Here is a 272,625-nt window from a genome sequence, read left to right on the forward strand (position 1 = left end):
CAGATAATTTTAAAAGTATTTATGTTCAGCAGGTGCGTGGACATTCAACTCAGTGTTTTAACTTTATCTCTTCCCCTTCATGTGAACCTGCCCTGCTGACAGCAACAGCCATGTTGCCTTAAATGTCTCTGCAAGATAAAGGGCAGACAAGAGACGGACCTGGGGGTACTGGTTGATAGTAGGCTGAACATATGCCAGCAGTGTGCCCAGGTGGCCAAGAAGGCCAATGGCATCCTGGCCTGTATCAGGAATAGTGTGGCCAGCATGCTGCCCTGTACTCAGTGGTTAGGCCACACCTTGAGTCCTATGTCCAGTTCTGGGCCCCTCAGTTTAGGAAAGATGTTGAGTTGCTGGAATGTGCCCAGAGAAGGGCAACAAAGCTGGGGAGGGGTTTGGAGCACAGCCCAGTGAGGAGAGGCTGAGGGAGAGGGGGTTGCTTAGCCTGGAGAAGAGGAGGCTCAGGGCAGACCTTCTTGCTGTCTACAACTCCCTGAAGGGAGGTTGCAGCCAGGTGGGGGTTGGTCTCTTCTCCCAGGCAACCAGCACCAGAACAAGAGTACACAGTCTCAAGACATGCCATAGGAGGTTTAGGCTGGATGTTAGGAAGAAGTTAGTCATAGAAAGAGAGATTGGCCATTGGAATGTGCTACCCAGGGAGGTGGTGGAATCAACATCACTGGAGGTGTTTCAGAAGAGACTGGATGGGGCACTTGTTGCCATGGTTTAGTTGATTAGATGGTATTGGGTGATAGGTTGGACTCAATGATCTCAAAGGTCTTTTCCAACCTGGTTAATTCTGTATCAGTATCTCCCCTGAAAATTATGGATATTTTTTGGTTAGACTTTAATCTGTGCCATTTAAATTCGTGACTCACTCCTTCATATGCGGAGCTGGGATTTAAGGAGCCGCATTTAACTCAAAGGCAGAGAAATTGCAATATTTTGACAGAGCAAAATGGTTAGCTTGCAAAGTTTTCCACTTCAATTACACTGCAGACTTTTAATATATGTTAAAATTAGCCATCAAGTAGTATTAGAAATTATTCAGTGGTTTTAATGCTGTGGTCTTGCCCTCATTAAATAAGAAAAAGAGAGAGAAATTTAAACATGAATTTACATCAAATGGGCAACTCTTTAGAACCCTCACTGTATGTTGAATTTCCATTAAGTTTCTCCTCTAAACTTTCAGCCTGCTGATGATGATTACTGGCCTGGATTGAGCCCTCCCTGGTAGACCTCCTGGCTACTTCCATCTCCATAGCACTATACTATATATAAGAGAGACAGAGATCTGCTGGAGAGAATCCAACGGAGAGCCACAAGGATGATTAGGGGACTTGAGCATGTCCCCTATGAAAAGAGACTGAGAGCCCTGGGGCTGTTTAATCTTGAGGAGAGAAGTCTGAGAGGGGAGCTGATCAATGTCTATCAATATCTGAGGGGTGGGTGTCAAGTGGAGGAGGCCAAGCTCTTTTTGGTAGTGCACAGGAATAAGACAAGAAACAACAGGTTCAAGCTTGAACATAGAAGTTTTCACCTCAACATGAGGAGAAACTTCTTCACAGTGAGGGTGATGAAACACTGGAACAGGCTGCCCAGAGAGGTTGTTTACTCTTTCTCTGGAGACTTTCAAACCCCACCTGGATGCATTCCTGTGCAGACTCCCCTGGGTGATCCTGCTCTGGCAGTGGGGCTGGACAGGGTGATCTCCAGAGGTCCCTTCCAACTTCTAATGTACTGTGATACTGTGATACTCCTCTCCTTCCTACCCAACCTTAGAATTGGCCAGCATTTGGCAATCCCCCCCAAACATAAGCTATATTAGGTGTTTATTCCTATGATTGGATACAGACAATTCTACCTTTTAATTTCTCTCCTCTAATGCTGTGTTCAAGCCAGAGTCAAGGGTATCTTACTAACCCACATGATAGAAACACACAGTCATGGCTTCTTCTCAGCATCTAAACAAACAGTCCACTCCAAGATGGTTTACTCCCACAACAGACAGAAGTGGGGGTGCTAAAGGCAGGTCAGCAAAGCATCTCTTCTGTGAGCAGGATGAGCCTTGTGGAAAATTAGATTTTGCAGACTTCAAGTTTTCCATGCAAGAAAAAGGAATGCTGCATCATACTTTCTGGATTCCAATTAGAATAGAATAGCATAGCATAGCATAGCATAGAATAGAATAGAATAGACCAGGTTGGAAGAGACCTTGGAGATCATCAAGTCCAACCTATCATCCAATACCATCTAATCACCTAAACCATGGCACCAAGCACCCCATCAAGTCTCTTCCTAAACATCTCTAGTGATGGTGAAGAGGCCACAGTGAACAATAAAATACTTCAGTGGTAGCTGATATGATCAGTAAACAGCACTCCAGCAAGTATATTCACTTTTAAGCAAAAAGAAAACCCTCCAGCTTGCATCTGCATCAGTTGGCAGATGGATTGGTTTCTGCATTTAGGCCAGGAAGCAGTGGTGTGCTGGGTTGCTTTTCTCTCATCTCTGTAGCTCTGCAAAAGATCTCCAGATATGCAATATAAAGGTATTGTCTCTGGTTTTGAACCTGCTCTCTACTGTGTGCTCAAAGGTGCTGGAAAATTGATAAGCTCGTAATAAGCTCATGAGAAGTTGCAAAGTCAGGAGATAACAGACGCTGGTCCAGCAGAGAAAGCAGCTGACTCAGCAGGACTGGCCCCCAGTAGCAGTGAGATTAGATGAATCTAGAGCCAGAAGTGGGAAATAGTTCTTTCTCAGCAGCCAACCTACAACAGAAGTTTCTCTTTTATGAGCCCCAAGAGAGAGCTGGACTGACAGCAGCTGCAGGAACTCATTGTCAGGACCATTTGTTCCGGTTCTGAACCTTCCCTTACTGCTTATCATTTACAGTGAAAGCCAAATGATAGAAGTCATAGAATCACAGAATGCATGGGGTTGGAAGGCACCCTCAAAGGACATCTAGTCCAAGCCCCCTGCAGTAAGCAGGGAGGTCCCTGACATGTTGCTCATAGCCCCATCAAGCCTCACTTTGAATGTCTCCAGGAATGAGTCCTCCACTATCTCCCTGGGCAACCTATTCCAGTATCCCACCACTGTAAGAGTAAAAAGCTTCTTCCTAATGTCCAGTCAAAATCTACCCTGATCTAGTTTAAAACTATTGTCTCTTGTCCTATTGCTACAGACCTTTGGCAACAGTCCCTCTCCAGATTTCTTAGAAGTCCTAGGAGAGCCTTTTTGACTCAGGGGATGGCGGGGCTGAAGTGACATCTCGAACTGGTCCCCCAGTGCTCAGGCTCCCAGGAAGCGCTGAGCATGAGGTTGGAAGCTCCTCCTGGGCAGAAGAGCAAGATCTTCATGGCATATTCCTAAGCTCTCCTGGGAGGGGCTGGAGTTAATGGAGGTTGCCACATGTGTCTCTTATCCTGACTATTGCACAGGGAAAAAGGACGCCCCACTGTTCAGTTTGAAGCTTGCATGGTGGCCTCAGCTGTGTTCTGTGGTTGGCTGGAACTGGCTGTGTCCAGTATAGTGGACCCCAGCCTCTCCTCAGAGGCCACTCTGCAGCCCACAAACTACCAACACATTTCCACCAACAGCCAATATATCTGAGCTTGACCAGTTTACAGAATGGCACTAGACACCATCAGAGCTGTGTCACATGGCAAGTCTTTGACAAGATGATGTTCTCTGTGGGCTCAGTACTTACAGCATGGAAAGGGCACAGATCAGTCAATTTGCAGCTTTCACAGACCATTCACAGACTATGTGACAGAACATAATGTCTACTTGTCTACTATGTGACAGAACATAATGACTCGAAGGAAAAAGGTGGTTTGCTTCCACAGCTGGTCTAGGTATGGCTATTGAGAAGTGCAGAGGCAGAGGGTCTTAGAAAACACAGCACATCATAAAGGAATTCTACATGGTAGAGCACGGAAGAGAGATTAAGAGCTTGTAGTGGGCTCTCCAAAAGGATGTCTGCATATCGAATAAGGAGATACCTGTAGCATTGCCTTCACTGAATCATAGAATCATAGAGTTGTTAGGGTTGGAAGGGAACTCAAGGATTATCCAGTTCCAGCCTCCCTGCCATGGGCAGAGACACCTGACAATACAGCAGGTTGCTCACAGCCACATCCAGCCTGGCCTTAAAAACCTCCAGGGATGAGGCTTCCACCACCTCCCTGGGCAACCTGTGCCAGTGTCTCACCACCCTCATGGGGAAGAACTTCTTCCTAACATCCAACCTGAATCTACCAATTTCTAGTTTTGCTCCATTCCCCCCCAGTCCTATCACTCCCTGACATCCTCAAAAATCCCTCCCCAGCTTTCTTGTAGCCCCCTTCAGATACAGAAAGGCCACAATTAGGTTTCTTCATAACCTTCTCTTCTCCAGACTGAGCACCCCCAACTCCCTCAGTCTGTCCTCATAGGAGAGGAGCTCCAGCCTCTCTCTGAATATAGTAAGATGTCTTTCAGACCTCTTGTGCATTCAAGTATCTGCCTGGAGACATCATTCATATCTTTTTTTCTGGTGCCTTCAAGTAGCCCACCCAAGTTTCTCCCAGGTCATTGAGACCACAGAGGGAAATATCTCAAGTTGAAACTGTACTGTAAAGCATTACTTCATAGTCTAGACTTACCACTTCTGGAGCAATTCAAGGGAGGTTACATAAGTTACAGAAAGCTCTTCATTATGAGAAGATAAGCCTTGCCAGACTTTCAGAATAAAGCATAATAGCATGCACTGATGTGTGTGGGGAAAAAAAACAGCCTCGTTTCGTTTCCATAGCAATAGGGAAATTGTGAATACTTTTCAAGGTCTTTGCTTTCTTTCTTTTATTGTCACTGCTGGTCATAAAATATCTGAAGCAGGAACAGCTAATGTGCCTCTACTCTAGAAGGAGATAAAGGAATCTATCATTCAGATTACTTCATCCATCAAGGGTTAGTTTCCAGGAGTCTGGGTTGGTGTGGCTTGAAAAATTACTTTAAGCAATTCACAGGTGGGAGGGGAAGCAAGAACAGCAAGGCAAATGTCAATCTTCCTCCAACTATCAGAACTGAAACAATAACCTTAGATTTCCAGCTGAATATTTTCTCCATACTCGAATGTTCTCAGGACTCACAGAATCATAGAATCAACCAGGTTGGAAAAGACCTCAGAGATAATCAAGTCCAGCCTGTTACCCAATACCTAACACCTCATGACAACTAAACCATGGCTTCAAGTGCCACATCCAATCCTTTTCTGAACGCCTCCAGGGACGGTGACTCCAACCACCTCCCTGGGCAGCACATTCCAACAGCCAATTACTCTTTGTGGGAAGAACTTTCTCCTCACCTCCGGCCTAAACCTACCCTGGTGCAGCTTGAGACTGTGTCCTCTTGTTCTGGTGCTGGGTGCCTGGGAAAAGAGACCAACCCCCCACCTGGCTACAACCTCCTTTTAGGAAGCTGTAGAGAGCAATAAGGGGGGCTGGAACTAGTTGATCCTTGAGGTCCCTTCCAAGCCTAACAATTCTATGATTCTATGCTACACCCTGCCAAGGTCACTCATGAAATGCAAAACATCTGAAGAGCTACAGGAAACTCTGCTGGTTTGACACAGCCTATGTCAGCAACTCATGGAGAAAGATTCAACCCCCCTTGCTCAAGCCTTCCTATGCCCTAAGCTTGCCCCAGTGAGCACACTATGCACAGGGAAGCTGGATACACCCTGAGGTAGACAGAGCTGGTAATAACCATCCATTGTCAGTTGCCTGACAGTTCCCATTAAAAGATTCTCTCCTGGTTGTTTGTGTCTCTGCCTAACTATTTGGACTAAAATTTTCTATGCCAGGTTCTCTGCCTCAGGCAGAGTTTTAGTGCAAGCATTGCAGGGGACAAAAAAAACCCAAACCTACTCTGCTGTGTCAAAGAGCAGAGCTGATGGAGGAGGGGAGTGCACTGCTTTCTCTACATTACTGGAACAACTCAATTAGCTAAACAGCAAGCCATTTGTTTGCCATTGTTTTCCCCATTCCTCACAAGGTGCTGCACCTGATCAAATAGCTGGATCTGTGTGGCGATGGCAAAAAAATCACCTAGACTCTGAAAGCAGCAGTGGATTAGAAGGGCTTGGGTAAAGCAAGGTTCAGATCTCCATTTTGGTTTCAGATAAGACTATTCTCAGCTAGAACATAGGCTGGTCCTAACCATTTTGAGAGAAACTAGTGTCTCAAAGCAGAGAAGGAGAAACAGAGATGAGACAGAAAGAATCTGCACTTGAGGGAGAGGGCAAAGGGGAAGAGTGGCACACAGCCATGGCCTTACACCAGGCAGTGTTCTCTGCTTCAAATGCTGATGGATGTAGAGGTCTACAGATTCCCCACCCTTCCAATGACAGCAGAAGATCATCTTAGAACAAAATAGAATAGAATAGATTAACCAGGTTGGAAAAGACCTCAGAAATCATTGAGTCCAACCTATCACCCAACACCATCTAATCAACTAAACCATGGCAACAAGCACCCCATCCAGTCTCTTCTGAAACACCTCCAGTGATGGTGACTCCACCACCTCCCCAGGCAGCACATTCCAATGGCCAATCTCTCTTTCTGGGAAGAACTTCTTCCTAAGATCCAGCCTAAACCTCCCCTGACAAGGTGGGAGGAGGGTGAGTCCTCTTGTTCGGGTGCTGGTTGCCTGGGAGAAGAGACCAACCTCCACCTGGATACAAACTCCCTTCAGGGAGTTAGAGAGAGCAAGAAGGTCTGCCCTGAGCCTCCTCTTCTCCAGGCTAAGCAACCCCATCTCCCTCAGCCTCTCCTCACTGGGCTGTGCTCAAGACCCCTCCCCAGCTTTGTTGCCCTTCTCTGGGCACATTTCAGCAACTCAACATCTTTCCTAAACTCACATCATGTTGTTGATCATTGAAAAGAGTCTAAAGTGTTCAACAGTGTTGATTGTCCTTGCCATGTTACTATAGTCAGTATGAGTTTTCCATGGCAGCATTGGTTTCCTCAGTTCTCAGAGTGTTTAAGTCTAGGAAATATACAGAGGGGGGTGGGGGGTGGGGTGGGGTGGTGGAAACACATAGAGATAAGATGCAGAGTCAGTGACATCAAAGTTATAGAGAACTAGATGAAAGATGCTGTATTTCCCACCACATCTCACATGGGACACCTGACTACAACCTCCTTTCAGGAAGAGAGAGCAATAAGGTCTCCCCTGGGCCTCCTCTTCTCCAGGCTAAACGACCCCAGCTCCCTCAGCCTCTCCTCACAGGGCTGTGCTCCAGACCCCTCCCCAGCCTCGTTGCCCTTCTCTGGACACGTTCAAGTGTCTCAATGTCCTTCTTAAATTGAGGGGCCCAGAACTGGACACAGTAGCCAAGGTGAGTACTATTATTTATTATTTATTATTGTTGTTGTTGTTGCTGTTGATGTTGTTGGTTTTGTTGATGTTGTTGTTATTGTTATTATTTGCTATTATTATTTATTGTTATTATTGTTTTATTTCCCACCTTCAAACTCGCTCAATGCAGCTGGCAGCCAAGTGCTCTGCAGTCCTATCTTCCTCCCCATCTCACATGGAGGACGTATTTACAAATCACATTTTACAGGAGGTTTCCAGACTCCAAACAGCCGTAAGCAATGCAGTGAATCACGAGCACAGACATAATGCTGCATGCACGGGAAGCAGCTGAAATTATTGCAGATAGTAACCAAAAACAGTGAACACTCTCTGCAGTGGGGTTGGGAGAGGTGGAGGGGCAGGCAATGCTCATTTCTGAATGGTTCTGAGGGATTTCAGATGCTGCATGAAACACAGCCAGCAATGCAACCTGCCACATGAGATATTTTTCATCAAATAAAGGATGCCAGGCAGAGACCTAACTGCTGCTTGAAGGGTGAGGCTCAACGTGCTCTTCCCCAGCTCTCAAGGAAATGTTTTGCAATCATATTGGCTAGAGGAAGGAAGGAAGTAAAAAAAAAAGAAAGAAGAAGAAAACAAAAGGCTTCTTTTTAGTGGTATTCATTTGAATCCTAGCCAAATTTCCAGCAATTCACAGGCCAGCATCCAGCCCTCAGGACTTGTGCAGGTGGGGACTTGGTGTGTCTCCAAGGTGGCAAACCAACTGGGCAAGAGGAAGGAGCCAGCTGGCCCCTGTGCAGCATGATGCTAGGAGAGCAGCCTGAGGAGAAGACCTGTGACTGTTTTAGCTACCGAAGAGGAGGACTGGGGGAGGGGGAAAAAGCACTCCCTGAGCATGGACTAGCCAGTTAGCTCATATTTGAATGCCTGCTGTTCCCTTTTGTTAGACAGATAATCAGATTCAAAGTCAAAAGCAGTTGTCTCGGATATTTTTCTTCCATAATCCACCTCAAATAGAAGGTCTAGTGACAGCCTGAAGAGATGAACTCTAGCAAATCCAACAGGAAAGTCCATTTAGGGAGTATTAATTTCAGCTGTGTACATACCTTTGCATCAGACCCGTCATGTGGGACCTGCTCTACGCACTTCTTCAGCTCCCCATTTGCAGCCAGATTTGCACTACTGAAGTGCAGTGTCCTTAGCTCAGTGCCATCTGTAGGGTGACTCAAACCTAGAGTGCTGAACAAAGATTTAACAACAATGTGAACACATTAATGGGACACAGACTTCAGGCATGTCAATGATTACCTGGAGCACCGTACAATCCTGGACAGAAATGATGCTCATGCACCTGGAAAAGATTGAGAGCTCAAAGTCAGTTAATGGTAAGATGGAAAAATACAAAAGCATGGCATGAATAGAAGCCATCTCTGTTATGGGCATATTTCTCTTTAGTGAAGAGAAGCGAAGATCATTTCCAGAAGCTGCAGGAGGAAACAATTGGGAGAGTCTGCCAGACAATCTGTGACAAAAAAGCCTGGAGTGGAATGACAACCAGAGAAAGGCACTTTATTCCCTTTATGAGATGTATTTGTTTAGCCACCAGAAACCACAGAGCCATGATAAGCTGCTGGTAGGATTCTGCAGATCTTTCCTTATGATGGAGAGTGAGTGAATGCAATATAGCTATTTTTAAAACTTCTGTCTTACTTCACAATTTAGAATCATAGAATCAGCAAGGTGGGAAAAGACCTAAAAGATCATCAAGTCCAACCTGTCACCCAACACCTCATGCCTACTAGACCATAGCACCAAGTGCTATGTCCAGTCCCCTCTTGAACACCTCCAGGGATGGTGACTCCACCACCTCCCTGGGCAGCACATTCCAACAGCAGTGCAAGTCAAGAAAACAAAGTATGCAGTTCTTTGTTGTTCTCATAAAATCATAGAACCAACCAGGTTGGAAAAGACCTCAGAGATCATCAAATCCAACCTATTACCTAATATCTAACACCTCATGACTACTAAACCATGGCTCCAAGTGCCACATCCAATCCTTTCTTGAACACCTCCAGGGATGGGGACTTCACCACCTCCCTGGGCAGCACATTCCAATGGCCAATCACTCTATCTATGAAGAACTTTCTCCTCACCTCCAGCCTAAACTTCTGCTGACACAGCTTGAGACTGTGTCCTCTTGTTCTGGTGCTGGTTGCCTGGGAGAAGAGACTAACCCCCAGGTAGTTGTAGACAGCAATAAGGTCTCCCCTGTGTCTCCTCTTCTCCAGGCTAAACAACCCCAGCTCCCTCAGCCTCTCCTCACAGGGCTGTGCTCCAGACCCCTCCCCAGCCTCGTTGCCCTTCTCTGAACATGTTCAAAGTGTCTCGATGTCCTTCTTAAACTGAGGGGCCCAGAACCGGACACAGGACTCAAGGTGTGGCCTAACCAGTGCTGAGTACAGGGGCACAATAACTTCCCTGCTCCTGCTGGCCACACTATTCTTGATGCAGGCATCTATTCTTGAAGCTTATCCATCCCTGTGTCCCCAGTCAAGGCAGGGCTCTTTTTAACCACACAGCACCTCCTGGGTGCAGGACAGCACAAGGCATACTCAGGTCGTGCTGTAAACTGGTGGAGGAAGGCAAGCAACTCTGCTAAGCAAGAAAGGGCTTCCTGGAGCTTATTGCTATTCTGGGACTGCAGTTGTTTGTAGTTTTACAGAAAGATTCTTCCCTCAGTGCAATTTCCAGCAGGTACCCTGCAAACAGCTCATTTCCTTGAGCCATGGGTGAGAGAGGGATTTCACTTTTAAATAGCAATACCTGTCCTCAGAACATCTCTGAGAGGAATGGGAAAGTGAGATGGGGAAGGTTATTTTTGTAGAAAGCCATGTAATACTTTTTCTTTCCATGGTCATTAGCGGTGTCCCCCAGGGGTAGGTTCTGGACCCCATTCTGTTTGATATCTTTATGGATGATCTGGATGAGGGGATTGAGTCCATCATCAGCCGATTTACAGATGACACCAAGCTGGCAGGTGTTGATCTGTTACAGGGTAGAAGGTCTCTCCAGAGGGACCTTGACAGGCTGGACAGATGGGCAGAGTCCAACATGATAGCATTCAACAAGTCCAAGTGCCAGGTGCTGCACTTTGACCACAACAACCCCATGCAGTGCTACAGGCTGGGGTCAGAGTGGCTGGAGAACTGCCAAACAGAAAGGGACTTGGGGGTATTGGTTCACAGGAGCTGAACATGAGCCAGCAGTGTGCCCAGGTGGTCAAGAAGGCCAATAGCATCCTGGCCTGCATCAGAAATAGTGTGGCCAGCAGGAGCAGGGAAGTCATTCTGCCCCTGTACTCAGCACTGGTTAGACCACACCTTGAGTACTGTGTCAGTTCTGGGCCCCTCAATTTAAGAAGGACATTGAGACTCTTGAATATGTCCAGAGAAGGGCAATGAGGCTGGGGAGAGGCACTTGGCACGATGGTTTAGTAGTCATTAGGTCTTGGGTGACAGGTTGGATGCACTTGATGATCTTTGAGGTCTTTTCCAGCCTTATTGATTCTATGACTCTATGGTGTGCATGAGTGGTTTTGGGACACTAAAACCCCACAGGGAAAGTGATACGCAGCAGGAGCAAGGTGCTGCTCTAATATGTGTTACTGTGAGCTTAGCAGGAGGAGAGAGGGGTTTTATCATGTAAAAGCAACACATAAAGCCCCCTACTAGAATTAGCCATGGAAATGACAAATATGGTTAGTGGCCTAAATGAACTCACTGAAATTTAAGTGAGTAGGATGCAATCAATGACTTAAATCAACAACAAAACTACTTATGTGAATCTCTCTAAAAACAGTAATCAAATATTTCCTAAGCACAGTCAGGACCTTGATCAACAGGCAAAGTCAAAGGATTTGTTTTCTTCATGAAGTTCCTTACAGCAGAGATTTCCAAGCCGTAGAGAGCTGGTCAGTGAGGTATTCATTCCTTTTTCTCTTAGCCCTTCAGCATAAGGGGATAAAGCAGAGGAAAGGAGAGAGGGGAATTAAGTAAGGATGTGTGTGCAGAACTACACAGAACAATTTTTCTTTTCCCCCAAGATAAGGTTTCCAAACCCCCCACATGCATTCTTTTCTAATCTCATTACACCTAATCACATCTTGAGATTATCAAGGGGATGTTCTCAATTGCAAAGCAGGAAGAAAACCATTCACCTGAGACTGGAAATGGAAGAAGTTGTGCAGCTGTTCGGAATGCAGCCCATGCTCTGAAAAGGTGAAATTTCTTTCTATGTAATGCATTGAATAATTTTTTGGCTGTACTGAATCGGCTGTATCCATATTAATAAGGCCTACACTGTAAAGTCTCTTTGAAAGTCAGTGACCAGTTTGCTGGGGTTTTTTTCCTGTGCATCTACTGAAAATGAATAGCCTCATGAATCACAGCATTTTGTTGCCTTTCTTCATTGCATATTAAAAAAAAAAGGTCAGAGAGGAAATAAAAGCTCCTTCAACACTTACCCCATCTCCAAAGTAAAGGCTCTGTTTAGAGTCATAGAGTGCATGGGTTGAAGGGGCTCTTGTCCAGCTCCTCTGCAGTGACCAGGGACATCTGGATGATGCCTCCTCTTCTCCAGGCTAAGCAACCCCAGCTCCCTCAGCCTCTCCTCACAAGGCTGTGCTCCAAACCCCTCCCCAGCCTCGTTGTCCTTCTCTGGACATGTTCAAGAGTCGCAATGTCCTTCTTAAATTGAGGAGCCCAGAACTGGACACAGTTCTCAAGGTTCTTCAAAGCTTTACTGAAAGTGAAGAGGGATAAAGCTTTCCATAAGCTACCTGACAGAGCCTGTTTCTGACCACCTACAAAGCAAAAGGACAGCAACTATGATAAACAAGTATAGCTGGAAATAAATATGTATACTTAAGCAATTACAAAGCCAGTTTAATCAGATTTTTAAGACTTACCTAAACCCATACTTCTTATTTTGTACCGCCATTTGCTCAATGAAGCTCTAAACTACCTCTCAATAGAACAACAGGAGGAGGATGGGGTCCTTGGTTGCATAGTTTAGTTGATTAGGTGGTGTTGGATGATAGGTTGGTGATGATCTTGAAGGTCTCTTCCAACCTGGTTTATTCCATTCTGTTCTATTCTATTCTATAGCTATTTAAATTATAACCTATTGCCTTTTCAAAATTCAAGCAGTGCAAATCATCTGCACTTTAAAGAACAGGAGTGCAAAAAAGAAGTTCTTTTTTAAATGTGAGGGGAGGAAAAAAAATCTCAGATTTGGTTTCTGACATCTATATCCATAACTATTTATGGTAGGTGTTCAAAGGTTTTGAAATCCTAAGACAAGATAAAGAGAGGAAAATTGGGGTTGGGGGTGGCAGAGTCATAGAATCATAGAGTTGTTAGGGTTGGAAGGGAACTCAAGGATCATCCAGTTCCAACCCCCCTGCCATGGGCAGGGACACCTCACACTACAGCAGGCTGCTCACAGCCACATCCAGCCTGGCCTTAAAAACCTCCAGGGATGAGGCTTCCACCACCTCCCTGGGCAACCTGTGCCAGTGTCTCACCACCCTCATGGGGAAGAGCTTCTTCCTAACATCCAATCTGAATCTACCCATATCTAGTTTTGTTCCATTTCCCCCAGTCCTATCACCACCTTACACCCTCAAAAGTCCCTCCCCGGCTTTCTTGTAGCCCCCTTCAGATACAGGAAGGCCACAATAGTCTCCTCGGAGCCTTCTCTTCTCCAAACTGAACAACCCCAGCTCCCTCAGTCTGTCCTCATAGCAGAGTAGCTCCAGCCCTCTGATCATCCTTGTTGCTCTTCTCTGGATACATTCCAGCACCTCAAGATCCTTCCTGTAATAGGGGCTCCAGAACTGGATGTAGTACTTCAGGTGGGGTCTCACCAGAGCAGAGTAGAGGGGAAGAATCACCTCCCTTGACCTGCTGGCTAGTCATAGGAAAACAGCAAATATTTTGAACTGTAGCTGCTGAGGGCAGAGGTTAGTCAGTTCAACTTGATGTAATCAGATTCCCAGTCCTTCCTGGATATTGCTTTTCTGAGGTCACCTAGCTTAAAAACCCTCAGAGGTTTGAAGTACAACCTAATTTAAGTGTTATGGCTATCACTATTACGTTGAGAAACTAATGTTATCTTGTTACCTTAGCTTCTCAGATCATAAAAGAGCAGTGCAGGCAAAGCCAGGACACAAGGCAAAATTCCTATGCTCAGTGTTCAGAGGGATCCTGAATTTCTAGTCTGAGGCTTTCATTGGCCTCAAATTGCACCAGGGGAGGTTTAGATTGGATATGAAGAAAAATTTCTTTCCTGCAAGAGTGGTCAGGCATTGGAACAGGCTGCCCAGGGAGGTGGTGGAGACACCATCACTGGAGGTGCACAGGAAAAGTGTGGCCATGGCACTTTGGGCCACGGTTTAATGGCTATGGTGGTGCTGGGTTGATGGTTGGACTTGATGATCTTAGAGGTCTTTTCCAACCAAAGCAATTGCATAAATCTTTGTAAGCTTACATAAAAAGCAAAGTTTGCTGAATGATGACTGATTGATAGAGGAATGAAGTGTTTTGGTGACAGAAATGTGTTCATCATTGGCTCCTCTGCAGTGCTGAAGCTCTGCACATGGCACTTAGGTCAACTTGATGATCTTAGAGGTATTTTCCAACTGAAACATGTCTGTTATTCTGTGATATTGTTCTTCACTTACCACTGCCTCTTAATTATATTCTTTCTTTCTCGTTTGGTATAGTGTGTGACTGTATTTCAAGAAGACATTGAGAAAAAGGAAAATATTTTTCAGAGCAAAGAAAAGTTCCCATGTAAAATGGTTCCAGAAAATGAGATCATACAACAGTATGTGAACTTCAAATGTGTCCTTCCACATCAGAGGAGAATCAATAGGTCAAGGAAAACAACTGACTCATTTGACCAGGTTATCTTCAGTGTTCTGGGCCATGCAGATGTGAAGGGGTGAAAACAAAAATAAACTGTATTCAAAAAAAAAGAAAAAAAAAAAGGATAGAATTTTACAGAAATACAGAATTAACCAGGTTGGAAAAGACCTCAGAGATCATCAAGTCCAACCTATCATCCAACACCATATAAGCAACTACACCATGGCACTAAGTGCCTCATCCAGTCTTCCTAAACACCACCAGTGAAGGCAACTCCACCACCTCCCTGGGCAGTACATTCCAATGGCCAATCTTTCTTCCTGTGAAGAATTCATTCCTAACATCCAGCCTAAACCTCCCCTGGTGCAGCTTGAGACTGTGTCCTCTTGTTCTGTCACAGGTTACCTGGGAGAAGAGACCAACCCCCTCCTGGCTACAACCTCCTTCCAGGTAGTTGTAGAGAGCAATAAGGTCTCCCCTGAGCCTCCTCTTCTCCAGGCTAAGCAACCCCAGCTCCCTCAGCCTCTCCTCACAGGGCTGTGCTCAAGGCCTCTCCCCAGCTTTGTTGCCCTTCTCTGGACACCTTCCAGCAACTCACCATCTTTCCTGACTCAGAGTTTTCCCAGCCAGGTTCAACACTGATCACCTGCATGTTTCACAGTAGAGAGTTGTTAGGCTAAACAAAATAAAACATTAGGCAAATATTAGGACTCTTATGGTTCCTTTATTATTATTTTTTCCTAGCTTCTGTCTCACTTTATAAAAATAACAAACACAGACAAGTAAAGTAATCAGGAGGAAAATAACTCCACTGCCAAATAAACTTGATAGTGTCGTAAAATCAAAGCATGCAAGGAAGATTCAGGTCAAGTGGAATCATAATGATGTAAAACCCAGGAGGAGAATTCAAGGCTTAGTTGTAACCAAGAGGGGAATAACCACTGATGTATTAAAACATCCATCATTCCCTTCCTCCTCTCCACAGAAACAAGAATTTCCATGGAACACATAACTGTCTTTTGCCTCTAATGATTAACACATCTGGGACCTGAGTATCTGGAGGCACCCAAAACTATTTCCTTCTTTGCTTTCATAAAGAAATGGAGGTGAATGTCTCATGTGTGTGTGTGTCCATATGCACAGACACAAAAGCCATTTTATACCTTACTTTGAGCACTCAGACTTTGCTCTTTCTCTCATACTGAAACAGAAAAAGCTTTCATGAAGATGCCAGTCTGGAAGTAGGGCCAGGAAGGTCTGGAAGGGAAGGGACTAGTCTGGTGTATGTGAAACCCACATTGGGGATGGCATCTAAGGTCTCAGTTCAGGTGCCCCAACAACAAGGACTGTGGAGAAACTAACCCAGTAGTCACCTGTGATCCTTAAAACTGATGCTTGTGGTCTCCTTCTCCTTCTCCTTCTCCTTCTCCTTCTCCTTCTCCTTCTCCTTCTCCTTCTCCTTCTCCTTCTCCTTCTCCTTCTCCTTCTCCTTCTCCTTCTCCTTCTCCTTCTCCTTCTCCTTCTCCTTCTCCTTCTCCTTCTCCTTCTCCTTCTCCTTCTCCTTCTCCTTCTCCTTCTCCTTCTTCTTCTCCTTCTCCTTCTTTCTCTCCCTCTCCTTTCTCTCCCTCTCCCATTCTATTTTTCCACTTATTTTTATTCTCAGGTGGATTGTCAGTTAGATCCTGAATACTCTTCTATGGTTAAATCTGTGACAGAATTATCAAGCTCTAACATAACATACATGCTCTACCAGGTATTTTCAGACTAATGGGGTGCAGTCACATTGTGGTGCAATGGGATAAATGCTTTTGACAGCCTGGAGAAGAGAAGGCTCGGGAGAGACCTTATTGCTCTCTACAACTACCTGAAGGGAGGTTGTAGCCAGGTGGGGGTTGGTCTCTTCTCCCAGGCAACCAGCACCAGAACAAGAGGACGCAGTCTCAAGCTGTGCCAGGGAAAGTTTAGGCTGGATGTTAGGAAGAAGTTCTTTATAAAAGGAGAGATTGGCCATTGGAATGTGCTACCCAGGGAGGTGGTGGAGTCACCATCACTGGAGGTGTTTCAGAAGAGACTGGATGGGGCATTTGGTGCCATGGTTTAGTTGATTAGATGGTGCTGGGTGATAGGTTGGACTTGATGATCTCAAAGGTCTTTTCTCATCTGGTTAATTCTGTATTCTTTTATCCAGCTCACCTTGCTGCTTGTGTGAGGTCCAACAATCCTCAGATCTTCTTAGGAGAGTACAATGACAGATTAAGCACACAGTGAGAATGAGAGGTATTTCTTGGGGGGCTGGGGGGGGAAAGAGGGGAGAGAAATGGCCAGCTTTCTTCCTAGAAAGCAAGTGCTCAGGAAAAGTACTGATGTTTTTGTCAGTGTGCTAGCTCGTGATCCCGGCATGCAGCTGACACAAGCATTTCTTCAGCCCTCTGCGACTGCACAAGGGCAGTGTGCTTGCCATGCTGCAGCCAAACTGGGAAGTTCCCCGCAGAGTAAAGCTGCTCTTCTGCCACTCATCAGCTGCAGGGATAGACTAAAGGACTGCAAAAGGCAAATTTGCATCAATAAAGGGCACATCCCATTTCACCAGCTAATACAAGCACTGCATCTCTTTTGTTCCAACTGTAATCAAGTCAGAATTTTAGCAAGAGAGGCACTCACCAGAGCAATCACATCCTCACTTTAACCATATAAACAGTGGGTTTGGACCAACGTACAAAGTGCTTGATGGTAAATAAGAACCAAAATAGGTCATCTATAAAATACATTGACCAATTTAAGCATAATGCCAAATGAATCCGAAATCGAGCCTTGAGGACTGCACCCTGGAGACAAAGGACAAGGCAGCAGTGACCTGTGCCACCAGGGACTGCATGACAGTCCAGCAAGCATTTCAAAATCAGCCAAATTTTGTTCACCCAAATGGATAATGAGGACTCATCCTTCATCAGGAGGGATGGAGAGTCACTGTTTACAAGGGCCTTCAGTGACATGACAATGGGCAGTGGCTTCAAAGTAGAGAAGGGCAGATTTAGGTTGGATATCAGGAAGAAGTTCTTCACTATGAGAACAGGTTGCCCAGGGAGGGGGCCAAAGTTCCTTCCCTGGAGATATTCAAGGTGAGGCTTGACAGGGCTCTGGGCCACCTGATCTAGTTGAAGATGTCCCTGCTGACTGCAGGCAGGTTGGACTAGGTGACCTTTGGAGGTCCCTTCTGGCCTGGACCATTCTATGATTCTATGATTTTGCCAGGCTGTTCATCAAATGAATTGATGGTTGGTTTTTTTTATCAGCTCATAAGCACGTTTTAGTTTGTATTTCATATCACTATGGAAGTAAAACTGAGATTACAAACAAAGTTTAAAACCTGATGCAAGTGTTACAAGGCAGGAAAAGGGTCCAGGGAAGCTGTGTTTATTTGGTGGCTGACAGATAATGTCTACAATAGATTTTTAAAACATCAAATTCATATTTTTTTCTCTTTTTCTAATTGATTCATTTCAGAAATCTTGTCAAGTAGAAACACAGATGTGGGTGGTTCTTGTAAATTCAGTGACAAGCAGGAAAACACAGGAGCTAAAATTGTAATCTTTGGTATTCTGGAAAAGCAGAATACCAAATACCAAATACCAAGCAGAATTGTTGAGCAGCCCAACATCAAAGTAAATTAGTAAATACCATAAGTAAATACCATCCACCAGTAAAGACTGTAGCATGTGCCCCTAAAGCATGTGCCCCTATAGCATGCAATTTTTACCTCCCTAGACAGGGTTAACTGAATAATTCATAAGTGCTGAGCAATGGGGAATGAATGAGTTTCCTGTAGTAATTCTTGTGAAAGTGATTACCAGCATCTCATGGGGTTCCCAGTATTCCCTTTATGCTGTGAATGAATGCCCTACATTAGGAAGAAGTTCTTTACAATGAGGGCAGTGAAATATTGGAACAGGTTGCCCAGTGGTGTTGGAGGCCCCACCCCGATGACATTCAAGATCTCTGAACCTGGGAGTCCTGGTGGATCACAAGTTATCCGTGGGACAGAAATGTGCCCTGGTGGCCAAGAAGACCAATGGGATCCTGGGGTGTACTAAGAACGTGCTCAGCAGATCAAAGGAGGTTCTCCTTCCCCTCTACTCTGCCCTGGTGAGACCTCATCTTGAGTACTGTATTCAGTTTTGGGCTCCCCAGTTCAAGAGGGACAGGGACCTGCTGGAGAAGGTCCAGCAGAGGGCTATGAGGATGATTAGGGGTGTGGAGCACTGCCTGATGAGGAGAGGCTCAGGGATCTGGGGGTTTTTAGTCTGGAGGAGAGAAGACTGAGAGGGGCTTTAATCAATGTCTATAAATATCTGAGGGATGGGGGTCAGGAGGGAGGGGATAGGCTCTGCTCACTTGCTCCCTGGGATAGGACACGGAGCAATGGATGTAAGCTGCAGCACAGGTGGCTCCACCTCAACACAAGGGGGAACTTCTTTATTGTAAGGATCACAGAGCACTGGAGCAGGCTGCCCAGAGAGGTTGTGAAGTCTCCTTCTCTGGAGACTTTTAAGGCCTGTCTGGATGTGTTCCTCTGTGACCTGAGCTAGATTGTATGGTCCTGCTCTGGCTGGGGGGTTGCACTCAATGATCTCTTTGGGTCCCTTCCAACCCCAACATCCTGTGATCCTGTGATCTGAACAAGCTGATCTAATTAAAGACATCCTTGCTTACTGCAAGGGGGTTGGACAAGATGACCTTTGGGGGTCCCTCCCAACCCAAAGCCTTCTATGACTCTATGAGTCCAGGATTCTTTTTCATGAACAGCCATTCACGATTGCTTTTTCCCTCTGTGTCATCCTTATGTATGGAACACATAGAATAAGGCCCTTGATGGCAGCTAAGATTATTTTTTTCCTATTCTCTTTCACTTCATATTATATTCCAAAATGTGCAGTATGGCAATCAGCCATTTGTCTCCCACAGAAACAAAGGATCTTCATGCACAAGAGTAAAACCAAGCTCTCATTTTACAGATAAAAAAAGATCTTGCTAAGATGTTGTTTGGGTCAGAGATTGTAAGGATAAGCTCACATCTCCTTCATTTACTCTCAGCTGTGTGTGCAAAGGCAGATTTCACTCAATAATATGAATTTTACTATCTGTCAAAAGCAGTTTATGGCAGGTGCTTTCTCAGTCAAACATCCCCAGAATGATTTCATAGAATCATAGAATCAATAAGGTTGGAAAAGACCTCAAAGATCATCAAGTCCAACCTGTCACCCAACACCTCATGACTACTAAACCATGGCACCAAGTGCCACGTCCAATCCCCTCTTGAACACCTCCAGGGATGGTGACTCCACCACCTCCCTGGGCAGCACATTCCAATGCCTAACAACTCTCTCTGTGAAGAACTTTCTCCTCACCTCCAGCCTAAACTTCCCCTGGGGCAGCTTGAGACTGTGTCCTCTCATTCTGTGTTTAATCACAAAGCCAAGTGAAGATAATGTTCCTGTGCAACCAACAAAAATCCAGTTTGTGTGTGTGTGTATGTGTATGAGTGTGTCTCCTTGGTTTCATCTTGCCTCTTCAGGCACTGAAAAAGGGATCCAGCTTTTGCAGCCACTGTCTCAGCCTTGTGCAAGCAAACGTTTCTTGAAGCAGTGGAGTTTTGTACTGACCAACAGACTTGTACCACATGGTGCATTTGCACACCTCTTCAGCATCCTTTCCACACTGGAGCTTTGCACTGACCAAGACTTGTACCACACAGTGCATTACCACACCTCTTCAGCATCCTTTCCACACTGAATCTCTGCTTCCCACAGGTGGCCTTTGATCACACTGCCCCAATGTATTTGGCACCTTAACCTGAGAACTGTAACAGAGGCTTCGGTTTTCAGCTGCCTGAAAGGAGGTTGTAGACAGGTGGGGGTTGGTCCCTTCTCCCAGGCAATCAGTGGCAGAACAAGAGGACACAGTGTCAAGCTGCACCAGGGGAAGTGTAGCCTCGAGGTGAGGAGAAAGTTCTACACAGAGAGAGTGTTAGGCATTGGAATGTGCTGCCCAGGGAGGTGGTGGAGTCCCCATCCCTGGAGGTGTTCAAAAAAGGATTGGATGTGGCACTTGGAGCCATGGTTTAGTTGTCAGGAGGTGTTAGGTATTAGGTGATAGGTTGGACTTGATGATCTCTGAGGTCTTTTCCAACCTGGTTGATTCTGATTCTATGATTCTTTCCAGGTGGCAAGTGGCAGTTTCCCTTAGGCAGAGGAAGGCAGTAAGAGCAAAGCTACTGGCCACACTCACAGAGGCAGCTGAGCAGGGGAGGCAGCTAGCAGGAACCTCAGCAAATTTCTGTTTTGCCCTGCTCCCTGCCCATGGGAGAAAGGAATCCATTTCTTTTCCTTGCCACATTTTCTATGGGAAAGGAAAGTAAGGCAAAGATCATGTGCTGAATGCTGAGTCATTCCTTTGATTTATGAGCCCTTGGCAGCTCCTCTGTGATTACTGCACATTAAATAATGATTCAACATTGACAATCATTAGAGTCAACTCCACAACTAGAATAGTTTTCTGTAAATATACAGGAAATGCATGGAATGACTTCAGAATAATAGAGAACTTTATAGATTCTTAGTTTTAAAACTTGTTTTAGATAGTTTTCCACAATTTCCCCCTTTCCTATGTAAGAGTGAAAAGTGAGCAATATTATTCATTTGTTCTAAACTCAGAACTGTACTTATAAATGTTACCCAAAGCTGTTATTGGCTATATTTTACTGGTAAAGAGACAATTGTGGAAACCACTGCAGGAAATGAGAGGCAATATCTGGAGCTAAATTCATGTCTTCTTTCTAGATTAGTGAGGAAAAACAAGGAAATTACAAGGGGATGCTATCAGTGGGATGCTGCACTATCATGATGGAGGGTGAAGTGCCTTTACTTTTCTCCTTCCCCTTTCCCAGGAAAGCAAAAAAAAAAAAGTAAATATCACTTTCTTACCTTTTTTTTCTCATGTTTGTCTTTGATTCCCTTTAAATCAGCTCTTCATAGAGTTGCATTTGTGTCCTTGTGACCAAGAAAGCCAATGGTACCCTGGGGTGTATTAGAAGGGGTGAGGTTAATAGGTCGAGAGAGATTCTCCTCCTCTTCTAGTCTGCCTTGGTGACACCACATCAGGAATACTGTGCCCAATTCTGGGCCCCTCATTTCAAGGAAGACTTCAGGGAACTGCTTGAGAGAGTCCAGTGCAGAGCCACAAAAATTATAATGGAAGAAGCAGAACAGCTCCCTTATGAGAAAAGGCTGAGGGAGCTGGGGCTCTGGCTTGGAGGAGACTGAGGAGTGACCTCATTCATGTCTATAAATGTGTAAAGGGCAGTATCAGGAGTATGGAGCCAGGCTCTGCTCAGTGATGTCCAATGATATGACAAGGGGCAATAGGTCCAAGCTGGATCGGGGAGGTTCCACATGAACATGAGAAACTTGTTCACTGTGGGGGTTACAGAGCCCTGGAACAGGCTGCCCAGAGAGCTTGTGGAGTCGTCTTCTCTGGAGACATTCAAAACCCACTTGGATGTGTTCCTGTGTTACCTACTCTAAGTGATCCTGCTCTGGCAGAGAGGTTGAACTGAACAATCTTCTGAGGTCCCTTCCAACCCCTAACATTCTGTGATTCTGTGATCAACACCCATTTTCTGGGCCCTAAGAACACAGCCAAGTGTTGCTGAAATATAAATAGAAAAACATCTTACTGGGTTGGAAAGCCATAACTAAGCTTATTAAAATGGAGATATTGTACAAAGCACACATAGTCCTTAGTGATTCTGATCTTCACTTTCAGTAACACCGAATTCAGTTTATTCCAAAGCACTTAATGGAAAAATCATCTCCAATGTGATCTCTCCAGACCTATGTTTACAGCAAGTCTCTGAGTTGGAAGAGTCTTCTTTTCAGTGGGTTAATGTTTGAGAATAAAAATAATGTATAAATAAATATCTTTTGTGGCTTAGAGGAAGATAATCTTTATATAGAATCATAGAATCAATAAGCTTGGAAAAGACCTCAGAGATCAACCTATCACCCAACACCTCATGGCTAACTAAACCATGGCTTCAAGTGCCACATCCGATCCCCTCTAGAACACCTCCAGTGATGGTGACTCCACCACCTCCCTGGGCAGCACATTCCAAGGGCCAATCTCTCTTTCTGGGAAGAACTTTCTCCTCACCTCCAGCCTAAACTTCCCCTGGTGCAGCTTGAGACTGTGTCCTCTTGTTCTGGTGCTGGTTGCCTGGGAGAAGAGACCAACCCCCACCTGGCTACAACCTCCCTTCAGGAAGTTGTAGACAGCAATAAGGTCTCCCGTAAGCCTCCTCTTCTCCAGGCTAAACAACCCCAGCTCCCTCCTAGCATGCACGAAATCAGCTTGGTAAGAGATACAAAATGAAACCTGGTATTGCTGAAACTGATGGAGCTTCTGCAGATGACATGAGATGAACTAGTTAAACTAGAACACTGTTAAACTAGAATACTGTTCTGCATTTCAAAATCTGAATAATCATCTCCTTCAATTTCCAAATGTTTGAGGCAATAGTGATTTCACCTGGTAATCCACATTTTATGATCCTTTTTCTCTCAGATAAACATTAGATTAGTCTCACAGTAGCTAAATGGATGTTGGCATCTCTAGAGTGCTAAAAGAGAAACGGAAATGGAACAGTTAGAGAAATTGTTGTGGGTTTGCTTTGTTTTGTTTTGTTATTTCCTCTTCAATTTTCCTTTTCTGGGATAGCAGTTAGAGCTTTTTTGACTTAGCTGAAATCTTACCAACCTTCCACTCTATTTACATACTGTTACAGATTTATTTATATTTAGCATTTTTTCCTTTGACCAGCAGAATAGGCTATGATGCTGGATTAGAGCTTTGTTCATAGCAGGATTTCAGATGAGTCAGAGATATATCTCTGCAGCAGCTGTTGCAGACCTTGTAATGCCATTAGGCTCTGACTCAGAGAAAGATGTTGCACTGGTGTACTGTGGCTATAGTCTTAGTGACCTCTACAACACAGAAGCTATTCCATGTAGAGGAAGGGAAAGTATCAATGAAATTTTCATGCAGAATGTGTCCTGGAGGCATAAGGCACACCACAGCCACTTGACAAGTTTTATGACCTTTTCACAACTTATATGGGGTGGAAAAAAAAAAACACTTTAGAAGATGAGGAAATCCTACTTGTAATTGCTTCCTGTCAAAACAGAAAAAGACTCATTTCTTAACTCATGGTAAAAAACCCGCAACATTTCCTAGCTCAAGGTGAAAAAATACTTCAAAAGCCAACAACCCCCCCATAGACTTCCTTGCTCATAGTAAAATGAAACAAAACAGGAAAAGAAACACTTCCCTGCTGATGATTTAAAGTAATACAACTTCTTTGCTCATGGCAAAAAGCCTCTGCAGACCCCCTGAGCACCAGCAGGAGCAGGGAGGTCATTCTCCCCCTGTACACTGCACTGGTTAGGCCACACCATGAGTCTTGTGTCCAGTTCTGGGCCCCTCAGTTTAGGAAAGATGTTGAGTTGCTGGAACGTGTCCAAAGAAGGGCAACAAAGCTGTGGAGGGGTTTGGAGCACAAGCCCTATGAAGAGAAGCTGAGGGAGCTGGAGTTGCTTAGCCTGGAGAAGAGGAGGCTCAGGGGAGACCTTCTTGCTCTCTACAACTACCTGAAGGGAGGTTGTAGCCAGGAAGGGGTTGGTCTCTTCTCTCTAGCAACCAGCACCAGAAAAAGAGGACACAGTCTCAAGCTGTGCCAGGGGAGGTTTAGGCTGGATGTTAGGAAGAAGTTCTTCCCAGAAAGAGAGATTGGCCATTGGAAGGTGCTGCCCAGGGAGGTGCTGAAGTAGCCATCACTGGAGGTGTTTAGGGAGAGTTTGGATGGGGTGCTTGGTGCCATAGTTTAGTTGATTAGATGGTGTTGGGTGATAGTTTGGACACGATGATCTCGAAGGTCTCCTCCAACCCCATTTGTTCTGTTCTGTTCTATTCTATTCTATTCTATTCTATCCTAAACGTTCATGAAAATTTTGAGAGGTTCTGCTGGATAGCTACACAGTCAGACCAGGGAAGAAAATAGGTCCCATGTGACACTAGAAATTTGTTCAGGAGTTTGGATGTCTGCAGAGGATTGGAAAGCATCTTACCTATCCCAAACACTATTACAAAAGCTACAGTTCCAGAGTTCTGGGGAATGGTTATCACACACATAGATAATGCTTTGGCATTTTCAGCTTCAATGCCAAGAACTCTGCTAAACCTCCATCCTTGAGTGATGCCATCTGTGCAGAACCATTAAGCCCATCTTTATCTCTCAGTCTGACATGTTGAACTCACACACTCAGCTAAATTCAGATTTAGAGTAGATAACCTTCTGCAGCTGGGAGCAGGTGCATAGAGTACAGCCACCGGTCCCAAATGCTTGGTAAGTAATAGCCACAACCATTTTGTTTCTGCCAAGTCACCCAGTCAGATAGCAGGCATAATTCTGGGCTGATGGAAGATATATACCTGGCTTCTTGCAGATCTTTCTAGGACCACTTGAAAGTCAATGCTCATTTCATTTGATTTCATTTCACTGATTTGATCTAAGTATCTCTGGAACTAATCTGGCCTGTTAAGATATAAGCAAAGTAATAGGAGACATGCACACAGACATTTAAGTGACTAATCATGTAGCCAAGTCCTGGTTCTGGAAACAAAAAACCAAACCAGAAATAGAACAGCACATAATTGCTACAGTGTGAAGAGACATAAATAAAAAGGGAGCAGAAGAGAATGAGCTAAATCATTTGTTATACTGTTGATTGCCCAGACTGACAGAGATTTCTTGGCATGTCAAACATCTCAAAAATAAAACATGAATTCTCACCTCCCTAACACAGAAGAATGGGCATCTGTCATGCTATGTTCATTCCATCTATATTAGAACCTCTCAAAGCTTTTCAGAGACTCCAACCATGCTGCCTGGTTTGATTTTGTAATGAACCCAGCACAAGGACATTATTTTGTTTAAAGGTCATGCCAAGCATTAGCTGAGTGCACTCCTAAAGAAAACTATTTCATAAATGCACATGGTTAGAATATTTCAGGAGGACCCAGTGTTGCAAGGTTTTGAGTACCCAGGCAATGATCTCATTCCTCAGATGTGTCTGTATTTATTGCCTAGGTAAAAGAGAAAATGCAGTGTAAATGCTTACAGTTACATCAACACAAGGGATCAGTCTATCAAAGAGAGAGAGAGAGATGAAAATAATACTGTTCTATAATGGTCAATATTACCCCTGGGCAACTATGCATATACTAGATATGGAGTGTGTGCAAATATGGGTATGGTTAAAGTGGGATGCTTTAGGCTCTCAAATTGGTTTTCAAAGCTCCTGCCTTCCAGGGGGACTTGGGCAGGCTTGAGAAGCAGGTCTGAGCCAATCTCACGAAGTTCAGCAAGGTCAAGTGCAAAGTCCTGCACCTGGTTTGGGGCAATCCTAAGCACAAATATAGGCTGGGTGAGGAGTGGCTCAAAAGCAGTCTGGAGGAGAAGGACTTGGGGGCATCAGCTGATGAAAAACTCAGCATGATCAGGCAATATGCACTTGCAGAAGGCAGCCTTGTGCTGGGCTGCATCAATGGAAGTGTGACCAGCAGGACGAGGAAGGTGATTCTCCCCCTTTACTCTTCTCTTGTGAGACCCCACCTGGAGTACTGCATCCAGTTCTGGTGTCCACAGCATAAGAGGGACATCAAACTGCTGGTTTGATGTCCAGAGAAGGGCCATGAAGGAGATCAGAGGGCTGGAGAACCTCCTCTGTGGGGACAGACTGAGATGGAGCTGTTTCAGATTGAAGAAAAGAACACCATGGAGACCTTACAGCATCTTTCCAGTACCTGAAGGGGGCCTATAAGAAACCCAGGAGGAGACTTTTTACAAGGGCTCATAGTGATAGGATGAGAGGGAATGGATTGAAGCTTGAGCAGGGCAGATTTAGGGTGGGTTTCAGGAAGAAACTCTTTACAGTGTGGGTGGTGAGACACTGGAACAGGTTGCCTAGGAACATGGTGGATGCCCCTTTCCTGGAGGTGTTCAAGCCCAGGTTACATGAGGCCTTGAGCAACCTGATCTAGTGGAAGGTGTCCCTGCCCATGGCGAGGGTTGGAACCAGATGATCTTCAAGGTCCCTTCCAACCCAACCTATTCTATAAATCTATGAAAACACATTTTTGAATGTGTTATGGCTGCCTTTCTATCTGGCTAGTCTGATAGCTCTCTTCAGTGTGATACTGCAGAGCTAAGCAAATGCTGAAGACCGAATTTATTTGATTAGAAAGTAAAATACCATGTCATAAACATCCAACACTGGCAATACATAATTACATTCTTTATTCAGTAATAGCATTATTGTAAAGATTGCATGACAATGCCTTTCTACCCTTTATCTTCAATGCCTGGATGTATTCCAGTATGGCCACCCCTAGGTGATCATAGAATCATAGAATTGTTAGGGTTGGAAGGGAACTCAAGGATCATCCACTTCCAACTCCCCTGCCATGGGCAGGGACACCTCACACTACAGCAGGTTGCTCACAGCCACACCCAGCCTGGCTGCATAAATCTCCAGGGATGAGGCTTCCACCACCTCCTTGGGCAGCCTGTGCCAGTGTCTCACCACCCTCATGGGGAAGAACTTCTTCCTAACATCCAATCTGAATCTACCCATTTCTAGTTTTTTTTCCCCATTCCCCCCAGTCCTATCACTCCCTGACACCCTAAAAACTCCCTCCCCAGCTTTCTTGTAGCCCCCTTCAGATACTGGAAGGCCACAGTTAGGTCTCCTCAGAGCCTTCTCTTCTCCAGACTTAATAGCCCAAACTCCCTCAGTCTGTCTTCATCGGAGAGGTGGGGAGTTGGACTAGGTGTTATCCAGAAGTCCCTCCCAACCCCTACCATTCCATGATTCTATGGTCTTTAAATTGCCTTGCTGTAGAGAGGACATAAAGAAAATGGATAACACAGTAGATCAGATCATTGCAGAATGACACTGATTTATAGCATAACATTATTTGACACTGTGTTTATTAGTCAGAAGAGGTTTGTGGTTTGCTTTTACTGACTAGATAGTAACATGATAGGTTTGAAACTACTGAAACAAATCTGGGAAGTATCCTTGCTCTCCTACTGCCAATAGCAGAAAGGGCTGCTGTGTTCAGCACATCCAAGATTTCTTTCTGAGCTTTTCTTTTTTACTGAAGGATGTAGGAGAGGTTAAAATAAAGTTTTCATAAAAACAGTATTAAAAGGAAACTTCTTCAGGCACTTGGGAAAAGTGATTTATGATCAAAGTATAAACTGGGCAGCTTCATGCATGCATTAAAGCCTCTAAGGTTCAACAGGCAGCCAGAATGCTGACTTCTAACTTGGAACAAACTGTCTCTGTGACCTTGTAGTGAAAATGTCCATACTTGCAAAGGCCAAAGATAAAAAATAAAACACAACACCGTGCAGTTTATTTTCTCTTTTCCTTGAGGTTTGGACTGGATTATCTTTGAGGTCTCTTCCAACCAGATATGTTCTGTGATTCTGTGCTTTAAATCTAATCCATCTGATGTCTTAATTGCAAAGTTCTCCTTCTACATATGGACTAACAGCCTCCTGGAATCACTTGCTGAAGTATGCAGTAAAATCCAAGAGCCTCCTGATAGTTCATACATTTCAAACCTTACCTATTACCTGTTGTAGACAGGTGGGGGTTGGTCCCTTCTCACAGGCAACCAGCACCAGAACAAGAGGACACAGTCTCAAGCTGCACCAGGGGAAGTTTAGGCTCAAGCTGAGGAGAAAGTTCTTCACAGAAAGAGTAATTGGCTATTGGAATGTGCTGCCCAGGGAGGTGGTGGAGTCCCCATCCCGGGAGGTGTTCAAAAAAGGATTGGATGTGGCACTTGGAGCCATGGTTTAGTTGTCAGGAGGTGTTAGGTATTAGGTAATAGGTTGGACTTGATGATCTCTGAGGTCTTTTCCAACCTTGTTGATTCTATGATTCTGTGATATTTGGTTATTACTCAAACAGCCTAAGAGCTGAGACTCTTAACCAATGACTGGGAGAAGCCCCCACTCCAGCGTCAAACATCAGACACTTGGCCATGAGTCTGCAGGCAGCATGAGCTTCCTGATGTCCTAGAGAGGTATACTTTGGTAGTTTCCTTCGATTTGTACAATGTTCTCTTATTCCCATCTGGCCAACTCAAAACTTGATTTCCTAACTCCAGTCCTCAGTGTTACAATTGGCAAAGAATTGTCTCCAGAACTGACACTGAAAAGCATAAGAAGTTTTTTGAGTGTTTGTCTATCAGTTGAATCTTTCTTAGCCTATTAACAGCCCTCCTGATACTGGGAAATACACTGGGAAGAGCTATTGCAGAAGGGAACCCTGTTCTCCCTCTCTCCTTGCAGTCCTGGGGCAGCGAACTCTGTAACCTTCAGAGATTTGGCTGTCAAGTGCTGACTGTGCTGAGAATCTGCAAGCTCAGATGTTCAGAGTCATGACTTGCCCAGCTTCAGGTGACCTCATTTTCAATATCTTCTGAGCAATGTCATAGAGGAATCTCTGATGACCAGGCAGATCACTTGCATCTCTGCAAAGGGCAAAGGCTCTATAGTCCCTCAACTAAATGATCAGTTAATATTTAGCATAGGAGTCTCCTTGTGATATTCAAGTGCAGTAAAATCAGGGAGAGTTCTGTTTCCAAACTCAAATCTGCTACACTGCAGGACCGCAGACAGTGCTCACTGCACTGCCCTGCTACTATAGAGTGACACCTGCTCACTCTCTTCAAAACACACAGCTGACTCCTGCACTAGATCCACTTTGTTTACCAGAATCTGTTCTCCTTTGGGTAGATTTCAGATTGGTGATGCATTTTTGGTTTATCATTTCCTTCTCTTAGCTGATATCTGAATATTCCTGCCACCATAGCTCCTGGTGGTATCTGTATCAATAGATACTTAATTCTAAGTGCTTTTTGTAACTGAACTGCCTGAAGCCCTATGAGGAGAGGCTGAAGGAGCTGGGATTGTTTAGCCTGGAGAAGTGGAGGCTAGGAGGAGACCTTTTTGCTGTCTGCAACTACCTGAAGGGTGGTTGTAGCCAGGAGGGGGTTGGTCTCTTCTCCCAAGCTACCAGCACCAGAACAAGAGGACACAGTCTCAAGCTGCACCAGGGGAGGTTTAGACTCAAGGTGAGGAGAAAGTTCTTCACAGAGATAGTTGTTAGCAGTTGGAATGTGCTGCCCAGGGAGGCAGTGGAGTCACCGTCCCTGGAGGTGTTCAAGAGGGGATTGGATGTGGCACTTGGTGCCATGGTTTAGTAGTCATGAGGAGTTGGGTGACAGGTTGGACTTGATGATCTTTGAGATCTTTTCCAACATTGAAAAAATAAAAGAAAACAAAACAAAACACTAAAAGCAGAGCTTCTCCTGTCCTCCCTCCTTGTTCTCCCAGAAATATGTACCTAAAGTGATAGGAGCATTTTAACAATGTTGTTGGGAACATACTTGCAGTTGTTTGAAGTTAAAACTGCAAGGAGTTTGTTCACCATCTAGTTATTCCATGTTACCACATCCTCACATCTTTAAAATATTGAAACCAGCATAAAATGCAGGAAAGCAGCAGTGAATTATACTACTGGTATCAATGTAAAGCCATGAAACTTAAATTTGCAGCAGTTTCTTAAAGGGAAAGTATTCAGTGACCAGCAGGATTGAATGAAAACCTGTGCAGGCCACTTTCACTTCCCTTTTAGCATTTTCTTGCATGATCATCCCTCACAGAAGAAACCAATCTAATACAAACATCTGCACTGTGTTTCTAGTCTGTGGCTTTAATCTAATATTTGCATAAGCATGTGATTAGCCACAAAGAGGCCATCTGGCTGGACACGCTCTTCCCCATCCATTTTCTTCATGTGCTAACATTTGTTCCTGTGCCACGTTCCCCGTGTGGTAAATCTACTTGCCACACTCCTAGACTGAAGCTACCAGCAGAAGTGTTTCAGTTTCTGCCTGCTGAGCAAAGGGTGATTGTGGGCTGGTCACAGCTACACAAACATCACGGGACGCCTGCAGAATGCTGTGATAGCCTTGAACCTACTAGGAGCCCTAAGAAGCCTGGCAAGAGTCCAAACCTTCGCCTTATTTCCTGGCAGAGGTTTCATTTCAGGCACGATGTTCTCCTCCTCGTATTTTCTACAGCTGTGAGTGACTATCAAGAGCCACACACAGACCCAGGCTTTCATGTTCTCCTTGAGCTGTCTGCTTCTGTACAACTGCACTTCCTCTTTACCTTGCTGCAGCATACAAGGTCCTGTGGGTACAGCAGCTACATACTGCCAATCCCCTAAGAAATTTTCTCTACTGGGGACTCTGTGGAGAGGCTGAGACACCTGGGGCTTTTTAGCTTGGAGAAGAGAAGACTGAGAGGGGATTTAATCAATGTTTATAAATACCTGAGGGCTGGGTGTCAAGAGGGAGGGGACAGGCTCTGCTCACTCGCACCCTGGGACAGGACAAGGAGCAATGGATAGAAACTACAGCACAGGAGGTTCCACCACAACATGAGGAGGAACTTTTTTGCTGTGAGTGTCACAGAGCACTGGAACAGGCTCCCTAGAGGGGCTGTGGAGTCTTTTTCTCTGGAGACTTTCGAGACCCATCTGGATGCATTCCTGTGTGATCTGTGCTAGATTCTATGGTCCTGCTCTGGCAGGGGAATGGACGTGATGATCTTCAGAGGTCCCTTGCAACGCCTAACATCCTGTGATCTTGTGACTCTATCCACTACTTAAGACCATGGAAGCTCAAGGTGACAGTCATTGCAGCCCAGACTTGCATGGCATTTAATAGCTTCTGTAAAAGGCTAGGTACTGTTTTGAGCACTATAACTGAGCTCAGGACTCCACCATAGTGAGGCTCATACTACTCAAATTAATATCAAGAGAGACACTCTCCTGCAAACAGCTCAAATGGCAAAGAAATGTTATTAAAGCAGCCATGAAGTGCTTATCTAGGGTCACACAACAGGTCCATTGGCACAGCCAGGAAGAGAACATAGGTATCTCAATTACATTCCTGTAAAGAGAACAGTACAAATTAATATTCAATCCCCAACCATGCATCTCTTGCTATACCATAAAGTAAACCCAAAAATCTGTTGAAAAGATCAAAGAAAGCTTCCAAAGTAGAGAGTTTGGAAGTCATGTGTAACAATTCCTATAGAAGCAAGCCCCCAAGGATGTTGCGGTGGGTTGAAAATTCCCCCCAACATTAAATTGCCAGACCAGTTCAGGCTGGAAGCAAATGAAGCTGTATTTACAAACAAAACTACAATCTACAATGAAATGCAATGAATATGTACAAAATATACAATGTTTACATATATTTACAGGTGTTGACAATTTATAAACAGCACAAGAACCCCCGTGGCCAAAAAGCTGCTAATAGCTTCCCACTTCCTGGACACAAAGGGACAAGAGAAAGAGCAGAGAATTGTTTGTTAGACTTAGCCAAAACAAAGTAGAATGCAGCCAAGGTCAACAAAGAGCCAGCAGAAGCAAGTTAGTGTCTCCCAGAGTGAGGAAGCCAAAAAGAGAGTGTTAGCCTACACAACCAGCTTATGCATGTAATCTATCCAGTGGATTGTACAGAACTTACCATTATTTTCCTTTTTACATCCAATAGTAATTTATTTACATTCTACCGCTTTCTGTTCAAGATCTGTGGAAAATTTTGAAGGTACAACCTAAAACTACCACAGATGTCTTCTTAAACAACCTGACTATATCCACCCCATCATTCTTATGTGCAAATCAAGCTCTGGGAAAGCCTATTTTTGGGAAAAAATTAAAAAACTTCCCTTCTCTCCACATGTGAAAAAAACAGAAGATACGACACCCATGATGTCTATCTTCTTCACAGAAAAGGATAATGAGATGGCTTTGAAGAAGTATCATAGAATCAGCTAGGCTGGAAAAATCCTCAGAGATCATCAAGTTCAACCTACCACCTAACACATCATGACAACTAAACCATGGCTTCGAGTGCCATATCCAGTCCTTTTTTGAACACCTCCAGTGATGGTGACTCCACCACCTCCATGGGCAGCGTATTCCAATGGCAAATCTCTCCTGTGAAGCACTTCTTCCTAACATCCAGCCTAAACCTCCCCTGGTGCAGCTTGAGACTGTGTCCTCTTGTTCTGGTGCTGGTTGCCTGGGAGAAGAGACCAACTCCCACCTGGCTACAACCTCCCTTCAGGTAATTGTAGAGAGCAGTAAGGTCTCCTCTGAGCCTCCTCTTCTCCAGGCTAAACAACCCCAGCTCCCTCAGCCTCTCCTCACAGGGCTTGTGCACGAGACCTCTCACCAGCCTCACTTTCATTGCCCTGAAGGGATGATGCTGATGGCACATTTAACAGCATCTGTACTGTCTCTCCAAGGTCAAGCTACAAAACAGACCAAGAATTGACCATAACTGCATTGCACCACTGTGGTCATCTGTAGGTTGGCTACTTCCAACCACCACAGCTCCTTTCAGCTGGTGAGATCTTGTCTTTTCAGGAACTAGTGTGCCTGATGTGAGCTGTTTGATGCTACTATGAGGTGCTGCAGGATGCACACCAGAGAACTTGGCCTTGCAGATTTCCATTGCAAGCGACTGTGAGTTTCAGTCCACGCTATGGAATTGTTTCCTTTAGTCTTTTTCCTCCAATTCTCAGAATGTTAAACTAACAGAGTACAACAAAAATTGTGAGCAAATTTAGGCTCAGGTGTAGAGCTGGGTCTGCAAATAATAATAATAATAATAATAAAAGTTGTATAGATGTAGCCTCTATTTGTTACACTCTGAGATCTGCTTTGTTTCTGTTTGGGTTGTTTTGCTTTCCTATGCTTTATAAACTCAGGCCCTGCTACAGCAGCTGAGTAAGAAACTAACTGCAACAACTTCATGGGTTTCTATAAATCAGAGGTTGAATTATCTGGTGTGTTTTGTGGTATGTTCTGTACATCTAAATACCCACTTCAGACGTTTCTGTTATTAACAAGTCTTGCTCCAGGCAAGGAGAAGTTTTGTCTTTCATAATCATAAAGGGTACACATGACATAAATTTACACTGGCTTGTATAGATTAAACACATTCTGTAATGAACACTTCACAGCCTGTCTCCACAGGTGATCTATTTTTAAGCCAGAGGGATGGTGTAGAGAACAGTTAAGGGCAAAGCATCATTACAAAACCAACAGCAAGTAGAAGACAAATAATTCTTCACATCTTAGAGTGAGATATTGATAAGTACATGTGAATACTGGATAGACTTTGATGGGCATAGGCTAGCTGATGTCACATTATGGCAAACCAAAGATTTGTTGCTTTCTGCTAAAGCACAGAGAGAACCATGAGGAATTTCACTGGGAGTACTTTAAGCATCAGCAGAGTCAAATAAATAAGCTTGCTTCACAGATATGTTTGTCTAAAAAGCTTAAACAAACCTAGCATGAGCAATTCAAAATTTAGACTCCAACAAGGAGTTAACAGATCATTTCATAAATAAAACATCTTGTCACCATTATAATGGCTGCAGGTAGCATTTCAAAGCACTTCACCTGATCTGCTTACAGGATAGATAGCAGAAGCTTATGCTTAGACACACGGATAAGGGATTTAAAGATCTCTGCACAAAGCCTCCCAAGTGTTATCCTTTCAGAGGGTCAAAGAAGGTAAAGAAAGCAGGAATGTGCCTTTCTCCTTTGAGCACAGCATTGCTTTAGTCTACAGCAATACCATACAAAGTCTGCTAGCTAATAGACAAACTATTGACTCATCTGAGCTAAACTGGTTGCTTGCCTGTACCTCTTTTAATTTTAGATGTAGCTATTTCTAACATTTCATTAGAAACTTCTCATTTATATATTAAACTACAAAGGTACTGGTTAAAATATTATGGGAACTTTAATTGCACGGTCTCCCCTTGCTGCAACATCTTAGGAAGCAGAAAAAGGCAGCTGTTACTGCAAGGGGTTTTGTCTCTGAAATAACTTGCTTTTCTCTGCCACATTTCTGCATGTGTTAAAAACCCCCACGAGGTTTCTGCCCTCTTTTGTGCCAAAAGGTAGTGTTTGCCAATAAATCAGTGGTAATAAATTGCTATCCACACATTTCAAACTCCACAGCGAAATCAGAGGAAGCTCAGTCTGGAGCGTCACCCAATCTTTAAAGCACAACATAGGTGCCCTGTTCCATTTACACCTTGCTGCAAAGCTGACTGGCTTGCTTCTGTCCTGCAGCCCTGTTGTGCAAACTCCAAACAAGTGACAATCCAGAAACAAACACTGAACTCCTTAAAGCACAGGGTGTAAGCTGAGAATACTCAAGCTTAAGATGCTGCAGATGCCCTTTCTGACCTGTTTGCATCAAAACAAGAATGGTGGTGTGTGGAGTTGGAAACTGCTTGAGTGACACAGGCTATGTTTGCCATGGAAGTGATGGAATGGAGCTTAGGTACTTGTTTTCCCAAGGAAATACTAAATTTAAGGGCCAATTGGTTCTGCTGGCTGATTCTGTGATGGGAAGGAAAAAAGGACAGAGGCTAATGGGCTGCTTCTTCCAAAACAGTAACTGCAAGTGGATGAGGGCTGTTACAAAATATTGCAGTTGCGTTTCCTATATTTGCATGACATCTGGATGAAATGTCTATTGTGTGACTAAATAGTTAAATGTATTTAGCTTTGCAGAATAAAAACTGGGAAAAAAATGGATAATTTCTTAAGTGATGGCAAGATTTAACAGAACCTTGTTCCTTTTTCTTTTCAAATGTTATTCATACTAAACATTTACAAAAGGCTTCTTCTTAATAGATACTAAGCATTCACAATTAACTCAGAGGAATGTATACCAAGAATAAAGCAACTGAATTTGTTGCTCTGCTATTTTGTGGATTGCAGCCTTGTTTGTAAAGTAAAATAAAATAAGCACTTGGCAGCATTGTTGTACTATCTCCTGTACACAAAGGGGTAAATTCTGGCCACAACAACCCCATGCAGCGCTACAGGCTGGGGTCAGAGTGGCTGGAGAATGGTCAGGCAGAAAGGGAGCGGTGGGGTACTGGTGGATAGTAGGCTGAACATAAGCCAGCAGTGTGCCCAGGTGGCTAAGATGGCCAATGGCATCCTGGCCCGGATCAGGAACAGTGTGGCCAGCAGGAGCAGGAACGTCATTCTGCCCCTGTACTCAGCACTGTTTAGGCCACACTTTGAGTCCTGGTCCAGTTCTGGGTCCCTCAGTTTAGGAAAGATGTTGAGTTGCGGGAGCGTGTCCAGAGAAGGGCAACAAAGCTGGGGAGGGGTTTGGAGCACAGCCCTGTGTGGAGAGGCTGAGGGAGCTGGAGTTGTTTAGCCTGGAGGAGGCTCAGGAGACACCTTATTGCTGTCTACAACTACCTGAAGGGAGGCTGTAGCAAAGTGGGGGTGGTCTCTTCTCCCAATCAACCAGCACCAGAACAAGAGGACACAGTCTCAACCTCAGGGGAGGTTTAGGCTGGCTGTTAGGAAGAAATTCTTCACAGAGAGATTCACCATTGGAATATGCTGCCCAGGGAGGTGCCCACCAGGGAGGTGGTGGATTCACCATCATTGGAGGTGTTTAGGAGACTTGATGGGGTGCTTGGTGCCATGGTTTAGTTGATTAGTGTTGGATGATAGGGTGGACATGATGATCTCGAAGGTCTCTTCCAACCTGGTTTATTCTACTCTAGTCTAGTCTATTCTATTTCTAAATTTCCAGTTGCTCAGAGGTATCAGTAATGAGCACCACTTGCCAGGGACCTTAAAGCCAGCAAGAGGTTTAGACATAAAATAGGATTTAAAAGTGGATTTTACATGACAGCCTTATTTGTCACCAGCACTGCAGTGATCTTGGGGGGGAAATACACACTGACTGGCATGTGTATGTATTTTTAGCAAGTTTCACAGCCTTTTAACAACCGTGCAGCTGCTAGAAACTGCAAAAAAGACCCCCACTCCACCCCACTTTTTCCACCAAAGGGCCCTATTTATGCAGGGAGGGATATATATAGATGTTGAGCTCCCTAAATGACTCCTTCAGTCAGGCTTCAGTGGAACCTCAATAGAAAACCAAAAGCTGTTTCTTACAGAAAGTGATTTGCATTGGCTAAGCCTCTGCCCACAGCTGACTGACCTACGCTTAGTACTTCTTAAAAGTAGATGAACATTGCATGTTCTTTCCGGGCATTTTAAGTTTCCAGTAAGAAAGCATGAAGATCTTCCTACAATCTTTGTTTCTGGTTCAGCAAAACAACCCCACAAACCCAGAAACAAAAACCCACACAGACTGCTGCATAGGAAGATAACAGAAGAGCATCCTCTTTTGAAGAGGAGTCTCCAGCAGGTTTCCTGGCCCATGGCTGCTGGGAGGGGAAAAAAAAAGAGCTGCATTTATTTCCCAGTGCAGTCTTCAGTTAAGTAAATATTCCTCTCTCCTGCTATCTGAGCTCAGCATTTAAGAAAAACAAGTTCTTCATTCACTTTTCTCCAGGAATGAAGTGCCACAGATTAAATGTATGCAATTTTAGCAAACAAAAAGAGTGACCCTGTTGCTGCCAAGACACACACACACGTATACATAATTTTCTCAGCATATATCCTTTGTAAAGAAATCAACAGCAGCCCCACGTGAGTAATCTGACTGTTATGTGCTTTCTGGAGGGCACAATGGTGGCCTTTAGCCTCAAATCCTCTCAAGATTCATGGAACAACAGAAGCTTTATTTTATTTCATAACTTCCACTGTCCTCAAGTCAGTCAGGATGCTTTGTGCCCGACTGAAACGGATGCAAAACACAGCAATGGCAAGCAGACCTACCTCCAAATCTTATCATCACCTTTCCTATTTTCTTCTCCATCCTGTGTTTGGGGTGGGGCTTTTTTTTGTTTGTTTTTTGTTTTGTTTTGTTTTTTTTAACAAGACACAGGAATAAAATACCAGAGACACACTGCTCAGCCTGTTGCAGTTACCCAAGTGTCACCTCTAACAGTCTGGAAGTGAAATTGCCACTGCTGCTTCAGCCTGAGGCATGTGCAGCTGGGACCTCCTTTCCACCAGCCCACACACCAGGAGAGCTTGGATTCACACTGACTCAGGGCTGTCAAACTGCGGCACTCTATGACTTACAGATTAAAAATAAAAAGCTGGGCGAGAGCATGAAAGCCGCTTGTCAAACACGGAGCGGCACCAAACCTCTCCCCCCGCCCCTCAGAGGGCTTCAGAGCAGCGCTTCAAATTCCCCCTCCGGCTGAACGCCCACCGCGCCCTTCGCTTCATTTACACCTCGCTTAGCCCCGCCGGAGACCCAAGGGCGGAAGGAGGCCACTCCGCAGGAAAACAATGCTGGGCAGCTGGGCAGCCTGCCCGCTCGGCCTGCTGCCCTCTGTCCCCCCCGCATCTCCTCCACCCTGGTCGCCGAGCTGCACCGGCCGCACAGCCCTTAGCAGCCCGCTTCGCCCCGCCCGCTCCCCACCGCTTCCCGTCCCGCCGAGGCTGAGCTCCGCCGCTTTCCCGGCTGCCGGGGCCGGAGACGTGCTCCGGCCTTAGCCGGGGCTCCCCCCACCCGCCCCTAACGCCGGGCAGCAGCCCAGGGCTCGGCGCGTTCCATTCCCATCGCGTCACGGGGTGTGTGGGGGGCCACATCGGAAACCCCTCTCACTCTTCCAGAAGCGGGACATAAAACCGCTCGTACCCGCGGGTGCCCGATTAGGCGCAGGGGCTCCACAAGCCTACACCCGGGGGAGGCGGGAGATGGCGGCGGGACGCCGCGGGGCGGGGAGGAGGGGTGGAAGGCGGAGTTGGTAGGTTCCGGAGGGGGCAGGCGATCGCCGAGCGCTGCAGCTGTCAGTTAGCCGCGGCGGGGCAAGCCGAGGCAGTCCGCTTCCTCAGGCTGCCGGGCCAGCCGCTGCCGGGACCCACCGGCCCCGGGACCCACCGGCCCCGGGACTCCCCGCGGCTCAGGGACTCCCCGCGGCTCAGGGCGCGCTCCGGCGTGCGGCAGGTGCAGGGCGGAGGCGGCCCCGCCACCACCCCTCCGCTCGGCGGCGATGCCGGCGGTGCAGAAAACGGTGTCCGAGATCCGCTCCCGCGCAGAGGGTGAGTGCCGCCCGGCGCCCTCCTTCCCCGCTCGTAGGGTGGGACGGGGAAGCTCGTCCGGCGTTCCGCGACCCTCAGGCGGGGAGCAGCGGCGGGGCTGCCGCGCCTGGCCGGGAGGGGGCGGCAGGGAGATGTGGCGGCGGGAGCCGGTGTCGCGGCGATGGCAGCTGCAGCGCTGGCCGCTCCTCATCGTGACCTCCGGTCACGCCGTGTGCCTCCGGCGGGGCTACGGCGGCGGGAGCTGGCTGCGGCCGGGCATCGGCTCCAGCCGGGCATCGGCTCCAGCGCTGGGGTGTGAGCCTGGCTGCTGCCGTCGGCGGTGTTCTCGGTGCGGCCTCGTCCTGATGGCTGCCCATTGTCTGCCGGGGCCGGTGAGCCCCGGGGGAAGCTGCCTGACCGCGGTTCAGGGCTGGCGGTTGTTGTCTGTTCCCCGCTGGGTCTCGCTCCACGGCTCGTCGGCCCCGGGCGGGAGAGGCACCGGTGGCTCATGGCCTGGGATATTCGTCCTAGGAATAAGCCGGGATAGCTCTCCCGTGTGTGCTATGTCAGCGTACAGCGATCAGCAGCAATAAACGCTCCCGGTCCAGGGGATGCACCCGAAACCTTCAGCCCCTGCGGATGTTTTATGCCCAACTAAGGGTTAGGATTGCCTAAGTGTCAAGAACCTTGTAAAAAAAGCATCACTGCTGCGAAGTGATCTTAATATGCGTTGCATGCAGAAGTAGAACTTGGAAGTCGCTGGTGCCGAAACAGCAATCTGTTGGGACAGCTTGTGATCCTGAGTTGCTGTAGGTGAGGCGATAGCAGTGTCACTAATGACGCACGCTTCCTGAGGCAGGTATTCATCCCTTTGTCTGAAAGTTTTTGCATGAGGTTGGTTGTTTCTGTGGCTTTGTTTGGCTATATAAGGAGGTAGAAACTTTCTCCCTTTATTGTTATTTTTTTTTTTTCAATCAAATGGTTGTTTTTAAAAAATATTTGTGTGTGTGTGTGTATGCTAGGAAGAGTATGAAGGAAGAGCCAGTTGGGAGCAGGCTGTTATCTTGATGTTCTTTTCTGTTTCTCCTATGTTACATGCCTTCCTCCCCCAAAAGTAGGTTTGTGGGAGGAAATACTAACTGGCCAAGAAATAGAAGAATGTGTCTTTCTAAGAAGAAAGGAAGAAGGCATAGCGTTCCAGGGACGCTCTCAAAATGTGTCTGCAACCAGAGAAGCTGTGCTGTTATACCCCCAGTTATTCATAGATGTGTGTAATGGGACTAGCTAAACATCCAAAATTTCAGTACTTAATTTCAGTTCTTTTCCAGTTACTCTTCTTCCAGACAGTTGGTCAGAAATAAATTGGAAAAAATTGATGCTCTCTTGAAAATGATCTAATTGCTGGACTCTTAACAGTTATTAAGTGGACAAATGTGATGTTCCCTGAGGGTAAATGTCTATCAAAGACGTGCAGATGCAGCAACAGGGAAAAAAACCCCAACGTTCTGGCTAATTTGAATAGTGTTCAAGGTTGGATGACTGTAAAACAGTTGAACTCAGGGTTTAATGGGCTTCTCAAAGATGCCTTCTTTAGGACTGAAAATAGATAATGAAACTTCTTTTAAGAAACTTGTAGCAAATGATGTGGTCGTTTGTCATCATAACAGTGGAGTTACTGACTCACACTATATGTAGTATTACTCAAAACAATGATTTAAAAACTGCTAGTGTTTCCTTAATGTGACACTTGTTAATTTTATATATATTCAGTTCAGTTTATTTGCCCTTGGCTCATTCACAGTGAAACCAATGTCAGTGAATCTCTTGCTTCCTTTTTGCTGAGATAAATGGCTTCCAAGTCTAATTACTCCACACTGGATTGTGTGGCTGGCATTTCTGAACAGTTCTTTGTAAGTAAATATTACTATTTTCTGAAAAAAAAAAAAAAAGAAAAAAGAAAAAAAAAGAGAAGTCTGGAGTTCTGCAGTGTGGGTTTCATCCCTAGCATTTGTGCTGGGAACTGTAAAACCCTAGGTCTGGCCATCACAGGAGTCTCTTAGATAAGCCCTGTGCAAAGTGATGATAAAGGCTGCCTTCTGAGGCCGCCACCAAAGGTAGCTACAGTGCAGAGCTGTTAATGAAACGGTTCCTCTATGTTCTTTGGAAGCCATTGGTGACACTGTAATCACAAACAGCAGCTTCCATAATTGGACCATTTCTTAGAGTAGCCTAAGACTTGAGGAGTTCTGACAGACAAGCTTAGTATTACTTTCCTTATTCTAGAATTTTTGTATTATATCTTGGGGATCCAACCCTTATTTTTCTCTCCTGTCACTGCAGCAACTAATTTCTGCTTCAGAGACCTTTTCCATGGATCATGAGCTACCTTATCAGGCTGGACTGTCTTGACATCATCTCTGAAGTGAGCCCTCTGACATGAAGAGATAGTAATACTGTTATTAGAGAAAATCAGCTGTTGTGCTCAGATGAAATGGACTAAGAACTGTCAGAACGATGTGCACATTTATCATGCCCGAGAACTGGCTGACAGTTGCACAGAGAAATTGACACTGCTCTCTGTAAATCCTTGCAGAATAAAACTTGTAGCTCTTTTTTCATGTCTATGAGGCAACGTGCTACTTGCGTAGAGAAAAGAATTAGGTTAAAAGCAGCTACTACTTTTGTGGCACTCTTCCAAGCCTCCACAGGTTCTTGTGCACTTCATGGCTGATTAAAGAAAACCAGGCACACTTAGAACCCTTTTTAAATAGATTTCTTTTTTTGCCTGTTATCCCTGTTGCAAAGAGCACCTGCAGTTCACCATGAGCCTAGGAAATGCTACATTTCTAAAGTGATACATCTACCAGTAAAGTCTTGTTCAAAGCATGGAGATCTGCCCCTTCTAAACTATTTTAGAAACCACTACATGTGTTTTCACCACCAGTAACCTTAATGCAGAATCATACCTGGGCTCTTAGTGCTGTGGAAAGAATAGAATAGAATAGAATAGAATAGAATAGAATAGAATAGAATAGAATAGAATAGAATAGAATAGAATAGAATAGAATAGAATTAACCAGGTTGGAAAAGACCTTAAAGTTCATCAAGTCCAACCTGTCATCCAACACCATCTAATCAACTAAACCATGGCACTAAGTGCTCCATCCAATCTCTTCCTAAACACTTCCAGTGATGGTGATTCCACCAGTTCCCTGGGCAGCACATTCCAATGGCCAGTCTCTCTTTCTGTGAAGAACTTCTTCCTAACATCCAGCCTAAACCTCCCCTGGCACAGCTTGAGACTGTGTCCTCTTGTTCTGGTGCTGGTAGACTGGGAGAAGAGACCACCCCCCACCTTTCTACAGCCTCCCTTCAGGTAGTTGTAGAGAGCAATAAGGTCTGCCCTGAGCCTCCTCTTCTCCAGGCTAAGCAACCCCAGCTCCCTCAGCCTCTCTTCGTAGGGCTTGTGCTCCAAACCCCTCATCTGCTCCTCCTAAACTATTTCAGAAATCACTGCATGTGTTTTCACCACCAATAACCTTAATGCAGAATTGTACCTGGGCATTTAGTACTGTGGAAATAGCATTGGTGTTGTGTATTCTGCAGTTGCAAAGCACATGGGGATTCTCTGAGTAGCGTAGCCTACATCTAGCGTTATTAAATACAGTGATGAACTAGGGTTATTTTAGCTATATATAGCTGCACAGTTTATATATGCAGCTATTAAATAAGATGAGATGGAATCATTCAAAGCATTTTATTTCTTTGGAGAATGGAATTGCTTTGGCAGTTCTTATTAGGGTTCTCTGAAGCTTGAAGCATTATTTCTTTTCCTCCATGTGTTGGAAGAGTTCAGTGAACTATATTAGGTCATCTGGAAAGGATAGATTATCTTAAGGGGGCTACAAGAAGGCTGGGGAGGGACTTTTTAGGGTGTCAGGGAGTGATAGGACTGGGAGGAATGGAAAAAAAAATAGAAATGGGTAGATTCAGGTTGGATGTTAGGAAGAAGTTCTTCCCCATGAGGGTGGTGAGACACTGGCAAAGGTTGCCCAGGGAGGTGGTGGAAGCCGCATCCCTGGAGGTTTTTGCAGCCAGGCTGGATGTGGCTCTGAGCAACCTGATGTAGTGTAAGGTGTCCCTGGCCATGGCAGGGGGGTTGGAACTAGATGATCCTAGCGTGTCCCTTCCAACCCTAACAATTCTGTAATTCAAAGTGGTGTGGTGCTATCTACCAACAACAGTAGGTAATAACTAATTCTTCATATTAGTGAAGATAAATGCCTGTATGAAAACTAGATGTGCAAGATGAGATGACTTTCACATGAAGAGGGAAAGAGTTTTGAAATTCTCTGGTAGTCATCAGATTGTCTTCAGCAGACCATCTGTTTTTGTAAGGCCTCATATATCCCTAGGTGTCTCTACTCATGGATGATAGAACCCCTTAGCATCTTACCAGATGTAGTGCTCTTTATAGACACTTGTATTTAGTGGGGGTTTTTTTTGTGCCAAGTCTGTTTTGAAGAGTACTGCTGAGATCCCAGTGCTTTATGGCAAAGGCTTGGCCATCTCAGAGGTTCCAGCAGGTTCAATCAGATCAATGCAGTTCCCTTCTGTGCTCTGACTCCTGAGAAGGACAGGCTGAAGGTTCTCATTCCTGTTTTGTCATCAGAGGTGGCATTGAAACAAATTACTCTGAAGGCATTGTCTTATTCATGATGGACTCTTTGAACTGGGCTGCTTTTGAATGATGTACTAGGAGAATAAAAAAGAACTCTTAGTAATTAAGGGAAGGGCATTAAAATACTTCTGATCATTTGAATGTGAGTTTTCCCTCTGCCCCTTTCTACATTGCAGGCTATCTGTATTTCATAGATTCATAGAATGGTTCAGCTTGGAAGGGACTTTGAAGATCATTTAGTTCCAATCCCCTTACTGTGCCAGGGACATGTCCAGGCTGCTCGAGGCCTTGAATGGCTCCAGGGAGGGAGCAGCCACAACTTCCCTGTGCGACCTGTTCCAGTGTATCACTACCCTCACTGTAAAGAATTTCTTCCTAATATCCAGGCTAAATCCACCCTTCTCAAGCTTCAATACATTCCCTCTTGTCATATCACAACACTTGTAAAAAGTCCTTTCCCAGCTTTCTTGTAGGCCCCCTTCAGGTACTGGAAAGCCACTATAAGATCTCCCTGGAGCCTTCTCTTTTTTAGGCTGAAGAGACCCAATTTTGATGTTCTCCAGCCTTTTGATCATCTTCATGGCCCTCCTCTGGACATCAAACCAGCAGTTTGATGTCTCTCTCTTGTGCTGTGGGCACCAGAACTGGATGCAGTACTCCAGCTGGGGTCTCATGAGGTCTCATGGGGTCATACTTCCTTTGATGCAGCCCAGCACAAAGTTGCCTTCTGCAAGTGCATATTGCCTGATCATGTTGAGTTTTTCATCAGCTGACACCCCCAAGTCCTTCTCCTCCAGACTGCTTTTGAGCCACTCCTCACCCAGCCTATATTTGTGCTTAGGATTGCCCCAAACCAGGTGCAGGACCTTGCACTTGACCTTGCTGTAGTATGTGAGGTTGGCTTGGGCCCACCTCTCAAGCCTGTCTTGAATGATATCCCTTCCCTCCAGCACGTCAATTGCACCACAAGCTTTGTCCATTTCTCCTGAGGAAAATCAGACTGTTTAAGGTATGAAAGCTGAAACTGTTACACTCCCCTACTCATGGAAAATATTTACAAACTTTATTGTCAAAACTGTTTCAGGAAGAGTCCCTGCAAATACTGCATGTTGGAACAGTTGCTTCTTCCAAGTTTATTCTTGGAAGCAAAATATTGTCTTCAATGAATCTCTTGAAGGAGAAAGCTCGAGTTGGTTGTTCAGGGGCGGTTTTGTTTCTTCTTACTGCTGTTTATTTGGGCTTTGTTCTTGTTGAAGATACTCTTTTTTGCTGTCAAAACTGAAAATGCATATCCTATGCAAAATACACATTTTTGCTATGAATTTTAATTTGGGTACAGCTCACATCCTGGGAAGTAACTACCTAGCAATTTTTAGCAATTCTATTTTCTTTCCCCCCCCCCTTTTTTTTTCTTTCCCCACTCTTGCATATGATTTCTTCCCTTTCATTAGCTTCAAACAGATTAAAGGAAATCCTGGACCAAAACCTCAGTTGTTTATGGAGTGACTTTGAATGTAATTTGTGGTGTTTTGTGCTTATCCATTGCTGATTTCCATATTCTCACCTCAGCTAGCAAATTAGAATAGAATAGAATGGAATAGAATAGAATAGAATTAACCAGGTTGGAAAAAGACCTTTGAGATTATCAAGTCCAATCCATCACCCAACACCATCTAATCAACTAAACCATGGCGCCAAGCACCCCATCCAGTCTCTTCCTAAACACCTCCAGGGATGGTGACTCCACCACCTCCCTGGGCAGCACATTCCAATGGCCAATTACTCCTTCTAGGAAGAACTTTCTCCTCACCTCCAGCCTAAACCTCCCCTGGCACAGCTTGAGACTGTGTCCTCTTGTTCTGGTGCTGGTTGCCTGGGAGAAGAGATCAACCAAATATTATGTGTAGTCATTCTAGTTTATGCAACAGCTATGTAAATGATTTTTTTGCTTAGGGTAATAGTTGCACTGCTTGGATTCTAAAGCACTTCTGTTAATTGGGTTTGGCCCTGTAGTGGCATAATCCGATCAGAAAGTGTAATTCTGAGTATTAAGAGAAAATTAGTTTTTGAAACTTGCCATTTCTGTGTCATTGTCAGATGCTTGCCTGTCAGTGGGGACATGTAAGAATGTATGTCATGCAATCTGTTTGATAATTAAGCTGTTGTCAAACACCAGCAGGACTCTGGTTAAATATTTGAATTGAGTTGAATTGAATTGAATTGAATTGAATTGACCAGGTTGGAAAAGACCACAGAGATCATCAAGTCCAACGTATCACCCAACACCATCTAATCAATTAAATCATGGCACCAAGCGCCCCTTCCAGTCTCTTCCTAAACACCTCCAGTGATGGTGAAGAGAAGAGCCTCCTCTTCTCCAGGCTAAGCAATGTTGCAAGCCACAGCAGAGGAAGAAAAACCTTTGAATATATCTGTTTGTCTTTCTGTTTGACAGGTCTTAACTAGTACAACATCCTAATTCCTGCCTGAAATGTGATAATTGTTGGTTTACTCTTCAGAGGTATTACTAGAGAAGTACCTCAGAATTTGCTGTGATTTAAAACTGTTGTGGCATTTAGGCCATTAAAAGTGGTGCTACTTTTAATTTTAAGGCCTGGAATAATGTTTTTCTTTTTACCTTAGTGCAGTGAATAAGTGAGGTAGTTGAGTTTAATGTCTGTGCCACAGCAATAACTAGCATTTTTGTTCTCTCATTTTGAGTAAAGGAGAACAAATAAATGTCCCAGTACTGATCTATGAAACTAAGTGTCTACAGTTTGATAATCTTTTTAACAAACAGGTTGTGCATGGTGTTTCATGCCTGCTAACATTTGCTTTAATCCTGTCACTGTCAATACTCAAAGATGATACTGGCATAAAGATTAAAATGAATGCTTTAAAATTAAAGTAGCACATTCCACAAACATGCAAACACTTCCCTTATTTCCTGAAGGTGGTCAGGCTAGGTGGATATTTTGACATGATAATTTCCAGCTTCGCCATCCAAGTGCTCTCACAGGAGCCATATTTCATATTTGCTCCTTCACCGAGCTACTGGAAAGTAAATAAATGTCTTGTACTCAGATTGAAGGTGTCCTCGTGATGTGATGGATTGGGGCTCAGTCAGGTATAAACAAGTGTTCAGATGTGCCCCTGCAGCTTGGCTGAAAACCTAATCATCATGAAGATGTGCCTTTATTCAGTGGTGTTGTAGGGATACATGTTTATGGACTACTTGTGTCCAGCAGATCGAGGGAGGTTCTCCCTTCCCCTCTGCTCTGTCCTGGTGAGACCTCACCTGGAATACTGCATCCAGTTTTGGCCTGCCTGGTTCAAGAGGGACAGGGATCTGCTAGAGAGAGAGTCCAGTAGAGAGTTACCAGGATGATTAAGGGACTGGAGCAATGCCCTATGTGGAGAGGCTGAGACACCTGGGGCTGGTTAGTCTGGAGGGGAGAAGACTGAGAGAGGATTCACTCAAGGTTTATAAATACCTGAGGGCTGGGGGTCAAGAGGGAGGGGACAGGCTCTGCTCACTTGCACACTGGGACAGGACAAGGGGCAGTGGATATAAACTACAACACAGGAGGTTCCACCTCAACATGAGGAGGAACTTCTTCACTGAGGGTCACAGAGCACTAGAACAAGCTCCCCAGAGGGGGTGTGGAGTCTCCTTCTCTGGGGACTTTCAAGACCTATCTGGATGCATTTCTGTGCAACCTGTGCTGGATTCTATGATCCTGCTCTGGCAGGGGGGTTGGACCCAATGATCTTTGGAGGTCCCTTCCAACCCCTAACGTCCAGTGATCCTGTGAGTTGTGTGCTGGAGGTTGTGCATGGCCAGTTGTGTGATGATTGTCCCTCCAAGGAGAGGCAACAAAAGGATTATCAAACTGCATACTTGGTCTGCCAAGTATGCTAAGTATGTGAGCCAGTGTGGTTCCTAGAGTTGAGGAGTACTGTGTGAACACTTGCTGGGGTGGATTCAGTCTATTAGGCCTTCCTCTGACATGTCTTTGTGAGATACATATTGAAATATTAATAGAGGTGTGTTGGATGTTTTCCTTTCCTTGGGGATGTTGAGAGGAAGGAAACAAAGAAATTGCAGTGGATGAATGTAGTAGTGAGGATTTCCTGCACAATAATGGAAACTGCAAATTCCAAATGGGAAATGGCAGGAAACTGCCAAGTTTCTACTGAGTTTTGCACAATGCATGGAGATTTGACCTTGCAAGGTAGTGTCCTAAATACGTGTTCCAGGATATAATAGGTAAGAGGCTATGCAGTCTGCTGTGGACTGCAGGGTGACTTGGATTAAATTCAGAGAATTTTGATGACAAAGAAAGAGGAGAGCTTCTAGTAGATGGAATGGAATGGAATAGAATAGAATTAACCAGGTTGGAGAAGACCTTCAACATCATCAAATCCAACCTATCATCCAACACCATCTAATCAACTAAACCATGGCACCAAGCGCCCCATCCAGTCTCTTCCTGAACACCTCCAGTGATGGTGACTCCACCACCTCCCTGGGCAGCACATTCCAATGGCCAATCTCTCTTTCTGGGAAGAACTTCTTCCTAACATCCAGCCTAAACCTCCCTTGGTTCAGCTTGAGACTGTGTCCTCTTGCTCTGTTGCTGGTTGCCTGGGAGAAGAGACCAACCCCCACCTTTCTACAGCCTCCCTTCAGGTAGTTGTAGACAGCAATAAGGTCTGCCCTGAGCCGCCTCTTCTCCAGGCTAAGCAACCCCAGCTCCCTCAGCCTCTCCTCACAGGGCTGTGCCCCAAACCCCTCCCCAGCATTGTTGCCCTTCTCTGGATATGTTCCAGCAAGTCAACATCTTTCCTAAACTGAGGGGCCCAGAACTGGACACAGGACTCAAGATGTGGTCTAACCAGTGCTGAATACAGGGCAGAATGACCTCTGGGCTCCTGCTGGCCTGTGATGGTTTGAGGCAGACCCCCTCCTCACCACAGGCAGAAATAACGACTCAGACAAACAGATTACAAAAGTGATGGAAAGTTTAAATGGAAAGCAGTGACTGCCCATCCCCCCTGGCCTTGGGCCTAGCCAGGCCCAAGCCTGAGAGACATCTCCCCCAAGTTACGGGGTGGTGGAGAGGGAAGAAAGAGGAAGTGCCAGACCCCGCGCTGGATCTTAACAGCAGTGCAGAGAATTATGGTATGAAATACCTATTTTCCTGTGTCCACCCACTGGGCTGGACTTCTGGACAAAGGAAGCACCCCCTGTAGCAGAGGGCACCCAGCCCAAACTGCTACATGGCCACATTATTTCCAATGCAGGCCAGGGTGCCATTGGCCTTCTTGGCCACCTGGGCACACTGCTGGCTCATGTTCAGCTTACTATTGACCAGTACCGCCATGTCCCTCTCTGCCTGGCAGCTCTCCAGCCACTGTGACCCCAGTAGATGATCTCTAAGTAAGACTGGGGAGCTCCTGACAGAACTCAGATGTAAAAATGAAACATACAAGATCTGAAGTGAAGAGAGGTTACTGGAAGGGGAGTATAAAGGAATAGGGTTAGCAAAGACAAAGTCCACCTAGGGTTTAATCTAGTGGGGGATTGGTGGAAGTCCTTCTTTTTTTCCTTCAGATTTAACAGCAGGAAGAATGTGACTGTGGAAAATGTGGTCCCACTGCTGAATGTGCCAGGGAACTTGGAAACCAAGAACACAGGAAAGGATGCAGTCCTTAGAGCCTGCTGCACTTTGGACTCTTCATAAGAATAGGCTTTGGACACCACAGATTCCTGGCACTAGTGGGAAAGTCTGGAGCAGGAAGGACCTACCTCAGTGGAGGAGGACCAGCTTAGGGAACACTTAAACTGGGAATACATGAGTCCATGGGATCTAATTGGATGCATTCATGAGTGCAGAGACAGCTGGCATGTCTCACTGTAAGGCCATTTTGGTGATCTTTGAAAGGTCATGGCTGTCTGGAGGGGGTTTCAGAGGACTGGAAGAGTATAATTGATCTCCTGTAGGGTTGCTTACATTAATTTTCTTTGATTGCTTACAATAATTTTCTGTGTTTGCTTAGTTTTAATTGTGACAATTAATGTCCTGTGAGCATTTCTCAGAAGAGATGGTTTGTCCAAGCAAATAGAATTAGTCATTTTGATTTAAGGTGGCTATAGCAGACACAGGCTTTTTCAATTATTATTATTTAATTTCATTATTCAGATATCCTTTTGGAAAACTTTTTTTTTTTCTTAGCATTGAGATTAATGGTTAAATTCCCATGAAGGTTTTATAACAAATGTACCTGGTTATGTGTTCTTTTGCAAACTCCTAACTGTTAAAATAATAGTAGTGTTATATATGTTTATTTTTTTTCTCACATAGTATATATAGTCTTTCATACTCTCTCTCTCTCTCTATATATATATATATAAAATATATATTTCATATATAGTATATATAAGAAATGCTCTTGCAGCACAGAAGGCAAATCACATCCTGGGCTGCATTAAGAGGAGCATAGCCAGCAGGGCGAGGGAGGTGATTCTTCCCCCCGCTCTGGTGAGACCCCACCTGGAGTACTGTGTCCAGTTCTGGAGCCCTTATTACAGGAAGGATCTTGAGGTGTTGGAATGTGTCCAGAGAAGGGCCATGAGGATGAGCAGAGGGCTGGAGCTGCTCTCCTATGAGGACAAACTGAGGAGTTGGGGCTGTTCAGTGTGGAGAAGTGAAGGCTCTGAGGAGACCTAATTGTGGCCTTTCAGTATCTGAAGGGGCTACAAGAAAGCTGGGGAGGGACTTTTTAGGGTGTCAGGGAGTGGTAGGACTAGGGGGAATGGAACAAAACTAGAAATGGGTAGATTCAGATTGGATGTTGGGAAGAAGTTCTTCCCCATGAGGGTGGTGAGAGACTGGCACAGGTTGCCCAGGGAGGTGGTGGAAGCCTCATCCTTGGAGGTTTCTGCAGCCAGGCTGGATGTGGCTGTGAGCAACCTGATGTAGTGTGAGGTGTCCCTGCCCATGGCAGGAGGGTTGGAACTAGATGATCCTTGAGGTCCCTTCCAACCCTAACAATTCTGTGATTCTGTGATACAGGTCTTACACAGTACATATAGGTCTAGTATAGTATGTAAAGATCTTATTTAATATATGTAGGTCTTATACAGTTTATATGTACATTATACATATTTTACACACACATATGTATAAAATACGACGTGTGTGTGCCGCACTAGTTTAAAAGAAGCACAAAGGGGAAAATGTGTTACGTGTGTATACTAAGCAGGTATACAGTGCAGGAAAATAGATGAAATAATATGAAATGGATTTTATAAAGTTTGCGTAGTAAATGTCCCTTCCTGTAAATTCAGCAATGACCAATGACAAATTTTACATGCAAAACGTGAAACTGCCCTGTTTGAATGATCTTTGGAGATCTTCTGAGTTTGTGATGTTTAATTGTCAGATAACTACATTTTTCATAGAATGGCTTAGGGTGGAAGGGATCTTAGAGATCATCTGCTCCGACCTCCCCACCATGGGCAGGGCCACCCCTCAACTAGACTCCAGCTGCTCAAGGCCTCATCCAGCCTGGCCTTGAACATCCCCAGGGAGGAGGCAGCCACAGCTTCCCTGGGCAGCCTACTCCAGAATCCCACCACTCTCATACTGAAGAACTTCTTCCTAACATCCGGTCTAAACTTACTCTCCCTCAGCTCAAAACCATTCCCCCTTGTCCTGTCTCTAGAAACTCTTATGAAAAGTCCCTCTGCAGCCTTTCTGTAGGATTCCTTTAGGTATGGAAGGCAACTATAAGGTTTCCTGGAGTCTTCTCCAGGTTGAACAACCCCAACTCCTTCAGCCTATCATCACAGCAGAGTTGTTCCAGCCCTTGGATCATCTTTGTGGCCCTCTTCTGGACTCACTCCAACAGCTGTGTCCTCTTTATTACATGTTGTCCAGAATTAGTGATATTATTGGTATATTCTTGAATGTTTTACGTTTTTCTTATTCTCTTGGTGTCTTTCTTTATGAAGTATTTGTAGTGGCAAAAGCTATTTAACTGGACTCATGAATTCAGCAGAAGTTTACAGTTGTTATTCATTATTACATGTATAAAGCATGTTGACTGTGTAGCTTTTATCTTCATAGCTAACCAAAATTATTTAAAGACTGACAGCTTGGGTTTTTTTTAATCAACACTGCTTGTTATTGTGAGACATACAAACAGTATGAGTTCACATTCACAAGAGATGTCTTTCTTTTATTATGAAGTGTCTTGAATCTTGTGTACAGAAATCTATTTATGTGGAAAATCATGCTGTGTTTTTGTAGGCTATGAGAAGACAGATGATGTTTCAGAGAAAACTTCTCTAGCTGACCAAGAGGAACTGAGAACTATATTCATCAATCAGCCCCAGCTGACCAAATTCTGCAATAACCATGTCAGGTATTAACAATTCAATATGTTGATGCATATTGAATTTCAGAACATTTCATGCTGCATAGCAAAAAATGAAGGGAGAGACTGTTTATTCCATTTCATAGAATCATAGAATCAACCAGGTTGGAAAAGACCTCAGAGATCAAGTCAACCTATTGCCTAATACTTAACACCTCATGACAACTAAACCATGGGTTCAAGTGCCACATCCTATCCTTTTTTTGAACACCTCCAGTGATGGTGACTCCACCACCTCCCTGGGCAGCACATTCCAATGGCCAAGCTCTCTTTCTGGGAAGAACTTTCTCCTCACCTCCAGCCTAAACTTCCCCTGGCACAGCTTGAGACTGTGTCCTCTTGTTCTGGTGCTGGTTGCCTGGGAGAAGAGACCAACCCCCACCTGTCTACAACCTCCTTTCAGGTAGTTGTAGAGAGCAATAGTTGTAGAGAGCAATTTCTGACCACTCATTACAGCAAAGAGAGTGGCAGATCCCTGTCATTTACAAACCTGACCTTCCCGGTTTTTAAGAACAGGGTGAGAAGTGGAGGAAGGGATTGCCTTTACAGGGTTGCCTTTACAGCTGCACCATCAGCATATCCCTGGAGTATGGATTTGTTCTTCAGCTTTCAGTTCATCTGAAGTTCAGTTCATCTTGTCACCTTTGAACAGAGTCCTGGTGGCAGTAGCAATGCACTTTTCTTGAGCATGGTGTTGTTTATGCTTTGGAAACTCTTTTTCAGTCACCCAGCTTAGAAAACTCGCTTTGAATTTCAAGCTTGGGCTTTAGGGCTTTGATGATTTACAGTGTGGCTGAGGGTTTTTTTTTGAGGTATTTCTGAATTTTAGTTAACACATACATTTGATCTGAGGACATCCTCAGCTTGTGTTGTTAAAAGTCCAAGTAAATGAATGGCAAAGATATCCCTGTCCCAGGCAGAGGTGGTTTTTCTGAAGGTACCTCTGATATTTGCAGGAATTGTGAGAAAAATGGGGGGTTGGAATGGGCTACCTTGTGGAGTTGAGATACTTTATAATGCTTTTTTTCTTTGTCTATAAACCTTCTCTTTCTTTCCCTCTGTGTTTTGGGCAGTGTTGACCCTTTTTGCAGGATATATTTATTGCACTGTTAAATGCATTGGTTTATGCAAAGTCAGATATTATTACTGTTAAAAGGGGTTGAAACTACTTTCCTGAGTCTTTGGCATGGTCATTTTCACTGTTAACTCTTTTAGGACCTTAGATGCTAGCAGTCTGTTCTGAAGTGGAATGCTGACAAAGAGCTGGAAGTTCAAAGCTTTTGTGATGATGGCTTAGCAGAGATCATTGCATTAGGATGAATTTTATTCTATTCTTCCAGCCTAGCAAAGCTATACTTAGTATCCAATATTTATGAGTTTAAAAGAAAAAAAAATGAGCTTTCCATTCAGTGAAGGGCATAGGGGTTTTGTTTTTAATCTTTTAATAGACTTTTATAATTTTAATAACTTCCTAAGTGCCCTGTTCAAGAAATTAGCAGTAGAATGAGAGGAAATGGCCTCAAGTGTTGCCAGGGGAGGTTTAGGTGGGATAGTAGGGAAAATATCTTTACTGAAATAGTGGTCAGGCATTGGAGCTGGCTACCCAGGGAGGTGGTGGAGTTCCCATCCCTGAAGGTGTTCAGAAAACATGCAGACCTGGCACTTCAGGACACGGTTTACTGGGCATGGTGGTGCTGGTCTGGTTATTGGACTTGTTCTTAGAGGTCTTGTTCAGCCTGACTGATTCTGTGGTTCTCTACATTCAGTTGATCCTGTTGATGATTTTTAAAAAAATTTTTAAATTTTATTTTTGGTGTTGAGTTGTGCAAGCTCCTACCCAGCACAGAAGCTCTGCAGCTCCCCTATCCTGGCTTAGCGCCTGTTACGCCTCTTCCCCCCAGAATGCTGTCTGAACTGGAGTTAATGTGCAGTTACCTTCCCAGTGTACACCACAGCTTGTAGGGCAGAGTACTCCTCTGGGGCCAACAGCTGTGGGCTTGGGGCTTGCCTTACCTGTTTCCTCAGCAGTGAAGCAATTGCCTGACTACTGCCTTCTCTTTATTTTTCCCCCTCTCCTCATTGCCTCTAAATGAGTGGCGTCAGGGCTTGACTGCTTCCCACAGAGCAGGCAGAGGTGAGAAGGGAACTTCTTGTCTCTACATGGAAACTCCAGGCAGTCTCTGTGTATGGCAGGTTCATGGACACCTGCAGGGTTGTCTCTGTGGAAGTCTTTCTGGTTCAGCCAAAACAAATCTGTTTGCTAGCACAGAAATTACAAAAGGTTCTGTTTTGTTTGAATGGTTGAGTTACTGAGAAGGGAAGAAATAAATATGAATATTTGGGTTTGTACTTTAATAATAGCCTGTGTTTTTGTCTGTTTTCTCTCAGCACTGCAAAGTACAACATAATCACATTCCTGCCAAGGTTCCTTTATTCCCAGTTCAGAAGAGCTGCTAATGCATTTTTTCTTTTTATTGCATTACTTCAGGTAAGATCAACAATAAGATGCTCATATTTGAAACTTGTTGGGAGAGCATTTGTACCACAGTGTTTTGCAGAGGTGCTGAGGTTCTTTCTGAGCCTTGCAGAACAGGAAATGTGTAAACATACCATCAAGAAACACTTGGGCTTGTGGGGGAATATTTACTTCTTGGAGATAACACAATGCAGACACAGATGTTTCTGTAAAGCAGGTTAAATATAGCTGAAGTGCAGGTAAAAAAAACTGTTGTGGCAGGAAAATGCCATTTGAAAAGACCTGCCATACACAGGTAAATGGCCCCTGTGGTTAGCATTTTTCATACTGCCTAAAAAAAAAGATGATGAACTTAAATCCTGTAGTCTGTTTTGAGAGGTAAGAATTGCAGCTGAGGAAAAGAAATTCTTTATGATCTCTTAGTAGTTGAAGTTGATAAAGCAGACTGGGGGGGCGTTTCTAATACTATTCTGTGAATGCAGTATCTGATGATGAATGAAAATTGAGCTCTAGGTAGTTGCAGTGATAATTACCATTGGCTAGTTCTGCATTCTTAATCATATCTGACAAACTCACCCTTTCTGCACTATTTCTAGTCTGTGTTTGAGAATGTGTTGATTTATTGTGTTAGGAATTACCATAAACAAAACTTACTGAAACAATGGCACATATATTACCATGTGCACTTTTTCCCCCCTCACTTCAGATGTTTCATCAAGTGAAAGTTGATTGCTCTGTAGTTACTCAGATTTCTTTGCTTCCACTTTAAGTGTTTTGGAGCAGTTCCTTGGGCTGTATCTGCACAGATAGCTTACACTGTTTTCTAGGGGTAACAAAACTGAAGCTCTGAGAGTTTCATTAAGTTGTCTGCTTGCAAACCTTTGGCTTCTAAATAAACAGCCTTTTGACTCCATCTGGCATCTTGGGCTAATCCAGTGGCCCACCAGCATTTCTTGTGGTGCCACTGTGCACATCAAGCTAGTGACACAGATTATGAGGTTTCAGAACCTGTTTGTGCCTTGGTATGACTGGGTGAGAGGTTGACAGGTAGGTGTTTGGGGTGGAGACAGTGCAATGTTATGCAGAGGAATGTTAGGTAGTGGAATGTTAGGATTTACAAGTCCACCATCTCCTGTCAGGCTATCAGTGTGAGATCACAGTGGTAGGATTAAGAAATACTGGTTAAAGGAACCAGGGTGCAGGCTGGTGCCTCTTCTGCTTTCATATTTTGCCTGCAAAATAATGTTTAACAAGAATGAACACATGTTAGAGGGGAATGAAAGGGTAGTAATAGCTGGAAAAGTGATGGCTTCTTTTCCCTTGTGGCCAACACTGTAATTGCTTGAAAAGTGTGGTCTAGAGTTACCTGGAAAATAAATCTTTGTTGGCCTTACTCCAAGAAACCTAGCATATGTGTGTATAACATCCTGTTTTCTTTCAGATGCACAATGTAGTGGTAGCAAAAAGAAATGTCTATAATACAGAAATAACTTTGGCTGGGTTTTCAAACCCTTTTATGACAAAATGAGGATGTCTCCTAAGCACTTTGAGACATCACCAGGCTTTTCTTGCACAGATCTCATTTTAGTCATATGGGCTGTGGAGGCAGCAATCCTATCAATTACTACTGTTGCCATTAACAACTTAGTACATAAAAGTAATTAGAGATAATCATCCATGGATGTCACATAAGTAGCTGCGTCTTCTCAGCACTTACTTTGAACACACATTCACTTGCCATCTCGCTTGGCATAAAATAGGGTCTGGCAGAAAGTAGCTCCTTGAATTTTGTCCATTAATAACTAGTGTGATACACCAGGAGCACCTCTGCTATGAGGACAGGCTGAGAGAGTTGAGGTGGTTCAGTCTGGAGAAGAGAAGGCTCTGAGGAGACCTTATTGTGGACTTCCAGTATCTGAAGGGGGCTACAAGAAAGCTGGGGAGGGACTTTTTAGGGTGTCAGGGAGTGATAGGACTAGGGGGAAGGGAACAAAACTAGAAATGGGTAGATTAAGATTGAATGTTAGGAAGAAGTTGTTCCCCATGAGGGTGGTGAGAGACTGGCACAGGTTGCCCAGGGAGGTGGTGGAAGCCTCATCCCTGGAGGTTTTTTTAAGCCAGGCAGGATGTGGCTCTGGGCAACCTGATCTATTGGAAAGTGCTCATGGCAGGGGGGTTGGAACTAGATGATCCTTGAGGCCCCCTCCAACCCTGACAATTCTGTGATTCTGTGAAAGTATGTCCTAGAGATTAAAACTGTGAGGAAGTAAAAATACCTTGGACTTGTGTCCATTTTCACCAAAATGTGAACTGAAAAAGCTAATTGTGTTTTATAAATGCATATTTTATTTTACATTGAAATACAGAAAGGGAAGGTAAATATTCTGCAGATAGTAAAACTTCTGAAAGAAACCCCACTCTTCTATTTAAAACAGAAATACTGTTTCATTTTACCACCTTCTTTTGGATTGAAGACAACATCTCTTGGAAACAATCAGCACCATGTTTAAAAAGTGAATTCAGTTGTCTATATGTGCACAAAAAGTACTAAAACTAAGTTTTAACGTTTTTTCTCTCTTTTTTTGTTTTGTTTTTTTTTTAACAGCAAATCCCAGATGTATCCCCAACAGGCCGTTACACCACGTTGGTCCCTCTCTTATTTATTTTAGCTGTAGCTGCAGTGAAGGAGATAATTGAGGACATTGTAAGTATTTCATGGCAAAGTGTTGTGAGTGGCTTTCAAGTTTTTCATAGATTATATAGTACGAGCATTTTGTGGAGTAATTCTGTGTTGAACCGTTCTTGCCTTCTGGATGCTTTTAGAATAGAATAGGGTTTTTACTAACAAGAGTAGAATGGTTTCTATGATTTAGAAATAGAATAGAATAGGATAGAATAGAATAGAATAGACCAGACCAGACCAGACCAGGTTGGAAGAGACCTTCGAGATCATCAAGTCCAACCCATCATCCAACACCACCTAATCAACTAAACCATGCAACCAAGTCCCCCATCAAGTCTCCTCCTAAACGCCTCCAATGATGGCGACTCCACCACCTCCCTGGGCAGCCCAAAGGCATCTAAAGCTGCTTCAGAAGATGAACCTTTAATGGTGTAAGGATTTGAGAGTGTGTTTACTGTACACACAAGTGACAATAACATGGTAAAACAGTGACTTGTGTTTATTGCGTAGATTGTTCCTACTCAAACACTTTCCATTAATGAAGCACAAGCATATTTTTAAAGTGCGTACTTGGAACTAAAGGCTCCACAGCCCTCAGTCAAGTCCTGAATATTGCCAGTTTTCTTAGGTAAGAGCTCAGCTAAAAGAAGACTGGAAGCTACTGAATTCATCTTGCGTGGAATCTATTTTAAAACCAAATAACCTTTAAATATTTGGCTAGAAAATGTTCTTTTCTTTTTTCCTTTCTGCAGGGGCAGAGTCCTTTACTCCCACTAATTATACTTGTGAACTGGATTTTAATTCAATCTGTGAAGGAGATACTAGACTAATATTATACAGAAAAATTGGGAGAACTTCTGGCTTTAGTCCAGTCCATGAAGAGATTAGAATTAAAGAAGAAAAATTATTCCCAAGATCCTTTTAATTGTTACATCTCTATTTGAGGTGCCTTTAAAAAAAGCACAGCACAGAGTTGAAGATCTAAAGAGGGTACATAGTCTCAAGCATCTATCACTCGTCCTTCATACTTGAAACTGTACAGCCTTTTGTTTCATAATTAAATAGTTCCTGGAACTTTCTAAATAGTGCTGCTAGAATTAGAGTGTGACACTTTTAATATGTCTAGAATGGTAATCTCTTTGGTTTAATGCATTTTAGGTGTATGAGTGCAGGTCACTAATGTGCCAATTGAAAAATGGGTTTTCCCCTCAGTTAGAATAGAATAGACCAGGTTGGAAGAGACCTCCAAGATCATCGCGTCCAACCTATCATCCAACACCACCTAATCAACTAAACCGTGAAACCAAGCACCCTATCAAGTCTCCTCCTAAACACCTCCAATGATGGTGACTCCACCAGCTGTCAAATCCAGATCTCGGTCCAGGTCCATGCATCTCTTTAGTTCTGAAGTTAGATGCACAATGTCTTTCGTTTCACTGCTGTGAAACCTGTTGTAAGCATGGGTTTGTAGACAACAAGGGGAATAGACCTTTTGCAGTTTTTCCCAGTGCTCCAGCCCAATTTACTGCACTCCAGTGCAAGTTACTGCTGTCTTCCATATCCTGCTGCCAGGTGTGATCTGCTGATGCCTGATGGCCAGGAGCAAACACAGAACACTTGTCCTTGTTAGGCAGGTGCTCCCACCTACACCAAGCTTTCCTTGTCACTCTCTAGTCAGTGTTTGTGGCAGCGGTCATTTCGCTTTCTTCATGCATTGAAGGAAAGCTTTTAAAAGAGCTGAGAGCTGGGATATTGCCATGATTTATAGAATCAATATGGTTGGAAAAGACCTCAAAGATCATCAAGTCCAACTTGTCACCCAGCACCTCATGACTACTAAACCATGGCACCAAGTGCCATGTCTGATTCCCTCTTGAATACCTCCAGGGACGGTGACTTCATCTCCTTGGGCAGCACATTCCAATGCCTAACAACTCTTTTTGTGAAGAACTTTCTCCTCACCTCCAGCCTAAACCTCCCCTGGCACAGCTTGAGACTGTGTCCTCTTGTTCTGGTGCTGGTTGCCTGGGAGAAGAGACCAACCCCCACCTGGCTACAACCTCCCTTCAGGTAGCTGTAGAGAGCAATAAGGTCTCCCCTGAGCCTCCTCCAGGCTGAGCAACCCCAGCTCCTTTCCTCGTAGGCCTCTCCCCAGCCTCGCTGCCCTTCTCTGGACACCTTCAAGAGTCTCAATGTCCTTAAATTGAGGGGCCCAGAGCCGGACTTTGACTGTGTCCATTCTTGCTTCTTTAATTTATGGAATTCAGAAATTTCAGGCTTTGTTTCACTTCATACAAAAGATGTTGGGATTTCTCAAGTACCTTCCTGCCTGCTCCTCACTGGAAGCATATGGTAGATCCTGTCTCCTTAATTTGCAGAATATAGTTGAGTCTTTTACTTGATGACTTCTGTCTAAGAACTGGTCTTGGTGCTTTACCAGATCACTGCAGATGCTAAAAATTTCTTCATCCTCTCTTGCACTGTTTTAGTTCTGAAAAGAAGTTGTGTGGAGGGCTTGAAGTCAGGTACATCATAACATGGCCCAGTCCACTAAAGAAGCAGTGTTTCCTTTTTTTGCCTTGTGGGCTGCTTTTTTGGGAAAGGATGGCAGGTATAGTATAGTGTTTCCCTGCACACAAATAGTAGGCTTCCTACAAGCATCACATTTATTCTGTTTGAGAATTGCCATGTGCAGAAACATGATGAAAAGGAAGAATGGTGAGCTGCAGAGCTCTGAAACAGACACTCTGGGCACATCATGCCTACCTGTCCTGGTGATAGTCAACTCAATGTTCTCCTAGGTTACCTCTGCATATGGATGGTATGCTGGTTAGGTTGCCCCTCTGGATTATGTGAAGCTCCTGGGTCACTGTGGTAGGTTGAGAGAGGGCTTAGCTCTCCCTGTGAGTTCTGGTTGTGTCAAACGGTCACAGTCACAGAGTTGAGTGGTCCTGCTCAAGACAATGATGTGTCTATTAAATGCTTCTGTTGTATTTTGCATTTCTGGTATTTGGTGCCCAGTATTCAGCTTCTCCTTAAGTGTCTTTGTTGCTTTCCCTTTGCATAAAATTAATTCATGTTCTTTCAGATATTTTTAACCATTCTGCTGTTAATGCTTACAGACTTAGACCATCTGCCAGTGTCTAGGCAAATCAAAAACCGTGGCTGCTGCTGCTGCTGTACAGAGTGTCCTTTTTAAAATGATCACATCCACTCACTTTTCTTTGATGTTAGTTGTTGCTACAGCTTGCTCTTTGCAGCTTTGAAGTGGACAGTTTGGTGTAGTGGGGGGGAAGACAGGGAAAAGGTTTAGGGTTCTTTGTAAATTTAACTAAACCAATTAAGTTCTTAGTGCCAAATGCTACAGAGGAACCTATACGCAAATCAAAACCTTTTCCCTTCCTGTTAAGTTTACATTGCCTCAGCCTGCACTTAACTCCTGCTGTACTCAGTTGAAGCTGAATGAGATGAGGCAGCTGCTAATGTAAAGGCTGTATGTGTGTTTGTAAAGTTCTCTATCTATATATTTACACACAGGTGTTGGTAACTTAGAGGATTTCTCACTTGCACAGCTGAGTTTTAAGGACTGTAGTCTAAACAAAACAATTTAGTTTGGTGTAGTCAAAACAGGTATGAGATAATGTTACCTTCTGGTTGTATTGGGAATAGAATAGAATTAACCAAGTTGGAAGAGACCTTTGAGATCATCGAGTCCAACCTGTCATCCAACACTATATAATCAACTAAACCATAGCACCAAGCACTCTATCCAGTCTCTTCCTAGGAGAACACCTCCAGTGATGGTAACTCCACCACCTCCCTGGGCAGCACATTGCAATGGCCAATCTCTCTTGCTGGGAAGAACTTCTTCCTAACATCCAGCCTAAACCTCCCCTGGCATAGCTTGAGACTGTGTCCTCTTGTTCTGGTGCTGGTTGCCTGGGAGAAGACACCAGCCCCCACCTGGCTACAACCTCCCTTCAGGGAGTTGTAGACAGCAATAAGGTCTGCCCTGAGCCTCCTCTTCTCCAGGCTGAGCAACCCCAGCTCCCTCAGCCTCTCCCCACAGGACTGTGTTTCAAACCCCTCCCCAGCTTTGTTGTCCCTCTGTGGACACATTCCAGCAGCTCAAAATCTTTCCTGAACTGAGGAGCCCAGAACTGGACACAGGACTCAAGGTGTGGCCTAACCAGTGCTGAGTACAGGAGCAGAATGACTTCCTTGCTCCTGCTGGCCACACTGTTCCTGATCCAGGCCAGGATGCCATTGGCCTTCTTAGCCACCTGAGCACACTGCTGGCTCCTGTTCAGCCTACCATCAACCAGTACCCCCAGGTCCCTTTCTGCCTGGCTGCTCTCCAGTCACTCTGACCCCAGCCTGCAGCACTGCATGGGGCCAATGTGTAAAACCTGGCACTTAGATGTATTAAATCTCATGCCCTTGGACTCTGCCCATCTGTCCAGCTTATCAAGACCCCTCTGCAGAGCTCTTCTACCCTGTAACAGATCAACACCTGCCCCCAGCTTGGTGTCTGCAAACTTAGTGATGATGGACTCAATGCCCTCATCCAGATCATCAATAAAGATATTAAAGAGCATGGGGCCCAGCACTGATCCCTGGGGCACACCACTGCTGACTGGCTGCCAGCTGGATGTGGCACCATTCACCACCGCTCTCTGGGCTCGGCCCTCCAGCCAGTTCCTGAATATTTGGCTAACTGCTGGCTTTACTTCTTTTCCAGTGAAAGCTGGCTACTTGATGCACAGTAAAACACTCAGTGTGTTTTCCCTGAACCTTTCATTTTCATTATGTCTTAGCTGCTTTATACATTGGGATATCCCAGATCTCCAGGAACAGTTATTTTCATCTAACATTAAAGCAAGATTCATTTGGCTTTTGGGTGAGAACCTTATATCCAAATACCAAAACCAGACTTACCAAAATAATACTTCCACTCAAGAATCAAATCCTCCCTTTTCTGGAGTGAAATCCCAAGTGGGAGATGATGTTAGCAGCACACATTATGCATGAACAGCACGTGTTTTCCGTATGTGCTTCAGAAGTGATAACAAAATTGGTGTCATGAAATGCTAGATTTTCACCTGTTTCCCACAATTTTCACCCAACACAGCTCAGAAAGCATCTGCCATTAAACTGTTCCTTTTCAAGCTGGAGGACACATTTCCTGTGGGCAAATGAACACCTGCTTCGGTCAAGTTATTACCTATTGATCAAATGTTCTTTACCTATGAAATCACCAAGGAGAATCTGCTGCTAGGATGTGAAAATCCAGTAAAATAATAAGAAGCTACTCTTTGCAAAGTGATAAGGTGGCCTTTTCAGAGCTGCTAGCTCAGAGTCATACCAGCATTTTGTTAGTAATATATTTCTTAAGTAGCTTGTCTTGCTTTCCTTTCAATTTACAACATTGCCTCTGATTGTATTACTCTTTCAGCAGCATGAATTCTGTATCAGTATTGAAAAGAATGATCTAAATCAGTTAATTCTCTGGAAATTCAATATTTTTTTTTCAAATCATTTTTTTCCCAAATCACCTTCATTCTTCATCTTTATTTTTTTCCAAATGACCTTCATCTTTATTTTTTTTCCCAAATCATCTTCTTTCTTCATCTTTATCTTTTTTCCCAATCATCTTCATTCTTCATCTTTTTTTCCCCAAATCATCTTCATTCTTCATCTTTATTTTTTTTCCAATCATCTTCATTCCTCATCTTTATTTTTCCCCAATCCTATTGGTGGAGTCACCATCACTGGAGGTGTTCAGGAGGAGACTTGATAGGGTGCTTGGTTGCATGGTTTAGTTGATTAGGTGGTGTTGGATGATAGGTTGGATGTGATGATCTTGAGGGTCTCTTCCAACCTGGTCTGGTCTATTCTATTCTATTCTATTCATTCTTCATCTTCATTTTTTTCCCCAAATCATCTTCATTCTTCATCTTTTTTTCCAAATCATCTTCATCTTTATTATTTTTCCAAGTCATCTTCATTCTTCAGCATCTTCTTTATTTTTTTTCCAATCATCTTCACTCCTCATCATTATTTTTCCCCAAGTCATCTTCATCTTCATTTTTTTCCCCAATCATCTTCATCCTTCATTTTCATTTTTTCCCCAAATCATCTTCATTCTTCCTCTTCATCTTTTTTATTTTTTTCCAATCATCTTCATTCTTCCTCTTCATCTTCTTTATTTTTTTCCAATCATCTTCATTCTTCCTCTTCATCTTCTTTATTTTTTTCCAATCTTCATTCTTCCTCTTCATCTTCTTTATTTTTTTCCAATCATCTTCATTCTTCCTCTTCATCTTCTTTATTTTTTTCCAATCTTCATTCTTCATCTTTTTTTTTTAAAATGATCTTCATTCTTCATCTTTGTTTCTTTTCAAATCATCTTCATGTTATTGTTTTTTCAAATAATCTTCATTCTTCATCTTCATATTACTGTTTTTTCAAATCATCTTCATTCTTCATCTTCCTACCATATAGATACTCTATAGAGTATTTAAGAGCACCACTCTTAAGTACTGTGTTTAAATAGTAGTTTGCTAAGCTTTTCGTAGCTGAGTTTGATTATGCCTTGAAAACCCCTGGCGATTAATAGCTGCATCAAAAGATATCTACCAAAGGTTTTTTCCCCACAGATGTATTAAAACTGAGAGACATCAGGCCTGTTTCAGGGGGGAGGGGGTTGGTTTGTCACTCTGTGCTTTGTTGTTTACTGTCACTGAAGTCTGCAGGCACTCATGTGGATGTGAAACCAAGTGGTTCCACAGGGGTTGCTTGTCTTCAAGTGTGCACAAAAGACACTTGTATGAAGAACAGTTCCATGACCTCTGCTCTGCTAGAGTCATTCCCAGCTGCAGTAAAGGGCAAAGTTATGGTGGACAGGCTGCTTCCTTCTATAAGGAACTTGTTTAGACAGCAATTGTCCACAGACAGGGTATTTTAGTACACCACAATTAGCTTGGAGCTGGCTGTGACTTTCCTGGTTATCATAGCTATGTGCAAGTAATCCATAGTCTTGTTTAAAATGTTTCTAAATAGGTTTCTTGATCAGAGGAGTGGGAGGAGGTAATACATGTGGGGTTTTCTTATCTGAAGTGTGAAAGTTTTATCATATCAACAGAAGTCTTTAACCACTGTGCATTTTGTTTTTTTCATTTAGAAAAGGCATAAAGCTGATAACGCTGTGAACAAGAAGCAAACTCAAGGTAGGAAAAAAATTATGCCTCTTAATTGGGGGGGGCTGCTGTTTGTTGAATTTTTTTGCATATAGGAATAGAATCTGAGCTGCTGACAAGCAGTTGCCTCTGAGAAGTAATAGAATCTGAACTGCTGACAAGTGGGAAATTGTTTTTGCAAGTTACCTCAAAGTTTGGGATTTAAACAGTAGAAATGACAATTGGCAGCAGTTGCATGAGCCCCACAAAATGGAGCATGTCCTAGATTAACTTTATGAGGTTCCTAAGAAATGTCAAGATTTGCTCATTTAACACAGGTGATGCTGCAGCTGTTGCAAGATTGTAATTGCCACTATGATTAGTGGGCCTCCACGATGATAAAAAGTCTGCATTTCTGAGCCCAGGAATCATAATCATTTTAGTCAAACAGCAAATCTTGAATCATGTGACTTTTGAAACCTGTAGAATTGGAAGGAAGAATCATAAGCCAGAACTTTCATGCTGCTTCAAAACTGGATGAAGGGGAGTGAGGGGGGTGGGGAAGAAGAGGAGGTGTTTATGCAATCAGTGTAATGGTCTTGGTTAGAGATAAATAAAGTATTTGTAACCCAACCCAAAACTTTAGAATGTGATAGAATAGAATAGAATAAACCAGGTTGGAAGAGACCTTCAAGATCATGGCATCCAACTTATTATCAAACCCACCTAATCAACTAAACCCTGCAACCAAGAGCCCTGTCAAGTCTTCTTGTTGTTTGGTTGTTTTTAAAGGATTTTAACAAAGAAAAGAAGAACTATTAAATCAGAAGATCCTTTTAGCTTAGAATGTGAGGGAAGTGTTATCAAATGTCCTAAGCACACTGTGAGGTCAAGGTCCAGCGTTGTTGCTCTGTAGCTTTTCATGTTATCTGTTCCTTCTCTGTCAAAAGCTGATCCTGGTTTGTAAACAGGAGAATGAATGTCATGTGAGTTAGATTGCAGAAAACACAAAGAAAGCCACAAAGAGGAGAATTTTATATGGCATTTTACTTAGATACCAAAGGTAACCTTGGGTGTTTAGAGAGGAATGTAGTCCGTGACTGAAAATAATCAGAATTCTTTAACACTGACTGCTGGAAATTCTTTTAAATGTAACTACCTAAATTGCACATAAACCGTAAAGTGTCCTGTAAAACATATGGGGAATGAAAAGGAGGATAAATTAGGCAACTACTGGGCATGTAGCTAAATAGGGGGTATGGAGAATTTAGGACAGGGAGATGAATGTGTTGACTGTGAAGTGCAGAGAACAGGCCTGAACAACCAGATAAGCTCTTATCTGTACATAACAAAACAAAGGAGATCTTGATGTAGACATCCAAAATGCTTTCATCAAGCATTCATAGCTTCTGAGGTTGCCACCAACAGTTTTAGATGACAGCAGATCTTGAAATACCTCTTCAATTTTTTATTTTCATTTTTGTGGTCCAGAATGTACAAAGTTTTAAATAAATAAAGTCTTCCTTCTACTCTCCCCTGCCTGTCTGCCTTGCTTAACTCTCAATAGGCTCTTTGGTGACTGTTTCTGAAATTCCTGAATGTTCTATGCATGCAAAAAGAGCATCTTGGGAGTTGAAAATGTGATGAGGATACATATAATATTGCTGACCCTAGGAAAGTAGTTTAAGCTAATGCCTGCAGGATTAGCATAAGTACATCATCAATCCTGGTGTACTGTCAAAGCAGTGTTTCACTGTGCTGTTCAATATAATCAATTGTCAAAGCAATAATTAAAAAGTTGATCAGTAAGGGTACTCTTTCTTCATTTTCACAAAACCATAAAATAGCTCAGGTTGGAAGGGATCTCAAGGATCATCCAGTTCCAGCCCCCCTGCCATGGGCAGGGACACCTCCCACTACGGCAAGCTGCCCAGAGCCACATCCAGCCTGGCCTTAAAAACCTCCAGGGATGAGGCTTTGTGGTGGGTTAAAGTTTCCCATTCACATTAACTAAGCATGACCAGCTCAGTTGGAAGCAAATGGAAGCTTTATTTACAAGCAAAAAAACTACACTCTACAATGGAATGCAATGAATATGTACAAAATATACAGGATTTACAATATTATAGAGGAATTAACAGCTACCCTTCTGGTATTGCTACCATGGGCTCTGCCACTCTGTTCACTTAGTCTCCTGAAAAGATCAGAAGTTGGTTGACCATTCCATCTGTTCATGTTCTCACCAAACTGATCATGGAGAGTTATCCACCAACTCCCTGGGCAGTCTGTTGCAGTGTCTCACCACCCTCATGGGGAAGAACTTCTTCCTAACACCCAATCTCAATCTACCCATTTATAGTGGTTTTTTTCCATTCCCCCCAGTCCTATCACTCCCTGACACCCTCAAAAGTCCCTCCCCAGCTTTCTTGTAGCCTCCTTCAGATGCTGGAAGGCCACAATTGGAGCCTTTTCTTCTCCAGACTGAAGAGCCCCAACTTTCTCAGTCTGTCCTCATAGGAGAGCAGCTCCAGCCCTCTGATCATCCTTGTGGCCCTTCTCTGGACACGTTCCATCACGTTTCAGCAGCTCTGTAACCCTGGAGAGGTGCAAATGCATCGTACATTTTATATCCAGCTCTACTTTTGGTTGCTTTTTAGACATGCAGAACTGTTAATGAAGTGACAGGTGCATGTATGGATTCTGAATAGGGGTATCCCTTCATCTGTCTGTACCTTAAAGACCATCTGTATCTCAGTCAGCCTTAAGTAATTAAGGTTAGTTAAGGCAGAAAAACCTTTTCCACAGGATTTTGATTTATTAAGCTGTGTTATGGATGAGTTTTGGTACCTCAGGCTGCATATGCATGCAGCAGTGCGCAGGATACGATGAAGTGAGCACTTGTGCAGCTTGGAGAAGTGAGCGGTCTTCTGTAGGGGAGGAGGAGAATGCTTTTGAAAATTAGTTATTAGAGACAGCTGAAAAATGGGAGGTAGAGATGTGAAGGCCAGGCTACAGAAGGCTCTATGGCACAAGTTCTGTAGCCATTATATAAAAGATGCATAGCAACTCTTGTTTTGTCCTTGTAAGCAAATGGATTTAATTCAACGTCAAGGTATGTTAATTGTGCTTAAAAGCTTATTGGATCAAGCTAGGGTTAGAGTACTCTTAAGGTCTTGTTATGTTGTGTGTTTAAGTCTAAATCATCTATTCATGAGCTCATTTTAACCAGTTAACCCAGTTGGAAACCAATACAGAAAGGCAAGCTGGCAGTTGCCTTCATTTAGTAGGTTAAATTGACTCCTCAGTTGGTCCAGCAAACACCAGAGGCAGCATGCATTGAGTAGTGAGGACATGCACCTTTGCATGGGTTTAGGGCAGAACAGGAGCTGCCCTTTGCAGTGGCAGTAAAGTACTAGGTCAACTTGGCTGCAAGTGAAACAGCCTAAGGATGTATTACAACAGTGCAAGAAGCCCCTGGCCACCTCTGGCAGCTTGTTTACATTTCAGACCTGCAGAACTCCACTGTCATTTTTTCTGCTATGGCTGCCCAGGGAGATCATGGATGCCCCCTCCTTGGAGGTGTTCAAGGCCAGGTTTGATGAAGCCTTGAGCAACATGTTCTAGAATCATAGAATTGTCTGGGTTGGAAGGGACATCAAAAGGTCATCCAGTCCAACCCCTTCTGCAGGAGCATCCTCAACTAGATCAGGATGCCCAGAGCCCTGTCAAGCCTCACCTTGACTATCTCCAGGGATGGGGCCTCAGCCACCTCCTTAGGCAATCTGTTCCAGTGTTCCCCCACCCTAATGGCAAAGAGCCTGTTCCCAACATCCAGTCCAAACGTGCTCCTCTCCAGTTCGAAGCCATCGCCCCCCAACCCATCACCACAGGACCATGTAAACAGTCTCTCCCCATCCTTCTCCTGGGCCCTCTTGAGGTACTGGAAGGCTGCCATTAGGTCTCCCCAGAGGTTTACCTTTTGAATGCAGACAGGCTAAGCTACAAAATGCATTTCTGGTATTAAGAACAAGTGATCTAGCTTAGAGGATGCCTTTCACAAAACACTTGATCCATGGAAGGCTTGCCCTTCCTGTGGCAACTTTCATGATCATAAGTTCCTTCCTGCACCTATTTTGTCACACCTCTTAAACCCAGATCTATCAATACATTATCCTAACAAGCATTGGGTGAAAGTGATTTGATTTTATACAACTCCTTCTAATTTTTATAGGGCAAGTAAATTAAAAAAGAAATCTCAGATACTTTGAATTGGAAGTCCTTTATCCTTAAGCATGTGCTGCTTTGACATAACAATAATACAGAAATCTATTTGAGCCATAATCATACTATTTATTTCTCATAAGGAAATGTCCACAGCAGCTCATGCTTCTCCACCCCCACCAGCCTTCATCTTCCCCAAAGCAGCTCCTGCTCCCACCCCACCATCCTCCACCCTGCCTAAACAGCTCCTGCTCTGCCACCACCATTACTGCACCCATCCCAGAGCCTGGGGCAAGACCCTCAACCAGCCAAGATACCATACAGAGGAACTCAGCCCCAGTAAGGAGGCCCAGCCAGCACCCATAAATGATATTGGAGTAGTCATCAACCCTATCCCTAACAACCGGGGGGCCACCAGGCCCCCCGGCCTTTGTTGTCACCACCACCATCACCCAGTGTGCACCATGGGCACTCACCAGTGATGAGAGGAGGATCCTCCAGCCCAGATGGGCTCAGCTTGGGGCTGCTGCCTCTCCTGGGAGGGGATTAAAAAGGGGAGTGGGTGGGGGAGGGTAAGTGATCACACCTGGGGTGGGAGGAGACCCCAATAGAGCCCAGGTGCTCTGGGATTTGGGGGGGGGGGGGGGGGGGAGGGAAAGGGTCTCCTCACAGCCTTCTCTTCTCCAGACTGAACAGCTTCAATTCCCTCAGTCTGTCCTCATAGGGGAGGAGCTCCAGCCCTCTGCTCATCCTTGTGGCCCTTCTCTGGACATACTGCAGCACCTCCAGATCCTTCCTGTAATAGTGGCTCCATAAGTAAATACTGTCTGAAAAAGAGACTTCTCCATTTCCTATTGCCCTGAGCATATCAGCACTAATAAATTTAGGGGAAGGATGGATAAGAGAATTTATCCCTTTCTTAAAGATTTATTAAGCATGTTAGATAGCAGCTAGTGAAAAGCATTGAGATACACAAGAAGAGGGGTCAGTCTGGGCCAAAGCTCAGGAAAGGCAATGATGTGAAGGCCTAGTGAATTCCCAGATTATTGATCCGGTTTTATGTAATCAATACATGCTTTCATAAGATTTAGATCCTGATCAGGGCTTAGATAAGCATCCTGATAGTGTGGAGGCTGAGAGACACAGTGAAAGAGAACAATGCCTAGGAGTTATTTGAGTATTGATACGTGGCAATATGTTTTCTTTTAATCTTTTTGCATATCAGCCTTCAATAGCTTTGCAACCAGTACCAATCAAAAAGAAAGTCATCTCTATTGTTCTCTGATAGTTCAATCCTGGCCATCAACTGGCAAACAAGGCATGTTTTTTGTATCATAGTAGCAATACTTACAACTAGAATATTGGGATTTGCTTGCAGTATTAATTACCACTGCCAGGGAAAATCTCCACCAAATCTTACACTAAATGGAGTGGCTTGATTTTGAGGATGTTCAGTATATTTGGCTGTAGTGTTCCTGAAGTTCTCTTAACAGGCCAACAGCAGTAACAAATTGAATCCCAAGAAGCCTGCTGGTGCCTTTTGATGAATCTTTTTTTCTTTGAACCTCAGCAATTCCTCAACTAAGAAAAAAAAAATCTTGAATTGATTCTCCTTCCTCTAATAATTTCCTCTAACTTTTTCACTTTGGATCTTCTAATTTCCAATTAGTAACATATTGTAGAAATCACTACATCATCATGCAACCTATAGCAGTTCTAATTGATTCTCAAGCCTTGTAAAATGTTCCAATTGACTCTATAATAAGTATCATAGTATCATAGTATCAGTCAGGGTTGGAAGGGTCCACAAGGATCATCTAGTTCCAACCCCCCTGCCATGGGCAGGGACACCCCACACTAGATCAGGCTGGCCAGAGCCTCACCCAGCCTGCTCTTAAACACCTCCAGGGATGGGGCCTCAACAACCTCCCTGGACAACCCATTCCAGGGCTTCACCACTCTCATGGTGAAGAACTTCCTCCTCACGTCCAGCCTGAATCTCCCCACCTCCAGCTTCATTCCTTTCCCCCTAGTCCTATCACTACCTGATGTCCTGAGAAGTCCTTCCCCGCCTTTTTGTAGGCCCCCTTCAGATAGTAGAAGGCCACAATAAGGTCACCTCAGAGCCTTCTCTTCTCCAGACTGAACAGCCCTAACTCTTTGAGTCTGTCCTCACAGGAGAGGTGCTCCAGCCCTCTGATCATCCCTGTGGCCCTTCTCTGGACACCTTCCAGCACCTCCATATCCCTCTTGTAATAGGAGCTCCAGAACTGGACTCAGTACTCCAGGTGGGGTCTCACCAGAGCTGAGTAGAGGGGGAGAATCACCTCCCTTGACCTGCTGGCCACACTTCTCTTGATGCAGCCCAGGGTCTGATTGGCTTTCCAGGCTGCAAGTGCACGCTGAGAGCTCATGTTGAGCTTCTCGTCCACCAGCACCCCCAAGTCTCTCTCCTCTGGGCTGCTTTCCAGCCAGTCACTGCCCAGCCTGGATTTGTGCCTGGGATTGCCTCGACCCAGATGCAGGACCCTGCACTTGGTCTTGTTGAACCTCCTGAGGTTGGCTTGTGCCCACCTCTCCAGCCTGTCAAGGTCCCTCTGGATGGCATCCCTTCCCTCCAGCGTGTCTGCTGCACCACACAGCTTGGTGTCATCAGCAAACTTGCTGAGGGTGCACTCAATGCCACTGTCCATGGTACCTACAAAGATGTTGAACAAGCCTGCTCCCAGGACTGATCCCTGAGGGACTCCTCTTAAGATTCAGCGGTCCAAAAAACTTTGCAGAGAATGTGTGCTGTATAATTTCATTGCTTGACCTGAATTTGTGGAAACAAGGCATGCTGTAAAATACTGTGTAAATGAGCTGGGTCTGTATGGCTTTTTGAAAGGAATCTAGCATGTACATGTATTATATATATAGAGAGAGTTAAATTGTACAACTGGAAAATTCTCTTCCTTCTTTTGTTGTTTTTTTTCCAGTACTACGAAATGGTGCATGGGAGATTGTCCACTGGGAAAAGGTGTGTGATTATCTTGGTGGCTTCTAGAGCATCATGCAGGTTTCAGATTTGCTTTATTTCTCCAACTAATCATCAGTGATAAGAATTTTACCATGGGGAATGTATAATCTTCTGTATCTTCTGTTATCTTTGTTGATATCTGTCTCTTAAAATGTACTTTTAAGTCAGTTTCGATGGCATGGGTCAGGCAAAACTGCCATTAAAAGCTTTTAAGTTCAGTGAAAAATAACATAGATAATATGAGTGACTCAGAAGTATTTGCATTTGGCAACATGATACAGTTCCTTAGTACTATTTGGCATGCCAAGGCAGAAACTTCTTTCTGGACTCTAGGTACTTTGTATTTGCTGAACTTTTTTGGCTTAAACCATAAGAACTTGGGAAAGCATTACACAGTAGTAAGGAAGGGGCTGTTAAAGGTAACTTTCAAAGACTAAAGGTTATGCTCTCTAGTCCCTTGGATTTGTTGGGTTTTTTTATACCTGAAAGCTTGTGCAAAATTTGACCCACAGTAATTTGGATGCAGGGTTTAGATAAAATTGGTTTATACCTGTTGGAGAAGCAAGGATGAGGTATATGGTGCAACAGAGTTGTGATCTTTAAAGAGATTAATTTCTTCTTTAACTCTTCTTCAGTCACCTAATAAAATATTCAACAATGGCTAACAAAAATAAAGAACTGTATGGAAAAGGTCAGGATTAAGCCTGCTAAAGAATAGTCTTCCAAAGAATTCTGGTGACCTTTGTGTATCTAAGTACCTGCAGGCTTCTCTAAGTATATGAGTTTCTAACAGTCTCTCTAGCAAATTCAGCAGGTAAATATTGATGTGCTTAATACAGAGGGCTAACAGATTTTGTTTGAGACCATTAACCAATTCCCAGTTTTCTTTCAGGTAGATGTTGGAGATATAGTTATAATAAAAGGCAAAGAGTATATACCTGCTGACACTGTACTGCTCTCATCAAGGTAGAGATGCCCACTGATGCTTATAGTGTAGAGGCTGGTTTCTCTACCCTGCATTTATTTACTTCTTTCTTTATTTGTGATTGCTCCAAGGAAATAAGGAATAAACAAAAATGCTGCTGCTCTGAAGTGTAGTCTTTTGTGTTCATTTGGGCATTCGTCATTTCAGGCAGTGTTTCTTTAAACTGTGACAAGTACAGTTTTAAAATCACACTGGCATTCAATTAGCCCTTAAGAAAAACTTAGTGTATTGTTTTAATGTTGGATATAATACAAACAAAGTCTGATATTCTGTCTAAAAATTGGCCCTGAAGTGCCATATTTAACCACGTTGGCTATTTTTTGCTATGTGGCTAACAAATTGCCTTCTATGAGCAAATGAAATTTGGTGTGTTGCAGGGAGCAAAAATGGGGTTTCATGGCTGTAATCACCAGTTTGATAACTAAATTGGGAGGAAAAGGTGCACATGAGATGTGAACCATCAAATTAGCTCTGTCTTTGAGCTGAACATTCACTTCGTTCCCTTATATATATATATATATATAATGAATAATTTCAGCACTGAAAGAGGTACTTAATTTCTAGCATGGAATGCTTGTGACTCTTTACATGGACAATCAGAGGTTGTTTATCATCATTTCCTTGGACAGTTTTATTTAAGAAATCCACATGCAATGTGGAAGATGCACGTTTTTCAACATCTATTTGATCAGGTCAATAACATATTCTAAGGCAATTTTTAATGAAGATTATTTGAATATGAGCAATTGTCTTTTGATTTCTTACTGTGTGTTTACAATGCAATTTCCATTTTTTTTTCCCCATGGCACAAGCAGAAGCATTCTTGTAACATGTATGATTTATGGGTTAAGTATAAACCATCAATGATCCCACTTAGGTTAATGGATCCTCTCCTATGTGCAATTAACAAGGTTAGGATCTCATGTATTTCTGTGGCAGACTGTAGGGTAGACTAGTACATTGTTTGTACCTCAGAATTAAATGCAGCTGTTTCCAAAACTCTTCTGTTAAATGATTATCAAGTCTAAAGTAGTTCCCAGATAATACTGTAAATCTTCTCCAGACTCTGCTTTCAGTACAGTTTGTCATGACTTCATATGTTTTTTGTATTGAGTATCCTCTACAAACATTTTACTTCTGCACTTCCAGAAGCATTTATGTATTTTATTGATACTTCTGCACCAAGGTCTTCATAGGCAATACACTATGCAACAAGAACACTTGTTCTGTTGGCCTGATAATGGCTTCTGTTGTGCTAACCATAGTGTTCTGCAAGCAGATTGCATCCTTTCAGAGCAGCTTCTTTATCCTCTTCCGGAGCAAGCTCCTAAATTGGAGTTTGCCTAGGTATGTTCCCTGTTCTGTCCTTTTGGATTTGGAGGACACTTGCATCACAGTGTGGTCCAGTTGTAATTTACACCCAGAAAAATACCAATTGCCTGCAAGTCCTTGAAGGACTCCTTTATCATATGTTGATAAATTGAAATAATAGCTGCTACTGGATTTGTCAAGACTGCTGCCTGTTTGTTTAACCTCACTTTACAGCCCTTGTCAGAACACTGTCTGTGACCATTACCCATCTTGAATTTCCCTGTCAGGTTTTCTTCTAGGAGCCAGTTTGCAGAAGGGACTCTGAACCATGGTTGCTTTTCTGGGCTCAGTTCAGGCATTTCTTCCAGCTAAAACTTCTTTCTTAGTTATATTACTAGGGTTCTGTTGCAGCCCTTCTTCCAGTAGAAAACCCTGTGCTACTACAATGCTTCCAATTCTGCCAGCACATGGGCATGTGCTCTTCTTCTCCACCTCTCATCTCCACTTGGCCATGTATTCTCCAGGAATACAGTCTCATCAGTTTTGCTTTCCAGGTGTTTATTGGTGCCCAGTTACATTTTAGGTTTCAATAGCAATGTGAGGCTGTGGACCTGGTTTGAATTCAACCTAATAATTTGGTTCTTTTTACCAGCAATAGCACTTCCTGGAGAATGAGTGGATCTTAATTATTTTAAGAAGCCATAATCTCTTAACAGTGAAAGGGTGCAAACCACTGAGACTTAATTCTTTTTGGTTCTTGCTGAGTGTAAATTAAAACTTACCAAGGTGAAACAAAACACAAAAATCTCTTTCAGCATGTCTGCATAGAAAGGTTCTTGTCACCTGATTGTTCAGAAGTGAAATGATCTGTTGTGGCTTTTATTGGGGTTTTTTGTTTCATAATTGGATGGAGTGGCTGGAAGCTTCGTTTCAGCCAAGAAATAAGCATAGCAACTTCTTCTTTTTACTGGACAACATCAGTGTGTTCTGCTGCTTAAGAATGGTGCCTTACAGTGAAGCAATCCACTCAAGGGAAAATTGACACGTTCTATCTCAGTTCTTCCTGACCTGATTAAAATAGATTTTGAAAAAATTGCCATCAGACATTTTAATTAACATGTATTGTTTGTATAATAATTTCAAACTCTTGTCTTTTTGTCTTTTGTCCATTTGTTTGGTTTGGTTTGGTTTGGTTTTTCGGTTTGGTTTCTTTTGTTGTTTTGGTTTGGTTTGTTGTTTTTTTTTTTTCTTTTCCCTGCCACTTATTTTTCTGTTCTAATCATTTTCAAACTGGGATATGTAGGTGGCAGTAGGGGAAGTAGTGAAAGTGACCAATGGGGAACATCTCCCAGCTGATCTCATCAGTCTGTCCTCAAGGTTAGAATAAACTAGCTGCACAGGCTGCGTGTACGTGGGTCCTCACATACCAAATGCAAAGAACACTGCCGTGCTGATAAGCTTTGCTTTGCTGTTCTCCATTCTCTCCCCAAATATTTATGAAATCAGAAAGGGTTTGGTTGATAAAAGTGTAGCTCACTGAAGTGTAAACTCATGCTAACACTCCCAAGAAATGAGAATTTGTTTCAGCCCCCTCTAGCTTTTACATTATCCCCCTGAAATTCTTTCATCAGACAAGTTGTCATCGAATAAGTACACAGTAAAGCACCGGGATGAATCCATGTTTGATTCCTTAGAGCAAATTAAAAAGAACAAACATGTTTATACCAACCCACTATTTCCAGCAAAGAGTATATATAGTCTAATGTTGATAGGCCTGGTAGAGGACCCTCTGCACAAACTGGATGTTGCACAATCTCTGCTGCATGCAATGGCAACAGCAGCGCTGTTCTTGTGTGTTGTGACAAAATGCATGTTCCTTAGACACGTCAGCTTGATGCTATTGTCTGCACTGGTACTGCACTTTTGTTTTTCCCTAACAAATCAATGGGCCTGCCTTGATCTAACTGTAACTTACCTGATTTTGAAGGTCACTGCTATCTGCTACAGTAATGACAATGAAGCATGTGTCTCACTTGAAATGTCTTTGCTGCCTTAGTGTGTTTCTATAAGCGCTTCACAACAGCACTGGTTCGGTTTTTGCTGTTCACTAATAGAAATGTTAGACCCGTAATAGTGTTTTGTGCAGGTGATTCCAACCCAACTGTCCAAAGAGATGTTATTTACATTTGTAGAAGAGTTTGCCAAGAGGAAAATGCTAGCCTGAAAGGAACCTGTGGTAATGACTTACCACATTTTAATGCTTTTGGCGTACAACAATGTTGGAATCGCCTGGAGAATTTTCTTCTGCAAGCACTTTGAAACTGAGTTGCAGATCAGCAGCCACTCTTCAATTAAGAAAGCAAATTTTGAAGATCACTTCATGCTTGAATGTTGTGCTAGAAAGAAGGAAAGTATTAGAAGCTTTAAAGTGGTGTAGAGAGACGACAATTGCTCTTTCTAGTGTTAAAGGATTTTATGATTCCTCTGGTGCTTTACAGGTGTTGTAGGTGTTCTGTTCTCCTGTCTAGAAAATGGGAGCTGAATGAAGTAATTCAGAAGTCCTGACCTGTCAGACCTGTTCTTGTAGGCTTGCACAAAAGTAGTTTTGTCCTTCTGTATCTCTATTATCCTAGTTAACCCCTTCTATAATGGTCACAATATGCTTTAAAACCTCAAAGTACTTCCCAAAGTACTGCTGTGTTACACAACAGAAAATTGTGTTGAAAATTGAAATGCAATAAACCCTTTCATCAGTATGTCAGGTGGATGAACTATTCAAATAGTAATCAATCATAGAATCATAGAATCAACCAGGTTGGAAAAGACCTCAGAGATCAAGTCCAACCTATTACCTAATACCTAACACCTCATGACAAATAAACCATGGCTTTGAGTGCCACATCCAAGCCTTTTCTGAACACCTCCAGGGCAGTGACTCCATCACCTCCCTGGGCAGCACATTCCAATGGCCAATGACTCTTTCTATGAAGAACTTCTTCCTGACATCCAGCCTAAGCCTCCCCTGGCACAGCTTGAGACTGTGTCCTTGTGTACTGGTGCTGGTTGCCTGGGAGAAGAGACCAATCCCCACCTGGCTACAACCTCCTTTCAGGATGCTGTAGAGAGCAATAAGGTCTCCCCTGAGCCTCCTCTTCTCCAGGCTAAGCAACCCCAGCTCCCTCAGTCTCTCCTCACAGGGCTGTGCTCCAGACCTCTCCCCAGCCTCGTTGCCATTCTCCGGACATGTTCAAGTGCCTCAATGTCCTTCTTAAATTGAGGAGCCCAGAACTGGACACAGGACTCAAGGTGTGGCCTAATCAGAGCTGAGTACAGGGCAGAATGACTTCCCTGCTCCTGCTGGCCACACTATTTCTGATGCAGGCCAAGATGCCATTGGCCTTCTTGGCCACCTGGGCACACTGCTGGCTCCTGTTCAGCTGGCTGTGAGCCAGTACCCCCAGTGTCCCTTTCTGCCTGGCTGCTCTCCAACCACACTGACCCCAGCCTGCAGAAACTTAAAACTTCTAATTTCTCAAAAAACTTCTGAAATGGCACAAAGAGGACAGATACCTTGCAAAAACTGGTTTATGTTACCCACAACAGAGACTTATTTTTATCAAAGAACCCTTTACAGGAAAAAACTTCCACGTCTAAAGTTCTGCTGCCTCCAGTAATAGGCACAACAAAGGCACTACATTTGTGCCTGCATCTTAATTTCATGCAAAAGCAGAAAACTCAGTGTGTGCAGCATATTTTTTTTGCAATGTTTCATCTGAGGCAGGAATCTTTTGGCAAACTTTTCTGAAAATGTAAAGGACTGTTGGTTTGCCAGATTTGGCTGTAAATTATTCTGGTTCTTAAGATCTGATAAGAAAAAGGATAAATAGCTATTGAAAGATGACAGAAGGTTCGTGGAGCTTAACAATTGCAATTTAAAATGAAGGAATTGTCTTGTTGTGTTTTTTTTTTCCTCAATAGTGAACCACAAGCTATGTGCTACATCGAAACTTCTAACTTAGATGGTGAGACTAACTTAAAAATTCGACAGGTAGGACTTTCACTTTGCAGAATATTGTTTAGTAGTATTTTAATTGCTTCTCAACCCATGTTTTATGGTGGTAATGGCTGTTGCAGAAGACTGTGGCATTTTAATGGTTTGCATAAGAAGGTGCAGGTTGTTAGCATCACAAAATCAATGAAGCAGAAAGAAGAAATGGTTGCTCCCGAGCCATAGATTGCACTTTGGTTTAGGACTTTTCAGTGGGAATATAGGTTGTCTCAGTCTGGAGAGGGAGAGAGCCTCAGTTCTTTTGAATATTCCCATGTTATGAAATTAGAGGCACAAATGAGGCCAAAATATCAACAGCTAGACTGTTTATTACACAAATAAAGTGGATGGATCAGAAGGAGAGAGAGAGAAAATAGTGAGTGAGAGAGAGAAGAGAGAGAGAGAAGAGGAAAGGAATTATATTACCACACCAGTCACCCCCCAAGACAGTTTGTCTGTGGAGGAAAGGTGCTGCAGATGTTGGGTCTGTAGAGGACGGGTGCTGCAGCTTTGGCTGTAGAAGAGATTTGTCCTCTGGGCAGCCTCTTCAGCTCCATGAGTTGCAGCAGGTGGAATTTAGGACACAGAGAGAGGTTCCTCTTGGTCTGCTTCTTCCAGGCTCCATGGTGATGTCTGTCATTTTTTGTCTCCTGGTATAATCTCTGTTTTTCATCAGAGCAACATTTCCTTCTCTCATGTTTTCCTTCACAGCGGCACTGTCCTTCTCTTTTCCTCCTGTGTTTTTCTTCTGCTGTTTTTCTTCTACGGAGCCGGTGGTTGCTCTAGTCTTTTATACAGTTTTTAGGTCGATTTGCCTCTGCCCATTTCCAGGACAGCTGCAGTCCAGTGAGCAGTCATTATTCTTTGTTGGGGCACATCTCAGTTCATGATACAATCACAAGGTGATTTGCATCCAGGAATGGTCCTGATGGGTGGAGATGATCTTGTATACATATTACCAAAGGCAGAGCCTCGGTCCATTGTTGTTCCCAAGAGTCCTTCTAGTGGCTCTGCCCAATACACATCAGCTATTGTCTGGGCAAGCAGCAAAGGTGATTTTATCTTTGTTGAGTCCCATCAGAAGAAACAAGATTTTAGTCTCTCACATAGGTGGAAAGAGTTGTCCTTGGGGATTGCTTTTCAGAGGATAGGTGAGGGAGAAGCCTTGCAGAAAGAAGCTGATAGTGCCAGTATTGTCCATGAGGGGCAGGTAGGGATAGCAGGTTTTGACTGGGTAGAGTGCTTCTATGAAGGGGTGACCTTGCTGGGTTATATGATGGATTATGACCATATCTTGACCATGATGCCTCAAGATACGACTTTTTTCACTATCTGTAGTGTCCAGCAGTGTGACAGTGAAGTTGTGGCAGTCCCATTTTTGCACTATCAAATTTATTATACTTGGTTTTCTATATTGAAAAGTGATTTTTCAGAGTCATGACAAACTCATTTTGTTCACAGGGTTTGCCACTAACATCAGACATAAAGGACATAGAAAGCTTGATGAGACTTTCAGGCAGAATTGAGTGTGAGAGCCCAAACCGACATCTCTATGACTTTGTTGGAAATATCAGACTGGATGGGCATGGGTATGTAAATATGAAGAAGATCACTTCAGTATATTCAATGTAACAGTAGACAACTGCACGAACTACTCAACTTAAAATATGAACTGTAAAGTCTGTTTTCTGCAAAGACTAAAGGGGTAAAAACATTTTCTGATGTGTTCTTTAATAGCCTTTGTTCTTTGAAAAAGTTCATGGGTTAAAATCATACTTCTGAGGTCTCCAGCTGAAATTTTATTACCAGTTGACCTGCATAAACAAATAGGTATTAATTAATCTGTGGGAGAACTAACCAAAATCTGATCAATCTGGATTATGTACCTAGTAACTCACCTAAGCATCTCATTCCTTGTCTATTAAGTTTAGAATAGAATAGAATAGAATAGAATAGAATAGAATAGAATAGAATAGACCAGGATGGCAAAGACTTTGGAGATCATCAAGTCCAACTTATCACCCAACAACTAAACCATGGCACCAAGTGCCTCATCCAGGCTCCTCCTGAACACCTCCGGTGATGGTGACTCCACCTCCTCCCTGGGCAGCACATTCCAATGGCCAAGCTCTCTTTCTGGGACGAACTTCTTCCTAACATGCAGCCTAAACCTCCCCTGGTGCAGCTTGAGACTGTGTCCTCTTGTTCTGGTGCTGCTTGCCTGGGAGAAGAGACCAACCCCCACCTGGCTACAACCTCCCTTCAGGTAGTTGTAAAGAGCAAGAAGGTCTCCCCTGAGCCTCCTCTTCTCCAGGCTAAACAACCCCAGTTCCCTCAGCCTCTCCTCACAGGGCTGTGCCCCAGACCTCTCCCCAGCCTCGTTGCCCTTCTCTGGACACGTTCAAGAGTCTCAATGTCCTTCTTAAGCTGAGGGGCCCAGAACTGGACACAGGACTCAAGGTGTGGCCTAACCAATGTTGAGTACTGGGCAGAATGACTTCCCTGCTCCTGCTGGCCACACTATTCCTGATGCTGGCCAGGATGCCATTGGCCTTTTTTGGTCACCTGGGCACACTGCTGGCTCATGAGTCCTTCACTCCCAAAGAACTACAGGATTTCTTTATTTTTTTACTTTGGTAGGCATCTATTTCTCCATATACAGCATTACTCATGTTTGTGATTTTAGACTGATACATGTAGTACTAACATTAAATACCTTTTTTTCCCTTTTTTTTCCCTTTCTTTTTCTGCTTTTCTTCTTTTTTCTTTTCTCTTTTCTTTTCTTTTCTTTTCTTTTCTTTTCTTTTCTTTTCTTTTCTTTTCTTTTCTTTTCTTTTCTTTTTTCTTTTCTTTTCTTTTCTTTTCTTTTCTTTTCTTTTCTTTTCTTTTCTTTTCTTTTCTTTTCTTTTCTTTCTTTTCTTTTCTTTTTCTTTTCTTTTCTTTTCTTTTCTTTTCTTTTCTTTTCTTTTCTTTTCTTTTCTTTTCTTTTCTTTTCTTTTTTTTTTTCTTTTCTTTTCTTTTCTTTTCTTTTCTTTTCTTTTCTTTTCTTTTATTTTATTTTATTTTATTTTATTTTATTTTTTCTTTTCCTTTTCTTTCCTTTTCCTTTTCTTTCCTTTTCTTTTCCTTTTCTTTCCTTTTCTTTTCTCCCTTTATATTCCACTCTTTATTTGGTGATTTCTTGCAGATGCATTCCAGGAGTTTTCAGTCGCAAGAGTGTGGATCTATTATAATTCCACTGTACTTGTCCTTAAGAAGAGAAAAACATTTACCTGTAATTCTTCTCTGAAGGTAATAGTTATAATAGATCCACACAATCATCCTGCTTCCCTGGCTAGAGAGAAAAAGCATATTTTTCTTTTTAAAAAAATCTGATTTTTGTACAAAAAAAAAAAAAGACTTGGAGTGTGCTGATGGCTGTGATACCTCAAGAATATGTAGCAGCATGCCATCTGCTGGTCAAGCAATTTGTCCTTTGAGAAAATCGGGTTTGGAATATTTTTTTATTAGAATAGAATAGAATAGAATAGAATAGAATAGACCAGGTTGTAAGAGACCTTTGAGATCATCGAGTCCAACCTATCACCCAACACCATCTAATCAACTAAACCATGGCACCAAGCACCCCATCCAGTCTCTTCCTTAACACCTCCAGTGATGGTGGCTCCACCACCTCCCTGGGCAGCACATTCCAATGGCCAAGCTCTCTTTCTGGGAAGAACTTCTTCCTAACATCCAGCCTAAACCCTAAACCTCCCCTGGTGCAGCTTGAGACTGTGTCCTCTTGTTCTGGTGCTGGTTTCCTGGGAGAAGAGACCAACCCCCACCTGGCTACCACCTCTCTTCAGGGAGTTGTAGACAGCAAGAAGGTCTGCCCTGGGCCTCCACTTCTCCGGGCTAAGCAACCCCAGCTCCCTCAGCCTCTCCTCACAGGGCTGTGCTCCAAACCCTTCCCCAGCTTTGTTGCCCTTCTCTGGACACATTCCAGCAAGTTAACATCTTTCCTAAAGTGAGAGTTTCAGTGCCCTAGGATAGTTCTAAATGTGTGGCTCTAATATAATGCTTACCTTCAGTGAAAAAGAATTGCAGGTAAGTAACTCTTTTTGGATCCTGACCTTATTTTTCAGCCTCAAAAATCAGGGATGAGTTCTTTTTTCTGGCTTGTATTTCAGGTAGCGTAGGTTCATCTAACTGATATTTATTTATGCAGATATTTCCAGACCTTCCTATCGGATACAGATCCAGCAGTTGCAAAACCAGTAGAGGATACTGAAAATGTATCTCTGCCTTCTTTGTTCTTTCCTTTTAGGTAACACTGGAGTGCCATAAGTGTTGTATCTGGTTGACCTTTTCAGTCTTTTCTTTTTCCCATCATAGCAGTGCAAGTCAAGAAAACAAAGTGTGCAGTTCTTTGTTGTTCTCATAGAATCACAGAATCAGCGAGGTTGGAAAAGACATCAGAGATCAAGTCCAACCTATTACCTAATACCAATGCCTCATGACAACTAAACCTTGGCTCCAAGTGCCACATCCAATCCCCTCTTGAACACCTCCAGGGACGGTGACTCCACCACGTCCCTGGGCAGCTCATTCCAATGGCCAATTACTCTTTCTGGGAAGAACTTTTTCCTCACCTCCAGCCTAAAATTCCCCTGGTGCAGCTTGAGACTGTGTCTTCTGTTGGTAGTTGCCTAGGAGAAGAAACCAACCCCCACCTGGCTACAACTTCCTTTCAGGTAGTTGTAGAGAGCAATAAGGTCTGCTCTGAGCCTCCTCTTCTCCAGGCTAAACAACCCCAGCTCCCTCAGCCTCTCCTCATAGGGCTTGTGTTCAAGACCTCTCCCCAGCCTCACTGCCCTTCTCTGGACACGTTCAAGAGTTTCAATGTCCTTCTTAAACTGAGGAGCCCGGAACTGGACACAGGATTCAAGGTGTGGCCTAACCAGTGCTGAGTACAGGGCAGAATGACTTCCCTGCTTCTGCTGGCCACACTATTTCTGATGCAGGCCAGGATGCCATTGGCCTTGGCCACCTGGGCACACTGCTGGCTCATGTTCAGCCTACCATCAACCAGTACCCCCAGGTCCCTTTCTGCCTGGCTGCTCTCCAGCCACTCTGACCCCAGCCTGTAGCACTGAGGAGTTGATTAGTTATGTAGCATACAAGAAGAATCAAATGAGTTAGAATATATACATATGGAGCAGTTTTGAGAAAGCTGATGCCAGGACACAAGAGACCTGACAGATCTGTCAGGTCACTGCATCATCATCTGATTAGAAGGTGAAGTAAGAGCACATTGTAGAGGATCAGCATGACACCTGTCAAATCTGGGCTTTTTATTTCTCTAGGTTTTTTTGCTGTCTGTTTTCATCTCCTTGGTCTGTTCAGCATTTGTGCTGCAGACGAATTTCACTGGCTGCAATCCCAGTTCTCTTCTGTTTCTCTTCCTAATAACAAACCATTGAGAATAAATTTTTGTCCTAGGTTGGAAAAGGGTATCCATTTGTGAGCCGGTTTCCTGATGGGAAAAAAGATAATCAATAGATCCTGCAGTGAAAGGGACTTTACTGAATATCCTTCACAGTTCTTAAGAGGGGTAAACAATGGGTGAGATAAGGAGGTGGCTGGAAGAGTCTTTTAACTCACCTGACTCTCCAAGAAGAGTGGAAGGCTTTGACTTCTGCCTTTCTAGAGACTTCTGTTGTTAGAATGATCAGAAAGTCTTTTGGCATTCCAGAGAAGGTCCATAGTTGAAAGGGTTTCCAATGTTCCTGTGGGGGACTTGGAAATTACTTTCTCTGGTTATGACATAGGATCATAGAATTGTTAGGGTTGGAAGGGATATCAAGGATCATCTAGTTCCAACCCCCGCTGCCATGGGCAGGGACACCACACACTTACAGCAGGTTGCTCAGAGCCACATCCAGCCTGGCCATAAAAACCTCCAGGGATGAGGCTTCTACCACCTCCCTGGGTAACATGCATTTCTTTCTAACACCAGAGCACTGAACTTCTATCTGGTATTTATAGAAAGAAAAATGCAAAAACAGGTTATTGTTTGCCCCAGGAAATGAGTACTAGTTGTCTAAAACTTTTTATGCTTTAAGAAAAAACTGAGCTACAGTATCTGTCCAAAGTCAGCTGTCTGAATTTGAGAGTTTTGTTTCCAGCATCTTACAAGGGTTACTTTACTCACTGAATGAATGCAGTTCTAAAAGAGTGATAGAAGTAAATGTACTTGGGTTTGCAGTTTAAAGAAGGTTCAGAAAATGTTGTTAGAAAGATTTAGGAAAGATTTTGAGTTGCTGGAAGGTGCCCAGAGAAGGGCAACAAAGCTGGGGAGGGGTTTGGAGCACAAGCCCTGTGAGGAGAGGCTGAGGGAGCTGGGTTTGCTAAGCCTGGAGAAAAGGAGGCTCAGAGGAGACCTTCTTGCTCTCTACAGCTACCTGAAGGGAGGTTGTAGCCAGGTGGGGGTTGGTCTTTTCTCCCAGGCAACCAGCACCAGAACAGGAGGACACAGTCTCAAGCTGCACCAGGGGAGGTTTAGGCTGGATGTCAGGAAGAAGTTCTTCATAGAAAGAGTCATTGCCCATTGGAATGTGCTGCCTGGGGAGGTGGTGGAGTCACCATCCCTGGAAGTGTTAAAAAAGAGCCTGGATGAGGCATTTGGTGCCGTGGTTTAGTTGATTAGATGGCGTTGAGTGATAGGTTGGACTTGATCTCAAAGGTCTTTTCCAACCTGGTTAATTCTGTATTCTGAATTTTAAGCAGTTGATCATTTTCATAAAGGATACTTACTTCTTTCACTGGAAGAGTGGATCAAGAGTTCATAAAATTACTTCACTTGAAAATGGCTTTGCTTAAATCAGTTCTGAAAGCGTAGCTGAATTTCAGCATACACTTAATTAAAAGAAACTTTGTACTCATAAGGAAATTAGCCTTGGTTGGTTTCAGTATGCTTCCTAAGCAATACCATATCTTTAGTGTTCATAGACAAACATATTAAGTGGTAAGTAAGAGTTTTGCAGACTTAATTTTTGGACTTGCTTTAAAGTGTGAAGTTGTATTATTTTTCCTCTTGTCAACACTGCCAGAAAGTTAACTCTGAAAATTAGCTTCCTAGCTTATGGACAGCAATCATCTGCCTTTTGAGAAATTAGCAGTGAGGGCAACTGCTGGTTGCCTTCAGTCACTGGCATAGATTCTTTTAATGCTAAATTATAAAACTCCTTTATTTCTAGTACTGTTCCACTGGGATCTGATCAGATTCTTCTACGAGGAGCTCAGTTGAGAAATACTCAGTGGGTTCATGGGATAGTTGTCTACACAGGACATGACACAAAACTTATGCAGGTTGGTCCCTTGGCTTTTCTCTCAGTTATCTGTTTTGTTACCTCATTGTATCCTTACACAGCACAGAAAAGCCTTTCAGAAAGCATAGCCAGATGCAGCATAGTAGTTAAATGTCAATAATAGAGCATCTTTCTTACAAAGTAAACCCAGTAAAGAGAAACATTTCTTTGTTATTTTTAGTCAGTTAGCCAGAGAGTAAGGTTTTTTTCCCCCACAAGTAATCATGTTTGTTGGTTCTATTTTGTAACTTCTGTTTTGCAAAACTCTCTTATTAGCAAGTTGGATCATTATAGTTTGCCTGATCTTGTTTTATTTTTGACTGCTCCTCAAACTGTCCCCTTGTGGAGCTTTCTTTCAAGTGCAGAGGTAAGCATTCTGGTCAGAAAAGAAAGTGAAACTGGATTTGCAAAAAGAGGAAGGAAGAGAACCCCTTGTCAGACACTGAAATTGCTTTTCCTAGTGCTGTTTGAAATAGGAAGTGAGATACATTTGTTGAGGGGGGAAAAGAGTGCTTGCATGTCTCTTACTGCTTTTGTGCTTTGTAAAAGAGTTGTTTGAACCATTTGGATTGGATTGTCTTCTGTAGCACTGATAAGGTATGCACATGCATTCCTTTTTAGTGTTAGCTGTTGCTGTTCTGAGTGTTCTGTGTGATCATTTAAACTGCTTGTCACACAAATCTAAAGCTTTACTTTTTAAGATTTATAAGGTTTGTAAGGTTAAGGTTTAGAAGATGCTTCCTCTTTTTCTTTTGGAGTGATGCCATTTATGGGGATCACCTAGTCAAGGAATACTTAGCAAAGGATGCAGTAAGATACAATTTGAAAAGTGAGAGCTGTTTCTACCACTTCTAGTTTCTCATGGCCAATCTTGGCTTTTGTCTTTTGCAGAATTCAACAAGTCCACCTCTTAAGATGTCTAATGTGGAGAGGATTACAAATATTCAGATTTTGATTCTCTTCTGCATCCTTATTGGCATGTCTTTGATCTGCTCTATTGGTTCAGCTATATGGAATCGAAGGCACACTGGAAGAGACTGGTATCTTGATCTAAATTGTAAGATGTAAAACAATATGTTGATATTTTAGTGTTGAATTGTCTTTCCTGTTTGGAAAGGAGGATGATTACTGTCCATTCCATAGTATGTTTTCAATCAGTCTTCTCCTTACTTGTTGTTGAGTAAAGTAATTTGGTTAGGAATAGCACAGCAAGTATAAAATGTACCTTACTGTGCCATCATTAGCTCTTCTTAGATTCAGAAAGTGTGTCTTTCAGCCTCTACATCTCTGCAGCTCAGCAAGCTCTTTATCAGGTTGTGGAGACTCCTGCTCTGGAGATAATGAAAACCACCTGTATGCATTCCTGTGTGATCTTATCTATGTGATCCTGCTCTGGTACGGAGGTTGGACTGGATGTCTTTCAAGGTCCCTTCCAACCCCTACCATTCTGTGATTCTACTAGGATAAACAGTCAACTTCCAAGACATCAGACTAAAGCAATTTTCAACTACTCCTGATGCATTGCATTTAAAGCTGCAGTCATCTTTCTGAATTTTTAATCTCCCTCATCCCAGGAAGTGATGCTGTGGCTTTAGAATCATAGAATTGTTAGGGTTAGACGGGACATCAAGGATCATCCAGTTCCAACCCCCCTGACATGGGCAGGGACACCTCACACTACATCAGGTTTCTCACAGCCACATCCAGCCTGGCCTTCAAAACCTCCAGGGATGAGGCTTCTCCCACCACCCTGGGCAGCCTGTTCCAGTGTCTCACCACCCTCACAGGGAAGAACTTCTTCCTGATATCCAATCTGAATCTACCCATTTCTAGTTCTGTTCCATTCCCTATAGTCCTACCATTACCTGACACAATTTTTCCTGTACAGCAGGAATATTGGCTGCCAACATCACATCTTAGCAGACTGCTCCTAAAGAAGCTGAAGCAGGCACAAAAGACCTCATCTAAAGCATAGTACTGGGTGATTGGGCTAACAGTGTATGCCAGGCACCATGATGCTATGTCAGTTATGTTATGTGAGACTTCACAACAGTGTGCAACATACTGATATAATTTGACCCTCAGTCAGGGAGCTTGGTTTGAAGGAATTTTTTCCTGAATACACTCTGTGGTCAGTTATTCATATTTCCAGAATTTCTTATGATGAGCCTAGAGCTATCTTTTCTTAGCCAGTGGAACCAGCACTAGGCTTTCTGTTCCTGAAAGAAGTCTTGAATACAAAGAAAGCTGCAGAATGAAGTCATCAAAGTTTGCTTTTTATGAATTGGGGAAGAGGGCAAAGACCTCTAAATTGAACTCCACTCAATGATGCTTAAGTCCTATGAAGGTCACACTTCTAGGCAACTGATACTCTAATTACAGGATCACGGGATGTCAGGGATTGGAATGGACCCAAGAGATGATTGAGCCCAACCCCCCTGCCAGAGCAGGACCATACAATCTAGCTCAGGTCACAGAGGAACACATCCAGAAGGATGTTGAAATTCTCCAGAGAAGGAGACTCCACAGCCCCTCTGGGGAGCCTGTTCCAGTGCTCTGTGACCCTTACAGTAAAGAAGTTCCCCCTTGTGTTGAGGTGGAACCTCCTGTGCTGCAGCTTACATCCATTGCTCCTTGTCCTATCTTAGGGAGCAAGTGAGCAGAGCCTGTCCCCTCCCTCCTGACCCCGAGCCCTCAGATATTGATAAACATTTATTAAATCCCCTCTCAGTCTTCTCTTTTCCAGACTAAAAAGCCCCAGGTCCCTCAGCCTCTCCTCATCAGGCACTGAATTCTCAAGTTTCTCACTCTCAAGTTTCTTCTTAGATATGGAACATTTTGAAAATCAGCTTACACTGCATGTGCAGACTTTGGTCTTAAGTTTGGTTTTAATTTTATTTTTTTTTTTTGGCAGATGGTGGAGCAAGCAACTTTGGATTGAATTTCTTGACTTTTATCATTCTCTTCAATAATCTGATTCCAATCAGTTTGTTGGTTACGCTTGAAGTTGTTAAATTCATCCAGGCATATTTCATCAATTGGGTAAATATTGCTTTTATACTATGTATTGACTTTTAAAATCTAATGATTTGCAAGTGAAATTATTTATTTTTTTCTTAATAAAGCCAGTGTCTGTTGTTAATATCTCTTACAGAATCATAGAATTGTTAGGGTTGGAAGGGACCTCCATGATCATCCAGTTCCAAACCCCCTGCCATGGGCACAGACACCTCACACTACATCAGGTTGCTCACAGCCACATCCAGCCTGGCCTTCAAAACCTCCAGGGATGAGGCTTCTACCACTTCCCTGGGCAACCTGTTCCAGTGTCTCAGCACTCTGATGGAGAAGAAATTCTTCTAACATCCAATCTCAATCTACCCATTTCTAGATCATCAAGTCCAACCTGTGCCAGTGTCTCACCACCCTCATGGGGAAGAACTTCTTCCTAAGATCCAATCTAAATTCTACCTCTTTCTACTCAGTCCATGGAAGAATTTCCTAGGCATCAGCCTAAAACTGCCACAGATGTAAATAGCTGAGACTGGCTTTTGTTGAAGTGTTATAATGTAGTATTCCTGTTTGTTGCCAAATCTATTTTTAGGTACAAGGGCATAATAGTTTTTCTGGATTACTGGGGGGAAAAAAATCAGAATAGATCTCAAAGTATCACAGTGTTCTGCTTTAGTGAAGAAACCAAACTTTCTCTGGGAACTCTTGGAAGTGACCTTGATTCTGGCTTCCAGTGTGGCAATAATTATAAGTAGATAACTTGCATTTGTGTGTTCAGTCTCTTCCTCAGAGTGCACTGTCAGCAAGTTTGCTGATGACACCAAGCTGGGCAGAGTGGCTGACATACCAGAAGATTGTGCTGCCATTCAGCAAGATTTGGACAGGCTGGAGAGTTGGGCAGGGAAAAACTTGAAGTTCAACAAGGGCAAGTGTAGAGTCTTGCACCTGGGAAAGAACAACTCCATGTATAGGTTGGGAACAGACCTGTTGGAGAGCAGTGAAGGGGAAAGGAACCAGGGGATCCCGATGGATGGAAGGATGACCATGAGCCAGCAATGTGCTCTTGTGGCCAGGAAGGCCAATGCCATTCTGGGGTGGTGGATTAGAAAGGGTGTGACCAGTAGGTCAAGAGAGGTTCTCCTCTCTCTCTACTCTGCACTGGTGAGGCTGCATCTGGAATATTATGGCCGGTTCTGGGCCCCTCAGTTCAAGAAAGACAGTGAGCTGCTTGAAATAATCCAGCACAGAGCCATGAGGATGATTAAGGGAGTGGAACATCTTCTGTATGAGGAGAGACTGAGGGAGCTGAGGGCTCTTTAGCTTGCAGGAGGCTGAAAGGTGACCTCATCAGTGTTTATAAGGTTGTAAAGGGTGAGTCCCAAGAGGATGGAGCCAGGCTCTGCTGGGTGATGCCCAGTGACAGCACAAGGGGCAGTGGTGGAAGTTGAGGCATAGGAGGTTTCATGTAAATATGAGGAAAACTTTTTTCACTGTGAGGGTGACAGAGCACTGGAACAGGCTGCCCAGGGGGGTTGTGGAGTCTCCTTTCTCTGGAGATATTCAAAACCTTCCTGGATGTGTTCCTGTGTGATCTGGTGTAGGTGATCCTGCTCTGGCAGGGCGGTTGGACTGGGTGATCTTTCGAGGTCCCTTCCAGCCCCTGAAATTCTGTGATTCTGTGATTCTGTGATTCTATGCTTACCTGATCTATTTATGTACTAGCTTTCTTGTAATAAGTTATGAGAGACTAATTTTAACATATATATATATATATATATATATACACTTTTTTAATCTGTAGGACATAGACATGCACTATGAACCAACAGACACTGCTGCAATGGCTCGTACTTCCAATCTCAACGAAGAACTTGGACAGGTAGGAAAAAACCGTCACCATTTCTAATTCTGTATACTGAAATTATTCATATGGTTTAAAGTATTAAAACAATGTGTTCATTCAGTAAAAAAAATAATATATGTTCTTGCCTTAGTCTTTGCTTATTCCTATTCTCTTCATTTTGTCTGATATTTTTAAAAGCACTTTGCAATATGTGGGAGTTAAGGTTTTGAAACAGTGTTAAATGGACAAATACCCTCAATAAGTTCGCAGGTGACACCACGCTGGGGGCTGTGTCAGCCTCCTGGAGGGTAGGGAACCTTTTACAGTGGTATCTGGGCAAGTTAGACTGATGGGCCAAGGCTAATTGTATGAAGTTTGTCCAGAGAAGGGCCACGAGGATGATCAGAGGGCTGGAGCACCTCTCCTATGAGGACAGACTGAAGGAGTTAGGCCTGTTCAGTCTGGAGAAAAGAAGGCACCAAGGAGACCTAATTGTGGCCTTCCAGTATCTGAATGGGGCATACAAGAAGGCTGGGGAGGGACTTGTCAGGATATCAGGTAGTGATAGTGGAATGAAGCTGGAGATGGGGAGATTCAGGCTGGACGTGAGGAAGTTCTACACCATGAGAGTGGTGAAGCCCTGGAATGGGTTGTCCAGGGAGGTGGTTGAGGCCCTGTACCTGGAGGTGGTTAAGACCAGGCTGGATGAGGCTCTGGCCAGCCTGATCTAGTGTGGGGTGTCCCTGCCCATGGCAGGGGGGTTAGAACTAGATGATCCTTGTGGTCCCTTCCAACCCTGACTGATACTATGATACTATGTTCAACAAGGCCAAGTGCCAGGCACTGCACTTGTGTCACACCAGCCCCATGGTAAGCTACAGGCTTGTGGGTGTGTGGTTGGAAAGCTGCAACTTGGAGAGGGTCCTGGGGATATTGGTTGGTAGTCAGCAGAACACGAGCCATCAGTGTGCCCAGGTGGCCAAGAAAGCCAATGGCATCCTGGCTTGGATTAAAAGCAGGGACAGGGAGGTGATCATCCTTCTGTATTCAGCATGGTGAGGCCACACCTCAAGTGTTGTGTTCAGTTCAAGGCCCCTCACTACAGGAAGGACATTTTGATGCTGGAGCATGTCCAGAGAAGGGCAACGAGGCTCTGGAAGGGCTTGGAGCATCTGGCCTGTGAGGAGCATCTGAGAGAGCTGGGGGTGTTCAGTCTGGAGAAGAGGAGGTTGAGGGGAGATCTCATTGCTCTCTATGACTACCTGAAGGGAGATTGGAGTGAGGAGGGGGCAGCCTCTTCGTCTTGATGACAAGTGACAGGACCAGAGGGTACGGTTTCAAACTGCACCAGAGGAGGTTCAGGTTGGATATTTGGAAGTATTTCTTGACAGAGAGGGTTCTCAAATATTGGGATGGTCTGCCCAGGGCAGTGGTGGAGTCACCATCCCTGGGGGTGTTAAAGCACTATGTGTACCTGGTGCTTAGGGACTTGGTTTAGTGTTAACCCTTCAGTGCTGGGTCGAAGGTTGGACTGGATGAGCTCTTCCAATCAGATATATTCTATTCTGAACACCACTTTATGTATCAGTGTGCGTGTGGTAAGCACAGAAGTTTGAAGTGTATCATTAAAAACACAAAATCAGAGGAATTCTAAGCAGTAAGGCTGTCTGGGGCACAATTTAGTTTCTATGTATACTCTATGATAGGGTGCAGCTTCAGTTAATAAGGTTCATCACAAACTACTTCATGTCTTCATATATTAATTTTTGTTAAGATTAGATTTGAACTAAATTTAGATATGTCACAGGCACATGTTTCAGCTGCAATTTTTAATCAAAATACTTGAAGCAGCAGTTTCTGGAGAGGAAGGATTTATGATGTTAAGTAAATGGAAAACTTGAAGGAAGGAGAAGGGAACAACTTGTTTGTTATTGCTGTGACTTGGTATTTCTGAACTGTTGTTTTTCTACTAATGTACAAGAGGAGTTTACAAAAGCATTCAGATGCTGTCTTTAACCATGTTGCTTTCTGTCAGAAATGGAGTATTTTAATAGCAAATGCCATTGATCTTCCCCAGTTTCTTGCATTTCAACCACATGTAGAATGAATCACAGAATATTAGGGGTTGGAAGGGACCTCCAGAGATCATTGAGTCCAACCCCCCCTGCCAAAGCAGGATCACCTAGGGCAGGCTGCACAGGAACACATCCAGGCAGGTTTTGAAAGTGTCCAGAGAAGACCTCTCTGGGCAGCCTGTTCCAGGGCTCTGTCACACTCACCATAAAGTGTCTCTTCATGCTGAAGTGGAGCCTCTTGTGTTTCAGCTTGTACCTGTTGTTCCTTGTCCTGTCACTGGGCATCACCAAAAAGAGCTTGGCACCTTCATCTTGACACCCTCCCCTCAGATATTTATAGATGTTGATAAGATCCACTCTCAGCCTTCTCCAGACTAAACAGCCCCAGGTCCCTCAGTCTTTCTTCACAGGAGAGATGTTCAAGTCCCTTCATCATCCTCGTAGCACTCCACTGGACTCTCTCCGGCAGATCCCTGTCTCTCTTGAACTGGGGAGCCCAAATCAGGTCACAGTATTCCAGGTGTGGTCTCACTGGGGCAGAAGAGAGGGGGAGGATAGTTAAGTACACTACCATGCACGGAAACTTAAGCTTAAGCTTTTAAGCTTCCTGACATTTCAGTTGATTGCTGTGTTTGGAAATGGGTATCAAGCCTGTACACCAGCCCTGTTTATGTACTGTTCAGAGTGTTTTCCTATATAGATTGCAGAACTGTTAAAAGTATTTAGTGTGTTGATAGTAATGGATTGGTAATAGATATGTAAATAAGTGCCGAATGTTAGTGTGTAATGAATTTTATCATTCATTTAGGTTAAGTACATCTTTTCTGACAAAACTGGTACCCTGACATGCAATGTCATGCAATTCAAGAAGTGTACTGTGGCAGGAGTTGCTTATGGGTAGGTACTTTTTATATACTTCTCTTTATCTATGTGCCTTTCTTTTCCTCTGCCTGTACATATGTGCCCACAGAGCAATACTCAAATAAACTTATGCCTGGCAACATTTGCAACTAGGAGTCACAGAATCAATATACTCAGAATTCACAGAATCACAGAATCACCAAGGTTGGAAGAGACCTCAAAGATCATCAAGTCCAACCTGTCACCACAGACCTCATGACTAAACCATGGCACCAAGTACCACATCCAATCCCCTCTTGAACACCTCCAGGGACAGTGACTCCACCACCTCCCTGGGCAGCACATTCCAATGGCTAACGACTCTCTCAGTGATGAGCTTTTCTCCTCACCTCAAGCCTAAACTTCCCCTGGTGCAGTCCAACCATCCTGAAGTCAGTTTGCTAGCAGCTATGAAATCTCCCTTAGAAGGGGAATCATCACTTCAATCCTCACCTTTCTTTTTCAATAACAAAAATATGGATTTTAGATAGCAGAGGCTTGCTGCTTTAGCAGGACTTCAGCAGGTATGTCTCAGTCTGTTTGCTGTGGTTACTAAAAGACTGCAAAAAAACCTGTGTCACCGTCTGTGCCCCATGATTTATGTGGGCACATGCTCTTGCACTAAATAATGTGCAGGCTGAACAGGAAGTTAAAAGACTGTAGCATGACCTACGCTACTGTAGCTACCATGCAAGTGGCTTTTACAGATACTGTTTTAGCAGCCTAACTCTAAAAATCAATCTTGCTGTGAAGAAATCTCTTCAAAGAAATGCAACAAACCACTTTTATTATTTCTTTGTAAGCAGCTGCAGACCCCTCTTTCAACAGTTTGTAAAACCCTCCAACTTTCAAGACTGTTTACTCAAAAGGAAAGATCATTACAGCAGTAAGTAGAGCAAAACTGTAAATGCCAGAGTGTGAGATGATGCACCTGGGCTGATCTATGAGGAGAGGCTAAGGGAGCTGGGGTTGTTTAGCCTGGAGAAGAGGAGGCTCAGAGCAGACCTTATTGCTGTCTATAACTCCCTGAAGGGAGATTGTAGCCAGGTGGGGGTTGGTCTCTTCTGCCAGGCAACCAGCACCAGAACAAGAGGACACAGTCTCAAGCTGCACCAGGGGAGGTTTAGGCTCAAAAAGAGGAGAAATTCTTCCCAGAGAGATTGGCCATTGGAATGAGGTGCCCAGGGAGGTGGTGGAGTCACCGTCCCTGGAGGTGTTCAAGAGGGGAGTGGACATGGCACTTGGTGCCATGGTTTAGTTGTCATGAGGTGTTGGGTGACAGGTTGGACTTGATGATCTTTGAGGTCTTTTTCAACCTTATTGATTCTATGATTCTGTGATCTCAGAGCATTCATTAGGAGATATTTAGACACCTCTAGACCTAAGCAGGGATCAGGCAGAGGTTATGAAATTAAATTGTAGACTCATCCTAAAGGTGATGATGGGGCTTTTGTGGCTTTCTCACCTGGATACCTTTGAAAAGCCTAATTTCAGGAGTCTAATCTAGGCTTTCCATTTTGATAAAAACTTAAATCCTTAATGCATTAAACCATACTGATGATTTTTATTTTTAATTAACATTTTTAATTAAACACAGTTCTAACCTTGACATTTCAAATATGTGTATCTATATGTGTGTGTGTGTGTGTGTGTGTGTGTGTGTCTGTATATATCTATATACATATCTTCATTTCAACCACCCAAGCTAATTTTATGACTTCAGCAAAAGTGCTCTGAGCTAACCATTTTAAAATTCTTTGTGTACCAGTTTCTAAGTCTGAAAAAATACTTCAGTGGTAATAAAATCATTCTGTATCTTCATCTGAAGCTGGTACAGTCCAAATGCTGAAAATCCTCCTTTATAAAATCAAAGAGTTAATATATTTTTCAGAAAGAATACCTATTGGGTGTTGGTTTTGCTATAATTTCCAGTTCCCATCCACACCATTTTGAATAGACAGAGACAGATTTTTCTGATGAGCATCACTGTTTAGAAAGCAGAGTTACTCTATACAGTGAATAGGCATTGCAGCATCTCTCATTGCTACTCTAGAGTCACTCTGTCTTTCAGGTTTGATGCAAATAAGTTGGGAAGACAGAAAAGGCTCAAAGTGCCTGTTCCATCTTCTATGGTGCTTCTTAGTAAGCATGCTGTAAGTTGTTAAATACTCAGACTTGTGTCATCACAGGGGCAGGGTCCTTCACGTGCTGTGGCTGCCGTTGTTTATCAGCATTTTGTGAGGTCAGCCAGACAAGCTGCATCAGCATGGCTTCAGATAGTTGAAAAGCAGCCTTTTGTTTAATGAGAAGCTGTAACAATGTGTATATATATGTACTGAAATATAAAGTGAGATTTATAAAGAGGGCTAATGCCTTTATATCTGCTAGGACAAGTTAGGAAACAGACAAACTCTCAGCTGATTTAAAAACACCCCAAAAGGTATTAAGAGTTTATGAAGCCTTAAGAGAAACATCATAGATTTGCAATATTTTATTGCTATCTGAGCACTACCAAAATACCAGTGGAGGTTCATTTAAAATTTCCTAACAATTTAACTTCATGAACTAATTTCTCTTTTTAATACATGATCCAGTTTATTTTAGCCTGTGCGATTCTTTTTCCTCTCCTTCTTTCTGTTCTTTCCTTACTTCTTGTGCAGCCATTGCCCTGAGCCTGAGGATTATAGTATTCCTTCAGAAGATTGGTAAGCTTTAATAATCATTTAGTATGTGGTGTTTGGTGAAGATTCAAACTTAAAACCCATAAGTCAGATTTCTGGAAATAGCCAAATGTGAGATATTTTAGAAGGAAAAGAATAGAATAGAATAGAATAGAATTGAATTGAATTGAATTGAATTGAATTGAATTGAATTGAATTGAATTGAATTGAATTGACCAGGTTGGAAGAGACTTTTGAGATCATCGAGTCCAACCTATCACCCAACACCATCTAATCAACTAAACCATGGCACCAAGCACCCCATCCAGTCCCTTCCTAAACACCTCCAGTGATGGTGACTCCACCACCTCCCTGGGCAGCACATTCCAATGGCCAATCTCTCTGGGAAGAACTTCTTCCTAACATCCAGCCTAAACCTCCCCTGGCACAGCTTGAGACTGTGTCCTCTTGTTCTGGTGCTGGTTGCCTGCGAGAAGAGACCAAACCCCACCTGGTTACAACCTCCCTTCAGGTAGTTGTAGAGAGCAATAAGGTCTGCCCTGAGCCTCCTCTTCTCCAGGCTAAACAACCCCAGCTCCCTCAGCTTCTCCTCATACCCTTAGTCTCTTAAATAATCTCATTCTAGAGATCAAAAGAAGCCACAGTCTTACATTGTAGATTTACTTCTGCTTCATCCTGCATTACCTGAAGTTAGCAGATTTAAGTGTATTTATATAAATCAGAGTTTCTTACAATTAGATGTGAAACAGGTACCTTTTCACTTGACTTTCTCACTGTATGTTGACTGCAGCCTTTACTGTTACAGCCACAAACCAAATTTTGTGTTTTGATCTTAGCATTGGGGATGATTTCTCTATGAGTTGTTAAGAATATGCTAATGTGGATCTTTTTTCTGCTTGATTATTTCTAGGCAGGGCTCACAAAATGGAGAAGAAAAAACATTTAGTGACTCTTCATTACTGGAGAATCTGCAAAGCAATCATGTAAGTTCTATAGAAACAATTGCCATTATCTTGTGAAATCAAACCATTGCTTTCAGAAGGTGAAAAGATTATGGAAAAGAAGGAAAAGAAGTAATTTAGGTTTTTACTCAAAATCAGCATGCCTAGATTCTGAACTGACTAAGGAGCACTACCACCATTGCTGCTTTCTGTCTGTCATTTGTACAAGAGATGTTTTTCCATACTCATGACCAAGACTACTTACCTTTAAACAGTGGAACTGTTAGCTCTCTTTTTGAAGAGTGTAAAGAAATGACTCTTTTCTTGCCTTAATTTTTGTCTTCCCAGGAGGATAATTTCAGGGTAACTAGCAGACAGTGAAGCTTTTTGTTCCTACAAATGGGGCAGTCTGGAATGGAATGGAATGGAATGGAATGGAATGGAATGGAATAGAATAGAATAGAATAGAATAGAATAGAATAGAATAGAATAGAATAGAATAGAATAGAATAGAATAGAATAGAATAGAATAGAATAGAATAGAATAGACCAGGTTGGAAAAGATCTTTGAGATCATTGAGGCCAGCCTATCACCCAACACCATCTAATCAACTAAACCATGGCAACAAGCACCCCATCCAGTCTCTTCCTAAACGCCTCCAGTGATGGTGACTCCACCACCTCCCTGGGCAGCACACTCCAAATGCTGGAGTGCAGCTGTCCAATACAGAGGGGGCTCTAAGACTTACCTGATATTTTCAGTGCTAGACTGTTTGGAGGAGATTACTGGTATTGTCTAAAGAATCTTCACTGAGCTGATTCACAGATAGTTGAATCATGAAAGTTTTATGGTAGATATATAGTATTAAGTATAGGTAATATGAGCATCCAAGCTATAAAAATGCATCTGTGTACATCTTAAAATTAAGAATCCAGGCACACATTGAAGCACAGGTTTCACCACTGCATGTTAAATGTATTCTGATGGGCTTTGCAATAGAATCTGTAATTCAGCCTTCTGAATACATCTTGGAGGGTTTGGGGATCCTCAGTGGAAGAGGACAGGAATCTGCTCCCATCAGTGCACTATGGATTTAAGTTATGTTTTCAGATATTATCATATTTTTATAGAGTAATTGTAATGCTGTCTTCATTGTTCACATTGTTAGTCTGCTGCTGATATGAAATACTGTAAATATGCTACAAGAACACTTGGTTGATGTGGCATCTTTGATCTTCTGTAGGGGGAATGGTGGGATTTTTGAGCAACCACTCAGGAGTCAGTGCAGTCATTTTGTACTTTTCTGCTGTACTTACAAGGTTATTAGCTGTATTCTTAAAAACCAATCAGCTGTTATGCTTATCTACACCCTTTCCCCCTCTTTTGGCTAAATCGTTGAAAACTGGATCAGCTTTGCAGATTTTGAAGTGACTGAGTCACTCATCTAAAGATCTTCCTTTAAAAGCTGTTTGCCTGACCTTGGTGCATTTTTGATTTGATCTTCAGGTTCAGTTGCTACATCATAGCATCATAGAATTGTTAAGGATGGAAGGGACCTCAAGGATCATCTAGTTCCAACTCCCCCTTCCATGGGCAGGGACACCTCACACTACAGCAGGTTGCTCAGAGCCACATCCAGCCTGGCCATAAAAACCTCCAGGGATGAAACTTCCACCACCTCCCTGGGCAACCTGTGCCAGTGTCTCACCATCCTCATGGGGAAGAACTTCGTAACATCCAATCTCAATCTACCCATTCCTATTTTTTTTCCATTCCCCCTAGTCCTATCACTCCCTGACACCCTGAGAAGTCCTTCACCAGCTTTCTTTTAGCCCCCTTCAGATACTGGAAAGCCACAATTAGGTCTCCTCAGAGCCTTTTCTTCTCCAGACTAAACAGCGCCAGTCCCTCAGTCTGTCCTCATAAGAGAGCAGCTCCAGCCCTCTGATCATCCTCCTGGCCCTTCTCTGGAGATGTTCCAGCACGTCCAGATCCTTCCTGTAGTAAGGGCTCCAGAACTGGTCACAGTACTCCAGGTGGGGTCTCACCAGAGTGGATTCTTGAAAGGTGTTGTCAGATAAAATATTAGACAAAAAGGAACATTTCTACTGAAAACAACAACAATCAAAGAGACTTCAGTGAATAAAGTGCAACTCATTCAGACTTACCTTCTGTATAAAATACTTATATGAGTTATTCTATGTTTCTGGTTATGTACTTTTGATTGTTATGGTAGCAAATGCCACTTAATTTTTTCTATACATCTGGTGCCAAAGTACAGCAGCAAAAAGCTATTCTGAATGCTGAAAGCATGGCGCAGGTAATGCATCTTTTATTTAGTTGTTGCTAGTTTCTAAAGAAGTGAGGAAAAACCTTCCATTAACTTTTTCTTGACTAACATTTGTCAATATGGTTACTTTTCAGTTAGTTACTGCTCAAATGATTAATCATGCTCTGACTTTTTTCTTTCCTTAGCCAACTGCACCTATAATATGTGAGTTTTTGACAATGATGGCAGTGTGTCATACTGCAGTTCCAGAGAGAGAAGGTGATAAAATTATATATCAGGCAGCATCTCCAGGTGAGAATCAAATACTTCAGTGAGCTTACAGGCTTTTATCAACTCAATAAGCAAATTTTATTCAAAGATTGTTGGTTTTTTGAAGTCTCATGCAAAATTTAAACAAAAAAGCAAACATATCCCTCAAAAAAAGAACCAAATAGAATAGAATAGAATTAACCAGGTTGGAAAAGAACTTGGAGATCATCAAGTCCAACCTATCACCCAACACCATCTAATCAACTAAACCATGGCACCAAGCACCCCATCCAGTCTCTTCCTTAACACCTCCAGGGATGGTGACTCCACCACCTCCAATGGCACATTCCAATGGCCAGTCTCTCTTTCTGTGAAGAATTTCTTCCTAACATCCAGCCTAAGCCTCCCCTGGTGCAGCTTGAGACTGTGTCCTCTTGTTCTGGTGCTGGTTGCCCAAGAGTAGAGACCAACCCCCACCTGGCTACAACCTCCCTTCAGGGAGTTGTAGACAGCAATAAGGTCTCCCCTGAGATGTCAGTTAAAAGCAGTTTTGTCAGGAAAAAAATATTTAGACTTTTCTAATTTGCTTCAGAAAATACATATGGATGTGCTGTGGATTGTAGAAGGGGGAAGGTTGATTAGCCACACAGCATTCCTAAGGTGTTGTCAGATTGCTGGAAGCCTGAAGGAGCTGCTCGAATGCAAATAGAAATCAAACCAGGAGACAGATTGATGTCCTTGCTTGTGAACCTCTTCTGTACTTGGTAACCATGGTAGTGATGCAGAACAAAGGCTGTGCCTGTAATAAAATGTGAAAAAGAAATGCTGTTAATGGGATAAAAGTTGTGATAAGTTCTACTAGAGAGTGAGAAAAGATTAGAGTGCAAAGGGTCTGGTTCAAGCCTGCTGTGGTTCACAGACAATTTTTGAACTCAGGAAATTAAGAAGCAAGGCAAAATGATTAAAATATGCTCAGCAGAGCTGAGCAAATGTATTGTAACAAGTTATGATGGAAGAAGTCACACAGAGCACAGAATCTCCAGTTTTCATCTTCCCTGTCTGCCCCAGCTCCTCAGAGGCTATGTCTATATTCTGTCCTTCAGCAATAAGAATACAAGGGCAAAGGCAGAGCCATAAATAAAGGTAACTGAGCCATGGCAATGTTTTATTGGGCATTGTGAGCAAGTTTCATTCTGACACCCTGAGCCATTTGGAGAGAACTGATGCTTATGGGAGACTGGGTTGCTGCTTGAACTGTTTCCTGAATGTAGGCATTGAAGTTACCTATAATTTACAGGAATGGCTTATCACTCCTCTCTTGTAAAACAGAGCTTGCACGGAAATAAATGTACCTTGTCCAGTGCCCCACTGAGAAAGGTGGCTGTCTAGATGCTTTGAAGAAGATGTTCTTGTTCCTTTGGGGACTTATTTTCTCTGAGTTATAAACTCATTTTATCCGTTTCATCAGGAGAAACAGAGTTCTTTCCAGCCCCACATTCAATCTGAAATATCCTTAAAGGAGAAAGGAAGTCAAAATTAGAAGAGCTTGGACTGTGTCCATTAAATCAATGGGCTAAACTTAACAGTTGCTGTCTGGTACCCCTGCAAAATAACTAATTGACTTATTGCAGATGAAGGAGCATTGGTCAGAGCAGCCAGGCATCTTCGTTTTGTATTCACTGGGAGGACACCTGACTCAGTAATCATAGAGACTGTAAGTACATTGAAATAACACTATCATTTGCTGTATATACTCTTCACAGAATCACAGAAACATTCAGGTTGGAAAAGACCCTCAGGATCACCAAGTCCAACCATTAACCCTACTCTGCAATGTTCACCCCTAAACGATAGCCCCAAGCACCACATCCAAACCACCTTTAAACACATCCAGGCTTGGGGACTCCACCACCTCCCTGGGCAGCACATTCCAATCCCTGACCACACTTTCTGTGAATTTTTTTTTTCTTGCTGTATTGAAGAATTTCTAAGCTTCATGATAAATTTTTAAATGCAATGTTGGAGTTGGGGCATTTTTGCATTATTTTTCACTGATTTTGTTTGTTTGCTTGTTTGAATTCTTCAGCTGGGACAGGAAGAGAGATATGAACTGCTAAATGTCCTGGAATTTACAAGGTAAACAACATGTTGTGCACTTTTTTGTGAAAATAATTCATTCATTTCTCTTCTGGGTAAAAAAGTTTTCATGTTTTATATTTGTACAGGCAAACTATGCAGGTGGCATAGAACCATAGAATTGTTATGGATGGAAGGAACCTCAAGGATCATCCAGATCCAACCCCCCTGCCATGGGCAGGGACACCTCACAATACAGCAGTTTGCTCAGAGCCACATCCAGCCTGGCCTTAAAAACTCCAGGGATGAGGTTTCCACCACCTCCCTGGGCAACCTGTTCCAGAGTCTCACCACCCTCATGGGGAAGAACTTCTTCCTGACATCCAACCTGAATCTACCCAGTTCTATGTTTTTTTTCTATTCCCCCAAGTCCTGTCACTCCCTGACACCCTCAAAACTCCCTCCCCAGCTTTCTTGTAGCCCCCTTCAGATACTGGAAGGCCACAATTAGGTCTCCTGGGAGCCTTCTCTTCTCCAGACTGAACAGCCCCAACTCCCTCAGTCTGTCCTCATAGGAGAGCAGTTCCAGCCCTCTGCTCGTCCTCGTGGCCTTTCTCTGGACACATTGTAGCACCTCCAGATCCTTCCTGTATGTGATCATAGTACAGGCAAAGCAGTTCAGTTGATCAAGATCACACTTCTAATTTTATTGTAAAACATTTTCAGAGGCATTTTTTTTCCTGTTGCCTCATTTTTGGCTAATATCTTTCACTTTTGCACAAAGACTGAAAAAAAGCCTTTGTCTCAAAACTTCAAAAAGTGACATGAGAGGACAGTATAGGAAAGTACTTAACTTACAGAATACAGAATTAACCAGCTTGAAAAAGACCTTTGAGATCATCAAGTCCAGTCTATCACCCAACACCATCTAATCAACTAAACCATGGCACCACATGCCCCATTCAGTCTTTCCCTAAACACCTCCAGTGATGGTGACTCCACCACCTCCCTGGGCAGCACATTCCAATGGCCAAGCTCTCTTTCTGGGAAGAACTCCTTCCTAACATCCAGCCTAAACCTCCCCTGGTGCAGCTTGAGACTGTGTCCTCTTGTTCTGTTGCTGGTTGCGTGGGAGAAGAGACCAACCCCCTCCTGGCTACAACCTCCCTTCAGGTAGTTGTAGAGAGCAAGAAGGTCTCCCCTGAACCTCCTCTTCTCCAGGCTAAGCAACCCCAGCTCCCTCAGCCTCTCCTTGTAGGGCTTATGATGGTACCCATAAGAAAATCTGGATGTAGTTTCACTTATTATGTAAATTTGTTTATATTTTGTCCATGTATGGAGTCTGTGTTCTAGGTGTTCATGTGGGCCCTTTGCTGACTTTGGCACAGGATGGGGAAGGGATTTGCATGTAGAGGAAGCTCTATTTTTTGTCCAGGAGTGATTGTTTCTAATTGTGCCTGCGGAAAGCGATTGTTGTTTTCCTTCCTGTCCTTTTATGTTTCCCTTGAGCTTAGCTAAAGAAGCAAAGAAAGACCAAAAAAATAAGCATCCAAAGCACTACTAGAGAGGCAGGCTGAAGTTGTATATGTAGATGGGGTGAAAAGAAAGTAATAGTTGCTTGTAATTGCAAGAGTAGTGCTCAATAATGTGAAACAGAAAAGGAGAATCACCGCAGGAAAAAACAAATCACATTCAAAACTCTGAACTTCACTTTCTGTTGCATTATTTTTTAATGACTACTTGCAGCTAATGTTGAGTTTGTGTATTGTAGAGGACACACTTGACATTTTTCAGCTGTATGCCACAGTTCAATTTGTCTGTAGGCACTTCTTTCACTTTCTCTTCTGCAAGGTTATAGCAAGTACACAGCACAAAATCTGTTCTTAGTTTGGCACCTGCGGAAGTTTATACTGCATCCATGGAGTAGTAGTGAAGGATTCCTGCATTGGTTTGGCGGTTGGATCCTTGTCTTGATTTCATAGATGTTTTAAAACTTAGGTGACAGTCTGAAATTTTAATTTAGACAGTGATACTTTATGGAGAAAGGAGAATTGCTTTTAAATCTTCACCTCTGGAGGATTAAGTTTTTCTGGTGGACAGCAATCGCCCAACTTTACTAAACATTCCATTTTTATAGCTGGTTTTGTTCTTATTCTGCAACATCCCCGTGTTGCAGTGATACTTTATGGAGAAAGGAGATTTTTTGCTTTAGTTTTGCTTGGAACTGACATGCTGGAAGCACTAGAGGTCACCCTTGATCCACAGCAGGAGAAATTTTGGCACCAGAACATAACACCACTCGTTTGGGTAGGAGCATGTACCTTCAGAGGAGCAATATGTAGAGATTAAACTACAGATTTAAGAGTTTCTAGGTGTTCCAGGTTTTTCCCAGGAAAAAAAAAACAGTGCACTACCACCTTCCACAACAAGCCAGGTAATACTCCTCCTACAAGGAGAGTGCAACAGTGCCAACACATGCTAGAGCAGTCTGTCCGAGAAGTATATTGCAGAAGCAGAAGTTGTAGGAGTGCTTGGTAGAGTTGTCTTGTATGGCATTTTATCTTGACAGTGATTATAGATATAGTGCAATATGTTAATAATAGTTTTTTCATAGCTCTCAGTATAACTGGCAGGTGAGCATACATAAAGCAACTGCTAATCATAGAATCACAGAATCATAGAATCAATAAGGTTGGAAAAGACGTCAAAGATCATCAAGTCCAACCTATCACCCTTGAACACCTCCAGGGATGGTGACTCCACCACCTCCCAGGGCAGCATATTCCAATGGTTAACAACTCTCTCTGGAAGAACTTTTTCCTCACCTTGTCCCTAAACTTCCCCTGGCACAGCTTGAGACTGTGTCCTCTTGTTCTGGTGCTGATTGCCTGGAAGAAGAGACCAACCCCCACCTGGCTACAACCTCCCTTCAGGTAGTTGTAGACAGCAATAAGGTCTCCCCTGAGCCTCCTCTTCTCCAGGCTAAGCAACCCCAGCTCCCTCAGCATCTCCTCATAGGGCTGTGCTCAAGGCCTCTCACCAGCCTCATTGCCCTTCTCTGGACACCTTCAAGAGTCTCAATGTCCTTCTCAAATTGAGGGGCCCAGAACTGGACACAGGACCCTAGGTGTGGCCTAACCAGTGCTGAATACAGGGGCACAATGACTTCCCTGCTCCTTCTGGCCACACTATTCTTGATGCAGGCTGGGCTGCCATTGGCCTTCTTGGCCACCTGGGCACACCGCTGACAGTTTTTCTTAAAAGATCAAATAGTATCTTGATGACTTGTGCTAACACTCAGATGCCACAGCTGCTGTGGTGCCCTAAACTCAAGGAAGTGGAGAGTTGTTCAGACCCTCTGCTGTTCAGGGTTCAGGAATTCTGCCATGTTGTACCCATTCTTGTGTTCTGTCACTGGAACTGCAACAAACAGAATCACAGAATCACAGAAACATTCAGGCTGGAAAAGACCCTCAGGAACACCAAGTCCAACTGATAATCCTAGTCCACAAAGTTCAGCCCTAAACCATATCCCCAAGCACCACATCTAAATGAGCATTAAATACATCAAGGGCTGGAGACTCAATTACCTCCCTGGGCAGCACATTCTGATCCCTGACCACTCTTGCTGGGAATTTTTTTTTCCTAAGATCCAGTCTAAACCTACCCTGCTGCAGCTTGAGGCCATTCCCTCTTGTTCTAGCACTAATTACCCAAGAGAAGAGACCAGCACCAGCCTCTCCACAGCATCCTTTCAGATAGTTCGAGAGAGAAGGAAGTCTCCCCTCAGCCCTCTTTTCCAAACTAACCAGCCCCAGCTCCCTCAGTTGCTCCTCATAAGATTTATTCTCCAGGCCCTTCCCCAGCTTCCTTGCCCTCCTCTGCACTGGCTGCAGCACCTCCACATCTCTCTTGTGTTGAGGTGCCTAAAACTGGACACAATACTCGAGGTGTGGACTGACCAGAGCTGAGTACAAACCACAAAAAAACCACAGCTGTCTCTTGGGACCCAAAACCAACTCCTAGGGTGTGTGCCTATGAGGCAGAGGAAGGCAAGGCACTATATCAGTTAACAATCCAGAAGCAGAACCCTCTTGCTTACTGTCATCCCTGTGCTGACTGTGTGCATTGCCTTTCCACCTGGTCCCAACTGCAAAGATGACCATGAGCTTGAGCATGTGATGGTTTGTTTCACTCAGCATAAGCCATGTCTGCTATCAGTGCACAAATTGCACATCAGTCTTTGCATCAACGTGTCGTTACCAGCAGTGCTGCTGAATGAGGTATTGACTTGTATCTGCTTGTTTTCTGAAAGGAATGAATTGAATTTTTAGCACCAGAATTAATTTCACTGGCAAGTATTGAGTGGTAGCAATAATATCTCAATATCTGGAGTGTGTACCATCTATTGACTTTAATGTCTACTTTTCATCTTTATCCCTGGGGCACACTTCCAACACTCAAGCAGAAACCGTCTGTGACAGTTACAGAGTAAAGCTTCTTGTCTAAAACCTGAACAGTTCTGATTTAGGATGCCAATGTATTTACCTGAAATACAGCACTAGCTTGGCTGTTTCCCTGTCTGAGCAGTTGTATGACTAATTCATGTTGCTTTGGCTCTTGTACTGGGCAAACAGAAGGCCTCTTTCTAGAGCTTCTGAGACCTTATCTCCTCCCCATCATTCAGAAACACTGATTCTGTTTTGCAACTGAAGGCTGATACTTCTAAATGTAGAAGAAGAATGGGCAGCTGACAGAGGAGGCACCAAAACCTCTGTAGCAGTGTTGCTTCCTGTGATGGTGTGAAGAAAATTCTGGCTTTCACCTGAGACAGATTTGAAAGTGATAAGGGCCCCTCAAGCCTGGAAATGGCAAATCTTGTGACTGAGAGAGATATTTTTGTCCCTCTGAGATGTTTCTGCCCATCTGTAATCCCATGGCAACTCCTTGGGAATTGCAGCTATTCTGCCTCCTCATCACAATCCCAAGTACACGCAGCCTGTGGATGTACGGAATCACAGAATGGTCTGGGTTGGGAGGGACCTCCAAAGGTCATCCAGTCCAATATCCTCTGCAATAAGCAGGAGCATCCTCACTTGATCAGGATACTCTGTTGAGCCTCACCTTGCGTATCTCCAAGGATGGGGCCTCAGCTACCTCCCTGGGCAGCCTGTTCCAGTGTTCTACTACCCTGATGGTAAAGAACCTGTTCCTGACATCCAATCTAAATCTGCCCTTCTCCATTTTGAAGCCATTGCCCCTTGTCCTATCATTCCAGGCCTTAGTAAACAGTCTCTTTCCATCCTTCTTGGAGGTCCCCTTCAGGTACTGGCAGGCTGCTATTAGGTCTTCCTGGAGCCTTCTCTTCTCCAGGCAGAACAATCCCAGCTCCCTCAACCTATCCTTGTAGCAGAGGTGCTCCAACCCCCTGATCATTCTGGTGGCCCTCCTCTGGACCTGCTCCATCAGGTCCATGTCCTTCCTATATTGAGTACTCCAGAGCTGGATGCAGTTATACAGATGTGATGGCAATGGCTTTGCACAATTCCTCAGCACACAAGGACACATAGGCTTTACTTTCTTAGTTTATTACAGAGTATTACAAATGACCACTAGTAAAGTGAGTGTACTCGTAACTAATAAAGCACACACATTTTAATAGTAGCAGCAATTGATAGTAGCAGCAAGTACATACTTCCACATACCACACGTTGCTACGAAATTATCACTGGTGGAGAAGTATACCTAAAATCAGTTAGTTACCTGTATGTATGTGCAAAGTTGATAACAGACAAAGTTCTTCATAGAGAGAGTGATTGCCCATTGGGATGGGCTGCCTGGGGAGGTGGTGGAGTCGCCATCATTGGAGGTGTTTAGGAGGAGACTTGATAGGGTGCTTGGTGCCATGGGTTAGTTGATTAGATGGTGTTGGGTGATGGGTTGGACATTTATTCTATTCTATTCTGTTCTATTCTATTCTATTCTATTCTATTCTATTCTAAGCAGACCCCACCTGGACACTGCCTAATGGGTTTTGGTATTCTGCTTATCTGAGGGTTTTTGGATTAGAGATGAACTGGAGAAAGAATTGCAGCAGTTAATGCCTTTTTCTGCTCTCTTGCATAATATTCATAGTAATTACATCATTTAATATTACTCTTCAGATATCTGTACTTGTAGCAAAGAGCACACACAAGTGGAATAGGAAAATATTTTCTTAAACATATTATTCAATCAGTTGTTTTGCCAGTAACTGTAAAATTCTTGCTTCCACCTATCTCCATACATTCCACTTACAGGATGCTTCCTGTGGCACTCAGAACTTCTGGAACTGTTCATACAATAATGATATTTGGATGATGTATAAATGAAATCCAGTTCCAACAGGAACTGAAATTGCTAAAGGGCCGTTTACTTCCATCTCTTTTGTGTATTTTACTGTGAATTCAACCTGCTTTCTTCCCTGAGTAGTTTCTGTGGATTTAATTGAAAAGTTGAAGCTTGAAAGAGTTGTGGTGTAAGTGCATGTTTTGACTGGACATGATCTTAGCTCTGAAGTATGCTTCTCGGAGGACCTCAAAGGGAAGAGAGAAAGTGGCAGAAAGCAGAGTGAGAGTCTTCTTCAGGCTTTCCTCCAATTCCTACCTCAGTCATGAGGACAAAAAGAAAAAAGTGCTTATTTAATGACTGAGAGTCAGAAAGTAGTTCAAGGGAGCCTCTTTCCAGTTCTTAGCATGGATGGTGAATGAAACTCTGGAATGACAGTGAAAGGACTGCAGCACAATACAGTATGCAAGAGACTGCTTGCCTGGGAAGGGAGGAAAAAGCTTTAAGAGTCTATGGTACACTTCATCTTTATGGCTTTGATCACAAATGCTTTGTGCTTTAAGATGCTTTTTCATGATAGAATAGAATAGAATAGAATAGAATAGAATAGAATAGAATAGAATAGAATAGACCAGGTTGGAAGAGACCTTTGAGATCATCAAGTCCAACCTATCACCCAACACTATCTAATCAACTAAACCATGGCACCAAGCACCCCATCCAGTCTCTTCATAAACACCTCCAGTGATGATGAAGGTGAAAATTGTCAGATTTACCTTTATGGGAAAAAAGGCCTACAGAAAACCAGCATGCCCTGGAATTATGTGACAGTAAAACCATTTTCTCCATCCCAGTCACCTGAGAAGATAAATAGAAATAGATAACTCTCCTTTTCCTCTGTTTTATATAAGATACAGGTGTTGTTTTGGTGTTGGCTTTTTTTTTAATAAAGTATTGGTAATTGTACTTCCAAAGCACCTTATTTAGGTTATTTCTTTCTCTTTCAGCACTAGGAAGAGAATGTCAGTGATAGTTCGCACACCATCAGGAAAGTTAAGACTCTACTGCAAAGGAGCTGTGAGTTTTTATTCTGTTTCCTCTGCCTCAGAGAATGTGTGCTACTAATACAAATGTGAAAGCAAAACTTTGTTAGAACTGCAGGCACAGCATTGAAAATATGGGGGGAAGGAATGTTAATGCCCTTTTCAGTTTGCATTGTTTTACTATGCAGCTGTTTAATCACACAATGTTAGGGGTTGGAAGTGACCTCAAAAGATCGAGTCCAACCCCCCTGCCAGAGCAGGATCACCTAGAGCAGGGCACACAGGAATGCATCTAGGCAGATTCTGAAAGTCTCCAGAGAAGGAGATTCCACAGCCTCCCTGAGCAGCCTTCTCCAGGGCTCTGTCACTCTCACAGAGAAAAAGTTTTTCCTTATATTCACATGGAACTTCCTCTGCCCCAGCTTGCACCCATTGCCCCTTGGACATCACTGAGCAGAGCTTGGCTTCATCCTACTGACACTGCCCTTCACATCTTTATAAACATGAGTGAGGTCACCTACAGTCTCCCCCAAGCTCAAGAGCCCCAGCCCCCTCAGTGTTTCCTCATAAGGGAGATGGTCCATTCCCTTCAGCATCCTTGTGGCTCAATGATCATCAGTGTGGCTCAATGGTGCCTTAATGTGATGAAGTAGTTAATATCTCTTTTTACTAACATCCTATGAAGGTGTGGCAGACCTGTTGTTTGTAGTGCACTAATATCTTTAAGCTTCTTATTAACTGCTTCATTCTGTACCTCAAGGAAGTGGATGAATGTATGGTTTCATCTATTAGTTACTAACTGCATGGAGTAGTTCAGCATGAATCACTGGCTAGAATTGGTAATCTACTGTAAGGGACAAGATAGGAATTTTAACCTACCATTAATGTTATGCCAGAAATCAATTTCCCTGAAAACAGGATCTATGGGAAGTTATCTTAATCATACTGTATCCAGAAATGGCAGTGTTGCTCATTATCTCTTGCTCTGTATCTTAAATCACATTTGAGAGGGAGAAAAATGCAAATCCAGTCCCCAAATGGTTTAAAAAACTGAAGTTGATGGAATGTAAATGCCCATTCGGTGTTTTCTCAAGTTGAGAGAGAAGCAGTTGTTAATATTCTATATATCTAGCTGGCTACAAAAGCCTAAGGATGGCACTTGAGAAACACTAGCAGGGTTAATATTGAAGAGGAAGAAATAGATCCAAGGAATGCATAGGGCAAGTCAAAGGAAGATGCAGCACTTTTCAAAATGAAGGGAAATAACAGCAAGAAAATGTAAGGGAGAAACAGACTTTAGAAAGCATAAATTCATAGAACATTAGGGGTTGGATGGGACCTCCAGAGATCATCAAGTCCAACCCCATTGCCAAAGCAAGATCACCCAGGGTAGGCCACACAGGAATACATCCAGGTTGGACTTGAAAGTCTCCAGAGAAGGAGACTGCAGAGAATCTGAGGGTCTGGAATGTTCTTTATTCCTTCTTCTGAAATAAAATTACTTGTGTGCATTTACGATTCAGAAATAAATCATAACAGTGGCATGGGGTTTTTTTGCCATTATCCACATGATTTGTATTGTCTACACACAAAAAACCCCACCACCTCTTTTTTCTTCTTATATATAATTGTTCTGAGTTCATTTTCTTTCTTTTGTAGGATACTGTAATTTATGACCGTCTTGCTGAAACCTCAAAATACAAAGAAATCACCTTAAAACATCTCGAGCAGTTTGCTACAGAAGGTGGGTGAAAATATGAATCAAGTATACAAATATGAATACAAATATGGATAAAAATATGTATAAAGTATAAAAAAATGCATAAAAATATAAATACAGTGGATTTACGAAACTCAGTTACTCCTGAGTGTCTGGAGAATGGCCAGGCAGAAAGGGACCTGGGGGTACTGGTTGATAGTAGGCTGAACATGAGCCTGCAGCGTGCCCAGGTGGCCACGAAGGCCAAGGGCATCCTGGACTGGATCAGGAATAGTGTGGCCAGCAGGAGCAGGAAGGTCATTCTGCCCCTGTGCTCAGCACTGGTTAGGCCACACCTTGAGTCCTGTGTCCAGTTCTGGGCCTCTCAGTTTAGGAAGGATGTTGAGTTGCTGGAATGTGTCCAGAGAAGGGCAACAAAGCTGGGGAGCGGTCTGGAGCACAGCCCTATGAGGAGATGCTGAGGGAGCTGGGGTTGCTTAGCCTGGAGGAGGCTCAAGGGAGACCTTATTGCTCTCTACAACTACCTGAAGGGAGGTTGTAGCCAGGTGGGGGTTGGTCTCTTCTCCCAGGCAACCAGCACCAGAACAAGAGGACAGAGTGTCCAAGCTGTGCCAGAGAGGTTTAAGCTGAATGTTAGGAAGAAGTTCTTCATAGAAAGAGTAGTTGCCCATTGGAATGTGCTGCACTTGGTGCCATGGTTTAGTTGATTAGATGGTGTTTCAGTGTTAAGTTGGACTTGATGATCTTGAAGGTCTTTTCCAACCTGCTTAATTATATTTTATTCTATTCTACTCACCAGATTTGCAGTTTTAATGTTGTTGTAATGTTTTGTTCACCGTGTCTGAAAATTGTTTTGGCAATGCCTCCTAAAAAAAGATCTTCCTCTTGCTGAGAAGTTTCAGAAATAAGTTCACACTTTAAAAAAACCCTGAACACTAATGACAAAAAAAAAAACAAAACCAGCAATAGCAAACCCACCCACAGAGTACACAGTGGAGTCTTTTGGAGGAAGTCTGTCTTTCCGGAGAGCAAACACATTGCACATTGTTTGGTTGTGTGAAGATCTCATTTCCCGTGGTCATTTTGATGTCCCACACACAGTGTAGGGATGGCACACAGGAAGAAGCATCCAGCATAACAGTGGGGATGTTTGGAAATTGACTTTTTAGGGTGACAGGTAATGATAGGACTAGGGGGAATGGATAAAAGATAGAAATGGGTAGATTCAGATTTGAAGAAGTTCTTCCCCATGAAGGTGGTGAGACACTGGAAAAGGTTGCCCAGGGAGGTGGTGGCAGCCTCATCCCTAGAGGTTTTTGCAGCCAGGTTGGATGTGGCTGTGAGCAACCTAATGTAGTGTGATGTGCCCCTGCCCATGGCAACGGGATTGAAACTGGATGATCCTTGAGATCCTTTCCAACCCTAACAATTCTATGGTTTTAAGGTAGCTTTAGGCTACAATATATTTGTCACAATAAAAGGAATTGCCAGCACTAGCTTTCTGCTTTGTGTGTTTTCATACCTCTGCTGTTTTAACAATCACTCCTGCAAAGAAGTTGCTGAAGGTGGGGAATCCCTCCATGAGGATTCATGAAGTAGGAAAAATAAGTAAAAGTTGAAAGGCTCTGAACTCATGCTGGTTGATACAAACAGGTAGTTAGTTGTTTAATAATAGTGGATAACACAGTATAGATGTGGGTAGGAAAGTAGAATAGAATAGAATAGAATTAACCAGGTTGGAAAAGACCTTAGAGATCATCGAGTCCAACCTATCACCCAACACCATCTAATCAACTAAACCATGTCACCAAGTGCCTCATCCAGGCTCTTCCTTAACACCTCCAGTGATGGTGACTACACCACCTCCCTGGGCAGCACATTCCAATGGCCAATCTCTTTTTCTGGGAAGAATTTCTTCCTAACATCCAGCCCAAACCTCCCCTGGTACAGCTTGAGGCTGTGTCCTCTTGTTCTGGTGCTGGTTGCCTGGGAGAAGAGACCAACCCCCACCTGGCTACATCCTCCTTTCAGGTAGTTGTAGACAGCAAGAAGGTCTCCCCTGAGCCTCCCCTTCTCCAGGCTAAGCAACCCCAGCTCCCTCAGCCTCTCCTCACAGGGCTGTGCTCCAGACCCCTCACCAGTTTAGTTGCCCTTCTCTGGACACATTCCATCAACTCAACATCTTTCCTAAAATGGGGGGCCCAGAACTGGACACAGGACTCAAGGTGTGGCCTAACCAGTGCTGAGTACAGGGACAGAATGGTAACCTGTAGAATGTTTTGTGCTTTCATGTAATTTCTTCTAGCATAGTTCCTAGATCTTCCATGCTATGCCCTCTTTCACGTATTAGTAAAGGATTATACACTGGTACTGTGAAGTTCCGTAGTGTTTTAATTTATTGATGAGTAGTTGAAAACAGAATGATAATATTTATGGGAGTCTGAACTGCAATTTATTTACTCCTTCATTATTTTTTAATACACTGCTACTAGAACATTAAAATTATCTTATTAAGAAATAAGGTTACACTGGAAAGCAAATTCATTAAACTGTTTTCCTTCTAAAATAAAGCCCTTAGCTATTGAGAACTGGTATCTAGCTGAATATTCTTATAGAATAGAGTAAACCAGGTTGGAAGAGACCTTCAAGATCATCAAGTCTAACCTATCATCCAGCTCCATCTAATCAACTAAACCATGGCACCAAGCACCCCATCAAGTCTCCTCTTCTCCAGGCTAAGCAACCCCAGCTCCCTCAGCCTCTCCTCACAGGCCTGTGCTCCAAACCCCTCCCCAGCTTTGTTGCCCTTCTCTGGACACATTCCAGCAACTCAACATCTTTCCTAAACTGAGGGGCCCAGAACTGGACACAGGACACAAGGTGTGCCTAACCAGTGCGGTGTTCGAGGGAGAATGACCTCCGTGCTCCTGCTGGTCACACTGTTTCTGATACAGGCCAGGATGCCATTGGCCTTCTTGGCCACCTGGGCACACTGCAGGCTCATGTTCAGCCTACTGTCAACTAGTCATGTATCAGGAAAGATCATTTCTCCTTTTGTTATACATAGAATAGAATAGAATTAACCAGGTTGGAAGAGACCTTCGAGATCATCATGTCCAACCTATCATCCGACACCACCTAATCAACTAAACCATACAACCAAGCATCCTGTCAAGCCTCACCCTGAACACCCCCAGCGACGGCGACCCCACCACCTCCTCAGGCAGCCCATTCCAGTGGGCAATCACTCTCTCTGTGTAAAACTTCCTCCTAACCTCCAGCCTAAACCTCCCCTGACGCAGCTGGCTTCTTCTATCATCTCTTTTGGTTTATAATGGAATTTAACATTTCAGTTAGCGTCATATTCAAGTTCTTCAGCCTCTTGATTCTGTCAGTGACAGCAGAAGCAAGCCACAGATCTGTTTCTTTGGTTAATTTTCTACATCATGATCTCTGTTGGAAACATTGGGTTAGCATTCAGTAGTCTTAGAGTATCAGAGTTACTCTAAGTTACTCTAAATTATACAATAATGCTGGAATCAGAACTAAAACCAAACAAATCTGCTGTAGTACATGAAGCTCCAGGTACACTCTTCGAGCTTACAAATCCAATTGTGTGAGCTGATTGACCATTTGGGGGTTTTATAAAGGCCCAGTTAGGAGCTGTCAAAGAAAAGCTACTTAGATGTGAACTTACTTTGGGTCATAAGGCTATGTATTTGGTTACAGAAAAAGGTAAAAGCAGCTCAGTGTCTGCTATCCTGGGTGAACTGATACCACAGAATGTTAGGGGTTCAAATAGACCTTCAGGGATCATTGAGTCCAACCCTCCTGCCAAAACAGGAACACCTATGGCAGGCCACACAGGAACATGTCCAAGTTGGCTTTGAAAGTCTCCAGAGGAGATTCTACAACATCTCTGGGCAGCCTGTTCCAGTGCTCCAGCAACCTCACAGTAGTTTCTCCTCATGTTGAGCTGGATCTTCCTGTGTTCTAGCTTATAGCCATTATTCCTTGTCCTGTTACCAGATGACACTGAGAAGAGCTTGGCCCCTTCCTCTTGACACCCATCCATTAGATATTTACAGACATGCTTTTATGCAGCACAGGAGGTTCCACCTCAACATGAGGAGAAACTTCTTTGCTGCAAGGGTCACAGAGTACTGGAACAGGCTGCCCAGAGAGGCTGTGGAGTCTCCTTCTCTGGAGACTTTCAAGGCCTGTCTGGATGTGTTCCTCTGTGACCCCAGATAGATTGTATGGTCCTGCTTTGGCAGGGGCGTTTGACTCAATGATCTCTTTGTGTCCCATCCAACCCCTGACATCCTGTGAGCCTGTGACATTAATAAGATCCCCTCTCAGCCTTCTCTTCTCCAGACTAAACAATTCCAGTTCTCTCAGTCTTTCTTCATAGGAGAAATGTTCAAGTCCCTTAATCATCCTCGTAACTTCTTAATTCTTGTTCTCTCTGAACAACTGATATGTTGTTTTTTTCTTAGAAGTCAGATTGCACCACAAGTCAACATAAAAAGTGGAAAACTCCACCACTCTTTAAAACCACTCCACATATGTATTAGTGTTAAGAAGCTTGTTCAAGCACTTTTCCTCCCCTTCTTTTTAACAGATGAAAAGATTTAGTGTTCAGAAGAGAGTGCATTGCTAACCTTTCCAAAGCATAAAATCCAATCTTGAAAAAAAAAAACATAATAAATAATTTTTTTCTTTTAAAAGCAAAACAAAAAACTAAATACTTCTCTCTCTGGAATTGATTAAAGGGATTGGTGTTTATTTTTGCATCAGATTTAAAGTGCAGCTGATGACGTTGCAGAGTGTCTCATGTGTAGCCTTTCATGTGGCAGCACACTATGTCCTTGGCATTTGCTGCATGCTCTTGGTGTGTTGTTCAAAAATGAAGTGGTTAGCGTGGCTGGCATTTAGATTTAAGAGTTTATTAAGCTCAAGTGTTAATGCCTGCTTGGATAAACAGAAAAAGTGTCTTAATTTTCCTGTGGTGGTGTTGTTGTTGCAGTCTTTTAAGAAGGAGGCTTAACTATGTTCTGTTTTCCACTTTCCGTTTGGAAGCTTCTTTTAAATCATAGTGAAATAATCTTTTCTTAACTCAAAAATAGAAAAAATAGATTTAAAAATAAAAAAGAAAAAGCAGCTTTGGAAAATTCTTTTTTATATATATATTTTTTATTTCATCATCTGCATAAAGTACTTTGAAAGAATTGTTGAAATAATATTGCTGCTGATCAGTCATAAGTTCCTTTCTTCCCATTCATCTTATGTTCATTGTGTTGGACATTGCTAGCTTATCCTTATGATTATAGAATCATAGAATTGTTAGGGTTGGAAGGGACCTCAAGGATCATCCAGTTCCAACCCCCCTGCCATGGCCAGGGACACCTCACACTACATCAGGTTGCTCAGAGCCACATCCAGCCTGGCCTTCAAAACCTCCAGGGATGAGGCTTCCACCACTTTCCAGGGCAACCTGTTCCAGTGTCTCACCACTCTAATGGTGAAAAACTTCTCCCTACCATCCAATCTGAATCTACCCATTTCTAATTTTGTTCCATTCCCCCTAGTCCTATCACTCCCTGACACCCTAAAAATCCCTCCCCAGCTTTTTTGTAGCCCCCTTCAGGTACTGGAAGGCCACAACTAGGTCTCCTCAGAGCCTTCTCTTCTCCACACTGAACAACCCCAACTCCCTCAGTTTGTCCTCATAGCAGAGCAGCTCCAGCCCTCTGCTCATCCTCATGGCCCTTCTCTGGACATGTTGCAGCACCTCTGGGTCCTTTCTGTAATAGGGGCTCCAGAACTGGATGCAGTACTCCAGGTGGGGTCTCACCAGATTGGAGCAGATGGGGAGACTCACCTCCCTTGACCTGCTGGCTATGCTTCTCTTGCTGCAGCCCAGGATGTGATTGGCTTTCTGGGCTTCAAGTGCACACTGCTGGCTCATGTTGAGCTCATCCATCAGCATGATGCAAAGGAAAAAAATAACAAAGGTTGATTTTTCAGCCTTAAGTTTACTCTTTAGGTCTAGGTAGTGAGATGCTGTGTTCCTAATGCTGTTCAGTTGTCAGGATAATAGGATTACCTGTGGTTTTTACTGTCTTGCTTCTAAAACATGTATGTATTATTTCATGCCCAACCTCTTGCTCATTTCAGAATTGCTGCTGGTGCTCAGCTGCAGACAGTATGAACCTGTGAAGAGATAAAGATTGCATTTAGCCATCCCTGGTTTTGCTGTTGTTCATCTCCTAAAGCAGAGTGGGCAAATGATCAAAAGAATCACTACATTAGTCCCCCTCCTAAATCTACCTGCCTGCAAATTGTGGCTCCATAAAACATTGGGCTAGGGCAATGCTTTCTCATTATCTTAAAGAGTTATGCCAATTTCATGCTCCAGAAATCTAAGAATCTTATAATGTGTGAAAATGAACTGTCAGGATATTCACACCAGGCTACTTAAATTGAATGTAAGTGTGTGATGTCAAAAGATAGATGCTGCTTCTAATCTTGCAGTCTCAAATTCTCACTGAAGTGCTCAATTCAGGTTTCTACTGAGGGAAAAAGAAATCTGTTAAGTGTAACCAGCTCAAAGACTGTTAACTAAAATCTCCAAATGTTGCCTGCACCAAAAGATTTTGTACTAAAAAAACTAAAAATGAAAGAACCTGTCAGATAGGGAAATGAAATGCAAGTGGGTTTAAAGTTGGCTTCTGGATGATAAATTTCAGGCTTCAGATGAGACTTTCCTAAGGATCGTTAGGAGAGGTGAAGAGGGCAGTTGTAACATGCTGATGTACTTATCATTATTGCTTCCCATCAGAGCAACTTCAAAGTTCTTTTTTTTTTTGCTTAGAGATATAACTCAAACTTGCAGTTTTAATGTTGCTAAAAATCTAATGTAAATTCCTGTTCAGCAAATTTATTTCTTTATTTCATGGTCAAGTCTTGCATAAAACTTCATTTTTTTCTTCTTTCCCCAGAGCTACATCTACCTGTATTACATTCAGCTACCTTGAAATAGTTACTCTGTTGAATAAATTTCTATTTATGTGTTTTTTTTTACTTTATATATGTGTGTATATATATACTTTATACATTTAGATATAAAGTTCTTCAAGGCTTGCAGCAATGAGTTGAAAATCAAGCATAAGTAGGGAGCAGATGTTCATCTGTTAGAGGGTAGAAGGTCTCTCCAGAGGGACCTTGACAGGCTGGACAGATAGGCAGAGTCCAACATGATGACATTCAAAAAGTCCAAGTGCTGGGTGCTGCACTTTGGTCACAACAACCCCATGCAGTACTACAGGCTGGGGTCAGAGTGGCTGGAGAGCAGCCAGGCAGAAAGGGACCTGGGGGTATTGGTTGAAAGCATCTGAACACGAGCCAGCAGTGTGCCCAGGTGGCCAAGAAGGCCAATAGCATCCTGGCCTCTATCAGAAATAGCGTGGCGAGCAGGAGCAGGAGCTCCTGTACTCAGCACTGCTTAGGCCACACCTTGAGCCCTGTGTCCAGTTCTGGGCCCCTCAATTTAAGAAGGACATTGAGACTTGAACATGTCCAGAGAAGGACAACGCGGATGGGGAGGGGTTTGGAGCACAGCCCTATAAGGAGAGGCTGAGGGAGCTGGGATTGTTTAGCCTGGAGAATAGAAGGCTCAGGGGAGACCTTATTACTCTCTTACAGCTACCAGAAGGGAGGTTGTAGCCAGGTTGGGGCTGGTCTCTTCTCCCAGGCAACCAGCACCAGAACAAGAGGACACAGTCTCAAGCTGTGCCAGGGGAGGTTTAGGATGGAGGTGAGGAGAAAGTTCTTCACAGAAAGAGTGATTGGGCCATTGGAATCTGCTACCCAGGGAGGTGGTGGAGTCCCTGTCCCTGGAGGTGTTCATAAAGAGATTGGACGTGGCACTTGGTGCCATGGTTTAGTTAGTCATGAGGTGTTGGGTGACAGGTTGGACTTGATGATCTTTGAGGTCTTTTCCAACCTTATTGATTCTATGATTCTATGAAAATCATATTTTAGAAGTTACTCATTGCAGGCATGTGAAGGAAGGTAGTAACACAGGTAGTAGAACACCTTCTCAGGCTTCGCCAGGGGAAGTTTAGACTCAAGGTGAGGAGAAAGCTCTTCACAGAGATAGTTGTTAGCCATTGGAATGTGCTGCCCAGGGAGGTGGCGGAGTCACTGTCCCTGGAGGTGTTCAAGTGGGGATTGGACATGGCACTTGGTGCCATGGTTTAGTAGTCATGAGGTGCTGGGTGAGAGGTTGGACTTGATGATCTCTGAGATCTTTTCCAACCTTATTGATTCTATGATTCTATGAACACGTTCTGAATTGTACTTACTCTCTGCTTCCTCTTTAGGCCTGAGGACTCTGTGTTTTGCTGTGGCTGAGATTTCAGAAAGTGATTATCAGGAGTGGTTAAATGTCTACCACCGTGCTTCCACAGCTATACAAAACAGAGCACTCAAACTTGAGGAAAGCTATGAGTTAATTGAAAAGGTATGTGTGGCTTTCTGTTTGGGGTTCTTGGGGAGAAGGGGGTGAGAACAGTGTGGTTTTAATTAGTGTCTCTTAATTACTTTGGTTTCTATAATATGAAATCTGAATGAATACTGAGTCCAGAGAAGGACCACAAAGATGGCCCAAGGGCTGGAGCACCTCTGTTGTGAGGATAAGCTGAGGGAGCTGGGGTTGTTCAGCCTAGAGAAGAGAAGATTCATGGGGGACCTTATAGCTGCCTTCCAATACCTGAAGGGAACCACAGGAAGGCTGGAGAGGGACTTTTCATAAGGGTTTCTAGAGCTAGGACAAGGGGGAATGGTTTTAAGATGAGCAGGTATAGACTGTATCTTAGAAAGAAGCTCTTCAGTACAAGAGTGATGAAACTCTGCAATGGGCTGCCTGGGGAAGTTGTGGCTGCCTCCTGCCTGGAGTCATTCAAGGCCAGGTTGGATGAGGTCTTGAGCAGCCAAGTCTAATTGAGAGGTGTCCCTGCCCATGGTGGGGAGGTTGGAGTTGGTGATCTCTGGGGTCCCTTCCAAACTAAGCTATTCTATGATTCTATGAATAATACCTAGACAGAAAAAATATGTAATATACTGACAGCTGTGTCATATTGTCCTTGCAGTTTAGGTGATCCAAAGGAAGGAAGAATTAATTTGGCAAACTTTTTTCAACAAGTGGCCAGAAAGTGCTGCTTTTGAGTTGACTACTGGAAAGCTTTTCTCCCAAGGTTACTCTATTGTGTAAAAACAGGGTAGTAACAGACAAACAACATCTGTTTCATTGTGTAATTATCTTATAACCATTAAGTAGTTAAGGTTGGAAGGGACTTCTGGAGGTCATCCTGCTTAAAGGAGGGATGATTTCGCTTGCACAGCACTTTGATGAGTTCTGAGTATCTGCAAAGAGAGAGTTTTCCCAGCTGCAGTAGGCAGGGGTCTTTTTTAGTGCTCAGCTGTTCTTTCTCCCCTTTTCTGAATTAAAATTTCCATGGCTGAAGTATGTGGCTATTGTCTCTTGCCCTTTCACCATTCACTTCTTAGAGGATAATCAGCTGCTGTACAAGCCCTCTTCAGTTAGCAAAAGGCAGATGTGGAATCCTTCCCTTAGTCTTATTTTTTTCCATATTAAATTGGTCTTGCTTCCTCAGGCACTCTTAATACAATGTGCTCCAAGCCCCAAGCTATTTTTGTCTCCCCTCACTGGACTTGCTCCACTTTGTCAACCTCTCTTGTACTGAAGACCCAGATGCAGCCTCATGAAGGGCAGAGCCATAATCACTTCCCTTGAGTTTCTGGAGTAGCCAAGCATGTGGTTAGACTTCATTGCCTCAGAAAAAAAGGCTCCTGTGGCTCTTAAATGTATAAGCAAAAGAGTTCATGAGACCAATATTGCTTGAAGTTTTGATACTTGACTTTTGGGAGGGGCTTGGTTTGGTTTTACCTTGAAAATGATAAGGAAGGTTACACAGATGGAACTGCTTAAAATTCAGTGTGTTAAAAACCTGAATTGTTTAATTCATTAAACAGAAGAGTGAGGGGATATAGCTTCAGACACCTCTGGGACTTCCATTTTGCATAGATGAGCAAGTTTATCCTGACATGCCCAAGACAGTCTTAAAATTCTCTTAAGTTTAATGCCATGGCAACCTTGATACCATTCCAAAGTTTTATATTGGCTTGCACAAATACTTTCTCAGCGTGTAGTGTACAGGCCATAATGCAACCAGGATGGGAAGCTATTAGTTTTACAATGGTGTCATTAACAAGGGTTTGGCTAGTTTTGAAGGTACAAAAATATGGCTGTATGCACAAAAACCTTTGGGTTTGCTGCATGGGAAGTTAAATCTCAACGTAATCAAGGCTGGAGTTTTAAAGTTAAGATTAATGGAGAGATTTGGGTTTTTTACATGGTGAAAATAAATCATTACAAGTGAGAGGAGACATAATAACAGCACTCCTTAAGTCTTTAAATCAGAGTGATGTCCCTTAGGAACAGGTAGCTATTGCTCCTGAGGTTGTGAATAGTTGGGTGAAGTCTTAGTGGGCATGCTATGCAGTTTCTCAGAGCCATACAGATACTATAAAGTTCATAAGAATAAACTGGAAGATCTTTATTAGTTGATTACAAAGGTGATTAATGAATTTAGAGACCTTTAATCTTGCCCTCAGTGTGGAAGGTTAAACAAAAGGAAGATTTAAACTGAACTTAAACTGAAAATAGCACTCCTTGTGCTGAACATTTTATGTTCACAGAATCTTCAGCTGCTTGGAGCAACAGCAATTGAAGATAAACTACAAGACAAAGTGCCTGAAACCATAGAGACACTCATGAAAGCAGACATCAAAATCTGGATACTTACTGGAGACAAACAAGAGACTGCCATCAACATTGGTATTTTGTTTGCATTTATTTGATGGTTTTGTTCCAGATTTAGAAATTTAAGAGGCGTTGCTGGGGTAAAATTGCTTTCAGAATGCAAAGGTGTCCTGTAAGTAATATGAACAATAATAAAATCCTAATATTTTGCATTCTAGATTTGAAGTATTATCTTATTTTTCCAGTCACTGGTGGGGGAGAGTGGGATAAGGGTGGATTCTTTCACTGCTAAAACACTTAGAGCAAGAAAAAATCATAGAAAGGAGGCAAAAATAGGCATTTGTGCTTTTATTGTAGCATCTAAAATGAACTAAAAAGAGCATGTTGTTTAAGTTTTGACAGTGACAGGAAATTATATTAAGACAGTGCAAATATTCTTCGTTTCCCTTCTGCATTTTTCCTTCTTTCCAAGAAAGCTGTTGGGGACTATATCATAGCTTAAGCAAAACAATGTGGATTATCCACTAAAGTGCTATAAACTTTACCATGCATCAGAGGTTTCCTTTTATTATAAAGTGGGGGTGGAGGAGAATAATGAATCAACTAAATTCAACAGCAACAAATCTTGTGTCTTTAAATAATAATATTACATGAAAGCTGTGTTTAAAATGTAATATTCTTTGCATGTGAGCATACCAGCACTTCTGCAGTAGCCTAGGTATGTGCCCCAAGTAAACCATTGCTTTGGTCAATGGAATCCTTTTTCTTACTATTATTGTTTATAATCTTAAAAGAGCTTTTTGCATGCACATGATACCCCTTGGTCTAAGGTTATTCTCATTAGGGACCTTGGGTTTGAAGCAATACCACATGATCCCCTCCTTTCACTTTACTAAGAGTGATGATAAATATTTGGCTAGGCAGCCTGCATCATTAGCACACAGCATACATTCTGTTTACAGCATCAAAGGAAAGAGTGAGAACTTGTATATATGGAAATTTGGTGTGAAATGCAAGTTGCATTCAAAACACTTGCAAGGCTAAGGGAGATCTGTTTGCAGTAACTCCCTGGCAAGATGTTTCTTGCCCTTCTGGTGAGCACCTCCTGTGAATAAGGCACAACAGCCTTAAGTTGCAGCAGGAAGGATTCTGACTGTTCAGACTAATCTGGCTGATTTTTTACTAGAATTGTGTAGAATGCAGGAATTTTTATACCATTTCTTGCAGCTGAGGGAGGCTTGCTTTTAATTCTTTCTGTCTCATTGGTGGGGTTGGGGGGGAATAGTCTTTGTTATATTGCAATGAATTCTGTGCAACTGGTTTTTGAAACCAAAACTGTTTTTATCAGGTCACTCCTGTAAGCTTCTGCGAAAGAACATGGGACTAATTGTTATAAATGAAGGCTCTCTTGATGTAAGTAAAACCTGCAAAGTTTTTGCTTGGTGAAGTGTTGTTTTGCCACTTCAACTATCCAGTTACCGTGGTGGAGGGTGGCCTGAAGAATAACTTGGAGCAACAGAAAAAAATCCTGCTTAAACCACTGCTTGAGGGGGGTTGTTTCTGGCTGGTTGGTTGGTTTGAGAGGATGATTTTTGCTTGCTTTTATAATCTTCTAGGATTGCATACTTGGAATACCATATGACCTTTGTGACAAAATGTTACTGAGTAACTACAAGCTCAGTCTACTGCTTCCAAACCTGTGGTGTAGCTACAGCACCAATGAACTTCAGAATGATGAGCAAACAATTTCCATCTGGTGAAATCACTTTACCCATGCCAGGAGATTCACGTGGTTCTAGCAGCACCTAGCAGTGCCCAAACAAACTAATCCTAAGTTCATTTCTGATGCTCTTTCTTACAGAATGCTGGGTGTCTGCCAAAAATTAATTGTTACAGTGGAGTTTAACAGCTGAAGTTGCAATCAGATGTTCAAGTAAGGGTTAAAAACTACCCACTTGCAAGTAGACAGTGCTTTGCAGACAAAAGATTCTGTAGATAAGCTAGGAATGCAATATTAAGTGAAAAATCCCATGAGGAGGGAAAAAAAAAGAAAACCATAAATCCTGTTACCACCCCTGTAGGGAGCCTTGAATGAACTTAGGAAGTGGAAGAATTTCAGTGGGAAAGCTCGCTGTCCAGAAGGCTTCAGGAGAAAACCCTGAAATGAATAATAGAATCACAGAATTGTTAGGGTTGGGAGGGACCTCAAGGATCATCCAGTTCCATCCCCCCTGCCATGGGCAGGGACACCTCACACTACAGTAGGTTGCTCACAGCCACATCCAGCCTGGCTGCAAAAACCTCCAGGGACGAGGCTTCCACCACTTCCCTGGGCAACCTGTGCCAGTGTCTCACCACCCTCATGGGGAAGAACTTCTTCCTAACATCCAATCTAAATCTACCCATTTCTAGTTTTGTTCTATTCCCCCTAGCCCTATCCCTGCCTGACACCCTCAAAAGTCCCTACCCAGCTTCTCTTTATTGTAGTCAGGTTGGTCAAGATAGGACTTTGGAAGAGAGAAGGAGAGAAAAATGGAAGTATGAGAATCAGCAGGAGTGTCTTAACTAGAAGATTCCATGGGAGCCTGTAAAAGCAGGCTGTAACATGAATTAAGATAACTTACTACTTTCTTTTTGGCTGTTTTGCTTTTTAATAAGTACTTTTCATAATGCTTTGACTCATTTGGAGTACCACATCTTCAACATTAGTATGAATTTAATCAAAATGACCACATTTCAAGCGTGAATTGATTTAAAGCAATGCACTTTTGCTGATAACATTTAAAGTAAAATTTCAAACAGGGAACAGGCAGAAAGTGTTGATGAATATCTGGAACCAGAGCCTGTTGATACAGTGTGCAACTTCTGACATAAACAGCCTGTGAAGAAGAGAGGCAATTTTCTTTTCTCAGCTTAGTTCATAGGATAAGTTTTACAATGATTACAATCTTTGTTACAAAAACAGGGAAGGCTTTCATAGGATCGCAGGATGTTAGGGATTGGAATGGACCTTCAAAGATCGTCAAGTCCAACCCCCCTGCTAGAGCGGGGCCATAGAATCTAACACAGGTCACACTGGAACACATCCAGATGGGTCTTGAAAGTCTCCAGAGGAGGAGTCTCCACAACCTCTCTGGGCAGCCTGTTTCAATACTCTGGGACCCTCATAGTGAAGAAGTTCCTCCTCATATTGAGGTGGAACCTCCTGTGCTGTAGTTTGTATCCATTGCCCCTTGTCCTACCCTAGGGAGCAAGTGAGCAGAGCCTGTCCCCTCCCTCTTGACCCCCAGCCCTCAGGTATTTATAAACATTGATTAAATCCCCTCTCAGTCTTCTCCCCTCCAGACTAAAAAGCCCCAGCTGTCTCAGCCTCTCCTCATAGGGCAGTGCTCCAGTCCCCCAATCATCCTGGTGTTGGGAAAAAAATTCACTGTTGCAGAACTTTTTTCTGTTTGTTAAAACTTGTTATCTTGATGTGAAAAGCACAGATTTTCCCACCAAGTGAAATGGTAATGATGGAAAGATTTCATTGTAACAGCCACCACTGTGCTTTATTTTATGAAGCATTGGTGGGTTTGCTCTTTCTGCATGGAGGCAAAGCAAACCATGAACTGCAGTTGTACATTATGAAAGATTGATGGACAATAAAGGTATTTTAAGATCCCCTCCTTTCACCACCACCTCCCCCTTCCCACCATATCTGCCCCTTTTCCACCCCACCCACCCCATTTTCCCCTCACATCCCAGAGCACCTGGGCTCTGTTGGAGTCTCCTCCCACCCCAGGTGTGGCCGCTTGGCCCTCCCCACCTACTCCCCTATTTAATCCCCACCAAGAGAGGCAGCAGCCCCAAGCTGAGCCCATCTGGGCTGGAGGATCCTCCTCTCATCACTGGTGAGTGCCCATGGTGCACACTGGGTGATGGTGGTGGTGACAACAAAGGCCGGGGGGCCTGGTGGCCCCCCGGTTGTTAGGGATAGGGTTGACGACTACTCCAATATCATCCATGGGTGCTGGCTGGGCCTCCTTACTGGGGCTGAGCTCTTCTGTGTGGTATCTTGGCTGGTTGAGAGTCTTGCCCCAGATTCTGGGATGGGTGCAGTAATGGTGGTGGTGGAGCAGGAGCTGTTTAGGCAGGGTGGAGGATGGTGTAGAAGGAGCAGGAGCTGCTTTGGGAGGATTAAGTGGGGGAGTGGTGGGGGAGCAGGTTTTGTTGTTGTTCTTCCTTGTTTCTCTGCACACTGGGATAGGGTAGCCCAAGGCAGTGGTGGAGTCCTGCCACTTTTTGATTCAAGCCCTTAACTTTGCTTCTGAGTCTTTCACTCCTCAATCAATCTGAGTAAGAATTAACCAATGCAAGTGAGAATTTCTGGCCTGCATTTAGGCTGTTCACACAGATTGCTGCATTTCAGAGCTGCTGCAATACTTAACAGGTTTGAAGTGCAAAAGATTGGCTGCTTGGTGTACATCTTTCTATGTAATGAACCAAAGTGTGGTAATTCTAAGTAGCTACTAAAAGGAGTAGGTAAATGCTGTCTATTTCAAACTGAAGTGTCTGGATTGTGCAGAGATAGAAATGCCCTTTCCCTAAATGCATAAAATGTGTCAGAGTATATGGGGTCACAGATACCATGTGGCAGCTGAAATGGCTTATGCAGACTGGTTGCTTGCAAATCCATCTGTGGTGATGATGTAAGTCATCCTTTTCCAGGAGATAGGTGTAGTGGTGGAATAGTTTGAGGGAAAAAGAGCTCTAAAAACAATAATGAACTAGGTCTGTGCCAATATTTTCACCAGACAATCCATTAAAAGTTTTCTGCCTAATCTGATGGTTCAATTAAGGTATACCTTGTGTCTTAAACTTTGCATGCTGATGTGATTGGAATCTGATGTCAGTCTCCATTTCTGGTGCTGGTTGCATCTAGAAGGGCCTTGACAGTTCTGATGGAGTAGTGGAGCAGGTCTCAGGAAATGGGAGAGAGGGGTAGACTGCTGTGATTGCAGAAGCTTGAGTCAGTGCAGCTGCAAGGGTGGATGCAATTCCTCTTTCCTTTCTGCATACCAATAACAGCTGGCAAGAGGCATGGATTCTTAGCTGGAGTATTGTCTGTTAAGGAACATGGCAGAAAATTTGCCTTCTAAGCAGCATAAGTCCACCTCTCCTACCAGGACTGTCCCTTACTTCCCTGGGGAGCTGTGCTCCCGTGAGGGTTCCAGGACTAGTTTTCCTCAGCACAGGAGGAACTGAAACCTTGAGGAGAAAAAAAATTCCAGTGCAATGGGAGCTGTGTATTTGGGATCTTGGAGTAGATTTGTACTGTGGGAGTGTGTTCATAGGAGTTAGAAGTCAATCTTCCTCTTGGTCTGCACACCCTGAGCAGCACTAGAAAGAGTGGCAGGATGCTTTTTGCCCTTGCTGTTTAAATAATAGTACAATATCTATTGCATACCAGTGGCTTCTTCTGGAAAGGAGCTGGCTCAACTCTAATCCTTTTAGGAACTGACTCTTCTGTCCCTAAGACATGTAAAACAGATTCAACCAGAGAAATACCTCCTCAGTTTGGTCACTAGCATGACCTTAGCATGCAAGACACAGGAAGTTAAGGGGTGGGGGGGAATATTTGTTCAGACTGTATCCCAGCTCTGTGAACTGAGTTTACAAAGAATACGCTGAAATAAGATCATCTTTTGTATGAACCAAGACCTTTCTTGATGGAATTAAAAGAAAAATGCCTCAGTCCCCCATTGGCAGAGGTAGAACTGGAAAGGCTTTCAAAAAGCATTTGTGTATCTGAGTTTTGCAGGATTATTTGTTTTGAGGCTCCACTCCCATGAAGGTCTGCTTAGCTTCACAAACAAAATGTGGGTTTGTTACTGAATTCTTAGAATTGTATGAAAGAACACTGAGTTTTATTTTGCCTTCATATTAACTTAATGGGCTGCAAAATGTTAGTGTAGTACTGTTAATCATAGACAGGAATCATAGAGAACATAGCTTAATTCTTTCAGTTGTGAATTTAATCAAGAGTAATAGAGAGTAGCTTGATTACCATTTGGTTCCACTGAGGAATATTGAGGGGAAGTGGTTCAGAAGAGATTAAGGGATATTCTGGTACTGCTTTTAATCTAAGGCATTGGATTTCAGCATAGAACTGCATGTAAGCCCACAAAGGAATTTTAAATATGATAGTTTTACAGTTGGGATTAGTGTGTTGTACTGTCTTGGGATTTGGGGTTTGATATGTAGGATGCCTGGAGCTACCTGATGGCATGTCTGTTTGTGGTAAAACAATATGGTCAGTTTGAAGTTGAGAGTTTAAATTCTGCTGCATGTATGAGAAGAAACAACTGATAAGAGAAATGCAAGTTCCAGGGTCTTGTTTTGCTTAAATTTAGTCAGAAGCTAAGTAGTCCATGGACAAAAGAAAAACTGATACTACTTTTACACTGCAATATTCCTTAATCAGGGAAGATACTCTAGTTACAGAAGTCATTGTCATTTTAAAGACTTGCTAATGTGTCATTTTAACAGGGCCAACTCATCTCCCTTGAAGCTTCTGTAGAACAGAATTAACCAGGTTGGAAGAGACCTTTGAGATCACTGAGTCCAACGTACCATCCAAACCATATAATCAACTAAACCATGGCACCAAGTGCCTCATCCAGTCTCTTCCTAAACATCTCCAGTGATGGGGACTCCACCACCGCCCTGGGCAGCACATTCCAATCTCTCTTTCTGGGAAGAATTTCTTCCTAACCTCCAGCCCAAACCTCCCCTGGTGCAGCTTGAGGCTGTGTCCTCTTGTTCTGGTGCTGGTTGCCTGGGAGAAGAGACCAACCCCCTCCTGGCTGCAACCTCCCTTCAGGTAGTTGTAAACAGCAATAAGGTCTCCCCTGAGCCTTCTCTTCTCCAGGCTAAGCAAGCCCAGCTCCCTCAGCCTCTCCTCATAGGGCTTGGACTGCAAACCCCTCCCCAGCTTTGTTGCCCTTCTCTGGACACATTCTAGCAACTCAACATCAAATGTGGGGAGAGACAGGAAACCTGAAGTGCGGAATTCCCCAACAGCCTGATCTCCTTTTACGTAAACCAAGAGCAATTTGCATGTCTTAGGCAAAGCAGTAGCTTTCATTTCAGAGGGTTAGAGATCTGCAATTACTTCTCAGCCTTTTATTTTCAGGTGAGTCCACCAAATTTTATGTCTGTGCCTGGCATCACTGAAGTTTAATGGTTTTAGGGCCTGGTTGGGTGAAGCATTGAGCAGCCAAGTCTAAGTTATGAGGCATCCCTGCCCATGCCAGGGAGGCTAGAGCAGATGATGGATAAGGTTCCTTCCAACCTGAGCCATTCTGTGATGGAAAGTTCCCTCATTCATCACTGAGCCTGGAGCTCCCAGTTTCAATTCCCCTGGTCCTGCTCTCTTGAGTAACATAACTGATGCCAATTCACACAGCAGCCCTGACCCCTAGATCATCACTCTTTCGAATTTAAAGCATTTTAAACTGTATTTATTTTACTACCATTACATAAATTCATGTCTCTGAGACAGTAAGTAGTACTGCTCCTAGAGCATGGACTCAAGAAATTAAACTGAATCCCATTCAGATGAGATGGTGTGGAGATGCAAGGTGGGAAGGAAGGCACAGAACAGGGGTGTTGGATCATGCATTCTTAGCTACACATTTATTATAGGCCTTGAGCAGCTGATTCTAGTGGAGAGGCATCCCTGCCCATTGCAAGAGGCTGGAGTAGATGATGTCTAAGTCTAATCTGTTACTGTTAGGATTGAGTATTCAGCATTAGGACTGTGTATTCAGCATTTTATATGGAATATATTTATGTGTATACATGCATTTTTAAATACATTAATTTGTTATTTGTATAGCATAAATATATTTTATATAAAATTCAGTATTTTATAAGCAAAACCTTTGTTTTCATCTTTCTACTCTTAAACTCTTCTTCCTTCTGGGCTGTGAAGAAGGAAACAATACAAGAAAAGTATACTGTAGTTCTGTGAAGGCCTCTAAAAAAACAGGAATGCAACAAGCAATTGTTGTCATCTTCCTGACAGGCTACAGTAGAGCTGTACTGTAACTATCCAGATTTTAGTGCTCTCTCTCCCCAAAATCAGACTGTAAGTACAGATGAATGTGTTGCCTACTGAATATATTCTCAGTACTGGAGCACAATATGGAGACTTGTGTAGGTGTGATTTAAACTGTTGCGCTCTGATAGGTCAAGGGGTAATGGATAGAAACTGCAGCACAGGAGGTTCCTTCTCAACATGAGGAGGAACTTCTTCACTGTGAGGGTCACAGAGCACTGGAACAGGCTGCCCAGAGAGATTGAGTATCCTCCACTGGAGACTTTCAAGACCCATCTGGATGTGTTTGTGTGATCTGTGCTAGATTCTATGGCTAGACTTGATGGTCTTTGAAGGTCCCTTCCAACCCCTAACATCCTATGAACTGAAAAATCCCAAGTGTGATCCCTCAATATTATAGGTACTTGATGCACTCTTATCTTAAAACACTGATTTAGTATAAAAGCTAGAATTATCAGTTAGAGATCATTCATATTGTAAGTACATGCATTATGTTTCTTTTAATCTTTTTCTAAAGATTTGGGACCATTTTAGATAACAGTGAACAGAAATTATTTCTCCTGTTATACATATGTGAATTTTCTGTTGCATATGTATGTAGAAGACTTGTTTGTTAAGAGCTGTTAAATATTTATGTAGCTATTGTTGCCATTCAAAGTGCATTAAGTTCACCACAACTTAGTTGTTTTGGGTGGGGTTTTTTGGCAGAGTACAACAGAAGTTCTACACACCATCTTGCTGTGGTTGCTTTTAGTACAGCTCTTGAATACCTTTTTTAATTATTGTATATTGTCTGTTTGATGCAATCAAAGGTAATTTCCTCTAGAAAGGAACTGCCAATGTTTCTGATCACACTGAAAAAAATTTTGGACCTAAGATAACTTAAAATAATGGATTCAATATTTTTTTTTTTGTGCCACAGGGAACAAGAGAGACACTTAGCCATCATTGCAGTACCCTTGGTGATGCTTTGAGGAAAGAAAATGATTTTGCTCTCATCATTGATGGCAAATCCCTGAAGTATGCTTTGACATTTGGAGTGAGACAATATTTCCTGGATTTGGCTTTGTCATGTAAAGCTGTTATTTGTTGCAGGTAAGTTTGTTGTTTGTAGGTGTCCCATCCTTTTATCCACCTGCAGGTACAGGCATGGTGTGCACAAATGTGGAAACTGTTTTAAATACACCTTAATAGACTGGTTAATGAGATGAACAAATGGAAGGCTTTTCTGTTCAGGTAGAGAATCACAGAAACAGTCAGGTTGAAAAAGATTCTCAAGTTCACCAAGTCAAATCAATAACCTTACTCTACAAAGTTCACCCATAAACCATATCCCCAAGCACCACATCCAAACCACCTTTACCACATCCAGGCTTGGGGACTCCACCACCTCCCTGGGCAGCACACTCCAATGCCCGACCACTCTCCATGCAAACCTTTTTCCTACTGTCCAGTCTAAACTTACCCAGTGGCAGCTTGAGGCCATTCCCTCTTGTTCTATCACTAATTCCAGCTACACTTCCCCAAGCCTGTAGTGTACTGATCTGTTAAGATGAATGGTTTCAGGTGGACAAGATGCTGGGGCATCACATCTTGACTGTTCTTTTCCCAGGAAAGGTTAGACCAGATGACCCTTGAGACTTCTTCCAACCTGGTGTTGTATCATGAAGCCAATTCATGTGAAAAATCAATGTTTGTAATAGAACTATTTTTCTGCTTTGTAAAAGGAGAGAGGAGAGCCAAACAAGGTTATAGTATCCAAATGAACACCTGCTTTGTAGTCTTTCCATCCTTTTGTCAAGCAATGAGTTATGCCACCAAGGGGTTTTTTATTGTTCTTTTTATGGCTTACTTTTGCAGCCATGTTCCAGTGTGATGCACTCTGAATTTCAAACTTGGATCTTGCCATCTTTTAAACTGAGATCTTAGACTGATTCACAGCTTATACTGTGTATAAACATCAGCAGCCTTTCTGAAAGGCAAGCTGCACCTTTGTTCTTGTTCTTCTACTTCCAGTTTTGCCCAGTATAGTTAAGTAACAAGCAGGAGATACATGTAGAACTGCTCTTTGAAAACTCTTTGTTTCTCCTTTCCTCTACTTGGAAATACATTTGAAAAGACAGCATTTCCATTTCTGTTGAACTGTAAAACCACGGATTTCCATTTGTGCTGAGCTATAGAACCACTGAAGGATATTCTCTGTGTAACTGTCTTTTACTGGTAGCATTTTTGTGATGAAACAACAAAAAAGGGCATAAAATGAAAATTTCTCCTCTGGTAGCTTTCTTTGTCACTCTTACATTTACCTGTGCCACCTGGTTTCAGTACATGTCTAGGTGCATGCTCTGACATATTTTGTGGTTGGTTAAAAGTTGGCTGCAGGTTTCAAACTAAACTATTCGCTTGTAACACTCACTGGTTTAGTATGTGGGAGTTTTAATATCACCCATCTCAGAAGTCAAAATTCTGTCAAAGTACTTCTCTCTCAATGCTTTGGTAATCAGAATCTCATTTCCTTGTTTGTGAATGTTTAAGTAAAAAAACTGCTTTTAAATGGTAATGTTCAATGAGGGTAAATCACTTACATAGTTATTGTCCTGACTAAATGAAAATGCAGGCCTATTCCCCAGACACATAAAGGCACTAAACATTTACAGCAGTCCTTGGTTTGAAATGTAAAAATCATGGAATCAACCAGGTTGGAAAAGACCTCAGATCATCAAATCCAACCTAATGCCACCTGACAACTGAACCACAGCTTTAAATGCCACATTCAGTCCTTTTTTGAACACCGACAGGGACTCCATCACCTCCCTGGGCATCGCATTCCAATGGCCAATAACTCTCTCAGTGAAGAACTTTATCCTCACCTCGAGCCTAAACTTCCCCCTGGTGCAGCTTGAGATTGTGTCGTCTTGTTCTGGTGCTGGTTGCCTGGGAGAGACCAACCCCCACCTGGCTACAACCTCCCTTCAGGTAGTTGTAGAGAGCAATAAGATCCCCCCCTGAGCCTCCTCTTCTCTAGGCTAAGCACGCCCAGCTCCCTCAGCCTCTCTTCACAGGGCTATGCTCCAAACACCTCACCAGCCTTGTTGCCCTTCTCTGGACATGTTAAGTATCTGTGTCCTTAAACTGAGGGGCCCAGAACTGGACACAGTACTCAAGGTGTGGCCTAACCAGTGCTGAGTACAGGGACAGAATCTCATCACTCTCTTTGCAGTTTTCAGAGTGTAATTCACTTGTTCAGAAGCATTTATTACCGATGGATTCTTCCTGAGACTAGCCATAACACAGATGAAGCTGACAAATACTTAGCAGACATTTGACTTCAAAAATCTGAGTGTAGTATTAATTCCTAGCAGATGTTTGGCTTAAAGACATTGACAAACTGAATTCCAACTTTATATTGGCTTTAGAGCAAAGTGTGCCAGAAGAATGTTAAATGAATTATTCTGTAGTAAAAATGCACAGCTAAGAGTAACCACAATGAACAAAAGACATTTTGGATTGGTTTCACTGTAAAATCCTAGAATGGTTTAGGTTGGAAAGGACCTCCAAAGGTCATCTAGTTCAATCCCACTGCAGTAAGCAGAGGTATCCTCAACTAGATCAGGTTGCCCATAGCACCCTTGAGCCTCTCCTTGAATATATTTAAGGATGGAGCCCCAACCACCTCCCTGGGCAACCTGTTCCAGTGTCCCACCACCCTAATGGTAAGGAACTTCTTCCTAATACCTAACCTAAATCTACTTTTCTCTAATTTTAAATTACTGCACCTCATCCTATCACTCCAGGCTTCTGTAAACAATCTCTCTCCAGCCTTCTTGTTGGCCCCCTTCAGGTGCTGGAAGGCTGCTATTGCATCTCCCCAGGGTCTTCTCTCACCATGAACTTGGTGCAGCAGGCAATGAATAACTGCCATCTTCCAACTGTCCCTATAACATCATCCAATAGGGAAAGAAGACTTTCTTCATGGAAAGTTAAAAATATTTTAAAATATGTGTTTTAGGTTAGGAATCTTCTACAGAAGCTGGCCATAGCCAGTCTCAAGTCAATGCTCATCAGTAGACTTCAAATAAAGCATGTACCAAAAAAATCATAGAAATGCTTTTTGATATACTTGGGCCAGCAGGAGCAGGGAAGTCATTCTGTCCCTGTACTCAGCACTGGTTAGGCCACACCTTGAGTCCTGTGTCCAATTCTGGGCCCCTCAGTTTAGGAAAGACGTTGAGTTGCTGGAAGGTGTCCAGAGAAGGGCAACAAAGCTGGGAAGAGGTCTCATGCACAAGCCCTATGGCTGAGGGAGCTGGGGTTGCTTAGCCTTGAGAAGAGGAGGCTCAGGGGAGACCTTATTGCTGTCTACAACTACCTGAAGGGAGGTTGGAGCCAGGTGGGGGTTAGTCTCTTCTCCCAGGCAACCAGCACCAGAACAAGAGGACACAGTCTGAAACTGCACCAGTGCAGGTTTAGGCTGAATGTTAGGAAGAAGTTCCTCACAGAAAGAGAGATTGGCCATTGGAATGTGCTGCCCAGGGAGGTGGTGGAGTCACCATCACTGGAGGTGTTTAGGAAGAGACTGGATAGGGTGCTCGGTGCAATGGTTTAGATGATAGGTTGGACTTGATGATCTCAAAGGTGTTTTCCAACCTGGTTATTCTATTCTATAGGCATTTTTCTTGAATTGGGGATCAAATAGAGGGCAGTGAATTTTGACCTGTAATTTCTGTCAATCTATCCAGTGTCAAGACAGGCAGAAATTGTTCAACCTTGGCTGTAATGGCCATAAATCAGGGGGCAGACACTAACATTTTATTATGCCATATGCTGAAAAGTAGTCTGGCTAATATACATGGTTGAAAATACTTTGTTTCTTTTGTAGGTGGCTTGTTGTTTATTATTGCTCTCTTTAGCAGTACTTTTGTGAGCTTAAAAATCAATCAATATAAATAGGGTAGTATTTCATTTTTTACCACATTTACTTATCAGGTTTGATAGAATTCTTTGAGCTGTAATTCTTCAGTCTAGAAAGGGCTTTCTCCATCAGGAGTCTCATTAATAATATAACATCATAATTTATTCAAGTATCATGAGGCTATACAGTACTCTTACAAGGACAGTATTTGGGGACTTTCCTTCAGCTTCTGTGAGAAACTTTAGGATGGTACAGATGCTGTAATACAGCTGAATTGTTGGTATCTAATGGTAACCTTTCTCTTCATCACTGATAATGTTGGAGCCATACAAGCAGTTGAGAACTGTTCTCATCATGTACCCAGACCATATTATTCCGCAGCACCCCAGTGAGCACAACATACAGAGGATGTTCAGAGGGAAAACTGCCTAGATGTAATTGGTTTTGCACGTGCCATCTGCACATTTTTGTTCCCAAAATTCATGTTCTTCATTTCTTGGATATTTCTTTGGGTTTATCATATTTTTTTATCTCGAAGAGTTAAGTCAAGCTATGAATATCCTTCTGTCGTTCTTCACCCTGAAACTTTGTCACTGCAGAGAGGAATCTTTCACAGCCCGAACTGCAAAGTTCCAGAAGCTTATGGTGTCAGAGGAGTTATCACAGAATCAGTAAGGTTGGAAGACACCTCAAAGATCATCAAGTCCAACCTGTCACCCAACACCCCATGACTACTTATTGCCATGAGTGTGCGCTTAGAAGGAAATTAATTATAAATATATTTTTTTAACCCCATTTTCCATCTCGATATATATCCAGGGGCAAGTCCTTCCTCTAATCCATGCCTAGCTTTTTTTGCCTTGGAGGTATCTAGAATGAGTTTGTGTGGAGGGGTAGATGAGAAGAGTGGTTTTCTATCAGCTGCACATCCCCAGCTCCATAGCAGGAGTCATGCTTTGCTACCAGACGTGCTTCCTTTGTAGGAAGGTGTGAACAGCAGTAGTGGGGGAGACCAACTCACAAGAGGGTTTTTTGTTTCTTGTTTGTTTGTACTATGAAACAGGATTTGTTCCTTGACTCCAATGCCAAGGAGCACAAGTGAATTGTCATGCTGCTTAAGGCTTGCTGCTTCCCTTCTCCACCCTGTGAAACACAGCAGTCTTAGCACATCATTTCTGTGCATTATTGTCACTTATGATGTCTCAAATACTACAGGGGCTGAATGTCAGTATCCAGAGTATAGCCTTTACAATGTGAAATGCAAGGTACACATGTGGCACACACAATGGTGGATGGCACTAAAACTGATACACTTTCCTCAACAAAGCTTGTGAGAGTCATTCCTGGAAGGATTTGTCCCCTCAGTTGTGAGCAGGCAATTTTTTAATGAGAGATGAAAAGAACAAGGGAGAAGTTACAAGCATTTAGAAGTGAAGGATCAAGAGTCAACGTGCAGAGTTGCTTCCTGTAATTTAGCAGCGTAAAGTATGTTGACATAGTGGCAATCCACTCTGTTCCTGTTTGATTTGACATTTGTCTTAAATATCTTCTTGTTTGTTTAGAAAATACACATTTAAGCAAAAGGGGGCAGGGGGGGGAGGGCAGGGCATAAAAACAAAATATGCCAGAATCTGCAATTGTTGTAAGTTTAATACTGGTAGTGGCAGTGTTTGGGATTTCTTCCATTGCTGTTTTAGGGACCTGTGGCTGTTTAACATAACAGGAAATATATCAAGTAAATGTCTTGCCTCAACAAATCTAAGGTTTCTATGAATTTTGCTGGGAAAGTGGTTGTAGCATCTAGCCAAAAAGCTAAGACCATGTCACTGCCCAGGCTATTAGTTAGCCTAACTTTAACATTATGTAAAGTATGTTTCGAAACTGCATTCGCTCGAGATTCCTGTGTTTAACCTTTCTGGTTTTGCTGCCCCTTAGGGTATCACCTCTTCAAAAATCTGAAGTTGTGGAAATGGTTAAAAAACAAGTGAAGGTGGTAACTCTAGCCATTGGTGATGGAGCAAATGATGTGAGTATGATACAAACAGCGCATGTTGGTGTTGGTATCAGTGGGAACGAAGGTCTGCAGGCTGCAAATTCTTCAGACTACTCAATTGCTCAGGTAAGTCATTACACTGTAAAATAAACTAGAATTAAGTAGTTTAATGCATGCATATTCTGATAGAATGTTTGTTCACTTTCTATTTTTTTCCTTGCAGTTCAAGTATTTGAAGAACTTGTTGTTGGTTCATGGAGCCTGGAATTATAACAGAGTCGCTAAGTGCATCCTGTATTGTTTCTACAAGAATATAGTCCTTTATATTATTGAGGTAATTTTGCAGTACAGGAGATGTTACTACTTGAAATCAAAAAAGAAATAATTATTTTGAGCTTTGAGAGCCCACTTGGAGTACTGTGTCCAGTTCTGGAGCCACTATTACAGGAAGGATCTGAATATGTTGGAGCGTGTCCAGAGAAGGGCCACAAGGATGACCAGAGGGCTGGAGCTCCTGTCCTATGAGGATGGACTGAGGGAGTTGGGGCTATTCAGTCTGGAGAGGAGAAGGCTCTGAGGAGACCTAATTGTGGCCTTCCAGTATCTGAAGGGGACCTACGAGAAAGCTGGGGAGGGACTTCTGTGGGTGTCAGGCAGGGATAGGGCTAGGGGGAATAGAACAAAACTAGAAATGGGTAAATTCAGATTGGGTGTTAGGAAGAAGCTCTTCACCATGAGGGTGGTGAGACACTGGAACAGATTGCCCAGGGAGGTGGTGGAAGCCTGATCCCTGGAGGTTTTTAAGGCCAGGCTGGATGTGGCTCTGAGCAACCTGATGTAGTGTAAGGTGTCCCTGCCCATGGCAGGGGGGTTGGAAGTGGATGATCCTTGAGGTCCCTTCCAACCCTGACAATTCTATGATTTTAAAGAAACACTTAAACTATCGTTAGACACTTACTGGTACTGAATCTTGCTTTTTTATAAACTGATTGATATTAGAGTGCTGTGCTTGAGGGGTTTTTTCTTTTTTGCTTTAAAAGACCAGTTGCTTAAAAATACATACTAAGTATTAGTGTTGTCTGTGTTGCATGATTCTGATACTGTATTAAAATTCTGAATAACATCATTCTGGTATGGAAAGCTACTTGTAACTGTATTCCCTAAATTTACTAAGATATATCTTAGGTTGGAAAGGACCTTAGAGATCATTTGCTCTAAGGTAGTTGAGGCCTTGTCCCCAGAGAGATTCAAGGTGAGGTTGGACAGGACTCTGAGCAACCTGATCTAGTGGAAGATGTCCCTGCTTGCTGCAGAGGGGGTTGGACTGGATGGCTTTTGGAGGTCCTTTCCAACCCAGACTATTCCATGATAACAATTATTCTTGAAAATTGCTTAATGTATTGGGTTTTTTAATGAATATCTTAAACTTGCCCAGTATGTATATTTTTTTATACTGACACAGAAATGCCTTATTTCTGCTAGACCTGATGTAAACATTAGGTCAAGAGTTAAAATTTTTATTTTCATCTATTGCAATACTTTAAGATACTTTAAACATCTCTTTATGTACAGGTGTTGTAGCCAAAAGTGTGATATTTTTTTTCCTTAGCATTTTTCTTTACATTTTCTCATTTTTCTGTTCTTTTTTCCTCTTTGTTGTATTATTGCCATAAGCAGATTTCCATTTAAGTAGCAGCAAGTTTGTAGCCTGTTTAGAAAAACATGAAGTAGGAAAGCATAGAAAAAGCATTAAAGATTTCTTCTTTCCCTTTTTTTTTCCTTTAGAAGTGATGGCAAACTTTAGATCCTGCATTTCAAAAGCTGACTATCTGATTAAATGATCAGGCTTGCAGCAGAAGGACTGATTGGCAGTAGTTCTTGAAGTTATTTTGGGGGGGGGGAACCGTATTAGTGTGTCCTTTGTGCTTACAGAAAAGAGTTGGTCTGCAGAACATTCTGCCTTACTTTAATTTGCTTTCTGCCATTGTCACCTGCAAACACATTGTGTGAAGCTGTAACTTAAATCACAGATAACTATCCCACCATTTGTTTTCTTTGTGGAAAAAAGAGTTGAATGCCAAGTGCAGAGATCATAGGCTTAAAGTGCAAAAACCTAGAAGAGGAAGTCTCTGCCTCCTAAGTGGATGGAAGGGCAAAGAAACCAGTTTAACAATGTGTTATGACTCTGTACATATAATACATAAAGGCATTTTACCATATATACCTCCTGTGGAAGAAGACAGGATGACTTCTACTTGAATTCCTGTATGCCCAACCTTTGTCAGCTCCGAAACCTTTCACAGATGTTAATAGCTCATGTCAATACTGAGAGCAAATGGGCAGAAATTCATCATTGAATGTCTCTAGAAAGGACAACTGCCAGTCTCTCTTGAGTCTCCCTTTTCAGTTTTTTGTACAGATCAGGCGTGGGAGCAAAGAGCTCAATGAGTATTTGTAAGCTGCTGCTTAATATGCAGAAATGCTACATCAGGAAAATGTCTGTGAGGCTTTTGTGGCCACACCTCCTCTGTCTTGGAGTTTAGAAAATAATGCTATGAAAGGCCTGTCTGGAAGTTGCTTTAAATCAGTTGCCTTTTATTAGCTGACAATAAGCAAAAATACCTACCTCTGCTTCATAGCTGTATGTTGTACATTTAAATGTCTGCTCAGTACTAACCAAAGGAGGAATGTGGTAGATTTCACTTGATCTAAAGCACAGCCTTTTTCCTGGAGTCATACAAAATAAGTGCCACTGATTTCTTGGTTCAGAAAATGGTGAAGGTCTGTAGTAACACGGTGACTAGCTTTTATCAACATTTAAACTGCTGTGAGAAACTAGAAATGGTCTATAGCAACTTTTTCTACCCTGTCGTGATGTAATAGATAATTTAAACACAGACCTCATCTGTTGTATGGGACTAGCTACAGTAACTTTTGAGGTCATATCCTCAAGTATCATCCTCAATGGCAAGTGAAATAGACTGCTAATGTGGAGCCTCGCATTCACATAGTGTAAGCCTATGCAGAATCTCATTCTGAGGGGCCTGTCATTACCTTATATAAGAGTAGAATTAACCAGGTTGGAAAAGACCCTTGAATTCGAGTCCAACCTATCATCCAACACCATCTAATCAACTAAACCATGGCACCAAGCACCCCATCCAGTCTTTCCCTAAACACCTCCAGTGATGGTAACTCCACCACCTCCCTAGGCAGCACATTCCAATGGCCAATCTCTATTTCTGGGAAGCCCTTCTTCCTCACATCCAGCCTAAACCTCCCCTGGTGCAGCTTGAGACTCTGTCCTTTCTTTTTTGGTGCTGGTTGCTTGGGAGAAGAGACCAACCCCCACCTGGCTGCAGCCTCCCTTCAGGTAGTTGTAGAGAGCAAGAAGGTCTCCCCTGAGCCTCCTCTTCTCCAGGCTAAACAATCCCAGATTCACAGTATCACAGTATAACTAAGGTTGGAAGAGACCCCAAGGATCATCAAGTCCAACCTGTCCCAACAGACCTCACAACTAGACCATGGCACCAAGTGCCATGTCCAATCTCCCCTTGAACACCTCCAGGGACGGTGACTCCACCACCTCCCTGGGCAGCACATTCCAATGACGAATGACTCGCTCAGTGAAGAACTTTTTCCTCACCTCGAGTCTAAACCTCCCCTGGCACAGCTTGAGACTGTGTCCCCTTGTTCTGGTGCTGGTTGCCTGGGAGAAGAGACTAACCCCTTCCTGTCTACAACCACCTTTCAGGTAGTTGTAGAGGGCAATGAGGTCACCCCTCATCCTTCTCTTCTCCAGGCTAAACAATCCCAGCTCTCTCAGCCTCTCCTCACAGGGCTGTGCTCAAGGTCTCTCCCCATCCTTGTTGCCCTTCTCTGGACATGTTCAAGTGTCTCGACGTCCTTCTTAAACTGAGGGGCCCAGAACTGGACACAGTACTCAAGGTGTGGCCTAACCAATGCTGACTACAGGGCACAATGACTTCCCTGCTTCTGCTGGCCACACTATTCCTGATGCAGGCCAGGATGCCATTGGCCTTCTTGGCCGCCTGGGCACACTGCTGCCTCATGTTCAGCCTACTGTCTACCAGCACCCCCAGGTCCCTTTCTGCCTGGTTGCTCTCCAGCCACTCTGACCCCAGCCTGTAGCACTGCATGGGGTTGTTGTGGCCAATGTGTAGAACCTGGCACTTAGATGTGTTCAATCTCATGCCCTTGGACTCTGCCCATCTGTCCAGCCTGTCAAGGTCCCTCTTACGGTTAGGATTGACATTGATCCAGCGGTTGTGAATGCCTACATGGATTGGGTTTGCGTTTATGACTGCCATCACTGCATATATTCTTTGGTTAAACTATTCATGTTCTCCCTTCAGCACTGGAGGGGCAAAATTTTCCTATTCCTGCTTTTTGTTCTGTTAAGTATTCAGTAACTAGTGGTTACATCAAATTACTGCTTTGTTAATGAAAAAAGGGTTAAAAGCAATGATTTATGAAGGTCTTCATGGGTCACTCATATTTCATGTCAGGGAGCATTCAGACAGAACTAAAAGAGCAGAACACAGGAAAAATGCTTAAAGTTCATACTTAAAGTTCTATCACAGATCCTTAAATGTGGCCATTTGTAACAGTGATGCTATGTAACCAGTTCAATTACAGTAATTAGAGCTCCACGGGCCTTTTTTTCATTCCATAAACTCTGGGATTAAGGTTGTCTTTTGTTGTTTGTTTTTTTTTCTCCAATCCCTTTTCATCACACTGCTGACTTACCTGCTTTCTGCTGCTCATATTTACCATTTTGTTCCTCATTTCCCTTTCCTGGCACATCAGATTAATGCTGTGGCCCTATGAAGAGAACCTGAGACAGCTGGGGGTGTTTAGTCCTGAGAAGACTGAGACGGGATCTGATCAGTGTCTATAAATATCTGAGGGGTGGGTGTCAAGTGGTGGCAGCCAAGCTCTTTTCAGTGAGGCCCAGTAATAAGACAAGAAACAACAGTTACAGGCTTGAACACAGAAGATTTCACATGAGGAGAAACTTCTTTACAGTGTGGGTGGTAGAGCACTGGAACAGGCTCCCCGAGAAGGTGTGGAGTCTCCTTCTCTGGCCACATTCAAGACCTGCCTGGATGCATTCCTGTGTGGACTACCCTAAGTGATCCTGCTTTGGTAGGGGAGTTGGACTCTACCTCTTGATGTGCCTTCCAACATCTAATGTACTCTGATACTGAGACCCATATCATGCATAACCCCAGGCATGACCAGATTTCTGTGTGTATTCATACTGCTGCTGAGCTGTAGAGTTTGGGTGCTGTTGTTCTCTGTGCCATGGTGTACTTAACATAGGTGAACTGCACCAAGTTCAGTTTAAAAGACAAACAGCAGGAAGTGATTGTGCTTCTGCCCAGGGTTTTTTGCATTGTAGGATTTGAAAATTTAGAAATTGTGGTTTGTATTGAAGCCCATCTCATTTTAGGTGGGCTATGAACCTGAATCTTTGCATTTTTTTTTTTCAGTTAAAGTTATGTCCAGTCCAGTCTGACTTTTCACTTCTCCCCCACATACTCTAAAGTACCTCTCAGGGATGCTAGTCTCCTGTCCTTCTGTAGAGGTAGGAGTGCTGGAATCATAATTTGAGAATAGGACGTACCCCTTAGCAGAGAAAGAGGAGTGGATGAATCTGCTCTTAAATTAGTATCATAGAATCAATAAGGTTGGAATAGTCCTCAAAGATCATTGAGTCCAACCTGTCACCCAACACCTCATGACTAACTAAACCATGGCACCAAGTGCCACGTCCAATCTCTTTATGAGCACCTCCAGGGACAGGGACTCCACCACCTCCCTGGGTAGCAGATTCCAATGGCCCAATCACTCTTTCTGTGAAGAACTTTCTCCTCACCTCAAGCCTAAACCTCCACTGGTGCAGCTTGAGACTGTGTCTTCTTGTTCTGGTGCTGGTTCCCTGGAAGAAGAGACCAACCCCCACCTGTCTAGTTGTAGAGAACAATAAAATCTTCCCTAAGCCTCCTCTTCTCCAGGCTAAACAACCCCAGTTCCTTCAGCCTCTCCTCACAGGGCTGTGCTCCAAACCCCTACCCACCTTTGTTGCCCTTCCCTGGACACGTTCCAGCAACTCAACATCTTTCCTGAAGTGGGGGCCCCAGAACCTGGACACAAGACTCAAGGTGTGGCCTAACCAGTGCTGAGTACAGGGCACAATGACTTCCTTTCTCCTGCTGGCCACACTATTCCTGATGCAGCCCAGGATGCCATTGGCCTTCTCGGCCACCTGGGCACTCTGCTGGCTCATGTTCATCCAGCTGTCAATCAGTAATGATAAGGTTGAAAAGAGAGGAGGCAGTTGTGGAGCACAACTTGTATCCAGCAGTGGTGATGAGATTCTGGATTAGGCTCACACATTTAGCTTAGATGTAAAGCATCCCAAAATTGTGCCGGCGTTGAGTGCATAATTAATTGTTCAGTAACGAACAAGTGATTATGCACTCATCACTCCCTCTTATTCTGCTACTGAGAAACTGCTGCTGGTAAAATGCCTTCTACATTTGTCACAGTTAAATCATAATTCCTCGTTCAAAAGTCACAAACTGAAACGCATGAGAGGTTATAGACAGCTGTTAACTGGCATGAGGTAATTCCATTGTCTTTTCAGTGAATAGGCTTCGAAGGTGAGAAAATAGACTGCTTGCTACTGTGAAGTCAAAGTAATGAAATTTAGCATTATAAGACATCAAAAAATTCAGTGTGCTTTATCCCTCTGTTTTCCAGCTTCTAGCAGTCATAATTCGCTACGCAATCTCGTTCCAGTAATTAACCACCGAAAAAATTCTATTTGCTTTGCATTTACTGGTTGAACAAACAGCAATTTTGGCTGCCTTTTAACTCCCATTTTTAGTTTTTAATAGTTGCTAATTTCAGGGGGCTTCCCCTTCCCAAAATACTCGTAAAGGTGTTGAAACATTCCACAAGATGCTAAAAGACAATGAGCTTGTTCATGAGGTCTGGTCACCTGGAGCCCAGCCTGGCTATGTGGTGATAAACATAGATATTGAGTGTAGCAATTCATGTTCCCGTAAGAAAGTCCAATGAAATGTCAACTGTGGAAGAGCCAATGCAAAGCAGCATCTAAAATGAAAAGCTTACACACACACAGAGAATGGTAGAATGGTCTGGGTGGGAAGGAACCTCCTGAAGTCATCCAGTCCAACCCCCTCTGTGGTAAACAGGAGCATCCTCAACTAGAGCAGGTTGCCCAGAACCCTGTCAAGCCTCACCTCCGTCATGAGGTGTTGGGTGACAGGTTGGACTTGATGATCTTTGAGGTCTTTTCCAACCTTGTTAATTCTATGATTCTATGATCTCCAGGGCCCCAACTACCTCCCTGGGCAACCTGTTCCAGTGTTCCACCACCCTCATGGTAAAGAGCTTGTTCTTAACATCTAATCTACATCTACTCTTCTCTGTTTTGAAGCTATTGCCCCTCATCCTATCACTACAAGCTCTCTCCATCCTAAAACAGGATTCTTAAATGGAATATAATAACCTACTACCTTCTGTCACTTTACAGCTTCTGTTTGTTGGAGGCAATATAGTTTCAGTGTAGCTCATTAATAAAGATTCATCAGAAATGCTGTTTCTCCACATCATCATTGAACTGATATCGCAGAATCACAGAATGTTAGGGATTGTAAGGGACTTCCAGAGATCATCAAGTCCAACCCCCCTACCAAAGCAGCATCACCTGGGGCAGGCCACACAGACTGGTTTTGAAAGTCTCTGGAGAAGGAGATTCCACAACCTCCCTGGGCAGCCTTTTCCCTGGCTCTCTCACTATCATGTTTCTCCTCATGTTGAGGTGGAACCTCCTGTGTTCCAGCTTGTACCATTTGTTCCTTCTCATGTCACTAGGCACCACCAAAAGAGCCTGGCACCTTCATCTTGACACCCACCCCTCAGATATTTGTAGGCATTGATGAACAGTAAGAAAGAAGAAAGCAGCCATGCTGCCTGCTATGCTGAAAAAAAAAAACATAAGAAAAGGCATCATGCCCTTCAAATTAAATTTGACTTTTAAAACCCTTTAGCAAAAAGTGATAAAACTTAGGCAATGAAAGAGATTTCCAATTGTGCTTCTAAAATGCCCTGTAGTGGAGTTAGTACTTTTGAACTAAGTGATTGTTACTGATTTAATGCTCTCATCCTCTTACGAGTTTTGTGTGTAAGGAGAGAATATTGGTGGAATTTTTAGCTCCGAATTAAAGTTTACTGTATGAATTCAATTAGTTAGGAGGTTGAAAATTGACTGCTTCTAATCTGTGGGTGTTTTCCTGTGATACATTTTTTCCCCCCCTCGTACTTCTCAGAATTTTTCTTTGAGTACAGTACAAATGCAGCAAGGTAAATCACCTTAAATACTTAACAAACATGAAATTCATTCTGAAAAGAGCTATCTCCTGGAAATGTTTTTTCCTTTAAACATGTAATTGCTCCCATATTTGACTAGGCTGCCCATTATCTGTTCTGAACACCAGCTGGGTTTATTACTTGGGAGTACTTGGGATTTATTACCTGGGGGTACTGGTCAATAGTAGGCTGAACATGAGCCAACAGTGTGCCCAGGAGGCCAAGAAGGCCAAAGGCATCCTGGCCTGCATCAGGAATAGTGTGACCAGCAAGAGCAGGGAAGTCATTGTGCCCTGTAGTCAGCATTGGTTACACCTTGAGACACCTTGAGTCTTGTGTCTAGTTCTGGGCCCCTCAATTTAAGAAGGACATTGAGACTCTTGAAGGTGTCCAGAGAAGGGTAATGAGGCTGAGGAGAGGCTGAGGGAGCTGGGGTTGCTTAGCCTGGAGAAGAGGACGCTCAGAGGAGACCTTATTGCTGTCTACAACTACCTGAAAGGAGGTTTTTGCCAGGTGGGGGTTGGTCTCTTCACCCAGGCAACCAGCACCTGAACAAGAGGACACAGTCTTAAGCTGCACCAGGGGAGGTTTAAGCTGCATGTTAGAAAGAAATTCTTCAGAGCAAGAGAGATTGGCTATTGGGATGTGCTGCCCAGGGAGGTGATAGGGTCACCATCACTGGAGGTGTTTAGGAGGAGACTGGATGAGGTGCTTCGTGCCATGGTGTAGTTGATTAGATGGTGTTGGGTGGTAGGTTGGACTTGATGATCTCAAAGGTAATTTCCAACCTGGTTAATTCTATTCTATTCTACTTATTTATATATACATGGAGTATCTAGTGATACCCCATTTGTGAAGCTGAGAAAAAAAATAATGAATCTATTAATCACACTTTGCAGGACATGTTGAGTAAAACAGAGTTCTCCTCTTTTTCAGATCTGGTTTGCTTTTGTCAATGGCTTCTCTGGACAAATTCTTTTTGAAAGATGGTGTATAGGGCTCTACAACGTGGTAAGATGATTTCTGTGTTTTCAGTTATTATTCCATCACAATCATGAAAGTTTCTTGAGTGAGCAGTTTTAAAGCAAGTCCTGAGCTCCAAAGTTTTGTAATATTATTTTTTTTTGGCTTTTTGTGTGTTTGGTTTTTTATGGGGTGTTTTTGTTTGTTTGTTTATATCTGTTTACTAGATGTTTACAGCAATGCCTCCACTAACTCTTGGAATATTTGAGAGATCCTGTCGCAAAGAAAACATGCTGAAATATCCAGAGCTATACAAGACTTCACAGAATGCACTGGACTTTAATACTAAGGTGGGTAAACAAAACCAAATATAATTAAAGAAGAACTTAGTAAGAATTCAAATGGTGCTGCTCATACTTAAAAATTAAGAGAATTTTCACTACTACTCTTCCTGGGAAGGGTACAAATCATATTTATCCATTTTTAGCAAGCACAAAAGTGGACAGCAAGCTTTTTTTTTTATTCTATTGTATATTATTCTATTCTGGTTTATTCTACTCTCTTCTGGTTTATTCTACTCCTACTCTATTTCAGTATTTTTTCCTGTATTTCTCTTCTCTCTCTTTTCTCCTCTCTTCTCTCTCTTTTCTCTTCTCTCTCTTTTCTCTCTCCTCTCTCTTTTCTCTCTCCTCTCTCTTTTCTTTCTCCTCTCTCTTTTCTCTCTCCTCTCTCTCCTCTCTCTCCTCTCTCTCCTCTCTCTCCTCTCTCTCCTCTCTCTCCTCTCTCTCCTCTCCTCTCTCCTCTCTCTCCTCTCTCTCCTCTCTTCTCTCTCTTCTCTCTCTTCTCTCTCTTCTCTCTCTTCTCTCTTCTCTCTTCTCTCTTCTCTCTTCTCTCTTCTCTCTTCTCTCTTCTCTCTTCTCTCTCTTCTCTCTCTTCTCTCTCTTCTCTCTCTTCTCTCTCTTCTCTCTCTTCTCTCTCTTCCCCCTCTCCCCTCTCCCCTCTCTCCTCTCTTTTTCTCTCTTCTCTCTCTTCTCTCTCTTCTCTCTCTTCTCTCTCTTCTCTCTCTTCTCTCTCTTCTCTCTCTTCTCTCTCTTCTCTCTCTTCTCTCTCTTCTCTCTCTTCTCTCTCTTCTCTCTCTTCTCTCTCTTCTCTCTCTTCTCTCTCTTCTCTCTCTTCTCTCTCTTCTCTCTCTTCTCTCCTCTTTATTCTATTTTATTTTATTTTACTCTACTCCATTTCAATCTTTTATTTTGTTACATTTTATTTTATTCTATTTTTTTATTTTATACTATTTATTTTTTAACCTTTTTTTTTCATTCTATTTATTTCCTTTTGCTTACTTTTTTTTAAAATTTGATATTATTATTTCTTTTATTTTTTATTTTATTTTCAGGCCTGATCTTATTTCTCTGCAATTAATAAAGCTGTCTTCTATAGGCAGAAGTGATTAGACCACTCTGTCTCTGGGCTGTATGTATTCATACTGTTATATGGAAATGGATTACTGAAGCCTGTGGAGAAGTGCTGCAGAGGACAATAAGACCTGTCATTAGATGTGTAGAGGGAGGAACTTGGTACTATTCTTTGTCAGTTTGGACTTGTGATTTTTTTTATGGTTCAATTTTGAGTTTTGGCCAAAAAAAAAACCCACCAAACTTGCAGACCGTTAAGAATGTGTCAGGGTGGATCAAAAGAAGTCTGAGTTTCAGAGTAAATGGTGTGCAATTCATTTTGGAGAGACTAGGAGCAATTAGAGGACTCTAGTATATAATAAACATTCACCATTTCTACAATTCAATCATCTCTTAATAAAATTAAGTCAAACTTTTCCCTGAATCCTCAAGTTCACGAATGAACAGTGTTTAGAAGAGTTCTTTCTGATGTTACTGGCTATTTCTAAATCTAACTGGGATGTTTCAAGTAGTGTTGAACTTGAGGACGTTTTCAATCTGTCAGTGAATTAACAAAGCCTACATGAGGTGGTCTGCAGTAGCTGCATGGAGTCGACGCAGCATACTTAGCTGTCATGGTTGTGCCACTAGAGTACCACGAGCTAAACAGAATTACAGATGAGATTTTTCTCCTCCTCCACTTCATCCCTTCACCCAGAAAATCAAACCTCAGAGTTTTAAGGAAACTAGGGAACAGAGTTTCTTGGGTCACTGTGAATGCTTTACAAATATCAGACCTCTCGTGGTCCCCTAACACAGACACTTTTGTGTTAGTTTTAGTAAGTAATGTGTTAGTTTTAGTAAGTAATGCAAACAATGAGTTACAGTCTCTGATTTTTTTTGCCTTTAAGGAAGCCTGTGATATTTTTATGATTGCACAGATGTATTGTTGACTTCATTGGAAATTCTGCTTGGCTGTTCCCATACAGTGTTTGCTATGAGTAAATGTCTGCAGATTCCCACCTATATGAGTTGAATAGTTGGTGTTAAAGATTTGGAAACATTACTGCCCTGAATGTTGATGCAGATGTTTGTTATGGTAAAAGGGATCAAAGGTTAGAGGTCGTGACAGAGGTTAAAGGATTAGCATGTGACAATAAGAATTGGTCAGGAAAATGGAAAAGTAGAACTAATTTTTCTTGCACCCACCTGTGCTTTCTGTCAAATAAAAAACTTGTGGTAATGGCATAGCAAGAAGGAGAGACAAAGGTTAATGAGCAGCACAAGTTCAACTGTGCAAAGTATTGGAGTGTCAATTGGATCATACAGCCTAGTGTAGTTGTATCATCTCACAAAAGACTTGGAGACATTGTGGAAAATGTTGTGAGGCAGGCAACTTAATTTCAATTGTTTGAGCACCTTACGATTCATAATACTCATCAGTTAGTTACAATAAAACCTATGATTGTCAAAAAACACTCTAAATGGGGGGAAAAAACACCACCGTGATTGCTGTCCTGAAGGAAATGGGTCACATATTTTTGATTAAGTCTTTTTTCTGCCTTTATACAGTGCATTGTGGAAGGCATCAAGAGGTTGTTTATTCTTAAACTTAATGGAGTTCTTTTCAGAAAGCATCTTTTACAAATGAAGAAACGAGTCTGAAAGCAGAATTGGAATGATTGAGCAAAGACATCAAAGGAGGTTTAATGCGAATCTGTGCGCTTGGAGCAGGGAGCCTGCAACGAGACATCTGAGGAAGATGCTTTCATTTGTCCTTTCTAAATTCCTTTGTGTGTGGAAATACGTAGGCATGTGTATACAAAACTCAGGTCCTGAGTGTTCTGCTTCTACAAGTTCCTCATTACACAGAATGTGAATTATGAGAGCTGCAGCCCTTTTTTCATTCCCCGCTTGGAGAATGCAGCAATTGTTCCAGTTGTCTGCTTTCGTTTAATTTTTTCTGATGATATTCCCATATGTGTACATTTTAATTTCCCTTCTGATTTGAAATTAGAAGGAAGAGATAATACACACCATTATTTTTTTTTGTGGTTTTTTTTTTTGTTTTTTTTTTCCTCCAAACATAAAAATAAACAAATGACCCATGAAGAGCTAAGAGGCAGAAAGTGCCTGTCAGTTATATTACTTCACAGTGGTGGCCTGACAGAAACACAGTTTGTGCATCTAACACACAGATAAAAAGGAAGGTCAGGGTTCACAGAGCTAGTTTATTGCAAATGGTTCTCATGGATTTTGTGTTTTCTCTTAGGTTTTCTGGGTTCATTGTTTAAATGGCCTCTTCCACTCATTCATTCTGTTTTGGTTTCCACTCAAAGCCCTCCAGCATGGTAAGTGTTAGGAAGAATAAAAATGCTGAAAGGTGCAAAATACCTAAATATCCATTTTTAGTATTTTTTTTTTCTTTTAATTGTTCTTAGGGAAGCTTTATAAATGCTAACAGTTTTGTGTGGTTAAATTTCAAGATGCCATTTCTAGAACTGGAACATCTTGATGATGTATATTTTAAGATGTTTTATGTCAAGAGCTGTTTAAAAGTAGGAGCACTATGATGTACATGTGGCTAAAGCTGCAGAAACATGTTGTAAGTAAACTGAAACAAGGTTGAGAAAAAGAGACTGCCATTGATTTATGCTTATTTGTTGAATGTATTACACTAGCATGGTAAATACCTTTAAGATCCTAAATCACTGGTGTGGCCCTTTACATTGTCTCTTACATGTTGTAAGCTTAGAGAGATGGTGTGCATACTTTCTCTCCTGTTACTTCAGGTGCACACTGCCTCACTAGTTTCTATCTCTATGGGTAGGCTTTTGACAGAGCAAACTGGGACAATGTTGGTCAGCTCAGTCCTATCAATCTTCTAGTTCAGCTGCTGTGTGTGCTCCTAAGTTGGGAGAAGGAAGTGGGACACTTGGGAGGAAGGCTCTATTAATTAAAGGACACTTGAAAGCACTGCTTCAAATTTGTGGGAGAGTTTGTGTATGTGAGAACTCTCATAGGGGCAAGGGTTTGTTCTGCTTCCACTTTTTGGGAAAGGAAAGAAAGAAGTGTGTACCCTGGAGCTTTTCTGTATGATTAATAGTCTCCTCAGTCTTCTACAGCCACATGATCTGCTCTGGCATAGGGAAAATAAATAATTTCATGGACATTTTGGAGCTATTGAGATAGGGAAATGGTCACAGCTGCTTGTGCCTGAAAAGGTTGAGGGGAAAACTTCTTGCTGAATATTTTATACTCTGTGACTTGTGATGGGTAAAGGGAAGTAGATAGTGACCTGTTTTCTCTAGAAAGCCACTGGATGTGAGTTAAGCAGCAGCAATTTGTACTGGACAGGTTTAAACAGCCCAGGAGGAAAGAGATTCCAAAATGTCCAGGTATACTCTAAAACCACACATCAAATCCAAATCAAAATCCATATTCAAGCTGCAGCAAATCCATGTGAGAGTTTTGTGCATTACATGATGGGGAAGCATTTAACAGGGTGTATGTGATGATGCAGCAGAGTTCATGTGTGAATGGCAAAGCTGAGGTCCTGATGATCATGAAAATCTCTCTGAGCTCACAGTCATCCTTTTCTTGGTGCATTTTCTTCTATTCACTCTTGAGTCTCATTTGTCCACCTCCTTCTTGCCTGCAAGTAGAAAATTTCAGACTGCATGCATTGTAGTAGAATCTACAAAGAAATATGCCATCAGAGAATAGGAATGGCTTTGTGAGGACTCAGTTTGCTCTCTAAGACCTAACCATTGTGCACTCTACAAAACTAGAGTCTTTGCATTCCATGTACTGTGGGATAGATATGAAAAGTAACAAGAAGATAAATCTTCATAGAAGAGTCTCCACTCTGGTGAGACCCCACCTGGAGTACTGTGTCCAGTTCTGAAGCTGCTATTGCAGGAAGGATCTGGAGGTGCTGGAACATGTCCAGAGAAGGGCCACAAGGATGAGCAGGGGGCTGGAGCTCCTCTCCTATGAGGACAGACTGAGGGAGTTGGGGCTGTTCAGTCTGGAGAAGAGAAGCTTCCAAGGAGACCTTATTGTGGCCTTCCTGTATCTGAAGGAGATCTACAAGAAAGCTGGGGAGGGACTTTTTAGGGTGTCAGGGAGTGATAGGACTAGGGGAAAAGGAAAAAAGATAGAAATGGGTAGATTGAGATTGGATGTCAGGAAGAAGTTCTTCCCCATGAGGGTGATGAGAGACTGGAACAGGTTGCCCAGGGATTTGGTAGAAGCCTCATCCCTGGAGGTTTTTAAGGCCAGGCTGGATGTGGCTCTGAGCAACCTGATGCAGTGTGAGGTGTCCCTGGCCCGTGGCAGCAGGGTTGGAACTGGATGATCCTTGAGGTCTCTTCCAACCCCAACAATTCTATGATTCTATGCAACTTTGTCAGTGTAACAGTAAATAACAGAAGCCAAAGTTAGGTGTACAAGTAAACCCACCAACTGCTCCCTCTTTAAAATGAGCCATGGTCTCAGCTTTCTTTTCAGGCTTCCAGAGCTCTTGTAGTCTTTTGTGGTGTGCTACTCTGTCGAGGGAGAAAGTTAAATCAGGAAAGTGCCAGGAATGCAACCAGTCCCGCTAGGGCTAAGGTGGCAGCCTTTGTGAGCTCCTCATCTTGGAACAGGAGACGGCTAAGTGAAGGAGAACTCTTTGCAAGCATTTTGTTCTGATATTTTGTGTGAGCTTTCACCTGCTGTCTCTTCCAGAATAGCAATCAATAGATCTTTTCTTTTTCTTTTCTATTTCTCTTTGTCTGTGATAAACTGCCCTCACAGGTCCTGAAAAGCTTTTAGAAAGAAACACTCTTCATCCAAGCCTAAAATGAATTTCATTTCCAGCATGCTTAAGGGTGATACAAAGGCCATGAAAACACTCAGCACAACTATAAAAACATACTTAATTAGCAGCATTCCCTATACTGTATGCTAGCTGAGTACAGTGGAAAAATAACTGCTTCCAACTACAGCCCATTTTTGTCTGCTTGTCAACTTCCTCTGGCCAGCCCAATCTGAGGGGTTTTCAACCCATTCCCACCCCCAAAAAAAACCCCAAAAATCAGTAAAAAGCTGACTCTCTAAGCTGTTTACATTTATGTTGTAATAAATGTATATTGTATTTCATCATGATCTGAAGGCAAGATGCTCTATCTCTAATCCTAAAAGCCACTCCACCTGAATGATTACTGAATGCAATACTCCTCATTTTGGTGAATGCTGTTACAAAGAGCTCCTGTTCCTAGTGTGATCCCTGAAGTCACAAAAGTTTTCAAGGACTAAAAAATTACAGAAGTCATAATCTCTAGCATTCAGTGCAGTTGAAGGTGAGATCTGTTGTTACTGCCTTGTAGGAAGTGCTGCCATCTCTTTGGTACCAAAAAGAAGGTACTTTATTTATTTGTTTTTCATGTACTCTATGGCCAGCCTGGTGTACTGGAAGGTGTCCCTGCCTGTGGCAGGGGAGTTGGAACTAGAAGGGCCCTTTCAAGCCAAACCATTCTATGATATATAGTTCTATTGTGGATAATTAATTGTTCTTATCTTTATCACTGTTTCCTTTTCCAGGTACTGTATTTGGCAATGGTAAAACTTCAGATTACCTGCTCCTGGGGAACACTGTATACACAGTAAGTCTTCCTACAGCTAGCTGGTGCTCTATCAACTGACTGTTTATATTGGCTCCATCTTTAACTCTTAAAGATATGTGGGTTTATTATTATTTATAATTCTCTGCATGGAAGACTTGATTCATTGTGGTGCCTTAAGAATAAGAAATGGCTCCTGAATGACTCTCTGAGAAGCTTTGAAGGGCATTTTGCATTCTGATTCCAGTTTTTAAAACAAAGCCATTTGATAAAGATGCAGGAAATACATCTGCTCTTTACTGGAAGCTGTCTATTCATTTAAATAATGGGAATTGTAATTCCCTAATTAGCATGCTGACAGAATAGCAGAACTCTACAATCACAGAATCCTAGCCTCCATACATTTGTGATCACTGCAGCCAAGGTTATGGCTAATCAAGATATCAATGTAAGATAAGTTTCCACATTGGAGAAAGCCCAAGTCGTTGGATATGGAACTGCTTTGTGGAGTTGTGAAGATAAAATTCTCTTTTTCCTCCCTTTGATTATCATTGAAGGATAGAGCCACATGGAACCAGGGTTTGTGGGATGTCTCTTCAGAGATAAATGGCATCCTGGCCTGCATCAGGAATAGTGTGGCCAGCAGGAGCAGGGAAGTCATTGTGCCCCTGTACTCAGCACTGCTTAGGCCACACCTTGGGTACTGTGTCCAGTTCTGGACTCCTCAGTTTAAGAAGGACATTGAGACTCTTGAACGTGTCCAGAGAAGGGCAACGAGGCTGGGGAGAGGTCTTGAGCACAAGCCCTGTGAGGAGAGGCTGAAGGAGCTGGGGTTGTTTAGCCTAGAGAAGAGGAGGCTCAGGGGCAACCTTCTTGCTCTCTACAACTACCTGAAGGGAGGTTGTAGCCAGGTGGAGGTTGGTCTCTTCTGCCAGGCAACCAGCACCAGAACAAGAGGACACAGTCTCAAGCTGTGCCAGGGGAAGTTTAGGCTCAAGGTGAGGAGAAAGTTCTTCAGAGAGAGAGTTGTTAGCCATTGGAATGTGCTGCCCAGAGAGGTGGTGGAGTCACCATCCCTGGAGGTGTTCAAGAGGGGATTGGACGTGGCACTTGGTGCCATGGTTTAGTAGTCATGAGGTGTTGGGTGGCAGGTTGGACTTGACGATCTTTGAGGTCTTTTCCAACCTTATTGATTCTACGATTTTATGAAATGAAAGTGCCAGAATTACACCTGACCCACACCTGACAGTGATCTTGTTACTCTCAGGGATACTAATCATTACCGTGTGGGGTTTTAGAATCACAGAATCAACAAGTTTGCAAAAGACCTCAAAGATCATCAAATCCAACCTGTTTTCTTCTTTTATCTCCTAGAATAAATTAATGAAGCTAAAGAGGTGTTTTTCACTCGCTAGGTATCAGTGTTACCCAATAGATGAGGGTTTTCCAAGATCTCTCTTAGAAGCAAGATGAGGCTTGTGCTGTTTTCCAGTGTTAAGAAATTAATTATTTTGAAACCTCCTGTTGTTGGCAGATACAGGAAAGAAATTAGTTCTTCTATCAAGAGAAGAGGGCTGTAAAACAAATACATACTCACATCAAACTTGATTTCCTTAGGGAATAGGACAACATTAAAACTGAAATTAAAGTATTCTAGGATACATGGCAGTCCTTTGAGAATGTAGCTACTCTCAACATCTCCTATGTGGGAGAGACCATTTTGACTAGCATTTTCTGGTTGGCTAACCAGAAAGGTTACAGAGCATAAAGGGCTGAGTAAGCACAGCCCATTCTGTGCATTTCCTACTGCTGTGGCAGTTAAAATAGTTCCTCTGGTAGTCAGTGCATTCTTAGAGGAGCAGTGAAAAATTGTTTGCACATTCTCTTAAAATGTGTTTGCCCTGCACATCTCTATCCCTGTTCCAAAAGGCAAGCACAGCGTGTTTTTGTCAGCAGTAGTCACATAGGACCATGCAATCTATCATATGATGAACTGTTCTGTGGATGGAAGAATCCTGGGTGGGTGTTTTCCATGCAAGCCTTACTAAAATGAAGATGTAAGGTCACAGTCACTGTCATGGCTCAATCCTGACAGTAATAGTACACAGATCTATTTGTATTATGAGTTTGTAACACCTAGCAGTGCTTAGGAGTCAGTCATTTATCTGAATGCCACTGCTCTCCCTAATATTGATAAATATTTCATGGGTATCTGTCAAACCACCTTTTGTTCTAAGTGAAACAGGTTCTTCTTGGGGAGAGGTCTTCTGCACTCAGTTTTCACCCTACCTACGAATTTTCCATTGTTTACTGTACATGGAAGTTGCAGCCTTGCACAGTTCAGCAGCAGTTATGTTGTGAATTGTATGCACATTTACATGAGTTGCACAGCTTCACCTGTCGTGGTACCTAAGCCAAGTTTTCTGATAGCATCTCCTTTCCATTGATTGCTCTCCAAGTGTCCTTTGTATTGGCCTTCATTTTGTAGAGTGAATTGGCTTGGGACACTTGTTCAACCAAATTATTCAACATTCTTTCCTGAAGCAATCCCAGAACATCATCCTACCCTCTGCTCTGTGCTTCTTGCCAAAAGCCATGCCTGCTACCAAGAGAAAATGATTTACACCTGCTGTACTGAGAGTTTACTGGATACAGCAGGTCCCATGGAACCGGGGGCTCAAAAAATGCTGTCATTTAGATTGCCACACATCAGTTGACAGATGAGTCTTGAAATCTTACAGTGTTGCAGAACACCTGAGCAGAAAGCACATAAACACATAAAGCAGAGATACTTTATGAACACATAAAGCCAAACCTGTGATGTATGTTCACACGTGAGCTAGAAACCATAACTATTTCTTTGCTGAGCAGAAAACTTGTTTGTGTCAATTTCAAATCAGGGAGATAAACAGTTTTCCTGAATCAACAGGTCCTTGCTGTGGGATTACAAACTTTCTACTACTGATCTCTAAAGTAAAATGAAGCATGTCCTACAGGACAATGGCATGATGTTTTCAGAGACTGCTCCAGCCTGTAGAAGAGGAGGCTCAGGGGAGGCTTATTGCTGTCTACAACTACCTCAAAGGAAGTTGAAGACAGGTGGGGGTTGGTCTCTTCTCCCAAGCAACCAGCACCAGAACAAGAGGACACAGTCTCAAGCTGTGCCAGGGGAGGTTTGGGTTAAGGTGAGGAGAAAGTTCTTCACAGAAAGAGTTGTTAGCCATTGGAATGTGCTGCCCAGGGAGGTGGTGGAGTCATCGTCCCTGGAGGTGTTCAAAAAGGGATTGGATGTGGCACTTGGTAGTAGTCATGAAGTCTTGGGTGACAGGTTGGACTTGATCATCTTTGAGGTCTTTTCCAACCTTATTGATTCTATGATTCTATGAAAGGAATTTCACTTTGGGGCTGCTGAGTGTCTTGTATTTTGGGGGGAGCAGATTCTGTTAAAGCAGAACAGCTATTCCATGTCTTCTGCAGATCCACAGAAATTATTGCCTTTTTGCTTTACTTTTGGTATGGATCCTATTGCACACCTAGCTGCATCGACACACCGAGTCTTCACTGAATATTATTAAGCAAATCACATTTAAATTAAAGAGATTGATTAGCCTTCCCCTTGTTTCATTTGTGCAAGTAAACATGAAGTATGAAAATCATTAAAATTTGTCTTCTGTTCTCATGAAAGTTTAACCAAACTAATTAATTCTGGATGTTAAGTAAGGCTCCCATATTAAACAAGAAACCTCTCTCTCTCTTTCTCTTTAAGTTTGTGGTTCTGACTGTGTGTTTGAAGGCTGGATTAGAGACTTCATACTGGACTTTGGTAAGCAGATGTCTTTACCATATTCTCAAATGGATGAATAATTGTATTCTTGTCTTCTTGTTTATTATAGAGTTGCCCTTATAAGAACTGTAGTTCATCAGCCCTCCTCACAGTATCAAACTAAGTTGTGTCTGCTGTGTGGAAAGGCAGAATATTCATCTGCAAAACAAAACCAGGCTTAATGCTGAAAAGGAGGACACTGGGATGAGGCTTAAAGTACTCCTTAAACTCTAAAAATCACAATTACTCTGAACTGATTGCAGCTGAACTTAAATTGGCATAAAATGCAGCAATATTGGTACTGAAAGTATCATTTTGCTCTGAGAAATAGCTGCTTGAAGTATCAGAGTTAAATTAACACAAAACAGTGAAATTTCATCCAATGCATTGCAAATACTGAGTGGCAAAGCTCTTCCTTTATGTCATGATGCATCAGTGATTGCTCTGTTTTCTTTCTTTTGTTTAACAGTTCAGCCATATAGCAATCTGGGGCAGCATAGCACTTTGGATAGTGTTTTTTGGAATCTACTCTTCTTTGTGGCCAGTCATTCCTATGGCACCGGATATGTCAGGAGAGGTAAAAGAAGATTTTGACTCATATCCAAACATGTGCAAAAGTTATTGTTTCAGTCTTCAGCACAGGCCCAAATTCTATTGCATCCTTCTGCTAACTATAAGTGCATAACAGGGTTGCTTCTTTTATACCTTCAGTTTGGTGGGTGTGTTTATTTTTAAGCAGCACTAACTCTTACAGAGATGACCTCTGGCCAAGGCAGCCAATGGCACCCTGGCCCGCATCAAGAATAGTGCGGCCAGCAGGAGCAGGGAAGTCATTGTGCCCCTGTACTCTGCACTGGTTAGGCCACACCTTGAGTACTGTGTCCAGTTCTGGGCCCCTCTATTTAAGAAGGACATTGAGACTCTTGAACATATCCAGAGAAGGGTAATGAGGCTGGGGAGAGGCCCTCGAGCACAAGCCCTATGAGGAGAGGCTGAGGGAGCTGCGATTGTTTAGCCTGGAGAAGAGGAGGCTCAGGGGAGACCTTATTGCTCTCTACAACTACCTGAAGGGAGGTTGTAGACAGGTGGGGGTTGGTCTCTTCTCCCAGGCAACCAGCACCAGAACAAGAGGACACAGTCTCAAGCTGTGCCAGGGGAAGTTTAGGCTTGAGGTGAGGAGAGAGTTCTTCAGAGAGAGAGTTGTTAGCCATTGGAATGTGCTGCCCAGGGAGGTGGTGGAGTCACCATTCCTGGAGGTATTCAAGAGGGGATTGGACGTGGCACTTGGTGCCATGGTTTAGTAGTCATGAGGTCTTGGGTGGCAGGTTGGACTTGATGATCTTTGAGGTCTTTTCCTAGCTTATTGATTCTATGATTCTATCAATCCCTTCCAACCCAAACCATTCTGTGACTAAGGCTCATTTCTTTTTTCATTTTCAAGTTTCCAGTTTTCAAGGTATTTGAAACTATAAATGCCTTCCCAAAAAAAAAAAAAAAATTAGAGGTGCCATAACATGGCATGAGCAGCTGTTTGCCATGCACACATTTCCTTTGCTGTTCATGTGCTGCTTGGAATGCATTCTTGTACTGTATCTTTAACCTTCTGACAGTAATTACTGGTTTCTCTTTCTTTTATTATCCCATTTGTGTAAACCTGCTCTGAATATTAGAAACAGGACTGAATCCATAAAAGATGCTTAATGGCTGCTTGTGCTGATCTAATTGGGACTTCAGTGCCAAATTCTCCAAACTGTTCAGATCCAGAAACATCTGAAGCTCACTATTAGTTTCCCAGGCTCTAATGTCTCCTTCTGGGCATGGCCAGCACCTCTTGAGCTGAGCTTGGTGTGCATTCTCACTGGGAATCAGAAACTAAGAATACCTGCTTGTTTCAGAAGGATATTTTTCTAAAGGTTTTCAAAGCATATTAAATAAATCAAGCCTTTGACTCCACCACTGTGATATAATTCAGCAATTCATGCAGGATGTGCAAAATGTAAATGCTTTTTTCTCTCTCATTTGGAGGTAATTGAGACTCACAATTCTCACCTCCTACATAAGCAGTTAGGGGGGGGAAATTTGTATATAAGCATTTATATAACTACTACATTTTAATGGAAAGCCCAAAGAATCAACTTAAGTTTGACACCTAAGAAAAGCTTGGACACCTAAGAAAAACATGAACCTGAAATTACACTATTTGTTGTTGTTTTTCCTTTCTATTAGAACTTCTTGCCCATGTCTATATTCAGATCACTTTGCTGACTCCACAGCTCAAAATTAATTATGTATATTGTTCTGAATGAAAGTAATTGAGGCCATCATACTTCAGCACTTCTCTTCATATGCACTGTATTTTATAGCAGCAATGGAATGGGTTTGTAGTTTGGTTTTAGAGATGCTTGTAAGAACTTCTGTTCTTTAAAAGTGAAGAACTTTGCTAGCAATAAGCACAGTGGGAGCTTATGTAGGGTGTATTATGCTTCATATGACATAAGGGTGGCTACTTCACTGTTAAAGTAGCTGAGTATTTTACTTAGTTATACATTCAGTCTCTGAAGTTATTGTGAGAAAAAAGATGGTTTTGAAGGGAACATAATTCCTATGAACTTGGAAAAACAGTGCTTCATAAAGAGATGTAGCTGTCAGCAAAAATAAATAACTCTTGGGGTTTGAATTCAAAGCGACACCAAAACAGTTTGACTTGCAGACCTAAACTCATGACTTCTCAAAGATTATGGAGAGTGGCACTGCAATGCTGTCAGCCAGCTCTCTTAACACCCTCAGGAGGATAAGGTCTGGGCCCAATTATTTGTAGGATTTGAGCTCCTGTAATAGTTTCCATACCATCTCTTCCTTTGCTGGCAGTGGGTCTGTGTTTGCATCAACCTGGATTTTTATTCCCAAGGCTACATTCCAGCAATGCTGCTGAAGACAGAGGTAAAGAAAGTGTTGAGAACCTCTGCCTTTTCAGCACTGTTGGTGTCTGAATTGCATCTCCTGTTAAACACTGGGTCAATATTTTCCTTTAGCTTCTGCTTCTTGTTTACATACCTGAAGAATCCTTTCTTGTGGTTTTTGATGTCTCTGGCAAATTTCAGTTTGAGCTGAGGTTTTGCTTTTCTAACTGCATCTCTGCACACCCTGGCAATGCCCCTGTCCTCAAGGAGTATTTATCCATTTTTCCATCTCTGTTGCGCTTCTCTCTTGGTTTTGAGCAGGTTCAGATGCTTGCACTTAAGCCAAGGGAGCCTCTTGCTCCACCTACACCCCTTACCTTTAAAAAGGATTAACTGGTTTTGTGCTTCCAGGGCAGCATTCTTGAGAAACTCCTGGCACTCACTGACTCCTTTGGCCTCCATGGAATCCCTGCCAGCCAAGCTCTGAGCAAGCTGAAGTTCACTCCTGTAAAATCTAAATCCTTTGTCTTAGTGCTAACCTGCTGCATGCTCAGCAGCATCTCAGTCTGCACGATACTGTGATCACAAGCAGCCAAGGTTATCACTAACTGAGATACAACAAAGAAGGTTCTCTTGCTTTGTGAGTAGCAAGTCCAGCAGTGTCTCATTCCTGGTTGGCACATCTAACATTTGTGTGAGGAAGCAGTCCTCTCCACATTCCAGGAACTTGCCAGATGACATCTGAGCTGCTTCACTGTTTTTCCAACAAATGCCTGAGTATTTGAAGTCAATCAGGTTCTGCTGACCTGAAACTTGCTTAAGTAGAATCATAGCATTGTCAGGGTTGGAAGGGACCTCGAGGATCATCTACTTCCAGCCCCTCTGCCATGGGCAGGGACACCTCACACTAGATCAGCTTGCTCAGAGCCACATCCAACCTGGCTGCAAAAAGCCTCCAGGGAGGAGGCTTCTACCACCTCCCTGGGCAACCTGTTCCAGTGTCTCACCACACTCATGGGGAAGAACTTCTTCCTAACATCCAATCTGAATCTACCCATTTCTAGTTTTGTTCCATTCCCCCTAGTCCTATCACTCCCTGACACCCCCAAAAGTCCCTCCCCAGCTTTCTTGTAGCCCCCTTCAGATACTGGAAGGCCACAATTAGGTCTCCTCAGCGCCTTCTCTTCTCCAGACTGAACAGCCCCAACTCCCTCAGTCTGTCCTCATAGGAGAGCAGCTCCAGCCCTCTGATCATCCTCATGGCCCTTCTCTGGACATGTTCCAGCACCTCCAGATCCTTCCTCTAATAGAGGTTCCAGAACGGGACACAGTACTCCAGGTGGGGTCTCACCAGAGCAGAGTAGAGGGGGAGAATCACCTCCTTTGACCTGCTGGCTCTGCTTCTCTTGATGCAGCCCAGGATGTGATTAGCTTTCAGTGGGCTGCACGTGCTCACTGCTGGTTCCTGTTGAGCTTTTCATCCACCAGCACCCTCAAGTCCTTTTCTTCAAGGCTGCTCTCAAGCCAGTCCCAGCCCAGCCTATATCAGTGCTTGGGATTGCCCCGACCCAGATGTAATCCAAGTATGTCGTCACTGGGGCCTTAGCATCTTAGTTTGGAGGTCAGTAGCAGATGTTCCCTGTAAAATCCCCATTGGAGAAGAAGGCATTACCTTAGAGGCATTCAGTAGGACTTCTGGAATCACCAAATGAACAAGGGATAAATCATGCTGAAGGGGATTTTCAGGGTTTGTTGTTTGGTTTGTGTCAGGCTGTTTTTTTTCAGATGTGTGCATTAAAAATGCTCTCTTTTTGATAAAATGTAGATTTAGAAGGGAGATTTTACCAACTATAATCCTCTGTAAAGTCTAAACGTATTCTCTTTCAGCTCCTCAGAGCTGGTAGTGAGTTCTACCTTAGTAGGTTTATAGTCTTACAAGTTAGTAATCTTGATTCATCCAACTATCCAGTCCAAACTAGGTGATATCTGTCTTCTAGAAACATCTTTTTCATGGCTTCTTTTAGACAGAAAAGAACCTAGTAAAACATTCTTATAAGAATTCAGTCTAACTTCTTCATATTAATGTCATAAAAAAAAAAACAACATTCTTGCTGCTTATTGCTGAATGTGCTCCAAGAAAATAAAATATTAATGCTCTTGAAGGGGAGAGAAAAAGCATATGGAGCTGATGGAAAACTCATTCATTGGATGCAGAAGAAAGGTTTCACCAAAATATTTGAAAACTCAGGATTTTTCATCTATTCCTATAAAATACCTACACAGCTCTGATAAATGTGTTTAAACTGACAATGCTCCAGCACAATGCCTCAAGAAGAAGAAAATTAGTTGTGGTAGAAGGAAAGAATCTGTTTATGCTGCAGAAGCTCTCTTACGTTGGAGCACTGAGGCTAAAAGCTTGAAGTTAAATCATTTTCAGCACTGGTTAGGCCACACCTTGAGTCCTGTGTCCAGTTCTGGGCACAGGAAAGATGTTGAGTTGCTGGAACATGTCCAGAGAAGGGCAACAAAGCTGGGGAGGGGTTTGGAGCACAGCCCTGTGAGGAGAGGCTGAGGGAGCTGGGGTAGTTTAGCCTGGAGAAGAGGAGGCTCAGGGGAGACCTTCTTGCTGTCTACAACTACCTGAAGGGAGGTTGTAGCCAGGTGGGGGTTGGTCTCTTCTGCCAGGCAACCAGCACCAGAACAAGAGGACACAGTCTCAAGCTGCACCAGGGGAGGTTTAGGCTGGATGTTAGGAAGAAGTTCTTCATAGAAAAAGAGATTGGCCATTGGAATGTGCTGCCCAGGGAGGTGGTGGAGTCACCATCACTGGAGGTGTTTAAGAGGAGACTGGATGAGGCACTTGGTGCCATGGCTTAGTTGATTAGATGGTGTTGGGTGAGAGGTTGGACTTGATCTTCTCAAAGGTCTTTTCCAACCTGGTTGATTCTATTCTATTCTATAAGTATTGCTGGTTTGTGTTCATCTCTTAGTATCAAAGCATCAGCCAGTAACTTCCTGAAAAAAAAAAGACCCAAATATGTCACACTATTTTTTTTGCAAGTTTTCCCTAGTTCTTCCACTGATTTTGCATAAGATTCAATTGCAGAGAAGATAATTGAAGTTGGAATTTAGAGGTATGTTGCTGTCTGTTAGTAATGCAGCAGGAAGGATTGTAGAATGCTGTGCTTTAAAAGGAAATACAGTGAAACAGAAAACTACAACTTTCTGACAGAGTGCCAACAGTTTTCTTCATTGTCTAGGCCTCTACTCTCCCTTCTTCGGCATGTTCCTAGCTCTATAATCAAGTGTATTTTTAGTTCTTTTACTTTTATTCTGACTTCCCCCCCCAAAAAGGGAAGGAAATAAAAAAGTCAAACAGGGACTCCTCAATCCAAAATGCCTTGATGATCTAGAGTGCTGAGGCAGTTCTGGCATCCAGACCTTTTGTTTTCTGGCCTTTTGAGATTGCTACTCCCACACTGCACCAACTCGTCCCAGCTGGGCATGGCTCTCCCATGTACAGTACTCCTCTAAGTTCTATACATACTGGTGACTGGGTTGCTAAATAGGGGGTGGTTTCTGGCTCACATAAGCAGAGATATCATCTTAGAATGGTCTAGGCTGGAGGAGACCTTAGAGATCATCTACTCCAACCTCTCTGCCATGGGCAGGGATGCCTCTCAACTAGACCAGATTACTCAAAGCCCTGTCCAACTTGGCCTTGAACGTCTCGAGGGGGCTTCCACAACTTCTCTGGACAATCCACTTCAGAGCCTTGCCACCCATGTAGTAAAGACTTTCTTCCTAAGATCCAATCTAAACCTCTTCTCCTGCAATTTAAATCCATTTCTCCTTGCCCTGTTGGTGGACACTCTTGTAAAAAGCCCGTCTCATGGCACAAGTGTTCTGCTATGAATAACTGATACTTAGCCAGCAGGTCGAGGGAGGTGATTCTCCCACTCTACTCTGCTCTGGTGAGTCCCCAGCTGGAGTATTGCATCCAGTTCTGGAACCTCTATTAGAGGAAGGATCTGGAGGTGCTGGAACATGTCCAGAGAAGAGCCATGAGGATGAGCAGAGGGCTGGAGCTGCTCTCCTATGAGGACAGACTGAGGGAGTTGGGGCTGTTCAGTCTGGAGAAGAGAAGGCTCTGAGGAGACCTTCTTGTGGCCTTCCAGTATCTGAAGGGGGCTACAAGAATGCTGTGGAGGGACTTTTTAGGGTGTCAGGGAGTGACAGGACTAGGGGGAATGGAACAAAACTAGAAATGGGTAGATTCAGATTGGATGTTAGGAAGTTCTTCCCCATGAGTGTGGTGAGACACTGGAACAGGTTGCCCAGGGAGGTGGTAGGAGCCTCATCCCTGGAGGCTTTTAAGGCCAGGCTGGATGTGGCTGTGAGCAACCTGCTGTAGTGTGAGGTGTCCCTGGCCATGGCAGGGCAGTTGGAACTGGATGATCCTTGAGGTCCCTTCCATCCCTAACAATTCTATGATTCTGTGATTATATAGCTGTTATCTGTTAGAGATTGGTAACAGGCGTCTGGGTGATAGCAGCTGAGAGATATTTCTATAGTAAAACTCCTACAAAACCTTAGAATCAACATTCAGAGGACACGACAGTTATGTTTTTGTCAACAGTAAAGCAATTCAAGAAGGACATTGAGACACTTGAGTGTGTCCAGAGAAGGGCAAAGAGGCTGGGGAGAGGCCTCGAGCACAAGCCCTACGAGGAGAGGCTGAGAGAGCTGGGGTTGTTTAGCCTGGAGAAGAGGAGGCTCAGGGGAGACCTTCTTGCTGTCTATAACTACCTGGAATGAGGTTGTAGCCAGGTGGGGGTTGGTCTCTTCTCCCAGGCAACCAGCACCAGAACAAGAGGACACAGTCTCAAGCTGCACCAGGGGAAGTTTAGGCTTGAGGTGAGGTGAAAGTTCTTCCCAGAAAGAATAATTGGCCATTGAATGTGCTGCCCAGGGAGGTGGTGGAGTCACCATCCCTACAGGTGCTCAAGAGGGGATTGGTTGAGGCACTTGGAGCCATGGTTTAATTGACATGAGGTCTTAGGTGTTAGGTAATAGGTTGGACTTGATGATCTCTGAGGTCTTTTCCAACCTGGCTGATTCTGTGATTCTAGGAAATATTAATAACAAAAAATTCCACACAACCATGTCTTAAATAGCTAGCTTATGAAAACACAAGAGAGTAATGTGTGTCTCAGTGCTCTTGACTTGTCCATTCTTGGTTCAGTCAGCAGATGCTGACTGCATTCCTGGAAGTGGTACGTAATTCCTGTTTTACAAGGAAGTCTCATTCCATCTTTTCATTGAAAACATGGCCACAGAGGCAGTTTCCCCTGACTGGATGTGGCACTTGGTGCCCTGGTTTAGTCACGAGGTCTTGGGTGACAGGTTGGACTTGATGATCTTTGATCTTGATGATCTTTGAGGTCTCTTCCAACCTTGGTGATTCTGTGATTTCTAGTCCAGTTTTTAAACTTTTTTTTCCCTTTCTTTTTGAAGTCCCCAGCACAGGAAACTTCATTCCATTCCCCTGATTGATGATGTTTAGATCAAAACTGTCAGTTCACCCTTGTCTTTCTGCAGACACAACCTAGAGGGGAAAAATGGATGGCAAATGTGAGAGAAGCAATGGGATTTAGGAAGGAGAGGAAAATGGAAAACTAGGCAGTAAAACTGAAGAAGGATATGTAATAAAAGAGGGGTGATAACCTGAGGTGTTAATTATGTGGTATCCATGGCTAGTTCAGATACTGTAGCAGGTCACAGAATCAGTCAGGGTTGGAAGGGACCACACTGATCATCTAGTTCCAACCCCATGGCAGGGACAACTCACACTAGATCAGGCTGGCCAGAGCCACATCCAGCCTGGTCTTAAACACCTCCAGGGATGGGCTTCAGGTTATGAGTCTTTTAGCAGTCTGAAGCAAGACTTAGGTATTCTTTCATTAAGTAAGCTGATATTTTATCATTAGAATCATAGAATTGTCAGGGTTGGAAGGGACCTTAAGGATCAGCCAGTTGCAAACCCCCTGCCACTATGAGGCAGTTGGGTTGCAAACCCCTCACACTATTTATTATTTACCTTCATATTATTTTGGGGCTTTTTTTCCTGTGTATTCATTCACTTAAAAATTTCTCTTACTGAGTTTATTGTAGAAATTAGGGACTATATTCTTCTAATCTTAATCACAGATCCTAAAATACCAGGAGTTCAAGGTGTATCTTCTTCCCAGTTTTGCATCATTAGCAAACTTCCTGAGGGTACACAGAATCACAGAATGTTAGGGAACCTCTACCTCCAGTCCTCCAGGTCTTTAATGAAGATGTTAAATAGGCTTAGACTGCAATATTGACCTATGGGGGATGCTGTTAGTTACTGGCCTTCAACTAGGCTTTGTGCTGAGGCTCACCACCCTCAGTTTTCAGTCCACCTCATTGTCTGTTCATCGAGCCCCGTACAAAGAGCTTCTCTATGAGGATCTTATGGCTTATGTCCCGCTGTCTTGTCCCTCCTGCTGTAAGAGATGCTATTAATGGATACTTGTCTCTTGCATTTTTCAAAACAGATGAGTGCTATTTTAATAACTTTAGCAGAATGCAGCATAATAAATAAATTTAAGTGGTGGTGTACTGAAGGAAATTGCCCTGGTATTTTTCCTTAATGTTAGAGGTGGGAGTTGTAAATAATGCCCCTAAAATTTGAAAAGCAATGATTCTCTTTAAGTCCTTCAATGAAACAAGAGCAGTACTGTGCTGTGCTTTCAAGAGGAACTTTCAGACAGCTCAGCTGACAAACAGTATTTCTAAAAATTGCCTTCAGCCCTAGATAGTAAACAAATACCCAAATCTCTCCATTCTCAATTTATCACAAAGCTGTTGGAAAATGGCCATGGCTAAAATCTGGGGTAATGATGCTGAGTTAGCCAGTAGTTGTTTCATATGTTTTTTCCCTACTTCACTTCTTATTAGCAATCTGGATGAAAATATTATCCAACATTCTGGATTCTCTGGGGGGGAGCAATTGGAGTGGTAAATATTCAGCAAGGAACTATTATGTATTTGCAGAGCATGTCTGACATACAGTTTTCCAGAATACTTAGAATAATTAAACAAAAAAGCTAGGGTCTTCCCTCATAGTCTAAAGTGTTTCAGCAAAAGGCATTTTACCATATTTTTATCACATTTTCACACACACACCCAAGTTTTTTTTTCCCAGCTTGTCTTTCATAGACCTTGCTGGGGGCAGGTGTTGATCTGTTAGAGGACAGGAGAGCTCTGCAGAGAGACCTTGACAGGCTGGACAGATAGGCAGAGTCCAAGGGCATGAGACTGAACACATCTGAGTGCCAGGTTCTGCACATTGACCACAACAACCCCATGCAGTGCTACAGGCTGGGGTCAGAGTGGCTGGAGAGCAGCCAGGCAGAAAGGGACCTGGGGGTACTGGTTGACAGTAGGCTGAACATGAGGCAGCAGTGTGCCCAGGTGGCCAAGAAGGCCAATGGCATCCTGGCCTGCATTAGGAACAGTGTGGCCAGCAGGAGCAGGGAGGTCATTGTGCCCCTGTACTCAGCACTGGGTGGAGCACGAGCCCTATGAGGAGAGGCTGAGGGAGCTGCGATTGTTTAGCCTGGAGGAGGCTCAGAGGGGACCTTATCGCTCTCTACAGCTGCCTGAAGGGAGGTTGTAGCCAGGTGGGAGTTGGTCTCTTCTCCCAGGCAACCAGCACCAGAACAAGAGGACACAGTCTCAAGCCGTGCCAGGGGAAGTTTAGGCTTCAGGTGAGGAGAAAGTTCTTCACAGAGAGAGTTGTTAGCCATTGGCATGTGGTGGAGTCACCCTCCCTGGAGGTGCTCAAAAAGGGATTGGATGTGGCACTTGAAGCCATGGTTTAGTTAGTCATGAGGTGTTGGGTGACAGGTTGGACTTGATGATCTCTGAGGTCTTTTCCAACCTTATTGATTCTATGATTCTATGAAATAAGCAGAGTCCTGACTTCTTTCTAAAATTAACAGGAATAATTCTGAGATGTTTCTTAAACAGCAAAGGATGACTGGGGGCATTACAGGAACGCACTTACTGGAATTTTACTGCACTGGGAGTTAAATGCAGATCTGGTTAAATACAGCAGTAGGTTCTTTGACGTGTGTGAAGGCAAACACATTCAGATAACTAAAACCAATAAAACTGACCTTATGGGTTGTTGAGAGGAGAAACTGTAGCTGGTTTGGTGGTGTTGAGTAGATATTACTTTAACAGTTCTGAATCTTGAAAGGAGAGGGCACATACCTAAATGATACCTGAAACAGATAAACTGAAAACGATTTTCACAAGCTTTCCAGCAGCAAGAATTTTACTGTTAGTTCCATCTTTCTCTCTTTGAGAAGGCTCTTTTAAAATCTGAGGCAGCTGTTTTGGCAGAGCGCAGAATATTTTCTTCATAGTGAAGAGAAAGGCAATACTGTCTGTTCATTTTGGCAGGTAATTTCTTAGCAGTACATCTTCATCGGCGCATTAAAAAATGTTTCGCAGCCAGGATTTCTAATCTGCCACTAAGCCATGAAAGGAGGGAGTCATTCTCAGCATTTCTCCACCCCCCCCACCCCCACCCCCCATTTTTTGTTGGTTTTTTTTGGTGGTTTTTTTTTTAATAACAACTTCTATAAAACTCTGGACAATGCACTTATTAAGCAATGTTAATTCACTCTAGGCAGTCCTAATATCGAGTGTGAGCCCCACAGACGACAAATTATTTATCCTTCCCTACAGGATTTTTAAGTCCTACAATAAACTAGGCTTCCCAGCTCTCATTTTGGATTACTTCTGAATTCCCCTGGGAGCCACTTTTGTGGCAGATTCCATTTGGTTTCACAAGGCCTAAAGTGGGGGGGGGGGGGGGGGGGAACTTGGCATAGACCACAAATCTCTCACATTAGGAACAATTTGTAAACCACGAACAGAGGCAGCCAGAGTCCGTCCCCAGAACAGGCTGCTCCTGTTAGTGCCATTGTCTGCAAAGGATTGGTTTGCCATTTCCCAGATGACCTGCCTGTGTGTAGAGAGATGTGAAAAGTTAGAGACAAAAATGTTTTCTACAGAGTGGGGGGGGGGGGGATGGGGGGGTGAGTTTTCTTGTACAGAAAGGAAGGAAATACCTCTGTGGGATTTTATTTTTTCCCCTCTTCGTCCAAAAAATACAAAGAGGCCCTCTGTCTTTAATGCGAATGTCGGCTTTAAATCTTTCAGGTTTGGATTAACTCTGTAAAAGGGGGGGAAAAAAAGAAGGGGGAGAAAGAAGAAAAACAAAACAAAACAAAAAAAAGAATTCTGACAGGCTTTCAAATATGACTCAGAAAAAGTTTTTCTTTTTTTTTTTTTTCCCCCTTCTTCCTCCATTCGTGTTGTTCGTTTGTAAAGCCAAAGGCTGGATAAGAGTGAATAGTAGGCGCCAGTTGCTCCTTCACTCATCGTTAGCATTACAATGGTCAGAATTAACATCCTAAGACCTACATTATCACTTTTTGCCGTTTCACCGGCAAACAGTTCGTACGGGGTGGCTAAGGCAAGGACAGCTCTTTTGCTGGCGTCTTATAAACTAGAAGAAATGTTGTTGTTGTTGTTGATAGGAAACCGAGGTCGTAATTACTTCAACTTGTCCTTTTCTTTTTTTCCTGCTGCTTCTCCTATTTTTTTTTTTAGGAAACTCTGTCTCTCTAATTGCCACTAAATTATAAAAACCTTGCAAAATGCAGCAGTGATGGACGTTTCCTATTAGCTGCTAGTTAAGGAAATGAGTGTTTCATCAAGTATGTCAAAAGTCATCTTTTGCATATAAAGTGCCCGAGCTAATGCGTTCTCTCTACTTGCTGCTACAAAAATTTTCTTGCCCTTTTTTTTTTTGTTTCTCCATTGAAAATGTGGCTTGGTTTATTTTGAACCTATCCCTGCTCAGTGTTTACACTTTTGCTGACAGCTGTTGGCAGAAATCGCTAGAATCTCAGGGCAGTATCTATGTCCTTTTAGCACAGCTGTGGAAAGTGTAGCAGGTTCTCAGATCTAATGCTTTCCAAAGAATTGGTGGCAGTAGGAATCTGGATACAAAACCAAGGCAAACAGATATTTTTTTTTTTTACCTTACACGCAAAGGAAATTTGTTTTCTGAAAATAATAATTCACTTCTGTTTTTACACTTGAGCATATCAAGTAGGGTTCTGACGTGTTCAGAATTCAGATACTAACCTTCAGCCGCTGCAATCTACCTGCATTTGTCTGCTAATTAATAGTGGCAAAGTTTTGGCTTGTTTATTTGTTGCACACTGAGGTTTCATTATGAAATTGGTCTCCCAAGTAATGAAGCAAAGGATTTGAAAGGGTATCACTGTGCTGCAATGTTGCTTTCAGTCTCTGTGCAATCTAATTACATTACAAAGGTATTTTTAATACCAGCTGCAAAACAATATTTCAGCAGTACACTTCATTAAGTATTAATCACGCTCCTTGCATCCATAATATTACTTGAATGAATTACAAGGGTGTACTGAAGGATTGCTTTTTTCCCCCCTTGAATGTCCATACAATATGATGTTTGGGTTGGCTTTTGGGTGTGTTCCAGTTTCTAGTATGTTTAGTTGTTAAGAACAGGAAAAGCTCCAATGCGTTAATGTAAAGCAGCACACAGAAAAAGCAAGCACACAGCTAAAAGCAATGATCTTGCACGCAAATATTTCACCATGTGTTCACCTGTAAGGTCTTCACTGAACAATATGTTGCATATTTCCCTAATTGTGTCATTAGTTGATTTTCTTAGCATTCCCTTTTAAGCAGTTTGTTGACCAGGAGTCGGTGGCGATGTGGGAACCGTGGCGCGCTGAGTTCTGTTGGGGAAAACTTTGATCCGTGTTATATTTCAGAATGAATCTAACAGCGTCCAACAGCCATATCAAGGGGCAGGATCCATTGTATCCTGCTTAGGTTGATTGTAAATAAGAAAATCCTGGTTGATTGTAAATAAGAAGTTGTGCTCACAGTTTGCTGACAAAGATTGTGAGAGGCGGGGAGGTGGATTTTCAATAAATCTGATTTTAATGGAAATGTCTGCAGTCAGCACAGTGGTGCAGAGCAGGGTTGTGAAGGGGTAGATCCCCCTCTCTCAAAATGCTAAGCAGTGAGATCTTTCTACCAGCTTCTTAACATGAATTAGTGCTTACTATCTACTGGATTTCCATGGCGACTCAGCGGGGGGGTTAGAAAGGAGTAACATTTTATTTCACATTAGAGAGTCTTGAATTGTTCACTTAAATTTGCTTTTGATATCCTCAACCATTGCTCTTTCTAAGGTATGGGGTTTTTACCTTGTCATAGCATCATGACATTTTGTGCTTTTTTTTTTTTACCCTTGCAGGCAGCTATGATGTTCAGCTCTGGAGTGTTTTGGATGGGACTTCTATGTATTCCTATGACAGCTTTACTCCTTGATGTAGTATACAAAGTGTGAGTACAGAATGCCAAGGTTTATGGGGAAAAAGTACTGATTTTTAAATGTGAGCTCTAACTCAAGTACAAGAAGAGTAAATTAAGATCAGCTCTAGTGATTATATAAAATTGGGTTTTTTACCTTGTTTGGTTTTGAACAATTTCTACTGCCAATGTTGTTAGCATTTGAAATGTTTCAGTAATTGTTATGTCTGTTTCATAGATATTTGTTGTTCCTTGCTTGCAAGAACGATTGATAAAATGCATTATTTGGACTTGCTTTGTGATATTTCTTCTTGCAAAGCTTGATTTTAAGCCCCCTGAGAAAATGGGTTTGTAAACTGAATGTTTTTAGCAGCGTTAAAAGAACCTGTTCTTTTACTTTCAAGAAGAGTAAATCTGGCAGTATTTTGTGTTACTTACAGGGTGAAGAGAGCTACTTTTAAGACACTGGTAGATGAAGTTCAGGAGTTGGAAGCAAAGTCCGAGGATCCTGGGGCAGTTGTGCATGGCAAGAGGTACTGTAAAAACCTGTAGATTGTTGTCTTTTTAAACAAAAAACCCCCACACAAACAGGCAGCTAAATCTTTTCAGCCTTCTCCACCTATCAAAGCCAAAAGGTTATTTTTGAAAAATCCATGTAAACAACAGGCATCTTTAAAGAGTTTTCAGGTATACTGAGCATATTTTATATGGGTTTTTTCCATATGCTTAGACACAGCTTTTACCAAAGGTTTTAACCGATGTCCTTCTTCGTACCTGAGTGTTGTGTTTGTGGTAACTATGTCTAGGATAAACCTAAGGTATCATTTTCCTCCTGTCACTTTTGACTTTGTCAACAAAAATACAAAGTGAGTTTAAGCCTGCATGATTCACTAGCATGGTTATAAACTGTGCCTAAGCAGAAAACAACAATAAAATTAAGTTTTAAATCCTGCTTGGTGGCACAAAGGAAAAGAACAAAATCTGTCTAGGATATGAACGAAATTAAGTAGAGCAAGCTGGCTTTGTATCTAAAGCCAGTCCAGAGCAAAAAATTTGACCAATTTCTTACCTCATGTATGTTAAACTTAAAACTCCACAAAATTCCCCCTGTTACATCCTCCTTCATGGCTCAGGCAGGTAATTGGAAAAAGGAGAAGATAAAAATTCAACAACTGGACAGTTTCTCTGTGTGAACTCAGGGTAAAGGTGTGCACTGAAATGCTGAGGTCTTTTTAACCCTGCCTGAATTTGTAGCAAGCTCTTGTTGAATGGAGTGTGAGATGACAAAGCCCCCCTCTCTCTGCTTTGCAGTTCACTAAGGCCATTTGGCTGAGCTGGAGCTTTCTTTCCTTGTCTTCATTTTCATCAGTTTTGTGAAGTCTGAAAAAAGCCAAAACTATGGATACTTGATTTTCCTGTTCTTTCTTGCCTTTGAGCTGCTGGGATTTTAGTATCTTCATGGCAAAGGGCTTAGCCAAGAAAGCTTTTTTTTCCTACCAAGTTAGACCAGAAAAAGCAGAAACAGCCACTTCACTTTATTGTAAGTTCAATTTTCAGGAAACACCTTCTGTTCATAAAGATATTTAAGTTCCCTTTGTCTTTCCACCATACTGTATCCCTCTTCCTGTTCTTTGAGTATCAGCTTACCAGGATTTACCAGTTTGTGACCATATTACACTGGATACCAAGGTGATTACCACCATTTCTAATGGGTGAAATATCCAGCTCATATGAGTGCTTGCTCTTACTTTTTGTTTTCTTTCCTTAGAAATCACTTTCACACAAATGTTTTGTCTCCAGTGGAGTAATTTTTCCCCAGTACCATAGACAAATACCAGAGGAGGCACTGTGAGGCCTAGAAATTCATCCCACCTTCTGCAGAACACTTAATCTAGTGTGGTGGGCTACACAGGAACACATACCTATATAGTGTCCCCACATCAGGGTCTATATGCTGTCTTTGTGGCAGCAGCTTCATACTGGAAGTGCTCCAGAATCCTCTATGCTGATGACAATTCCTGCATGGAGCATACTTTTCCTTAAGCACTGCAAGACCAAAGTAGTGCTTGTGAGACTCTCTTACCTTTAAAGATGTTCTAAAGTTATTTTATGGATGCCTCTCATGTGGCAGCACTCACTTAGGCAGCTCCAAGGCAAGATCTTCTTCTAAATGAACCAAGTCATCTATCAATGTGCGGAGCTTTGAGCCAGACACAATCTGTGCTGTGTGTTCTTCTGCAAAGAGCAAAGGTGTGGAGGAATGATTTACAGGAAAAAAAAGAAGAAAAACAAAACCCCAGACATTAGTACTAGACACTACTAAAAGGGGAACATCTTGTGGAGGTAAAAGAAATTAGGGTAATGTACCTTTTTTAGTATTCCATACTTGAATTCCCAAGACTTCTCTTGTATTCCCAAATTCAGCTACCTTTACTTCAGCTGTCTAGACAGTGTGCTCTTCCTTCATCTTGCACATCCCTTCTCAGTCAGGTAAGAGGAATTTGGTGTTTTCACCACTAGCTCTATCATTATCTTCAGAATTCAGTAGCTCATGGGGCTTCATGAAGGTGCTTCAGTTACCTGCTAGAATGCCTTTCTCAGATCCATTCCTTCCCCACAAAGTTACTTTTAGACCTGCAGATCAATGGATGTTAGACATCTTATACAGAAATACAGAATTAACCAGGTTGGAAAAGAACTTTGAGATCAAGTCCAATCTATCACCCAACACCATCCAATCAACTAAACTGTGGCACTAAGTGCCTCATCCAGTCTCTTTTTAAACACTTCCAGAGATGGTGACTCCACCACCTTCATGGGCAGCACATTCCAATGGCCAATCTCTCTTTCTGTGAAGAATTTCTTCCTAGCATCCAACCTAAACCTCCCCTGGTGCAGCTTGAGACTATCTTCTTGATCTGTCAGTATCTTCATGTCTCTTAAAAGATTTATTCCCTCCATGATTTCTTTTTCAGCTGTATCTCCAAACAGGTAATATAGCTAAACCCTCACCCTTTATGGGGAAAGTTGTCTTTGTTAAAGAAATGATCTGATGAGCTGACTTACTTGCATCTTCAGAAATGTGATTGAATTATTTTAAACATTTTTGAGTCTCCTGAGTTGTAGAAGCCTGGATTAATTAGATACCAGTGCAAAGTAGTTAAATTGGTAAAGAACATCCTCTGCATCTGTTTTAAATATGTGCATGAGACTCTTTGTCTTCAGTTGCAGTGCTTTTCATGCAAGCATAACAGTTTTTGAAACATTTGCTCTGTGTTCTTCAGCACCAAACAATATTTTTCTGGTGTGCATACCTTCTGGTGTGCATACCTTTTTATGTCATAGCAGAGGAAGGCATGTTCTCATGACATGCCAAAATAACCTAAGAAGATTAAGGTCCTGGAGGGACCTTGGTGCTGTCTTCCAATACCTGAAAGGATCCTAGAGGAAGGCTGCAGAAGGACTACTCATAAGAGTGTCTAGCAATGGGACATGGGGGAACAGTTTTAAGCTGAGGGAAGAGTAGGCTTAGACTGGATCATAGAATAGAATAGAATAGAATAGAATAGAATAGACCAGACCAGGTTGGAAAAGACCTTCGAGATCATCGAGTCCAACCTATTCACAAAGGAAGTTCTTCAGCATGAGGGTGTTGAGACTTTGGAATAGGTTGCCCAGGGAGGTTGTGGATGCCTCCTCCCTCCCTGGGGGTGTTCAAGGTCTGGTTGGATGAGGCCTTGAACAGCCAAGCCTAGTTCAGAGGTGCCCCTGCCCATAGCTAGGAGGTTGGGGCAGGTGATGTCTAAGGCCTCTTCCAACCAATGTGGCTGTTTTAGTATGTGTAAGGATGTGTAATCACTTTTTTTCCCCCAAAACTGTCACAAAATACATTTATTCTGTTCTTCTGTAGGCAAGACATTGCAATTGGTTTTATCACATGTATTTATTAGTTAAGTAAGAATAGCTCTTGAGCAAGAAGGTGGGAATTTTGCATGGTCACTTTCCAGCAGAGAGTTAAGTTGCATGTATTGAGTGCTTTGGTAGCATCAATAATAGAGCAGCTTCAGTGGAATAACAAATTTGTGCCAAAAAAAAGTATTATTTCTATCATTAGAGCCATTGTAACTGAAATGCCACAGAGCCATTCGTGCTTCAAATTGGAATGACTGAGGTAAAAGTCATTTGTATATAAATAGAACAAATGTTGCATGTAAACCATGGTCCAAACCCAGGGTTTCTGCTATATACTGCTTAAGCAAAACCAACAGTATTACTGCTTACTACAAAAATATTTTTACTGGGCTGGATACTACATAGACTAACAATAACATGAGTAACAACCCCAACTTTTGGAAGCATCTCTAGAGAGTTGTCCTGTCTCTGCTGCTTCATAGTGGTTTTTCACTCAGTCCACTTGGAAATTATTTTTAGATCAGCCAAGTCATTTGTCAGAAATACACAATGTAGTCATTTGTGTGTGTGTGTGTGTGTGTAAAGGAGATGATTTGCCTGTAAATGTATACATTCTTGTGTTCAAAAATAGTTGATATTCTGCTTGCCATATTGGCATTTGGTTGCTGCAATTTATCATGGGTTAATTATGAATCCATCTCTTCTTGACTTCACTTGGAGAATTTTAAACATGCTTTGGAATGGCAGAAGGGTGATTCATAATGAAGAGCCTGCAGTATTTCTTCAAGCCTAGAAATAAAGTAGAATTTAATACCTGAATAGCTGGGAGCACTGTTCCCCAATGTATTTCCTACTTTATTTGTATTTCTGTGGCAGCAATCAGATCTGTGCAGTGGAAACTTCATTACACATAAACTATGAAATGTGAATGCTTCGTGTTCCTGTACAACTTGGGGCACTGTTTTCAGTCCTTAGCATTTAGGCAATCTCCATATTTTCTGCTAGGACACGGGCAAAGAATAGTGATGGTACCAATAATGCTGGAACAGGCCTGCTATGCTTTTAATCAAGTAATTTCTTTAATAGAAAGTAACATCATTCCAAAACAAAAAAAAGTTTCCTAGAAGTTTGCTGATTTCAACTCACATTAAGGGGATTGCAAAGGAGATACAGCTGACAACCATTTTTAAGCATTTGCATGGTCTTCCACCTCTCTGACCTCCCATCTTACATGAAGATGACTTTGTATCCTTGTGGTTTAAACCTCAGTCCCTCATGTTTTTATTGATCTCATCACTTCAGTATTTTGTAGCTCTAAAATAAAGAACAAGGCTTCTACACGGCCAAGAAGATTAGGATATGTCCAGTTCTGGGCTTCTCAATTTAAGAAGGGCACTGAGACACTTGAACGTGTCCAGAGAAGGGCAAAGAGGCTGGGGAGAGGTCTTGAGCACAGCCCTGTGAGGAGAGGCTGAGGGAGCTGAGGTTGTTTAGCCTGGAAAAGAGGAGGCTCAGGGGAGACCTTATTGCTCCCTACAACTACCTGGAAGGAGGTTGTAGACAGGTGGGGGTTGGTCTCTTCTTCCAGGCAACCAGCACCAGAACAAGAGGGCACAGTCTCAAGCCGTGCCAGGGGAAGTTTAGGCTGGAGGTGAGGAGAAAGTTCTTCCCAGAAAGAGTAATTGGCCATTGGAATGTGCTGCCCAGGGAGGTGGTGGAGTCCCCATCCCTGGAGGTGTTCAAAAAAGGATTGGATGTGGCACTTGAAGCCACGGTTTAGATGTCATGAGGTGTTAAGTATTAGGTAATAGGTTGGACTTGATGATCTCTGAGGTCTTTTCCAACCTGGTTGATTCTATGAAATATTAATAACAAAAAACTCCACACAACCTTGTCTTAAAGAGCTAGCTTATGGAAACACTGAGAGTGTCTCAGTACTCTTGACTTGTCCATTCTTGGTTCAGTCAGCAGATGCTGACTACATTCCTGGAAGTGGTACCTAATTCCTGTTTTACAAGGAAGTCTCATTCCATCTTTTCATCCAAAACATGGCCAGAGAGGCAGTTTCCCCTGCCTGCCCCCTTACCCTGTAGATTTTGGAATAAGCATTCCTCTGAGGATGTGGGAATAATTGGTTTGTTTCCCTCTTCCAACACAGAAGAACCAAGCTCTTACTTCCTGGTCTATGCTTTAGCCACCAGACTGGGGTGGAACAGAAAGGGGAGGGTGACCATTAGTCTCTCCAGTTTAAGACATCGCTTCACCTTCATATCTGAGAAGTATATGCTCTCTGAGGAAAGAATAAGCACTTCTGATTTAATGGTTTAGTCTCTAACCTAGTAAAGGAAGTGATCTAGTTCCATTCCTTGCACCACTTAGTCTGGTCAGTAGCTTCAGAAGGTAAATCTGTTCCCCTAATGAACAATAATACCGAAAAGTCATTTCGCTGATCAAAAATCAGTTACCATAAGCGTGAGAAATCTGTTTCCCTTCTCACATCCTTGCACTTTAGACAACTTTGTTAATCTAGCAAAACTATAGCAAAATCAAATCACTATGTGCCAAGAATAAACATGAGATCCTTTTTTTTCTTTTCTTCTTTTTTTTCTCTTTTAAATGAACTCATTTTTAGTCCAGTTCACATGGGGAGGGACTGGAATTTTCAGCACTGCTTAAATGTTAGATTGGGATTTCTCTGAAACACAAGCTCTCATTCACAGTGGTTGTCAAATCTAGGGGAAACTGAAATATTTGTGTGAGTGTTGCTTCATATAGTCCCTTGCACATCTTTTAATGTGTTGTCAAAATTGTCAGATTTTGAAAGCCTTCTGAGCTAAAATCAGGCTTGATGGACTCTGAGCAGCTTAATCTGCCTGGGGATGTCCCTGCTTGCTGCTAGGGGGGTTGGACTGCATGACCTCTGGAGGTCCCTTCCAACCCAAACCATTCCATGAGTCTGTGATTTATGCAGTAACGTAGGATCCTGTCTGAGAGAACTTTAAGTGTAAGAAAGATGCGTGGTAAGTAAACCTGACACGTTCACTACTTCATTCACTACAGTTTGCAGCACTCAGATGCTTGAGTCTCAGTGTCAAAAGTGTTTAATACTCCTGTTCTCTAGTTGGGCTGAATGGGGAGCCACTTGGACCAAATTAAAGAACAATAAACACATAAGACAACAGTCAGGACCACTGAGAAGGCAGATGGGCTGAAGTGACCAACCTCTAGGAGTAAACATAATCTATTACTTGGGTTCAATCTCTAGGAAAAACACCTTCTAGAGTTTCATGAGGAACACACCTTGCTAGAACACTTCTGATGGAAGCAGTGTGTTTCCATACACACAGCTGATGACCACAGATGTGGCTTTCCCTCCATTTTTTTTTTCCATCCTTTTGGATGTCAGGCTGAGCACTGTAATTTAGCCTGGCATGGATCAGGCCATGCTGTGTCAGGGCAGCCAGTGCCTTCCTTTTACATGTTTCTAAAGGAGTCACACTCAAATGTTCACAGTATTACTCATTTCTTTGTATTGTTAGCACACAACAGTGCTTCAGACAGATATTTTGCCTGTACTGCAATGAGTAGTAAAAACATTACCAGGTATATGGACTTCATAATCTGCCCTTGTACATTCTTGTAATCATTCTCTTAATAATTAGTTTGGGTACAACTGAAAATGAAAAAGGAAAATGGACATTCTTCATTTAAAACTTAATTCCCATCTACCAGACTCAAAGATAGAGGATCCTGTGATAAGTAAGTAAATGTTTTTCATACATTTTTCTTTCTAGCTTAAGTGAAAGAGCCCAGCTGCTGAAGAATGTTTTTAAGAAGAACCACGTGAATTTGTACCGCTCCGACTCGCTGCAGCAAAACTTACTTCGTGAGTGTCCACTGGCAAATAAAAACCAATAGCCATTAATTATATAAAACTGAAGTTCTAGATTGGATGTTAGGAACAAGTTCTTTATTATGAGGGTGGTAGAACACTGGAACAGGTTGCCCAGGGAGGTGATTGAGGCCCTTTCCCTGGAGATATTCAAGGTGAGGCTGGACAGGTCTCTAGGCAACCTGATCTAGTTGAGGATGTCCCTGCTGACTGAAGAGGGGGTTGGACTGAATGACCTTTGGAGGTTACTTCCAACCCAGACCATTCTCTGATTCTGTAATTCTGTGTTACATATTCACATGTTTAATGGATAAGGAATAGGGGACTGTTGAGTAACTTTTGGGAGGAACCATTTAATATCACAGAATATTGCAACAGGTATCAGCTGTACTGTTTGGGAACGTTCTGTGACAGCTGCTGATTGTTCCTATATGCAGCAGAAAGAGAAAGTAAAACAATTAAACTCTGTTCTTCACAAATAAGTCTTCAATTAGTCTAGTAAACCAAGGCAGCCCATTCTATGACTCTACTTTCCAGTGCATTTGTTTATAGTAAAGATGTAGTATCCTAAACACAGCAGACCACGTTCTTTGCCTGTTGGTAGAGTTCTCTTCATGCTAAGATGCTGCATAGATTTCCGCTGGTTTATAATTGCAAAATTACCTAAGAATCAGCATGGGTTTTCTACCTACTAATTGCTGAAAAGAGATTGATTACCCTCTACTGACCTTTGTTAAACTGTTTTTATTAAAGCTTTAACTAAAAGATCTGATTAAAACTTAATTGGTTTCTGGTTCTCCTCTCTGCAGATGGCTACGCCTTCTCTCAAGATGAAAATGGAATCGTTTCCCAGTCTGAAGTAATAAGGGCTTACGATACCACAAAACAAAGGCCTGAGGAATGGTGAAGGAACACAACTGGAGCTTTAGGCCTTATTTGTAACTTTTGTGAAGACAGGCTGCTAGATCTTTACTGGGAGTTGCAACCACGGCCCAGTTATCAGAGATTTAAAGATCTATGATGGTCTTGTTCCATAAAGTTTGGATTTGTGTATTCAGTAGACATAAGCACTGTGCAACTATACTGTAACACACCATCTCCAAATTTTTTAACAAGTATTTGCTTAGCCTTTGTAAACAGATTGGAATTTCCCTTGTATCTTGCCAGCTTGCTTATTTTCCAATGAAGTTGGATCAATACTGGTCATGTACTGGGAGGGCAATGGTCAGATTGCTGAACGTACTTTACATTGACAGACCATTAGCATCCGTGAAGGTTTTTCAGTGTTAGTGTATTTTAAATACAGTTGATAACAAGCCTTTGATTTCAATAAGTGCTGAAAAACAAAAATATAATAGTATCTTAATGGTGTTAATTCACCTTCTTCGAGAAAGATTTTGAGTCAAGATGTTTATAGGCGTTTGTGTCAAATTAACCTAAAAACGTTTGCCAAAGAAGTTCCGTAAATGTTTCCTGTTGTTAGAAACCATTCGAAAGGAAATCAGCTCCAGGCCTGATCTCAGAACTGCATGCCTGAATCTCTGCACTTGAGGAGAGAGAGAGACAGTACAGTGAGTCAAAAATTAGAGTGGCCTTTGTGGCATTTGCTTTCAAAACTGCAAGTCTTTGCACCTCTGGCCTTATACAAGCTTCTCCCTTCTTTTTCACTCAGTATTGCATCTGTTGAAAACGGCTGCTGCCACCTTGTAAAACTGAGTGCAAAGTACTATCTTGTTCCATTTTTAACAATTGCTCTGCCTTACTTCCCTTTAGCAAACTTCGAGTTGATTGGGTTTTGCCATGCTTAAGTCGTATCTGCTTCTATATTGTAGCTTCTAAAGAAGGTTTGTTTCAACTTATTTTTAGAGACTAATCCAAATTTTCAGCATTTTTATACTGAAATCGTTTGAAAAGTGGGCACTGGAATAGAGAGCAAAGCCTGCCTTTGGCTAGTCTGTGGTATGTACTGTTTTATTTGCACTAAAGCCACTTCCTATGAAGGTGTGAAATGCATTGCAGCAGCCTCTTTGCAGCTTACTGGTGCAGAATACCTGTGTGCTCTCACCTTTAAGGAATGATGGAGAGGAAGCAACTGCAGGGAAGAGATGCACTCCTGTACCTTGGAGAAAAAAATAGAAGAAAACAACAACAAATCAAAAAAGGAGGGAGGTTTTAAATGAGAACATTGTGATAACTTTTTTTAAAGTAGTTATACTTGGTGTTTCTCAGCTTGCCACCCAAAACCCATCAGGTTTTAAGCTAAGAAAAGCTACACGAACTTCAGGATTTGGGTAAATCTTGTAGCTTCTTCGTCTGTGTTTAATTCTGTGGTTTAAAAGCCACCATAATGCCATTTGAAATCCATTTTTTCTGTAGTAGCAGAGTTCAGTTACATTTCTCTATATTGCACAGAAATGATCTTTTGGTTGGTTTTTTTCCTTTGGAGATCAACTTAGAGAGAAAATCAGAACAATGACAACTCCAGCATTCTGTCATACTAAGAGTTTCCTCTTCACTCTCCATCAACTTTCAACTTAAAAGTAACCAGTCACCCAATCCCATCTTTTCTCTGCCCTCCTTCACTAGTCCTGTACTCAAGAAGGGTTGACTTTACCCCTTTGCCTTTCATCTAGCTAAACCCTTACCAGATAACTTTATTGCTCTAAGTCTCTTACACTCCATTCCAAGAGAAACTTCCACGTGAAAAGCCCAACAAAAGGCACTGTATGAAAGTATATATTTAGGAAGGCCTGTCGATGGGGAGGCAGCCTGCATTTCATATGTATGTTATGCAATGTCTTCCTCTCACTTTCCTGGAGTGATCTTTAAACAGAAAACAGAGGGCACAGGGACAAAGGGAACGTATCCCACTAGAAACAGTACTGCCAGTCAGTCATGCAGACAGGAACTGCCTTCAGAAAAGCCATTGCAGGCATAGATAAATAGATGGATCAATATGGGAGGGCCAAATCACTTGACCTAAGGCAAGAAAAAATTTGGGGGCATGCCCCTTTCCTAAAATGGGAATCCCTATTTTCTGTCATCCAAGGACAATGACCAACTTCAAAACATTTCTGAAATTAACCATGACACTGTTGGCTCCTTTAGAATCTTTCCATGTAGTTAGCTCATATATAAAGTGACTCAAGCTCTACATGCTCTTTTCATGGGTAAATTTTTAGTGGTATTATCATTGGGGAATTTTTCTGGTTTAAATTATTCAATTTTGCAGGGAAAAAAAAAAAGGGTGTGAGGACTAGACTATATTGTCCAATATTTAGACATTTACATGGTTCTTTTATTCCCCCTGTGTAACAAAGTTCTGTCCCACCAATGCAATCCAGGCTCTGGAAAATAACACTCAGTACATCCCCAGCTTAGTCCATCTTTAAAAGGAAGAAAGCAGCTGAAACAGCTCTCAACTCAGACTTTAAAGAGTTTCAAGACTTTTCTTATCCCAGCACTTCACCTTTGCATCTTTACAGGATTTGAAGGAGTATTTCACAAAGTGCATTTTTCATTTGTATGACTCCTGATGGCTTTGTTGGGCTGGGTTGGGTTGGGTTTTTTTCCCCCTCCTGGCCCTATATTTTTTTCTGGCAATTAGTGGTTGGAGGATATCAATTTCTTGAAAATAGTTTAAAGAAGGGGGGAAAAAAAAGACAATTAGGTTTCCTACAATTCCATTTTTAAATGCAAGATCATCGTAGCTCTGTGTGCCCATTTTTAAAGCAGGTCAGGTATACAATATGCACTTTATTTGCATGTTGAGTACTAGAATCTCTTTCCATCCTGTTAGTCTGTTGTAGCTTTGTGTGAAATACGGGGATTGTGTATTTAAAGGGGGGGGGGGGAACAGATTAGGCAAAAAATGGCTCCTAACAATACCTGTTCTTATTGTTTGAGAATTCAAATTTGTATTAAATACAGAATTCACTTGGACTTTTCCATCTGGTTCATGTGCGCTGCATAACAATTGCAAGTTGGGATTAAAGATCTCCACCCAAAACCAAACCCAAAAGAAGTGGAGCCAGTGCTCTCAGACATCAGTGTATCTCATATAAATAACTGCTGCTGGATTGTATTTTGCAATCTATACATGTATTGTAGATGATTCAAAAGAGTTAAGGGATGGGCAGCACATGTGAGCAAACCTCTTGCTAATTTGTATTTGGAATCATTTTCTCTTGCCACTTCCTTAATCTTCCCACTTCTCCTTCACGAGGCGGTTCCCACGGGTTTATACTTCAGCCCTCGTCCTGTTTGTATACAGTGATCAGATACAAATATTGTGAAACACTTTTGAGAGAGAGCTGAGGATTCCTGGACGTCCTCCACCTGCATCCATCGAAGCCACTGTGTCACCAAGATGTGCATTAAGTGTCTCGAGGCTTCCCTGTCATGTTTAAACCCATCTTGGATGATGAATGATTGGGAATGTGTCAAATGGAAGGAGAGAAGTTGGTGGTTTTTTCCCCCCTTGATTTGTTTTTTTTTCCTCTTATGTGTTATGTAAAAGCACTTGTAGTACTGATGAATTTATCATTCTGTCTGCATGAGGCAATATTTAAGTGTTCTGAGGCAATGCATGGTGGTTGCTGTTCCCTGGTTTTTGTAATGCCTTTGTTAAAATGTCTGCTCGTAATATCTGGAGGAAGATAGCGCTGCGCCCGCAAAACGACTCTGCCACTTCAACTTCCTTGGTACTGGCTGGTTTTCACTGGTAACAAAACTCAACAAATGAATGTCTCCTTCCCTCCTCCCCACCCCCACTTCCCCCCTGCCCTCACTCTCCTGGTTTCCTCAGCTGTTAACCAATGGATCTTTATTAAACAAAGGAATATTTTAGCATTCCAAACCTGGTTCCTGCTTATGCAAACCGTGACTCCACGACGTGGGCTTTGCCTGGGCTGGTTTTTGAGCATTTAAGGGACTTTTCATCTAAGCAATGCTGTGCAAAACTGGGCACTTTAGAGGGTTGATTCTTTAACCTAAATGAAAGCATTTCCATGGAGAGAGTGATTTGTAATTGCAAAGCTGTGACCAGAACAAGTTTGGTGGTTTTCTTGGTTTTCTTTTTTTGTTTTGTTTGTTTGGGTTTTTAATCATATTTTATGGTGTTTCTTTATTCTAGAATAGAAGCCATAAATGCATTAATATTGGGGTTCAGTTTTCATTTTTGACTTCCAACCTGGTTTTTCATTCGGGTTTCTTAGCGTGTAAATCGTGTGAGCCGCTGCAGAGAGCAGTCAGTCCGTAAGAGCTAACTCTGCATTCGAGGTAAAGTGAGGGTTTTGTTGTTGGTTTTTCTCACAGCTCCACTTAGCCATTCCTGCTGAAACTGTCGTGGAAATTCTGAAGCTGCATGAATGAAGATTTTCCTTTGACTCGGTGTTTATGGTAGCTCCTCAGGTTTAGTTTTCACTGGATGTTCGATGCACTGTGTTTTATAAATAGCTCTTCTCTCTGAGTAGCACATTCGGTTCTATGCAGTGTTACATGTCATTATTTGGTGAATGTGCATGTTTTGAGCTGCAGATTTTAAATGTTTTGTCTTTTAATTGTTAAAAAAAAAAAAAAACTAAAAAAAAAAAAAAACACAAAAAGAATAAACTTTGCCATTAAATGAAGAAGCTTTGTGGAATCGATTGGTTGCATATGGTAGGGATCAAGTTCCAAGGAAGATTTCATCACTCTTGGGTTTGATTTCTCTCAAATGGGATGTTTCACAAATACTAAGGAATTCCAAGGGGGGTTTATGGGGGGTGTTAGGTAAAATAAAAAAGAACAACGTGGTTTTGAGGGGTGTTTTGTTATTGTAAATACTTCATTTTGAGATGTCTTTTTCAGCTCTTATGTGAAGTCCAGAAAAAGTTGGGGGTCGGGGGGGAGAGAATATCAGCAACCCGAAAAAGGAAGCACAGGAGTCTATTAGAGCTTAGTTGATTAGATAGTGTTGGGTGATAGGTTGGACTCGATCTCAAACATCTTTTCCAACCTGGTCTGTTCCATTCCATTCTATTCCTATTCCATCCTATTCCTGTTCTATTCGTATTACATTCTATTCCTATTCCAGTCTATTCTACTCCACAGTACAGCCCTAACATGCTCTGGTGGTGATGCCGTGTTTGTAGTACAAGAATGATAGGAGTGGCAGACAGCAGTGATAAATTCCATGTCCCTTGGCTGTGAGAGTAGGAGGCACTTCTTCCTCCTGCCCATGCCCACCCACTGAATAAAAGTCAATCTCTGTAAACCTAAGCTGGCTTTTGGTTGTAGACAGGTGCCTGGTTCTTTGTAGACACACTGGACAGTGGATTGAGTTTTGTAGATTTGGTGTTCTGCCAAGACAGGTTTAATAATAGATGCATCTTTTTGTGCTGTGAGTTTCATGATACCCAGTCTTTAATGGTAGATAGAGCTGCTTTAAGCAGATTCTACCTCATGGTATGTCTCTGTCTCGATTAGACTGGAAATCATGAGGCCATTTAAATTACTCAGGTTATAATGATCCAGGCCCCCTCTCAAATCCTTTCCCTCTTAACAGCAAACATTATTCTTAAGCTAAATTGTTTAACTACCCTGATTTACACTGCTGAATTTGCCAAAGTCATAGATGGAAAGAATAAAAAGAGGAGAACGACATTTCTTCTGCTGCCTTTACTAACAAAGAGAGCACAGGCTGGAATTAACAGCCTCAGTGTTAACTGCAGGTGAAAAACTGTTCAGATGAGCATCAGGGAGCAGCAGCCTCCTCAAAAGCCGAAGCTCTGTTCAGAATATCAAGTCCACAGAGCTCATCTCAATACACAAAAATACACCACCAGAAGGTGACTCCACATTGCTTCACGTTACTGCCCAAGCTGTAACTGAACAGCAGTGAGACTCATTCTGAAATTGTCACCTTTCTTCTTCTGTTTTTTTTTTCTTTTTTAAATTCCAGTGGGATTACTATTGCAAACAATCCATGAGTTTACATAAGCCATACACAGCACCACTTAACCTACCTGCCAATAAAATCCTTCACAGACATTCTTCCAGGTACATGTAATGTTTTCCTTAGCACCAAAGAGTTTTGATGCATTTTGGAGACACCAAGCTTCAGAAATCCAAAGAGGTAGAGTGGCTGATCTCACTCGTGTCACTTTCTGCCTGCAGAAGGCTTGGGTTTCAGGCATGCCATTCCCACTTAATGGCAATCAAAGCATTTTGTGCACTATGGTGTGAGTGAATGGCAAAAATCAGCTTACTGCCATTTTTGTTTCCTTTTGGTTTGCTTTAGGTTGATGTCACTCTAGGAAAAAGTGTACAAACTAACTCCAGTGTTGCAGAAGAAAGAAAGAAACCTGCTGGGTTAGAAAATCAGCATGGCTGTGTAAATGTTACTCATGGCAGCAATCTCTTTTGGCCCAAGCATACATCCAGCCCTTCAAACTGTTTCATTAGTCGTCCATGCTGTACATATCAGAATGCCACTTGTGTCCTGGCTGCAAGGTTTAGGAAAATGGCTGTTTCCTAAAACACAAGAGGAGTGTCTAGCCAATAGGTCCTTTTCATCAGGAAGGAAATTCACCATCCTCATCTGCACCCTGAATCCATCAGGGCTGGAAACGAGCAGCACAGGCAACAAGTGTTTCAGTTCATGGGCTTGTTTCCTGTCCAGCTCCCTTCCTCTATATAGGTCACTGCCACTGCAGCTACATGAACAATGATTAAGAGACTCAACTTACAGATTTTTCTTTTCCTGTGTGCAGATGGTCCATAATCACCATCTTACCTGCTTTACATGTAACCCAGTACGCCTGTTTTAACTACACCAGCCTTAGATCCCCATCTGCAGGATCTGTTGCACTCTGGGCACCGATCTGTGATGTCCTTAGCACTCCATAAACTTACAGACTTGTTAAGTCAGACTCAATGACACTACTCCTGTGTGTCAAGTCCTTCAAGCATTTTATGAGATCAAATACATTATGCAGCATCAGAGGAGGGAGGAGAGTAGCTCAAGAGGAGTCTTCCCTGCTAGGCTGAGTTTCACGCTAGACAGCTAACTGCTCAGCCTCTACTTAGGGCAGAATAATCATTAAAATCTGTGAGACTGTACAGAAGTGTAGCAAAAATCCATCCCTATGTTAAAACATTTGTAGAGATGATGGCAGAGCTCACTGGGACCGTGCTGGTGAAGGAGACTGCCCTGCCCAGTTCATTCAGCAATAACTGAATCCAGCTGATGGCTTCTCTGGGTACAGCTCATAGTTGAGGCAAACGTTGAATTCCACCTACCCACACCTGTGTCAGTGGCTCTGCTGACTGATCGCTCTTGAAAGGTAAATTTGCACCTTCTTAACTAGAACTGATCATTTCTGCTTCCAGACCTGTGCTGCCTTGGTGTACTAGACTAGTTGAAGACTTTTATTTGCAATGAACACAGTTTGTTTTACTTTCTCTTTCTGCTGCATGCAGGAACAATCAGCAGCTGTCACAGAACTGTTCCAAACAGTAGAGCGGATACCTGTTGCAATACTCTGTGATTCTGTGATATTAAATGGTTTCTCCCAAAAGTTACTCAGCAGTCCCCTATTCCTTATCCATTAAACATGTGAATATGAAACATAGAATCAGAGAATCAGAGAATGGTCTGGGTTGGAGGGGACCTCCAAAGGTCATCTAGTCCAACCCCCTCTTCAGTCAGCAGGGACATCCTCAACTAGATCAGGTTGCCCAGAGCCCTGTCCAGCCTCACCTTGAATATCTCCAGGGATGGGGCCCCAATCACCTCCCTGAGTGACCTGTTCCAGTGTTCCACCACCCTTATGGTGAAGAACTTGTTCCTAACATCCAATCTGAATCTACATCCCATGACACATCAGCCAAGCTGGGGAAAATTTAGCCATCCCCTGTCTTGAAGACCAGTTCCACACAAAAAATATAGCAAGCCAAGACACTTACAATTAATTTCCCAGCTCCTGGAAATCTGCTTTTGAAGCTCTCATAAAGCATGTAACTGCTGTGTAGCATGATTTTCGTTTGTAATTAACAATCAGAGCATTTAAGCTAAAGCCTGCTATGTAGAACATTTTCTTTCTTGTGTATTTTCCATGTGTGGGTTTGGCTTTGGGTTTTTCCCTTCTTCTTCCATTTGGCTTGTTGGTTTACTCGGATGGAAGGCAAACAAAATTTATTCCTAGGGCAGGATGTTTTAAGCTACACCAGCGTGGGGTTTACCACATCTCTACCACAGCTGCATATAAAAAGCATTAATTGATCTATTAGTCCACCATATAGTCAGACTTTCACATTAAGTCTGCACAACAGGTGTACAGTTTTGAGCTGTAAATCATTTACAAAAGCAAAAAATGAACTATTTTTAACACGGGGGCAGGGGGAGGAAAAAAATCCAACAAACCAAACAGTTACACCATCAAAATGGGAAACTTGTTCATCAAGCACTACCTGCACAGAGACATACAGATGAGACACAACATTTCAACCACACAGTTTATTGATAGATTTTGTGTGTGTGGTGTGTGTGAGACTAGAAAATAATTAGTGTTGTCAATGCTGTAAATACATTTTAAATTACAAGCTTGTCTTTACAATTATTTTTACAAATAAAACTTTTCTTTCCTTTTTTTTTTTCCCCCTTCCTGATCAGTTCCTCCAACTTCCTCACATTGCTGAGCAGGGGGGGAAACAAAAGCCAACAATAAATACTTCCTTCTGGAAAATGCTTTCACATAAAGCCAGTTTGAGAACGTTACACAGAGGAGTTACTACTGATACTGCTGAGTACATTCTGCTTTTTCTCATAGATAATGATCTGGCTGCTTGGGACTGGCTCATTCTCAACTAGCCTAGTTAGTACTAGTTTTCTCTAGCTTCTCTACTACAAACAGGCAGTGTTATGTTCAGGTATATTACGTGGGCTTTAAAAAGAAAACCTAAGCATTTTTGATACCTGTGGTAAAATTCTGCTGATTTTCACCGCTGGTGGAAGTGGGAAGCAGTCAGCTGCATTCAGGAGGCTCCTTTAGTAAATGTTACTCCTCTCTTACTTCTGAGGCTTACTGCTGCTTTATGAAATTAGTCTGATTGCTATCGGTGGAACGCAGCCACTGTTTGTTAACTAAGTTAACAGCTGTTAGGGTTAAAACGTAATTTAGAACACCGTGAAATAAGGACCTGCATCCCAACACGGTTTCTCTACTTCTCTCTGAACAAGTTCTGCACAAATTGGACTGGACAGTCAGAGCAGTCAGGGTTGTGCACAGCTGTTTGGAATATTTTATAATTCGGTTGGAAGTGCGACCCAAGTTTGGGAAATGAGATCCCAAAGAAGCCCTTTGCACTTTGCAAGGGCAACTCACCCACGGGAAGGGTTCTGACCTCTGCAACCCCAGAGCACGTCAGCGTGACACCCAGCAGCAGCAGTCCCTGCACTTCCGAAGGCTGCGGTCGGTCGCTCCTCACAATTCCTTTCAGCTCTGACTAAAGTCAGAGCAGCTCTTCCCAGCCAGGGCAGGCTCAGGCTGGAGAGGATACCCAAAGTACGGTGGCGACACCAGGAATCCCGCCGGCTGGGGCAGCTGGACCGCGTGGGCTGCCTGGAAGCAGCCAGATGTGTAGGGAGGAGGCGGCGATGCCACGAGGCAGCCTGGCTCTGCGCGGGGGAAGGAGAACCTGCGAACCGAGCCGCCGGTGGAGCTGGAGCTTGTGGCGGTGCTGGACTGCCGCGACGGCGCCCTGAAGCTCGAGGAAGCCAGGATCATGGGGAGGGTCTCCGTCTGGTAGCTCCGCAGAGAAAACCGTATTGGCTGCGACGGCTGTTTAGGTCTCAAGCACGTGCAGCAATAAACCGCTACCAGCGAGCCCACGATAATGAAGGCAATAAATATTGATCCCACGATGAGGAACGGAACGTAGATTGGTTCTGGGAGAAGAGAGAATGAGAAAAGCCACGCACGTTAGCCTCCTGAAGCAACAGGTCTGCTGCACAGAATTAAAACTCCAGAGAGTTTATGAAGCCTCCTCACCCAATTTCAGTCCCACCAAACACCCCAAGCTGCTCGGGAAAGCGATCTTGCAAACCGTATCATCAGTACAAAATTACAAGTTCAAACCCTGTCTATCCCAGGCAAATTTTCTTTCTGCTGACAGGTTTAATAGTTACCAACTGCAAAAGCTGTCTACACCTTGTCCTGCTTGCTGCTTCCAGTTGGATTTTGCTCAGGAATCACACTCCTCTCCCTGTCCCGCACCCACGAAAACTGTTGGGGCTGTGGTAACAGCTTCAATCTGCAGGTGAGGCTCAAATGCCGCAGATGCTGTTAAGTCGCTTCCACTGATCAAGTGGAAAGTGCGTGCACAATGTCCGTCTTGGGCTGGTTTTCTTTTGTTTGGAAACCCGTCGGTCCCCTCAAGGGGCCCGCAGAGTGTCTGCAGAGCAGCGCGGTCCCGTCCTACCGCCGGGACAAACAAAGTTAAAGGGGCACAGCGAAGTCTGCTGTTGCAAACGCAAAATACAGCCGCGCCTCCCAGTTTGGCTGCACCCAGCTGCTGGGGCCCTTTTTCACCAGGAGGTTACAGCACCGGGCGCATCCCCGGGCCCCGGCTCTGCCTCCCTGCGCTGGGGCCGCTCCCCTGTGCGCACCTGGAGCCGCTCCCGCCTCCTGCCCACCAGCCGGGCTGAGCCGGGCCGAGCCAAGCCAGGGAGCACAACAAGCGGCGCAGCTCCGGGCGAGGGACATTCTGCGGCAGCCGGATCCCCGCCCGTCCCCGGACCCGCGGGCTGGGCACTCACGGGCGGTGACCCCCGGGTCCGGGGGCTGCCGGTCGTTGGTGCAGCCGCCCTGCTCCAGGCGGGCCTCGGCGGCGGCGCAGCAATAGCGCAGCGCGCAGGAGCCGCAGCAGATGGTGGCGGCCGCCGTGTCGAAGCCCTCGGGGCACTGGAAGCCCTCGTGGTAGCCGCCCTGCCCGTCCACCCAGCCGTGGCAGTATTCGCCGGTGCTTCCGCCGCCGCCGGGCTGGCCCCCGCCGCCGCCGCCCAGCAGCCCCAGCAGGAGGCAGCGCAGCAGCAGCAGGGCTGGCCGCCGCCGCCCCGCCATCGCCCCGCTGCCGCTACCGGGGCAGGCGAGGGGCGGCCCCGGGTGCAGTGCGGGGCCTCCTGCGCCGCGGCCGGGGGTGGGGGGCAGCTCCCACTCCCCCCGTCCCGTCCCTGCTCACCCGCAGCCGCGCCCCCGCGGGGCCGCCCCCGCCGCGCCCCCGCTCACCTGCAGCCCGCGTTGCGCTGCCTCCGGAGCCGCAACCCCTTCGCCGGACCGCACGGCGTCGTCCCCGTGCCCCGCCGCGGCCCCTGCGGGTGGGCCCGTCCCGTCCTGTCCCGTCCTGTCCCGTCCCTGTCAGCGGGACACGGCCGAGCCTGGATGGAGCGGGCTCTGCGGCCGGGTCAGCGTTTGCTTTTTTGCGGGGCTTCTTCCTGCCGGGGGCCCCGGGGGCTCAACCCTCGTGCGAAACCAGCAGAGCTGCAGGGCGGGCAGCTTCCATCCCGCACACCAAACCCAGCCTCTTGCCCCACAGCAGAAGGGTCTGTTCCACCGGCAGGTTCTTACAGCAGCCCTGTCCTTCCAAGAGTTAAACACCGAGCGCAGCCAGTGATTTATTACCAAGCCTCTTTGCTTTTTAACCTGTTTCCTTTCCTCGATACTTTTTACGTGCAAAGACATAGCGTTATATCCCCCGAAGATTTATAGCCTCTTTTAGTCAAACACCAGGCCTGTCACCTTTGTTTTCCGAAGGGAGCGAGTGAGTGTGGGGCTGGGGAGGAGGGACACATCTGTTCATATGAGCGTCTGATCCTTTTTCTGCTGGAAGAATAATAGCAAGTTCACCAAGCATCAGGAAAACCACAAAAGGAACTGCTTATTCATTTATTCTAGAGAAGGGGGAGAGAGAGAAAGAAAGAAAGAAAGAAAGGGGGAAAAAAATAATAATAAATTTTAAATGAACTGAGCAGATTTGGACTTTGGTTAAAGCAAAGAAACATTTCTTTAAATGATGTCTCCCTTGTGTGCTGTCCAAGAGGTGCTCCTGCTCTCACAGTTAAAAGTCCTCATGAAACCAACCTTATATTAAAAGTTGGGCTGAGCAGAATTCTTCCCCACTCCCCCCCTTTTTTTTTTCTCCTTTCATTTTCTTTTTCTTTTTTTCTCCTTTCATTTTCTTTTTTCCATTTTCCTTTTCCTTTTCCTTTTCCTTTTCCTTTTCCTTTTCTTTTCTTTTTTCTTTTTTTTTTCTTTTTTTCTTTTTTCTTTTTCTTTTTTCTTTTTCTTTTTTATTTTTCTTTTTGTTTATCTTTTTATTTACCTTTTCCGTTTCCTTTTACTTTTTTTCTTTAACTGCATCTGAAACTTCCTGCCGTCACTTACTGCCAGGGTATGAATATGTATATGGAAGCCTGACCACTTGTCAAAGATTTTGAATGCCTGTGTCGCTAATTTCCAGAGTTGGCAGGTTTAAGTGAAACAAAAGGAACAAAGTGCGCTGTGTACCAGCAGCAAAACTCTGCGCCCAGAACCATCTATCAAGACCTTAGACTTCTGGCCAACCCCGAATGCAGTCCACGAGCAAAATACTTCTGTTTGGTTTTCTTTTAACTAACCTATTCTATTATTATTATTATTATTTATTTTCCCCACTTCTGACCCCCTTTTATTTTTGCTGATTTGATTTCTGCAAGTCTGCCCAGTCACTGCCAGATTGGAAAAGCAAATAACAAAATGATGTAAATGCAATATATATGTATATATATGTATATATATATATATGTATATATATATAAAATTTTATGGCTCTTTAACAGGTGTAGGGATAGAAATAACAAAACTGCATGTGAAAGAAAATAGATTGCTGAACGTGAAGATGTGATATTCTGTCCTCTTCTGCGTTTTCATTTTAGAAATGATGATGTGAATTAAACTTGTACCAGCTGTCCTGCCTCTGAGCTTCTAGTTTTTATAGGCAAATGTTAAATATTAATATAGTTTTGCATTTACTTCGCTGTGGTTTGAGAGCAAACATAGCCTCTGTGGAATGTTTTAAAATGTATGGCTTTTTAAAGTCCTAATCCAGTTTCCAGGAAGGTCAAAAGGAATCTCTTTGTTGACCAGGATGAGGCTTGGAGCAGGAGCTGGGGGAAGGTCTGCAGGGTACATTTAGCAGTCCTCAGGTGCAGAGGACAGAGACAACAGATCTGTCCTGTCGGGCTTACAGGAAAGCCACGTTTGGTAGGAACTGCTGAGTAAATGTGTCACAGTTCATATGTTGATTTTGCTAATTAATTCACCAGCTTCCAAAAAAAAAAAAAAAAAATTTTAAAAAAAAAGAAAGGAAAGCAAAAAGAGGCCTGAAGAAAAATCCTTCTGATCAAGTTGAGCTAGTGCAAGAACTGCAGAGACATTCTTCTGGGGGGGAGAAACTGGCGACGGCTCCCAATCCACAGGCATCAGCAAGAGTTTGACTTGGATTTAGTTCTCCTGTGTTGCATCTCCAGAGCTTGGATGGTTTAATAAAGTTTGTCTTTGTGTCCCCTTTTAGGCAGAGGCTACTCTCTGCTCCCCTCTTGTGTAAGCAGATGGGAGCTGTGCAGGGTCTCCATCCAACGGGCAGTTACCCTTCACGTTATTGGAATCCCAGATGGCCCCACCCTGCATGAAAAAAACATCCTCTAAAGGCTTAAGTATTTGCTTGGAAGTGGGTATGTGGCTGGTTTATTTTTGTGGGGGAGAAATGGCATTTCACTCACTCCAGTGGATTTATCCCACTAGTGCCAAACAAAAATCAGAGGCAGATTCTAGTACTGCCCTTGCAAACACACCCAGCCTTGAAAGTCCAAAGATACAGAAGTAGTTTTCCTATGAACTGCTGAGGCCTTAACCAGCTTACTGTTTTTTCCCTCTGAAGTACTGATGCAGTTTACAGAACGTGATGTAACTCTTAGTGGAGATGATCTGGGTTGTTCTGACCCAGAGAGACTCCTCTTCTGTAAAGGCTGCATCCATGCAACCACAGGATCAGAGAATCACAGAAACATTCAGGTTGGAAAAAACCCTCAGGATCACCAAGTCTGACCAAGAACCCTACTCCACAAGGTTCATCCCTAAACCATAGCCCCAAGCACCACATCCAAAACACCTTTAAACACACCCAGGGTTGATGACTCAACCACCTCCCTGGGCAATTCCAATGCCTGACCACTCTGGCTGGGAAAATATTTTTCCTAATGTCCAGTCTAAACTTACCCAGTTGTAGCTTGAGGCCATTCCCTCTTGTTCTGTCACTAATTACCTGGGAGAAGAGACTAGCACCAGCCTCTCCACAACCTCCTTTCAGGTTGAGAGGAATGAGGTCTCCCCTCAGCCTCCTCTCTTCCAGGCTAAACTGCCCCAGCTCCCTCATAAGATTTATTCTCCAAATCCTTAAAGGATTTGAGATGCTAGCAGATTCATTTGCATCTCTCTGTGTCATTTGCTTTAAACTCACAAATAACTAAGAATTCAGGGGAAATGCCATGCATGCTGTTGGTAAGCATCTTTCATCTGAAGTTTGAGGACATCAGATGGCTCTGAGATTTTGTTGGGTAGTGTTCCTGCAAAGTACCTATGCTGACCTTGCCCATTCTTTATTCTTAGCTGAAGCCTTTCCAGCCTTTGGGGGATATGTCATCATTAGTTTTGAATGGAAACCACTGCTTTTAGAAGCTCACAGAGCTGTTGTTTCTAAAGCTTAGTATTCAAACTAATGAAGGTGAGATTAGTCACATCACAGGCCTGTAGTTTAAGACGTGAGAGACTGAGAGCCCTGGGGCTGTTTAGTCTGGAGAAGAGAAGATTTAGAGGGGATCTGATCAATGTCCATCAATATCTGAGGGGTGGGTGTCAAGTGGAGGGGGCCAAGCTCTTTTCAAAGGTGCACACTAATAAGGCAAGAAACAATGGGTTCAAGCTTGAACATAGAAGATTTCACCTCAACATGAAGAGAAACTTCTTTGCAATGAGGGTGACAGAGCACTGGAACAGGCTGCCCAGAGAGGCTGTGGAGTCTCCTTCTCTGGAGACTTTCAAACCCCACCTGGATGCATTCCTGTGCAGACTCCCCTGGGTGATCCTGATTTGGCAGGGGAGTTGGACTCAATGATCCCCGAAGGTCCCTTCCAACCTTAATGCACTGTGATCTACCAGGCTTTTCTTATGGTCCCCACGGCAAACCTATGAGGAGAGCACATTATAGCTTCACTGCAGGATCAAACAGCCTTTCTTGACTGACCTCTGAAATCCTTGCATCCATGCAGGCAGCGATGGCCTCACTGCTGCCAGATGGATTGATTGCAGAAGCAGATCTTAAAATCTCCTTCCACAGATTCATGGTCCCTACTCCTAATTGCACTGCACTCAGTTTTCTAGGTTTGGGGTCTGGGGATTTGGGGGTGGGTTGTTTTTTGTTGGGCTTTTTTTTCTGTTTTCACTATGAAACTTCTGTGGTTCCTTTAGAGCATAAAACATTCAGTGACCACGAAGCTCTGGCACGAGAGGCAGTCATTACTATTTCAGGCAGGCACTAACAATGTTAATGAAGCCCTGAGACTTTGGCTTAGCTGCCAGAGTCTGGATCTTCCAAACACTCTTAACTGATGTCACACTTCTGCAATGATAGATAGGCTCAGTTTCTCTCTCGCTTGATGTTAATCATCAGGATTTGTCATTTCACCTTGGCTCTTCATTAAATATCATCTTGAATCTCAAAGCACATAAAGGTTAAAACGAGCTACCAGCTTCTGAAAACAGCCTGGTGCAAGCAGAGTTCCCTTTAAAAAATGAAAATAAATTACCACCTAAATTGCAAACTCTTTAGCTGGGTGAGTAGCTTCATTAGGCACATAAGGACTGTGTTGAATAAACCCCTGTGTGCTGCTCTCCTTATTCTTGGCTGGTTGTTGAAAAAGCCCTTCCTGCAACCACCTTGCTGGGAGAGCGACCTGCCAAGCCACACACACTCCTGTCACCTGCCAAGCCACATGCATCCCTGTCACCTGCCAGGCCACACACATCTTCCAGCCTGGGACAGCTGGCAGGAGCACCAGGATGTGCCTCAGACTCAGCCCCATGCCCCAGTGAGGCTCCCGCCACGTCTCCACTCCTCCTCTGGCTGCAGAACCCCATCCCATTGCCTACATCAGCAAATTAAGGCAGACCTGTAAAACCCACAAAGTGTGTTTTGGTTGGTCTAGGCAGGGAGAAATGTGCTGCTTTGCTGCTCCTTTCTTTTGCCTTGATTCTTTTTCAGCATCCTTTCATCTCTGGGAGGGATTATACCAGACTGGATTGGGTTGGGAGCTGCAAACTCTGACAATCAGCATTTTATGTTTTATTTCACACCTTGAGTCCTGTGTCCAGTTCTGGGCTCCTCAGTTTAGGAAAGATGTTGAGTTGCTGGAACGTGTCCAGAGAAGGGCAACAAAGCTGGGGAGGGGTCTGGAGCACAGCCCTATGAGGAGAAGCTGAGGGAGCTGGGGTTGCTTAGCAGGGAGAAGAGGAGGCTCAGGGGAGACCTTCTTGCTCTCTACAACTACCTGAAGGGAGGTTGTAGCCAGGTGGGGGTTAGTCTCTTCTGCCAGGCAACCAGCACCAGAACAAGAGGACAAAGTCTCAAGCTGTGCCAGAGGAGGTTTAGGCTGGATGTTAGGAAGAAGTTCTTCATAGAAAGAGAGATTGGCCATTGGAATGTGCTGCCCAGGGAGGTGGTGGAGTCACCATCACTGGAGGTGTTTAGAAAGAGACTTGATGGGGTGCTTGGTGCCATGGTTTAGTTGATTAGATAGTGTTGGATGATGGGTTGAACTTGATGATCTCTGAGGCCTTTTCCAACCTGGTCTACTCTAGTCTAGTCTAGTCTAGTCCAGTCCAGTCCAGTCCAGTCCAGTCCAGTCTAAATATTTCTGGGATTTGGGCAACACTGCCTTCTTCTTCACCCCAGTGAGGAGTATCACTGTGTCTTCTGGTGTCACTCAGGAGTACTTGAAGGGTAGCTATGAAAGGCAGCACCTCTTATGTTTGCTCACAGCTAACCCATCGAACGAGCTGGTTACAGCTTTAGGAGGAGAATGTAGAAGTCAGGCTGTCTCAGTCTAATGACTGTCAAAGTAAGTGAGATTAGTGACTCTTTAAATGCCTCAGGGTTCAGTCAAGAAGTGGGATGTTGGGTTGCTGGTATCTTGATACATATATATGCATATGGCAGTAATGGTCTCTTATCTGAAATCTGTAGCACTGCCAGGTGGAGGAGTTTGCTTTAGGCTTCAGAAACCATTATTCTCCTTCTAAGGCATCAAGAGCAGAAGATATTCTGAAGCCAGCAATGCAGCTGTCCTTGCTGAGGGGACCTATTTTTTTCCAGCTGCTCTCCATTTATCCTTCGGGAGTTCACTTTTGTCTCACACTGGGGCTCCAAAGAGAACCACGTCATGAAAGATGAAGAGATTTGTTTATGCACAATAACTTACGTGTGTTGAATGTATCTCCTCCATACTACCACTGCCTCAGCATCCAGGTATACACAGAGCTCTTAGGAACAAGTACAGATGTCTAGAAGAGATAGGATTTGATGGTCTTAGGAGATGTGCAATTACCTCTCCTTCAGGATGAAAATAGCCTGAAAGGCTTTCTGAAGAAGTCTTTAATCTGCTTTTAGGTGCTTGAATCCCCATCACTGAAGGTGTTTAACAGGCACAGAAATGGGATGCTGAGGGCCATGGTTTAGCACAAGGCTTGGTAGAGTTAGAGAATGGTTGGACTCCATGGTCTTAAAGGCCTTTTCCAACCAAAATGGCTCTGTGCTATTGGAATTCAGAAACAAGTTCATAGTTCGCATTGGGCTGGATGGGACCCTCAAAGGTCATTTTGTCCAGCCCCATGTTTTCCAGGTAACATCTGTCAAGTCTAAAACAAACAAAAAAAACCCAAAGCAAACCAAACAACACAAACCCAAACCAAACCAAAACCACACACACAAAAAGAAAACCCACCAAAAAAACCCCAAACCAAAAAACACCACCCAAAAAAGCCTCAAACCATCCCTCAGCAACAATAACCAGTAATATTCTTTTAAAAAACAGGGGGAAAATGAAGTTAAAAGAATGTAGTGTAAGAATGGATGGAGTTTTGTATCTCTAACAGGTATTTTGAAAGCACTGAGCATGAGGAAAGGTTTTGACAAGAAAACAAAAAGAAGGTTGAAAAGTGGTCACATTTTGACCAGTGGTTCACTGGAAAAAAATATTAGTTTGGCACACAGCTCCTTCACTATGACTTGTAGGGAAAGAATACATTATTCATAGGTTCATAGAAGGGTTTGGGTTATCAAAGATTATCTATTTCAAATCCCCAAATGTGAGCAAGGACACCTTTCACTAGACCAGATTGCTCCAGGCTTCATCCAACCTGGCTTTGAACACCTCCAGGGTGACCTCCGTGGGCAATGTGTTCCAGTGTCTCAGCACCCTTGTGGTAAAGAATTTCTTCCTATTCTCCATTCTAAATCTGCCCTCCTCAAGCTTCAGTCCATTATTTCTAGTATTTAACTACATTTTAGAATAGAATAGAATAGAATAGAATAGAATAGAATAGAATAGAATAGAATAGAATAGAATAGAATAGACCAGACCAGGTTGGAAGAGACCTTCAAGATCATTGAGTCCAACCTATCACCCAACATCATCTAATCAACTAAACCATGGCACCAAGCACCCCATCAAGTCTCATCCTAAACACCTCCAATGATGGTGACTCCACCACCTCCCTGGGCAGCACATCCCAATGGCCAATCTCTCTTTCTATGAAGAACCTCTTCCTAACATCCAGTCTAAACCTCCCCTGGCACAGCTTGAGACTGTGTCCTCTTGTTCTGGTGCTGTCTGCCTGAGTGAAGAGACCAACCCCCACCTGGCTGCCACTTCCCTTCAGGTAGTTGTAGAGAGCAAGAAGGTCTCCCCTGAGCCTCCTCTTCTCCCTGCTAAGCAACCCCAACTCCCTCAGCCTCTCCTCACAGGCTTGTGCTCCAAACCCCTCACTCTCTCACAGTCTTCATAACTGCAAGCATTTTTAAGCAGTGCCAAGCTTACCAGCTAGAGGTGGAAAGCTCAGTATGCTATTGCCATGCAATTCCCTAATCCCCTGAACAGAAAACTTAGTGGTGTGGTCATATTAATGAATAGTGTTACAGAAAGGTCAGGAGGGAGAGAGGGAGAGATAGCATCAGCTTTGCTCCGTAGCAGAGTGTGCATTTCTTTTTCCTTGCAACAGAATTAATCACACACACACACACAGAGACACAGACACAAAATAAAAGCTGGAGGATGTGAGAGAAAATGACATTTGAGTGTAGAAAGAAAATGAGCTTGCCAAGGAATGAAGACAACTGGGTTGTAGTGGGTTGGGGTTTTTTTTGCTCACACCAAGAAAAAGAGCATCTGAACATTCAAAAAGGAAAAGAGAATAAATGCCAATGCAATTTATGATTTTTTTTTTCCCAAAGGTGGATATGAGGCCACTGTTTCAGTTCTGAATTAACAGAGTGCCTAATAAGCATTTGCCTGAGTTATAATATGCACTTTAGGCTACATCAAGCGGAGTGTGGGCAGCAGGGCAAGGGAGGCTATTCTACCCCTTTGCTCTTGTGAGACTCCCACCTCAAACACTGCATCCAGTTCTGGTGTCCCCCAGCATAAGAAGGACACAGAGCTGTTCGAGCAAGTCCAGAGGAGAGCCACGAAGATGATCCAAAGCCTGGAACAGCTCTGCTATGAGGACAGGCTGAGGGAGTTGAGGTTGTTTGTCCTGATGTGCTGCATTTCTAGGTCCCAAACCAGATGTGTCCTACCAATCACCTAATCCAAACTCATCTCTCTGCCCATCAATAAGTGCTTCAGAGGGGAGGAAGAAGCCCGGCAGCAACACCACCTCCACCTCCCTTGTGCAGCAAGCTAGCTGCTAGGCACATGCTGTATGTGTGCATGGAGAAAATGTTTGGGGATTCTGGTCTTCAGTGCACTAGCCCTAAAATTTACCCAAACAAGATTTATGTGCAGGAAAAAGGTCTTATCTAGTGAGCCCAATGTATAATAGCTTTAAACTTTGGATCAGTAATAACTGGGGACTGGCTTTGACTCAAGCCCTGTAGCAGGCACACTAATACTCTTTGCAAAATATTTTGCTGGTAATTTTTTTGACAGCAGCTGAACATTGAGCAGATGTTTTCACTGAGCTTGTCCTTCTCTGAAATAATACAGTGAACTGAAAGTCCTGTGAAGTGGCTGGGTTGAAGTCTGAATGTGCATAAGAAGATTCAGTTCAACCCATGACACACTCTAAATGGTACTCCCCCTTTATTTGCAGGCACTGCCTTTCATTTTGCCTTTGCAGTGCCCACTCACCTGATTCACTCGCCACAGTTCTTCCAAACCTGGCTGCTCTGCTTGGCTATCTCATGAGGCTGTCCATCTTAAAAAAGTGGGTGAGTTATAAACTGGCTCTCACCAGCACCAAACCCAATTCAACAGTGCCAGGCATGGTCTGTGTTTGTGCCCCACTGTAGTTCTCCTTGAAGCAGCCTCATCTATTAGTTGGTTCATCTCCCTTGCCTTAGTTGGAGAGCTGACATAACATACTCCAGGATTTCACAGAATCACAGAAACATTCAGGTTAGAAAACACCTCAGGATCACCAAGTCCAACCAATAACCCTACTCTACAAGGTTCAACCCTAAACCATATCCCCAAGCACCACACCCAAACCACCTTTGTCCACCCACAGGACCTTCCTTCACAAAGCAGCTGCCATTCCCCAACTGGAGGGTACCTCTGAGGTGGACCAGCTGGCAGTGTCCCCTGGCAAAATGTCCATGAACAGCTCTGCTCTCACTGATGTTTAACATGTTGTGACTTTCAAACAGTGCATCTGCTCCTTGAGGGGTCTGCACAACCTGCACCTCCATCTTTCTGTGCAGCAACTGTGAATTCAGTGGTAACTTGGTGTCACTAATACAAGCCTGCTGATGATGATCAGGCCTCAGCTTGCAGGGGACTGGGTTGGTCTGCAGTGATTAATCATCCAGGGAAGATTTTCACTGGAGAACGTTCAGCAGAGAGCCATTAGTGTGATTTGTAGCCATCTTTCCTTGTATCCTCTCTGCTTATGACTCTGTTGCAGTGGAGAGCAAAAGCCTTGCAGAGCAACATTGGACCTCAGGAGTCAGCTCCTGAGTCAGCCTGGGAGTGACTTCTGCTCAAGCTGGGCAGCCCCATGCATGTTTTGTCCTTTCCCACCTTGATTTCCATGCCAATTTTCACACCTGAGAGATAAAACCTTTGGGAGGAGGAACAAAAGCTTTGTTTCTTCCAACATACTTAGTTCAGACGATTGCCCTGAAGCCCAGCTTTAAGGAACACAAGTCAGCTCAAACCACCCTTGTCTGGCATCAACTGTCCATCAGTGACACAAACAGCAAGGTCTCCACAAGCCCATTTCATCCTTTGGGGGTTAGAGCATTGCACCACCATGTAGGTGCAATGCAGTTGTGAAGTATGGCCAGCAGTGTGCCCAGGTGGCCAAGAAGGCCAATGGCATCCTGGCATGCATCAAGAATAGTGTGGCCAGCAGGAGCAGGGAAGTTATTGTGCCCCTGTACTCAGCACTGGTTAGGCCACACCTTGAGTCCTGTGTCCAGTTCTGGGCCCCTCAGTTTAAGGACATTGAGACACTTGAACGTGTCCAAAGAAGGGCAATGAGCCTGGGTACAGGCCTTGAGCACAAGCCCTATGAGGAGAGGCTGAGGGAGCTGGGGTTGTTTAGCCTGGAGAAGAGGAGGCTCAGGGGAGACCTTCTTGCTCTCTACAACTACCTGAAGGGAGGTTGTAGCCAGGAGAGGGTTGGTCTCTTCTCTCAGGCAACCAGCACCAGAACAACAGGACACAGTCTTAAGCTGTGCCAGAGGAAGTTTATGCTCGAGGTGAGGAGGAAGTTCTTCACTGAGAGAGTTGTTAGCCATTGGAATGTGCTGCCCAGGGAGGTGGTGGAGTCACCATTCCTGGAGGTGTTCAAGAGGGGATTGGATATGGCACTTGGTGCCATGGTTTAGTCATGAGGTCCATGGTGACAGGTTGGACTTGATGATTTTTGAGATCTCTTCCAACCTTGGTGATTCTGTGACTCTGTGATTCTGTGTTACTCCAGGGGAAAAAAAAACAGAGTTAAGAAGGTGCCTTTGAAAGCAGAACAAGTTCAGGCTACTCTCTGCCATGTAGGAAACCTTCACAAGGTCTAAACCTTTAAAGGACCACGAGTAGATTCATAAAATATCTTGGTGAACACATTAGTTATTTTGGAGAGCAGTAGTGTTGACTTAAAGTATTCAGCTCTTGAATTTGAGTGAAAGCATTCACATGGACTGAATGCAGTCATGTGTTTGGGGAATTAATATCTTTACTTCTAAGAGTTACTTCTTATTCCTATATACAACAGCCTGAGGAGGTTTTCTTATGCTTATCTCCATTTCAGTCTCTTTGCTTAGATTTCTTCTGGGATCTGACCTACAAAAACAACTGGGTTTATGACACATTAAAGTTTACAGCAAGCACTTAACAAACACTCCTGTTTTAGGTATGAAAATGCACAGTGTTTAAATATAGTCTCAGGTATTATCATTTTTTGCTGTTTACCGAGTGAAGTAGTTTGCCAGCAAATGTCAAGGAGCCATCTAATAGCAGGTAAATACTCCATGGAGAGCAGCCATGCCCCACCATCTATGATGCAGGCCAAGGATCTTGCAGGAACTCCTTATCACTGCAAGACCCAAAAAACTGTCACAGATTCTCCTCTTCTGGCAGCAGCTTCTGTTGGTGCAGAGCATGTGTTGCAGAAGGGCCAGCATGATACAGCATCACTGTTGTGTGAGCAGTAAGAGTTAACATGGAGCTTGGACACCAATATGTTCTCTGAATGATGATGTTTACAGTACCAAGGTTTGAGCCTTAACTGGGATTTAAGGGCTCAGATGGGGGCAAGGCTGAGAATCCCTCCCCCGCTCCCCCCTCCTCTTTCCCAATAGAGAGGAAAAGAAAGGGAAGGAGCAAATCCACCAAGAAATAGTTTAGAGTCAGCTTGGAAGTAGAGAGGTAAAGAATTTTCTTTAAAATCTATCTATCTATCTATCTATCTATCTATCTATCTATCTAAAACAATGACAGGAAGGATTGACAAGGGTAAGGAACAAGGATGGATGGGGAAAAAATAAGACTACAAAGCCAGTCTCTTTGAAGAGGCATGGATGTAGCAGGGAGAAGGATCAGGCCTGACCACATGGCACAGAGGAAGGGAGCCAGCAACAGTCCTTCTCCAGGCAATGGCAGGGGCCAAGATAGCAGTGCCCTCCTTTTTATAGGCTTGCTGGACAGGGAGGGGGAGTGGAACAGACTACCTCAGTTTCCCAGGGGGAAGACCCCCGCCAGGGAGGGCAACGCCCTCACAAGCCCTCCCCCTCCCTGCTTTCAGAATGGGCGTAACCCATCACACAAAGACATATTCAGAATGGCCAGCACGTCAGGAGAGGGGCTCTGCCCCTTTACTCTGCTCTTCTGAGACCCCCACCTCCAATACTGCATCCGGTTCTGGTGTCCCCAGTGAAAGGACACAGAGCTGTTGGAGCAAGTCCAGAGGAGGGCCACAAAGACAATCCAAGGACTGGAACACCTCTGCTATGAGAATAGGCTGAGGGAGCTGGGGGTGTTCAGCCTGGAGAAGAGAAGTCTCCAGAGAGACCTTAGAGCTACCTTCCAATACCTGAAGGGATCCTAGAGGAAGGCTGGAGAGGGAGTTTTCATAAGGGTGTCTAGCAATAGGACAAGGGGGAATGGTTTGAAGCATAGGGACAGTAGGCATAGATTGGATCTTAGGAAGAACTTTGGTATAAGGGTGGTGAGACTCTGGAATAGACTGCCCAGGAAGGTTGTGGATGCCTCCTCCCTGGGGATGTTCAAGGCCAAGCTGGATGAGGCCTTGAGCAGCTGAGTCTATTTGCGAGGCATCACTGCCCATGGTGGGGAGGTTGGAGTAGGAAACCATGAAGGAAGGCAGAGGAGCACACATCTCATTTCTGGTGGGAGTGCTCCCAGAGGGACACCAGGCTGCAGATATCACAGGAGCCCAGTTTTCATGGTGTGTTGCAAGACCACCATGTTAGATTCCAGCTGCTGGTGGAAGTGGGTATTTCATACATTAGCAGTCTTCCTCCTATCTCCTGCCCTGTCTCTGGTTCTCTCTGCTACCTCTCACCTCACCTTCCTGCCAGCAGCTGCTGGAGATTGGTCTCTTCTCCCAGGCAACCTGTGACAGAATAAAAGCACACAGTCTCAAGCTGGAGGTTTAGGCTGGATGTTAGGAAGAAATTCTTCACAGAAAGAGAGACTGGCATTGGAATGTGCTGCCCAGGGAGGTGGTGGAGTCACCATCACTGGAAGTGTTTAAAAAGAGACTGGATGAGGCACTTGGTGCCATGGTTTAGTTGCTTAGATGGTGTTGGGTGATAGGTTGGACTTGATGATCTCAAAGGTCTTTTCCAACCTGGTTAATTGTGTCATTCTATAATTCTGTATTCCTCCTATGTCTTCTAACCTATGCATGACTGTCCTCTTCAAGAAGCTTTTGAAGGTTATTAGATTGTTAAAAGAAGCTGGGAGCCACTGCAGTGAGCAAAAGTAGACACAGAGGAAGAACCAGTTCTACACGCAGCTTTTGCCTTTACCACCCACTTCTGGTGTGCCTTGCAGCCCAGCAGCAACCCATGGGCTGTCCCTTGCCAACCCCCAGTGGTCAGCAGAGCATCTTCTGGCCACTGACTTCTCTTCTGCTGGATAGCTACGAACTGAGCACAACCCACCTGTGTTTCTTACATTATTGCTGAGGTTGTTTGTACATCTCTGTAGGAATCATAGAATCAGTAAGGTTGGAAAAGACCTCAAATGTCATCAAGTCCAACCTGTCACCTAAGATGTCATGACTACTAAACCATGGCATCAAGTGCCATGTCCAATCCCTTTTTGAACTCTTCCAGGGACAGTGACTGCACCACCTCCCTGCGCAGCACATTCCAATGGCTAACAACTCTCTCTGTGAAGAACTTTCTCCTCACCTCGAGTCTAATAAATTCCTGGGGTTTAGTCTAAGAAGTATGAGGAGCAAGGTCTGGCACTGCTCTGTGCTGGGAGACAGCCTAGCATAACTGTATTCAACAGCTGGGGTTGGTAGTTAGCTGGCACTTCAATATACATCTTTGACAACATCAATAACAGTCAGTAGCCTCAGCCCTAAATTACTGATTAGCCAATTATGAAAACCAGTCCTAAATTAGCCGAATGGTGAGTCCCCATCAGCCTCACTCTCAGAAGAGGAGTTGGTATTTATCATGCAGACTGCCTCTTGTCCCCTGTGTTATCCACGTTTGGCTTCCTCCAATGAGCTTATCTCATCTTGAATTGATGATGAATTATTATGAACTTACTTTGGACATCTTACTTTAGACTTTTTTTGGCTCAGGGTCCCTGAAATGTCTTCAGTGCCAGATTGTTGACTTCAGTCCTAATTAATGATCACTTGTTATCAGCTTAGTGCAAATGTTTGGTTTCTAACTTCTGGTTGTGTAGTCTAAACATTCCCAAAGTCCAGATAGAAGGCTTGAACTTAAAATGTTATGATTTTGATATTGACTCGATGCCTTCCTGGCCTGACTCTGAAGATTTCACTCTTCCATCACTTTGATTAATAGACCCATTACAAATCCTGCATTTTAGAGTGCCATGCAGATTAACCTAGTTAAGAGTTAATCTTTCTTTCCTGTGAGAAGGGGTTTTTTATTGTTATTATTTGTTCAGAAGCTGCAGCAAATATCCCTCAGGTATTAAAAACGTGCTTTGGGGAAATCACAGTAGAAATAGAAGTGCTCAGGTTCATTTTGATTAATACAGCTCATTTTTGGCATGTTGGCTTGCCACCAGAGATCTGTCCGCGATTTGCAGTCTTACTGACTAACCAGATTTTATCAATTGTTTCCTAAAACAGGATTTGGGGAACTTCTGGTTACAGAAGCCAGGTTTGAAATTGAAGACACTTTTCATATTCCCAAATTCATTCTACCAGCCAGGGCTTTTTTATTTAGTTGGAGGAGCTACACTGAGACACTAAAACTATTATCACTCTGGAAAATCATTTAAAGAAAATAACCAAAACACTTCATATTTTGGGGGTTTGGTCACCTGAGATTCTGAAACCACTCATGAACTGTATTAATATCTATGCTGGAATGAATTTAGTTGGTTTAGTTGATTAGATGGTGTTGGGTGATAGGTTGGACTCAATGATCTCAGAGATCTTTTCCAACCTGATTAATTCTGTATTCAGCATGTTTGTGTCTTCTGAGATTCTGAAACCACTCCTGAAGTATATGAATGTCTATTCTGGAATGGATTTAGTTGGTTTAGTTGATTAGATGGTGTTGAGTGATAGGTTGGACTTGATGATCTCAAAGGACTTTTCCAGCCTGGTTAATTCTGGATTCTGGGTATTTGTGTCTTCTGAGACTCTGAAACCAGTCCTGAAGTGTAGTAATATCGATTCTGGAATGGATATTTGTATCTTCTCTGCCTCACATTTACCAGCATCTGGAAAGCAGAATTAACATCCTAACATCAAGTTTATGCAAAGAATGCTCTGGGATGAAAGATTAGAGATGATCAGAGTTTGGTTTGGGGTGTTTTGGTGAAGATTTCTTCATATCTCTCTCTCTAAAGTAACAGCATAACAGATAATCCAGCTACCAGCTGTCCCCCCCAAAAGGCACTGCACTTGAAACCAGTGAAAGTGTGAGGAGCAAACACATCTGCTTAGCTGCTTGAGCAACTGTGTGGAGACAGCACAGACACAACTTTTAGACCCCCAACTTGTAGACATCCTGAGACTTATTTGTGAATAGAATAGAATAGAATAGAATAGAATAGAATAGAATAGAATAGAATAGAATAGAATAGAATAGAATAGAATTAACCAGGTTGGAAAATACCTTTGAGATCATCGAGTCCAACCCATCATCCAACACCACCTAATCAACTAAACCATGGCACCAAGCACCCCATCCAGTCTCTTCCTAAATACCTCCAGTGATGGTGACTCCACCACCTCCCTGGGCAGCACATTCCAATGGCCAATCTCTCTTTCTATTAAGAACTTCTTAGGACCATCCATGTGGTTGAACTTGCACATCACACTGAAGAGTTAATGGTACATGAGCAATGAGGAACTGGTGACACAGGGATCTCTGATGAAAAATGTGTAGGTGCTTCCTTCACAGAATCACAGAATACTCATAGATTCATAGAATGCTTTGGGTTGGAAGGGACCTCAAGGATCATCTAGTTCCAACTCCCCTGCCATGGGCAGGGACACTTTCTGCTAGATCAGGTTGCCCAGAGCCACATCCCAGCCTGGGATGGAAGTCCTTACTGCACTAGAGCCAACACTTCCTTATTCCAATGGACTCTTGTGGCCATTTGCATCCGCAAAGCACCTTAACCATACAGATAATTTAATTGTCTTGTTCCACTCTCATCACTAATAAGTTTGTACAAACCTTTGGCTCCTGTCCTGCTGCACAAATCAGGCATGTCTGTGTCTTTATGTGTGCAAAACTGAGGACTGTTGCCTGCTTATGAAATGGGAAGGCAGCCTGGCCATCACTTGTCCTGTTTAATTCCATGATGAGAGCCACAAAAATGATGGAGTGGAACATCTTCCTTACAAGGAGAGACTGAGGGAGCTGGGGCTCTTTAGCTTGGAGAAGAGGAGAATGAGAGGTGACCTCATTCATGTTGATAAAGATGTAAAGGGTGAGTGCCAAGAGGATGGAGCCAGGCTCTGCTGGGTGATGCCCAATGACAGCACAAGGGGCACTGGGTGGAAGTTGAGGCATAGGAAGTTCCAGGGAAACAAGAGGAATAATATTTTCCCTGTGGGGGTGACAGAACACTGGAACAGGCTACCCAGGGGGGTTGTGGAGTCTCCTCTCTCTGGAGATAGTCAAAACCTGCCTGGATGTGTTCCTGTGTGATCTGCTCTAGCAGCTCCTGCTCTGGCAGGGGGGTTGGACTGGATAGTCTCTCAAGGTCCCATCCAACATTTTGTGATTCTGTGAAGTGGGAATGCTTAGACCTCTGTGCCTAGACAAGTCATAAACAGAAGATTATTCTGTACCTTGGCTGCAAGTGTGATTGCTCTGGCAAAGACAGTTGTTGTATGAGCAAATGTGTCAATGAAGTTCTGGACATAAAAGTTATACATTCTGCTACAGCAAAAAGTGCCAAAGTTCCACCAAGGTAAGTGTAGACCTCACTTTCCTTCTGTATTTATTTATTCGTGTATTTTAGGGGGCTTACAAGAAAGTGAGGAAAAGACTTTTTACAAGGGCTTGTAGTGATAGGATGAGAGGGAATGGATTGAAGCTTGTGGAGGGCAGATTTAGACTGGAGACTAGGAAGAAATTCTTTACAGTGAGGGTGTTGAGACACTGGAACAAGTTGCCCAGGGAGGTCATGGATCCTCCATCCCTGGAGGTGTTCAAGGCTAGGCTTTATGAGGCCTTGAACAACCTGGGCTAATAGGAGGTGTCCCTGTCCATGGCAGGGGTGTAGGGACTAGAAGATCTTTAAGGTCCCTTCCAACCCAAGGCATTCTGTGTATCCATAAATTGGTTAGCTGAAGAGGTGAGATGCCCACTGCTAGATTTAGAAGAGAAAGTCTCTTAAATGATCATACTTTAGGTTTATTTTTTTCATTTATTCAGATGTTGGTTTGAATATCATAGAGCTCAGGAGGTCTCCTCTGAAAGAACTTGAAAGTCATGCTAATCACAGGATCACAGGATGTTAGGGGTTGGAAGAGACCTCTAGATATCATCAAGTCCAACCCCCTGCCAGAGCAGGACCATAGAATCCAGTGCAGGTCACACAGGAACACATCCAGATGGGTCTTGAAAGTCTCCAGGGAAAGAGACTCCACAATCTCTCAGGGCAGCCTGTTCCAGCGCTCCATGACCCTCACAGCAAAGAAGTTCCTCCTCATGTTGATATGGAGCCTCCTTTGCTGTAGTTTACATCCATTGCCCCTTGTCCTATCCCAGGGTGCAAGTGAGCAGAGCCTGTCCCCTCCCTCTTGACCCCCAGCCCTCAGATATTTATAGACATTTATTAAATGCCCTCTCAGTCTTCTCTTTGCCAGAATAAACATCCCCAGGTCACTCAGCCTCTCCTCACAGGGCAATGCTCCAGCCTCTTAATCATCCTGGTGGTCCTCCACTGGACTCTCTCGAGTAGGGATGGAGGGGATGATCTTGAGGAAGGAACCTCCTGTGCTGTAGCTTATATCCATAGCATGTTCAGATAATCTGTCCTGAAGCAGCAGATAAATTTTAATGGGTATTAGATTATTTTTCTCCCAGCTAGCTGCCCCTAGTATTGTAGTATCACCCCTGGGGCTAGTTAGCAAATAGGCTTTGGTATTGAAGTCTGAATATTTTTCTAAATCTCATTGACTAGCTCAGCAATATAATGAAATGTTATATGATGGCTGTGAAGGGTTTCCTACAAAGAGCTTTTGCTGTCCTACTGGGGCATCCCTAGAATAGAACAAGTTGTCTGCAATCTAAGTGATTTACAGACTTTCCTCTGTGTGTGTGTGTGTTCAATTCTCCCTCAGTATTCAATGTCCACTGCTTGGAATCATAGAATCATTTTGCTTGGAAAAGACTTCAAGTGCAACCATTATCTAACTTTACCAGGTCTGGTGCTAAATCATGCCCTCCAGCACCACCTCTCTGCATCTTTCAAACACCTCCTGGGATGGGGATTTGACCACCATCCTGGAGAGCCTATTCTGGTGTTTGAGAACCCTTTCACTCTAGAAGTTTCTTCTAATATCCAACTTAAACCTTCCCTGGTGCAACTTGAGGCAATTCCCAAAACCCACACCAAACAAAACTAAGCAAAGAAAACAAACAAACAAACAAACTCTTTTTTTAAAGCTTAGAAGAAATTTTCTGGTCCTGGAAGTCTAGAGCTGAAGAGTGGTTTTGGGGTTCTCTCATCTAGATAGAAAAGCATAGAATAGAGTAGAGTAAAATAGAGAATAGAATGGAATGGAATGGAATGGAATGGAATGGAATGGAATGGAATGGAATGGAATGGAATGGAATGGAATGGAATGGAATGGAATGGAATGATATGGCAGCCTTAGTCATTTGGGTTTGGCAGTGCTTGACCTGAAATCTCTTGTTCCTTTGGAGTTCTGTGACGTGTTGGCTGAGATTCTCAGAACAGCCTAAGGGATTTGGATGTCTCTTTACCACTTTTTCTTCTACTCCAGTGGATCAAAAGCACTCTTTAGGGACAGCCACCTCTATCCCTGATGACAAAAGCAGGTACTAGCATTAGACATCCCGCTGCAGGCAGAGGTCTGCGGGTCTGGATGCCTCTGGGGTGGGGTGGGCAGACTGGGATGCCCACAGACATCTCTGCTGACATTGAAGGTCAAATTTGATGGGGCCCAGAGCAGTCTGCTCTAGTTGGAGGTGTCCCTGCTGACTGCAGGGGGTTGGACAAGATGACCTTGGAGGGTGCCTTCCAGCCCAGTGCATTCTGTGATTCTGTGATTCCTTCTTGTCCTCTCACTTGTTACTTGGGAGAAGAGACCAACACCAACCAACCTCCTTTTGGGTAGCTGTAGAAAGCAGGAAGGTCTCCCCTCAGCCCCCATTTCTCCAGACTAAACAACCCCAGTTCCCTCTTTTCCCCAGACCCTCCACCAGCTTCCTTGCCCTTTTTTGAACTTCAAAGACAGCATTCTCTGATAAAACCTGGCATTTACTACTGGGAATTTAGTTTAACACCAATAGCATTATGAAAAGAATCATCATTTGCAAAGGGTGAGGAGCTCCAACCACAGGTGCCTCCAGCCTGGCCCTGCTGACATTCCTGCCTCTCCCTCTGTGCCCCAGGGAGCCTGGCCAGATGACCACAGTGTGTTCAGGTTGTGGCTACTAGACCAGTAATGCTTGCTGATGTGCAAGCAAACTGGACCAGTCCAGGAGGATTCAAACCTCCTTTGTCTAGTCATATACTGTATGTAAAGGTTATTGTGACCTCTATATATTCAACTACCCCAGCTCTCCCTCACTCCAATGAGACAGCTTGCCCAGAATGGACCTCTTCTGTACAAAGCAGCTGGAGTCACAGAATCACAGAATGATAAGGGTTGGCAGTAACCTCTGGACATCATCTAGTCCAACCTCCCTGCAAGAGTTCTCCTTATATAGAAGAGCAGAGGCACTTAGAATCATAGAATTGTTAGGGTTGGAAGGGACCTCAAGGATCATCTAGTTCCAACCCCCCTGCCGTGGGCAGGGACACCTCACACTACAGCAGATTGCTCAGAGCCACATCCAGCCTGGCCTTAAAAATCTCCAGGGATGAGGCTTCCACCACCTCCCTGGGCAACCTGTTCCAGTGTCTCACCACTCTCATGGGGAAAGAATTCTTCCTAACATCCAATCTGAATCTAACCATTTCTAGTTTTTTCCATTCCCCCTAGTCCTATCACTCCCTGACACCCTCAAAAGTTCTTCCCCAACTTTCCCATAGGCTCCCTTCAGAAACTGGAAGGCCACAATAAGGTCTCCTCAGCACCTTCTCTTCTCCAGACTGAACAGCCCCAACTCCCTCAGTCTGACCTCATAGCAGAGCAGCTCCAGCCCTCTGGTCATCCTTGTGGCCCTTCTCTGGACATGCTCCAGCACCTCCAGATCCTTTCTGTACTTCAGTAGACACAGGCTGGTTGATTAAGTTTGGCTGCTTTCAGTATGAGCTTCTTGACAGCGTGTGTTCTTCTAAGGTCATGCTGAGATTATTTGGGGGAGAAGATTCCATCATAAACATTATTCTTTAGGCTAACTATGTCATATGTATCTGAAAGCCTCACAGAAACTGAAGGAGAATTCTGAGTAATTTGCCTCAGTCAGTGCAGACAGAACTGATGTGATTGCAGGGAAGTGTCCCACTACTCTCCCTCTGAACTTTAGTCAAACACATAGTTTCTCTTAGACAAACAGCTGGGGACAAGATAGCTGCTTTCTGGCTAGATGCAGACACACACACAAAGACACAAATTTGCTACTATCCATCATCTCTTTGTCATCTCCAGAGTGGTCTGCTGCAACTGTTCTCCTTGGGGTAACCATGGGAAATGTTATTCAAATATTCCAGGAGCTGATAGCAGCAAAAAGTATCATGACACAACTTAGTACTGGATGCCAACAACTGTAGTCAAGGAGTCTGCTCAAGTTTCTGGGTAGAAGCAGGAAGAATTATTTATTTAGAATACAGAATTAACCAGGTTGGAAAAGACCTTAGAGATCATTGAGTCCAACCCATCATCCAGCACCATCTAATCAACTAAACCATGACACCAAGTGCCTCATCCAGTCTCCTTTTAAACACCTCCAGTGATGGTGACTCCACCACCTCCCTGGGCAGCACATTCCAATGGCCAATCTCTCTTTCTGGGAGAATTTCTTCCTAACATCCAGCCTAAACTTCCCCTGGCACAGCTTGAGGCTGTGTCCTCTTGTTCTGTCACAGCTTGTCTGTATTTTGCTCTTTCTCCTCTTTTTGAGCCCCAGGTCCTGAGGCGCTCTCATCCCACTCTTCAGCAGGGAGCTCTCCCAGAGGAAGTAAGTGGAGTCTCCAAGACTTTTCCTGATTCCCACAGTCAACAAGCCCCTAAAGACCTACAGTTCCTTGCCCCTCTAAACCCATGTTCATGGCAGCTCTGCTCTGCTTCAGCACTTTGCTTGAGGGGAGAAGAAAGATCCTGGCCAGGGGAAGGGGAAGTGGGGTGCTCTAGGTGTTGTTCCTCTGCTACTAGAGCATGAGAAAAGCAGAAATACAGCACAGCTGGGCAAAGTGCTGGTCCAGGATGGTGAATGCCACTATTCCATGGGATTTTGGTATCAGATAGTTGCATGTGTGCTTGAAATCACAGTGCTCCCAGAGCATCTGTGTCCTGATCATCATGGACTGCATTGTAAAGGTACTCAGAGGTAGGGTCAGTGATGACAGATGGCTCTTCTCACTTGTGCCCTGTGGTAGGACAAAGCACAATGAACATAAACTACAGCAAAGGAAGCTCTTTCTCAACATGAGGAGGAACTTCTTTGCTGTGAGGGCCATGGAGCACTGGAACTGGCTGCCCTGAGAGATTGTGGAGTCTCCTTCCCTGGAGACTTTCAAGACCCATCTGGATTCATTCCTGTGTGTGTGACCTGTGCTAGATTCTACAGTCCTGCTCTGACAGGGGAGTTGGACTCAATGATCTTCAGAGGTCACTTCCAACCCCTGACATCCTGTGACCCTGTGATGGGTTGGACAGGGCAGAGGGACATGGCTCCAGAGGTTCCCAACAGCACCACAGCTTGCTTGACTCAACAGGCAGCACCCCGCAGACTTGAGCAGCCTTGGCATCAAGCACCCTGAGTAAACAGGGCTTGGAAAGATGCTGTCCCCTGAGTGACAACAGCAGGAGGGGCTGTCCTCTGCACCAGCCTCTGGGGACAACCAGGGAGATCTGAGGAGTGAGAAAACTAATTTATGTTGTTCCATTTTTGTCATCAATCTGTGTTTATGTGGGCAGCATGTGATACGCGCTGTCTTCCAGGTAGGAAGCAAAGGGAACACCACCATCCAACTGCTTAGTGTACTAAAAGTGGTCCATGGGATTGCTGCTTCCTGGGATTGCTGTTTCTTCATTCATGCTTCCTGGGATGCTGCTTTCTGGGGTTGCTCTTTCTTCCTGTATCCTTCACAGAATATTTGCAGCTGTCTTTCCCAATACTACTATGTACACCTGGTAGTGCTGAAGCTTGTCATGGCTTCAGAGCCGATTCCTACAGAGCCCTGAATGTGATGAGTCTCTAGAGGTATGCTGCTGTTAAATTGTCAGGTGTTTGTAACTGTGCAGTCAGCAGAAGTTTTAGTCCATAGCCGTGATTTGATTTTATTTTATTATTTATATTTTTTTCTCTATGTACCCTGGAAAGTTTTGCTCCCAAAGGTTGTTGCTTAAAAATGTAAATAGGGATTGTAACAGCCAAACCTACAGGAAAATGCTCAGCCTGCAAGTGCTGTCCCCAGCACTACTATTTTGTTCTCTAGATCACAGAATCATAGAATTGTCAGGGTTGGAAGGGACCTCAAAGATTATCCAGTTCCAACCCCCCTGCCATGGGCACAGACACCTCACACTACATCAGGCTGCTCAGAGCCACATCCAGCCTGGCCTTAAATACCTCCAGGGATGAGGCTTCCACCACCTCCCTGGGCAACCTGTTCCAGTGTCTCACCACCCTCAAGGGGAAGAACTCCTTCCTAGCATCCAATCTGAATCTACCCGTTTCTAGTTTTGTTCCATCCCCCCTAGTCCTGTCACTTCCTGACACCCTAAAAAGTCCCTCCCCAGCTTTCTGGTAGCCCCCTGCAGATACTGGGAGGCCACAATTAGCTCTCCTCAGAGCCTTCTCTTCTCCAGACTGAACAACCCCAACTCTCGTCTTGCTTGCTTCGAATATCCTGTCTCTGTGATTTATGGCTGGAACTGCTTTGTCACCATCTGCTCTGCTGTTGCTCAAGAAAGACTAAAATCCCCAGAAAACATTCCCTGCCCAGACTAAGCACCACATAAGCATCCTTTGCACATTCAGCCAAGCGTTGACTAATGGCGAGCTAAGCTATAATCACAAATTCCCTGCTTTCCTGTTCACTACAGTTCAAATTCCTATTACAAAAACTTGGTGGAATTCAGCTATCCTCCTTGGGGATATAGGTTACCATCTGTCTGCTTTCCAGTGGTACATTTAAAAAACATTTGTCCCCTGCTCATAAAACATCCTGCTGCACAGCAACCACTTTAATATCTAATTACACAGCATTATGGAGCACATATGTCACAAGCAGAGTGACTTGACCTGAGTTTCTCTTATCTGGTCTAGGCTGTTTTGCTGTTTCAAATGAAGTTACCCAAACACCTCCAAATCCAAAAGCATGCCTCTGGCTAACCTAATTAACACACATATACAAAATACACAGAAGTAAATATTGAACTGCCTGAGGAATAATTGGGATTGAATTTGGTAATTCATAGAAAATCTTCATTTCAAAAGCAAAGTGGATTTTAAACCAAAGGTTAATGCAGTTACTTTAACATGAAATAAGCAAAGAAATGAAATAGAATAGAATAGAATAGAATAGAATAGAATAGAATAGAATAGAATAGAATAGAATAGAATAGAATAGAATAGAATAGAATAGACCAGGTTGGAAGAGACTTCAGAGATCATCAAGTCCAACCTATCACCCAACACCATCTGATCAACTAAACCATGGCACCAAGCACCCCATCCAGTCTCTTCCTAAACACCTTCAGTGATGGTGACTCCACCACCTCCCTGGGCAGCACATTCCAATGACCAATCTCTCTTGCTGGGAAGAATTTCTTCCTAATATCCAGCCTAAACCTCCCCTGGTGCAGCTTGAGACTCTGTCTTCTTGTTCTGGTGTTCAAGTTAGTAAAACCAGGAATATTTGGGATTGAATTTGGTAATTCATAGAAGATTTTCATTTCAAAAGCAAAGTGGATTTTAAACCAAAGGTTAATGCAGTTACTTTAACATAAAATAAACAAACAAACAAATAAATCCAAGTTAGTAAAAAGAGGAATATTTTGGATTGAATTTGGTAATTCATGGAAGATCTTCATTTGAAAAGCAAGCTGCATTTTAACCCAAAGGTTAATGCAGTAACCTTAACATGAACTAAACAAAAAACCCCAAACAAATAAATAAACAAATTCAAGTTAGTAAAACCATGAATATTTGGGATTGAATTTGGTAACTCATAGAAGATTTGCATTTCAAAAGCAAGCTGCATTTTAAACCAAAGGTTAATGCAGTTCCTTTCACATAAAATGAGTGAATGAATGAATGAATGAATGAATGAATGAATTCCAGTTAGTGAAAAGAGGAATATTTGGGATTTAATTTGGTAATTTATATAAGATTTTAATTTCAAAAGCAAGTTGGATTTTAAACTAAAGGTTAATGCAAGTTGCTTTCACATTAAATGAATGAATAAACAAATAAATACACTCATGTTAGTAAAACCAGGAAAGGGGATAGCAAAAGATGCCAGTTGTTATGCTGCCCACATAAACACAGATTGATGACAAAAATGGAACAACATAAATTAGTTTTCTCACTCCTCAGATCTCCCTGGTTGTCCCCAGAGGCTGGTGCAGAGGACAGCCCCTCCTGCTGTTGTCACTCAGGGGACAGCATCTTTCCAAGCCCTGTTTACTCAGGGTGCTTGATGCCAAGGCTGCTCAAGTCTGCGGGGTGCTGCCTGTTGAGTCAAGCAAGCTGTGGTGCTGTTGGGAACCTCTGGAGCCATGTCCCTCTGCCCTGTCCAACCCATCACAGGGTCACAGGATGTCAGAGGTTGGAAGGAACCTCTGAAGATCACTGCGTCCAACTCCCCTGCCAGAGCAGGACCATAGAATCTAGCACAGGTCACACAGGAACGCATCCAGATGAGTCTTGAAAGTCTCCAGGGAAGGAGACTCCACAATCTCTCAGGGCAGCCTGTTCCAGTGCTCCATGACCCTCACAGCAAAGAAGTTCCTCCTCAGGTTAAGATGGAACCTCCCCTAGTACAGCTTGAGACTGTGTCCTCTTGTTCTGGTGCTGGTTGCCTGGGAGAGGAGACCAAGCCCCACCTGGCTACAACCTCCCTTCAGGTAGTTGTAGAGAGCAAGAAGGTCTCCCCTGAGCCTCCTCTTCTCCAGGCTAAGCAACCCCAGCTCCCTCAGCCTCTCCTCACAGGGCTGTGCTCCAAACCCCTCCCCAGCTTTGTTGCCCTTCTCTGGACACCTTCCAGCAACTCAACATCTTTCCTAAACTGAGGGGCCCAGAACTGGACACAGGACTCAAGGTTTAGCCTAACCAGTGCTGAGTTTACCATTACCATTACCTTTTGGATACAACCCTACAGCTCAGCTAACCCAAGAGATAGAGATTTTCCTCACAGCTCTCCACATCAGATCATTCGAGGTGCCTTTCAGGCTGCACCACGGCGCAAGCAGCATCCTACAGCCTTGACACGCAATCAAGCCACATTGATCGCATCATGCAGCGATTATCAAGGGGTGGGTAATCACACATCTCCTTGGATCATTTGTCATTCACTTAGGGTTAGCTCTTCCTCTAATCTGCCTCATCTCAGAGACACTGTGAGACAGCCCTACTGTAAATGATTGCTACACGGAGGTTTATTTGTGTGCTGCACAAAGAGGCCTTCCACAAAGGAGCCTCCTTTTAGCAGCTGAAGGACTAGACAGACTAAAGGCAGGACTATTGAGCAGTCACGTATTGGCATTTGGGTTTGGTGCAAAATAGATCATGAAAATGCATTTTCAGAGGCCCTCAGAGAGAGTAATTTCCAATCAATAATTATAAAAACAGAGCTATTGAACTCAGATGAGCAGCTCCCTGATACCATAATACCTCCATTTCCCTTTTTTCCCCCCCGATCATGTATTGGAATGAGTTGTTGTAATGTGAAAATAGGGAGAAAAGTGAGAGAAGCCATTAATGGGGAGGGCTAAAAGCCTAATATTTTGATCAATTTTTCAGCAGCTTGTACCCAACTGAATGAAGAGAGTGACAAAGCCTTACATCTGCTCTCTGCACATTTTCCTCTCTGGTGGCTGGAATTAAAATTCATGTTGTAGACTTTCAAGAAGAAACAGCCTGATTTGCCATGTACCCATGTGTATTAAGCTCTATAGAGCCAAGGCTTGCATGCTGAGATCTGTTTGGGATGTGATTGCTGATTTGTCCAGTTCTGATCACTGTCAGGATGTCTGAGTGTTAGTTAGATGCTGCAGAGGCAGCATCCTTTGATGATATTCGAATGCTAGAATATGTATAAGGAGACAGGATTTCTACTAAATGATCCAAATTAGTTGGGTGGTAAACTATGTACTACAGAAATATCACAGTATCACAGTATCACTAAGGTTGGAAGAGACCTCAAAGATCATCAAGTCCAACCTGTCACCACAGACCTCATGACTAGACCATGGCACCAAGTGCCACGTCCAATCCCCTCTTGAACACCTCCAGGGACGGTGACTCCACCACCTCCCTAGGCAGCACATTCCGATGATGAACGACTCACTCAGTGAAGAACAGCTAGGCAACACCATGTGCTAGAAGTGGTGATGAGAGTCTCAGACAGACAACAGGACAGCTGGAAAAGACAAGAACAGAGTGCCAAGAATGGGTAAACAGAGTATCTCCATTACAATGAGGGAGGACAGACTGAAGCTCTTTAAGAGTGAAAACAGCATAGGGAAGATATAGTCACATTGTGAATAGCATAGAAGTGGATAGGGAGCAGTTACTCTTTATACTTTCTAGTAACAGCAGATGGTAGCGGCAATATTAGCAAAATGCTGATCAAGCTTTGGGATGGGACATTTCAAATGCTAAAAGTATACGTGTATAAAAAAGAAAAGGAAAAAAACAAACACAACAACCATTAGTCAATCTTGCAGGGAAGCAATATTCCACCCAAAGAAATCTCCCCTCTCCTCTCCGAACCTCTCCTCTCCGAACCTCTCCTCTCCTCTCCGAACCTCTCCGAACCGAACCAAACCGAACCTCTCCGAACCTCTCCTCGAGTCTCCTCTCCTCTCCTCTCCTCTCCTCTCTGAACCTCTCCTCGAGTCTCCTCTCCTCGAGTCTCCTCTCCTCTCCTCGAGTCTCCTCTCCTCGAGTCTCCTCTCCTCGAGTCTCCTCGAGTCTCCTCGAGTCTCCTCGAGTCTCCTTGAGTCTCCTCTCCTTGAGTCTCCTTGAGTCTCCTCTCCTCGAGTCTCCTCGAGTCTCCTCGAGTCTCCTCTCCTCGAGTCTCCTCTCCTCTCCTCGAGTCTCCTTGAGTCTCCTCTCCTTGAATCTCCTTGAGTCTCCTCTCCTCGAGTCTCCTCTCCTCACGTCTCCTCTCCTCTCCTCGAGTCTCCCCTCCCCTCCCCTCCCCTCCCCTCCCCTCCCCTCCCCTTCCCCCCTCTCTCATCCCCTCCCCTCCCCTCTCCCCTCCTCAAGTCTCCTCTCCCCTCCCCTCCCTTGCAGTTGTAGAAAACATTTATAAGAAATGGTGTTAAAACAAAAGGTTTAATGAGTCACATCTCAAATGCTTTACCTAACATTTCCTTCCTTCTAACATTAAAAGAGCATCAGAGTAATGCTGAAGTTCCTGTGTCTGAAACCTTGAACATAGTTTCATTATTTAATGCTGTACAAAGCCAGGGTCATGTTAACACCTCTGCTCCCCTAGGGTCATTAATTCCATCCAAATAAATGAGCCAACCCTATTAAAGCTTAACAATTGGGGGCAAAAAAGAAGATCAAACCAAGAGGTAACACGGTGGCACAGCCTTTTCTTCTGTGGAGAGACCTAAAGTTTAGGGGCAGAGATGGTTTTTGGTTTCCCTGTATTTTAATTCTTCAGCCTGGATACATACTACATGTTTCTAGAGAGGTGATTCTACTACTTTGCTCTGGTAAGACCTCACCTGCAGTACTGCCTCCAGCTCTGAGCCCTCAATACAGGAAGGACATGGCTTGAGAGGGTCCAGAGGAGGCCATGCAAATAATCAGGGGGTTGGTGCACCTCTGCTACGAGGATAGGCTGAGGGAGCTGGGAGTGTTCAGCCTGGAGAAGAGAAGGCTCCAGGGAGACCTAATAGCAAACTTCCAGTACCTGAAGGGGACCTCCAAGAAGGATGGAGAGAGACTGTTTACAAAGGCCTGTGGTAATAGGATGAGGAGCAATGGCTTCAAACTAGAGAAGAGCAGATTTAGATTGGATGTTAGGAACAGATTGTTAACTATGAGGGTGGTGGAACACTGGAACAGGTTGCCCAGGGAGGTAGTTGAGGCTCCATCCCTGAAGATGATGCTCAACAGGGCTCTGGGCAGCCTGATCTAGTTGGGGATGCCCCTGCTGACTGCAGAGGGGGTTGGACTAGACAACCTCTGAAGGTCCATTCCAACCCAACCCATTCAATGGTTCTGTATTCAGTATTGTCTATCAGAGGTATCTCCTTTTGACAGGGTTGCTTCCATGTTGAAGCAAACGAGGAAAGCTTTGGGACTCCAGGCCTGGGAGCCCACCAGCAGTGCTCACCAGTGGGATTTTGGTAATGCCTGCTTTAGGAATAGGAGGAACATCTTCACGTCATTCATGAGTGACACCACTGCCTTCTTCCTTATAATTATTTTATAGGGCACCATTAGCATTTTAAAAGGAGGGTGCCTCTAATTAATAAATCAGCAAAGAATCTTTTAATTAAAAAAACACCCCCCAAAAAAGTTGTTCTGTTAGTCTGAGACACAATAACCAGAGAGGCTACCAAGAAACCACTTGTCCATACATAATTTTAATGAATAATTAAACTTATTTCACCTTCCTGTTAGAAACTGGAAGCATGATTGATTCTTTTGCTTGCCTGTAATATTGAGCTCTGATTTGAAAGGTGTTACTTTGGTGAATGAGTAGGGCAGTTACAAAATGAACTCAAATATCCCAGGAGAACTATCCTCAGGGTCTGATTCAGTAAGATATTAGTTGCTGGTATAAAGTTTCCAAGCCTGTCTTGTGCACAGATGCCATTTTCAAGAGGTAAAAAAGGGGGGAAACCAACCCTCTGGTGCTAAAGCTGTGGGAGTGAGGCCCTTTTCATGTCAAGAGTGATGTATGAACTGATAGCTCATGAAAGGTGAAGCTTTGACTAACTTATCAGATGTCTACCTTTAGAATTATGGCTGGATGAAGTTATTTGACCAATTGCCCTTGCCCACCTCCTCAGCTTATTTTTGTTACCACTGACAATATGGTCCAATGTGATGCCCTTAGACCAACATAACTAAACAAATTAGCTTCCAAAGAAAATGTAACCTAAAGCAAGCCATGATTTATGTGAAACAAATGCTGGCTGCAGCCCATGGGGTCTGCAGCTCTTACCTCTGCCCAAATTACTTTTAAAACCACACAGGAAAACTCTGAAGTTCCATGAATGAGTAGCACTTACTACCAGAAAAAAAGAAAAAAAAAGAATAAAATAAAATAAAAATGAATTGCTAGGGCCTGGGTGGATATTTGCAAACAAATCAAACCTTCCAGAAGTGCAGCTTTTAATGAAATGTTCAAATGGCTGTCGAGCCAGGAGACCAGCTCTGCTCAGGGAGAGCAGCACAGAACCCACCACTCTGGGTTGACTTGCCAGGGAAGCCATACATCATGCAATTAAAAACCCAAAAGCTTGGATATCTAGCTGAAAGTGTGTCTGTGTTGTTGCTGTCTGATTTACAGTTCCAAGGGACGTTCAGTGTCTGCTCTTGTGGGAGTTTTAGGCTGTGCCTAGGAAATTTTCCACAGATCTGGAATAGAAAGTGACAGAATGTAAATAAATTAGCACTGGGTGTGAAAGGGAAAATAATGATAAGGTCTAAAGAGAATCATAGAACCATAGAATCAACCAGGGTGGAAAAGACCTCAGAGATCATCAAGTCCAACCTATTACCCAATACCTAACACCTCATGACAACTAAACCATGGCTCCAAGTGCTACATCCAATCCTTTTTTGAACACCTCCAGGGACAGTGACTCCACCACCTCCCTGGGCAGCACATTCCAATGGCCAGTTACTCTTTCTGGGAAGAACTTTCTCCTCACTTTGAGCCTAAACTTCCCCTGGTGCAGCTTGAGACTGTGTCCTCTTGTTCTGGTGCTGGCTGCCTGGGAGAAGAGACCAACCCCCACCTGGCTACAACCTCCCTTCAGGTAGTTGTAGAGAGCAATGAGGTCTCCCCTGAGCCTCCTCTTCTCCAGGTGAATAATAATCCCATTGGGCTGAAAACCAACATGAAGTTAGTTTTGTACACTACCTCTTGTACACCAGCAACTCTGCAGGACACTTCTGGCACCAGAGAACAGACCCTCAATGAAAGAGTGCTGTGAATGGTGTTGGATTCATAGCCCAAAGTCTCAGCTGAAAAAAGAACCTGCAGTGTAAGAACTGAGCACTCAGTCATGCTCCAGCTTGCTGTCCACATTCAAGTCTGGCACCATAGACTCCTAGCTTCCCAAGTACTAATTAGGTCTTACTCTGAGAAGGTTCTCCCAAACCAAGAAGACCTATAATGGGGACTTCAGCCTCCAATGGGATGGTGGAGGCCAGTGGGAGCATCCCACAAGGGGGATCAGCCCCCATGTTGGTCTCACTGCACTACCTGCTTACAATGAGAGACTGAGGGAGCTGGGTCTTTTTAGTTTGCAGAGGAGGAAGCCAGCCTTGCCATCAGTTCTCCTGTTTAATTCCATGATGACATCCACAAAAATGATGAAGGGAGTCAAACATCTTCCTTACAAGGAGAGACTGAGGGAGCTGAGGCTCTTTAGCTTGGAGAGGAGGAGACTGAGAGGTGACCTTGTTCATGTTTATAAATAGGTAAAGGGTGAGTGCCAAGAGGATGGAGCCAGGCTCTGCTGGGTGATGCCCAGTGACAGCACAAGGGGCACTGGGTGGAAGCTGAGGCATAGGAAGTTCCAGGGAAACAAGAGGAAAAATATTTTCCCTGTGGGGGTGACAGAGCACTGGAACAGGCTGCCCAGGGGGGTTGTGGAGTCTCTCTCTGGAGATATTCAAAACCTGCCTGGATAAGTTCCTGTGTGATCTGCTCTAGGTGATCCTGCTCTGGCAGGACGGGGGTGTGGACTGGATGATCTCTCAAGGTCCCTTCCAGCCCCTAACATTCTGTGGTTCTGTGAATTGCTTATCTTGGTGCAATCTTGCCTCTGTCCTGGAGCACGTCTTTGAAGGTATCCACATGATGGTGAGTGCTATAAAACAAAGACAGCAGCCAGGTTAATTACACAGCCCTTTGCACAAAGTGTAAGCTTATAGCTCCCATTTCTAAGTGCAAACATGCTTGGGACTTTGCTTTTGATGAGTACCATCAATGGATTTACATCCTGGAAACTGGAGCTGGCTTCCTGCAGGGCAGAGGGCTGCCTTGATTGCATACAGGAACACAAACACATTTCCAAAAACCACATAGGTAAAGCCCTAACTGAGAGACTTTGCAGGGCCACGTTTCCACCCTTGAAGATGAAATCTTCCATCTGAAAAATCCCTTGTTGTTTTCCATCATCACAAATAAAATGCAGAGGCCTGGTTCAGACTCAAAATGGGATCTGAGATCCCAGCCGATTCCTTTCTGCTCACACATTCATGCCAGCCATAAAGGTCTGCAGGTTAAGTCAGGCCTTTAAAATGACTCCTCTCTAATTCTGTGTCTTACAACTCAGCCATTCCCAATCATCCCTGTAACAAAACTGCCCTCCAAGGATTCACAGAGGAATGATTGACTGGCATTGAGACTAGATAAATTATTCTGTTGGTGGTGCCTAGGAGGTAATAAAATCCAGTTTAGTCCCTCAGATCTGGAAAAGCAGCAAAGTCAGAAGAAGGAAATAGCAGTAAAAGCTATACTTTGTCAAAAAGCCAGGGAGTATGTGACTGTGAATACCTACAAGGGGAAGACACTAGAAGAAGAGGATACCATTTCTGCAGCCACCTTCAAGCACAGACAGACACTGGAAATAACAGATGATATCTCTCTTACATAGGGCTGTACCTCATTAATTCTCTTTGTGACCAGACGAATATTTATACAGCAGCTTCCAGCCAGGGAGCTCCAGAAGCTTTAAAGACTCCAATTAGTCACACCTCCGAGTTCGGGCAGTGCTATCTCTATTGTACAGATGGATACAGTGGTGACACAGGGAAGTTGTTTATCAAATGAGCACAAGCAGCCTGTAGAGAAGGTAAAGCACAAGCCCTCAAAAGCCTGCCCTCTGTTCCTGCACTTTGACCATCCTTCTGTCAAAGAGGCTTAATGAGCTTTATACATGTATAGAAATATCAATGCATAATAATCTGCCTTGCCGTTCTGGAGGAGGGCTAATAAATGGAAGAATAAGACATAAATCATTGATTAAAATGTCAGAAGTGATGAGAATAAAAGATTGCTCCTGCCTTTGCTGAATTACATATGCAAATTCACATACAGTGCAAAATGAATACCTTTAAATGAATGGATTAGAGCCTCACTTAGAAGTGACTGAGCCATATTTGCATACAATGTTTATTAGGAGGAGATGTGCTTGTTGTTGGAATAAGCAGAGAGGGCAAATCCCTGGAATGTGCTGAAGCAGCCTGTGCCTGCAGCTTGTCAGAGCAGGCTGTCTGCCCTGCCAGTGTCTGCAAACAAATAGGAGTTGTGCCCTGGAAAACCCTAACTGGCAGAGCCAGGGAAACATCAACACATCCCAGCACGTTTACAGGAGCTGATTCTGTTGTTTGTGCTCCGAATAAACGAAAGCTATTCACTTTCCCTTCATATTCTTTTACTTTAAAACAGCCAGAATAGTACTTTGGCAGACTTTGAACTCACCACTAGGGCAGGAGCATCCAAATTTATTTGAGGCACACTGTGGATGCTATTAGCTGAAAGACAGAACAGGGAGCTCCATCCCCAGATTTGTTTGAGGCAAACTCTGAACTCTATTAGGTGAAAGACAGAACAGGGAGCTCCATCCCCAGATTTGTTTGAGGCAAACTCTGGACACTATTAGCTGAAAGACAGAACAGGTTGATCCATCCCCATATTAATTTGAGGCAAACTCTGGAGTCTATTAGCTGGAAGACAGAACAGGGTGATCCATCCCCACATTTATCTAAGGCAAACTCTGGACACTATTAGCTGAAAGACAGAACAGGGTGATCCATCCCCACATTTATCTAAGGCAAACTCTGGACACTATTAGCTGAAAGACAGAACAGGGAGATCCATCCCAAAGGAGATAATACATTTTAAAAGGATTGGGATTGGAAACCACACCATACTCTACCTATATCTTAATTAAAAGGAGATGCTGTCTGAAAGCTAAGTTACCTCATTCAACACATTAATTCAGGAAATTGTACTTTACATAAGATTTCAGGAAGTGCTGAACTCTTCTTTGAAGCTTTAGTTCACCCACTGCTCCTTTAATGCAAAGTAATGGTGAGGGCACTCAACAGCTGCATTTCAGCAATGCCCAAAGCTATTCAAAGCACACGAAAGCCTTTTCAACTAGTTGTAGTTGTAGCATGTCAAGCCATTCCTAAATCCCACCAAAGGCAATCCCATCTGAGACTGACCTTTTCTTCTCCCTTTGAGGATGGTTACTTCTTGAAATGAAGAGTCTATAGCGAGTCACATTTCCCTGTGTATGGTCGTTGAGGCTGTGATCCTCCAACTGTTTCAAGGGGTTTGTATATCAGTCTAAATAGTGGTCTTTAATGAAACAAACAAATAGATCCAACCAACCAAACCAACCCCCCGACCTTTTCTAGGTTTAAAAATCAGTGCCTTGAAATGGCTCAAAAGGAGTCAGAGGGTGCCCTCTAGGGGTGCTGCCAAGAACATCACCCGGTTCTCACACCGGCAACTGTCGCCTGGCTGGGGACGCTGTAGGAAATCATGTTCGAAATCTAATCACTCACGTCGTCACCCTTTGGGTGTGTTCCATCACTTGCAGGTGCTCATTTATTCATCCATCACCAACCCAAGCAGTCTATTCAATACTCAAGGCTTACACACCCTGTAGTGGAATTGGTCATCGTGCTGGTAAGATCTGACAACATCCATCAGCAGGGCATAAAGGATCACAGGATGTTAGAGGTTGGAAGGGACCTCTAGAGATCAGCCAGTCCAACCCCGCTGCCAGAGCAGGACCATAGAATCTAGCACAGGTCACACAGGAATACATCCAGATGGGTCTTGAAAGTCTCCAGAGGACACTCCACAACCTCCCTGGGGAGCCTGTTCCAGTGCTCTGTGACCTTCACAGTGAAGTTCCTCCACATGATGAAGTGAAACCTCCTGTGCTGTAGTATATACCCATTATCCCTTGTCCTATCCCAGGGTACAATTGAGCAGAGCCTGTCCCCTCTCTCTTGACCCCCAGCCCTCAGATATTTACTAAATCCCCCCTCAGCCTTCTCCTCTCCAGAATAAACATCCTCAGGTCTCTCAGCCTCTCCTCATCAGGCAATGCTCCAGTCCCTTCATCATCCTGGTAGCCCTCCACTGGACTCTCCCTTGAGTAGGGATGGAGGGGAATGATCTAGAGCTGCTCAGAGGGTCACAAAGCCACTCAAAGAAGGCCCTAAAGCCTTCTTTCTAGCAGCAGATTATATGATGAGTGGAAAGAGCCTCAAGTTCCACCAGGAGCAGTTTAGGTTGGATATTAGGAGAAACTTCCTGAGTGAAAGGCTCCTCAAGCACTGAAACCAGCTTCCCAGGGATGTGGTTGAATTCCCATCCCTGGAGGTGTTTAAAAGATGCCTAGATGTGGTGCTGAGGTTCAGCACCAGACTTGGTAGACTCAGATAATGGTTGGACTCAATGATCTTAAAGGCTCTTTTCTTACCAAAACAATTCTGTGGTTCTATGAATAATATGAACTATTTCTAGGCAGCAACACCTGACGTCCAGGTGATGTTGTGAGAAGGAGAAAGTTAATGTTTGTGACCATTCTTGCTGCAATAAATGTCCACATTTTCTCAGTTCTCAGAGATGGAACACAACATAGGTTTGCCTTGAAAGGAATGAATTTTGGACAGCTGGTTATGCTGTCAGGCACACTGTTTACCACATCCCTCTTCAGGAAAACTGTGTGTGAAAAGGAAGACTGCACAGGGTCCTGCATTTGGGGAGGAATTACAGCAGGCACCAGTAGAGGTTAGGGGCTGCCCTGCTGGAAAGCAGCTCCACAGAGAAAGACCTTGGACTCCTAGTGGACAGCAAAGTCTCCATGGAACAACAATGTGCCCTTGTGGCCAAGAGATCCAATGGTATCCTGGGGTGCACCAAGAAAAGTATGGCCAGCAGGTCTAGGGAGGTTCTTCTCCCCCTCTACTCTGCCCTGCTGAGACCACACCTGTAATACTATGTCCAGTTTTGGGCTCCCCAGTTCAAGAGACCTACTGGAGAGAATACAATGGAGAGTCATGAGGATGATTAGGGGACTTGAGCATCTCTGCTGTGAAGAGAGACTGAGAGCCCTAGGGCTGTTCAGTCTGGAGAAGAGAAGACTGAGAGGGGATCTGATCAATGTCTATCAATACCTGAGGGGTGGGTGTCAAGTGGAGGGGGTCAAGCTCTTTTCAGAGGTGCACACTAATAAGACAAGGAACAACAGGTTGAAGCTTGAACATAGAAGATTTCACCTCAACATGAAGAGAAACTTCTTTACACTGAGAGTGACTGAGAGAGCACTGGAACAGGCTGCCCAGAGAGTTGTGGAGTCTCCTTCTCTGGAGACTTTCAAACCCTACCTGGATGGATTCCTGTGCAGACTACCCTGGGTGATCTTGCTCCAGCAGGGGGGTTGGACTCAATGATCTCTGGAGGCCCCTTCCAACCTCTAATGTACTGTGACACTGTGGCCATTCCTGACCTTCCCATTTCTCTGTCACTCTGAAGTGTGGGACCCTGTGTAAAGCAGGGTCACAAAACACCACCACACCTCAGCAGAGCAACCACCTGGCTTCACATCCCAGCTTCAGTTCTCTCAGAGTTTGCTTTCCAAAGACCTGAAAATAAATTCTCTCACATGTGGCAACCTTTCCCATGTTGGCAACTCTATCTTACACCTGGCAAGCTTCACTACGTCTGTCCACTCAAGCCTGTAGGTGTTATTGGTCATTGGAATGTGCTGCCCAGGGTGGTGGTGGAGTCACCATCCCTGGAGGTGTTTAAGAAGAGACTGGATGAGGCACTTAGTGCCATGGTTTAGTTGATTAGGTGGTGTTGGGTGATAGGTTGGACTCGATGATCTCAAAGGTCTCTTCCAACCTGGTCTATTCTATTCTAGTCTAGTCTAGTCTAGTCTAGTCTAGTCTATTTGGAGAAATTAGGTTATTTTTTTAAAGGAGAACAAAGCACAGGTTTGACCAAGCAACAGGGCAATTTTCTTCATTGCTGTAGTGCTTCAGTGACTTGGCCATGGCATGGACCCCTCTTTACAAGCCACTGGGCAAGCACAGAGCAACAGGTGGCTCCTGCTCTGGACTATTTGCCTTTTGAGGAGCCAATTCTATACAAATTAAGGTTCAGAAACTTGAGAAGTTCACTTAAAATCAAAGCTCTGCATAGAAGGACTTCTTCTAGGTTTGATCTCAGCAGTGTCTAATGTCATTTCTAAAGAGTTTCTCAAGGCAAGGTGCAGCCTGAAGAGGTCTTCCTGATCTTTTGTAATGAAATCAGTTTTTATATTATACTTTAGGTTGATTAAACACCTACAGATTCCATCCTTCTCACTATGAGGACTTATTCTTCCACATTTAAGCTTGAGGAGGACATATTTAGACTGGATATTGCGAAGAAATTCTTTACAGTGAGGGTGGTGAGACACTGGAACAGATTGTCCAGGGAAGCAGTGGATGCCTCCTCCCTGGAAATGTTCAAGACCAGGCTGGATGGGGCCTTGAGCAGCCTGATCTAGTGGAAGGTGTCCCTGGGTTGGAACTAGATGATTCTCAATGACCCTTCCAACCCACATCATTCTATGATTCTATGACAAATAAGATAAGCTAATTCCTAAAACAGATTCAAACCAAACAGAAAAACTTCTCCCACCAATAAAAACTTGCCTTCAACCTATAAATCCATAAATAAATCAGAAGAATAAAATGCATCTCCAAGCATCTCACCTTTTATAGGTAATATATATTCCTGCTTATACAGTGTGCACTGCTATGCATACATCTGGGGAGTGGGGAGGGGACACACACCAGTATGTGCTGAATGTAATTTCCCCACCTTTAAATACAATCTTCTAATGCTGGAGAGATACTAATAAACCTGAATTCTGGTAACAGACTGGACACATCCCTGGAATCATTCCTCTGAAGTTAAGTTTTGGATGGATTTGTCCCTTTGTGTTCACCAGACAGCTGCTGGAGGGGGAAAGGAGATACAGGCAAATGCATGAAGAAGTGGTCATATCCATCTGACCGTTTTGAGTCTGAATATAATAGGTATTGACTTTTTCCTCCCCCTCTTTCTTTTGTACTTGGTACTCTTAGTTAAGTGTCTTGTTACCATATAATTATTATTTTAAAAAAAAACCCCACAACTGAATCAATATAAATACAGCCCTTCAGTTCTCCATCTTCTGTGTTAGCTATGCTCATTTGTGCACAGCCTTTGGATGTTTGTAAGTTCTATGTGGAAAGCGAAGCGAGAAGAGAAGAAAAGCGAAGCAAGGAAAGAGAAGAGAAGAGAAGAGAAGAGAAGAGAAGAGAAGAGAAGAGAAGAGAAGAGAAGAGAAGAGAAGAGAAGAGAAGAGAAGAGAAGAGAAGAGAAGAGAAGAGAAGAGAAGAGAAGAGAAGAGAAGAGAAGAGAAGAGAAGAGAAGAGAAGAGAAGAGAAGAAGAAAAGAAAAGAAAAGAAAAGAAAAAGAAAAGAGACAAGAAAAGAGACAAGAAAAGAAAAGAAAAGAAAAGAAAAGAAAAGAAAAGAAAAGAAAAGAAAAGAAAAGAAAAGAAAAGAAAAGAAAAGAAAAGAAAAGAAAAGAAAAGAAAAGAAAAGAAAAGAAAAGAAAAGAAAAGAAAAGAAAAGAAAAAAGAAAATCCACTTCTACCATTCCAAAAATTTCTGGAAAAGAAAGTTCAGTTCTATGATTCCAGAAATTTCTGGTAAATTCACTAGGAGAGGAACTAGCACCTTACAGTGAAAAATCAGAATTTGCTTCAGGAGCTTTGTTCTCAGTCTGGAAAACACAAACTGGTCTTTTTACAAGCTCTATGCTGATGGGATTCTGATCCAAGAGTCATCCAGGAAGTCCTAAAAACGCAAGTAGTTTAAAACAGAAAGAAGAGGTTTTTTAGACACCTGTGTAGAAACGAGTAAAAATTGTTTGTGGTTTCTGTTGCCATGGATGTCTGTGCCCAGTTGACAAAAAACCCAAGTCCCAAATGTCACTACTAGGTAGAAGCAGAGGATCTAGTTAGTGTTCAGGATACAGAAAAGATGGCCCAGTCTCTCTGAGAGACAGATTATGGAAGCTATCAAAAACTCCCAAGACACAAACCCTTCAAATTCTTTGATTTTATGCTTGCCTTGAGACATTGAGAGAACAGAAGAGAATTAACCAGGCTGGAAAAGACCTTCGAGATCACTGAGTCCAACCTATCATCCAACACCATCTAATCAACTAAGCCATGGCATCAAGTGCCTCATCCAGCCTCTTTCTAAACACCTCCAACGATGGTGACTCCACCACCTCCCTGGGCAGCACATTCCAATGGCCAATCTCTCTTTCTGGGAAGATTTCTTCCTAACATCCAGCCTAAACCTCCCCTGGCGCAGCTTGAGACTGTGTCCTCTTGTTCTGGTGCTGGTTGCCTGGGAGAAGAGACCAACCCCCACCTGGTTACAACCTCCCTTCAGGTAGTTGTAGACAGCAATAAGGTCTCCCCTGAGCCTCCTCTTCTCCAGGCTAAGCAACCCCAGCTCCCTCAGCCAGGTTCTACACATTGGCCACAACAACCTCATGCAATGCTACAGGCTGGGGTCAGAGTGGCTGGTGGTCAAAAGGAGAATATTTTGAGGGCTTGGTTTTCCCAAGTCACTCTAAATTTATTACTATGGCAAAATATGATTATAAGTATCACAAGTCTGATAAAATACAAGTAAGTCCACTCAGTACTCACCTAGCCTAGTGAAATACAGCTCTTAGAGAAGATCTTATGAGCCCTCCAGATCAGCTTGTGTCAACCTTCTCTGTAAAAGCAACCAGCAACTGGAACCTATTCACTCTTCACCTTGCACCCCAAAGATCTAGTGGAAGACATTCCTGCCCATGGCAGGGGATTGGAACTTGATGACCTTTAAGGTCCTTTCCCACTTAAACCCTTCTATGAATCTATGAATCTGAGCTTCTTATAAAAGAAGGCAGGGAGCTTGCAAAAGCAATCACTCATTGGTACAGACCACTTCAAAAACACTGTCTAGGTTTACCCTGTCCATTATGACTAAATGTCCTCAGTCCCAGGAAGTGTTTCTTTTGCCTTCATTATTATCTCTTTTTCTTCTTCTTCTTCTTCTTCTTCTTCTTCTTCTTCTTCTTCTTCTTCTTCTTCTTCTTCTTCTTCTTCTTCTTCTTCTTCTTCTTCTTCTTCTTCTTCTTCTTCTTCTTCTTCTTCTTTTAATTGGCTTTGAAGTGCACAAAAGAAACAAACCCAAAGAAATTAAAAATACTAAAGAAGCACACACAAAACAAAGGCAGAATGTGCTGAAAATCTTCTGTCAGAGAATGTTTCAATTAGAAAACTTCCATACGGTGCTGCAATGTCTCCCAGGAAGCTTTTCAATAACATTTTGCTCCAGTTAATAAAACATTTTCCAAAAGTTATAACATCTGTTGCAACACATTTGCTTTAGAACAATTTGATTCTATCCTCCAGTTGTTTAGCTCAGGAACTTTTAATTAAAAATAAAATTGTAAATGTCAGTCATGCCAAACAAAACAGTTGGCTGTCTTGTTCCTCGAGAAGTTCTGAGGTTCTGTGTCTTCCACAGAAACACAAAGCTGCCCACAGCTCTCGCTAAAGACAGCAGGCCTGTGGTCAGCTTGGTGGGGATTTGTTGTCCCTAGCTCACAGAAGCACAGTATCATAGAACATTAGAGGTTGGAAGGGACCTCCAGAGATCATTGGGTCCAACCCCACCTGCCACGGCAGGATCACTTAGGGTAGTCACAGAATCACAGAATCCCCAAGGTTGGAAGAGACCTCAAAGATCATCAAGTCCAACCTGTCACCCAGACCTCGTGACTAAACCATGGCACCAAGTGCCATGTCCAATCCCCTCTTGAACACCTCCAGAGACAGTGATTCCACCACCTCCCTGGGCAGCACATTCCAATGGCTAACAACTCTCTCAGTGAAGAACTTCCTCTTCACCTCCAGCCTAAACTTCCCCTGGCACAGCTTGAGACTGTGTCCTCTTATTCTGGTGCTGGTTGCCTGGGAGAAGAGACCACCCCCCTCCTGGCTACAACCACCCTTCAGGTAGTTGTAGACAGCAATAAGCCACACAGGAATGCATCTAGGCATGTTTAGAATGTGTCCAGAGAAGGAGACTCCACAGTCTCTCTGGGCAGCCTGTTCCAGTGTTCCATCACCCTCACTCATATTGAGGTGAAATCTTCTATGTTCAAGCTTGAATCTGTTGTTCCTTTTCATGTTATTGCACACCACTGAAAAGAGCTTAGCCCCCCAGCACTCTTCTCTCTTCAAAGGATAAATAGTGTCTTCAAGGTGAATACATTTGGATTTCAGGCAACATGTTGTCAAGAAGTGGTTTGACCAAGGCATACCTGGTTTCAGAGCTTCAGGAGGGAGTTGGTCCCAAGACAGGTGGGCTCCTGCACTCCACACAGACACCCCTTAAGGAACATGTCCACCAGCTCAGCTGAGGTCATCAGCCCCGCCAGGTGCAAGATGTGAGCAGATTCACAGATTTGTAGAATGTTCTGGGTTGAAAGGGACCTTGAAGATCATCTAGTTTCATCCCCCCCTGCCATGGGCAGGGACACCTCCCACTAGACCAAGCTGCTCAAGTCCTCATCCAATATGGCCTTCAACACTTTCAGGGAGGGGGAAACCTGTTCCAGTGTCTCACCACACTTTCACCTTCAAATTTCTCCCCAGGTTATGCTCAAGCTCTTGGCATTTCACCTCGGTGGCTCTGCCTTCCTGTACAGAAAACACACCACCCTTTTATTCTTCTTCTTTTTGTAAATCTCAAATCTTGTGCCCTTAGCTGGAGCCCTAAAGCCTACTTCTAGCAATAAAAAAACAATAATCAATATATGCCCTGTTCTTTCTCTCATATCCCCACGTATAAATTGTCCATGTCCCTCAAGGATTGGTGGGGGGAAATATATTCTGTAGCATTCCTCATAACAAAATAGTTACAGCCTATTCTACATACTAAGAATTCAGAGAGACACAGCAAGAAATCAATAAAAACACAAATTGCTCCATCAATACGTACATTCATTTATACTCTTCAAGGTTATCTGTGCTATGCCAGCACAGAGACACATTTTCTCCATATATAGCCATGCATATTAAGCTAGGCAAGAGAGAAAGGAATGGAAACAAAAGCTATCAGTACAAATCTAATCTAGCTAGCATGCACGTTCAAAGACTTTAGAGTTGGTTTTCTCCTCTGCTCAGAAAGCAGGCAGAAACCCAGGCACAGCAGCTGGCACTGACTCTCCATTCCCTGTCCACCTTGAGTATTGTGTCCAGTTCTGGCCCCTCAGTTTAAGAAGGACATTGAGACTCTTGAATGTGTCCAGAGAAGGGCAATAAGGCTGGGGAGAGGCCTCGAGCACAGCCCTGTGAGGAGAGGCTGAGGGAGCTGGGGGTGTTTAGCCTGGAGAAGAGGAGGCTCACGGGAGACCCTATTGCTGTCTCCAACTACCTGAAAGGAGGTTGTAGCCAGGAGGGGCTTGGTCTCTTCTCCCAGGCAACCAGCACCAGAACAAGAGGACACAGTCTCAAGCTGTACCAGGGGAAGTTTAGGCTCGAGGTGAGGAGAAAGCTCTTCACAGAGAGAGTTGTTAGCCATTGGAATGTGCTGCCCTGGGAGGTGGTGGAGTCACCATCCCTGGAGGTGTTCAAGAGGGGATTGGATGTGGCACTTGGTGCCATGGTTTAGTCATGAGGTCTATGGTGACAGGTTGGACTTGATGATCTTTGAGGTCTCTTCCAGCCTTGGTGATTCTGTGAAATCAACTCCTCCCAAGGCAGGTGTGTTTAGGCATATAAAACATCTCCAAATTCATCTTATGTATTTGCCATTCTGCCCATTGGTATAATATCCATGCATAGGACTCCTCTTGCATCAGTGATGCAGGTGGGGTATGACCAGTGAATTGATGGGTTAAATTCAGGGCACCAGTCATCCATGTCAAAGGAGAACAAAGAACACATCTCAGTGTCTTTTGGGCACTTCCTGTACATGGACTTGTGCTGAAATCTGCCACAGAATCATAGAATGCATTGGGTTGGGGGAGACCTTTAAAGGTCATCTAGTCCAATCCCCCTGCAGTCCAATCTCCCCTGCATCCTCAACTAGATCGGTGGCATTGAGTGCACCCTCAGAAAATTTGCTGATGACACCAAGCTGTGTGGTGCAGCAGACACGCTGGAGGGAAGGGATGCCATCCAGAGGGACCTTGACAGGCTGGAGAGGTGAGCCCATGGCATCTTCATGAGGTTCAACAAGACCAAATGCAAGGTCCTGCATCTGGGCCCGGGCAATCCCAAGCACTGATATAGGCTGGGGAGGGACTGGCTTGAGAGCAGCCCTGAAGAAAAGGACTTGGGTAGTGATATTACATGGGGGGAATGGAAAAAAAACTAGAAATGGGCAGATTTAGATTGGATGTTAGGAAGAAGTTCTTCCCCATGAGGGTGGTGAGACACTGGCACAGGTTGCTCAGGGAGGTGGTGGAAGCCTCATCCCTGGAGGTTATTAAGGCTAGGCTGGATGTGGCTGTGAGCAACCTGCTATAGTGTGAGGTGTCCCTGCCCATGGCAGGGTGGTTGGAACTGGATGATCCTTGAGGTCCATTTCAACCCTAACAATTCTATGATTCTATGATCAGATTACTCAGATCCCCAAGGCTGACCTTGACTGTCTCCAGGGGTGGGGCCTCCAACACCTTGCTGGGAAATCTGTTCCAGAGTTCCACCACCCTTAGGGTAAAGAACTTCTTCCTAATGTCCAATCTAAATCTACCCTTCTCTAGTTTAAAATCATCCCCCCTTGTCCTATTGCTACCTGCCCTGTAAACCAATTCAGGAAGACTCCACTAAGCTTACAACTTTACTGATGTTCCCACACATAGACTACAAAGGTGAGGATTTCAAAGCAGAGCTGTGCCTGTTATGCACAAAACCAGATTCTACAAATACTGAGCTTTAGTTGCCAGTTCAAATTCCTAGCCCAAGTGGAAAAATTACCAAAGAAGATGTAAGGAAGGACCTGCCTGAGGTAAGAAACCTTAAACAAGCAAGGTAGTGACAGGGTCTCAGCTTGAGGTCTCTGACACAGGTGAGCTGTGGTAGGAGATACCTTTTTGCCTGCAGTAGTCAATCACTGCAGAGAAATAACATTTCAGGAGATTGCCCTGGTGAGACCATGCTGGTTTTCCTTGTTATAATATTATGAATACTAATATGCTACTTAGTTGTAGAATCACAGCATCACCACAGGATGTTAGGGGTTGGAAGGGACCTCCAAAGATCTTCGAGTCCACCCCCCTGCCATAGCAGGACCATAGAATCTAGCACAGGTCACACAGGAATGCATCCAGATGGGTCTTGAAAGTCCCCAGATGAGGAGACTCCACAACCTCTCTGGGCAGCCTGCTCCAGTGCTCTGTGACCCTCACAGTGAAGTTCCTCCTCATATTGAGGTGGAGCCTCCTGTGCTGCAGTTTCTATCCATCACCCCTTGTCCTATCCCAAGGTGCAAGTGAGCAGAGCCTGTCCCCTCCCTCTTGACCCCCAGCCCTCAGGTATTTATAAACATTGATTAAATCCCCTCTCAACCTTCTCTTCTCCAGACTAAAAAGCCCCAGATCTCTCAGCCTCTCCTTATAAGGTCCAGCTGTTTTTCTCAGAACCTGCATAATTTTTCATTAATACAGATTTTTATTCTGCTGTCAAATATAGCCTTCAACTTCCCAGAGGAGACCTTCATGAAAGATTTTACCAAACACTATGTGAGAGATTAAGATGGAAATTTATGTTCTTAGTATCTTGCTGCTCTGGGGACACCTGAATGCTTCTCTTTGGCAAGTCCATGTACAGGAAGTGCCCAAAAGACTCTGAGATGTATTCTTTGTTCTCCTTTGACATGGATGACAAGTGCCCAGAATTTAACCCCTTGGTGATACCCCACCTGCATCACTGATGCCAAAGGAGTCCTATGCATGGATATTATACCAATAATAGATGAGGGCAGAATAGATGAGATTAATTTGGAGATGTTGTATATGACTAAACACACCTGCCTTGGAAGGAGATGGTTTTACAGAGAGTGGAGAGTCAGCTCTATCCAGCTGCTGGGCCTGGGTTTCTGAAATCTTGAGGTTTTATCACTCCTTGCCTTAGACACATTTAGAGTGAAACCGCTCTCCAAGCTTTCTCTGATGACACCTGTGGTGGGTTGAAATGACCCCCTCAGCTAATTTGGAGAAAATTGCCCCCCAAAACAGAATTGCCAGACCAGCTCAGGTTGGGATGGAAGCTAATGAAGCCCCATTTATGCAAGCAAGCTACAATCTAGAAACAATGAAATGCAATGAATATGCACAAGATATGCCATATATATATACAATATATTTTTATATAGATATAATTATATATACTATATATTTTAATACCTATTATTATAAGTAAAAATATATATTTTAAAACATGTAAATAGTTTTCTATATTATGTAAACATATAACTTTATATGTAACTATAAATAATATATATAAATATGATCTATAAATACTTTTTAATAGTTTTATATATTTATATAGGTTATATATTAAATCTAGATCTAGATCTAGATCTAGATCTAGATCTAGATCTAGATATAAATATAAATATAAATATAAATATAAATATAAATATAAATATAAATATAAATATAAATATAAATAAGACAGAAACTCCTCAGATCACTCAGGATGGATCCAGGGGACCCATTCACCTCTTCTCCCATTCCATCCCTCCTCCCCATTACATCACACAGTAGTCAAAACAGAGATACCCCTGGTGAGGCCACAGAGGGGAGGGAAGGAGAAAGAGAGAGAGAGAGGGAGAGAGAAAGAGAGAGAGGGAGAGAGAGAGGAAATTTGCAAGCAGAAGTGACAGAAGAAAAGAGAGCTGGAACTGTTTATGCCTCTGCTCTATATTCCCATTAGCAACCCAATGAATTCTGTAGACCTTATCATTATTTTTCCATTTGCATCCAATGGCAATTTATCTTACTTTCAGTCTCTGCAGTCAGGGACTCGGCTAAAGTTCCCCCTTCAAAAGGTAACAGCACCTCAGCAAATCTTGCAGGCAGCAGCAAGGGCAACAAAGCTGGTGAGGGGTTTGGAGCAGAGCCCTATGAAGAGAGGCTGAGGGAGCTGGGGTTGCTTAGCCTGGAGAAGAAGAGGCTCAGGGGAGACCTTCTTGCTCTCTACAACTACCTGAAGGGAGGTTGTAGCTGGGGGGGGTTGGTCTCTTCTCCCAGCCAACCAGCACCAGAACAAGAGGACACAGTCTCAAGCTGCACCAGGGGACGTTTAGGCTGGATATTAGGAAGAAATTCTTCACAGAAAGAGAGATTGTCCATTGGAATGTGCTGCCCAGGGAGGTGGTGGAGTCACCATCGTTGGAGGTATTTAGGAAGAGGCTGGATGAGGCACTTGATGCCATGGCTTAGTTGATTAGATGGTGTTGGGTGACAGGTTGGACTTGATAATCTCAAAGGTCTTTTCCAACCTGGTTAATTCTATTCTATTTTCACAACAGATTATACAGAAGTCAGTACCAGAGAACTCTGACACATACATGCTCCTGGAGATGTACAGCAGCACAGTCTTAAAACCAGAGAAACTTTGTGTGCTGGAAAAGCTAAAGAGAACAGGGAGCAAACTTGTTTGTTTCCCTCTCCAGAGGCTGCAAGCAAACTGCACAAATGTTTTCCCTACATGGGGTGTCTCAGCAATACAGAAGCTGTTATGATGGGTTTTCTTGCCCAGTCCATGTTCAATATGGAAATGACAGTCTTGCAATTTTTGTAATCATCTCACAATCTGTCTCTGGATTTAAGCAGACAGAGGCGCTGCAATGCCCCATGATTAACTCTGATTGTGAAACTCCTTCCATAACAAAATGATAAAAGTGATCAATCACCTCAACAATAGTTAATAGCTCTTATCCAAAGCCATAATAATCCCACTCTGCAGTCTGACTATAGCAAGCTGTCAGCTCAGCCTTGTTTTTGAAGCAGCACTGTTCTCTCTTGTCTAGCAGCCTAGAAGGACACCCTACCTCACAGTCCCACAGTATTCTCTGCACCTTTCTCCACCCCTACACATTAATTCCTGCTCCTTTCTGACTCCCACCCACCATCAGGCCAGCAAGAGCAGGGAAGTCATTCTGCCCCTGTACTCAGCACTGGTCAGGCCACACCTTGAGTCCTGTGTCCAGTTCTGGGCTCCTCAATTTAAGAAGGACATTGAGACACTTGAACGTGTCCAGAGAAGAGCAATGAGGCTGGGGAGAGATCTCAAGCACAAGCCCTGTGAGGAGAGGCTAAGAGAGCTGGGGTGGTTTAGCCTGGAGAAGAGGAGGCTCAGGGGAGACCTTCTTGCTCTCTACAACTACGTGAAGGGAGGTTGTAGCCAGGTGGGGGTTGGTCTCTTTTCCCAGGCAACCAGCAACAGAACAAGAGGACACAGTCTCAAGCTGTGCCAGGGGAGGTTCAGGCTCGAGGTGAAGATAAAGCTCTTCCCAGAAAGAGAGATTGTCCATTGGAATGTGCTGCCCAGGGAGGTGGTGGAGTCACCATCGTTGGAGGTGTTTAGGAAGAGGCTGGATGAGGCACTTGATGCCATGGTTTAGTTGATTAAATGGTGTTGAATGATGGGTTGGGCGTGATGATCCTGAACTTGGTCTATTGTATTGTATTGTATTGTATTGTATTGTATTGTATTGTATTGTATTGTATTGTATTCTATTCTATTCTATTCTATTCTATTCTATTCTATTCTGTTCTGTTCTGTTCTGTTCTGTTCTGTTCTAGTAAGTAAGCACAGGTTCTCTTTTCACCTGCAATACCCAGAAGTTTTATCCACTGGATTCATCTGGTGGAGTTCTCCATTAGTTTATGACTCAATGGCAATGACTTCATTAGCTGAGCTCTTGCCCTCTGGTTTAGGATGAGGGAACATTCCATCTTGGAGGCATTAGATAGGGGATAAAAAGGTTCATTCAGATTTTGTCTGGGTTGTTGTGGGGTTTTTTGCCTGCTTCCCTACCCTTTTCAAGATTCTCTTAAACTCTTCTCAAACAGATTTAGTCCTTTTTTTCACTTTAATAACTGTACATTTCATAGCATCATAGAATTGTTAGGGTTGGAAGGGACCTCAAGGATCATCTGGTTCCAACCACCCTGCCATGGGCAGGGACACCTCACACTACAGCAGGCTGCTCACAGCCACATCCAGCCTGGCTGCAAAAACCTCCAGGGATGAGGCTTCCACCACCTCTCTGGGCAACCTGTGCCAGTGTCTCACCACCCTCAAGGGGAAGAACTTCTTCCTAACATCCAATCGGAATCTACCCATTTCTATCTGGGTAGAGTTTTTTATTATATGTTTTAAAGTCAAAAATAGATCCCTCCTCACCACTGGCACATCTGCAAATCCATTTTTTTCCCCCTTCTTAATTTAGTATTTGCTTATACATTTAGTTCACACGCTCCTCTGATAAGCTTCCCACTGTAAGCCCCAACATTTCCAACTCATTTCCTACTGCCTGTAGCTGCTATCTCCACGATAATATCTATGTTTCTGGCCTCACAGCAGCTTGTCTACCTATGTCTAACAAAATTCATAAATGTTCCATCTGATTTTGAGCTAATATTCCACTCTTCTTCTGCAAGCAGCGTTCATTGTTCAGAGAAGGAATCTCTCTGAGCTAGTGGTGCTGGTGTCATCTTCTTTGCCTGTACTGGGCACTCTGCTGGGCATATGCCCTCTTGCAAAGTAACATCCTCCATTTCAACTTTGTATATCTTCCCAAACATCAGCCATTAGCTTTGCTTACATTGCTTTTCAGTTCATTCCCCTGGGCTGTTTTTGTTGCCCATGACTTTCTGCCACACTCTTCCCATGTAATAATTCTGGGTTGCCCTTGCCAGCCACAGTGTCACCTCATGTAGTCTCCAGAAGAAAAAAACCCCACAGTTTCAGTTGCTGCCTTTCAAAAATGTTATTTCCTTTGCCACAGATTAATTCTGACTTTTCAACGTCACTCCTGAGAGTGTTTTGCCTCAGATTCTTGCCATCATCGTGTCTTACTCAAGACTTTGGATCCTGGAATTGGTTGGTTGGCCTTAAATGTATCATAGATTGAGTTTCCTTTATTTTGAGTCTTAGTTGTCTAGAGATAGATAGATAGATAGATAGATGGATGGATAGATAGATAGATAGATAGATTGAGAGAAACAGAGAGATTCACAGAATGGTTTGGGTCAGAAGGGGCCTTAAGGTTCATCTAGTTCCAATGCCCTTGCCATGGATAGGGACAACATCCACTAGGATCAGATTGCTCAAGGCTCCATCCATACTGGTCTTGACCATCTTGAACATCTCTACAACCACCTGAAGGGAGGTTGTAGCCAGGTGGGGGTTGGTCTCTTCTCCCAGGCAACCTGCACCAGAACAAGAGGACACAGTCTCAAGCTGTGCCAGGGGAGGTTTAGGCTGAGGTGAGGAGAAAGTTCTTCCCAGAAAGAGAGATTGGCCATTGGAATGTGCTGCCCAGGGAAGTGATGGAGTCACCATCCCTGGGGATGTTCAAAAAGGGATTGGACATGGCACTTGAAGCCATGGTTTAGTTGTCATGAGATGTTGGGTGATAGGTTGGACTTGATGATCTCTGAGGTCTTTTCCAACCTTGTTGATTCTATGATTCTATGATTTCCAGGGAGAGGGCATACACAAACTTCCTGGGCAACCTGTTCCAGTGTCTCACCACCCTCACTGTAAAGTATTTTTTGGAAATGATTTCAAGAGATTATTGAGTTCAACCCCCCTGCAAAAGCAGTGACACCTAGGGCAGTCTGCACAGGAATGCATCCAGGTGAGGTTTGAAAGTATCCAGAGAAGGAGACTCCACAACCTCTCTGGGCAGCCTGTTCCAGTGCTCTGTCACTCTCACTGTAAGGAAGTTTCTCCTCATGTTGAAGTGAAATCTTCTGTGTTCAAGCTTGAACCTGTTGTTTCTTGTCTTAGTACTGTGCACCACCAAAAAGAGCTTGGCTCCCTCCACTTGACACCCACCCCTCAGATATTTATACACATTGATCAGATCCCCTTTCAGTCTTCTCTTCTCCAGACTAAGAAGCCCTAGGGCTCTCAGTCTCTCTTCACAGGGGAGATGCTCAAGTCCCTCATGGCTAATCACCCTCGTGGCTCTCCATTGTATTCTCTCCAGCAGGTCCTTGCCTCCCTTGAACCATATATGTATATATGAATATACCATATACCTTTTATGTATAGTATTTGGATGCAACAATAGCAACATGGTTTTTTCTTCTGGGCATCACAGTACACCTCACATTTCCAAATACCATTTCTCAGTGATGTCTCCAAAAGGGAGTTAAACAAATACTATTCAGCACATGAGCTACCTCAGATCAAAGTGTTGCCAGAAACAAAACTGCATTTTGATTTCCTTCTTGTCCACTAGCTTCCATATCTTATGGGTGGCAAAGTGAGGTTTAAATAATTTCCAATTGTCTGGCACAGTTCCAAAGAGTTTTAATTTGTGCCTTTTTCTCAGGGTGTTTTCTTAGCTGAATTTTTCTCCTGCTGTCTTGTGTCATTCAGTGGTCATGCAGAGACGAAAAGCATGGTAGCCTCTTCACTCAGCACCTGAGTTTACCTGATCTGCTGCATAACTGCTGGTCTGAGCTCACTCATACTGAAAAATAGAGTCCACTTCAATTGGAACCCCTCCTCCAAAGCTTCTTGCTTAAGCAAGATGCTGACATGAGGCCTCATGAGGTAGAGTTGCCTCTCTAAATCCTGCAGCCCAGCAGAGTCAGTTGCAGCAAGGCATCATAAAGCAGTTTCCTCTGAGGTTAGAAAGTGCTTTCTTGGACCAGCAAGCACCTAGTCATTGATAAGCTCAGACCAGCCCCTCCAGGCCTCAGACTTTTGGGAGATCACAGTATCATGCACGGTGTACATTGGCCACAGCAACCCCATGCAGTGCTACAGGCTAGGGACAGAGTGGCTGAAGAGTGGCCAGGCAGAGAGGGACCTGGGGGTACTGGGTGACAGTAGGCTGAACATGAGCCAGCAGTGTGCTCAGGTGGCCAAGAAGGCCAATGGCATCCTGGTCTGCATCAGAAATAGTGTGGCCAGCAGGAGCAGGGAAGTCATTCTGCCCTGTACTCAGCACTGGTTAGGCCACATCTTGAGTCTTGTGTCCAGTACTGGGCTCCTCAGTTTAGGAAAGATGTTGACTTGCTGGAACATGTCCAGAGAAGGGCAACAAAGCTGGGGAGGGGTTTGGAACACAAGCCCCGTGAGGAGAGGCTGAGGGAACTGGGGTTGCTTAGCCTGGAGAAGAGGAGGCTCAGGGGAAACCTTATTGCTCTCTACAACTACCTGAAGGCAGGTTGTAGCCAGGTGGGAGCTGGTCTCTTCTCCCAGGCAATCAGCACCAGAACAAGAGGACACAGTCTCAAGCTGCACCACGGGAGGTTTAGGCTGGATGTAAGGAAGAAGTTCTTCCCAGAAAGAGAGATTGGCCATTGGAATGTGCTGCCCAGGAAGATGGTGAAGTCACTGTCACTGGAATTGTTTAAAAAGAGACTGGATGAGGCACTTGGTTTCATTGATTAGATGGTGTTGGGTGATAGGTTGGACTTAATCCTGAAGGTCTTTTCCAACCTGGTTAATTCTGTATTCTGTGACATGTTTGGTTCCCTCAGATCAGGTGAAATTACAGCCACATCTGCCAGGAACATGAAAAGAAACAGCATGCTTGGGCTGAGCTAAAAAAATAATAGCAGCTTGTAGTTTTTAGTCTATCCTGCCTAGACCCAGTCAAGCCCAAGGGACTGCCTGGGCAACACCACTGTAATAATCAGCCGATGGATGAAGCCTTCATGAGGTTTCAGGATGCCTCAGACTGGATGATCTGGTAGATCACAGAATGTTAGGGATTGGAAGGAACCTTGAAAGATCATCGAATCCAAACTCCCTGCCAGGGCAGGTCACACAGAAACACATCCAGGTGGGTTTTGACTGTCTCTGGAGAAGGAGACTGCACAGTCTCTCTGGGAGGCCTTTTGCAGTGTTCTCTCTGCCTAGCACTACCAAGTCCATGACTAAACCATGTCTCTAAGATGCTAACAGCAGACTTGCAGAGCCCTATGCCCTTGCTGAGTGACAGCAAGGAACGGAACCCTGACACCAGGCATCAGTTTTGGGTGACAGCATCTATCTTCCTCACTTTGGTGTCATCTCATTTTTCCCTGAGCTAGATTCATCTCTTGGCTGACTGGCAAGACTGAAAGCTTTTGAAGGGCGGTGAAGCCCTGCGTATGTTTGTCCTGCCACTGCTGCAAACACTGATCAGATGAATACATTATAGAAGAGATTGCTCCAGCTTAGCCAAATGTTTTCAGAACCAAGTGATTCAGGGAAATACTGATTCTTCAGTTAGATTACAGACACAGCCAAGAGCATCAGGGAAGCCAAGGGCTCACTCTATACAAGCTGGTACAGAGAAATCAAGGGAAACATCTGGTCCATGTAAGAAGACTGAAGCTGAAAGGATCCCTCCAGTGAAAGTTTGAGAGATGTAACAAGGCCAATGGCATCCTGGCTGCATCAGAAATAGTGTGGCCAGCAGGAGCAGGGAAGTCATTGTGCTGTGTCCAGTTCTGGGCTCCTCAATTTAAGGAGAATATTGAGACTCTTGAATTTATCCAGAGAAGGGCAGGGAGTCTGGGGAGAGGTATGGAACACAGCCCTGTGGGGAGAGGATGAAGGAGCTGGGATGATATAGCCTGGAGAAGAGAAGGCTCAGAGGAGACCTTCTTGCTCTCTACAACTACCTGAAGGGAGGTTGTAGACAGGTGGTGGTTGGTCTCTTTTCCCAGGCAATCAGCAACAGAACAAGAGGATGCAGTCCCAAGCTGTGCCAGGGGAAGTTTAGGCTCAAGGTGAGGAGGAAGTTCTTCCCAGAAAGAGTAATTGGCCATTGGAATGTGCTGCCCAGGGAGGTGGTGGAGTCACCGTCCCTGGAGGCTTTCAAGAGGGGATTGGACGTGGCACTTGAAGCCGTGGTTGAAGTCATGAGGTGTTGCATGACAGGTTGGACTTGATGATCTTTGAGGCCTCTTCCAACCTTATTGATTCTATGAATCTATGAAAAACAATGTAGGCATAAATAGTGTGGCTAAGAGTTGGTGTAAGGAGTCATATCCAGTCCCAAAACTGAGTGGTTTGGAAAGACTCAGAATTACATGAATATGCATCCACAGAGACCTCATTTTGAACAACCCCAGCTGTAAACTCCCTCCAGGCAATAGCTGCTCTGATATGTGATGTCTCTTCAGGATTTCCCCAAACGATGTGCCACAAGAACAAGGACAAGAATTCACTGTCTCCAGAGGACTTGCCTTTATTGCAGTGATCCTCCCACTTTGCCTTAAAACCGCCCTCTTGTCCCTCAGTAAGAAAGGCCACGTGAGATGCTAGCCTTGGATGATTGTGCTGGGACTCATTCTTTTCTTCATTAGTTTTTTGGATTGTTGGGTTGGGGTTTTTTTCCCTCCAGTCTGAGGCAATATGGGTTTTAGCCTGAGCAGATCTTATTTAATCAAACTTCTCAACAATGTCATTCATAATCATGACAGTCCAGGGGGAGCTTGCAGCATCCTGGATTAAATCAAGCAGGGTATAAATATAACCAAGGTATTCTCGAAGTCAATACCACTAACCCATCTTTAAAATGGCAGCTGGCTTTCACTTTTTAATTGGGGTGACATTTTGCAAGGCCACTCCTTGGTGAGTTCCAGCTTCTTCCATTTCTGCTCTGCTTTTCTTATTTGTGCAAGTGTTACCAAGGCATATATGAAATACATTTCAAAGTACAGCTATCAGCTCATTTACAGCTAATTATAATAGGCAAGTGGTGCAGTAAATGGAACACCCGATTTTCTCCCCTCTTTTTATTTTTTTCCCCCTCCTTTCCCTTTCCTTGTGGTTGAAGCTTTTGTGATGTTCTCCAGGTGACTCCCATGCATAATGTAACACCAGCAATGCTGTTTGCATAATAAGCTATTTTCTACCACAGAGGCAGAAACATTTTATCACTATAGAGGAGGCTTGGATTATGAATACATTTTCATATAAGTTGATTTATGTGAAAATTACCAATAAATGCATTCTAGCCATAAGTAAAATGTTTGTTCCTACTTTAAGGAGTTAGTATTATTTGAAACTTGGGGGGGGGGGGGAGGGGGAGGGGAGGGGAAATGCATATCCTGCCAAGGGAAACTATTTTACTAATATGATTCAAATGTCAGAGCTCGCAGCCACCTTCCAACGCACGGAGCTCCCTCAGCTTCCTCCAGAGATGTCAATGAGAGCGGAAAATGCCTAGCACTAGATCAAAGTACTCTGCAGCTCCCCACACTGAACCACCAAGTTCTGTGGCATTTAATGCGGCATAAACACCAAACCAACCCAAATGTCACCTTCTGCAGCCTCCAAAACAGCTGTTTGTTGCCCTCTTGTTCAAAATGCAGCTACATTTTCATCTTCTGGAGGACACAACTCCCTATCAGTCTATTTTTATTGTTGTTGGTTGTGTTTTGTGTTTTGTTTTGTTTTGTTATATTTACTGGATTTAGAGCAACATTGTGTAGAATGCGAGATGGGCAGTGCTACAGGAACAGGCAGCCCAGAAAGCCAATCACATCCTGGGCAGCATCAAGAGAAGCATAGCCAGCAGGTTGAGGGAGGTGATTCTCCCCCTCTACTCCGCTCTGGTGAGACCCCACCTGGAGCACTGTGTCCAGGTCTGGAGCCACTATTACAGGAAGGATCTGGAGGTGCTGGAACATGTCCAGAGAAGGGCTATGAGGATAAGCAGAGGGCTGGAGCTGCTCTGCTATGAGGACAGACTGAGAGAGTTGGGGCTGTTCAGCCTGGAGAAGAGAAGCCTCGAAGGAGACCTAGTTGTGGCCTTCCAGTATCTGAAGGAGGCTACAAGAAAGCTGGGGAGGGACTTTTTAGGGCATCAGGACTAGGGGGAATGGAGCAAAACTAGAAGTGGGTAGATTCAGATTGGGTGTTAGGAAGAAGTTCTTCCCCATGAGGGTGGTGAGTCACTGGCACAGGTTGCCCAGGGAGGTGGTGGAAGCCTCTTCCCTGGAGGTTTTTAAGACCAGGCTGGATGTGGCTCTGATCAACCTGCTGTAGTGTGAGGTGTCCCTGCCCATGGCAGTGGGGTTGGAACTGGATGATCCTTGAGGTTCAATCCAACACTGACGATTCTATGATTCTCTGACATGCTGACAAGCATCATCACCTCCATGCACTCGAGCAGCCCCACTCCACCCTGTGCTGCAGAGGGGAGCAGTGAGGTTAAATAAGGTTCCACGTTGCCTTACACCTGTTTCCATACCAGTGCAGGATCACAGCTCATGTGTTTGGTCACAGATGAAATGTGACCTAGATGCATATAAAGCACCAGCAACCAATCTCAAAAGTGACACCCTTGAGACTGAGCTGGTGCCCTTTGAAGCTAGCAAAATAGAGGGCTTTGGATCCATCCCTTTGCATTGGAGGGTGTCCCAGAACCAATTAATTGATGTCACAAGTGAATTGTTGATGGGCTGGGGTAAAGAGGCAGTCCTTGGGAATGCTCCTATTCAGTGAGGTGCTGATCCTGCTGTAAGCAAGCCCTGGTCTTCCTGATCCTGCAGGGACCTCAGCAGAGCTGTCTGACACAGCAAGGCTCTGTCCCAAAGGAGCAGATCAAGCCTCTACCTCTGAAACAACAAATACATGTACACCTCGAGTCTTCAGAGCAATAGACTGCTCAGATCTCCTGCTCCTGTAAATCAAGGTGGGTTTATTGACACCAGAGGAGTTCTACTGATTTACATGAGCTGAATGTCTGATCCAGCACTGGAGATCAAGATTGCCTCTGCTTAATAGAGAGAACTCACAGAAGAAAACTTTTCATACAATATGTCAATGGCTTTCAACACAATTAAAAGGCTGACACTCTGGCTGGGGAGGGTGGAACCGACTGCTGCAAATGAACAACACATAAGACTTTATGTTTTTTGCTTCAAACACCATACTGTAGCTGTAAACATCACTTAATGTCATAATTTCCCTGCAGATTTTGTAAACTTCTGCAAAAAAAAACCCCACCCTCTGTAGAAGTCCATTGATGTCACCTGCTTTGTACCACAGAGGATGCTGTGGATTTAAATTTTTTTCCCCCCAAATACATACATTATTTTTTTTCCCCTAAATGCCTTCCAGTTTTACTAATTAACTTCCCTCTCTTTTCCCTGCAGACCTGCCTGTGAGGAAGAGCACTGTTCAGCAAACAGCCTTGAGCACTGCACACTGTGCTCTGCAGTTCAGCAGCTGAGGAAATGCTGTGACTCCTTAGCTGGCATCCCTGGACCTCAGCGGGAAACTGAGCCTTCCACAGCAGACTTGGTGGTGCTCAGCCCCACACCACTTGTGGTCCAGCCCTTGTTGATGGCAGGGTACACAGTGCACTATCTTTGTGTGGGATCTGACAGTGCTGCTGCCGTGGGTTGCCTCCAGGCAAAATCCAGCATCATTCATTCCCACTATCAGCTGCCTATCTTAGTAGTGTCTGTGCCTAACGCTGCTTCTCATTTACATTTGCTACTAGGGTCACCTTATGGAGCCCAGCTCACTTTATTCCTCACTGTGCTGAGGGATGTTTTGTGTTGAAAGGGTTGTTGGAAGGGTCTTCTGGAGATCTGGGTTGGGGGATTTGAGCATCTCCCCTGTGAAGAGAGACTGAGAGCCCTGGGGCTGTTTAGTCTTGAGAAGACTGAGAGGGGGTCTGATCAATGTACATAAATGTCTGAGGGGTGGTGTCAAGTGGAGGGGGCCAAGGTGTTTTCAGTGGTACACAATAATAGGACAAGGAACAACAGGTTCAAGTTTGAACACAGAAGATTTCACCTCAACATGAGGAGAAACTTCTTTACAGTGATAGTGACAGAGCACTGGAACAGGCTGCCCAGAGAAGCTGTGGAGTCTCCTTCTCTGGAGATTTCCAAACCCCACCTGGATGCATTCCTGTGCAGACTGCCTTAGGTGTCACCTCTTCGGCAGGGGGGTTGGACTGGATGATCTCTGGAGGCCCCTTCCAACCTCTAATATACTGTGATACTGTCATACTGCGATACTGTGATCTAGCCCAAGCCCTCTGCCAGAGCAGGATCACCTGCAGTAAACAACGCAGGAACCTGTCCAGGCTGCTCTCTGCGTTCTGCCATTGGCACTGCTGGCACTGGTGCCACAGCAGCTCCACTGGCTCCAGCTGTGGGTTGCTGAGCCAAAAAAAATGTGGAATGCAGAAGTAGCATCCCAAGTTACCCAACTATGGACACACCAGGTTCTCCTAGCAATAGGTACCACCAAGAAGCCCTGCCTTCCAGTACCTGAAGGGATCCTATAGGATGTCTGGAGAGGGACATTTCATAAGGGTGTCTAGAGACAGGGCAAGGGGGGATGGTTTGTAGCTGAGGGAGAGTAGGTTTAGGCTGGATTTTAGGAAGAAGTTCTTCAGTATGAGGGTGGTGAAACTTTAGAGTAAGTTGCCCAGGGAGATTGTGGATGCCTCCTCCCTGGGGTGTTCAAGGCCAGGTTGGATGAGGCATCCCTGCCCATGGCAGGGAGGCTAGAGCAGATGATCTCTGAGGTCACTTCCAACCTAAGCCATTCTCTGATTCTGTGATGGAAAGTTCCCTCATTCATCACTGAGCCTGGAGCTCCCAGTTTCAATTCCCCTGGTCCTGCTCTCTTGAGTAACATAACTGATGCCAATTCACACAGCAGCCCTGACCCCTAGATCTTCACACTTTTGAATTTAAAGCATTTTAAACTATATTTATTTTACTACCATTACATAAATGCATGTCTCTGAGACAGTAAGTAGTACTGCTCCTAGAGCATGGACTCAAGAAATTAAACTGAATCCCATTCAGATGAGATGGTGTGGAGATGCAAGGTGGGAAGGAAGGCACAGAACAGGGGTGTTGGATCATGCATCCTTAGCTACACATTTACTATAGCTTTAACAGCTCACTTTTCTATTTTAAACCCTACTAAGTGGAGATTATTTAAATGTACTGCTGTAGTAATAAAGAAAAGGTCAGCTCAATGTCTGGCTTGGCCATTAATCAATCTTTCCCATACTTTCTAATTACCTTGATCGCCTGATTGAATGAAGCGTGGGACACCGATCATCTATATGTTCTTTGGTTATATCTACTCTTAGCACCACTCTTTTTTTTTGGAGGCCAGAGAGGATCTTTTCATATTGTGATTTTTATTTTTTTTTTTTTGTCCAGAAAAGATCCCAAAATTCTTCCCCTAATAACCAACTCCTCCTCTTCTGCCTCATCTCCCACCATTTTCTGCAGCAATTTTGCAGGCTGTTCCCTATAAAATTTTGAAGTGTCTTTAATCATCTCAGGCAGCAATTTTGTGTTAGTTCTTTCTTCTTTCCCCCCCCCCCCTCCTTTCCAGTAATGTGGGATTCCCAGCATTATTCTCTCCCTCTGATTATGAATTGTAGCTTTTTATTTTTAGAGAGAGCTTAATGCAATGCAGTAACACACAAACACAGGAACAAATTACAGACATGAAAAAAATCAGGGTTTGTGGGGTGGTTTTTTTATAGTGATAATTCCATTTTACTCCTGGGTGTCATATATCCATGAGGGACCCCAGAACTTCAGCAAGAGCAGACAGATAGCTCATTATCAAGATCCCTGGGGCTGCACAGCATGTCTCCATTCCCAAGTGACAAGGAGGGTCTTGTGGAAAGAGTGTAGCAGAGGACAGGCAGCAGGTCACATCAGACTGCTTAGATCCAGCCCAGAGACTAGAAATGCCTAGAAATGCAAGTAACAAATGTCTTACAGAAAGGGGCAAGTGTGCAGCTCGCAGATGAGCTCCAGGAGATGACTCAGTCTCAGTTCTGCTCTGTAGAACGTATCAGGGAGACAGGGGACCTGCGAGGATGGAAACCTCATCTTAATTCCTCTGTTCCGAATTACTGGGAGTTTGGGATGTTTAAAGAATGCAGAATGGGATCTTTTGGAAGCATTTTCCACTCCCTTTGATTATCTCTACAGCTTGATTGGATGAGTCATGCAACCTAGCTTCTTCAGATATCCATTAATGCCAGGGAAACAAAGCATATTCAACCCATCTCTGGGTTTTGTGAAGTTTGGGGTTTTTTCCTGCTCATAAATAGCTTAAGAACAATGTATTCATTGTTCAAAATCTTTGCCCAATAATTTTTGCAATATACACAGAGTTTACAGTTTGCTCAAGTAGCTCATGGTGAGCACTGTCCTCCTCCAAAGCTGCATCAGCAAGCAGGCAGCCCCCACAGCCTCTCAATGAGAGGCACCAGCAATCTCTGCAAACTTCTGCAAACCTCATCCCTTGCTGGAACTAGTGTGCACTGGTAGAGTCTGGCTCAGGTTCTCCATCCACACCCTAAAACTCTGCATCAGACTTGATTTCTGCAGCATGATTTAAAATGGAGCTGGAATATTGCTGGCAAGGCATGTCCCACTTTTCCTGGTGCAAATGGTGTTACCAGAGAGAGAACTGCAGTTAACATCCTCATTTTTTTACATATTGACACCCTCATAATCAGGGTCATTTCCTCGGGAACCTGGGGGGCACTGGGCTGAAGCTGGAGTAAATGAGAAACATCACACTCCCCCCAGTGTAGCACCAGGATGCCCAAGCCAGGGCTGAGTGAGCTGGGACCTTTCCAAAGCAGATATTATGTTGGGTCCTGACAGAGACCAGCCAAGATTGCTGGAGTGTTACACCCATTTCTTCTCTGAAGGTGAAGAGTAGGCTGGATGAGGCACTTAGTGCCATGGTCTAGTTGACTAGTCAGGGTTGGGTGATCAGTTGGACTTGATGATCTTGGAGGTCTCTTCCAACCTGGATGATTCTGTGATTCTCCATTCGTCCACACTTCAATGGCAGAAACAACCCACAAGGATGTTTGAGTCCCCCTTGCTGCTCAGCATACCCTCCTGGCTTGTTCTTGGTGCTTCCCTGCTCATTGCATGAACCACCCACTAGATGTACATCTCTGTCCACACTGAAGATCTAGAGTTGGTTGGTTTTTGTCTGTGGGGGGATTATCACTTTGTTTGAGCCAGCTACCAATATTATCCATTGCAGAGCCACACTGACAGCACTTGTGGTACCTTGCTAAGATCTCCCCCCTGCCAAAGGGTGCAGGCTCCTAGAACTAAACAGTACAGGCAGGTTAGCACAAGTTAAGGGAGATTACTGTTATAGAATCATAGAATCACAGAATTGTTTTGGTTGGAAAAGACCTCCAAGATCATTGAGTCCAACCATCAACCCAACACCACCATGGCCCAAAGTGCCATGTTTATGCATTCTTTGAACATCTCTGGGGATGGTGACTCCACCACCTTCCTGGGCAGCCTCTTCCAATGCCTATTTTTCTCAGTGAAGAAATTTTAAAATCCAATCTAAACTTCCCCATGCACAACTTGAGGCCATTTCCTTTCCTCCTATCACTAGCTGCCTGATAAAAAAGACTAATAGCCGCCTGGTTCCAACCTCCTTTCAGGTAGTTGTAGAGAGCAAGAAGGCATCCATTTCAGCCTCCTCTTCTCCGGAATAAACAATCCCAGTTCCATGGTTTAATTGATTAGATAGTGTTGGGTGATAGGTTGGACATGATGATCTTGAAGATCTCTTCCAACCTGGCCTAGCCTGATCTATTATTTCTCTTCTCTTCTCTTCTCTTCTCTTCTCTTCTCTTCTCTTCTCTTCTCTTCTCTTCTCTTCTCTTCTCTTCTCTTCTCTTCTCTTCTCTTCTCTTCTCTTCTCTTCTCTTCTCTTCTCTTCTCTTCTCTTCTCTTCTCTTCTCTTCTCTTCTCTCTTCTCTTCTCTTCTCTTCTCTTCTCTTCTCTTCTCTTCTCTTCTCTTCTCTTCTCTTCTCTTCTCTTCTCTTCTCTTCCATTCTGTTCCATTCTGTTCTATTCCGTTCCATTCTATTCTACTCTATTCTATTCTATTCTACTCTATTCTATTCTATTCCATTCCATTCCCTTCCATTCCATTCTACTCCTCACCAGAGCTCTTCTCCAGACCCTTCACCAGCTGATGTGATGATGTCTTTTCTCCTAAGACAGTCCCATAGTGATAAATTAAACAGTAGCTCGCATGGAGAATCACTAGCCACAAGATTATAGACTTCAGTTCCAGTAATCATGCATTCAGGCAGTATTTACATGACAAATAAGGAAAACCTCTGACAGAAGAATCTTTCATGCACTTAGCCTGTTTTATCACTCAGCTCACAGTTTTATCTTGCATTTAATCATATTGCCCTTCATCTGCCATCCAGGCACCAAAGTACTCAAATAGCCTTAATCTCTCTGTATCTCATTACAACGTGAGACTATGGGTTTTGCAAAACTTTCTGTTAAGTATGATGTATCTCAGCTGCATAAAATATATGCCCCAAACTCCTACAAGTACCTAGGGCTAGCACTATAAATTCTGTGACCATCTTCAAAGAGAAGGCACTGGGTGAAACGACAGAGAAAACACAGAGTGATGGGCGGCTAAAGTGCTATTATTGGATCGTAAAGGCAAATGAGAAATATCAAATGCAATCTTGTTTAATAAAGAACACAGAGACATGCACAGCAGTGGGGATGATGGCAAAAGGCTTACTTTGAAGACTGTATCCTTCCTTCCTGAGAGCTTTATAACACCGGACCCCATGCTATCTTGAACATGTCCACAGACACTTGAACATGTCCAGAGTAGGGCAACAAAGCTGGGGAGAGGTCTGGAACACAGCCCTGTGAGGAGGGGCTGAGGGAGCTGGGGTGGTTTAGCCTGGAGAAGAGGAGGCTCAGGGGAGACCTTCTTGCTGTCTAGAACTACCTGAAGGGAGGTTGCAGCCAGGTGGGGGGTGGTCTCTTCTCCCAGGCAACCAGCACCAGAACAAGAGGACACAGTCTCAAGCTGTGCCAGGGGAGGTTTAGGCTGGAGGTGAGGAGAAAGTTGTTCACAGAAAGAGTGATTGGCCATTGGAATGTGCTGCCTAGGGAGGTGGTGGAGTCACCATCTCTGGAGGTGTTCAAAAAAGGATTGGACATGGCACTTGAAGCCATGGTTTAGTTAGTCATGAGGTGTTGGGTGATAGGTTGGACTTGATGATCTCTGAGGTCTTTTCCAACCTGATTGATTCTATGATTCTATGATCTGTTTAGGGCAAGCCCACAGTGTCACAGTATCACAGTATGTTAGAAGTTGGAAGGTGCCTCAAGAAACCAAGTCCAACCCCTCCTGCCAAAGCAGGGTCACCCAGGGTAGTCTGCACAGGAATCCATCCAGGTGGGGTTTGAAAGTCTCCAGAGAAGCAGACTCCACAACTTCTCTGACAGTGTTCCAGTGCTCTGTCACTCTCACTGTAAAGTTTCTCCTCATGTTGAGGTGAAATATTCTACGTTCAAGCTTGAACCTGTTGTTTCTTGTCTTATTATTGTGCTCTTATTAAGAGCTTGGCCCCCTCCACTTGTAACCCACCCCTCAGATATTTATACACATTGATGAGATCACCTCTCAGTTTTCTCCAAGACTAAACCGCTCCAGGGCTCTCAGTTTCTCTTCACAGGGGAGATGCTCAAGTCCCCTAATCATCCTCACAGCTCTCTGTTGGACTCTCTCCAGCAGGTCTCTGTCTCTCTTGAACTGGGGAGCCCCAGACTGGACACAGTATTCCAGGTGTGGTCTCAGCAGGGCAGAGTAGAGGGGGAGAAGAACCTCCCTAGCCCTGCTGGACACACTTTTCTTGATGCACCCCAGGATACCATTGGCTGTTGACAGATCACTATGTTTTGGCTTTATTCTCTAAATCTGTAGCTGGTCTGACAGAACATATTTTCAGGCCCACCACAACATGACACAATAAGTCAACCCTATTTATAAAGGTTGCTATTTACTTGATTAACTTCTCATCAGCTTTAGGCCATAGCTGTTCAGTACTGCAAAGCTCTAGGTCCTTAATTGGATGTGATTGTTGTCACACCTTGGTGTTAAATTTGCTCTTCACCTGCCTGGCATTTACAAGTGGAAATCCCTTTAGGCAAATGTATGTGTGAATAACTAATTATTATTATTGTTATTGTTGCTGTTATTTTAGCCTCAGCTTGATGGAGATTTACACTTTGAAGAGCAGCAAGTGACACTGTGGAAGTCTCTGGAACATCTGAATTTGAGGTTCAGTGTTATACTGCAGAGAGCTGGCAATTTATTAGTTACACATTCCATTTGTCTACACCAGTTCCTGTGTATTTTAAGATCCCTGCTTTTAAGTATCTCTAAGACCTTTATTGTTTCAATTACTTGTCACTGTGGCCTGAGGTATCATTATTACACTGAGGATAACAAACAGCTCCTCCTATTTGTGTTGCCAGAGCAGTGACTAAGTTAGCATCATCAAACAGCAGCAGAGGAAGGAGAAGTAAGTGCCATGTGCTGGGTGGTGGATCCTAAATCATATTCTGCTCTGCCAGCTTTGGGTCTTGGTTCTGGGCAAACCTCTAAAGCTCACTATTAGGAAGAGATGATGCCCACAACATCACACAGTGGTGTTAAAGTTACATATCCTCTGCAGCTTCTCTGTTGTCATAGGGTTGAGGTCTGATGCTAGGAACAGGAGGAGTCTGTTTAAGATTAGAAATGCAATATAGAAGGTCTAAGCCTCAGAGCCATTTCATTTGCATTGCAGTGTGTGGCTAGATGTCAGTGCACATTCTGATGGGGACAGCTTTTACTTTCAGTGTTGGGGATATTTGTTTTCTCATGCAAAGCCTTAATGCCTTACTAAGTTTTGACAACTGTCCCCAAACCAAAGTCTGGACACAGCTTCATCTGGTTCTTTTCTGTGAATGTCTTCTTAATGCTTTCTCCATAGCTTCCTTTTATTTTCTCACAGCCACTACAAACATTTGCTTCATTTAACACAGGTTTTGGGCTGTGTAACTTCTGCTAACTTACTAGAAACAGATTCACCCTGTTGATGGAAAAATAGTCCTAGCCTACAAGAACTGGGCCAGTCCTGAAGAATGCAGAAGTTCAGAGTTTTATCTCATCTGTGTCTGTGCAGCATCTAACTTGAGTCAATCTTAAGGGCAAAGAGTGATGCCATCCTTTATTCACTTGCAATCTACATTTATGATGCCACAGGAGTTATACATGAAGAGCTCTCTCTCCTTTATGGAGGAGCAGAAAAAATAACACCCTGTAAACTTGCAGCTCGCACAGAATCCTGCTGTTAGCGTTCCTGCAATCATATCTTTCAGCTAATTTGTTCCCATTAAGCATAATGTTACAGAGAAAAACTGCTTTGCAAACATTTAATGGCTTCTAGCAGTCTGAACAAATGAATCCATAAGTTCCTGCCTCCTTAAATATATGTGTGTGCATGTGTATATGTATATGTGTATATATATATATATCCCTTGATATTTAAAAGAAGCAGTCTCTGGTTGCTTTGTCCTCCAGGTATGAGACTGTGAGGTCTCAGGCATATGAATATTGCTTCTTTCTCTGGGGTTTTGTCGACAAACTAACTCGAAGGCTCAAGCTGTGAGCTGTACAACTGCATTACAGGACTGTGTTCTTTCCTTATTCTGCCTGTGATAGGCTACAAGCACAAAACCTCTGGTGGCAGGACCAGACAGAGAGCTGAGTTCACATGAGTCATAAAGTGGCCAGCGCAAGCTGTTAAAGGAGAGTAGCCAGAGTTCAAAATCTTTAATGCTGCTTTCTCCCATGAATTTCTGTATCCCAGGATGTTTGCTTGTAGGGCTGATTTGATCTCATTGTCTGTACCTTGTCTTCCACCAGCAACTCCAAAATAAACTACTTTGTCCCATCAAATGCTGGTTCAGGCTTGTAGGGGTTCTGAAGTGGGAAATGACACAGCTGTGAAGGATTCCTTCTGAGGCTGCCTTTACACCTGCTCCATTCATGGACATCACCACTCCAGCAACTATTCTAGCTCAAGGGTCTGTGCTTTGTTCCACAGATGTTGTCCCCTGCGAGGTAAGTACCAAATCCTGCACATGGCCAGGCACAACTGCAATGGCACAGAGTAGGGGACAGGTGCTAGACACACATCTTGAGAGACTGAGCTGCTTCCAACCATGTCTGCACTCCAGGGCAGCTGTTCTCCACAGATCTGGTCCTGGAAGGAATATTATGCAGTAGAACTGGTCAACAACACCAGGATCCTACTTTTGGAAGGAAATTTAGAGACTGGATGGGGTGCTAGGTGCCATGGTTTAGTTGATTAGATGGTGTTGGATGATAGGTTGGACTCAATGATCTCAAAGGTCTTTTCCAACCTGATTAATTCTATTCCTATTCCTATTCCTATTCCTATTCCTATTCCTATTCCTATTCCTATTCCATTCTATGCTATGCTATGCTATGCTATGCTATGCTATGCTATGCTATGCTATGCTAAATTCTGCTGTACAAGATAGGAAGAGTCCAAGGAGAACATACACAGGTCCCTAGGTCCCTGTGACTGGACTGGGAGCAGAATAAGGCTGCCAAGATCTCCAGCTGCTCATAGCTGAGTCTCTTGAGCAAATGAAAAGATTCTCAGCTGCTTGTCTGTCCATTACGGGAATGGTTGGTCTCCAATTTGGGAAAGAAAAGCAAATTGTGGGAAAATAAAACAGAGAAATAAAAGGATTGCTCAGAATCTCCATCTTTAAGATATGGGACAGGATGCAGAGTTACCTTCCTCAGCACTGGGGGCATTCTGCAGTGATTTGCTCTTGTGAACAGTGTTTCTGCAATGCTTTTATTTTATACCTCACTTAAATGGGAGAACAAAAGGGAATTAAACCGTCCAAACTGCAAACAAACTCTTTGCTACCATACAGGCAAGGAAAGGGATATCTGCATACAGTCAGCACTTTAAGTTTGTGTCCTTACCACAAATATTTTAGCTCCTCTCACATTTAGTTTTCCCCTCCTTGCCTGAAAATACTATTGTATGAGCTACTGTAGCACAGCAGATGTAAGCATCAGGCTTGTTTATCCCCAGGCACAGCAAATCAACTCCTCCCTTGATAAAGACAGACTGGCTTTTTCAGTTGGTACCTCACCCAGAGGTAATCTTAAGATGTTGCAGACAGATCAGCATTATAGATGTTCTACAGAATACAAAATTAACAGCTCAGGTCTTTTAAAATTGAAATTGACACTGTTTTTGTATTGCTTTACCTGCAAAGACATGATGAACCTCAGACTTCAGTGGGAGTAAAAAAAAAACATCACTCACATATTTTCTAAAATAACATGGCTTTCCCTAAAATAACTTTGCATAATCTTCCAATTACAGATTATTTGGTGTTAATTGCACACAATGCATTGCTCTCTGTCAAGGTTTCCTCAAAATCTACTTCCTCCTAACAATAGATTCTGATTGGATGTTAGGAAGAAGTTCTTCCCCATAAGGGTGGTGAGACACTGAGAGGTTGCCCAGGGAGATGGTGGAAGCCTCATCCCTGGAGGTTTTTAAGGGCAGGCTGGATGTGGCTCTGAGCAACCTGCTCTAGTGTGAGGGGTTCCTGCCCATGGCAGTGGGGTTGGAACTAGGTGATCTTTGAGGTCCCTTCCAACCCTGAAAAATCTATGTTTCTATGATTCTAATATTTCCTGATCTATTACTATGTGTCCAGAGAAGGGCAACAAAGCTGGAGAGGGGTTTGGAGCAAAAGCCCCATGAGGAGAGACTGAGGGAGCTGGGGTTGCTTAGCCTGGAGAAGAGGAGGCTCAGGGGAGACCTTACTGCTCTCTACAACTACCTGAAGGGAGGTTGTAGCCAGGTGGGGGTTGGTCTCTTCTCCTAGGCAGCCAGCAACAGAACAAGAGGACACAGTCTCAAGCTGCACCAGGGGAGGTTTAAGCTGGATGTTATGAAGAAGTTTTTCCTAGAAAAAGAGATTGGCCATTGGAATGTGCTGCCCAGGGAGGTGGTGGAGTCACCATCACTGGAGGTGTTTAGGAAGAGACTGGATGGGGTTCTTGGTGCCATAGTTTAGTTGATTAGATGGTATTGGGTGATAGGTTGGACTCGATGATCTCAAAGGTCTTTTCCAACCTGGTTAATTCTATACTATTCCTATTCTATTCTATTCTATTCTATTCATGTGAAACAATTACTTCAGACTCAACCACGAGGGAAATAACAGACCTTCAAACTGCCATTGGAACCACATTGCCATTTCAGGCCTGTCAAGGAGTGAAGGGAGGACTGTTCAGCATTTTGGGAGAAGAAAGGGCCATTTCTCTAGCAACTCAGTGAGTTTTTAGCAATAATTGTTTAAAGAACCTCATTAGCATAAGAAAAAGACTCTTGGTGAAAATGAATTAGCAGTCACAGTGCAGGTGAAGCAGGCAGATAATATATGCAAGGTAAATGCAATTTATTGTGAATGTGTTCTATCACATGGCTGACATTTCCACCTGCCTTTTTTTTTTCGCTTTCTGCCATCCCCTGCCATGTCACACGAAAAAAGAATACAGAATATAGAATTAACCAGATTGGAAAAGACCTTCAAGATCATCGAGTCCAACCTAACACCCAACACCATCTAATCAACTAAACCATGGCACCAAGTGCCTCATCCAGTCTCTTCTTAAACACTTCTAGTGATGGTGACTCCACCACCACCCTGGGCAGCCCATTCCAATGGCAAATCTCTCTTTCTGGGAAGAACTTCTTTCTAACATCCTGCCTAAACCTCCCCTGGCACAGCTTGAGACTGTGTCCTCTTGTTATGGTGCTGGTTGCCTGGGAGAAGAGACCAACTCCCACCTGGCTACAACCTCCCTTCAGGTAGCTGTAGACAGCAAGCAGGTCACCCTGAGCCTCCTCCTCTTCAGGCTAAGCAACCCCAGCTCCCTCAGCCTCTCCTCATAAGGCTTGTGCTCCACACCCCTCCTCAGCTTTGTTGTCCTTCTCTGGACACATTCCAGCAACTCAACATCACTTAAATTTACTGCTCCATGTGGGAACAAAGCCTGTACCTGGAGAATATGTCATCTTTGTGCCAGACTTCCCAGGGATGCTCACCATCACCAGCTGGCCCACCAAAGGCATCTCTTGCCAGCAGTGGTTTGCAACAATCTCTGGCACCTGAATCAGGGAGAGAAGCCACAGAGGCATATCTGCCTTGAACTGTGGGGAAATGCAAAGAAGGATCCTGATGTGCTCAACTCAGTGTGTAAAACATCCAGGTCTAGGTCTTAAGTACTTTTTGCACACTGAGGGTGATGGAACGCTGGAACAGGCTGCCCAGGGGGGTAGTTGTGTCTCCTGCTTGAGACATTCAAAACTTCCCTGGGTGCATTTCTGTGTGATCATCTCTAAGGGATCCTGCTCTGTCAGGGTGGTTGGACTGGATGGTCTCTGAAGGTCCCTTCCAACCCCTAACATTCTGTGATTCTGTGAAAGTGGAGCAGTGAACAGGAATGCAAGGACAGGGCAGTACTGCAGAGGTTTTAGGTTGGTATCACTGGCTGATGTACGTGCACAGAAACATCTCCAATAAGGAGTGGTTCAGAGGATGGAGTTCTCAGCTGGGGAACAGAGACCACATCTTCCCAAGACCAAGGAGTCACACTCACCTCTCCTTTCCTTGTGGCAGGAATCCCACACACAGGGTGTTGCTGTCATCATTGTGGTCATCATCATCATTATCACCTTATTGCTGTCTACAATTACCTGAAGGGAGGTGGTAGCCAGGTGGGGGTTGGTCTCTTCTCCCAGGCAACCAGCACCAGAACAAGAGGACACAGTCTCAAGCTGCACCAGGGGAGGTTTAGGCTGGATGTTAGGAAGAAGTTCTTCATAGAAAGAGAGAATGCCCATTGGAATGTGCTGCCCAGGGAGGTGGTGGAGTCACCATCACTGGAGGTGTTTAAGGAGACTGGATGAGGCACTTGGTACCATGGTTTAGTTGATTAGATGGTGTTGGGTGATAGGTTGGACTCAATGATCTCAAAGGTCTTTTCCAACCTGCTAATTCTATTTGGTTCTATTCCTCTGTATGGAAACAGTGGTAGCTGCTATGCTTTTAGAACTATGGTTAGCAGTGGTTGGTTGGAGAGAGAATAGAAGGAAAATGATATGACCCTTCCCAGGTAGATCCTCCCAACTCCTAGCCATCAACAATTGACTGACTGCTTGACATGGGCATCGTACCCACAATTCAAAGCAAGGGCTGTGTCCACCCCATGTTTCTCAGATGTCTTTTGGATGCATTAAACTCTGTACCTGAACAGCCTGTGGTGGTAAATTCAAGAGTGTAGCAAACAGAAGCAGCTTGAGCTTGTTTTAAACTTGCTGACTGAGTGAATGTCCCCCAGTTTTTACAGTGAAAGGAACATTGAGTCATCATTGGAATGGAATGGAATGGAATGGAATGGAATGGAATGGAATGGAATGGAATGGAATGGAAGAATAGAATAGAATAGAATAGAATAGAATAGAATAGAATAGAACAGAACAGAACAGGTTGGAAGAGACCTTCAAGATCACTGCATCCAACCTATCACCCAACATCATCTAATCAACTAAACCATGGCACCAAGCACCCCATCCAGTCTCCTCCTTAACACCTCCAATGATGGTGACTCCACCACCTCCACCGGCAGCACATTCCAATGGGCAATCACTCTCTCTGTGAAGAATTTCCTCCTAACATCCAGTCTGAACATCCCTTGGCACAGCTTGAGACTGTGTCCTCTTGTTCTGATTTCTTCATTCACCTTTTCCACATCACTCATGATTTCAGAACCCCTTGTTAGAACCCTCTTCAGTCACACCTTCTCCAAACTGACTCCACGTTTATTTGGAGTCTCCTCATAGGGAGGTTTATAGAAATCTAGCTGGGTCCTGCCTAATTCACCTCACACTTTGCAAGATGGGGGGAAAAAAATGTAGATATTATACTGTATAATCTGAGAAATAATATTTGATCATGTAATTAGACTGTATCATAGGCAAATGCACTAGGGAACAGAGTTAATGTTGCATGTACAACCTTAATTTTATTTCCTGACTTTTAAATGCCGAATTAGGCAACTTTAACATTTCCTTAATGCAATTTTTGTATGGAATATTATATAGCCTATTACATATGCATGCATACTGAAATATGGAATACATTAGGCTGTAGTCCATAGATTGTGGCACACACATCTGAGTAGTAGACGTCAGCACTAGTCTCAACTGGCACTGGCACAAAGTTACCCAAGGCATTCCTGAGAGCTGCTCAAAACAAGTGTGACCAGTGGGGTGAGGGAAGTTATTCTCCCCCTCTACTCTCATGAGAACCCCACCTGCCGTGCTGCAACCAGTTCTGGGGCCCTCATGGGGCATGGAACTGTTGCAGTGGGTCCAGAGGAGGGCTATGAAGATGACCAGACAGCTGGAGAACCTCCCCTATGGGGACAGGCTGAGAGAGTTGAGGTGCCTCATCCAGTCTCTTCTTAAACACCCCCAGGGATGGTGACTCCACCACCTCCCTGGGCAGCACATTCCAATTTCCAATCTCTCTTTCTGGGAAGAATTTCTTCCTAACATCCAGCCTAAACCTCCCCTGGCACAGCTTGAGACTGTGTCCTCTTGTCCTGGTGCTGGTTGCCTGGGACCAACCCCCACCTGGCTACAACCTCCCTTCAGGTAGTTGTAGACAGTATAAGGTCTCCTCTGAGCTTCCTGTTCTCCAGGATAAGCAACCCCAGCTCCCTCAGCCTCTCCTCACAGGACTGTGCTCCAACCCCCTCCCCAGCTTTGTTGCCCTTCTCAGGACACGTTCCAGCAACTCAACATCTTTCCTAAACGGAGGGGCCCAGAACTGGACACAGTACTGTAAGTCTCATAGAACAGCATTACAGACAATCAGCTTGAGAACATTTTTTTATTTAATTGAATTGATGTTACATTCTATAATTTCCAAACATAATGAAACCATGGTTCTACTTCCTGATCTCTGCAAACCTCCCTGAGTATGAAGACAGTGCAACCAAAAGCTAAGACTCTCCTTTTTCAAGTGGTAAGTGTAAGAAGTTGTTTCTGAGCTATAAAGGTCTATAAGATGATTGACTTCAAGGCTGACTTGTACAGGATCAGGATCTTTATTTTGTACAGGATTAGACTCTTTCCTTTTTGCACCTTATTCTGCACTGTGATGTCAGGGTATCTCTGAAGATACATGGCAGGTTTAGGGGTTAGAAGAAAGTAATGTGGCCAGCAGTAGCAGCAAAGTCATTCTGCCCCTGTACTCAGCATTGGTTAAAGCCAGAACTTGATAACTGTGCCCAGTTCTGAGCTCCTCAATTTAAGAAGGACATTGAGACTCTTGAGCATGCCCAGAGAAGGGCAAAAAGGCTGGGGAGATGTCTGGAGCACAAGCCCTAGGAGAAGTGGCTGAGGAAGCTGGAGTGGTTTAGCCTGGAGAAGAGGAGGCTCAGGGGAAACCTTATTGCTCTCTACAACTACCTGGAAGGAGATTGTAGACACGTGGGGATTGGTCTCTTCTCCCAGGCAACCAGCACCAGAACAAGAGGACACAGTCTCAAACTGTGCCAGGAGAGGTTTAGGCTCAAGGTGAGGAGAAAGTTCTTCCCAGAAAGAGTGATTGGCCATTGGAATGTGCTGCCCATGGAGGTGGTGGAGTCTCCATCCCTGGAGGTGTTCAAGAAAGGATTGGATGTGGCCCTTGGAGCCATGGTTTAGTTGTCATGAGGTGTTAGGTGTTAGGTAATAGGTTGGACTTGGTGATCTCTGAGGTCTTTTCCAACCTGGTTGATTCTATGATTCTGTTCCTTTGCCGAGACATGTTACTGAACAAACTACAGGGAAGACACTTGGATGAGCCAGAATACAGGATTGATTGATCCAGCTAATCTAAATAATTCAATATTCAGTCACTGAATGAAAACTAAAGCACATCATACATGTATTGTCATGACAGCGTGACAGAAAAGGGTGCTGTTGGACACGAGGTTTTATTTCCCTGGTCAAAGACATCTAATCCATGTCAGGATTACAAAAGGTTAACATCATATGACAGGAGCAAGAAATCTACTGCCTTCAGAGGTTCCTCTTGAAGAATGCCAGCGTGGACTGAATGGAATACACCACTAATAAATCACAGCAATGTTCTTCCAATAGACTAAGTGATTTTTGAAAAGGGCAAAACCACTACCCCCCCATTTACAAAAATCAAATAACATACTCAGCTAAGAGGATTTGATCAGCTGACCAGCTAGGGGATATTAAAAAAAAAAAGCTGATCTGATGAATAAATTATTCAGGGGAAGCAGGCAAAATTAACAAATCATGTGTTTGCTGAACAACAGTTAAACCATTCAGCATGTATAGGATTAAATATTTATTCATCCATATTTATAAGTAGTTCTCACACATATTTTTGCGGACGACACCTTTCTTACACATATGATTTGCAGACAATGCCAAGCTGGGGGCAGGAGTTGATCTGCTGGAGGACAGAGGGGCTTTGCAGAGGGACTTCGACAGGCTGGACAGATGGGCAGAATCCAACAGTATGAGATTTAACACATCCAAGTGCTGGGTTTTACACATTGGCCACAGCAACCCCATGCAGTGCTACAGTCTGGGGTCAGAGTGGCTGGAGAGCGGCCAGGCAGAGAGGGACCTGGGGGTACTGGTCGATGGTAGGCTGAACATGAGCCTGCAGTGTGCCCAGGTGGCCAAGAAGGCCAATGGCATCCTGGTCTGTATCAGGAACAGTGTGGCCAGCAGGAGCAGGGAGGTCATTCTCCCCCTGTGCACTGCACTGGTTAGGCCACACCTTGAGTCCTGTGTCCAGTTCTGGGCCCCTCAGTTTAGGAAGAATGTTGAGTTGCTGGAACGTGTCCAGAAGAGGGCAAAATAGTTGGTGAGGGGTTTGGAACACAAGCCCTATGAGGAGAGACTGAGGGAGCTGGGGTTGCTTAGCCTGGAGAAGAGGAGGCTCAGGGGAGACCTTGTTGCTCTCTACAACTACCTGACAGGAGGTTGTAGCCAGGTGGGGGTTGGTCTCTTCTCCCAGGCAACCAGCACCAGAACAAGAGGACAGAGTCTCAAGCTGCACCCGGGGAGGTTTAGGCTGGAGGTTAGGAAGAAGTTGTACACAGAGAGAGTGATTGCCCATTAGAATGGGCTGCCCAGGGAGGTGGTAGAGTTACTGTCATTGGAGGTGTTTAGGAGGAGACTTAATAGGGTACTTGGTTGCATGGTTTAGTTGATTAGGTGGTGTTGGATGATAGGTTGGATGTGATAATCTTGAAGGTCTCTTCCAACCTGGTCTATTCTATTCTATTCTATTCTATTCTATTCTATTCTATTCTATTCTATTCTATTCTATTCTATTCTATATTTTGTGTGTGTGTGTATTTCATCCACGTGAATAAAAGCTCCCAAGTCTTTTTGTCTTTTTTTTTAAATTTCTTTCTTCTAAAGAAAGTGGAAATAGTCTATCTTCAGAAAGCTTGATCTCAGGTCAGCATCTCAGTGAAGCCAGCTTCATCTGCATTTTTAATCAGATGCCTGTGCAAGTGAACATGTAAAAGCTTAACTGTGCAAGCATCAGATTTTAATATTTAGTTTTCCAGGTGTATTGGATGTGTCTGTGTCTACAAGACAGTGTAAAGAAAGGGAGGTTCTGTCTGTACTCACACCTTGGCCAGACATATCTGGGCAATGTAATTTATTCCTGTGTGATCTGGCACAGGTCATCCTGCTCTGGCAGGGGGGTTGGACTGGATGATCAAAGTTGGAGAGGGGTTTGGAGCACAAGCCCTGTGAGAGCATGATTGAGCTGAAGTTGCTTAGCCTGGAGAAGAGGAGGCTCAGGGGAGACCTTATTGCTCTCTACAACTACCCAAAGAGAGGTTGTAGCCAGGTGGGGGTTGGTCTCTTCTCCCAGACAACCAGCACCAGAACAAAAGGACACAGTCTCAAGCTGCACCAGGGAAGGTTTAGACTGGATGTTAGGAAGAAATTCTTTATAGAGAGAGAGATTTGCCATTGGAATGTGCTGCCCAGGGAGGTGGTGGAGTCACCATCCCTGGGGATATTTGGGAGGAGACTGGATGGAGTGCCTGGTGCCATGGTTTAGTTGACTAGATGGTGTTGGATGATGGGTTGGACTTGATGAAAGTCTCTTCCAACCTGGTCTATTCTATTCTATTCTATTCTATTCTAAGGTCCCTTCTAACCCCTAACATTCTGTGATTCTGTGATTTTTCTTTCAAACCTGGGCAGATATCTTTCTTGGTACTTGGGTTTTCCAGAAGTCACAATCCCTTGCTTTCATACAGACATATGATCTGAAAACAACAATTAGGGGAAGCTAATGCTCGCTCTTTTCTCCATCATTAATAGAGTTGATTAGAAAGGATTGTTATCCTAGCAAAAAAAAATCCAACACCAAAAACCCAAACCAATAAAGAAAACTACAATAACTAGAGTATTAAAAAATAAAAGGCATTGGAAAATTGCAGAGACACAAAAATATTCTAACAACCCCCTGGAAAAAAAAAAAGAGAAACAACAACAACAAGCCACAGCCCTTTTCAAAATTAAATTCCTCATAAGTTAAATGGATATTTGTGGAGGGAGAGCAAAAAAACCCCACTGTCTTCCTGAAAAGCCACTTTCCTACCAACGGGGAAGAATATTTTCATACCTTTTATTTATATTTTTTTTAATGTTAGTCCAGATTAAAATGATTAAATCACAGAAACATTCAGGTTGGAAAAGACCCTCAGGATCACTAAGTCCAGCCATTAACCCTACTCTACAAGGTTCACCCCTAAACCATAACCTCAAACACCACATCCAAATGACCTTTGAACACATCCAGGGTTGGTGACTCAACCACCTCCCTGGGCAGCACATTCCAATCCCTGACCACTCTGGCTGGGAAAATTTTTTTCCTACAGTCCAGTCTAAACTTACCCAGTTGCAGCTTGAGGCCATTCGCTCTTGTTCTATCACTAATTACCTGTGAGAAGAGACCAGCACCAGCCTCTCCACATCATCCTTTCAGGTAGTTGTAGAGAGCAACGAGGTCTCCCCTCAGCCTCCTCTGTTTCAAACTAACCATCCCCAGCTCCTTCAGTTGCTCTTCATAATATTTACTCTCCAGGCTCTTCCCCAGCTTTGTTGCCCTCCCCTGCACTGGCTGCAGCACCTCCACATCTCTCTTGTATTGAGCTGCCCAAAACTGGACACACAAAAAGAATGACTTAAAGCTTCATCTCCTTTACTCTAAGGGTGGCAGAATCAGAATAGAATAGAATAGAATAGAATAGAATAGAATAGAATAGAATAGAATAGAATAGACCAGACCAGTGACTCATCCAGTCTCTTCCTAAACACTTCCAGTGATGGTGACTCCACCACCTCCCTGGGCAGCACATTCCAATGGACAATCTCTCTTTCTGGGAAGAACTTCTTCCTAACCTCCATCCGGCTTTAACTCTTTAGAACCATAGAATCAATAAGGTTGGAAAAGACCTCAAAGATCAAGTCCAACCTGTTACCCAAGACCTCATGACTACTAAACCATGGCACCAGGTGCCACGTCCAATCCTTTTTTGAACACTTCCAGGGACGGAGACTCCACCACCTCCCTGGGCAGCACATTCCAATGGCCAGTTACTCTTTCTGGGAAGAACTTTCTCCTCACCTCGAGCCTAAACCTTCCCTGGCACAGCTTGAGACTGTGTCCTCTTGTTCTGGTGCTGGTTGCCTAGGAGAAGAGACCAACCCCCACCTGGCTGCAACCTCCCCTTCAGGTAGTTGTAGACAGCAAGAAGGTCTGCCCTGAGCCTCCTCTTCTCCAGGCTAAGCAACCCCAGCTCCCTCAGCCTCTCCTCACAGGGATGTGCTCCAAAACCCTCCCCAGCTTTGCTGCCCTTCTCTGGATACCTTCCAGCAACTCAACATCTTTCCTAAACTGAGGGGTCCAGAACTGGACATATCAGCACCAAAACCAGTAGATATTTCCAAATAGTGTAGATGATATAAGATTTCCCCAGTTATAAATTGAGTCAGAGACAGATCACTAGCTACAGTTAAGTCTCATCTCTTCATTGATGTTGGTGGGCATGCCACTTTCCTATTTTAAGATGTAAACTCATTGCCACATAGCAAAGAAACAAGAAGATAATAACAAGGATGCTGAATAATGGCCAGGGCATAAAGAGATTCTCATGATACAGTAATCACAAAAGTAATGCTGATAGATGCTAGGGTATTATCATGTTATTATCTGATAATACCATACACATACCATCTTTTTTCCTTATTTTTTTCCAGATCTTTTGTATTTAAATAAATCAAAGCATACATTTTTTTATGGAATGGCACTTACTTGAAATGCTGTTCTGAGATCACCTCCGGATGTCTTCTACCTGCCACTCGTCTGTGTGTGGAGAGCCAGTGGTGGGTGGTGCATCAGGTGAATTTCAGCCTCTGCAAACATGACATCTCTACATTTACCACTGAGCAAACACAGCTTCCCCTGTTTATTGTTATTTCTAGGCAGATGCAGCTTGTGATGGACACATTCCCTGATACGAAGACTTGCAAGGTGATGGAATTTCTTCTCGCTTGAAAACACAGCAGGCTGCTGGCCCCATTCCCATATAATTTTATCTTCAGGAACTGTTGCCTCTTTTTTTTACCTCCATCTTTTTTAGTGTGGCATTCTGGAGAAGAGAAGGCTCTGAGGAGACCTAATTGTGGCCTACGAGTATCTGAAGGGGGCTACAAGAAAGCTGGGGAGGGACTTCTAAGGTGTCAGAGAGTGACAGGACTAGGGGGAATGGAACAAAACTAGAAATGGGTAGATTGAGATTGGATGTTAGGAAGAAGTTCTTCCTCATGAGGGTGGTGAGACACTGGCACAGGTTGCCCAGGGAGGTGGTAGAAGCATCATGCTTGGAGGTGTTAAAGGCCAGGCTGAATGTAGCTCTCAGCAACCCGATGTAGTGTGCGGTGTCCCTGCCCATGGCAGTGGGGTTGGAACTAGGTAATCCTTGAGGTCCCTTCCAACTCTAACAAGTCTATGATTCTGCGATCTAGAGAAACAAAATAGAAAAGGGGGGCAGGGGGGAGTTGTTACACAAATGCAGAGTATCTTCCTGTTAATTTTAGTAATGCTGGGGACAGCACTTGCAGGCTGAGCATTTTCATGTAGTTTGGCTGTTAAAACCCCTATTTACATTTTTAAGCAACATCCCTTGGGAGCAAAACTTCTCAGGGTACATGAAGCCCCACCATGGAAGGGGGGTTTGAACTAGATAATCCTTGAGGTCCGTTCTAACCCTAACAATTCTATGATTCTATTATTCTGTGATTCTGTGATTTTATGGTTCAGTTCAGTTTGTGAACCAAAGATTTTAGCACCTCTCCTGACTGAGCCATTTTGCGTTGCATCAGCCTGTGTGCCACCAAGGTCTCTGGACACTCCAGGCTTTGCCCATTACTTCCCTCTTTTCTGGACTGTAAGAAATTGGTTTCCTCCCAAAGACCGCTTTTGGGAGTTTCCCACAAGATTACCAGACTGTTAATGTATAGGAAATCCTTCATTTCATCTCCATGAAGTGGCTGAACACTGCACTTAAGAAGGAGCTGGTGTCATGACTTTATGTAAGGTTTAGGTGCTGCTTGAGAATGGAACAGTGAGGAAGGCAAAGGCAGGGAAGATTTTGCATCCTTCAATTCCCAATAGGCTCTCTTTAAGAGGAGCTGGGGAAGGCACCTAAGCTTGGGTGAAGCCAATCTTCAGCAAATAATCAGGTGTCATTTGCATGCTTCCAGCACTGGTGGCTATCTCCAGGCTCCTGTCAGTCCTGAGTTTTGTTTCCACTGAAGCCTAGCTGACTCTCTGCTTGGAAGACATGACACAGCTGGTCAGGTATATCCTGTTGTGTTTGAACCACACGCAGGATTCCCCCTCTAGATATGTTTAAGGTAGTTTTTGCTTCCAGCTGTTTTTCTCTGTCCTTCCTATCTGTGTTTACTTCTGAACAGCCACCAAGCTGTGTAGGTGCTGGGCCTGAATATAACACTTCAAATTACCAATAACCTCTCTACCTGGGGAACTACTCCAACTGAGTTCTAGCTCAGTGTGACTTCTGTCCTGCAAGACCACCTTTTTGCATGCCTGAATAGCAAAGGTTGGAAAGTATAAGAGAGGCAGGAGCTAGTAAGACCAGTGAGTGTCACACAGGTTTGTCAAAGCAGCCAGACCGTTTTGGGCTCCCCAGTTCCAGAAAGACAGAGAACTGCTGGAGAGAATTCAACAGAGAGCCCTGAGAGCCCTGTCTTGAGTCTTGAGAAGGGAAGGCTGAGAGGGGATCTGATCAATGTCTAGCAATATCTGAGGGGTGGGTGTCAAGTGGAGGGGTGGTGCACAGTACTAAGACAAGAAACAACAGGTTCAAGTTTGAACACAGAAGGTTTCACCTCAACATGAGGAGAAACTTCTTCACTGTGAGGGTGACAGAGCACTGGAACAGGCTGCCCAGAGAGGTTGCGGAGCCTCCTTCTCTGGAGACTTTCAAACCCCACCTGGATGCATTCCTGTGTTGACCACCCTGGGTGACCCTGCTTTGGCAGGGGGCATTGGACTCGATGATCTCTTGAGGTACCTTCCAACTTCTAATGTACTGTGAAACTGTGACCCCAGCATGTGGAGTACCAGCTCCTCATTCAGCATACAGCCAGCAAACTTTTTGAGGCACTGCTTTCAAAATGCCAAGTGGAGAAAGAAGACTACAAGCTGCAAAGAGCAACTCTACATTATAGAGCACCTCTGCATTACATAGCAGCCAAGACAAAAACACAAAGGTTGGGCAAGGGCTAGAGCAAGATCTAACGCTCCAGAGAGGGAAAGCTCTTCCAAACCATTCCCACAGAGACAGTGAAGCTGGTTTAGGGCAGACAAAAGTTTGAACTATGTGAGAGGTCTCGAGCACAAGCCCTACAAAGAGAGGCTGAGGGAGCTGGGGGTGTTTAGCCTGGAGAAGAGGAGGCTCAGGAGAGACTTTATTGCTCTCTACAACTACCTGAAAGGAGGTTGTAGACAGGTGGGGATTGGTCTCTTCTCCCAGGCAACCAGCACCAGAACAAGAGGACACAGTCTCAAGCTGTGCCAAGGAAAGTTTAGGCTCGAGGTGAGGAGAAAGTTCTCCACCGAAAGACTAATTGGCCATTGGAATGTGCTGTCCAGGGAGGTGGTGGAGTCACCATCCCTGGAGGTGTCCAAAAAAGGATTGGATGTGGCACTTGAAGCCATGGTTTAGTTGCTGTGAGGTGTTAAGTATTAGGAAATAGGTTGGACTTGATGATCTCTGAGGTCTTTTCCAACTTGGTTGGATTCTATGATTCTACATCATCTATTTAATCCATAATGCATTTCTAAACAATTCTCAGCAACAAGTACCCTATCCCATTTCTCAAACCTCTTTAGGTAAGCTATCTTTAATTAAAAGAAGACTTTTTTTGCCATGTGTCCACGATTGATTCCTTTAGAATATTAACAATTTTCCCTACAATGGGTAGGCACTACATTATTCCTATGTGTCCTTTAACTATATTTAATAATTGATGTACCCATTTCCCAGCCCTCAGGGAGAGTGGTTCTTTTTTGTTTTCTTTTTTAACACAACATGATCCCATTTAAAACACAGGACATTTCCTCCTCCTGAAGTTATAGGTTATTCTATATCTTGCCACTGTTTACTCAGCTCAAGAATTCAGTTAGCTACCGTTTTATTAAGGCACAAACGCAGCATGGAAATCTGCGTCTGCCTCCCTATAAATGCCCTTTCCACTGCTCATCAATTTTGCACTAATTAGAAAGAGAAAAATATTTTAAACCCAATTAATGTCACTGAGAAACATTCCAGTAATTCTCAAAACACAATGTAACCGTGATAGATACATTTCAATTATTCCAAAGCATTTTCCCAGGGCTCCAAGGAAGCATGAGGAGGAGAGGGGGAAGGAAAAAAAAGCAGGGGCTAAAAGCTGCATCACTTGGCTGATGGATCTCTGACACAGGATGTGGATTAAAGTTTAAGTGAGACCAGCAGTTCATGTTCTCCCTCAAAAAGCTCCTGAGTCACCTGATTAAAGTGCAACCTTGACAAATATGCACAGCGTTGTCTCTCACAGTTGGAATCACCAAAGAGGCTAAAAACAGCGCCATGCGCTGCATAATCTGTAACCTCAGGGGACAACAAAAACAGAGAATTGCTGTGTCAATCTCATTTCCTTGTTAGGCTCATTATCATAAATGCAGGCCTTTGGTTTTGAATGCCACACTTCAATAACATTTACCTATCAACAGCTGCTGAAATACTGAATTCCACAGTCATCTTTTCCTTTTGATGCTTTCCCTTTTGTTTCTTTATCCATAAACATGAGCAACTGAGCTAAGCTTAAATTAACTAGCCGGGGTTAAATGTTTAGGGCAGCAAATTATGGCTAGCCTGCTTGCAGAGTGGTTTAGATTACAGAGGAGAGTTGCCAATCTTAGCTCTCATCACGCACTCCAAATGTGCAGAGCAATATTGGCAGCTCATGGCCAAATCCTGCCTGCTCCAGCTATCACAGGAGCATTGCTCCTATGAATAAGTGGAGCAAGATTTAGCCCCTGCTCGGAAGATAGAGATGAATCACACTTTTATTCTTTGAGTACCTCACGGTACCTTCAGCACAGGCATGCTCAGTGATTGATAGCCTGTGTCTAGATTGCGTATTTTTCTATATACTGACAAATATTCTCTTTGCAGTGATTTCTAGGAGCAGGGGAGTCTACACTGCAGCAAGGCTGGGTTTCTTATTTTTCACTGTGCCCTTTGTCTTTGTTTTGATGAGGGTTGTTTTGTTGTTTGGTTTTTTTCTGAGGGTCAGTTATTTCCCATCCTTTTTCCACCCAGAGTGCTCTGAAATAATCCTCTAACAGATCTCCAGCCTTTAGTGTCAGTAAAACAGCTGAAAGTTGAATCAGTAAACAGGTGAGGAAAGACACAACCTTCCCCTCGGGGTCAGATCTCAAGTGGTGGCACAGTCTAAGGGAAATGAAGGTGTTTGGCTTTCTTGAAATGAGCTGCTGGTATCGGCTAAGGCTTTTCCTTTTTGTACTTGATCAAGGCAAGGGCCATGTATTAACTGTTTTAACCCAGTGTGCAGCCCATATGGGATTGCAACTCAGGGATATGCGTTTGGTTAATAATAATTTCATGACTACATGCTGTTACTCATTAAATCATTCAGGTGCTGTAGGATGTGCCTCAGGGAGTGGCCATAGAGGGGAGCAGCCCACAATCAGTCACAGCAGGTACAGTGGCATCTCCCCATACTTGGAGACCATCCCTTCAGCAAGTTGCGTCCCTGCCAGTCTAGGGTCACACTCCTCAGCTGCAAAGCCATCTTACTCCTCCTATAAGGGTGACTGCATGCCTCTGCAGAGCCTATGAGTAAAACAGTGTTCCCCCACACAGGCACAAAGACAGAAGTGGGGCCACCAGGATTAAACACTTTTGCTTCACAGGACTGAGCTGCAGAAGCCACAGCATCAGAGTTCCTTGTCTAAAACTCAGGGGAAAAGTAATGTAAGGATGGAGACAGGGAGGGTGGGAGATCCCAACATATTTTTTAGGACTACATATCCAGAAGAATTGCT

At 43.7% G+C, this 272,625-nt stretch overlaps 2 protein-coding genes across 4 annotated transcripts; one reads left to right on the forward strand and one right to left on the reverse strand.

Moving 5' to 3' along the window:
- The first annotated feature begins 38,389 nt into the window (after positions 1-38,389).
- Positions 38,390-181,732, forward strand: ATP8A1 (ATPase phospholipid transporting 8A1). 3 transcript variants are annotated; one of them, XM_054163693.1, is made up of 37 exons: positions 38,390-38,524; positions 51,503-51,617; positions 54,018-54,117; positions 56,711-56,809; positions 63,972-64,017; positions 71,166-71,206; positions 72,099-72,172; positions 77,481-77,550; positions 79,012-79,139; positions 84,792-84,903; positions 85,794-85,959; positions 87,817-87,944; positions 89,716-89,793; positions 92,641-92,729; positions 95,393-95,437; positions 96,324-96,396; positions 98,831-98,936; positions 100,526-100,608; positions 100,981-101,030; positions 108,305-108,374; positions 110,000-110,084; positions 118,448-118,587; positions 120,846-120,984; positions 122,258-122,322; positions 129,936-130,108; positions 135,861-136,044; positions 136,142-136,252; positions 145,279-145,353; positions 145,533-145,655; positions 148,969-149,047; positions 152,283-152,344; positions 156,069-156,125; positions 156,595-156,702; positions 170,445-170,533; positions 170,941-171,033; positions 178,207-178,298; positions 179,114-181,732. In XM_054163693.1, exons 1-37 carry the CDS (start codon positions 38,476-38,478, stop codon positions 179,209-179,211), a joined length of 3,495 nt encoding a protein of 1,164 aa, XP_054019668.1. In that variant the 5' UTR covers positions 38,390-38,475; the 3' UTR covers positions 179,212-181,732. The 3 variants fall into 3 exon arrangements, with proteins under 3 accessions (XP_054019668.1, XP_054019661.1, XP_054019671.1); XM_054163686.1 differs by lacking the exon at positions 72,099-72,172 and adding an exon at positions 74,806-74,879; XM_054163696.1 differs by lacking the exons at positions 38,390-38,524; positions 51,503-51,617; positions 54,018-54,117; positions 72,099-72,172 and having other exon boundaries at positions 56,738-56,809.
- A 6,869-nt stretch (positions 181,733-188,601) lies between these two features.
- SHISA3 (shisa family member 3) lies at positions 188,602-190,501 on the reverse strand. Its single transcript, XM_054163705.1, has 2 exons — positions 190,105-190,501; positions 188,602-189,234 (listed from the first exon to the last, which is right to left on the reverse strand). Exons 1-2 carry the CDS (start codon positions 190,406-190,408, stop codon positions 188,783-188,785), a joined length of 756 nt encoding a protein of 251 aa, XP_054019680.1. The 5' UTR covers positions 190,409-190,501; the 3' UTR covers positions 188,602-188,782.
- Positions 190,502-272,625: the final 82,124 nt, after the last annotated feature.

Source organism: Dryobates pubescens, chromosome 1 (assembly GCF_014839835.1).
Source record: "Dryobates pubescens isolate bDryPub1 chromosome 1, bDryPub1.pri, whole genome shotgun sequence".
NCBI lineage: Eukaryota > Metazoa > Chordata > Aves > Piciformes > Picidae > Dryobates > Dryobates pubescens.

What these genes read in the sequence shown, in the direction of transcription:
- ATP8A1 (XM_054163693.1), top strand. Translation starts at nt 38,476, where the DNA reads ATGCCGGCGGTGCAGAAAACGGTGTCCGAGATCCGCTCCCGCGCAGAG. An exon ending in AGATTGTCCACTGGGAAAAG is followed by an intron (nt 71,207 to 72,098) that starts GTGTGTGATTAT and finishes GTTTTCTTTCAG; the next exon opens with GTAGATGTTGGAGATATAGT. An exon ending in CGAGCAGTTTGCTACAGAAG is followed by an intron (nt 110,085 to 118,447) that starts GTGGGTGAAAAT and finishes CTTCCTCTTTAG; the next exon opens with GCCTGAGGACTCTGTGTTTT.
- SHISA3 (XM_054163705.1), bottom strand. Translation starts at nt 190,408, where the DNA reads ATGGCGGGGCGGCGGCGGCCAGCCCTGCTGCTGCTGCGCTGCCTCCTG. An exon ending in GGACCCGGGGGTCACCGCCC is followed by an intron (nt 189,235 to 190,104) that starts GTGAGTGCCCAG and finishes CTCTTCTCCCAG; the next exon opens with AACCAATCTACGTTCCGTTC.